Source organism: Chroicocephalus ridibundus, chromosome 1, assembly GCF_963924245.1.
Source record: "Chroicocephalus ridibundus chromosome 1, bChrRid1.1, whole genome shotgun sequence".
Classification (NCBI taxonomy): domain Eukaryota; kingdom Metazoa; phylum Chordata; class Aves; order Charadriiformes; family Laridae; genus Chroicocephalus; species Chroicocephalus ridibundus.
In genome coordinates, this window is record NC_086284.1 from 210,574,592 (window position 1) to 210,862,949 (window position 288,358).

At 38.3% G+C, this 288,358-nt stretch overlaps 1 protein-coding gene across 1 annotated transcript; it reads right to left on the reverse strand.

The window, feature by feature from the left end:
• Positions 1-3,100: 3,100 nt before the first annotated feature.
• SEMA3A (semaphorin 3A) lies at positions 3,101-174,314 on the reverse strand. Its single transcript, XM_063323554.1, has 17 exons — positions 173,798-174,314; positions 124,265-124,422; positions 121,459-121,521; positions 104,415-104,534; positions 71,681-71,774; positions 64,917-65,036; positions 41,603-41,745; positions 40,373-40,487; positions 40,205-40,274; positions 38,984-39,128; positions 33,006-33,225; positions 27,761-27,852; positions 24,721-24,762; positions 18,870-19,027; positions 14,736-14,803; positions 8,952-9,094; positions 3,101-7,401 (listed from the first exon to the last, which is right to left on the reverse strand). The coding sequence occupies exons 1-17, from the start codon at positions 173,907-173,909 to the stop codon at positions 6,946-6,948; spliced, it is 2,319 nt and encodes a 772-aa protein (XP_063179624.1). The 5' UTR covers positions 173,910-174,314; the 3' UTR covers positions 3,101-6,945.
• Positions 174,315-288,358: the final 114,044 nt, after the last annotated feature.

Genomic DNA, 288,358 nt, shown 5'->3' on the forward strand with positions numbered 1-288,358 from the left:
CTTTTCTTCAGCATCAACTAAACTGGGTCAACTAAAGTTGTACTGTTGAGGTACAGTTGGTTATTGTAGGCTTTCGGTTGGTTATTGTAGGGTCTCAGAAGGCAAAGAAATATCTCTAAATCTGGAAGATAACCAACCCCAGATGATCAAGAGCAACTCAGGAAGGACTGTTTGAGCCTCTCTAGCTCCAAACAACAGGCTCCAACTCATGGCCAGAGATCCTTGGAGTAGTATAGAACAATATGGAGCAGTACATCCCTCACACTTGAAATTTGTTGAGGGTTCTTATATTTTAGCCTTCATGGTCATATTAGTGCCTGTATTACTTGCTAAATCCTGCTGCCTCAAAGGGCCAGTCTGACATAGCCCCACTTTCTTGAGTCTGCACAGAGGAAACACAGGATTTATAAGGCTGTTTACTGACCCGCTGTCAGGACCTGAGTGCGCTCGGGGGCCCTAATGTCCCGTCTCACCCCCAGGGCTCCCCTGTCTCTGCCCATGGCCCAGGACCCCATTCCAGCCCCCGGAGCCATCAGTCCCTGCCCCAGTGAAGCTGTAGGATGCTGTCTCTAGTCCCACCACAACTCTGCCCATAGGCCCTGCCAACTGGGTCCGCCTGTGGGCTGACATTCAGTTCCCACCCCAGGGAGGTGCCTGAAGCCCAAGGCTGGGGCTGCCTCGGCTGCCCCCATAACCTGCCCTGCTCCTGGCTGTGGGGGAGAGACATGGTTTCCAGTCCCTGCCCTGCCACTCCCAGGAGACCCCACTGCCCCCAGCCCAGAGAGCTGCCGGCCCTTGCGATTCCCTGACAGCCATTTTCTTGTGCAGTACCTCAAGTTCAACTGTAATATGAAGACATGCTTTTTACTGCCCACCAAGGCCTGATTTCATCCCTGTTGATGCGAAGAGAACATTTTTAGGTCTAGTACTAACAGATGTGGCAAGAGTAGACTGCACGCTAGTTTGACTGAAGCGCCTGGACACAGAACAGCTTGGGGTGGGCTGGTCTTCAGAAACGGGATTCCCCATGTGTGTTGAAGCCTTCAAGAAGGACTGTAGAAACCGGTTTTGTAGAAACCGGAATGTCTCTGTCTCTGGAGACATTCAAACCCCGCCTGGATGCGTTCCTGTGCAACCTGCTCTAGGTGACCCTGCTCTAGCAGGAGGCTTGGACTAGATGATCTCCAGAGTCCTTTCCAAACCTACCGTTCTGTGATTCTGTGAAACTATATAATGACCTTTCTGGGTTAATATTGAGGCAAGAGGGGCCCTATTTCCTAAAGGGGTGAAAAACTGCTATGAAAGAAAGGGAAGTTGCTTTTCTAGCCTAAGTGAAACTTTTTCAGTATGGAAATTGCTTCACTAGAGCTTTGGGATTTATCTCAGATCATCCTGAAGTTTTCCAAAATGTCAACCTTTGATAAATTCCAGCACAAAAAAGTCCAAACCAAGGCCTGTTCTCCACAGTTTCTAGTTTTCCTATGAAGCTCCTCCAACCTTTCACACGAGTATTTATGGGGAGCAAAGAAATTGGCTGGTTCACTAATACTCTAGTCTACTTGTATCCTGTTACTGAGCATTCTAGGGAGAATAGCCCTTTTGTTTTAGGCTTTGGAAAAAGCCGTCATAACTTTGCCTCCCATTAAATATATGTTTGATGGGGACCTCAATGAATGTGACCTGTAAGGAAACAGAATAATGTGTTTCAGTCTTCACAAAGGAAACATTTATAACAATTTATAGCTGAGGCCGCCAAACGTGTCCTTCAGAGATGCACTAGAATTACAAGTAGAGCCTCAAATACTTTAGGGAAAAGGGGATTTCATCTCAGTAAAAGCTGGCTCTTTAAATACGTGAGTGTGTATGTATATAGGCATATATATATATGTATGAACAAACATGCATTAAACCCCAGATATTTCTTCTTTTTTCCTACTCAATGACAATGAAGGTTGTCCCCAGGCATTGTACTTTCCTGGCAATGTAGCAAAGTAGTAACAGAGGACAATCAGTTTAGCTGTGCTCTGCAGGGAGTTCTAGCAAAGAACACAGCGTGGCTACACCCAGAAACAAGGGTCAAACTTCTTGAGTATTTATAATCCCCGCACTGGACAGACAAAAAAAAAAAAAAAACCAAAAAAACCCAAACATTACTCTGGTCTTTCAGTTAGGGGATTCATGACTTGCCACATCCATTCTGCCCTTTTATTTGCAGATATGTTTTTGTATCCCACTGACTTCTACCTGGCTGCTGCTGAGGGCTTATTTTCATCTTCAGAAGACAGTAGTAACCATAGAATAACCTTACAACGTCCTTTGGAACTGGACATCTCCATCCTTGCTTTACAGGAAGGAACGTGGGCAAAGCTGAATGGATTAGTGATGATTAAGTACTACTGGTTGTTTCTTCAATTCTGAACGCGCCAAATGGAAATAATGATAGCTTCTTTTCTCTACTTCTTGTCTGGTATATTTAAACTTCGTGCTTTCCAGGGCAGCATTTGTCTCGTTAGCTGTTTACACAGTGCTTAGCGCTGTGGCATATTGCTTTTAGATAGAGCTCCTAGGCGCTTCCAAACACCTGCTAAATTTACCTAAGGATAGGTATGGCGATAACAGACAGAACCTGATTTATTCTATTTGCTGTCTATGCAAGCCCATTTCCAAAGAGAAGCAGCATCAGTGTACTAAGCTATTAGCATCGCACGGAGTGTATTTCATCAAGTACAGCAACTTGCTACCATTTGCGTGCCTTCCAGGCCGGTTTGCCGTTTGGTTCATGGGCAGAGTGTGGCGGGGGTGCGTATGTGTGGCTTTATCTGCACAAGCCCATGCAGTTCTGCCGAAAGATAGGCTGAAGATAAGTTCGTAGCTTTCATTTCAGGCATTATTATTTTGTAGTCTTCAAAAAGAAACAATAACCGGCATTAATAAAAATAGCAACCCTTCTGGCCTAGTAAACAGAGCTCATATACATCGATAGCATGATATTTGCAACAATGCGCTCCATATGCTCATGAAGGTTACAGGGCATATGTCCATGTAAACACTCAAGACAGCGAACTTCAAATATTTGGAAGAAATGTTTATTTAACAACTGAATACATGCTAAAAGAAATAATTTACAGCAGCAGTTTCATTACATTTTTTTCTCTCCAGTTTTCTAGTTCCCATCTGAATTGAAGTGATAAATACAGAAGTAGAATTATTTACTATCCAGTGAGGAATGCGCTTACAGAATAAGCGCATAACTTGGGCACTGATATAGCAAATAAACCACCTTATCACCTGTGTGGCAAAATCTTGCATTTTAGTATTATGCTGAACACACCAAAATGGAGTACCTCTAGATAACAGTACTTTACACTGTACCTCCTTATCTAGTCAAAAGTATTTACATCTCTTTTGGCTAATGTGTAGGTAGCAAAAACTGAACTATTAAACACATACCATTGATATTCACTAAATAATACATAAAAAGGATCAGTAAATGCGCATTCACATGCATTTAATTTAATTTTATTTTTTTTACATAGTGACTTCATTGGGTCATGACGATTTAACTCTGTTCTGCAAAGATGCACATTTTCGCAGTTTGATGCTGTAGTTTAACATAACCATACAGTTTTTAGGAGCCATTGAACAAATTCCCATCTTCAGTGATCCATGCAAGTGCAAAGTGTAGATGAGTAAGAAAAGGATTCAATGCATTTTTGTTCCTTGCAAATGGATATCTTAAAACAAATCAAAATAGATCTTTCTGATTATAAAGGAAATCCTTTATTTCTCTCCAGCTTAAAAACAACTTTTTACTAACTTTTTCTAAAGTCTGTAACTAGAGGTTTAGAGGGTTTTATTGATGATTTACAGAAATACCATTTTTACCTTTATCTTCAAACCTTAAGTTGCTTTAAACAATAATGACACAAATGGGGATATGAATTTTACTGAAGCTGCAGGGCATCTTTCTATACATGAATTCATTAAGGCTTATGTTCTTTGAAAAAAGTTCATTTCACATCAGTATTAAATGCTGTTTTAACTTGACCATAATATGAACCCGAAAATAAAAAAAAAAAAATTCCACTGCTGGCTTGATCTTCTGCCCTTTTATTTATATAAGCAAATACAAAGATATAAACAAGACTACTCATAACAGTAAGGATTAGATTGAAATTTGTAAGATCTGATCGTATCAATTGCCCAATCAGACTGCCAGGTTATGGTAAAAACATTGCAACTTGTGTAATGTTCTTCCCACAGATTATCTTTCTCTTTATAGAAAAACATATTTTAGAATCCTGACTTAATTTAATCTGTTTCGTCTTCAGGGGTGGTGAAAGAGGTTGGTTTTGGTTTGATTTTTTGCAGCAAGTTGCTATAGAACCAGTTGCTATGAACGTGGTAGAGAAAAAAAAAAAAGGTAGATAACAATTCCATTAATATGTAAAAAAGGAAAGAAAGTCTTTTAGGGTAGGTTAAAATCAATCTGTATTTTTCCCACTGAATTCTCTGAGGTTCATTTTAAAACTGTTTCCTTTTGTAACAAAGAGGATTCTAATGACTCAAGGGTATACAATAGCCTTACACAAAAGGCTAAAGGGTGTTCTGTGATTACAATTAAATAATTCAGCTGAAAACAATGCTCAGAAATTAATCATGATTTGAGCTGAAAATTAATATTTCTGTACAAGAAAGAACATAGTTAAACCTATGTTTTAATTCATCCCTATTCAGCGCATCATGAAAGCATGGGAATTTAATGGCATATTAAACTTCACAACAGTCAGGTTAAACATGAGAGACCTAAAATTGCTTTAAAACTAAATTCCCAAGTGCTTTCCTAAATCATGTCCTTACAGCCTTGTCCTGGTCTATTCAATGGATTTTTTGCTAAAGAATTAATGACGAAATATCTTGCAAGTTCATCCCCTGTAAAAGATTCAAAGCACACTAAAGTGACTGGGCCGTTAGTGAAAACCCAATCGCTATGGAGGCAAGAAGCCAAGGCTTCACTAATCAGAAGGATACTTGAATTAGTGAGGGGCAAGGAGACTGGGACATATTGTGAGAGATGCTGTCACAGCAGTTGTGTTATACTGTATCTGATGAGGCTGATAGTGTAGGATGATAAATTAAATAATCTGGAGTGAATAACAACAAAACAGATCAGTCATCAATACAGACACACTTTTATATAAAAGCTCCTTTAGCAAACTAAGGACTTTGTTCTAGCAATTTTCCCCACAATGACATTACCTGAAATTATGTCACTTATGGACTCTACCAAGAAAAAATATGGGAGGCTGGAGAAAGATGACCTCAAAAGAACTGGACACCATAGAACTGGGGACCAAAGGCACGTCTGTGCTGAGGTGAATAAATCCATTACTTATAACCCTAAACTGACACGTATGGTGCAAGTACATTGTCTGTTTTACCCTGTTGCTCTCCTGTACATAGAATAAGACAGAAGTGCGGGACCAAATTATCTGTTAATATAAACTAGCCTTAAGCTGAACTTCACCAATTTACTACGGCAGCAGACTTCACCCTCAGATAAAACTGTCCCTTAGATCTTAAAACAGAGCGTTGGCTTTAAGGTTACTATTTACGTGGCCTACGGTTGGTTCTTTGCATTTGGGTGACCTGGCCCACAGAAAGAATGGAACACTGCGAATCAGTAGTGTGGACATATTTCTAGCACTGAGCTGGGAACAAAACTCCTTAAACTGAATGTGAGCTTTGCTCATGGATATATGACTGTCTATGAGCCACAGTATTTAAATATTAGCCTTCACAAATATTTACGAACCGAGAAAGCAAGAGTGTAATTAGTAGAGGGTATTTTAATGCTATTTACTTTTTTTTTAATAAAAAAAAAAAATGTACAACTGAAAATCAATGTTCTCCTCTTCATTGGTTCAATCTATAGCAAGGTATTATACAAGTTGAATCATTTAAAATACCATACTTAGAAAAAAAGAATGCAGAAGACTTCCATGCTATACAGCGACTTTCGTGTTAAAATAGCTTAGTTTTAAACTTGTTTTGAAGTTACATGTCATATAGATTACTGAGAGGGGAGGAGGTTAACTGCAGTGTGACTAGCTCCCCTGAAAGATTTTTCCAAACAAAAGAGGAAAGCAGCTCATAATTGGAAGTTGTCTTTTTTTTCCTCTAAACCAATAATTAGAAAGTACAATATTTCTAAGACAAAAAGTCTAATCTATTTTAGAAAAGAGCTAATGTTTGCTGCATATTTTTCATAGTACATTTAAATTATAGTTTTAATAAAATACATCTTTAGATCAAAGCTGAAAGAAGTCATCAGTAGTAGGCCAGTGTACTCCACAATTTTTGTTCTTCCAGATGGTGGATGGCTTATGTTGTTCAGATTTCCACAAACAATCTCACTCAGTATTGTTTTTCCTCTTCTAGCACACATAAACAGGAGAACTGGTAGACAAAACAAGAACAAAATCCTTGTGTCCAATCACGTGTTTAGACGTTCATCAGCTTAATGAGTTCATGCAGTTTTATATATAAGTCTAGAAATGGTAGTGCTGCTGATGAAAGGTGGGATTTTTCTTTTCTTTAAGATGACAGCATGAAATACAGCATTTTGTTTATATCTCAGGCAAAAGAGAAAGCACAACTTGCCTGCTGAACTCTTGCAGAACTTTTTGAGCAGTAAGCTAGGTCCGGGTGAGTTATCATCCTTGAAACTCTGGTCTTTCTGGTCTTAGAATCAGAGCAGAGACGAAGGACTTACTAGGAAAGTTAGAAATGGATTTTATTTAAACCTGGTGGAAATTGTTTGAACTTTCCACTCTTGTAAACATCCACATAATGCCATGAAAAAGTTCATGAATATTGCATTTTTTTCCAGTTATCTGTCTATACAAGTTTCTACTTGGATGAGGTTCCTAGAGGTAATGTAGCTCAGACACTACGTGGTGCCCTCTCAAATTCATGGGTCCTCCTGTTCCTACCTTTTTTATTCTCTTGTAGGTGCTTCCACTTATTTGTATTCACCTGCGCATTGGCAGGCCTTTGCCGGCGTTGTTTGCGGTCTCTTTTCCAAACTTGCTCACAGAACTCATCCATTGTGTTGAGATTGGGGTGATTGATTAACTGCATGAAGTCTCTGTACCAGATCTTTTGACTGGGGGTCATGCTATTGGTAGCATCCTTGGTCTTGGAGGCATCACCATCTTCTTCTTTATGGAGCAGCTCTTCCAGGTGGTCAGTATCAATTACTTCCAGGGTCACTTTGAGCAAAGTTTGCATGAAGCCATGCTCCACAGCATGACAAAAATAAATACCAGAGTCTCTCCGTTGAAGACTTCGTAGCAATAGGCCCTGTTCTGTCCGGATCATGCGATCATCCACTTTTATCTGTATTGGTAAGAAGTGGTAATTTCAATAGTTATCTTTCATATATGTGCAAAATTATCCTCTAACCGTACTAGTTCCTTAGAACTGCTCCTTTCAGCTGGTAAAACTTGGCCACAAATCCCCCAAACCACATGAATGGAAAAACCCTTGCCGGTCATTTTAGTTACGGAAGGCTCAAGTACTCTGGAAAAACTACTGATGTGCTGCAAAGACAGTTCGGGGGATTAAGAATTTACTCCTTAATCCCTACTGATGCTGAACAAAGATCTGTATCAATGCTGTCAGATGGACTTGCTGGTAAGATTACAGAAGATGCAAGCCTATAATCAGCAGAGTCGACATGGATGCACTTGGCTGTATTGCCGAGGTCACATTTATCACTGTCTTTCAGCCAAGCCGAGCTACATATGTGGGAAAGGTTCTCTGTCTTCTGTTGTTCCTTACTACAAAAGTCCTTATGCATAGAAGTGGTTTCTGCACAAGTTGAGAATTTACAAAGAAACAATAAGGACTAAATCTCAAAATTTTAAGAGTCAGAATGCAGCTGTCCAAAATACTGTATTTTTCTGAATTAATTAATATCTAGGAAGGTAATTTCATTCTTTGAATGCACATATCACTGCAGACAGAAAGGGCACAAACCTGTTCACTGCCCTCTCCACCAAAAATAAATTGTAAATTGTTTATGCAAATAAAGCAAACAGCCAAAGTATCTAAAGCTGCTAATGCAAATAAATATTTAGTACGTGCTTTAAAAAAATAAATGCTTCGGAGTAGTTTGGGTATATTTAGAAATACTTCAATGCAACAAACAAGTTTTTTTTTCTCGCTTGATCTCCCTACCTACCAGAGTAGATTATTCTCTTAAGGTATGTGTGACCTAGCCTGAGAGCAACATTACTTGAGAACCAGAGTGAGTAATAACATCGGAATGTTGGTGACAAGAGGAAGAGAAAAATAAAGTATCAGCTTAGTGTAATGCAAGCAGTGAAAGTCAGTGCTTTCGCCTCTGTGAATATTGCTTTTGATGAGAAAAATGTACAAGTTTTCATCCCTTTATGTTCACTTTACTCTGTCTCTGCCCTACCTGCAGTAAAGCCTTAGAGCGTGCTCCTGTTAGACTACCTTTCGGTCAAGCAGTATAATTAGACGAATGCACTCAGACTTCTTTTCAAAGGCAGTTTTAAGGTCTTTGTAATATTTAAGCTCAATATAATCTTTGTATGATGCATTAGGTGGCACTTAGATGGCATGTTAAATTTTTGTATTTCTGAGCTGTATAAAGGAAAACCAGTGCCTTTTGCCAGGGGTCTGACCAGGGAGAGGACATAAATGTTTTCTGATGTAACAATCTGTAAAATCTGTTAAAGAGTTTATGGGATTTTATGGTGATAAGAGTAAGAATATGTTGAAGAACAACAGAAATTATACGATTCCAGACAAACTCCAATAAACTAAAATACAGATGGACATTATTCTAGGAAGGACTCAGGTTCACATATATCTTCACAGAGAAGACTAGTTGAATCTTTTAATTTTTCATACTGTACCTCTTCTTTGCGGTCATCATTTTGCTTCTGGAATTGCCAGTAGACTACGGCACGCTGAGATTTTGGGCTGCACTCGAGAAAAGTGCTGCTATTCTCTACTCCATAGATGATCTTTTCCTCCAGGGTCTGACCACTTGGGTTATCTGTAAAGCAAGAAAAAAAGAATTAAAATTGCCAAGAAAGAAAATTCTTAATTGCTAATTGAATTTGTTTGTTTAGAAATTAGGGTCTCTTAAAGTGTTTAAAGATAAAAACCTTAAAAGAAAATTTTCCCCGTATCAGTATGCCATTTGGAAATTCTCCATCACCATCTCTATCTTTGTAAGGATCCCTGGTAGGTTTTTTTTTTTTATTATTATTATTAATTTTGTATTTTAAATCCTAACAGCTGTTAACATCTCAATATGTGAAGTTAATGAATTTCATTGTGAAATTTTGTGTAAACCTCATTATTATTCATCAAGGAAAACATCTAAGACATGACAAGAATTTTTAATAGCAAACTGTATGCAGTGAGAAAACTCAGGGTGTAGTTGCAGAATGTCTGTAATGATGCCTCCTGGGCTCTATGATCGTAATACTTTAGAGCAAAGTAATAAAACATGAGGCTATTTAAAAGTAGTATAATGTGTTTAGATTATATGGCACTGCAGTTTGCTGAGGCTGTTAATGACCAGGAATAATGTTTTTGAGGAAACAATCTTCAATTAATCATTTCCTCTCATACTGATATAATTTATGGAAATGTAATGAGGTTAATAAACCAGACATTATGGGAGGGGAAAAAGAAAGTTAAATAAATTACTTCCTTTTGTAACAACAATGTTTCAAGATAGTCATCAACTTGCTGGAAATATCACATAGCTATAGGACTTATATAGCATTTGATTCTTCTCCAATACCGCAGAGGCTGTAAGGCATCGTATTTCAACTCTCAACCTTAGCTCTTTAAAATGCTGTTATGGACTTAAGTAGCAACAGTGCAATAATCCGGGAGAGTAAATGGGGAGGAAGGGGTTGGTAAGCTATTTAACACCGTGTTGATCTCATGGGGTTTCCTGTCTCCTTGCCATTTTTTGCCATTCTTTCCATTTTCCACTTTTGATCTTTAGCACTGGAAATCTTTAAGGAACTTTTTTTTTATATGTTTTAACAGGAAAATGATGTCTAATTAAAATCCGCTCAGAGAAATCCTTTGTCAAGTTTCGTTTGCTTTCACTGTGCCTTTATCATATTGGCCATGTTGTTTAGCAAACACAGGCTGTTTGCTAGATGACTGAGCCAAAGGTAAAAATAAAATTGAGCTCCTGGTTTATGTTGATACAGCAGTCATATGTCTTCCCATAATGACTTGGGAGAAGGGATGGGGGACAGAATAGAAACTGGTGCTTGCCCAGTTCTCAGTAAGGAAACATCAAATGGTGTATTAACACTAAAAAAATCGGGAATGGGTTAGCTTGCTTTCCTCTGCTGGATTGTGAACCCTTCCAGCAAGTAAGTGGGGTGCTATATAAACAACTACGTGAAACAACTTTTATGACATCTCTCAGAAACCACATCCCTATGAAGAATGTCAGTGCAGCTTTGGGCCAGGAAGATGGGGAGCAATGGAGGAATTAATTAGAAAGCAAAGCAGCAAGAGAAGGGTAAGACAGCTGGACGAGAAGGTAACCAAGGGTACCAGTGGAAAGGTTTGAGATGGAGCATGGTTGAATTTTTGTCAATGAAACAGAGGAACTGGAAGTATGTGAAGAGATTAACTGAATATAAATAGAAGTGATAAGATAAAGACTGGAAATGAAAACGATTGGCTAATAACTCATGGGTCCAGATTCAACATCGTGAAAGGCTGACTGACGTCCTGACTCTTCTGTTTCAAGTTAGGTGCCCTCATTTAGGAACAGAATTCATATGGCTGAGCAGACAGCTAAAGATCCTCAATAATCAACAAGAGGCAGTTTGATATCTGGACTGGAATCCACAACAGATAGTGCCTGTAGGGCTGCAGCATAAGACAGTCAGTAGGAAATGTCCCCATTTATAGCCTGGGACACATATGTTAATGCTCCAGTGATGTTTTCATGTGAAACAGAGACTTACAGGCTTCCAGAATAAAGGGCGGAAACACGGAGATTTCACTCTAGGATGCATGCCCCATTTCAATTCCTTTCTCCCAGGCCCCATGAACTTTGAATCATTGTTGCAGAATGGCCCAACTTCAACATAAGCAATCTGATAGTTTGGGTGCTTGTATTGGAAGTAGACCTATCAAGTCAATCCCCTAAGCCTAAGTGGACTTTGAATCCTCTTCTCCCACATCCTAAATAGTTGATTTAATCAGCAGGTTACTTATTAGGTGGCTTGCAGCACCACTTAACTATATTTTCCTGAACACAGCGTAGTACAAGTGAATTATACGGGAGCAGAGCACGTGTAACACTGCCCTCGTTAGATCCAAGGAGGCAGTCTTCTAGCTTCTAAATATCAGTACAAAGGACAAAAATAGATATTTCTTTGGCAAAGGTCTCACTGCCCATGAGCAGTAGCATATTTTTAAGTATATAGAGACATTTCTGCTGGAAAACTTAGGTACCTAGGATATCCTTAGTATCTAAGAAGTTAGTTACAAGTTTTCATGGAAGTTACCTTGGAGGTGGTGCTCTGATGCCACTTCAAACTTCTGAGTGTTTTCTTGGATCTGGTTCATGGCATTCTAGTGTGTTAAACATCACCACGGAAAGTGGCAGAAGCACCCTTTAAATTTCCTCACAGCTCCAGAAAATACAGTATAGGTGACAGTCATGCAATGAGAGAGGAAGGATTTAATAGATCCTTCAAATTCCATTTCCATGATTTAAGGGAGCAGAAGGCAGGTCCAGAAATGTCTATAAAGTTCAAGTAATATCGAGCACGTGGAGTGCAAGAAAGTAAGCGGAGTGATGGAATAATCACAGGATCAGAGTGCAGCTCTGGGACTGAGGGAGAAGCTGAAGAGACTAGAAGGAAGAATGAAAGTCTGGGAAGTTCAGAAGGGCAGCTGGAGGAATTAGAAAACTATAGAAGTCATGAAGTTGGTTACGAAATTCAACCCAAAATCCTGTCTGAGAGCTGTAATTCCCAAAATGAACCCAACAGCAGTATCAGTTTACTACCCTGATAAATGTCCTTTAAATACATAATTTCTGACATAACCAAAGAAGTATGAAAGGCTAAGTACTTATACCAAGACTGCTTTGCACATGAATGAATCTCACTCTACAGTTAAATTCAGAGTGATTCTTTGAGCTTCCCCTGGGATAAATCGCCTAAAAAAAGGTGCCTCTTCTTTTACAAATTCTTCAAAAAAATAACTTGATTAATTTCTTGATAGCGCTAGTAAAGTTATGCTGAAAAAAAAATAAAAATTGCTCTTTAGCTGACACAAAGGTGATCATGCTTTTAGATTTAAACATTAATTTCTGGCCAAACACCTGTACAGCTAAGGATCCTCAGCTCCCTCTAATGTTGCTGTGCAGTCATTTTATACTACTTGTTATACATTTGCACAAAAGGGCAACTGAAAGCGCTACCTAAACCTTATCAAAAGCATTATTGCCTCGAATTGATACCAAAGTAACTTTCTGCAACGTCTTTAACAGTGAGATTTACATTAAGAGACTGTTCTTTTTTCTTGTTTCTGTTCGTTCACATGGAGAATCAACTGGCAGTTACTGCAAAGGAATGTGTAAACAAGTAGTAAATGGTTGCTGGAGCTTATTTTTGCCTATAGACAAACTTGATTCTTCATCTCTTGTCCAAGAAATTACTAGTCATAACCAAGGAAAAGCTTCAGTGTAAGTTGGCATAGGAAGTTTACGGGCTATGCAGCTGTTTGTACAATGCATAATCATTAATAAATGACAAGCAAATATATGAAAATTTTATAGATTTACAACTCAATTAATTTAGAGAAAATTTCACTCAAGAACAATCTAAAGCATCCATTAAGTAAAGTATTTTGACAATGCATCCTTCAAGTCTAGGACCTCAAACTGCATTCCCTCAGTATTTTTTGTAAGTTACTGATTCTTCTATTTACGCTGTCTTCGTTTCACCATTAAGTAAAATTTTCAGTGATACCTTGTCTCTCTGCTCATTTTGACAAAGCCGTAATAAAGATCCTGGTGATCGGGTGTACCTTATAATAGTTTTTTCCTGACCTTGAGTTCTGATGATTACTTTCATGAAAAAACTGTGCTGGATTACTCTCTTCCTTCTGGACAGAAGATATCTCTTCAAACAAATATGTATACCAAATATGGGAAGATATAAAAAACAAAGTGTTCTGAAAACCATTTTTTTTTTTTCTATGAAGATAAAGAACAGACCTCCAGTTGTAAAAAGCACAGCTAGCAAGGGAAAGAGAATGTTAAAAAACCCTGGATTTTTGGTAGCCCAGACCATCGTTTTGCTCATGAGTAAAATGTCCAGATAATGAAAAGGTGAAGCTAAGATGTGCTTCTGCTGGTAATAAAACCCATGTTTCGTGCCTGGTGAAATTTTCCTGTTGGCGAACTGAAAACATCACCTCAGCCCCACTATAGAGATGGTCTCATCTGCAGTATATAAGCATTACTAGATATCACGCAACTGGAAATTTGTGAACTTTCTACTAGTCCACACTGACTAGTTCAAATCCAAACTAGTTGTGAATTCATGAGTTCTCAAAATGTGACAACTGCATCTTGATCACAGTTTATCCATGCACTTTTCCAAACCCTTTTCCCCACTGAGTAGCTTGGCCTGAGTCCAAGAATAAAGAAGTAAAAAGAAAAGCTATAGCAATGTTAGCTGCAAGTTTCAAATCATTAAAAAGGAAGATAGAGAAAACTACCGCTGAAACGTAATGGTGGTGAATTATAGCTGACACAAAAGTACCACTTTGGACTATTTATCATTCTTGCTACTACAAGGACTGGAAGGACATGAGGGTTTTGAGGTATCTCCATTTTCAGCCACCTCTTCTTTATTTATCCCAGAAATCTGTCCAGTGGTTTAACTGTTATTATGGATGTACATGAGTAATCATTTTTTTCCAGCAGAGGGAAGTATTGCCTAAGTGTTCTCTTCACTTCTGGTAAAATGGACTTTTTTCATTTTCTAAGTGAAGATCTTCTGAAGAGTTTGGCAACAAATTAGTAACTGTGAGAAGTTTATCAGCCAAACAATTCTAGAAAGAAAGATCTGTCAATACACTGCGAAAATGAAACAATCAACAAAAAACAAACCCAAAAGATATCAAAGAAAACCCATGCTGGAAGCACAGAGGACAGGCTTCCTGCAAGGAACATCCTGATCTTAAGGGCTGCTAGTGTGGCACCTCCAACAAAGACCACTCCATATTTAGCAAAGGCAGTTAATTATGTGCTTGGTTTTCATCATATGCAAAATGTATGAAGCAGCACGTACATATTTCTTGCTGTTCTGAAGGAGATATGACTCTTTTCTGACATAATAGGCCTCGACTGATGGTATGGTATTATCAGGTAAGAGACGCAGAAAAATGAAAATGCTTCAAACTGCTAACTTGAGGAAAAACAGCCAAAAAAAAGAAAATAAGTCTTTAATGACTGATCCAGGCCATTGTAAGCAATCTAAATTGGAATAATGATGTATTATATTCATCTTTCCCAGATGTTCAAGACAATTTCACCAACAAATCATTCATGTGCTTCCCACTTTACTGATGCACAGTCTGTAAATTACATACAAATCAGTTGTACTTCAGCCACACCAGTAACTCACCGTGATGCTGCAGGTCTGAGCAGTGGGTAAGTGGGTCTCCATTTCGGATGTCTTGTCGTCTAGTACGTCTGCAAATATCATATTTGAAAACTGTTAGTGACCTCCTCGGTGGTCAGCATTCACATTTGCCATTACTGAAGAGTAACAAATGGAACATATATATAATTACTTAGGTCACAAGTGCATCTAAACAACTGTAGGAAGGAAATCATATTGTTACTACTATATTCTGTGCTTTATCATGGTTTATAGGATCAGCCTTTACACGTAAATTCTTCAGAAACTAGTAAATAAATGTATCTTACACTGAGCCCATTAACTTTATTTTAATTTGGATAGTAATATTGATCACAGACAAATTCATTACTTGATTCATACCTAGAGGGATCAAAGTATAAACAATACAGTTTAACATATACCACAAAACCCATGAATAAACTACAGCTTTTCTGCAAGTACAGAATACTTTAAGTATCATGCCATCTTCTAGCTAAAAGAAATGTCAGGGCGGATGGCTTTGAAAGAATGTCAAAGCGCTGTATTTTCTACAACATCTAAATTAAAATAAGTAGATCATTTCAGACACTACAGATCTCACCGAAACATTTCTGATAAAACGTTTTCCAAAACTGTTGCAAATGGCTTTGCCTTTACAATAAACAGAATAAAACACGTGGATAGGAAGATTTTAAAATGTCATTTATTCCATCCTTTGTGGCTTCAGTCTGAGTTCTAGCTTTTATTGAATGTCCATTTAACATAGTATATTCTTTCCCTGGCTTGATTTCCACTGGGTCTTTCGGAAAACACATTGATCTGTGCTAAAAAATGTTGTATTTCACAGAAGAAAGCTTTTTAATACAGTTTTACTTTGCATTTGTTGTTCTCTCTTTGTCTGCTCCTATTTTTATTTAAATAGCTCTGACACAAAATTCAACTGAGCCAGAGAAAAGCGGTTCAGATAAAAAAAAAGAAAAAAGAGCAAGGCAAACAAAGATGTGTTTCAAGTGTGAGCACTTTACTTTAGGAATCAGAGAAAGCCTGAGGGTTTGCAAAATTAGAGGAGAACAAAGAGGATTAGGCTGCTGAACAATGCTGTGATTTCAGATTATGGCATCCAGCAACGGATATGCAAAAGTCAAGTAGCCTTGTAAAAAGCACTGTTGGTCACTCCCTTGTGACAACAAGCCACATTTTTAAAAAGCCATTGTTCTGCCGTACAGAGACCATCTCTCTTCTCTTCACTGACCCTGTTTGCAGACTCTCACTAAGAGCCCAGCATCAGCACACACTAAGAGTTCTCACACAGGCACCATCAGCTGCACAGCTGACTCCTCTTGGCTGAAAGATTTTAACCATTTTTTTTCTCCACTGAAAACTACTGAAATATTAAAACCGAAACGAGTTATGTGAAGTATGGCAACAGTTGGGGTGCTTTTATTTTTTTAAACAACAATTCAGAATGTGCATTTTTTATATCTTTCGGGAAAAAAAAAACTCCTTTAAAATTATCCTAGTGAATTAGCAAGCTTTAATAAGAAGAAACCTTCTGTTGATTGATAAATGATTCCAAAAATGTACTAATCCTAATTTCAGATATCATCTTCATATTACTCATTACCGGTGAATGAAAACACACCAAAACATAAGGAACCATAACATTTTGTTACTCCTTCCTAAATTTTGAAATGCAGCATATTTATAGGCTACTATTTGTAGAAAAGAAGTCTGTGGAACGACTCATATTACTGTCAATGGAGTTTGGATGAGATGTTTTGTTAGAATCTCAGGAAAATGTTGCACGTATCACCATTCTATCGACACACTGATTTATGAAATATGAACCAGAACACATCTGCATGGGGTAAAGTTAAGCGGTCATACTACAGGAGCTCTGAACTGTCATTTAGACTTGTAAAATACACAAAGAAAGAAAAGTAAATTAAAATCATGGCTCATGAAAGCTCCTTTTTAAAAAAGAAGACAAAAAAAAAAACAAACACAAAAAACAAAACCCCAAACCGACTATTAGTAAAGCATCTGTGAAATTGCCTCAGGACTCAACTTTCCCAATATTTCTGGAGCCTAAAATTACACGGATTCATTATTAGGAAAATGTTGACATTTAAGCTGTTTGCAGCAATGCTGATTTTGTCACAGATGCATTCAAAGCTGGTTTGAGGCAACGGGTACAGCAGGTACCAGGTAAAGAGAGGATCGTCTCTCCCCATAACCCAGACCTTTACTCCGCTGCCGCTGCTGCCAATGGAAAAATGGGGCGAAGGAGGGGGGTCAGCAGCTCTTTCCGAACACATTGTCAGGATCCCAGCCCACCAGGACTTACTTTTTCTTTCATAGTGGCCTCAAGAAGAGTGAATTCTGCATCCTAAGATTTTCCTGTAGCTGTGCAACCCAGTTTAACCCCAGTAACCCTGCCCCTTAATCCCTGTAAGAAGAGTCCCTTTTGCCCGGACAGCAACACTGAGCTCGGTTGGAGAGACGGATAAGGAAAAGACAAGTGCCCTATTTCTTCCATCAGTGTAAGCAGATGAATGACAGGATGGCGTGCTCTATGGGTTTTGAGGTGGGCTGAGAGTAGGAATGGGTGCTAGTGAGTGATGAGAAAGGATGAGGTTCAGGGAGAAAGATTAGTAGGGAGGCAGCAGAGAAGAGTGAGGCAGTGATTCCTGACCTTACCGTCTCCTTTGACTCAGAGCTGGTACTCAACCACACTGACTTCTAACCTTTAAAACTTTCAGATCAAATTAATCTCTCCTTGAAAAACTCACTGTTCCCGCTCCTCTCTTCCCTCCTCCTCCTCCAGAGGAACTGCTGTGCTCCCACCACAAATTTGAATTTAGCCCACGCAGCTGAGAAAATTTGACCAGCTCTTCTTTTGGGATGGGTTCAGTTTCTCTTTTTTAATTCTTTTCTAAAGAATTTCACAGAAAGCTTGTCTCACATTAACTCTATTTCCTGGTGCAAAATAGAACCTGATGTTCCATAAGCAGCTTTTTCTTTTGTCATCCGTATTTGTTTAGGATACATTGTAATGCAAACCTTGAAATTTTAATCACCTCCATCTGAAAAGTCTGTGACACAAATGCTACTTCCCACCCTTTGCCACATTTCACCTCCTGCAACAACCAATCCAAATCTGGGATTTGGAATCCCTACATTCTCAAATACGTATTTGCTACAAATTTAAAATAAAGATAATGGCTCCTTATGCATATAAACCCTTGGACTCCTTGTTTCTTTAAAAGTGTGAGATGTTTGTCATGGTCGATTTAACGTGAGTACTTTTTTATCATTTTAGCCAATTTATCATGGGAATCTCAACAATACACCAATGTCTGTTCCTATTTGCAAGTGATTATCTATTCAGTTATTCCCAGTTTCTACTTCAGTAGGTGAGAGCTGTTCAGTACCTAGCTTATATATTTTAAGAGAAAGAATTTCAGAGATAAAGGCAGGCAAAGAAAACATTATTTTAAACTTTCAGATCATGCAACTAGGACTTGTAAATTTTTTTATAAAAACTTGCAGAGTCTGTTCTCCATTGCAAATCCCTTAGCATCAGTGCAGAGCTAATGTAAAATAGTGGTTGTTCTGACCTTGCAGCATTTAGGCACACATCAACATATACAAGTTATACTTTTGAATAATAACAAGAATGTTATATATCGCTAAAAAAATAACTTTTCATTCATGTCCAAACGCTTTGTAACTATTTCCTTTTAATTAGAATTCATGAAAACACTGGACAATTTACCTGTGCAAGTAGTTCTTTTATTTTAATATGAAGCCTCCTCCTAATGCTAGAGAAAGGGATTTTTTTTTTCTTTTTGCTGTTTCTTACTGAATATAAAGTTATGAATCCATTTCAGAGACAACTCTTCTCTGAATGTTTTTTTTTACAACAGCTTTTTAAGCCAACCCAAGAAGTAGCAGTGTTCACTTTAAATCAACCAAGACTTCATATTGCTTGTAACTTCTACAATTATGTTTTCTTTGGAAGAGAAAGGGCTCCAGTTAACCATCCCATGAAAAATCTCCAAAGCCCTCTGGTCATATTGAGCCCATCAGTTAAAATAAATAGCAAACCATGCAGACATCTGAAACTGTCCCTACCTCTTAGCAGTGGGGAAGTAACGTGAGCAAGATGAACCATCCCAGGCACAGTAAGGGTCTCTCGCAAGGCAACACTCGGCACATGCTTTTCCATACACATCACAGCGGTGTAAAGGAAGCTGTGAAACTCCAGTGGCTGAGCCAATGTAGAGCTGTTGCTGTTATAGAAGTTTAAAAAAAAAAAAAAAAATTAAAAATTGCAAATTACCAGTTTTTTGCTAGGAAAACATAAAAAAAAAAGAGTTATACAGTAATATGTTAGGACCATTACAAATACAATAAAGGATCATGATCCTGATGTACACTAAAGGAATGAGAAGAGAATTGTCCTCAGGATAAAAAAAAAAAAACAAATAGGAAAAACTTTGATGTTTGTATGAAGCTCTCAGTGGCCTCTCTAAACTGTAAGAAAAATTAAAGTATTCTTCCTTTTTTTGTTTTGTATTCAGATCCCTGCGCTGGGGAAGCATTACAGTCAGCGACAGAACACAAGGGGGTATATACTTTTGAATTTAATGAAAAAGAAAACCAACTTGAATGTAAATTTCCTATATATGACTTTGATTTGTGTATGTGGTACGGAAAACTAACGTAAATTACTTCAGACTGATGCTAAGATATTTCAGCTTGGAAGTGGTGCCATGCACACACTTGTTTGCATGTCCAATAATTCTGGTGCTTCATACTCTTTTCTATAGGTCACATACTCTAATCGAAACATTTCTTTAATGAGGGAATATGGCTTTTTTTTTTTTTTTTGATAAAAAACACTGTTGAGTGGAACATGTAGTTCAAATGCCATGAAGTAAATAAAAAAAACATGCATACAAAATGAACTACAGCTTTGTATGGCATCACAACAGAATATCTTGTCTGTCTCAATTTCCTCTCTGATATCAAACTCATGTGCTCCTTTAGGGAAGCGGGTCCCCAGAGGGACATAAGGAAACTGAACTACTGATCCCACGTGAAAGTCTAAACAGTGATATTTCAGCTTAGCGCTAATTCACAAAGAAAACAAGTATGAGGGTAGCAAGTAAATAAAGTTCCCTCTGAGATGCAAAACTAGAGGAAAACAAAATAAACAGGTAAACAAAAGTTCAATGGCATAATCCTTCTGTTTTGGAAATGGTGACAGTTTGCTATCAAAAGTTTAAACTTTGTCACCTAGCATCCATGGTGGAGCAATTAACACGTTTCTTTTTAAGGTCTCACTCCAAGTAGTCCCACCAAGAAAATACAAACTCGTATTCATTTTTCTTTCTTAGAAAGCATAAGGCTGGTGAGAAAAATAGGATGTCAAGAAATGTTATCAAAATTCTTCATCTCCTGCATTGTGATGTCCCAGAGGTACCGTTTCCAGGTAATTCGGGGATGGAAGGTGGCTGAGGTCACCTACCAACTGGAAATGATAAACACTGGATACCAGGAGACAGCAAAACCAAAAACACTCATAAAAGGTGTTGCATTGACTTCTTTCAGAGGCAGCAGCTTGGCAGTTTACACGGATACATTAACTGTAACAGAAACATCCCTTGCATTTATGTAAACATGAGTATTTTCTAAAGGAAAGCATGACAAGGAAAAGCACCCAAAGGAAAATCCACTGGTAAATTGACAACCGAGCCCTTTCTAAGCAGCCACTTCCACCTATTAGAGTGCCGTAGCTGGGCTGCTAATGCACATTCTCTGGGCCAAAACCTCTGACCACACAGAGCTCTACACAAAGCCTTGACCACACATAGCAGTCCCCAGTTAGCGCTGTGCCCTTGAGAAGCAGATGACAGGCAGCAGACAGGATAAGTTGATTCTTTCTAACTTAAGTCACTTAATGAAGTACCCAGCTTAGGGGTACGTTCTGCAGTAAAAAGAGCAGAAACTCAAATCTTCAGTGACCTAACCATTTCTCAAGGGATGCCTTTTCTCTTTACTGATTATGGAGGCAGCACAGGTCACGTCAGAGCTTCAGTTAAGTATCTTAAATGTCCAGATGGTATTGATCTGAGTCCTATGTAATTGGGGCATTAATACCTATATAAGCATGTAGCGATGTGTGGTGCAACTAATATAAAAATCAACCCAGAGAATGCACATGGGAAAATAAAGAACAGTGTGATGGTTTCCTACGCACCCCTGTAACCATTTTAGTTTTGTCAAAAAACCCTCCTTAATTTCTAATAAATGTCTTCAGCGTTAAAGAATGACCAGAAACATGTAAGAAGAAAAGAAAAAAAAAAAAAAAAAAAAGTGAGGCCAAAATAGGGTTACTTAAAGACTCTTCCTTGTAGATAAGTTCATAAAGTTCAGCATGTGTTTCAGGTGCTGCACAGCCTGAAGGCTGCTGCTGTGTTTGCTGCTCTTCTGATCATGGTTTCAGACTCCAGCTGGTGATCATTATTCTGGACACTAATAATATATAAATCCAGGCAGTACAAAAATCAGAAACTAGTAATAGATTGATTTGCATCAATAGCCTGACCTAACTTTGCCATACAAACTGCCTTTTGGGCAAAGAGTGTCTCCCAAGAGGTTGTTAATTTAATAAATCAGCTGATTATCAGATCAAATCGGGGTGGGGGGTGGGGGAAATGTTCTCTAAAAGTTCTTGCAGATGTATCAGAACTCCAGAAAAGCTGAGGAAACTAATGTTTTAAGCAATCCAGTGGTTTCTGTTTGCCCCACATTGCTGCCCAAAAAGCAGCATTTGCCTAGAAGTCAGACAAAGAGATCACTGAGAATTTTCCATTTAAAATTATTAAACAAAAAAAGAAAGATGAAAAAATGTAATGCTTAAAAAGAAGAACTTAGGCAGAATTTTAAAAGGAACTTTAGGGAGCATGAGGTTCAAATCCCATTTAATTTAATTTCATATGTTGAAAAGTACCTGATGCAGAATAGTTCAAGGGGCTGTTTAAGTGACATCTCCATTTTGAATTGGTCCTTTCTGTATGCTCACTATGGACAGAAATGGTAATTTCTGAATAAAATTCAGTACTTTGGGAAAAGTACCATAAAAGTAGTCACTAAGGTCTTTCTGAAGGTCTCTGCCTTGCCTTTGATTGAGTATCTTATGGAGGAGAAATAAAAGCTCTTCGTAGCAGTTCACCAGACGAGGAGCTGCCCTGTATCAGCCAAGGATCTCCTTGTTTTTTCCCCATCTTACCAGGAATCCAATGGCTTTTTGAAACAGGGGATCACAGACCTGACCCTGACAAACAGATAAGAGCTTGCTCCACAAAAAAAGTCACCTTTGAGTGAAAGCCAGGCCTGACTTTTTGGCCCACTTCCGCATTTTTAAATCAAGGGGAGAATTATGAAGCTCCCACCTGACAGACTCAGGGCCAAGTGGTAGCCAAGGGCTCCCTGCAAGCCTGGCTCCCACAGAATTGTGAATTTAGGCAGCTGCAGGGTGCTACAGTGGCTCTATGGATGCTGTCCACTGAAGGTTGGTGTCTATTGTTAGCCACGCGTAAGTTGTTTAGGCGATAAGGTTACACAAGCCTAGGGCGCTCAACCCGATTAGGAAATTAGGAGGAATATGTAGCTTCAGTGAGAAAATATAAATATCATTCCTGTGAACTAAAGACAGCAGAATTGAGAAGGACCGTATCAAGGCCTGGTTTTACACATAAAGGCTAAGTTTTCTTGCTCAAAGTCACTCTCACTCTAGGGCCAAATTCACACTCGTAGAGAGGGGCATGGGAACCTTAGAGTTTTATATTATTTAAAACTTAAGCTAAGTTCTGCTCCTGAAGAATTTGTAGATTTTGGTCTTTAGGAAAAAGAGTAATTTGTAACGTATCATCCTGGCACGATGGCAAAAGACGTAGCTTTGAACAACCAGTGTAGTAAAACATTCGAAAATAAAGAGAAACTCCCCGTACCATGTTTTTGTAATCGGATGAAAGAATTTTTAGTGGAAAACAAGTAAAATGAAGTGATTGCTTTAAAGTTATTCAACAGGACGTGCTGGTTTTACTGTTTACATTTCATGCTCCTGCTTTCTACAATGCATAGAATTATCGTGCTGTTTATATGAAAAACGCCCTGCTTATCAGAACAGAATGAGTAAAGTGTTTGAGTTATAAAACTACAGTATTTTTAAATCATAAATATAAAATGCAAACATGTTGCCGTATACTTGTTTGATCCAGAGACACAGTGCCAAAAGATTGTCACACCGTATCATGCTTCTGTCATTTTTAGCCTGAGGCTCGTTGATTTTTCATGAGTTTAACTCTGCCTGAATAACTTGCGTTTTATGCTCTTTTTTAGCTTTAGACAATTTTAGCAGTGTAAATTTGTTTTCAGAAGGCTCAGGGAAAATTGTAATCTCTCCTGCATAACTAAAGACGCTTTGAAGAAGAAGTTGCATGAAAATGCACAGTCCATTATCAAATATAATTGGCTGCTTTAAGGGAATGTACTTATAAAAACAATCCAAAGCAGAGCATTTTGGTATGACGTGAACATATATACAACTTGACAGGTTTGTTTTTAAGTATCCCGATAATCAATAGCCCATTTTTTTTGTTCTGCCATTTTTGTTATTTTAGGTGGTAAACTATTTTAGAAGAGTGTCCCCAAACAAAATGTTTTCTGTCAAATACATGAATGTTTTCAGACAGTTTTCCTAAATGCAATGAATTCTGAGTTAAATATGCAGCATTTCAAACATAATATTGGGCTCTGCCCGTTACAGAATGAATTCAACTTCAGTTTAATAACATATAGAGTGAGGAAGATGAATTAACTAAATCTTATTTATAACACACAGAATTTTTACTGCACCCAGTCCTGGAAGTAACACCGAATCTCTTCTTTACTGAAAATTACATTAATAGCAAAATTAATGACTGTGAACAAGTTGCTTGCATTTACTGAATTAGGCTCCAAATCAACACAAATGTGAAAAAGTTTATTATATTAAATTTGACACTGAATTTTATGTCTTAGACCTTTGAGATAGGAAATTACAGTGCCCGGGGTCCATCTACCTAATTCCAGGCAGAAGTGGAAGATAGGCCCCTAATACCTGCTTTGCTCCTGGACTGCAACCCAAAGTTCTTTGCACAACTACGTAATTCATCAGCTGCTTCACAAAGAAGCCTAATAATAATTGCCCATAATTGCTCAGAATTGCATGAATCACCTTTACTGTAAACAAGACACAACTTTACCTCCATCCATCAAGAAGTCCAGTTAGTTTTAGTTATGGTCTGCTCTACAATGAAGGCTGTAGTACATATCTTTAAGAAGCTAGTTATTAGTGCACTCTACAGAAAGTAGGAAATATAAATTTTGAGTCTGGAACCCATGTCCTAATTATGTCACTGAACCAGAAGGCCATGGAAAATTTGGACTAAATCAAATCTACCTTCTTTGTTCAACCTGAATGGTGCACATCCAGGAATGGAATGGGCATTGGACAGAAAGACAGGAGGATGTCTCATTTCCAGCCTTTGCTTCCACTCTCTGCATTTTGTACTAGCTCATTCCGACAGCGACTAGAACTTGTCCCATTGAAGTAAGGGAACAAGACGAGCCACTCCTTTTGAACAGTTTCTCTGTCAGGAGAACATTCCATAATGTGGATTATTTTTTTCTTGAGAACCTCCAGATAGCTCGTTAGTTTGTGTTTAGTTTCCACCTTACCAGTAAGTAACACAAAGTAGGCTTTTCCTTTCTCCTTTGCATGTCACATTTTCCTGAGAAACTACTGATGTTTATGTAAAGGGATGGGATACTGCTGCTATAATTAATATGTCTCTACTGACTGCCAAGTTACTGTCTCTAAAAGACACAGACCAATAAATATTTAAAAGTGATTTAAAGTTTGTGAGCATAGTACCTGTTTTGTGGAAATCTTCATTGCTGAAATAACAGTGGGTTCCTAGGGGGAAAAAAGAGTTAGAACATAAAATGAGTTCTAGAAACATAAAAGCTCTGCTAGAATGCTATTTGCCCAACCCAGAAACCTTGAAATTAAACTGGACAGTCTTTAGTGATAGTGCTTCTTCTTCTCTTTTGCAGTGGAGTATTTTCTAGCTATAAGTGAATTAGAAATGCGTGTACATCTTCGGGTGCATTGCTGTGTTGATTGTAGACATATAATTTTCCATGATTCTTACAGTTTCATTGTGATTACTTTGTTACTAGTTTCACGTCTTGAAATTAATATCTGCACTTAGTATTAAAACTACATTTAAAGAACCTCCCAGGAAATATGAAAATAACTGTATAAAACTATATATAAAATGGCTGTATCAAAGTATGTAGATAACTATATTAAAGGTGCTAACACTAAAATAAGAAGCACCCTTTAACCATAGCAAGGTGAAAACTCTGTTCCTGCAAAATCTTATTCACAAGAACAAGCCTTAATCCCAAACGTAATCTTGTTGACTGCACCGCACTATTTGCCTACAAAGAAATTACTCCTATTTGCAGAACACAGAACTAAAACTGGCAAGAATTTTTTTGCACCCTGGAATACCCATTATTTAACCAACCAAACGGGTCACTAGGAGAGTTACTGCTCACCTAGCTAAGTCTACTCTTAATTATACTTATCTGTAGCAAGCACATGTCAAACCAATATCTAATTTTTTACATGAGAGACTGCAGGAAATATTTAACAGAATAAGATCTGATTAAAAGGCTGTTACACGTTTTAGGTCCAGCTGCTTGAATGGATTTAATCCTGAGAGCAAAAGAGGCATCATTTGGCTACAAAGTGTGCAAGTCAATTCTCTATGAAGTTTGTTCCGTTTAAAAGTCTACTATTGATCCCATACATCATATTTTTGGTTATGTACATTAATAAAGTCCTTATTAAGCTTTTACACTTGTGTAGCTTTCAACTTGCTAATCCTGAGAGAATTTGATATGGGTCAGTGGATGTTAAGCATGTGGACCTGCCTTTACAAATGGCTTAATAGACCTTATATTAGAAAGCATCAATTAAGTGTAACATTTGAATGAAAATTGAACTCATTAGTTTGTTTGCTCAGCTGTTCAGAGAAATATTGCACAAATGGGGTTAAAAGAGGCATTTGTTATCAATGTAATAGATACGGAAGGCTTTCAGTTTGGTGGAATTATGAATGAAAAGCATTGTATTCAGCACATTGCAGTTTAACCATCAAAATACATTCTTTATGATGCACATAGACTCTTTAGTAACTAAAGAAAAATTGCATTTGGTTAAGGTACATTTAAAATCTATTGCAAATTCCCTATTGAAAGATCCATATCTTACGCATACAAATTCTGCTTGTTCCACTGAAGTACGTTAATGCGTTCTTCAAAGCTTAAATGTATGCCAAATGAGATAAATGAGCTTTCAAGTAAATCAGAACACCAAAATCCTTTTGTGTAATGAATAAATACACATGTAAAGTAAAATACCAGATTTGAATTTGCCATTAACCATACTGCTTCTGTAAAGCCGTTCTGAAATAAAACTTTCACTCCATTTATTTTATTTCTTTCACTTCTATATTTCTCTGATCTGCTTTACCTTGGCACTTCTACTTGATTTAGGGAAGAGACTCATACATTATCAACAATTGCCAAATTACCCTGCATTAATGTAATGACTTTTGCGTGTATAAAAAAGAGAAAAAGCTGGGAGCCACAAATTACTTGTCTCATTTTCTCCTCATAGTTTCTAACTACGAAAAAAACCACCACATTTCTGCCCTCAAAAAACTCCATGGACTGCAGAAAGAGAGACACACATTTTTCAGTAGTATCTTGCCCTTGAAACAGTGGTTTCTGTGCAAGATTGGTACCAGGAAAGGCAAGATTGCCTATAAGAGAAAAAAAAAAAAATTGAAAATAACAATATAAAGATAAACGAGCTCTGTTTAAATATCTTGTGTCTGTTTAGAAAACAAAGATAAAGGGATATAAAGGATATAAAGGGATAAAGGGACAGCAACTGAGTATGATGAGGACATGGCGGCTGGGCCCCTGCGGTGGGTTCTGAGCCCTTGTCAGCACATCTGGAGTGAGACCAAGCGACGCGGGGCTCTCCAAGCACACAAGCATCATCTTCACGCTGTCAGATTAACCTTGCCCTCCCAGCTAGGTATTAACCCCCTGAAAGCCTGGGGCCTGTGAAACGGTGCCATAAAAACGGCACTGACAAAAAGACTAACGTGGGGAATGTAAATGATTCGTTGTTGTGTACAAAACAGGAGACGTCCCTGGGTTCTGTCTGGAAAGTGTTTGAAAGGTTTACTCTGCCTCGACTTGCAGGAGTGCCTATGGGATGCCTTATATTTTAGGCAGCTCAGATGGGAAAAATGGAAGAGATTGATTTTCACAAAAAAGTACTAAAGATTAGGGGGTGTTTATGGTGGCCTATGTCATACCATGAAAATGAGACCCTAAAGTCACCTTCGACAACATAAATACTTCCTTTGTTTCTCAGATTATTGGGCATAAGAAATCTGTGCAGATCACTGCTTTTCCTAAAGTATCTTCCTAGTTACATTATGCTGATAGTCTGAAGAGTGTTAAGAGTTGATGCAACTATAAAAGTCGTGTATTGTATATTTCTGTGGGAGAAAACAGACAGGCATTATTCCCAGACTCGCACAGATACATATTTAACTACAGCATGTAATAGCTCTAAGACTCAGAGATACTAATTTACTTTTTAAACCACAAAACAAGAGTCCAGAATGCCATTTCCTTTATCATTAACCTCCAGCTAGCACTGAAAGTTTCAAGGTTTATTTTGACTAGTGTCTGGGTCTCTAAACGACAAGCTAATTAGAGGGTTATGCCAGGCTATTCCTTGGCTAGACTGCAAGAAGTTTAGTTTGCAGCTGTCCACAGAGAAATCTACAACCTGACACTTGAAATTTAGCCACACTTACCCGAAAGACTGTCATTTCTTCCAGCAAGACTTCCTCTAAGTCATGCCAAGTCTCCTTAGGAATTGAAACCACTTTAAGAACTGTTCCAATATCTTGAAAAGGAGGGAAAAAAAAAAAAAAGTTTTCAGGTGCTTAAGAAGCATACTTCGTTTTCAGAGCAGCCAGAGTTTCTTGTGATATGTAATTATTTCACATACAAAGATTGTGAAGCTGCATATCTCTGAGCACTTGTTCAAAATGCCAACTGCTACTCAAAATAACCTAGAAAATCACTGAATTTCAGTAGAACATTTCACTGAAGTCTTTCAACTATCAAAATGCAACAAAGATGATAAATACTACTACAGTTATTAAAGAATGGAAAGGACCGAAATACTATTTAAGTGACAGTATAAAATGACAGATGTTTCAGTCATTTAATTGAGGAAGGAAACGTGCTAAATTTACCCAGGCATGTTTTATTGTCCATTTTGAATATGATGTTTGTCATTCTTAAAATGCATGTGAAGATGCTGTCAGAAGGCTCAGTACAGATAGAAAAACATCTGGACAAATGTTGTTAGATAGATGAAGCTGTTAGATCTCTTAAGTACAGGCGATCTTCCCCATGTCAAACAAAGTACCTAAGATGTATAAACCCCTTAAGGCATCAATATTTCTCTGTGTGTTAGATACTAGTCTTCGCTGGGGGGTAAAAGGCAATACAACTTGTATCTTCTATTTAAAAATAGGTGTGTGCCAGCATTTTAATACTATATCCATTTACATTCGTGGGATTTTGCAATTGGCTTTAACATGAACAAGTCCAACGCTTGAAATTCCAGAGCTACAGCTTCTGGTTTTGTGAATATGCTTTGTGACTTAAGACCATCTCTGTTTTACAGCTTCTGCATCTGTGATTTATTTGTTTGTTTTCACAAAAAGAATTTTCAGCAGGGAAAAAAAAAAACAAACAAAACCGGATCATTTCTAGGTTGGTACACATTATCGCAGACTCTCTGAAATGGAAACAACTCTGGATGCAGCTTTTCTTTTTAACCAGCTAAGTGTAGTGCCATGGAAATGTATCCTAGGAATAACAACTATGTTCCTGAGGACCTTTCATGTTGCATGTTCTATATGAGTAATAGTTTAGGAAAATACAAGGCATTTTAAAATGGCTAAAATTCTCAAAGTAACAGAAGTCTAAAGGTCAAGATTCTCCAAACAAGAATTAAACAACAATTACACAAAATCAAAACATATTTTGTATATATATACACTCGTGTGTGTTAGTTGAAACTTCTGATTAAAAAGATGACAACTCACCATTTCTATATTGGAAATACAGACTAAATTGAAACAAATAGATTACACCTTTTTATAAGTTGACTATCTTAAAAGCTATGGATTTCATGAGAAAATTCTGGCATTTCAACTTTTTTACAGGAATTTGGATTAAAATATTCTAGAAATCCTAGAACATCCTGTAGAGCTGAAATTTTCATTTTTCCATCTGTTTCCCTTTAAGCAGATGTTGGTTTCTAAATACATATTTTTTGAAGTTTAGACAGATGCGATTGTTTTCCACACAATATCTACATCACTGTTTTCTTTCCTTAGTCACAAGTTCATAGATACTTTTTTAAAAAGAAAAACATTTCTTTCTTAAAACAACAACAACAAAGCGAAGCACAACTTTTTTTTTAGGCAGCTACATGTACAAGCTAAACTAATAAAATATACTAGATAAGTTGTTTGGGAAGTGGTTTTCATTATGGTTACTGCTACTAATTAAATATATTTAATTGAAGAAATATTGAGAACAATACAGAAAAAATGTAATATAAACTTTAAAACAAGAAGAAAAAAAATCCACATTTCTGCAACGGAATAATTCAGAACAACAGATAATTTAACGTAAGTTATATGTGTGATGTAATCGATGAGTTCATTTCCTTAATTATCCTGATAATTTGATGACTGTAGTTTTGAGGAAAATACATTGTATGGGTAAAAAAAAAAAGAGAACTCAGATCTAATAAATATAACAGTCTAGCAATGTGTCATGATTGTATTCTGTGTTGACCTATGGCTGTCCTCAGTCACAATCCATCAAAAGCCATATTCCAGAAATAAAGGGGGATTTTTGATAAAACAGCACAAGGGAAATTGTGGAGCCTGCGTGGGGCACTGAGCAGACACGAGTTCCCCAGATAACGTTGTTTCAAAAAAAGGTCTGACTTTTAAGTGGATCCTGCAACAATTACAGTGGCTTGATGCTCACGAAAGCCTCTGAGGTCAAAGATACACCGTGTTAATCACTTCGGCGACTCTGGTCAGGCCACGGGTACCAAAGTGGGGCTTTATCTGAGTTCTAGATCAGGTTTTACAGAGTAGTATTTCAAACAATTTCACACAAATGGAATCAGGCTTCTCCTTTAGGATCAATAGGCTCTGCTCAGTAAGATAAGATTACTGTTATTAATTTGCTTTACTGACAGATGTACCTTGACTGTGCCAAATGATCCCAAATATCAGAGACTCAGGATATGCATTAAGTGTATATCTTAAATCCTGTTTTTTTCTGATATAATTTCAAGCATGCCGATATGATTTTATTTCCATTGTGAAACACACTGGTACAATCACAGTGGGAAAGAAACTGCTCGGCTAAAGATTTCACCCACAGGAAAGGAAAATGTGACCACACTGGATAGACGTTAATTACGTTGTGTTCAATTATCATCAGTTATTTCATGAAAAGGAAAAGAAAAAAGTATTTCTTCAACATATTGAAGTGCAGCAGCGTGTGGGAATAATGTAGATTGCTGCAATGGCAGTGGGAAAATAGAGAGAAATGTATCTAATCTGATGGGACAGACCTGCACAGAAAAACCCAGTCACACCCCAGAGAGCTTAATTCTGGCTTTGTCATAGTCCAGACCATCAAGCGGAAAACTGGACTGTGACTAGAGTCCCTAATCTGCTCCCCGTCTTGTTCTTTGCTGGGGGAAGATGTAATAGGCACTGATTGTGTATCTGTTTCTGGTTCCTTTGGCTTGGAGCATCCGGCTCTTTCTGGCAGAAGGCAGCAGGGCCTCAGTTCTGCCTCTTTGCCTTTCCCCCTGCGTGGCAGATGCCCTTTCCTCCTTCTGAAAACCGCAATAAGGACAGTGAGCTCAGAGGAGCACCTTTTGTGCCCCAGCTCCAAGCACAGGTGTTGCAGTGCCTGTTCTTGTCCCATGAGGGTATAACCTCCTGCTGGAAAAAGAACAATTTCTATAGAAAAAAGTAATATCTCAAGAAATAATAACACTGCACTTACGAAGCTGTGGTTTTGGTGCTGAAATCTTTTGGCAAATGCAAGCAATAACCTTTCAATACTTTTCTTACAATTCTTGGGTGCAAATATCAGCAATATCAGATGGGATCCAGAGCGTTTACCACACACCTGAATACTAGTGGTTTAGGGAATTCAGTGAGCGTGTAAATTCCCAACTCAAAGGTAAGAGCTAGATACCACTGAGGCTCTTTCAGAGGGAGACCTTGCCTGACTAATTTAGGTAAGAACCACTATATGTAATGATAACTGTCTAAAAGCTATAGCTCGGGTTTAAGCAAGTCTTCGTGTACTGTCTGAAAAGAGATAGGAACTTCTGCACAACTATTCATCTTACCCTTGAGGAAAGAGTTTCTCTGGAAGCACTTATCTCTCTCCCTTGCAGAAGCCAAAGCATCTTTCTTAGACTGAATGCCAGACTTTGGTGAGATAAATGCCACCTCTTGTGCTCAAGATGTAGACATAAATCAGCTCCTCATGTTTGTTCAGCATCAAACTCTGGATGCTGAAGGGCTTGTTCCCTCACATCGCAGCCAAGGGGAGTATTGCCATTAATTTTTTTTCTGGGCTGAATCAGGTCAGAGAAGACTTGTTGAAAGGCACAAAACACTGCCAATTGCAGATGGCATTGAAGTTTCTAACGTGTGATGGAAAATATTTGTGTTGTGTAAAGTCATATGAAACTACTTTTCGATGTTTTATGCAAGAACATATTGTAGCACTGGTATCTAATAACTCACTTCACAGCTTTAAAGAGCTGGAACACTTTCTGCAGAGCTGCATTTCCTGCAGTAAATGTTCTGAATTGCTACGCATGCACTGTGTTTGGTACACAAAGCTTCATCAGCTCTCAGTTTACTCATAATATATTTCAGGCATCAGCATGAAAGTGATCTTGAGATTTATTGCTTTGGAAATCTGACACCAGGTCTAGAGCACCAGAACTGTACTTAAAACAAGGCAAAAATTGGACTGTTGTAAAACAGACAGCCAGACAGATATTTTTTGGTCCAAAGCTGAAAAGCAACAGTAGGGTTTTGGTTTGATTTGTTTTGGCTTCCTGATGCCAATGTCTAATTACTAGCAATTATGTTCAATAGCAGTTTAAAATACTTTTATTCAACATAACTGAAACACCAGCCAACTAATGGAAAATCTTCAAAGGTGAAGAAGCAGATCCATCAACTACTAATCAGCATAGTTCTGAAGCCACTGAATTTAGGCAAATGCATATCAGCTAATTTCTGGCCACTGTTATTTCTCATTATTACCTTTCCGGGGGAAAAAAAAAAAAAATCTTTCCTGAGTGCATATTTCCATTTTTATGAAATTCCCAAGCTGAATGATTCCACAAATGCTTTGGAAAAGATATCACATTTCTATTTGAATACAACTCTTCTTAAAACACTTTGCATGTGCTAGATATCTTCATCTTAAGTAAAATGATGCACTCTTCTGGCTAAGGAGCTGGGCATATTAAGGTAATACTTGAAATACTTGAAAGGCACACAAGACATTTCCCGTACCTGGGTACTTGTCTCATTCACGTTACTATTTCTTATGCTGCACTTCAAAATGGGTACGTCAAAACCCGTATTTTAATACTAAATTATAATTAGTAAGGCAAGATATTTCTAATAAAATTCCCTAATAACAGGAGTTGAAAAGAGAGTGGTTTGATCTTAATCCAGTTGGCAAAGGTCCTAAAGCATTAAGCTATGCAGGCCACGGCCTGAACCTGCAACACTGAGTGTAGGTAACAAAGGCCTCCCCACGCGCACAGTTTTGAGTCTTGCCCCAAATTTTCACAGGTATACACTGGATCATAAATCAGTGTTCTGCCTTTCAGAGTATGAAATTTTATCTGATCTATGTCTCCATAACTCCTGGAGGAGCAGACGGAGAAGATTCAGGGCTTCTCACCTGTGCCAATGAACATCACATCGTATTGGCCGTCTTCTGCATCTACTCGATCTACTACTATCTGTGTGAACTGGTAATCCACGTCCGTTTTGATCATGATTGGACGGTTGTTGATGGGGAATACCGGGTTGTACATGGCTGGATGACTTCTTGCAAATGTTATAACTTCATCAGGAAGGTCCTTGGTGGAATCAAAGCCTCCAAATGTTTTACTAGGACACTGGAAATAAAAAATAAAATGCTTTACATTTTATCGTTTATCACTAGTAACATATTAGAAATCCATTTCATTACAATCATCGCAACTACTACAGTTTATAATTAAATATGACAGGGGATCTAAGTGTTGCATGACAGACAGCAAAAGTTAACTTCTGTCACTAAAACTCTCTATTTTTTTTTCATTTTGGATTTAAATCAATATAGTTAACAGAATGTAAGTGGTACTCCTTCATCGTTTTTCTTACTACTATGCAGTTTAAAAGGATTTTCGGTCATTTACTGATTAGTGTTAATCTTTAATTGGCAGAAGGAAGAAATCCTGAATTATCTAAAATCATTCAATATGTGACAGGCAATTTCAGTATTTGTTTATGTATACAACAGAAAATTAATTAATTATGCCACCATCTTAGTTTCAAAGTATTGTGTTCAGAAGTTGACTGGAAATCAATTCCTCTCTGAAGAAAGAAATCCTTTTCATTTCAGCAACAAATTGCTGGGACAATTCCCTGTTCTACTGACTTTTCAAACTCCTGCTTGTCTCAACAAGGCTGTGGAATCCATGTAGTCCAGATAACATGGATCCTGTTACACTAAATCAAATCAAGTGAGTCATGTCCTAAATGTATCTCTTCTCTCTCCATTGATTCTAAAGAAAGCCTCATGTGAGTGTTGCTGCTCATGCTGTTAAAGGAGACGACTCTCGATGAAGAACTAAGTCCTCACTGTTGTGTGCTGTGCAGTAACATAAAGGTTGGTGTCCCCTTCGGATTAAGCTCATCCCCATGAAGTTAACACAGTAAAGAGTCCCTTTGCCCCCTTATATAGCCATGGGTGGGCCAGTTTTGACCCTAATTTGTGAAAAGCAGAGAATTATGTGCTCACATTCACCCAACATGAGCAAAACATAGAGGCTGAGAAGGGAAGGAGAGGTAAGACTGTGGCTTCGGTATCCACAGAAATATTCCTCCACTTTCACCTACCTCACGTCCCGACGGGGAGATGTGAGGACTGTGGCTAATCACCACTATTTGCCCTCGTCTCTTCTGCAGAATTGATAAGTATTTTATGAACAATTAGAGGTTACTTTGAAGTAGTCATTAGAAGTGTGCTAGTAATGTTGAATGGGTGAAGAAAATGAACCACAATGGCATTAAATCACCAGCCCAAAGATACTCGGCAAAGAACTTGGTGTTCCCCACTCCTAATCTGTTCAGAGATACCTATTTAAGACATGCAAAACCCTGAAACCCAGTTGACAATTATGTTTGCAGCATTTGAATCTGAAATATAAACATCTGGTTTTAAAATGCCCTAGATAATTTGCCCTTTATATCCATGTCTAGAATATTTTCCAATTAAATTAAAAACCTAGAGGACAACATCTTATTAACCAAGAATCCAGACCTTGCAGGATGCTCAGCAGAAGAAATCAATTGTCTTTGCTATCACCTTGATCCAAATTATTAATAATTCATCAGAAATGAAATTAAAAAATCAATATTGTCAAAAGGAGTAGTTGTTATACTCAGCAAAGGGACGCTTCCAGCATGGACTTATAAAGTGTAAATTGTCCCTTTTTGGCATATTTGTTAGTAAGCAAATTCCCACATTCTGTTCCATTATATGGTATGGAAGGGAGGAAGGGAAGGAGGGAGGACATTTGATTGATTCATGTGGAGCAGACTAAGCAGAAAGCAAGTTAGTTATCTACTTTATTGTGTCAACATTTTTCAGCTTTTTTATTATTATAAGTTCTTGCTCTCTGGTACAGAAATATTACAAGGATAAAATCAGTTGGCCAAACCATTGTCTGTCTCAAAGACTGTTTTTAAAATTCTATACTTCAATTTTAAGTTTGCTTTACATCTTGATTAATATTGTAACTACAGTTCAATACTAATTACTCAGATTAATTAAATAATGATTAATTAGACAATATATGTAAAGTACTTTAAGTATAAAAATCATTACACGAACTAAGTACTGTTAATTGCAGCTGGGCAAACACTAAAAAAGCAGTAAATGAATATTCATCTCAATTTTAAGTAAATGAATTTCAGCTGTGTTTCAATTGCTTGAATATTTACTTTCTGGCTGATTTTCTGACAAAGGATTTTACTTGCAGCAATGTTGACCAAGATATATTTTATGCAGAAAAATCATAAAACCAGAATTCTGTGTGTTTAAATGAAACTCCCAATTATGAAACCTAGATTACTGCTTGGATCCCCTGCTTTCATGAGAATAAATAAATGACAATAACTTTGTGTTTTTACATCTGAAGTCTGAAGTCCATTACCTGGACTAGGCTGTGGCTCACAGTCATCCCATCCCACTTTAGGAAACTAACTGAAATGAAATAAAGCTCTTTCAGATTATAACTCCCTTCCTTGTCAATGGAGTGAAATGGGCACCATCAAGAGGTGAGATTTAACCCATCCGTAGTCCCAATTGCTTGCAGAGGAATCTCAACCCACATGAAGTCTGAGTTGTCCTGAGAAGGAAAATCCTGTCATGTTTATTTATGTTGTGGTCACAAAACCAGGATACACAAAAAAGACATTATCCTTGGTGCTAATGACAGGACTGCTATTGATATTAGTGGCTCTGAGTCAAGCTAACTGGCAAGGTGCTTCATCAGAATTCATGTTTATATTCCTGATCGGTCCCACTGATATCAAGGAAAAAGAAAGTTTTTTCAGGTGGCACAAGATAGGCATGAATACAATGTCCCGAAAAAGTTTGGGCAAATGACCTTGATCTTGGATTCAAGTAGAGTCAAAGAATTCTTGCATTTAACATCCAATTGCTGGTCCCCAATAGGCTATGTCAGGGGTTTTGATCAGTCAGAAGGAGGTAACTGGGTTATAACTGGCCTAACTGGCCCATTAGGGAATCCAACAGAATAAATCAATAGCTTCATTTTGGTGGGAACAAAAGTGCTTTGGTCATAACTGAAGATAGATTTTTGGTATCGTGAAGCAGAGAAATCTTGAGGCCTGTAGCTGAATTCACAGGAAGTCAGATATGAATTCAGGATGAGGTATCTCATTCAAGATGAGGCATATGCAAAAATCCTCCCTCCTCTCCCAAATACAGTTAAAACATTAAAAAAAAAAAATAAAAAAAATTCCGCAGGTCTTAAAGAAAAAATCCTGGCAACTTCTTTGTTAAATGTGAAGCTGATGTAGAATTGTTTACAAAGTTTTCTGACTTTTCAAAAGAACCATTAACTTTCCTTTTCCCTTACTCGTACTGGGCAAGTCACCAGATGCTCGAGAAGTTTACTGGCACCTCACCTGTTAAATTCCTCAGATAATTCAGCTCTGCTTAACTGCAGTGAGATCTGGAACTGAATCACTATAAGAAGCTCAGACTTTGTTTCTCCCTTCCCTTTCCCTGTTTCTTGGAAAAGGAAGCCACAACTCTGACATCTAAAGGAACTTCAAAAACCTTTCTTCTTTATACTCAACTGGTCTTCAAAGCCATTGAAAAAAAATATCTAATGTTATCACTTTAGAAAAAAAAAAAGAAGCTTCTTTTCAGCCAGAAATTACTCTCAGTTTAAAATTCAGTTTTATCCTAGTAATACAATACAATAATTTTAGCAACTGTGAGAGAAAAAAGAAATTCTTTTTCTTTCACCATTCATTCTAACACCAGGATTAGAGTCACTGGCAGTAGGCTCAGAGAAACTGATGGCCTCATCCACTCTTTAATTAATATCATTACAGTGGCATGGCTTCTTGCACTACATGATGCGACTGCAGGGCTATGTAGAATGGTATAAATTGGGATCACTCTCGCCCTTAGGCAAGAAAAATGTTTACAATGAAATCAGAGCACCTTTGCATTTTCTTTGTGAATCTTAGTGTGAGTATGTTATAGTGAAATTGTAAGGGTAAAACTCATTCTGAGAGGGTATCCAGAAAGAAAAAAAAAAAGGTATATATAACTTAACTGTATTTTCCTACTTTGGCAACAGATCTGGTGGCTTAGGTCACTTAGGGGCTGGATTCAGGTCCCTGCTTTTCTGCTTGTTCTCGGGAATTTGATCAAGTTATTCTTCTCCCATATGAACCTCGGTTCAAGACCCTCAGACAAGTCTTGGAATAACTCAGAGGTTCCGAGGCAAGCAGAGCTAACGTGTTGCCAGTCTCTAGGGCAAATATTTGAGTTGTGTATTCAGAATCTCAATAGAGCTGCGTCTGATCTCTGCTCGGGAATTAATGTAACAGAGCCCCTGTGCAGCAGTCAGTTCTTTATCTCAGTCTATTTCTGTGTTAGAAACATGTAACGTTCTTCTTTGTCTGTAGTTTTACATAATAGTTTTTTTGGGGTTTTGTTTAGAAAAGTTAATCAATACTGGAATCAAAGAGGAATATAAATAAACAGAACAATGAACACTAACTTATTAAGTCTGTCAGATGGAAAAGAAGATGACATTAGCTATACAAGGAATACCAAGAATATCTAATCTTTCACATTTTCCACAGGGATGCAAAACAATACAACTTCAAAAAAACCCTCTGGCCATATCAGTATTAACTATAGTAATTAAGAAAAAAAACCCAAACAAGTTCAGCATCAAATGAGAAAAGAAACCTCTCCTATGCTGCAGAGCTTGGGTTTTAACTCTGGAAAAAATTAGGAATCCCTTCAGTAGTCAGAGTGAGGGAGTCAGGAGTGCTGAGGAATCCAGCTGTCAGGGAGCCACTGTTTTCTTTTACTTAGGAAGTCATTTTCATTAGGCTGAGCAGATATACTGTCTGACTGATGGAGATCATTTGAAAGACCAGGTTTGAATGAACAATTTCAAAACATACCAGACAAAACCAGAAAACTTGATGATTTAAAAGAAAGGATCAAAGCTATTCCTGGTTTGTTTTGTGCCTTATATTTAAGGAGACTTTTAAAAGAATATTCTAGACAGATATATTGTTTATATTTAAATGTTTATATGTATACATAAGTACATATGTATTTTATGTTCAGCAATGGTATTTCAGAATTTAAATGGGCCAAGCTGATTTATATTAGCTAAGGATCTATCCCAATGTATACAAGGAACGATTTTTTCATAAATGTCCCATCTTCTTAGCCTAGTGGTAACTTTACAGGCAGTTAAATATTTATATGTGATGACATCAGTTGGGAGTTGTAAATATGGTTGTCTTGTGTACGCTGATATTTTAGTTATTCATAAACTAGAAACGGAGAAACAGGTAAAAGCATAGATTTTAAAAAATGCCAATGGGAGTTAGAAATTATTATAGTCACTCTACAATCCATTGCAGGAGTATCTTACAGTACTAGGTTCGATGTCAAGAACAATTGAACGTTTCTTAACAGCCAGGCAGATGCTCTGTTTTCTGTTCATTCTCACTAAGAATGATTCAGCCAATATTTGGAACAAAGACAAATTCCAAGGAAAAGGATAATGCAGAGTAATTTATTAAACATTTGACTTTCAGCAAAGCTCTCCAGGCATTGCTCAAACTTCTGCTGAAGTTGTTAATGTGAATGCCAAAATTAAAATCCAAATGAAGTTGCAATTGCAGCTTCATTCTTTACAAGAAAATCAGTATATTTTTGGACCTGGAGGAATTGTTAGCTTTCCTTTCTGCCACCCTATCCATTTCATCATCTTTTTCAAAGTCTTTCCTGGATCTCACTTCAAGGACCATGTAATGTGTGAAAATATTTTCCATAGTTTTCCCATTTTAGATTACTATATTTCTTAGGGTACTTACAGTTCCTGGCCGTGGATATGGCACTCGCCCTTGGTAGGGAACCCACTGGTAGTTTGGGCCATCTCGGTGGGCATAGGGACCAAGAAATACCCTCCTCACGTCTGTCATGCTGTACATGCACACTGCTGACCCCTTGAAGATATTACTGAAAATGAGGGGAGAAGAAATCAAATCAGGTTCTTTAAGTTATCAGTCAGTTTAATTGAGTGGAAGAGCTATGGGAATAGCAGCTTGTTGCTTTCTAATTTATTGCATGTGCTGATTATCAAAACTCTGACATGCTCTCAGAGCAATCCTAACTCACCTCTTGTGAAAGTTCAGCATAACTGATACGATCTCTCAGACATTTTCCTAAGCAGATGGCTGCTGTTCCACTATTTAAAACATATTGTCCCCAGAAGGCCAAAGCCCCAATTTGAGTAAACTTCAACGGGGCTGTCCCTAGAGCACTATTCAATTCTTTCCTACACTTTGCATTTTTCTGGGGTTTTTTTAGCAGTCTCTACTCTCAGTTGGGTAGCACACACACAAAATTCAGTGTCATTTCTTACCTTAAGATTTCTTACAGAAGACCGTAAGTACTTGTAAATCTCTCTCTTCTATGCCTGGTTATCACTACAAACATTCATTCTGTTTAGAAACTAAAGCCTTTGCCCTTCACAAATAAATGTGGCAATGCAACCAGTACTGCCAACCTTCCTCAGGCCGAAGCTACGCGTATAATTTCGGTCTCGGTGAAAGCACAATGAAACCAAAACGTTGAAGTCACAGTTATACATGATTCAATAACAGAACTTTTGAAAGATTGTTAAACTTTCCAGGTTTCAGCAATACTTTTTATGAATATCTTCTTGACAAGCCAGTTTTTCACACCACAGATTTTCTGTTTCACCCTGCCCCCAAAGAAGCATATTTATGCTTCTGTTATTTTTCCAGGTCTGTGTGGAAAGGGCAACAAATTCTGATCCCCACTATGAAAAGCCAATTCAACCACAAGAACAGCCTGAGAAACTGATAGTCTTTGTGATTACTTGCTCCAGAGTGATGATGTACATTGCTCATAAGAAAAGAAACCTAATTCATTACTTCTTACTGCCACTGACTTCTCAGTTCAAAGGTTAAGAAAATTTTGTGTTTCTTAAAAACATTTTTAACAAAGAGACCTCTTTAAAACAAGCAGCCACCCAAGCTTCCACGCAAGTAAAATGATACATTCTGTACCTGGAAGTTGTAAACACTCCATAGACTATTGGATTTTTAGGGTCTTTTGAGTTCATTAGGAACACATCCTCTGCAACAATAACAAGAGATGGAAAAGAAAACTAAGTTAAATTCATTTGGATAATACCTGAAAACGTTTCTGTATTGAAAGCCATTTCTGCCACTTACGTAGTTCATCAAAGTGTGTGTCAATGCCATTGGGTCCTGGCACAGAACAAATCAGACGCGCTTTGAGGAAAGTTGTCCATTTGTTAACAAGGCTCCTGTGTCCACCAAAGTCATTCTAATAACAAAAGTATTTTGTATTACTATCTTGTAACAGTCTACGTTTGAAGCATCAACAGACTACAGAGAAATTACAGCAAATGCTACTTACAGAAAACAGAGAAAAGAATCCACCTTCTACACACAAAAGCATTATTATGTTGTCAAAGACACTAATTCTGATTTCCTCTTATTTTACATTGTATTGCTACGTATTTCATAGTAGCACATCATTTAAAAAACAAAACCAAGAAAACCCAACCCTCTTTATATATTGCAATACACGTATAACACTGGAGAGAGAGAGACAGGCAGAATATTTTGCACCAGAGCTCCCAGGCTGCCATGTCCTGGTAAAGCTTAAAGGGTTTATTATTATTAACCAGGTCGCAACAAAGTAGAAATGCAAGTTACAAGTGAACAAAGTAGATAAAAATGCCAGAACAGTGGGAACAGTTGTATAGCTGCAAAATTTATGAATAAAGTGCACCAAGGACTCCATACTGAAATTGTGTTTATGGATTAACATGATATTTTACTATAAACATCACAGTTGCCAAAGCTACAACATTTATTAATATAGTTTCATTTGTAGAAACATTTTTAAAAGCCTATCAGAAAAATACGTGGACGTTTATCAGTGTGGATGAATGATTCAATCTGCAGTCATTAAGAGTCTTCTGAATTGTTGCCCATTTCTACAGCTAAGCTTAAACAACTGTTTCATTAAATCTTCCTTTGCCTCTGTTTTAAAGATTTTCACTAAAGTGGGAATGGAAAGGTAATAACATTCCTTTAAAAAGTAAATTCTTCAAATGTTTGTGGCCTACCTGGAAGTATCACATTTCCTGTAAAAGAATCTTTCTTTTGCAGACACGTTCTAAGCCTCAGAAGTTGCCCATGACTTTTTAAACAAAACATCGTAGTTTGTGAAGCTTCCCCAAACAGAGAACTGAATAATATACCTTTGGGTATGTTATCCCGTACTTATTTTTCACATGGGATGATCTCTGCTTCAATACAATGCCAGTGTTCATATGGAATAGTTTACAGGCAAGAAAACGCATTTTCTAAAATAACTCGCAACTGTCCAGCAAGTGTATTCAACCTTACACAAAGAAGCCATCATTTTACCTTGCAGATCTGCCCTATTCGGGCATGAGTGGCTTTTCCGGTGTGCTCTCCATCAATTGCATTTTCACGGAAGAAGAAATAGATTTTGTCATCTTCTGGATTGTCGCTCTCTGGTATCAGGTGAGCACTAATAAATCTAGGATCTGAGAAGACAATGCCGTTGTGCATGTTACTACTCCACAAATTGAATCACTTGGCTTCCTGAATTGTGATTTTGCTTCCCCTGAATTGATCTTTGCATAAAATGGCAAATATATCTATGTTAGGTACAACATCACCCATGAACACGTGACAGGTATTTACATTCCTCTTACCTTTAACACATAGAGGTATTTGCTACAGATATTTAATGAACATACCTTAAGTTTACTATTTAAGCAATTAAACTTTCGTGAAACCTCTTTACAAATGGTTGTACAATATTACAGCATGGCTTCCTAATTCCATGCATTTATGACTGAGATTTTTCTTATTTAATTGGATGTTTTGACTTTTGGTCAATAATCTTTCTATATGTGTCATGCATAAAAGGAGAGAATAATTGAGACAAATGTAATATTTGTAATTTTAACAATAATGAAGAATATATAAAAAATAAGTATTTTACATCTAGAGAAGTATTAACGTGTTACTTTCAAAAAAATTGAGTAAATAAAAAAATATAATTTTGATTGATATTGTCTACTTCCACACTGTGATACCCTAAACCCAAACATCTTTTCAGAAGAGAAATGCATTTGTAAATTTCTGTTCAAGTTGTTGAAATACTGTGTCTTGACATTTTTTTTAACTTTTTTTTTTCATAGAAAACCTTGATTTCTTGACAATTAGAGTGACAACATTATTTGGTGATAGAGAGGATACATCAACAAATGAAAATACGTAAAATGCAGACATCCCGATCGGTTATGTAAAAAATGGCGGAAAGAAGATTTGTGAGAGGAGGTTATAGAAATCATAAGTGCAAATTCATACCAGTGGTGAATCTGGCTCATCACTGTATTTTACAGAGATACTTCAGCTGGTATCTTTCACTATATTTGGAAAAAAAAGCATATCCAACAGATTTACCAATCTGTTTTATAACCATTTTACATCCTGCTGGGATAATTAACTGCAAACTATATTTAACTACTCAGAGAGTCCTGTTCTTATGTGAAATTATAAGCTATTTTAGTGTCATGCATTAACATCTTTTCAGTGTATGTTTATTGCTATATAGTCATGGAAATAATGAAGTGTACTTTGTTTTGCCAGTTTGCACTAGCTGTCCTGTGAAACCCATGCCCTTATTAAGGATGGCAGTGTTTGTAAGCAACATATTTCAATATATTTTTATATATATTTGCATGTATGTGTTTAGATGTGTTTATTATATGAGCACATACTGCAAAATTTTGCGTCTCTGTGAATATATATATTTTCATGTACTCGGTGTGTATTTATATAAGTATAGGCATATGTATATTCTCGTGTACTCTGTATGTGAGTATGTGTGTATATACACACACAGCACAGGAGAATGACCACACTGGCTTAGACCAAGGTTTACTTAGATCAATATACAGACTCCAGCATTGTCCAGAAGTAATTATCTGTGACAAAGAAAGAATATGGTAAGTACAAATAATACTCTCCCAGAATAATCTCCCTTCCTCCAACTCTTTTCAGTGTAGCTGATTCCCTGAGCTTGATTGCTTTCTATGTGCTTAATAGTTCTCAACAAATTTTTCATCCACTTACCTGTCAATGCTCTTCTTGAACCCATGCAAATTTTCAGCATTCACAGTGTTCTTTTGGAATTTACTACGCATGCACACAGCCTAGTGAACTAAAACCTACTTCTGATTTTGTGTTTTCAACATCGATCTTAATAACTTCATTTGGTGCTGCTTAATTCCTGTATTGGAAATACCCACAGTGTTCAAGATGTGGGTGAGTTGTGCTATAGCAATGCTCTTCGTTGAATTCTCTGTTCTTTTTCTGTTAATTCCTAACATTTAATATGGGTTTGACAGTTCTTAAGCAGCAATCTGAAATTTTCATGGAACTTTATGTGCCATAACCCCAGAACCTCACTCTTCATTGGTAATGCTCAGTCCACAGCCCATTGTTTTATATGTGAAGATACGCATGTTTTCCTCATGGTTTTCCCCATGGTTTATCACTACATCATTCATCAAGAATAATTTAATTTGTCATTTGATTGCTTAGCCACCCAGTTGCATAAGATCCTTTTGTAATTCTTCACAGTCTTCCTTTGTCTCACTACGCTGAATAACTTAGTATCGTGTGAAAAATTTTCTCATCCTGCTGCTCAACCTCTTTTTCAGGTTATTTATGAGCATGTTGAACAACGCAGAACAGATCTCTGTGGAACTGTGTCTATTACCGATTGTCTATTAAGATAAATCTTTTTAGACATCTGAAAGCATCAAAATTCTGTAAGCAGCTTAAGCTCTCCACCCCAAACCCCAGTAACTCAAGCTACTAAATTCACTTCCTTTCTTTCTGGCATGCATTTAATAGCCTTCAAGTTATACCGACACAAGGCCTAAGATAAATAATATCTAGACTATAGTGTACCATGGTAAATATCTATAATTTTATATATATGATCTACCAGGGCTTTGAATGCAACCTGTATCACAAGAAACACAAAGCTACAGCTTGAAAATTTCTGCATCACAGCCTGTGGAAGGATACATCAGAGAACACGGATACCCATTAGCAGACACTCTTCTGGGCTACTGGATCTGGAGAACCTCTTGTCTGAATACACTGTTTTTATAATCTTAAGGTCTTAATGAAAAGGGTAAAAAAAAATCACTCAACCAAAACCTAAACACATTCCCAAATGGTTGAATGATTTGTTTCTAGCACAATGGGTTTTGTAAATCACAAGATATCAAATTCTAAAATAAATCACTATATTATCAGGCATCAAAAATCTAACTTTACACTGGGCTACGAAGATAGTGTGGGGAATCCCATTTGAGTCAATAATACTGCTGATATAGTACGGGTTATATAAACTTGCCCTCGGTTAGCATATTGTTATTCTTTTCTTTGCCTCTCATAATTTTGCAAGTCAACCTAGAAACAGTAAGAGAGTCTAGTATTAAAGCAGGACTGATAAAAGAATGATAGAAAAGTAGTTTAAGAAAATGAAAATATGTATTTCAAAGAATTCTGTCAGAGTGGTAGCAGAGGAGGTGTGTGTGAGGACTATGCACTGTAACTGTATACTATAACTAATGCTATAGCCAGAGTGCATGTGAATATACTTTCTATACATTTCTTACCACTCATCTGGGATGAACTCAGATTTTCAATTAGTGACTAATAATCCTAACTACATCCCTGAAAGCAAAGCGGCCGCACAGCCTCATATTAGAACACATTCATTGTACATCACGGAACATATTTTGTTGAATAACACCGGTGTTTCTTACCGAACAAACCTCAGGCCGTTTCACCATCTAGTTAAATCAATATGGTTTAGTCAATAAAAGAGCGGTTCTTCATGTTATAGCGCCCTTGCTTTTGTTACCTGGTGGTGTTGGGTTTTTTCCCCTCTTCCATATAACACAACTATATCTATGGAATGAAGCAAATAAAGGAAGAACAGGATACACACGTTCTGCTGCAGATAGGAACGGATTCATTTCTGTTCAGAATGAATATAATGATCATAAAAGCACCATCATGATTATACGTGTGGAGAGAGGGAGAGAAACGTGGTTGATAATTTCGTAGGTTATAAAGCTAAGAAGTGAGTGGTGTCAACTAGTGATCTGTAGTGTGCTCTTCATTGTTTCATTAGCGGAGGAGCTGTTTGACTTGCCTGAGGCCTGATGCACACTTGTGTCTAACTCCAGGGCATCAGACCATGCTTACAACTCACTGTTTAGGGTCATGATGAATCAATCAGCCAGATGGTCAGCAGTCACGCAACACAGCCCTCTCCATGGACTACCTAGCATTTTTGTACTGCTTTTCTTTGAGGGAGGGAAAGGAGATGTTGTCCATAGATGAGGGACTTCTCCTTGACTCTCCTAATTGCTCACCCATGCAGCAGAAGAAAGAATGTCATCCATGAACGTGTATGTTCCAAGTATTGAGACTGCCCTGCCTCACCCTGCAAAATTAAACAGGTTCGGTATCAAGCGGTCCCCATGGGAAGTTTAAAATAATTCAGTCAGGGTTGACCTATTTCATACATTCAACACAGCCACAAAAGAAGCGCTGGAATGAATTTCAAGCTAGTTTTACTGAATGGAAAACAGGACTTTGATCCAATAATTGTAAAAGTCAGTGTGCTGCAGCTATTGTGGATAGATAGGATGACTTCAAATTTCTGTGTGTGAAATATTGAGTATTCTGCAACCCTAAAACTGTCTCCAATCTGTGAAGCGCTCAACAATGCTGTTACAACAGTTCAACACTTTCTTGTTTAAAAACAGTCTCCCGTTGGCTAAAAGTCCAGAAAGCATGTTTTAGGAAAATTAATTTAAGAAATATTTTGCAATGATTCATTGGTTTAAAAAAACACAAGCAGACAATGTGGAAGAGTGCTTTAAAAAACAGCATACATCAAACAAACATGTCTGAAACATGTTTAAGCATGATCAAAGAAGAAACAAAGCCACAGCATAAACATGATCAAAATAAAATTACAGCTAAAAACACTTCTCTGATCTCGCAGCCAACGTGAACAAGCTAAAAATAAAAACTTAAGATTTTTATTGAAAACAATCAGCCCCTAGAAGCAGATTATTAAAGCACACACCTTTTTCAGTCTCCTTTTTCTAGTTGTCTTGGCTGTGGAGCTATTTCTCAGCTCCCACACGACACCTTTCTAGCGCCACTTTTTGTGTGCCCTCCTGCCATTACCAGCTCTGCAGACGTTTCGCTGGCAGCAGCCCATTAAACTGTCCTTCAAGAGAAATCTGGCTCTTTATGGAAACGACACCTTGGTCCAGCTGCCTCTATGATTTATACGCCATTGTTTGCTTAGTTAAGTAATGGAAACATGTTTTGCTTGTCTCAGCATTTCAGGTTGCGAAAAAGCTAAGGGGAATCGATCTGCATTCGTTCTTTTACAACTGTTACTCTTTAGCAGCAACAACCACATGCACACACACACAGTCCAATAGCAAGAAACAATAAAAGTCAGAAATTGGATTTCTAACTGAATTGTATTAGCATTTTAATGAAGATCTATAAACTTGAAGGCACAGAAATTACCTTTAGCTGTCAAGATTGAGAAAGCTGAGGGAACAGAAGCTGGGGTCATCTCTTCATCACTTGACAGGAGCCAAAGGGCAACTCTCTCAGGAAATGTTTTGTAAAGAGTTTGAACTGGATGCCCCTATTATTGTATATTTACGGTCAAAATGACTAATTTATCAGTTCACAGTAAGAAAATTCTAGGAAACTAGGGAAATTTTATGCTCAGTAAAACTGCAATTGCTATAATTTAATGAAAAGTACTGGAGAGTGACTGAGGCCCTGAGGAGAGGAACAAGACCAGGGAAGCTGAAATTAAAAATTTAACAACAACAAAAATAGACAGCTACTCAGGACTTCATAACTACGTAGAGTGCCCGTCCACTGAGACCCAGCACAGAGAGCAAGCACTGTCCTCAGAAAATCTGAACTTGCAATCACAGCGAGCTCTGCTACCCACAGAGAGGAGGACTTGCAGCCCCAGTCACAAATGTGCCCAGCAGAGCCGCCCGCCATGGGCACGTCGTCAAGGCCACCGGGGGACAAAGCTTTTAATATATGGTGATGAGAGAGCTAAGTTGGTTTGTGGTTTTACACACTTGAATGTAGTTTACAAAACACCAAAGCTTTTAATGGTGTTCTTCCAAAGTCCCTTCGTTTTAATTCTTCAACTTTCACATCCCTCTTGCTGATGACTCAAGCAAACGCAGCCAAGCTCTCATGGATTCACCGCTTGCAGTGAAGCTCCTCAACAACATGGATGGCATCAGACCACATCCTCCAGGTGGGAATGCTCTTTGCACAAGGGATAACTTGTGGCTATTATGGAGCTAATATGAGGGTTTTGTGGCAACTTATTGTCAGATGCTGACATGGAAAGTCGTCCCAGGGACAGACCACAGAGTAGAGATGTGATTTAAAGACACTGTTTGCAAAGCCATGGGTAGGCGGAGGTGGATGTGTGGCACACAGGCCACGCATGATTGAGATGTTAGCAGCTACCACAGCGTAAGAAGCCCTATGGTCACTCATTGATGTTGCAATGGAAATTCTCATCAGAAAGAGTTTTATAGACTGGTGATATTGATCAAGCGGTTTGTCTTTGAGTCTAGCCAGACTGATGCTGAGGAACGATGGATCTTAAAATAGTCTGTTAGCTATGACAGTTAGTTTCTCCTTAGAAGCCATATCCCTTTGTTTTTTTTTTAATTTTTCAAAGATGAGTAAAAGAAATTTTGGTGACACAATCATATTATAATAAGGGCTCATAAGTTTAAGGTTTAGCTAAGGCTTCTTGTAATTTCATTTGCATATATATATTCTTAGTTTCTTTCTGATTCAAAACTCTTCTCAGAATTAAGAGAAAAAAATCATCCTCTCCGCAGAATCTGGCTGGTTTTCTTCAGTGGTGACTTGTGGGAATTTTTTGTGACATAAAGAGATTACAGATTTTCAAGGATGAATGGTATTAAAAATAATATTAACATATCACTCTTCCATCGTTTCAATAGATGGATGCAACACAACATAACAAACAAAAAGACACACATTACAAACGATGCACAATGCTTTTACATGTCTAAATTCCTCCACATTTCAGTGCTACTCTTACATATACACCAAGAGGAATCTAGTCGTTGTGGATTTTCAGGGCTTTGACCTTGAGTGACACCTATGGATCATTCTGGTTGTGACAGACATTAAAACTGAATTAAGTGGAGGTATTTTTTTAAGGAATTACAGATTTATAGTTGGGGCGAAAGCAAAGAAGGGCAAGCGTAGTTTGGAGCGTTAATAATATACTAAGGTGTATAAGATGGACACTGTCTGGATAGCGATAAGAAGAAGAGAAGAAGGGGATGGATCCATCGGGTGCACCTCCAGAAGAGCCGGGTTTTGTGTAAAAGCAGCCGGGCGGCCCGAGGGGACGAAAGGCGAGAGCAGCAGCCTCTGGCCTGGAGGGGCTGGAAGCGGCCGGGGGGACCGGGCTGGGGGGACCGGGCTGGGGGGACCGGGCTGGGGACCTGCCGGGGGCACCGGCCGAGGCTGCAGCACCTCAACGGCACCCGGCCACCTCCCCAGAGCCACAGGATCAAACGACCTTAGGGGGAGCACAACCTTAATTTGCGGTACTTAACACCTCTCAAGGTGTGTAAATGAGCCTCCGAGTACCAAGGCTGGCCACTGCTCGCCACTGCCCCCAGAGCTCTTCCTCCGCCGCTGCCTTAGAGGCATGATTCCGTAGGAATATTTCTTGGGAGCAACATTTTAGCTCATGCAGGAAGGAGAAGGAAGAACATGTTGATCTCTGATGCAATTATCAGTTTCTGAAGCCTTTGTTCTAAAGAGACAACAATAGTTTTGATTCCCTGTAATGACTAATTATATGGTGAAGAAAAGTGAATACGAAAGTTCAGTAAAATTATAGCTTAATTCTCAACGTAAATTAGATTTCTCACAAAACAATGCTTATGATCTATCCACCCTATTTAATTTAAAAGAGGTGATTATTATCTCTTTACAGAACAACGACCAAAATTAACACCTCTTTTCCATTGCTCACTATGTTTTAAGGTGTTGTATATCTATCAACACAATTAATTTTAAACTGATTTACTTGTCCCTCAAAAAGAAGAATCAGGCAACTGCGAAAACCAGTGTCCACAGAAGAGAAAGTAAGGCTTGCAGCATATCCTCCATTTAGGAATACTTTAATCTCAATTTTCCGCATTTCTTAATGTCTCTGCAGAAAAAGCTAACGAGAGTTCCAGCTAAGAGCCTGTTTCTTCCCCTCTCGGTCATTTATCTGAAGTTTTTGACATTGATGCCTGGAAATAAAAACACTGGAAAGCCTGTGCCTTAACTGTGTAACCTACATTTTTAGAGCTCTGGATGAGTGACAAAAACTAAATATCACAGTCTTTATGTTAAAAAGTGATGTATTAGGGGAGCAAGTGAAGCATGGAAAACAAAGAAATTTCTGATTTGGGGTGTTACACACTTTTGGCAATCAGACTCACGCTGCGGGCTTGCATAAGCTCTGAATATTCACAGGTGGAGCACAAGTCTCTGGAGATGCCCAGGCAGTTTATGGTAGATGACCCAAAACTCAGAGACCAAACCTGTTCCTCTCCACTAATGTGATTTTCTCGGGTCTTCCAGAATGCTGAAAGATGTGTCATTATAATCTTCCTCTTTGCAACTTGGAAATTTGAGGGTACAAGAGCGTGTCCTGAAGGCGGAGACAGCATGCTGCAGCAGCACCATCAGCCAAACTCTCGACACGGCACATTGCAGGAGACAAGTCCCTGGCTGAGTGTGAGGAATAGCTGGGGATTAACAAGGCAAACACATTCCACTGCGGGGAAAGTGGGACAGCCTTCATCAGCATGACTGGCAAAAGCACGAAACCCCAAACTGAACAACAGTGGCTTGACAAGTCTGCCTTTAGCCTCCACACATCTCCCGAGACCTATATTTCCTGAGACCTAAGATTTCTCTGTCAGCTCCATAGAGTGCACAACCCTGTCTCCAGCAGAAGCATTTGTCCACACATATATTACTTTTTTCTGCCTACAACAGAACGTGAACAAATATGTGAACAAATATGGCCTTTGTGTCAAAAATCATCTATTTTGAAAACAGGAAGAAAAAATTCCAAATTTTGTACTGTCAGGTTCCATTTGAAGTGTGTGGAAGGGGTTGTGTAGCTGTAAAAACAATCTCCTCACTGACACCATGTCAAAAAACTGGACAGGACTCTGCCATCATCTCAAGTCTCAATGAGGGATGTTCATTCATCGGGAAATGATCATCAGCCCGAGCCAGTTCCCATGAAGTGATCCAGCAGAGAACACTCCTGTAGCAATTTCCTAACCTATCCAATCTCCTGTAATTTCATTTCTTTGTTAAAACCTTTAGATTTGGCCCCAAAACTGAGGTCATTTTGTCAAACTATGAAAAAGGTTTTGTTGTTATAATTAACTTTTACAGCTAGTGTAAAGCAACTTGACACAAAATCCATTAAAGTAAGATTAATGAGGGATGGCAGCGAAGACTGAAAAAAGGGCTGGGTGAATGACTGGTTTTAACTGATCTGTCAGTGTAGCACAGCAATATAAAATGCAGTAAGGCATCTGTAAGCGGAAGCAAAACCCCTCAGCACAACCTGAGGTATTCAGAGTGATAGCATCAGTTATGACAACCTCTTTCAGTAGTCATGTGAGCGTAATATGTGATTCCAACTTAATTTGGCTTCAGTCAACATGAGGTATTAACAGGATTTGTAGCAACTGAAATAATGTACTAGTTTATTGAGGATGTGAAACTCAGTTCTGCTCATTAAAGAAAAAGAAAAGAGAAAGTATTAAATAGCACAGGTGTGATGAAAACCATGGAGCTGCTTGAGATGATAGAAAAATCTTGCAACGTTACCTTTGCATGGCTCTGTTGGAAAGTTGTTCTTCTCAAACTCTGTTTAATTGGCATATACTTTTATTCTGCACAAGGAAAGCCTCCTTTGTTTTTATTCACTGACAGCATTTCAGAAATATTTGATGTAATTACTGTGACTTTTAAGAACGAAAACCTTCTTGGAGTAACATTGTATCCGACTCAAAATTTTAGCATTTTTTAAAAGCAGTGAGGGAGGAATTTGCAGCACACATGCTTGCAATACATAAACAGCAGGGAGAGGAATTAACAGAAAGTTTAGCATAAGTATTTAAAAAGTAATAAGAGTATGAAATGCAGTAAAAAATATAGGTCCTGTAATAAATGGGAAACAGCGGAACATTTTTTGAAGAATGCTTTCTACTGACAGGTCTGGCAAAAAAAAATTAAAACTGAAAGTATGTCAAATATGGAGCAGAACTGAGTATTAAGAATGACAACCCATTTACACAATCTTGTGAAAAAAGCTGATGACTCTCTAGTCCATGTTAAATATCTCATAGGACTGTTTTGCACCTTTCCCTCTCATGGACCTTCTTCTGCCTTTGGTGGAATTTCCTTTAGCGAAATAGGAGAATAGGAAACAGACCAAAGGTGCGGGTAAGTAAGTAGAGAGAGCTGTGCCCTGTGACTGTCAGATTTTACAGCGTGTCGAATGTTATCATAGAGCTCAGGAAATATCATTAATCTCACTGACATCAGTGGAACACTTTTTACTATTTATATGGGTATTGAATTTTGCTCAAACGGCAGTAAAAGAATCAATAAACACCAATCCTCAGATACATGTCCATATTCACAGATAATGTATTATCAATGAACGCTTTCAAATATTTCATAAGAGCTATGGAGTGAATGGGAAAAATGTGTAATCCAGTCTTTAAAATAACTTTTCTTCTGTTTTTCAGAACGATCATCTGTAAAAAAAGTCTGTCCCTGAAAGGTTATCTGGTTTCTTCTTATACCGACCTATCTAATCAAATCTTCCCACAAATCTTGCTGCACTTACCTGAACAGAAATCTTTACAAACCTACCAAAAGGAAATTAAATTTTTATATAGAAACATATGTTAAAAATACACTTTTCCATAATCCAGGAATCTAACAAGAACACAGACCTATCACTTTAAAAGGTAAATCAGAAAGGGAACTCTTTTGCCTTCATTTACTTAGAATGCTTGTTGCAGCCCTAAGTGCTCAGGAACATCAAATTCTGCTGGAAGTTGTATAAGAGACGGTAGTCTCAAAGATTGACAGTTTAACCCTTGTTTTTGAAGAAGGTAATTGTCCATGATAACACTACGAGACGTCTCACCTTCCCAACATGCGAAACATTCAGCCTATAGCCACCAGTGATACAGACCTGAGAACAGAAGGAAAACGAGCTACAAAAACCATACCAACTGGGAGCTCAGTTTTAGTGGGTTACTCTCAACAGTCTTTTTGGACATGGAAACTTTCAGACAACAATGCCGCTTTAGAGATTGAGATTCTTAAAAGCAGTGTTACAACATTCCAATAATGTGGTCATTTATCTGTAGACTATCACATCATCTGACGCATCACTGCTTCTGACTATCAACTATTAGCTGGTGAATACCTCTATACCTTGACATATCTTAAATGTTTCCGTAAACTTTACCACGTCTTTTTTACTGTATGGTATGTAAAAGCACCTATCTACATCTTTAGAAAGTCAAATCTAACAGCCAGATATTCAACAAGGATAGATTGATATAAATCCACAGAATCCAATGGAATAGCAAAGGACAGGTTACTTTAGACACCACTCTGCAACTTAAAAGCTAGGCATTGAAGTCTGAGATAAGGAATATAGGGTGCCCCAAAGATCAAGGGGAAAAAGAAGTGCCACTTTGGCAATGCAGCAAAACGGGAAGTTCAGGATCTATTGCACTGTCAACACGTAAAGGCATCAAACAGGGAACCATTTGTCAAGGTTTTTTTTCCTTTTTTTTGTAATTTGTCCATCATATCTGAGAACTGTCATTCTGTGAATAAGGTATTTGGGGCTTCGTTGTTTATTTTCTCTGCTATTTAGTCAAACATGCTACATTTACAAATGAAAAATAAGTATCCATTTGCCTCTCCCATTTGTCCTCTTCCTGTTCTTTAGGACAGTGTCATGAATAAGGCTCTGCATGCTAAATGATGCTGGTCATGACATCTGTTTCACCCTTTTGTTTTGCAGGTGTTGCCTGGTGGAACCTGGGGAGGAACCCAGTGAAGTGGCTCAAGTGGGACTGGAACAGCATCTATCCTGGAAACACGGGTTTGCAGGACTAAATGAAGAAAAATCACTAAAAGATTTTGTAGCGATTAAAACCCTGAAAAGGATGAAAACTGATCTACTGGGAAATTACATGCCATATTGATATACAGTTTTGTAACTAAGTGTTTTCTCTCCTGCTCTGTTTAAAGGTTACAGAGATATTAAGATGTCCTACAGTTACAGCACAAAAGGCCTGTTTCGATATAATTTCAGAAATAATGAAAGTATAAAATCTGCAAGGAGTTAACAAATCTGAATTTAACTACAACAGATGCTCTATCTACATTTCTTGATCTCACGTGCTCTGTGTGACTACCTAACCACAAGGCATTGCGTTAGGCCCAGTCCTGCTCGAGTAAAGTCAACAGCCATAACTCCGCTAAATACAGAAGAAGGAGCTTGAGAATGGAGCTTAATATTAGCTTTGCAATTCTTTGCTTGTGTGACTTTTGAATTGTGCTCTCGAACTACCTGAATGTGTTATCAGTGTTTTAAATACATTGATGTTTCCACTTTGTTGTAAAAATAGGCTTTTAATACAAGACAGTATTTAGCAATCTAGTACCAACCATCAGTTTGATATCAGCCGTGACATTATTTAATTTTCAGAATCACAGAGGTTAAAGCTCACTGAACTATAAACAGTTGGAAACATGGAGTGTAATCCCAAGGCACAGCTCTGCACAAGCTGTAATTTAAATCATATTGCATGCTAAGCTGAAAAGGCAGTGCAGGTCCCAGAGGGCATGAATAAATCTGCAGTCACTGATTTGCCACACACATTTGTGTTGGGATTCTGTAACTGTGCAAATGTGATGTCTTCCTTTAGTGCAGAGGACCTGTCATCTACTGAGATTTGTAATTAAATAACCCAAAGAACAAAAGCAATTACTTAGCCTTACAAGCATTCAGACTGGAATTTACACGATTTCATGAACAAAGAGAAGGGGAAGTTATGGAGACAGAGAGAAAGGGAGGCTTTGAGTCTGCAACTTAATTCGCCTGTGTCTAGTGCTAGCCGAGATCTTAATGTATAGACCAGGTATTCACATACCTGGCTTACTTTGAACTAATAATTCCATCATCACAAACTCCACTCTGAAGTGGATGTTTCTCCATCTAAGGAACCAATTATGTTTCCAGCTGGCTACGTGCCACATCAGGTGCCGGCTTTGAGCAATCAGTTGTGTTAATTGCAAGCAACACTGGATGCCTTTTGGGACAAGCAATTCACGGTTCAGGAATGTTAGTGTAAAGGGGGTTAGGTTCAGCCCCATTACCAAGAAGAAATCACAACGTTTGTATAAGTTGCAGACTAACAGTTGTAACTTTATAGAATGGGAAAAAGAGGTAGGAACAGACTAAGGGACTGTATCCTCACATCATAAGCTCTGCTGGGTGTGCTGGGCACCTCAGCTACTTGATGGGTTGGTGGCTATGTGGTGGTGGAGCCCTTCATATTTTAAGCTCAGCTGCTCTGTCCTCCCATTCCCCTGGTTCTGACAAGTATTCCGATACAGGCCAACAGGGCCAAAGTGTTGGCTTGAGAGAAGACTACATCAACTGTCCATGAACATGAACTCTTCCGCATTTGTTGGCATTTTTCTTCTTTGTATTTGTCATGCTGGGAAAATAACAGTTAAAAAATGTATAGGCATTGTTTGATGTAAAGGAAATAAATAGTCTAAGGGAACAAATTACAGTGTATTTCATAAATGGATATTGAAGGGCAGATTTATATATAAAACAGCCATTGAAGAAATAAAGCATATTAATGAATTGAGTTGAGCACTGCAGTGAGTAGAAATCATCAGATCTTTCTTGGCTGCATTGGGGATATTCTCATTTATTATCAGCTAAAGATCTGGCCTGTGGTATTTTTTAGTATCTAACTTTTGTCTCAGTACCCAAATAACAAGTTTTAGCTAGTCTATCTGTTCGCAAGGGTTGATTTCTAGTATGTTTACCCATGAGTCGTGGCACCAGCACTATTTAAAAGAAGAAACCTGCCCAAATGTTGGAGGTGATGAATGGGAGGCTTGGACTGAATGTTAGAGATAAAGGGAGTTAGTGTGTGGTGGGGAGGGGGAGGAACTGGTACAAACCTCAAAGTCTGCAGGTGCTTAGAAACTGTGTAGAGGCTCAGGAAGTGTCTCTAATACCCTTTAGGGGCTCAGTCCCTGGTATCCCACATGACTGTACAAAGAAAACTTCTTAAAACAAAGCCATCTCATTTCGCCCTTTAACACAGACTAAACCATTGCCAAACACTTTTGCGTCTGAAGCTGTGAATTTCATTAAATTCAATGCAACTCGCTCAGCGCTCTCTATTTTAGTGCGGCTGAAACCTCTAATTCTCCCCCCACCACCCCGCGGCCAGCGTGCTCTAGTCACATCACACTTAACCTTTGCCTTGGCTTCTCAAAAAAGAATTTGTTTCACTCTATTCACAGCTTCAACAGTTTGGCAAACTGCACTTGAGTGCTGCGCTGGCCCTTTATATTGAACACACTAATCTGATTGTTTTTCCACTCTACAAACTTTGGGTCAACAATCAAGCTGCTGCCAGAAACTAATTAATTTGCAAACAGGCCCCATTTTCACAGGGGGAGAGCTTTTGAAACCTATGTCAGCAGAGCTGGTCACACCATGGTGACATGCATTGTCATGGCATCCACTTTTCTGGGTAATTCTCCTCACTAATTTTTCACCACACACATGAACTCAAATTACCCAGTCAACAGTAAATCTCTATTGAATGCCCACCAAACTCTGAACGTGGTGGCCTGAGAAGAGGAAATTGGTATTGACGGGGTCAACACTCATTAAATTGATGGCTAGAGAAGAAGAGGAAAAAAAACACAACACAAGAACATAAAAAAAAGATTCAGGGGTATGTCATATCCCAATGAAGGGGGCTGTAACAGACCCGTTCCAGCTTTGTTTAAATCAATTAGTATTCTGCTGTGTGATTCCCTACAAGCCAATTTCTGCTTAACTTTCATTGAAAAACCAGTTGGTTATTTTTGTGAACAGGGAAGGAGGCATAATTTGGCAGCTAAAAGTCACTGTTTTTCAAGCATCAGAACTGTGATGAGCCCTCATAGAGATCTCGGAGATCATGGGAATCCTACTCGAATTTTCAAGGCCTGTAACACAAAGGCTTTGTCTTTGGCATCCTGCCACCTAATCTGAACTTTCCTTTTCCTTAAGCTGATTTGGATCTTTGCAAAAATAATAATTACAAAGGAACCCATGTTGTGTAATTTAAAGCGGGGCCTACACAAATAGCAAAGCAAAGTGCAGCCTTAGAACCTGAATACTACACCTGTCCTGGACAAATTGCCTTTTTTACCCTATTGAAATTCATCTCCAGGGCAAGAGGAGAGGTTTCCCATGAACTGATGCATGTAGGTAATGTGTTTATATTTATACATATATGTATAGATATATATAGATAGAAATGGTCCTTTTAATCCTGTATTAACTGAAAGTACTACATAATGCTTTCTAGTAGAGATTTTCGCCACAGCTACCTCTGCTTCAGTTACATACTGTTTGTCACCTTCCTTATGTGAAAAAGACCATCACTTTACTAAGCTGTCCATTGTCAACTTTACAAGTTATCCATTGAAATCAATACATATAAATAAACAATCCTCTTATTTAAAAAAAAAAAAAGCTAAAAAGCTTTCTAGAGAACGTAGGGACTACTGGTAATCAGACAATTGCTGGTGTCTATTATTCAGTATGAGAAGGGTACAGAGCTGGAGACATGCAGGACCAAATGTGTGACTCCTGGAGCGTACTCATGCAGCTGGGTTCTTACAGTTCTGGAGGCGGCACATGAGACTCAGATTTGTTCATCTAAAGCAATGTCTATAAAAAGCAACTCAACTGAGTCATCAATTTGATTCTGAACACCCAAGCAAGATCACCCAATCTGCCCTGTACAGCCAGGTGCACTGATTTATCCACATCTAGCATCTAGCCAGAGCTTGTTCTGGACCATTCGTCCAATTTCATCCCCAGAAAACTCAGAGCATAGGTGATGGGAAGGGCTACACTTTCAGATCCCACCCCAACATGAAGCTTACTGGGATTTACTAAGTCATATTCCCCACTGACATAAAAATCCTAAAATTTAGCAATTCTAAGGCACATCACCAAGAGATCAATTCAGTGTACATGAGTGACCATAGATCCCCAAGCTGGCAATCGTAGCCAAGTCTCTATTTAGAGAGAGACTATGCACTGATCTGTTTGGGACTGGGGTCATATCCCACAGCACTTGTTTTGAGAGCTGTGAACTTCCTTCCTAAAACTGTACTACGTGCAGCAGACAAACTTCTCTGGTCTCCAGTAGAAACAGTGCACAAAGCATCGGACTCTGACCTCCCCTATTATTTTTGATCTTACATGCTCTATAAAGAGTCACAGTATGAATGGCAGCAAAGTGTGCCTTCCAATCTACACTCCCAGCTGGTTATTTTTGGTGTGGATAATAAGGCTGACCAAGCTAAACCCCATAAATGAGCCCACGGTTAACCATGTAACACATATATATATCCCAAGTCATGTGTTCCTGGACTAATTTGTATCCTAACTTCCCCAAGCATATTGTGGCTATAACTCAGACCAATATGTTTACTGATGCAAGTCTTTTTACCCCAGGTCATATTATCTAGAGCGTCAGGAAGTCTTCAAAATGTGCAGTCAAACCAGGAGAATGTCTCACTCTGCTTCATCTTTCCTACCCTCTTTTTCCACTCCAGCCTCAAAACTTATCCTTTGTCTACATTTACAAATTTTACATAACTAAATGCAACAAAATATCATCCACGGCACTGAAATTTAATTAAGAAAATGACCTAATCATAGACTAGTGGGGGGAGGCAGAGAGAGAGAGATAAGATCTATTTCCTAGAAGGATTTAAAATAATTTCATTCAGGCCACTTGACGGGATGTTAAAATTTTTCTGGTTGTCTTTACCCACCATCTTCATGATCTTCCTCACATCTGGAGGAACTGTAAAGCATGTTCTCTGACAGATACTTGGTCTTTGATTTCTGAATCAAATGCTTCTCTTAATTTGTATAAAGATAGAGGGAGCAGTTATCAGACAGGATGAGTCAACTGGTTCAAATACATGAGTATCTTCTGATCAAGTATTCAGATGGACCTATGGCTTCCTGAGTTGTAACCATTTCAGGTCAGTGACAGCACAAATGTCAATTAATAACGTAAGAAAGAAGTGATTATTTTGTGATTTCATAAATTCTACATTTCTTCCAAGAGAAAAAGAACGGGTTGTAATAAAAATGTATAGAGAAAAGACTTGTTAGATTGCAATGAGAAAAGCAATTTAAAATTCATATTCAGACTCTCAAATTTGGATCTACAGACTTAAGGGAGAAAAAAAAAAAACACAACCCTGTAAATTGAGTTTGTATTCCATTCTGTTCACATTATTATGCCACCGTCACCATAGTTTCTGAGTACTTCCTAGCACTGTGTTAGGTGACATTAGCATTTGTCACACATGGAATTTATCACTGTGAAATTATTTATTACTATTCTTAGCAATGAAGATAATGGGAATGGCGGTGGGAGGGTGTATTGAGTGAGAAATGAGACTTGCATATATGGACATGTTTTGCTCCTGCAAGGGTCGGAGTTGTTCCTGCCTGTATAAGCAGTGGTGGGAAAGTGCGGAACTTGGTCCACACTACAGCCTGCATGATAGGAGATACCAGCTGACTAATTTGGTTCAAATATAGAAATGCATATTTTAAATGCAAGAGAACTTTGGGGGGGGGGGGGGGGAAACACCAGAAGAACAAAAACAAAACCAACACACAAAAAAATCCCCTCACTGTTTTCACTGGTGAGATTGTTTAATTATGCCCTTGTAAAATTATGGGAATGCAGACCTAGGAGAGACTTCTTAGTCTACTCACTTCAGCCCTTTGTGATGTCAGGCAAGCCTGCTATATGACAACACGTAAAATGTTATTTAAGTTCCTCTTAAAACCTATTAGGCTACCTCACTGACTACTTCTGTTTGGCAGCTTTTTCTAATTTCATTCCCTGTGGTTTGAGACTTCTAATTTGAAGACTAAATATATTCATGTGCAGTTCATACCCTGCTTTTTTAAAATGTCCTTTATTTAAATAGCTCTTTCCTTGCTGGAGATTTATTGTATTTGTAGCATCTATCACCTCCCTTCTCCAAGAATATCTCGGATGTACTTTATGAAATAACTCCCAGGCACAAGGATGTTGGATTCTTGTCTATACTGGCAGCTCAGCCATTTTTCACATCTGCTTACATTTGGTGGCATGTATTTTAGTGTCTTCTCTACATCTGGATTGGGAATGTGTAGAAGGTGAGCTGGAAAGTGGGAAACTAGGAAGGCATTTAGTGACAAGGGAGTGGCACAGAAGAGCAGGGTGTCAGTGGGTATGTATGTATAGGTGGGAAAAGGATTTGGTGTGGGTGACCAAAGACAAATTATAGATTCAAGGATGCAGCAAATGAACGCATCCCAGTCTCAGCAAGAGTAGTTGCAGGAGAACAAATATTTATTTCTAAATATCTTGGCATATTTAATACATTTTATTAGAGAGGTGAAAATCCTATAAGCTAGCTGCAGTCTTGTCTTTCTTTTGCCATACATTCCTCTACTCTGCAATACATATATATTCAAAATGACGTGTGTATGTTGCCAGTGCTGGGACATCTTACAAACCGCCATAAGCGGAAACAACATAAAGTGATATCTAAAGTTCTGTGTGAATGCCAGAAGAGTATCAAGTCCGTGTTTTGTGCCTTGGAGCCTGTGAAATTTAAGAGGTCATTTTCTTTTTTATTGAACAGTCGCTCAGTTTCTATAATTCTCAGCTGTTTATGTAACCGTAAAGTAAAGATTACCAAGGACAATAACCCCAGGGGACTAAGCACAGCTACTACCCCACTTTAAAAATTAAGCCATGGAAAGTATGCTAAAATAATACCATAGAGCTAGTTTAAACCCATAAAAAGCAAGGAAATTCCAAGCCAAGGCTGGAAATCCAGACTGACAGTCTCTCCTAACCCCAGGTCTAGTAAAGAGGGTGACCGAGGCCAGCATTCCCTCACTTTTCTGGGGTGCAAACCAGATTCATAATACTATCATAATGCAGCTTTTGTGATTTAATTTCCTTTCAAGTCTTCTGCAACCCAACTCTGACTTGCTTTTAAAATAGATGTTTATGGTTATTCATTTTACAAAATGGTAACAATTTAAGGCCAGATCCCCTGTGCTCAAGTCGGGGAAGATGAGAGCGGCTCCCAGCTTTCCTTCCACTCCCCTAATCTTCAGCTTGAAATCTGCCTTCAGTACATTGCTTTTGCGTTGCTTAAGCATTTGCTTTGGTACACTGCACTGCCATTTCTTCCTCTTGCCTCCAGCCATGCCCTCAGCCCTTGCCTGAACGCTCCTGTGGATGCCGTACAGCAAACACCACGTGGAGCTCACCAGGGAACTCCCTGGTACCGGGGGAAGCTGCTCCGACCTGCTCACGCCTCCTACTCATCGTTCTTTTATTGCTGAAGCAGTTCATAGAAGCAGGATCTGATCTACGCTTTCTTGAAATAGGACAAGCTTTTGATGGGTCTGAACTATAAGAGGCAATGGCACATTTAAAGGAAAAGATGTTTTTTGCCTATAGGCAAGACTCTGTAAGATATGTATGTATCATCAAAGTTCCTTATAGTAAAGCTGGACAGGAGAAGTTTTTTTCAGTTTCAGGTTGTTTTTTTTCTGAGAGTTCAAACCTATTCTTGACCCTCACTGGGACCAACTAAGACTGTCAAATCTTTTTGTGCAGAGAAACTCCATGCACTGACCAGGGGAGCCAATAACGTCCAGGGTGAGCATGCACATGGCTTGTAACGAAGTACACGAGTCAGTCTGGGGCACTGAACTGTGGCTTTTCGTATCCAAGATGACTTCCCTGAGCACCAACTTATTTTACTGTGTTTTCGCAAATGCCTCCATGTCACTTCTGGCCAACTCTGTATCAATAATTAAATATAGACTGCCACAGTGACTGATGTATGGTTCCCTACCTTCTAGATGAATGCCCAGACTACACGGCTATAGAATCAGTCTCCCTTGCTTTATTTGGCTTGGTGACTGTTTAATTATTTATACAAAATGAAATGTCTTTAGAAGCCAGTGATTATTTAATATCTTTAAAAGACTTAAAAAGTCTTTAAGAGCTGCTGATCAGCACCTTCCCTTGGGCCGGGCACAGTTCAAAGCTCTCTTCCCAGCAGCATTTAACCTCTTAAGAAAGGTGGAGCACCTCCAAAAAGTGACTGTGTGATCTCAGTAGGAACTCTGTGGTCATACTTAAATCCAAAAAACTTAATGGTTCTGTGCAATGTTGTCCTACTTTTACACCGGTTCAGGATGATATTTAAATTCTGTGAAAAGTTTGCAAGTTCTAAATGTCTTCTCCTCTCCATTTTTGGTACCACACAGCTGTGTTTTCTGCACCTTGTCAGCTCTGATCTTAGCCTTAGTATGGGAAAAGCACGTTTAAGTTCCTGCTCCGAACAAAGTAAACGTTAGCAAGGACTTTATTCCCAGATGCCTCACTGCCTAGCTATTAAACTCCATGGGAATGAGGGTTTCTTTTTGTAAGTTTGATCCGAACTGCTGTTCTTATCCAGCTTTCAGCATATGCCCTTTAAAATAGTGTATTTTTAACCTGAGGCTAAGCACGCTGTAGAAAGCAACTAGAAAAGCAAATTCACCACTGCATAGAAATCCATTTACTAAACAACATATAAAGGTCTGCAAATTTAAGGTTCAAAACTCATTTATACAGATCTTTAAGAAGATAGAGTACACCTCATCCTTCACTGAGAGCTTATTTCATTAAAAGCATATCCACTTTAAATATGTGCAAACACAAAACTTCTTTTATAATTATATTTAAAAGAGACAAATGACAAAAGAAAAAAAATAATAAAAGGACTAGCATGCCTGTAGAGTTTCAAACACAAACAATTATCGTTTTTGGCTTCCCCTGTTAGATACAGAAATTACGAGTACTGTGCGGAAAGGCTGCCAGGACCTTATCACAGGGAAATTAACAGTAAAGTCTTAGAGCCTTTAATAGGAATGTTGCAGTGCAGATTTTAAGCCAACCTTTCCATATTAGGAATGTAACCTTATTAAGTTGCAATAGAGAGATAGATTTCAAAAATGTACTTAAGGATCATTCTCTATTAGATTATAGACAGTTATGAGAATCATTTCTAAAGGCCTCAGTTTGATTCTTACCTTTTTTCCAAATTAGCTTGAAACTTCTCATACTGGAATATAGTGTAAGAACTACACTGAGAGTTGAAAATCATTTTCACCCTGTGCTACGTTAAAAGCTGCCTTTCTATTTTTACATTCATTTTGGACAATACTTTAATTCTAGAGATCTTGAGGTTCATCAGCTCTTTATGTGCAACTGTCTTCTGCTCCCCTTCTCGAGCACAAAGCAGTTGTGGTTTCTGCACCCTGTCAGATGTAACCTTAGTGCTAATTTGGGAAAAGCAGTTCTCACATTTAGTGCTGAAAGACTGATAACCGAATCCACAAAGGAATGACACATTTTCAGCGATGAAGTACAGGGGCTGTGGACAATGGCTGTGCTTTCCCACTGCATAAATCCTCCTGACTCAGCTGTCATTGTGCAAACCTACTGCACAAAAGCAGATTTTGCTTGCATGATTGGACTTCATGTCATCACGACTATCACAACAAAAGTGGGTGTTCTGTTACCTTTAACATATTATTACTCCACCAGGTAACGAGATAGTCTGTAACTCTTGCACTTTACTGTCTCCTGAATTCCAGAAATCTTGTCTATTATTATAATAAAATAAACCCATGAACAATATTTCTGGGTTACTGGGCAAGCACGGACTGTAGAACTGAAATGTGACAGACCTGAATCTCTCCTCACAACGGTTCACATGAATTATGACAAAGCTAAATTGAACAGGACTTCATACAACTTGTCATATACACATTTATCTGATACATATATCCAATGTATATATCTTATATAGAGTTGTTTATCCCACCTGCAATAGCACTTTGTGGTTTTAATTATGAGTCAGGGATTGAGTTTGTTCTGGATTGTAGATACAGCTAATATGATAACCAGTATGATAACAGAAGCTCCTGACTGCAGCTAATAAGAAACCTTGTTGTTAAAACACAGTCTGCTCTTACACATTAAAAATTTGTGTGAACGGTTTGCCCTAAATTGCAAAACCACATAAGAAAACCTGCACGGCAGCACAGATATAAATAATGTGGCTAAGGAGTGAAAAATGTCTAAGAACAAAATACTTTGTGAATTCAAAAACAGGAGGGCGGATGCAAGCAGTGTGTACTGCAAAAGTGGCTAGTCAACTCTTCAAAAATTAAAATATAAATTAACTCAGAGTAACTACAGTTAGTATTACTGGCTCACTTAAATCAAATGTCAGCTTTTTCAGATGATGAATTCTCATTTCCAAAACATTCATACCCTTGTATAGCTAAAGAGCTAAAGCCAAGTGTAATTCCATTTAAGCCATTGCAATTTTGACTTCAGTAGAACTTGGATAGAGTCCTCAGATGCATTTTAAAGTATTTTGGTACATGAAGCCAAACCCAGATTTTCTCTGAAACTCTCTCTCTCTCCCCATAGACACAAACAAACAACTACAGGCCTGATTAGCAATATCCTTACAAAAATGCAAGCTATTATGCCTTGTTGAACTATTGAATATTTTGTAACCCAATAGCCTGGAATGCCCAGGACCCCTTTCACTTTTTCCAAACTATTGGCAACTCTGGCCTGCGCAGGAAGCTCTGATTCACTTTCTACTGGACTTTGGCGGCCGGTGTCAGACTGCCTTCAACCTCGTCAAAAATTAAAGTCTGTACAAGGCACAGTCCTGCCCCAGGCTCTGTAGCTACTTTGTGCTGACGTGTGGCTGATGCCTCCACAAGCCTCAAGCTTCTGTCCAACTTGCACCCTACAGCAATCTGCTCCTGTGGCATGTCTGCCTTAGCCGTAGTGTCTGTATATGTTTTAAATTTAATCACACTCCGCAAATCTCAATGTAATTAAACCAAAAATGCTTCTTTATAAATCACTTTTGATTAGTTTAACTGGTTTAAGACAAAATTCTGCTCCAAATAAAAGAGGGGTGTATATGTCACAGATGTTGCTGGAATGAAGCTGTGTGCTAGTCTTTAGATGAACATAACCGGATAAATGTACATTTTACATACCATTTAGCCACCGGGAGTCATGCTGCTCTGTTCTGATTGGATGGTGATGCCCCAGAGTTCGGAAAATGGCAAAGTCCCTGCCCATGAAGTCTGCCGCTGTGCCAGAGTACAGTTCTCCATCTGTGGGAGGATGTAATTGTCAGCAATGTTTCTCAATTTTCCAGTCATGGTAAGTCAGAGAAAGCTGTCAGTCCTATGTTTATATTACGCTAATAGGGATAACAAGAAAATTACAAAGCAATAAGCCATATGCAATGTATTGTCATTGAAAATATAGGATTAGACCCATTTTCTCAGTGTAGAGCTTAACTGTAACCTCTCTCAAATGAGGTGTATCTCCCGACTGCCAGTGTAGCCTCTTTTCAAAAATGTTTGGATTCCTAGGCTGGAACAGTGACAGCTTGCACACCTATCCCTGGCAAACATTAGTATGTCTCCCAAAAAAACCCTACCTAACTGTGAAGTTACACTGTTTTGAACAGGAGTTTGGACTGGAAACCTCCAGTGGTTCCTCTCAACCTACCAGGTTTTTGTGACTCTGTGTTGGGAACACGGGAGTCCAGCTCATTCACTCCCAGTTCAGAAAGTCATCAAGTGCATTGAATTTTTCATATAGAAATTGTCTTTTGGTTGGTTTTGGTTTTTTTTCTTTTTCCTTTTTGTTTTTTGCTTTTTGCTTTTTGGTTTTTTTTAGCAAGCAAATCCTCAGAAAACAGTATCTTCTACAGGAAAGACAGAACATGCCTTTCTCCTCCTGCCATCTTTGTAACCGCGATGCTGGCAAAGGGCAACAGCTAAGGGAGAGAATAAATGAGATCATTCCCTGCTACCTTGACCCCATGCCTATCACAGTGAACAAGTGAATTAAAAATTGACCTGTGATACTTCAGCCCATAAATGGCACATACGTAGCCTAGCTGGAGATGAAATTCATAGTATCAGAGTCCCAGTGTGCACCTCCTCAGCCAGCTAGAAGTATCATGGAGGAGGCAGTGAGAGACACAGTCTAAATTTAAAGGACAAGGTCAAGTTACATATCTGCCAACTGGTAAAGAGAATAATAATCATAAGTACATAGCAATCAGACCCACAGAAAACAACCAGTGACCAAAGAACAACACATATCTTTCTGGCATTAATGTAGCACTGTCCATGAAATTACTCTGAATTCAAATAGCTAAAAATGCATTATTTAGGACTGTGCCCTTTTAACACCCATATGTGAAATGAGATATCCTGTCCTATACTTTTAATATGGAATTAAAAAGTATTATCCCTTCCAACTGTTGTTTTCAAGCTACCCATCTTAATCAGGTCTTCTGTGAAAAAGACAAATTTGAGGATAAAATAACTCTTTCTTTAAGCTAAAGTAATAAATTTTTCATGGTCATGATGAACTCTACCATATCCTCATTTTAAAACATCCTTTATGAACAAGTTTATCATTTTCATGGCAATTTTAGATATTTCCATGGTGGGACAACCATGTCCAAGCATGCCTATTGGATATCACTGGCATCTTTTCCCCAGAACACTGACACCATGAAATTACCAATTGAACCTACAGTGGCTCTGTACCATATGGTAGTCATGAAAGTCAGGAAGGGTGAAAACATGATAGTGGAAAGGCGTGGAATTGAATGAATTCACAGCAGAGATGAGAAGCCAATAGACCAGTCGTGCCCAGCAGGAGGTGTAATCAGAAGTGAAACAGAACAGCATATCATTAATTAACGATTTATCATTCCTCTATGTCATTTTCAACTTTTTTTAAAGGGGAGACAATCACTTAATTATAGTGATTATTATGTACAGGGTATGCAGCTGAGATTTTAAAGCACATAAAACCTTTTTGCTTGTGAAAAGGTCTTTGATGCTATGCTTAACCTTTCTTTAACCTTAACTTCATTTTCCTGTCTTTCAGTCTCTAGTGAGTTCTGATAAATCAATATAAATCAAAGAGGGAAAGAAAAAAACAACAAGCCCTCTTTCGCTTCTGAGCTACCAACAGATCTAAAGGTCAATCAGGAAAGAAAAATAAAATTCTATCTTTAATACTACATTATTAAAATTTAAACAAATATAGCTCAAAAACTCATTAAATCTTTATATTTGCAACATTTAAAATTGTAAGGGTTTCTGGCACTGAAAGTAACATCTCTTCCAGGTTTGACTCAGTTCAGCCTAAGACTTTTTCATGCTACTAGGCTCCTGTGGCTGGTACTTTTTCATCAGTGGTGACAGAGTTTAAAAAAAAATAATAAAAAAAAAATTAGTTTGAACTGATTTGCTGTAGTCATGCAAAAAGGGGATTTCAACTTCTCCCAGACAGAAATACTGGGGAATACCATTTATTTTTGTAAGGCTTTAGATAATTTTTGCTAAATTCAGGGTGAGCCTCAAGTCATGCCCCAGATGTGCACATCCTTTGAGTTAGTACTATTCAAAAGCTGTATGAGGATTTTTGCCTCCTGTCTAGATAGAAGTACATTCATCTTTGTTTCCCTGTGCAGACCTTATTTTGGACTGAAATTTACTCATTGCTGGTCTAGAAAATGATTCTTTGATGTCATTGACAGTCTTCGCGGTGCTATTTCCATTGTCAGTAGTTTTAAATGCAGTTTTTATTAACTTTAAGAAAGTGGAAATGAACAGTTTGAAAACTGACAAACATTTTTCAGGGGGAAACAATGAAGGGGGAGGAAAAAAAAAAAGAAAGAAAAGTTGTCACTTTGTATTTCCAGCCCAGTAGCATAAAGCAATGGCTGTGCAGAACAAGCTGATGGCCCTCAGATGTTTGCATGGGAAAAAGCTCTGTGCTTTGGACACAAACCACTTTATCCTAAAGAAGTATCATGTTGACATATGAATGCAAACAGAAATACATATATTGACTTTACTAAATACAAAGGCAACAATTAAAGCCCCCAGTAATGCCTTTTTTGGTGGGAGGAACCATTTTTCCACATACTGTAATAAGCAGCATGGAACTGTGAACACCTCCACAAGTTCATTAGAGACAAAGATGTAAAAAACTAAGCAGTATACATTTATTTGCTGAATTGTTTCTATTCAGCTTTTAAAGAAAACAGCATTCTTAAAAAGGGAATATTTTTGGAGAATACAGAAGTGTAAACTTCCTTTTTGAAAGAGATAAGAAAATGGAATGGATGGGGAATATAGGCAAAACCAAGCCTTGAATGTCCCGATTGTTCTCACTGGTGAAAAGGTTCCCAAATGAAATCTGCTATCCTTGGCTAGGAGGTTTATTCACTAAAGTTATGATTTTCAGACATACATAGCAGCGGTTTGACTTCACTCCTTTTAAAATCAACAATCAAAACTCCCAGAAAGTAGAGTAACTCGAAAATCCTGAACCTCATATATACTTCGTAGCAAATTTCTAACAATAGGATAATAAAGTTCTTCCTCAGTAAGAAGCCACTGTATTTCAGATTACATTGATCCATATCTGTGAGTATTAAGGCACTTAAGCTGTTTTTTTTTTAAAAAGAAAAATTGTGTGTTTTTTCAATATCAGTGAGACACAGGTACATAAATGGCTTTGAGGATTCTGGATCATCAGAGCTTTTGAAAATCCCAAAGGGTCATTTCCTAAAGAGCAACTGACTGATAATGGGACAATGCTGTCTCCTTCTCTGCGGTTTTTTCAACTGTCCCAATACAATTGCTTTAGACTAATACATTCAGTGATAATTTTCTCCTGTGATTACATTCTTTGAAAACCGTGCTGCCTCTCATTTTCTTCCTGCCCTGGAATACACACTAGCAGTGCCCAGGGACTGCTTAGTCTCTACATTTTCATGCATTAGCCCGCTCGAATGGAGATTGTTTAGTTAGCAGCACATAGATGGGAATGGCTGAATAATGTCTTACATTACTAGGAACTAGTTATATCATGTTCCCAGCTGGCGTTTACTTTAGAGTAGAGTAGCAATAACTACCTTTAATGAACAACTCTTAAAAAAATAATGAAAAATGTTTGCAGGTGGATGGAACACGGAACATATACTGGAAAAATACTGGAACAATTTAATAATGATGAACTGTTTGTTTTGGTTATGGTGGTTTTTTTTCAAATATTATTGATTTTTTGGGGGGGAGAGAGGGAAAACTGAAGATCCTTTTTACACTTGTAAGACTTTATTTCAGCTGAAATGTAAAATAAGAATCCTGAGCCCTAATGTCTATTAAAGGTCTTAAGTTACTTTTTGCAAATTAACCTCAGTGTTTTGCCTAAATTCCAGCTTGTGAAATTACATTTCACTTATTTAAGATTTACCTTCTAGTTACAGAGTCAAGAACATACTTTTCTTCCACACTTTGCGAAATCTCTATTTAGTGTTTCTGATGAAGAACAGTGGTTATTTTTTTCCCTCCTGTATTTAACCATATAAATTACTTCTCAGCCTTCTTTTATCTTCCTGATAATTGCATTGTGTTACTAATTATAACATTGCATTTTAATGAGTGCTGGGTAATTGGTTTACACAGTTGCCCTCTTGAACCTAAGACAAACCATGGTTGCTTGTGAGGACAAATACTTCTGGCACACGAGGGGCCAGGAGCAGCTGAGCTATCATTCAGCTCAGGAGAAGAGAAGAAGCAGTCCATCCATGTTCTTCTTGGTGTGAAGGATTTGTGGTCAAGAGGTTCCTCTGGCCTTCATGGCCCTATTCACTGCTTCACTCCAGTGCTACCTACTTCAGAGAGCAGCTGGACCAAACCTCTCCACGCAGTCATTGCTTGGCCAGTTCATTCCCTGTGCCTCACCTATTTTGGGGACAGGAAATTATTTTGCCTTGGGTCACTTTACCATAAAATTTATGCCTTTGGGGCAAAGATAAGAGTAAATAATTGTGAACCAGTGCTGACTCTGGTGTAAGCGTTCTGAAATATCAGGGGAACCTCTGCAGTAAAGGACTGAAGTAACCACAACATCATAATCAGTAACAAAATATGACTGTGAGGCAGCTATGAGGAGGCAGAGAAGAAAGGGTGTGTTCATGTTCGGGATGCAGGAATGTTAATTTTAGCTTCACCCTGAGTTTTGTATAAGTCACTGAAGTAGAAATTAGTCACTGGCTTTGAATGTTGAATTTATGCCATTTTCTATAGCGCTAATACCCCCATGGCTCTAATTGAAGCCTGAGTCAAACCAAAATATCATGCTCAGTCTACTGTTTATTAGGAGGGAAAATACATGTAGTGAAAATTATAGTGATAGGGAGTGGGCTCAAGAAAGCAAAGATGTTTTAAAGACATGAAATCTAAGCCAAGGGAAATAAGATAATCATATTTGTGCTGGACTGAGCAAAAAAAAAAAAAAAAGGAATGTGAAAAGCTAGACGCTGTTGACTTTGTGCAGTTGCATACCGGGTATACCATGTAATACTGGCTTGTCATCATTCTCTTTCTTTATTGTATATTAAAGTAAATAGTAAAGCCATTCCCTTGAGAGAAGCTCTGCCACAGATTCAAGTCGCTCCAGGCACTAATTTATACACTGGCCTTTTACACACACTTTTTTTTTTTCCTTTCTGTTTGTACTGGGTACAAGTTGGAGCAAGATGTCGATGTCTTTCTTGTTTTTCCTGTTAAAAAGTGCGTGTCCCCAGGGTAGCTCATCACCTGCAATCATCAGGGGCTTCGAAGACCAGGAAATGAGGCACACTCAAGACTAAATTTTTGTTGCTGTCTATTTTAAATAGCTTAATTTTTAAATGTAAAGTAAATATAATAAAAGTAGATCGTAGGCAAAGCCCTAGACTAGCAATATGGACAAAGTCCTGAAGAAACCAATGTATCTGGTTATCTGTCATTTCCCAAAGACTTCTGAGATAACAGAATCTGCAATCTTCTGAAAGTATTGTTCCCCCTTGGATTTGAAGTTGCAATAAATTGCCAGAAAGTTACACATTAAGGATAAAGTGAATACACCTGGGTAGAGTCGTTACGGAAAGAAGAATCTAATTTGTTTCACTCTTAATTTCTTCTCACAAAACATCTTTTTGCCTTTTTTGCACGGCAAAGGAGAAGGAGGAACACTGAGTACAATTAATTCAATTATATTGGTTAAATCAATTAGATAAATTCAATCAATTGGATTAGTTCAATTAGATTAACACAGTCTAGGTACTCTATACTTACATACTCCATGAAATTAAGTATTACTAATTCAGAAATACATAATTTATGGAAATCCCTCTGTTCTGTCCAGGAGTTCAATTGTGTTCAGTGCCAGAGAGATCGCTTCAGATGAAACATCCCGTAAAGGCCTAGACCTGTGGCTGCTTCTGTATCTCCACCTCACATGCAGGTACAGCTGGGTGACAAATCTTCCTTGGCAGCAAAGCTGACATAAGAAATTACTTATTCCTGCTCTCACTTTGCTCTCAGCTGTGCTGGTGCGACCATCAGTGTGGCCAGCCTGTAAACTGGGTGATGAAAATACCCCCAGAGTCACCTAGCTCTGGGGAGGAGAAACACTTTGCAGCATCAAGGTCTTAGAGAGGTACAAAGTGGCTCTTGTGATATTTGATTCTTGGTTTACACACACCTTGTTTCTCAAGACACCTGGGGCAACTGTATTAAAAATGAAACCAGAATGACTTCCTCCTGGAAATTAACTGCATAAAAGAAAGCCTTATAATAGGTGCTACAAGGAGGAAAACAAAAAGCAGAAAAGTGGCAACTACTTACGGTGAATGCACATCTCACTGAACTTGTACTGTGGCACCTACCTACTAAAAGAGAAGCTGTCAGCAGTTTAGGATCATAAGGGCTTTTCCCTCGGCCATTTTCAAAATGTGAATCTTCCATTCTAAAAATGTTGTCCTGTAGAGTGGAAAAAAAGAAAGAAAAGGCAACGTTATTTGATGAAAGAACACTAAAAATAAATTGAACTAAATAGAGTGCAGTGTATATGATTCCTACTGGGTTTTGGGGCTCCAGAGAAGTCAAATTACACCAGGTGAGGATCTGGCAAAAACACCCACCTCCTAATCAGTGTTGTGCTGAAGGCTAGTCAAAAACACAAATACACGTGCACGGCTTGTGTCTCATCTACTTCACATACAATTTACCTGGTTTCATTGAATACGTTTTGCTTTCACTGAGAATGTATCTGAGAAATATTAACTGAAGAAGCTGGAATTTGAAACTTTTGTCTGAAAAAAGACAAACCCTAATTTTTACTGACTGTACTTTTCTGAAATATCCTGTAAGTGCAGATTAGTACATAATACAATGTTAAATTCTGCTTCCGAACCTGAATATTTAGTGACTTACTGTGTCATGCATCCTCAAATTCAATTTTAACTGCATTAGGAGAGCTTTTTTCTTTTTTAAATTATTTTTCAGTACTATGCAATGAAACTTTTAAAATATACAGGCCGAGGGTAACACATATGGGTACATAAACCAAGATAACAAAGGGCCCCAGTCAACGCTAACTCAAATCAAGGTCAGTAAATCCAAAGCATGGGCTTCTCAGTACATTTAATTACTTTAATTTTCACTGGGGCACCAAATCTGCCAATCAGTTTGAATAGTGTGTGTTTATCTTACATTTTGCACTGAGGGTAAAACCAGAAGACCAGATGCTTTTTGCACACTAGACTTCTTTATTGACAGAAGACTTGTGGAGGTCACACCAAAACCTGAAATTTCCATTTCTCACCCTCACTGCAGTTAATTTGCTTTACACCTAACCAAGTCAAGGAGCCCCAAAGCTGGAACAACCCCTGTCCCCAACAGTTTCTCTGGTTACTTAGGCCTTTGCACCCAGTTTTCAGGTGCTTATATCTAAAAATTTTCTATGACGTAGATGCTGAAGGGCTTCCTTTAACCTGTATTTGTAGGACCAAGTAGCTTAGGCTGTGTAATAGGGTCTACAGCTTGATACAGTCTTTTTTTCTTACTGACCAATCAGAGATCCGTCATCTGTTTTATGAAAATAAACAAAAAATAAATATCAGAATATACGTCTAAACTATATGTGTTGATAGTAGAATGCAACTAAGAAGATGTTACAGTATTTCCCCGTATTTATTTCATAACAGATCAGCTCTTTACCTTGATTCTCAAGGACTTATGCTTCCACAGTAAGTGCTTCTCAAATCCCTCTTTCTTATTTTTAACATCCCTTTCAAAACACAGAATCATAAAGCTGCTGGCTGGGAGGGCTCTCTAGATATCATTAAGTCCAGGAGGAGTTGAAAGAAGACTATTGTCAGTATAGGGTATGGTCAGTTTTGGTTTTGTCTTTCCAAGTCATGAAAACCTTCAGGAATGGAAATTTTATAACCTTTCTGGTCAACTTCCATTGCCCTCTTAGTGAAGAATTTTTTTTTCTAAACTGAACCTTCCAAGGAACAATTTGTGACTTTTTGTCCTTATTATATCATCTGCAATGATGGCAAAGATGTAAACAGGTGGCAAAAGCGTTATAGGCTGTTCCTAAGCTGCCTGTTCAGTTTCTCTTCTCCAAACTAAGTCTCAGGCTAGAATTTTATGAAAGCTTAACTATTGTGTAAAGTCTAGAGTCTTACTTTGTCCTGTGCTCGCAAGTAAAAGTCTCAAAATTGTGCACAATACTTTCACCCTCAAGGGCAACGCTCCAGTGCTTAGTGCTGGAGACTTGGCACTCCACATTGCTGTGCAGGATGCAAAAAAATATCAACAACTCAAATTTTATTCAGCAATTGCTTTGGTAATGTTTTTTTAATGCGAAGATCATTCAGTCAAACAGCTGATGTCTTTCTCATGAGCAGTGAATTCAAGTATTTGGAAGCAGCGTTCTCCCTGGCACCCTGCCTTCCCCATCTTGCTCACCCACACTGAATCCAGGACCAGGCCTGTGACCAAACATACTTCCAAATGGTATTATTTTAAACCTATGGGGTCCATGTTTCTATAAGTGGGTCACAGGCTATAGCTTTTATTACAGGCTTGTTTAATTACATCATGCAGGCATATTATGTCTGTGTGTGTATTTTCAAAGAAACATCAGAAGGACTTCACGTTTCACTCAATTTACTGGAGAAAAAGGTGAAGGGAAAATGGACTGTTAGCAGAATGGTCTATCTGAAGGACCTTACTGCACTGCAAGATAAAAAGTTTGGACACAACTTCGTGAAGCTTGATCCCAGAATTCAAGCTGAACCTCCTAAGGCATGTTCTGGTAGATGTAGCCTGCCTGATTATGTTTATACAGTCATCCTGTATCTGTAATATCTTGCACAGTATTAAATTTCTTTCTTTCCCTTTGTCTTTCTCTCTATTTCTTAATAGTCCAGACACATTCCTTGCTTCTATCCAATTTTCTGTCTTTGCTCCTTCTAACCAGAAATGAATAAATAATGAAAAAGAAAACTTTTTGAAATTCTGCTGTAGGGTTTATATCTAGATCTTGCACAATAAATAAAAGCGGTAAATTGAGGAGAATGCTAGACCTCAACTATAATAATAGCAAATGGCACTAATGCTACAAGCCATTATTGAAAAATGTTATTATCAATCTACATTTTCTTGGGATTTCTTCTTAGTAGATGATAATTGCTCAACCTGCACACCAATGGATATTTGATAAGGCTATAAAGTCAGTGGCATGACAGTTAAGGCAGAATATATTCCCAAGATAATCCCATGTGTCATTATAAGACAAATAGGAAACAGATGTGGTGTAGGAAGGATCTGATTTTTGACTGTATTCTTCTGGTTTATGTCACTGTAACTCTACTGATATTGGTGTGCAGCAGGCAAGAAAGAGAGGAGAACTGGGTCAGCGTAAGTCAGAGATGATCCACCCTTCTCTCTGTGTTTGTGGAATAAAACATCTGAAATAAGAGGCATGACAGGGAAATCCCATAGTGTTTTCGTATTTCAGTTAAAATGTAATGTAGAGACATGTACAATAAGTTTCCAAAGGTATGGGCAAGTAATAATGACAATAAATACATCACTGTTAAGTGCCAAATAAATGTATCATGGTTAGTCTGAGGCCCCAAGGAGTTTTGATGAGCATACTATAGGAAGTCTAACCTGTCACAAACAGGGAGAGAGCAAGGGCAGCTCTTGGGTAATAACTCAGGGCCAAAATCAGTCTGCTTGGAGCACGCGAAGACTAAGGCTGTGCTCAGAGGCTTAGGGGGACTTCGGACAGGGTGACTCTGGCCTTGTCTTGCACAGTACAGCCAAGAGCTTTTAGCTAGAAAGCATGTACCTTATTTGCTTGTAGAAAAAAAAAAAAAAAACAACCCTGATCAGTTTATAATTTTGCTGCCTCTTGGGTTTTACAGTGAATTGAATGCAAAGAATGATAATGCAGTGAGTCAGCAAATACCTTAGCCACAAACAGCACGAAAAACTGTGTATTCACCAAATTCTCACTGTTTCAAAGCTTTGTGAAGGCTATTATAGAATCAAAACCAGGAATTCATGACAAAGCAAGCTTGCTAGGCTGAAAGAAATACTCTAGAAATGCAAAAAAACCAAAAAAAACCAAAACAAAACTCAAAGAAAGGCCTTTGTAACTCAACAATGAGTCCAATTTATTGTCCAAATCCCTTCCTTAGTTGCACTGGCAGCCCAAAATGGCATTACAATGTACTTCAAACTTCTTTAAGGATCCTTATAGCTAAAAACCTTCCTGTACCATGTTTTATTTATTTGGTGCTGGATTATTAAACTCTAGGTTTATATCTGATTGATGCTTCTCTATAATCCATAATGAAACTACTGAAAATGAGAGACTGTTTAGGTCCTGAAATTCCACTAACTCCTAATGACAACAACTAACTGCAAGCTGAAGTTACAGTCACACGACTGCTGGCTCATGGTATGGCATGGATTGTTTCACCTAGTAAATGCTTTGCGTAGTGGGAGATTATGCTTCTGCCATAAATCTCCTTAAAACACATGTTTTCGTGTAGATAGATGGCAAGACTCAGCCAGAAAGAACTACAGTTCAGTCCTGGAAATGAATGTGAAAGTTACTGTGATTCTCATTCTTTGGCCCGATGATCTGCCATTTCAAGACTCTAGAGATTCGCTTTCAAACAACTGAAATACGGCTGAAATAACGTCCAATATCATGGTACTGAGTGGTGACAAGATATTGCTATTTGACAAGACTTATGTCATATCTTGCTATTGAATATCTTCAGTCAGCCAGTGTACTGATACAATATAATGTGATATATACCTATAAACATATATATACCAACTATATACCCACATATACATATATACCCAGTATGATAACTTTTTTAAGAATTTTTTGTATCTCTGTCAGCAGCTAGCTCATCCAGAACTGTCTCAACAAAACAAGGACAAGAAAGATGAAAGCATAAACTTTTTTTTTCTTTTTGTTAAAATAACATAAAATAAAATAAAATAAAATAAAATAAAATAAAATAAAATAAAATAAAATAAAATAAAATAAAATAAAATAAAATAAAATAAAATAAAATAAAATAAAAGTATCTTCTTTCCCAGCTTAGTACTATTACTGGCTTATGAGAAAACGTGTGGTTAGTGGGGAAGAGCTAACCTACCAGAACGGACATCACTGACTGCTGAATTCCAGGGTGATTTTTTTCCTGAAACTTTTCTGTCAATTCACACACAAACCATCCCAGAAGCGCAGAGCCTAATGCAGTGAAACCATTGCTGGTCAATAATGAATCAATGCAGAGCAAGCAACTGATCTAAGAGTCTGTGTTGATGGAGTGTGCACACCTACTAAGAAGGTATTACTGGTTTAAATTATAAGACACGGAAGACGTAGAGGGGTTTGACAGCAGTGATGCTCCCCAGGTGCTCTAGTGCAACTGAAGGAACTCATATCCTTACTCTTGTAACCCCCAAACCATAAATAGAACAGAGCACATCTCCAGGGTATCTTCCTGATCTCCACAACAAGCTGCCAAACAATAACGTGGGATGGTCCAGAAACATTCAAGATGCCAAGAGCCTTAGGAACTAACACATTCTTTGTTTAATAAAAGAAGGTAGAGCTGGCCACAGCTGTGAGCATTCTTGATATTAACATTTCCCTTGCTGTTTGCACAGACTCCATTGTGGTACCATGAAGCACTTTATACAACAAATAGGTCAAAACGAGGAAAAAAACCCAAAACCCAAACCACACCAAAATCCCAGAAAAAATAACTCAAAAAGATTGCCAGAGTGGACTGTTCGGAGTATGACAATGCACCAGGAAGGAGTATCCATTTGGAGCATTTTAAGGACAATATCAATGTCTCTTACTGAGTCAGAAGTTGCTGGCATTGAAATATTGTGTTCTCTGGATTATTCAGTGTTGGTACGAAAAAAAGGAAAAGCCCCACTTCCCACTCAGAGAAAACAATTCAGATGCGTTAAGGTTTGGATCTATCCCTTCCACATAGAGGCATTGACTGGGGTGGCTTAATTTGCTGCCCCTGTCACAGTCAGCAGAAAGCAACAGGTTCTTCTGAATGACGAGTCAGACCAACTCAGAACTGCAGCTCTCAAGGGCACGATCTCTCGTCATTGACCAGAGAGGAACCTGCATGTGAATTTAGGTCTGAGCTAAGAGTCTTTATGAAATGAACACTGCTGAGGCAGCTGATTGGAGACACCTGACTTTGAAAACAGATGCTGATGGTTTCGCTGCTAGGGTTTTTTTTTCCTTTTCTTTTTTTTTCCTGTCCCCTCCAGTATATTAATTTCAGTGAATTTTTGATTTTCCTCTTGCCCCATGCAACCTTCTGTGCACACGTTTTATGACTATATCAAGGATATTTCACAGAGTCTTTTAAGTACAGTTCACTCTATGAGAAATGATTTATTTATGAATTGTGTTACTTTTCAAGAATAATTTTAAGTGGAACAACTGTGCAGGATATGGCTATGTTGTTATTGTTATTATATTTCCTATTTCACACTTAATCTATTGAGTCATGAAAACTGTTAAATATGAGGACTTTGGTTTCAGGTTTGGGAATCATGCTGTTATGGAACTTTTAATAAGAAACTTTTATTAAAGTCATCCCCATGGAATGCTTTATTTTTAAAAAAAACGCAAGTGCAAATAAATATAATGTGAGAAATTATGCAAAAAATACAAATATTGAAACAAATGTAAATGTTGAGGCAAGTTGTAACCATTGGGGAAATAGGTGAAAAGTGATTGCAGCAATAATGCAACTGTTTTAAATCATTAATTATTAAAAAAAAAATAAAGATAAAAGAGAAAAAAAAAAAGAAAAATAAAAGAAATGCATACAATGGGCTTCTGACTGTTCAGGCTCCATATGCTATAGGGTTTTTACCTGCACACATTTGGAGGATACTGGGCTCTGCAACACCTTTATTATGTTTTGTTTTTCCAACTTGAGGCTTAATAGAATTGAGTTATCGGAAACCAGTTTTAAAAACCTTTGGGAAATCACTCCAAGTGACAGATCTTTAGTAAAATGCTGTTCCCAAAGAAAGGTCTCCAGCTTCTGTAGGACCTGGAACTCAAACTCTCTTGGGCTGCTGTGCTGTGCTAAAGGGGACAGAGAAGGAATTCTATTGAAAAGTGTTTACCTGCAAAACTGATCATGAGCTCCAAAGATCTGCCCATCTCTCTGGGCCTGCCCTCAGGCAGCTTGCCCAGATTCCTGGTCACTGCAAGACCTCTCAAACAGTCTCTGCATTCATCTGTGTCCTCTTTTTTACAGCCAAGAAACACTTTTTCCGCTACGCCACCCTACTTGTAGGTATTCACTGACATTTTGGTACCTGAAAATCTTATTTCTGGTATTGAGATAAAAGACCTGTTGAGATGACTTCCAGCTCCATGCTTCGTTCTGTAGATTAATAAAACAGAACAGAGCTCTTGATTTCTGTTTCTCCTTTTACCCCAACATGTCACTCCTACTGGAAAGTTTTCTGGGCTTATGATGTTCAGAAGATGTCTTAAGATGCAGTAGACAACTCTGGTAAGCACAAGTTTTGAAAACTCATCTCCCTAGGCTAAACTGAATTTGGACAACTCACCCTCTCAATAGCTCTCTTTCAGCCAAATCTCAACAAAAGTTCCACATTTCTCTGCTTTCTTCTGACATGAAATGAATTAATATTTATTAAGTTACCATAAACCTTTGCAAAAAAGCAAAATGTTTTCTATCTTTCTTTCTATCTATCTATCTATCTATCTATCTATCTATCTATCTATCTATCTATCTACCTACCTACCTACCTGCCTACCTACCTACCTACCTATCTATCTAATTACGATTTAATGAATTTAATGAAAGGGGAAACATGGACAAACGGGCTGTTCAGGAACAGCTGGTTCAATCTATTCATTATTCCTAGTTTATGATCTGTAAGTGCTTCTGCTTCTGATTGGAAGACAAACCAAGTGTCAATGTCAAATAGTGAAGACTTGTTCACACCTGAGCATACTAGTTTGCATACTAATATTGGTATTTATCTGAGGAATAGCCTATTTCAAATAACTGTGCAACATATGTAAATAAAAGGAGGGCAGGCACAGTCAAACTGAGCAGCTGTTCAAAAAAGAAGTATATGTTTGTGAACTCGGTTTTGCAATATTTCACGAGCTAAAGACACCACACATCTCATTTTCATGCAATAGTTTTTCGGGTTTTGGTTTGTTGGTTTTTTTCCCAATGATGTCAGGTACCTATTTGTACCAATTTTAAAGCACTGCCTAAATTAAGATTTTGGATAAAATATTGTTCTAATTCTGAATAACAAAAATAAATCAGCAGATATGAAAAATATCAAGGAATTTCATTATAGTGTCATTATACTATTTATTCCTTTAGGAAAACTTGCAAATATAGAATGATTAGGAAAAAAACAACCAACCACCCAAAACAAACCAAACACAGTTAACATGAATGACATATTAAGCTTGACTGATTAGTAAAGACACCAAAAATGTCATCCCAATGGCATATCAGACACTAGATACCATCAAGGATATTGAACAATTCTCAGAGGACACTGAGAATTAGAATGCCTTTGTATTGCAACTTTCTGGGTTGTCAAGTGTAATACATCACCTAAGATCACCGTCTGGCTCATATAGGATGACCTCTGGAAATATAACCACCATACAATGACTGTCTGTTCTAGTCAAGTTATTAAGTGGTCTGCATATGTAAGCAATAAGATATACAAAGCTAAAACCAGTGCACGTAACTGAACTGCATAACCTAAAAGTCTCAATTCTGTAAGTGTTCTTATTCTTGCCCCCAACATATTTTCCATTAGAAACATTTGGAACAGATTCTAATAGCTTTAGCAGATTCTACTATTATGTTAAATAAATTATTGGGCCATACTCTATTACACGATTGTACTAGTTTTCTATGGTTATTTTTAGCATTCAAGACCACTGCTTTCCCCCTTTGTCTTCTGGATTTCCTGTATGTTATTAGACTGTGGTGAGGTCAGGCATCAGAGGAAATAACAGCAGTGCTAACTCCTAGACCCAATGTTTTATGAATTACTGAGCATCAGTGATGTAATGGCAATAAATCTAACCCAGTCTCAGTCTTGTGTCCTGTTGTAAATAAATGAAGTTAGCAAAGGTGTTATTTTATTCAAGAGCCTTCCTGATGAGAACGAAAATGCTTCCCCCAGGGGATTGTTTGTAAAATTGCTTCTATAATTAGGGTGCTGTTTAACAAGAGAAAGGTTCTTCAGTTTTCCTGAGGAACTTTCATGTCTGAGTCAAGGGTATCTTATTTACAACACAAAAACGACTGCAAATTGGGGAAGTAACATATAGAAAAGACTTAGTCAAGTGGAGTTAACATATAAGCATATGGCCAAGATTTTCTAATTTCCCAAGTGATTTTGCATGCTCCCGAGTTGGGCACCCAATTTAAGACTTCCTTAAGGGCTCTGATTTTCACCGAATACCTCCTTGGGCAATTTAAAATTCTGATACTTGAAACTGTTAGTCGCTTGTGCAAATTAAGGAGTATGTCTGCATTGCTTTTTAGCCTATCTGCTTTTTAACGCCTAGCATGGAGAAATCTCTAACATGAGCACGTCCTAACTGAAGGCTTCCAAAATTTGACTCTAATGAGGAGAATAAGGAGCAAGACTAGAAAAATATTATGAACTCTTCTTCTCTAAAATAAGACCTAGTGAGCATGCTTAACAGAGAATTTGTGCAAGTAACAAAGAAGAGACAGAGAATTACATCCACAGCAACTACTGCAACAACTATTAAGCTTTGATTTTTTCGCTAGAAACTACAATCTATCTGCAACATTTCACTCAGAGAAGCCTGCAAAGTGTCAGGTTTAGCCCAGTGTTTGATACATATTCAGACTTAAAAAAAAAAAAAACAAAAAAACAAAAAAACCCAAAAAAAACCAAACGTAAACAAGATCTGGAATACAGAAGCTGAAATTCTGACCCTTTGGGCAATTTTGCTTTTCCTGAGGCAAAGCTTAGATCTGAAATCTCTGCAGTAAGCACTTCTCTTTCGTCTTTGTTCCCTCCACTTGCTTTCAGTGTGACACCACCCAGCCCTTCTGCAGCCTCATTTTATTTTTCATCATCAGCAAAAAATAATATCCTCAACATGTTAATAACTGGTATTGCATTAGAGAATAAGGTATTTGAAAAGCTCACTTCTATTGTGCACGTGGAGACATAACTAACAGTAGACATAATTATAACCTCTCTCTGTGACAAGTTGCAATTATTCCTCATGGCACTGTGTTTAAGAGCAATGCGTTTCTCATACAGGTTGGTTTTTTTTATTGAAAAAAGTTAAGAATGTTTGATATTCTTTTCCCAGCATAACAAAAACTTTGCTGAGACAGAAACAGATGGATTTAAGTGTTTTTGATTCAGGGTGACTGAAAAAAAATATTAAAATTCACTTCTTTAGTCACTATCTTGCCTGCTTTTCTAGCACCCAGGAGTCCCCAGAAGGGGAGAGAGTCAGCAACGCTGGCAAGAATATGCAATACACTCAGCTCATGTGTCTGTATATGTGCACTCATAAGTAGGAATGCACAGTGTCAGAGGGGCTAATCAGCATCCAACCCGATAACTTAATTACTGATATTCGTATTTTCAAAGAAGAAATGCTGCTTTTCATTTAACAGAACTTTGGCTCAAAATCCTGGCTGTTTCACCCAGAAGGATCATAGTGTAGTGTAGCGTAGTGTAGTGTAGTCTTGTACAGTAGAATATAGATCAACTTTGTTGATTGAAGCAAACTGACAAACACAGCAACCTCTTGCAGGAAAGAAGTAGTTCTCCTTAAAGTTCTGCTGATTTCTGGGATAATTTTCTGTAGCCAATTTTAATGGAATCCAAATTATTAAGTCATTCAGCTTTTTTTGAGAAAGAAAGAAGACATTCAGATTACTTCACGTTTCGTCACCCACCACCAGATCACCGACACAGCGTGGAGTGGTTATGGTCATGAATTGGGTTAAGCAGGACCTGTCTGTGCTCAGAGGAGGGTTAAGGACTGTAACAGTAAACCCTACAGACTGCAACGAAGAGCGATGCTGTCCCAAATGCAGTGTGATCCCTGAGACCTCTGTGCATGTCTTCTCAGGCCCTGCTCTCAGAGCTTCAACCTGGCGCCCACTGAAGTCAATGGAAGATTCCCCTTGAGTTCAGTGAACGCCAGAGGAACCTTTCTCATATCCCTTGCCATGTTTACATGTTAACTCGAGGTCACCGCAAATCCTTCGAAATGACTATGAATTAAAACAGTTGTTCTTCGTCACCATCAATTTCAAAGGTTTGAATTGACGAATATACGACTTCTAAACTTGCATCTGTACCATCATCCTTCTGCTTTTTGTCATCATTAAAGTAACAGCAATAAACACTGAGAAGAAAAATCATGTATCCTTAATCCATATTGATTATTTGTTTTAAAATATCTGACTGAAATGCAAGCTTCATTTGCATTTATGCAGATAAACGTTAAATGTTTAACTGCACTTAGCTGTTGATCCTTGAAATGTATAATTACACACAGACACATACATGCCCAAACAAAAATAATAAGACCCGAAATATTAATCATCTCACCTGCTGTGCCAAATTAGCTTTTTAATTTGTTATCCATAAGCAAAAGCACCTTTAGACAATGAGCTGCGTCCTCTCCTCGGTGGTGCTTGTGCAACCCCAGTGAAAGCCAATATAACTAAAGAGAAAAGTCCATTTTGGAGATTATCAAGCAGGACGAATAGCAGAAGGATCCATGTGTTTTTTGTACATCCACAATATAAACACAATCTTTATGTCATTGGGTTGCTTCTAAACCATCTTGTCTTAGTTTTACAACTGGAGTGTTTCCTTACTGTAAGTTAGCCCTGGATACAGAAAGTTTGATCCTAATCGGTAGGGAAAAAACACATGCCTTTGTATTTATTTATTAAAATCTTCTCAGACCATCTGCAAGATAATGCTGCTCAGCTTTCTATCACCTTGAATGTAAACATTTCAACAGGCAAAGGTGTTTGTGCTGTTTGAGGCACCTTCTGAACTTTGCTGAGCTTATCTTTTCTATATAGATGAAACTTTGTTTACCTAAGATTTGAACGCTGATTACAGGCCCCTGAGAAATAGGAGGCAGTTTTCAAAACGTTGTCAGCTATAATTGGTTTGCAAGTCCCTCAGAAAGGGAAGAACTCAGAGGTATGGTCTTGTAGGAAAAGTAACCAAACATCTGCAATGATGCTGGAGTTTCCTTGTAAGAAAAGTCTCACAAGGGCCAGCAAGGCCCACCAGTCCCATACCGCTCATTTAGAGATGCACAGAAAAGCTGTGGGAATGAAATGTATCTTTCCCCTTTCCTTTTCTTTTATATACAGGCATTAAAATTAACACTTACAAATGGAATCTGAAATATAATAGCCCAGCTGTCTTCCTGTTTCAGGAGGTGTTAGCAGTAGCAGAGAATTCAAACTGCAGGATTGGCATTTTATTCTTATATCAGTGACTAAGCATCTGCTCCGAAGCCCATTCAGTCTATGGCACTCTCCTCTCATCTTTCAGTGGTGTCTGATGGAAGGCCTCAAAAGCCCAGAAGAAGCATTGCTTTTTCTATAGATTAAAGAAACGGGAATTTTAAAACGACATTTCTGCCTGAAAATGTTTTATTCGTCAAAGTTAAGAGATAAAATGTCGTATTACCCACTGAAAGCAGCTAGAATAAACCAGAACAACTTGTATATTTATTTTGAGGATTTTCTGGCACTGTTTCCTTCTGTATCTTTCTTACAGAAAGTAGTTTTGCAAACACTATTATAGTACCTCATTTTATAGATAAAGAACAAGATTTTTTTTTATTTTATTTTATTTTTTCTGAATGAGGTCAATGCCCAGTAGCAGCCAAAAAACCAAATTTAATCTTAGGAGTTTCAAGGAAAGAAATAAAGACAAAGCCAACAGCATCTTTATGCCTCTATAAAAGCATGGCACTCCTGCATTTTCAGTACTGCATGAAGTTACAGTCCTCTAACTTAGAAAGCATACAGCACACTGGAAGGGATATGAAGAAAAGAAGACTGTTCACAGTTTGTTCTAAAATGAGAAACTGGCAGGTAGAAGCTTTAAAACAAAATAAAGGGATGTTGTTCACATGTTACAATTTGTAGGGCATGGGATGTTGTGGATACTTGCGAGATATATGAGCTCAAGAAATGCCAGTACTAATTCATCAAAACCAAGTCACTGAAAAGCATTAAACACAGAGATTCCATCCCTGGATCAGGAAATCCCTGAACAACGAGTGCTGGAGCCTGGGAGACTAACTACATCACTAAGCGCTGCTGCATGCTCGCCGCCTTATTCTCTTCCACTGGCATCCATTATGGGCCCTTGTGAGAACCGAGATACTGGGCTAAATGAGCCTTTGGTCTGAACAGATTTGACTGTTCTTATGAAATGAGGCAGAGAGAAATTAGGTAATTTAGCCAGGAAATCGATGCCAAAGCAAAAAGCTAATGTTCTAGTTCCTGAGCCTTGTCCAGTGCCATAGACAAAAGTATATAGTCCTGCCTCAAATCCCAGTAAAGCTAATGGCAGCTTAGCTTACTCAGCGCATGCAAAGCTGCGCACAATGTGCCAAGGAAAACTGGTAAGGATCACTTGTGATGGGGAGAGTGCATCAGCTTTTGTGCCCAGTTAGCCTTTAGTCTCCCTGCGATTCCCAAGGAATATCTCCATTGCGTTCCCAATGCACGGACGAATTGCCCTATGCAAATAGCCACTTGGTTTTATTCGCTTGGATTTTAGAAGAACTAGCAGCGAAAGCAAAAAATCCCTTTCAGATTACCAGCTCTAAAGCAACTTAATATTAAATAGCTAAACACTCATATAAACAAAAAATAAAAAGAAAAAGATCATTTAACTTAGAATAAAGATCAGATAATGCACACCACGCAATTTAATAGAGGCAGGTAAGTTTGATGTTGTTTTTTTTTAAGCTGACTTTTATGATTCAAATACAGTCAGTGGAGAATCACGTGACAATATTATTCTAAAATGTTCCCATCACATCCAACTCTTATTAAAATAATCTAATCTGTTTAAACATATTGGAGGGAAGAAGAGCTGATAGGTAATTATCTCTTCCCGAAATTGTTCTTTGATTTGGTTTCAAGGTTCAAAGATCCACCCAGTTTTTGTGTTAATAGCCAGCGCTGATGTCACTGGGAGAAACAGAACGGAAGATCGAGGTGGAGGTTGAATTTGAAGATAAATTGAATAAAAACATTAGAAACCACTGGATAAGAAAAGCAAACAAACATCCAACAAATCCACCTCTGGTTTCATAACTCTTCCTTGTTTCTTGATGTATCACAATATCCTTCCTTTTCCTTTTTAATCATGCAAACTTACAGATGTCTTTTTAAACATTTTTAGACTCAACTTCAAGTGCCTCACTTGATACCATATGTCACACATTTCCTCTCCTTTTTGTGAAATGGCTTCAGATAGAATGGTTTAACCTGATTTTCCTGCTGTCTGGATTTTGTCTCTTGGTATTCAGAAGCCTCTTTCTATCTTAAATGTCATTAATTTTAAGTCATTTCATCAAATTTTGGTTACAGGTTTTAAATTCTGCACTGTTAATCTTCTTAACTAATATAAGAAGTTAAAAACTCATTTATTACAAATTGTACCGTGATGAGGATACATGCCTACATAGAGCAGCTAGAGGGTAATAGAAGATTCCTGGTAAAAAATTACTAAGTGTGAGCTGCAAACAGAAAATGAGGTGACAATAACAGGATGTAAAATAGACCAGACTTGCTCTACCTTACGATGTCCAGATGCTTTTTTCTTTCTGCTGCACTCCTACCTTTCCACCACCTCTACCTTGCCATCACATTAGTTTTTAGCCATTTATACTTAGATACACAAAAATAATTTTCAACACGGGGATTTGATCTACTGTCTTAGATGACAATGTCTAAGGAAGAACACCAAATGCTTCTAACAGACATACATGTGTGCACTGTTACATTTCAAGGAGTCTGAACACTAAAATCCGAGTTTAACAGCAGTACCTAAGTTCATGTTTTTTCTCAAGGCTGGTGTGGATTCTTTTTAGCTGGATAATAATTTGCCTCAACTCTTCTACAATTAAATTGTATCTGAAATTTCATACTGCTTCCTGACTTCCCTTCTTGGATTCAATTTGTATAATTTTATTCTTTCTAGTTCAGAGAAATGTAAATCGATATCCGGGAATGTTTCTGAAATGCATTGCTTCTGAGCAATTGCCTCATTTTCTTTTATTATTTTTATTTCATGGTCATGAACATCCCAGATATTATGATAGGTGTGAAAGACAAGCACCATTTCTGAAGATGCATAATTCTCTCCATTGACAAGGGGTAAAGTTGGATAACTATACCAGCTGACTATGTTTCAGGTGATTTAAATCAGGTAAAATAACATCTACCCTCTGAAATTAGGATGTAATCTAAGACTAGAGGGAGTAAATTATCTAATACCAGGAAAGAGTAAAATACTGAAAGTCTTAGAAACTCCAACACGCTTCCTTGTTGCCATCTATTAATCTTTCTTACTGTCATTTTTCTCCATTTCGTGACCTACAAGACAACCCAAATCCCTCTCCCTTTCCCCTTCAGAGTGTCCTGATGCTGCCTATGGAGAGCTGGGACTGAAAACCAGTTTGTCCTGCATGTCTAAATGCAGAAAGTCTTCAGACGTGGCTTTACTTTACATATATGAGTAATCTCCCTGAAAACAATGAAATGATTTGCTTAAATTCCTTCTGAATGGGGTTCTGAGACTGCTTTTCATAAAAGCACCTTAGTGTGCTCATAAACGCATAGGTAATTAATGCCCAAACTTGATGGATTGGCACATAAAGCCCAATCCTAGCTCTACAGAAAACAAAAAATAGCCAGTGATCACAGTGCATGATGGATTTGGTTTTAAAAACAACTTTAAAAACAAATACGCGGCTCCCATATTCTTTCCGTTTGTCTCCCATCATTCATTGAAATCTATGGCAGAAATATTGCAATCTCTTTTTAATGAAATCATTTGAAAATTTAGCTATTGCAACTAAATTCAGCATTACGTTTCATTCCTTCATCTGTGTAATGAGAGCGGTAGTTATTCATGCCTATTTTTATAGCTCTCCTCATCTCACTTCTTATCAGACAGCTAGTGTGTTTCAGATCCTCCTTACAGAGGCACTAACCCTCTCACCCACCCTTTATTTCCCTGCTTAACATACTGGCTTTTACTACAGCATTGCTTCTGCTTTTTAGGAAGCCTTTGGGTGAATTTCGTTGCAGTTTGGAATTGACCAACATTAATATTTTTGAAATGAGGCATGCTCATTTGAAATAAACATTTCTTTAAAATTCCTAGAAAGCACTTGAAAAGACTGAAGTCCATTATAAACTATTACATCTCTTTATTATTAGCATGGACAGTTTCAATGTTTATTCTGAGGTACAATATTTAATTTCCTTTTTTTTTTTTTTTTTTTCCATTCAGGGAAAGATTGAGGAGACATGTTTTCTCTAAAAGTTTGGATTTATTCTTTTTATAAATCCTTCCATCTTTGTTTTCCTGAAAGAAATTTAGAGGCAATTACTTTTAATGGCATTTAGGTTCTTATGCACCTCATGGAAAATGAGACTGAAGTTACTAAGCCAGATAAGCACCCATTAAAACGGTGCCTTTGATGTCTAATTTATGTTCCACTAGTTGGGCATGCAAATATGAAAATTCAAGTTCAGGTAGCTAAATTTCAGGAGCAGATTAAAATTGTTTTTTCTGGTATCTTAAGTTCAAAACTAAGGCAAGGACTTAAGCCTGTTTTTAAGTATGGTCCCTGTTAAGGTGCAATATGTAATAACGTATTCTTAAATCCATAAAAGCTATTGTGAATGCAATGTTTTCCTGACTCAAGACCAGTGAAAAACAGAAAGCCACCAATGAAAAGAGATGCAATCCATTTTTGTTCCAGTTTAACTTGTGCAGTAATTTAAATCCCAGTTAGCCCCAAAGGATATTACTTTTATCTGTTTGGAAGTTTTAGAAGGGTTAAGTCTGGATTTGTTTCTGATCATACCCACACAGGCAAATAAGAAAGGTGCTGTAGGTATAGCTGAAAAAAAACCCCAAACTCTGTTCTTCTTTTTATTTTTTTCACCAAAGGAATTTTTGGACCAGGATTTGATTTCTCTTACTCAGATGGCTAATGTGGCTCATGAGGGTAAGTCTTTGCTTCACAGAACTAAGATGTCATGCTTTCTGTAATTGAAATCTCCAGCTTTGCTTACTGTCTTCTATTATCTGTTTGAAAGTATTTTCTTATTTATTATCTTTAATACCCCATGAAATATACTGATTGTAAAAATAGTATCTAAGTCATTAAGTGTTATCTAAACTACTTGCTGCAATGTCGGCTAAAATAAATCACATTTTTTAAGGGATTCTATATCATCCTTCTACAAAAAATAACGGACATTTTCCTTTATTTTCTTTTACCCCTCTCTTTAAGACTTTTATTTTGAGGTTCTGATATGTGGCTGTTTTTATAACGTCAGGAAAGTACCTTGAGTTAAAAAATTTATTGTGCTATAATCGTCGTATGGAGAGATTTAGCATTTCTGTATTAACTAGCCTTTACACTGAAGTCTTACTATCTCTCTTCAAGGTAATCCTTTTTACAGTGGGTCATGGCTTTTCAATGTCTGCATGAAAACACATTTGCACAGAGAAATAAAAGCCAAATTCACAAACCTACAAATGACAAGCAGAAAGGGCTTGTATTCCAGCTTGCTTTCCTGCAAAATCCTTTGAAAGGCTAAACAGCCTTTTCAGTGGAAGCACTAATCTGCAGACTTGTATCACTGTGTTTGAATGTAATGAGATTCCAGTAAACACATGCACGCCATGTCGACACAGTGAGCTCAGTTTAAGAGCAGCTTATTTTCGGTTACTTTCAGGCAGCTAAAACCAGACCTGAAATACTACTTTAACTGAAATGAGAATGCCTGTGCGGGGATTTGCACTACCTTAGTGAGACATTCACAAGTTTGCTTATGGACAAGGCTTAAGTCATGCAGAACTCTTCCACGATCAAAACTTCCACTGCCTTGTCCAGACTTTCCTTTTTTGGCTCCCTTTCTTGATTGAGGTTAAACAAAGTCAACTTTCCCCATTACTGTTCTATTTATCACCACCAATCTTAAAGAGTATACATAAATCTTGTACTCGTGCCTGAATCATTTATTATTCTGTTATGCTTCCTGGAAGAATCTTTGTGGCCTTGTTCCATGTTAAACTATGCCCAATCTTTCCACATTCTAAATTCAGTATAAGTTTCACAGCTTTTTAGTTAGGAATCATACCATGATCTAGACTAAACTTCAAGGGATTTGTTCTTCAGTAAGCATTCCAGGAAAAGACCCTAGGTATAGCAGCAGTAGGCTGATGAAGACTTACTCTTTCATTACTCCCACACTTGAGTAATGAAACCAGATCCCTGTTTCTTATAACAAAAGATGATGAAATGCATTAACAGAAAGGTTTGTTAAAACAGAATAAAATAAATTGTTACTCAGAAAAAAACAAATGAAGTTCAGCACCTCAACCAGCTATAATTAAATTGAATGTGCCACCATGACTATTGTTGATATACCACCTTCATGACCACTGATGCTTAGCCAAACAGAAAATGAAAGTTGGATCAAGTAAAGGGAAAAAACAACAGCGCTATTGCTCTGCAGTTTTCTGCTGTTTGACACATGGTTTGTATTGTAGGTGCACTCATATCCTTTATGAAACCCTTTGCAAGCTTGTAAATAAATGTTAGCTACAGAGAGTAACATTGATTTACACAAAAGGCAAAATGCTTTCAGGTTTCGTGTTGGTTCCATACTTCAAACAACCTAGAAGTATAGGATGAAATGATTAGAGAGTTACTGCTTTGAAAAAGTAATCAATGCCATTTGTTTTCTGATTAAACATTTACCGGTCCATAATTAAAAAAAAAATAAATCATACCTCAGGGCAAAAGAACTCTTTGGAAGAGAGTCTTCCTCTCTTAGATTGTTGGGCTTTTTTTCTAATCCCTCTTCAAAAGCTGTTTCCAGGTCTGGAATCAGGCCAAATCCATCAGTATATATGCTTTTACTGTGCCCAAGAAGTGAAAATCTGTATTGTCTGAGAAGTTGCAGCACAGGAAAAGGACCAATTCTTTGAGAATCCCGGTATTAAGACTTTTTTCTTTTTTTTTTTTTTTAACGATTACATGTTATAACTTTGTGTAGGCTTGGCCCTTACATATGTAGAGGGTTTTTGAAGGGCATCTAAAGATTATTCAGTAGACAGATAGCTCCATCACTACTACTTAGCTTGTCTGGGGATTTTTTTGGCCTGGAGACATGGGATCGTTTTCACATGACAATGACTGAAGCTTCATCTTTCAAGAAATCTGAATTGCAGAGAGCAAAACTAATTAAGGCCAAATCGCTTGGCCTTCGCAGAAGCCTGAGGACTGGAGAAGAACCCATAACACTGGTGTCATCCTCATATCACTGATAAGATGGTGCCACCGCTGCTAATTATCTCACTGGCATAAACCGAACAAATTTCTATCAAGAATTCTTCATCTTTCCTTTTCTTCTGCCAATACTTTCTGAGCTGTGTTGTAAGCAAAGATTTCTGCAGCGTGAGACGGACTTTTTTTTTTCTTTTTTTTGTGTTTTGTCAAAAGACATGATCAGGCAAAACATTTAAATAAGGGTAAACTTAAGGTATGTGAATAATGTCATTGCCTGGAGCAAGGCCAATGTTTCAGGAGGACAGCAGAGATCTGAACTTTACACCTTCTTGCTTACATATGAAAAGGTCTCAGATGAATGATCTATTTATCTAGTGGATTGTTTCTCTTTAAACAAAGGAAAAAGCAGAATATACTGTGTATTTGTCTCTGCCAGTATGCATAATGTTAGGAAATTATTTTTTAAGTCAAAATGTATGAAATGAGATTTCAATCCAGCATGGAAATGATGGGGAAAAAATAAATTTCTCTCATTTCTGTAGTGCTGTGCTCACTGGTGTTGTCCATGTCATATTCCCACTTGAACGGGTGATGAGAAATGTTTATATCCAGATCCAGCTGCTTGCTCAACTTTCCTGGTGTGGTTTATATTAAGTAGAGAACAAGGCAGTAAACTAGTAATCCCTGAAAGCATCCTGCTGATGAGTCAGACTGAGCTGTTAGCAAAACTTTAGTTACTCGTTACTAGGATTTTAACTCCATGTAGCACAGAGGTGTGAAAAGGATCGAGTGAATTTTAATACTTCTCTCGTCCTGAGCGGTGCTAATTGAGCTTTGCACTCCCGCAGCACATGGAATGCAATCATGATAATTTTGGCATTCCATTTATCTTCAGCAATTTTGTCACTGTTCTTTTTAAGCCAATAGCATAAACATTATTTTACATATAAGAACAACCAAGATTGTTTTACGTTTAAAAACAAATGGGCATAACTTCAACTCCTCAGCTTTCTGCCACCAATCATATTACACATTTGTATGCCAGATATTCTGCACATAAAATGGATTACTACAAGGCTGCTATTTAATTTGCTTAATTAATTTCATTGTGAAGGCATGTTTGAAGCTACATTACTGAAGGATTCCTCCAAGGTAACCATTTAACAGCTAAGTAACCTTTAATTACTGTGCTGTAATGATACACATCTAAGACAGATATTGTTATACTGTGACATCTGAGCACTTTAACCTAAAGGTAGTTATTAGCACTCCCATGCAAGATTCATTATGGATCATATTTCATTAATGGAGAGTATTGTGTTCTCATCTGATTATGTACTCGCAAACGTTTATTAAGATATCTCCGTGAGCGTGACCATGTTGCAACTCATAGGAATCCATAGATTTTCATAAATCAGGTAGCATTTCTTATGCTCTTATGCTTATGATCTATGCAATCATACAAGCGAAAAGTTATATGACAGCTCTTCTGCAACTCTTTGATACCTACACTAAATAGGAAGACTTGCTTAGGGACGGACAATGTATATAATTACGATTAGCCATGCAATATTTGAAAAAGAAAGAATTAAAATGCAAATTAATGCTGCACTGCAGGAATCGCTAGTTGTGATTTATATCACTACAGGTGAGAAGACAGTCCAGACTTGTAGACGACTGCAGATGTACACAAATTAGAGTAGATTAGATGACATAATAAGTCACCGTCAATTCTAATAGGCATGAATTTATCATGATACATTTATTCATTCTGCACAATACGTCTTTCTATCTAAGTTTTCCAGTGGTGACTGGTTTTTCATCCAATGTGAGTCTCACAGTCTTTTCTGACTCATTGAGCTAAAGAAAAAACACATTTTTAAAAACAAAGTTTCCCTCTGGGAATAAATAAAAATAACCATACGTGAATTGTCTACAGCAAATAATACAGAAGCTGAAGAGAAAGAAAAAAGCAGATATTAGCTTGTCTTTGCTTGAGTTCTCAAGTAATGGAGGAAAGTTACTCACCCTTTTCCAATGAAATGAGTTGCTTAGGAAATAACTAATTTACTCAAAGTCCACAGAGGCATGAACGAGTCAGAGGCATGTATTTCATCTGAGTCAGGTCATAGTCACTAAATTATTTGTCTTACATAAACGAGGGAGAGGTGAAGGAAGGAACAGAAGGGCACAGTACATTTCCCTCACAGGAATGGTATTTGAGGGAAAATACAGAGATTCTGTATGGTTTATGCTCAGGACCTCAAAGAGGAGCCAGCACATTTCCAAACAGACTTACTGAGTGCCACAAACAGAAAGCAAGTTGTTACAAACTATGTAAGCTAGAACTGCGAACGAATGGAAGAATAAATATTTATGTTTTTTTTCCCAACTGACTTCAAGTGGTTTTATTCTTAGATTTTTAGGACAGAAAGAGTTGCTGTGATCCCTTAGCCTGATTTCCAGTATCACAGAAGCAGTAGGCATGTGGGACAAGCGCAAATATTTAAAACACTGCCTGTTTCAGTACTACTCTTATCTCCCACAGTCTTTCAGCAGTAAATTGATTAACTGCTCATGGCAAAAGATATATGGACTAATGTATAAAGAAGATAATTATTTGTGCCTATGCACTGCTTTCATGTCCCGTGTTCCTTCCCTGCACAAAACCCTCTGTCTAAGCCATGACCTATTCCTAAAACTGGATTTTCTTTCTGCTGACAGGTACTATCGCAGCAATAAAGCTTACATTGCTGTACTGGGTCTCTTATTCCCACAGAAGTATTGTTTAAAGAAAGATGAAGGATTTTCTCTCCTGTCAGACTTTTAGGACCTTGAAATACCTGATTGTTAATCTATCTGTGTCATCTTATGCCAGCAGAACATGTGATGCAAAAAGATGAAAGGTTGCATACTGATAAAAACCATTTTCTTTATCCTTTGTAAAGGTATTTAGCAAAGTTATAAAGTGACACAATGGTTAAACCGTATCTGCATTTGTTTTGCAGAGATCCTGCCTCTTGCAGCCATCTTCTGTGTGTGTGTGGCATATATGGGATTAATTCTGATTTGCTTTCTTACATGCTTCAGTTAATTCTCTCCTTAAGAAGCAAAGTACTAATTACTAATCACTAATCAAAGCATCAATATTTAGCATTATTTTCTTACTGAACTATGGAATAGTGGAATTTTATGATTTGAACCTACTTAGCAGCAAATTTGAGACACTCTTTGTATAATAAAGGGCAGAGAAAAAACTCAGTTTCAAAACCTTGTAAAGGCAAGGAGGCATCTGGAAAGCATTATGAAATCTTTTTCACATAAATATAAGTCTGTACATAAAAATGGGGATGGTCAAGATAGCAAGAGAAGAACAATTATTTCCTGTTCCACCAGGCAACTGCTGGAAATACCTGTGAACTGCTGTTTACTCACAGAAATAGTAGCTTCACCTGCAGTTGCTCTGCTTTATATCAAAGGAGAAATAAGATTTAATCATTGTGGAGAAGCCATTTTTGTCATGCCAAATGCAGCTGTTGATGAAAGAAAGACATGCATAAGGAGCCTGAAAGCACACCAAGGAGGCCTCCCATTGTGGAAAGTGACTTCTCTTCTTTCCTGAACCCGTTTGAAAGATTGCTTTTAAATCCATGAGTGTTCTCATCTTTCCTTTGGGGAAATGCCCCTTTTCTGGGAATTCTGAATGAGTGAGACTCTTATGGCCAGAAGCAACATCAAGAGGAGGTTTCTGGGAGAAGTTCAGGAATGAGCCTCTCCATCATTGCTGAGCAGCCTGAACCAGGGCTGTACCCAGCCTCTCTGGGCCTCTTCTGGGACGAACCGCAGGCCAGTCACCATACTGGTTTACCATTAAGCTCACACACTGTGAACATGCAGAAACAATAAATACTAAGTCAGTCTGAAAGCATGGAAGTAGGCAGTGTTTTCAGATTTCCATGTAACTTCTGCGAGTTAAATATATCCTACAGCCTCTAAAAAATAAGGCCTGAAAGGCACTTCACAACACACCAGCTCTCATAAAACTTTAGACAAAGTCCAGTGAAGTTGGTTAACATCAACAGGCTCTTGGTTAGGTCCTTATGTCTGAATATTTAATATAAGTCTGGTCAGTTTGCTGGTCTGCATTTCATAGCCCCATGGCATGTATGTGGAGCATCACCCACAGCTAAAACCTGCTGCGTCGTGACCTTGGTTGTTTAAAGCCTATTTGACAAGATGTTTGTACTGAGCTACAAACACAATACAGTCACTTCCTTCAGCTGCAGAAATGACACTTAAAATGCGATTCTTCTTCGTGAGGTCAGCCCCTGTCAACTGGAGCTTTGTGACGTGGGTCCCACAATGAATAATGCTGCTTTGACGCTGATCTATCCAAATCTGAGCTCGGTAACTCCTTCTTTCAGTTTTGCTTCCTCCTGTGCCTCTAAATCAAGAAATAATTCTATTTATAAGTCATTTCCTCAATTAAGGCAGTCCATACTATAGGCTGGCTTTCCACTGTTTTTATTACATCAGTTTCCCGACAGATGGTGGTTTGTTATTTTATTTTTTTCTCCTCCATGTTGGTTGAGAGATCAAAGGGTTCAGCCATACTTGCCTTTTGTTTCAGGAGGTGTATGGATGAAATTTTGCATATGTTGCACGACTGTGAAGTTGGGTTAATGTTTTCAATTGTTACTCTAACAAGAGGCAAATGCTGAACTTCTGTGCTACTAGAAACATTACGGGCTCTCTCGATGAATGAACTTAATATTCCCACCCAGAAAATTGGATCAACATCTTAATATGATTGCCATCTCTCTTAAAAAGTACAATCTAAGCCTGTAATGAATTAGGAAAACCATATCATCTTATGGTAAAGTAAGGTAATCATGTGCCAGGGGGAATATTTATGTTGTGGAAATAAATAATTCATCATAACATCCTTTAATTGATAGGAGAAATAATGAACATCCAAATGCAAACAGTGGGTGTATTTTCAGCTCCCCTGGTAGCCATCACTAAAATTAATTTTCTTAAAGCAGTCACAAATCTCTAACAATGCTAGAAACTAATGGGTTTTTTTCTGTGACTACACAAATGAAGAGTGAGTCTCAGTTTTAGTTACACCAGTATAAGTCAGACAGAACTCCACTGAAGACAACTGGTACTGGGAAAAATCATCACACTAAAAAAAAAAAAAAAAAAAGAATTTAGACCCAGATCCTGAGATTGCTTTTGACTTGAATCACTCATTATCTGAGGATATTCAAAGTCACCCATGGTTTAAGGCATGGACACACAAAGCAAGACATTGCATGTGGTGTAAGTGAAAATGCACTCAACGGGGCTGCATGTGCGCGTGTGCATGTTCCACTCCACGAATTTACTTCCATGGAGGTCTCTTTCTATCTCACTCTTTTTTTTCCTCCCCTCCAGCAGCATAAACAAAAGTTTTCCCACAGTTCTGAGACTCATTTCTTTGAACCTAATGAATATGTCGACTGGCTTTAGTTTCTTATTCATGGAAGTCATTCAGCTGTGGCATACTGTATACAGTTCTCCACTGTAAGCAACAGCATTTCTCAGTCAGAGAAGGCGAAAGCCATGTACGGTGAGGAAACAATGGTCTTCTCAGTTATCTCAGTGGAAGCGTGCTAGCGCATAGATTCCTCTCATTAGGAGGCAGGGGGTTCAAATTTGACAATATCATTCACACTGGACTCTTTTTGCACTGAGAAAATGTAAAAAAAAAAATATTCTGCGTTAACAGTTACTTTGTATGAGTTGGGGTTTTTTCAACAGTGCAGAAGAATATGCAGGATCTTGCTCCTCTCAAGCTTCATTTTGGGTCATTGTATGTCTCTAGTGATCCACCCGACCAGATCCATGGAAACACTGACATTTCCTACAGACCATACCCTTACCAGTTCTCTCTCATCTGAGGGAAGTTTTCAATTAAAACCAAAATGTAGAGTGCTGGAACATCACCTGCAGAGCGACTTTCATTTACAATTTCTTTAAAACATATGTATAAAAGTAATATTAAAGTAATGTGGTTCTGGAGTTGATTTTTTTTTTTTCTTCACTTAAGAATAAACTGGGAGGTCTGCCATAGCAATTTGGATATATTTATCAAGTCCTAAACAAAAGTTAGTTGCTGAATAGCTGAACTGATCAGACTTGAATAATAATGGGGGTTTCATTAGTGGTTTCTGCTGTGCAACAAATGGCCCTTGTGGTTGTAAATTCCACGTCTTTGTTCTGCTTCTCATCATATCTTATACCTCTCCTCTGTATGACTTACTAAAGAACTGTGCTTCCATTTTGCCTAAACCATTTAAGTCTGTAGACTGAGGAATAAAGGTGAAGAAATAAAATAGTCAACCGCATTGTTTTGACTTGTGATAGTTTAAAACTTGATTTCATTTCCTTCATGTAAATGTTGAACTTGTAAATCTCAGAGTGAACCTCAGATGTAATTACTGACTTTCTGTCACTTTAGACATAAATAGATTCCAAATTGCTTAGGTGTAATTATGAAATATGCAAGGGCAGGACTGAATGCATTACATGACAGCTGAAAACCTACGATGTTCACGTGTCCTGTCAATGGTTAAAGCAAACCCCTTTATGGTTAAAGACCCCTTCTCCAAATACTTTGCCAAAAAAAAATATATTTCTACTGCATCTGAATTTTAACATACTGAGCCAGATCCTTGGCATGCGAATGATTTGAAATAGTCCTATTCTTACAAATATACCAACCTTGCACTGGTAAATGGAAGATCAGATGGATCAGCTAGTTGTCAAATATTCAGCTGTCATAAAGGCACAACCTTCTTAATTGAATATGTCAGGATAATGAACACTAGCTGCAAATGTAAAGTATTATACTTTTAACTGTGTCGTTTACATCAAAAGTTTAGTAGGCATTATAATTTGTATTAGGAAATCAATTCTTATCTTGTTAAAATAAGACACTGGGAAAAACATCTCTTTCAAAATTTCTCTCTTCAGTATCTCTCTTTGCTGAGGATGAAATATCCGTAGCAGCTGTGTGGACTTTCCCAACAGTGAGGAGTAGGAAAGATGTCAGCCGCTGCTGCCACGTGTGCTACTCAGTGGAGAGAAGTTTACCTCATGTATTAAACTATTCCGACAGCTACATTTTCACATAGAGCCTAACAGTCCTACTTTAAAGGATCTACTCTGGAAATAAATTTTTATTGGAATTATATTTTTGTTGCGGATGACAGAATGAAGTTTTGAAAAATCTGAGTTCTCCTGGTTTAAATTCTCTTTCAGCAAACAAGTGTTCAAACTACAGCTGAAGTCAAAGGAGATCTGCAGTGTATTCAAAGACAGGCCTTCATAAATAATAGCATTTAACCATGAACCTAATTCATATTTGTTTACAAAGGGGTTTATGGAGTTTTTCAAAAAGTCTTTTAAATCGGAATCAAGTTACCTTTTTACGGTGACCTTCTACTTCTGTAACTTTATCATAAGATAATACCACATAACGAGAGGTGCCATTTGGGACATAGCACTCAGCCTTTAAGGAATACATGCTTCTGCATGACAGTGCTTAAAAATGTGTAGAGCTTCCAACAACACATCCTGGTTTCCTTACAAAAATATTTCTCAGACCTTACCAGAACAAATGACTCGTTTTGGCTGCCTTATGAGAAAGGACTGTCATGTTCTCTGTCCCTTCCCTGTACTTCTCTTGTAAATATTGTCTTCGGGTCACTGGAAAGTTCCCATAGCATATCCCTTCCCAACCAACGACACAGTGAATTATGGCTTGGAAAAAGAATTATATGCTATATATAGCTACATATAACTGTATATAAAACTATATACTTCCAAAATGCTAGGAAGGTTATAGCTAGGCCAAGATTTATTCTTTTTAACAAGTGGAGGTAAATTGTACATGTGTGAAAAGCCTGATTTTATGCAAAGAGGTTTCACACAGGGTAGCCTAAGGGACTGGAAGTCGATGTCATGTGGAGCAGCAGAAGTGATGGTTTGCAGACCCTGCAGCCTCCAGAGCAATCAAGCTCCTATATTTTGTGATTTTGGTCACTGACCCTGTGAGATGCCTGGACAGATGTGTGCCTAACACTGACTATCCAGTTACCTGTCATCCTCCACAGACAGGAACATCAGTACAACGAAAAGGTCCAGCACTGGGATTTCCCAATATAGCAGAAATCATTATCTTGTTTTTAATGAAAGTATTATGAAGTATATCAGCCTTTTCTTTCTTCTGTTTTCTTTTTTCCCATGGCAAAACTACCCAGGAGATTGAAAGAAGTGCTCTAAAAGGTACTCACACTCTACATAAGCTAAAGATCTGGCTCTTCAGTTCTGTTTTCATATACTATAGTAATAGAGTATCTAGTGGTCTGAAAGGTTAAAGCATCTCTGAACTGAAATAGGCTGTTACAGTCTGTGAACTAGATCTTCCTTTACTGACATTTCTCTGTGATTATAGTGATGCTTAGAACTAGTATGTCACAAATAATAGCTCTATCACACAATTGTTATATCACAAGTGAGAATAATCCTTTAACGGTATCCTTTTCCTTCATATTTTTTCTATATATTCGATAAGCATATAAATGCAATATAAAGGTATAATTAGTTAGATGGAAAGCAAATTAGCATGAGGTGATTCTTAACTTAAAAAATCATTTGCTCAAATGTTTCACTTAAAAACCACAGGTCAGAATCTCAACTGATGTAAACTGACACAGCTCTGCCGTCTTCAATGAAGTTAGTCCAATTTATGCCACATCTGCTACTACTGAAGTCAATGTTTCACCCTGAATTTTATATTAGATAATGAAACACAACATGTTTTCTACCAGCAGTAGCGCTGGTACTTCAAGTAATGTGTTCCTTCAAAGTCATTCTCTTAGGAAAAAAAATGGTCTTCCATCACTATATACATATACATAATATATACAGACAAAAAGGACAGACGCATAAATGTATCAGAACAGGATGTCCATTACTTAGAAAATGCACTCTAGACCTCTTCTAATGTGAAGTACAGAAGGGATAAAAAAAAGTGGAAAGTATAATTCAGCAAAATTTTATGAGTTGAACCAAGGATTTTTAAAATACACAGAGTCCGGAAAAAGCAAATATGTTACAGGTGGTAGCGTTATATAACTTCATATGCAATAACTTAATGTTTTATGTACATCATAAATCTGAACTAAATTTAGAGCTTCTTTATGGATTAAGAATGAGAAATAACCTGCAAGTAAAGTGATCCCAGATCTTTTAAGTTCATCCAGTTAAAAATGAGGTTTAGTCTGTTGGACAATGACAAGAAATTTGGAATTAGGAGACAATAAAAGAAGCCGGGTTAGTTCTTCAGACAACATCTATTGATTTACCTCTGTTGAAGAAATCCTAATGTATTCCTGCTGAGGATCTGGCAAACAATTTTGTACAGCTCATGCAATGCCTGTCTGAGCCTTAAGAAAAGGGTTCTATAGGGCATTCTCTATACCTCCACCTGTATGTAAGGGTTAAGTAAATGGAAAATCCTGTTCTTTCCTAAGCAGGACTGTTCCCTGCTGGATCACACAAACTACCCCAAAGGGAGCCCCGGGGAAGGGGAGCAGGGCTGCTTCCCCCTGCTCAGGCATGTACAGGCAGGTGCATTCTGCATCCTGTTGTGATTTTCTAGTGGGTTTAATGCACCTCTGTGTCTCCCTGCAGTTGGATTTGTTCCTTTCGAGCACAGATCTGACTCGTGTAATTTTGCGACCGTTAAGCACAACATTCCTGCACATCCAGTCCTGTTTCCTCAGAAGTCAGTGGGAGCAGAACATAGCTTTACTAATTACTTTCTTATTTTGTCTGGTAATTGGTTTCTTGCGTTACATTGCGTTATGTGGAGAGAATGCCACATGTTGCTTAACCCCGGATCCCAGAAGCTGGTGTAGGTGTCTGTGTTAGGTCATCTCACCTAAACTTAGGCACGTACAATATAGACATCTGCATATGAGCCAATTTGCCCCATTCAAGTGAAAGTACAAATATAGCCCTTCCAATGGATGATCTCAAGCTTTAACCTAGGCTCTCCTCAGGTATTTTCTGCGTATACACATGCTACGTTCTCTCTAAATATGTTCTTTCCTGCTTACTCATGGCTTACGCGCTTAAAGTCTATTCAAACATTAACTTTATTCTTCTCTCTTATATACTATGGTTATTCATTTACACATCTGGAATGGATTTAAGTGAAGATTAGTCTGCTTTACTCCTTAGACTGCGGTGTAATTCACAACATATTAGGTTGTATACATTTGCGCAGATCATTTTTAATCAGATGCACAGCATGCTGTTCATATCCTTTTACCTTTTTATTATTATTTCTGATACTGTACTTCATCAAACTCAATTAGACCTGCCTAGTTTCATCACTAGAAATGGTTTTCTTCAAGTATGGAATGGGGCTGCGATACGCTGCTTCACATTGAAGAGATATTCAACAGATATAACAATTCATATGCCTATTACTTTATGACTGTAATTTATTTCCTTTACCCAATCATAAAAACTGTACCATATTCCAGCCTCCTGCAGCCTGCTCCAATTTTTTCCAGTGTCTCCTCTGTCACTTGCCACTCTTTCCTTTAAACTTCACTTCTCCATCCTCTTCAGTTTGGCACACACTAATTTCCTCTCCTCCATCGGACTCAGGCAGTGGGTTATACTCACATAAACAAGCAATCTTACCAGACAGTAGGTACATTCCCTGACTATTCCCCTAATCAGTTCACATTTACTTCTCTAAGTGCTTGAAAAATAAATAAGCAGATGGTGAAGTCAGTTAATTTTCCAGAAGTGTTGTGGCAGAAAATGAATCTTCAGGAAATGTTTTTGATGGCAATTTTTTAACTCAAAATCAACCGCTTGCCTTCACTTATACTTTTTCCCTTTTTTAGTATGCTAGGGAGGTATAAACTATACAGGATACAGAAGCAATGGCCCTTTGACACGTCCACTGCTGCTGTCTGACATAACAACGTAAACCATCTGGCTCCCCCAGACGCAGCGTGCAGGGGTGCAGGGGTTAATATCGTATCCCCACCCCCCATCCTTGGTGTCTCTAATAGCTGCTGCCAATCAAGCACCCTCCTCTTCCCCAGCTCCAGGAGATGCACACTTGAAATTCCTGGCTAGGTGGTAGGGAAAGGAAGGAGCAGGCTCCAGCTGAGAGACAGAGACAGACCAGATTAGTTTTCATTGCAAATCTAATAAATTCATTTATTCGTCTGATTTTCACCTTTGCGAGGGACAGGAGCCAGGCTGACTGTCAGATTTGTCAAAGCCTGAGAAGAGGTGGGTGCTGCTGCCTCCCGCCTGCCCCAATTGCTGTGCAGGGGCAGACCTGGGCTGAGAAGGCAGTGACACCTCCTGTGTGAGCGTCAGGAGGATACAAACACTTGTGCCGTGGGAAGGGCAGGTGAAGATGATTTCTCTCATAGCTGAAGTATGAAAAGGAAATCAAAAGCTAACAGTGTCCAAGGTAGTTCAGATAAACATATTCCTGACTTCCGTGCTTTGCAAAGATAAAACCAAGGGTCAAGAGAATGATTCAGGCACACGTGGACTAACAAACTTACTGTATAAATGACCAAAAATGCAACAATTTAGATTTTGTTGATAGTTAGAGACTGCTAAAGAGAAGCTAAAACAAACATCCTCTTTCAGCTCCAGGGCCAAGCACATCATTGACTCAAATGTCTTAAAATCCAGAATGTTAAACCAAGGTTGGATCTGTCCTCTCATCTCCGATCATCCTTTCTATAAATCCTTGGTAAAGTGTGTGTTAGTTTTACGGTACAATCATAAAACAGCCAAATGTAGAAGTAAATGACCTCATACCAGCTATCTCTCTGCAGATAGATTCACTTGGCAGATAGCCAAGAATTGATTGACACACATCTTACGGAACTAGAGTTAATTAATATGTCTACCAATTCCCAAATGGATCTCAGGAAGCAGAGAATCTGTTTAATGCAGTAAGCAATGACATACTGTGTGTGGTCAAGAGACAATCACTAATTGCCAAGAATGCATTCTGGAATAAAGTATTAAAGAATATGAAAAAAAAACCCCAACCTTCTACTTTGCAGCTCCTTTATCCCTTCAAAATCTTATGCTTAAGGCATTTTAAAGACTCTTGTTTCAAATATCAAAAGACATTTTTATAGGGAAAAAATGGTTCCCAGACTATAAAGTCAACACTCAAAAGGTCTGTTAATTTTTCTACGAGAAGAAATTCTGATTTTTAAATAACTGAGCCCTCATTCATTTAACAATGATGTCTTTATTTTCAGGGAAATCTGGAAACCTGAATTGCAAAACCATAAGGCAACTTGAAAGAGCTGTTCTTTGGAGATCACAGAAGCTACAAGTAACACAACTATGGATTCACCAGTAAAACATAGCCGTAAATTAAGTAAGTGACTGCTGAAAACACATCAGCTGCCTGGTTGCTACACTGAAACAGTCCATGGAGCAATACTCAGGTAAGCCAGACCAAAAATGAAGTGGACTAATTTATATTACATATGCAACTTAATGGGAAAATAAAAGATTGGCTTTTCTGGAGAGAAAAAGGATTGAAATGGAGCACAGAGACATTCTAGTCAAATCTTCAGCCAGGAAAACCAGCATAGTCCCATTGCTTTCTGAGAGTGACACTGGTTTTCACCAGGGAAGACCATGCTTTTCTATTTAGTTATGACAATCACTGACAAAACAGTACAAGAACTACTGCAAGATTTCTGCAACACTAAGCAAAAATCATCAAGATGATTAAAAAAAAGATATATATAGGGGAAAAGAGGGAGGAAAAATGATTTATTTTTCCCTAAAAAGTAAGGAAACAAACCCTAGGTCACATATGAAAAACTGTCAGTGTGTTAGGACAAATCTGAGAAGTAGAATTTATGAATGTGTGACACGATTTTAATTCCCAGCTGGGAGAAAGCTGCCATGGTGTCAGATTGTACTGACTGGTAGGAGACTAAAGGACAGTTGGCCCCAAAATAAACACACAGGCTGAACTACCCCTCTTATGGCTGGTATCTGTCCTGACCAAAAAAAAGAGAGTGCTTTTAATTTCATGAACCAGGCAGAATGGGTTTATTTAAGCCCTTGGGGGAAAAGATGCTCTGCAGGGGAGAAAAGTACAGATTTGGCTGTGATTTATCAATCAGCACGTCAGCACCTGATTCAGGAGCAAGTCCTACCAGATCCACTCACCCAGCCACAGAAACGAGTGAGAGTGCATTTTGGCAGGAAGACATCGTGGCGAAACACCAATGAAGATTAAAAAGAGGCAAAAAGAGAAATATTGTTTTAAGATAGTTTACCTCAGGATGGCTTCCAACTTCAATATAGGTGCAGACTGGATGAAAAGCCCCTGTTCCGCAAGCGTACAAGTGGGTTTGGTTGTAAGCCTTAAGCACCTTGATGAAATTAGCACATTCTCTCTGCAAAGAAAAGAGGGGGAAAAAAAAAAAAGTATCCACAAAGTTAATTCAGTGATTATGACTAATGGGAGCTCTTCTGCGTTAGGGATGTGTGGCTGAATGTGGAGATTTTAGAAGTGTGATCATTTCATGCTGTTTATAAGCTTGTTTATTGTTAAGCATTTAATAACTAGCCTGATTTAGGCTCTCATTTAAATATCTTTGGTTGTCATTTAATAAAGCATCCACCCCTGAAGAAAAGATTACACAAAAATTTTTTGTTTCAGACATGCTTCGTCTTTGTAATTTATGCTATTGCCATGTTTGTAAGACAAAACCCATTTATAGAAATGTGTCAGAATGAAATAATGAAGAAAAATGGACCAACTGTTTGCTTGTATTCAATTATGTAACAATTAGAAGAAAGACGGTCCAGATGGAAGGAGTTGATGAAAAACGAATCATTGATACAACATTTCTAACAATAACACAAATGCTGCCTCACCCCCATTGTCTGTGTTTAGGGGCCAGTTTTACAAAGATGAATACATATGCTAAACTTTAATGCAATTATTTACCGCCCCTAGAATATAAGCTTTGCAAGACTTGGACTTTACATTTTCTACCTAAGTAAATTATCCATCATAAGCAATTCTGGTTCTCAGCAATTAAAAACTTAATAGCAACACTACCAGCCCCTAGTACAAACATTGTCTGTTATCTGTTAACAAAAATGTCATTATTAATGCCTAATGTTATTAAAATGGAAGTGTCTAACCTGACAGTCAAGTTGTTGACTTTTTCTGTTTATTTAATATTTTTATTTCCATCAAGTCTAACAATGAGAAGAAATATGTCAATGCCTGTGAATCAGTCTACTGACACAATTACAAATGATGGATTTCAAATAGGAGAAAAATAAGAACATTGAAATAAAATAACCATTTCCAGCAAAGGTTGTGTTTAAAACGAAGGAAACTTTTTTATGCATATTTGATGACTTTTTTGGCTTAATGTCTCCGAGTGGACCAGGGCCCCTGGAAACACCACCTGAGCTACCCCCCAAGAAATCTCATTGACTGGCATCATCCGTCTCTGTAACCTGCTTGCTAATTAAACCAGATACTCTCAAACACAAAATAATGGCTCTGCCAGGAAAACGCATGTGCAATTTGAGGCATGCCTTAGGCCACCACAGTGAAAAATAACGAACTTACACTGATAAAATACCGATTCCCTGCCGTACACAAAGGACTGTACTGAAACGACATTGCTCTTCCAATGTTATTGTTTATTTCCATAACACATAATGGCAATGTATTAATAAGAGCACCCAGAGAAAAGCATACAGAATCTTACTACGTCCTTAGCTTACTGCTGATATAAGTTATCTTTCCAACTGAGATGGAAAACACAGAGATAGTTAAGGTAATCCAACAGGAAATTGAAAGAAATAGAGATGGATGTTAGCAGGGATCTCTCTTAATTCTTTTCTTTCTGACCTTTCTTAATAAAAACACACACAAATTCTGGTGCATACGCATCCTTCCTCCCACACATGTATAAACACGAACATACATTTAGAATACGTATACATATATGTATCCACAGACTGCTTTCCACTGTCATAGTGGTAGAGTACTAAGCAAATACCTGGCATAAATCATTAAAATTACAATGTATGTTTTGATAGTGTTTTTAATACTGTTGTCCTTTTTTTTTTCTTTTTACTTAAAGAAATATGGAAAAAAAACATGAAAGTGAGTTAATAATTCGATACCTGCAAGAATAAAAACAGGCAAATACTGCAAATTCACATAACATTACAAATGAATAAAATTGAAATAGATCCTTTCTTAAACTCTGATATTCTGTGTTTCAGATGGAGCATCTGACTTTAACTCTACCTATTTTAAAACTGACCAATGATTTGTGCATTATTAAATAATTCAGAATTTTCTCACTTGTAGTTGTATCTGGCCAAATTTAATCACAGCACTGCTTCAGTAGGACTGTGCTTTGCCTTGTCTGGTTTGTTGTACCATGATTTAAAAAATGTCTTTTTTGGTCTACTACTATGGTTTGTTACAAGTTTTTAAAAATTGCCTGCCTGAAGACCACGAAATGTTAGAGGCCAGGGCACGTACCTTTTCGAAGTGCTGTGAATCAGAACAGACTGTGCTGATTTCAGAGGAGCTATTCTGATTTACAGCAACACGCCACCTGTGACTATAGGCACTCGCTAAATACCGTTCAGCTGCTTATCTACAATATACAGCAAGAAGGTATTAGATAGCTAATACTTTAAAAGTAGGATGGAAAACCTTACTTAGTTTAGGGGCAGAGTCCTCTTTGATTTTTACGGATGGAAATTAAGAAAAATTCTATCATCAGCTTCACTGAATTATTCCAGATTAGCCTGGGGCGGGGAGAGGAATTAACTCTATAATAGCCATGTTTGAGCTTCAAGTGTTCAGGATTGATAGTAGTGTAACTGCCATAATATCAGTAAAGTTACTCTGGACCTATAATATATATTTCCAAAAGCAGATCTGGCTTATTCATCCCTTTTTTTAAGCTCTCCCTAATTCCTTGTACAACATGTTTTTTACCATACATGTCTAAGAAATACACAACCTAGTTAAACAACGGGGAAGGCAAATACCTACAGCAATAAACCTTTGACTATGACAAATAAATTTATATAACATTTAAAATTCCCAGTCCAGTTCAGACCGCTCTTATAGCTTCCCTGTGTTTTATAGCTGCATAAAGGAACCATTAAGGTCTATTCAGTAAATTCTCATACACCTCCCTAACAGATTAGGTTTCTTTATGTATTTTACACGACTGTAAAAAAATAAATAAAGAGGTGTATTAAACCACAATAAATGACATCAAAGCAAAGTTACAGTTCTGATTTAAGCCCTTGTCAACTCAGGAAGTTCAAAGTGAAGTTCCTGCCCTGCCTGGGAGACGGTGCTATTCTCCCTGGAACAATAGCAACAGGCGCGTTGTTTTCAGTTGCAGGGTAATCAGATTCCTTCTTTTGTCTCACTGTGCTGACCTACAGCTGCACAGGTACAGCGTGTTGTGTGGAAATTCTGTACCTTTGCATTTGGTATTTTGAACTTAGCAAGAGTCTGCTTCGTGATGGTGAATATTAAGCTTTCCCAGTTTATGTGGCTCTGGGAAGAAAAAGCTTCACAGAAATCTCTAACAACTTTAACAGCTTTGACCGATTTGCTCAGACTCCAAATCTCAGCACACGTGTGCCAAAGAAGATATTCTGATCAGGGAAAGTGTGTGCACATTAAGGCGACTCCGGTCTGCCATGACATGAGAGTTGAGTGACGGACTCCCATTTTCAGTCTCTGCTTCCCCATTCCTGCCCTCCCTGCAAGGCTCCTACAACGGTACCTCCAGTTGTGAGACCTGGCAGACGGCTCTGCTGGTCCCCACACCAGTGGCTACGTCAACTTGACTACAAAGCAGGTCCCCAGCCCCCTTGGCTGGAGGCCTGGAATGACTTGGGTGTCTCCAACTGGGCTTGTCCCACTTGGCAGCAGCATCTCCCCTTGCCAGAGCCCCAGGCCAGAGCTATATTGTTAGTGCGAAGGTCTGTGCCAGCAGAACCAGGCATTTCATTACATGATCTCAGAGTGTAAGGCACTGGAAAGGAGACAAAGACAACAAAAGAAATGTAGCATCTCGGTAAAATACAGCAGACAGGAGAAAATATCCACTGGAGGATGAGGAAGTAACCCGGAGCCAGAAGCTGTAAGGAACAAATTGTCAGGGAATTTAAACACTGTGTCTGTGGGTGAGTTCAGCCCCCCAGTACCTTTGTATCCATTTCCACTTTCCCCGGGAAAGGGATGTTGTTTAACGTATTCTGGACATACCCATACACTTTGAATATTGTTCTTCGTCAAGTCAAACAACCGAAAGAAGTAAATTGGACTTTTAAAACTTATTTTCCAGGTGGAAATCAGGATTTTTTTTCAAGCAGGGTGGTGTGGGAGTTTAAAATACTTTTAGCTTAATAATGTGAATGAAAATGAATGCAAGGTTTGCAAAGTTCTCCATAGGCAGGAAAGTACCACTTGGATGGGTTATGAAAATAAATCCTAAAGAAGAGAAGCACTGGAATCACCATAGTGAATCATTATAAATTATTCCACCTAATAACCGTGTTTATTATAATGGGCAGCTTACTATTTGGAAACTTTCCTTGTCTATACAAAGCTAAACACTGGTTTATGCCCTAAAGCTTGAGCTTATATATGCAAACATACAGCAGAAAGCATAAGTGATTGCATATGGTACAGAATGATTGAGGTAGATATTCAAAGAGAAAATTAGGTATGTCATGTGGGAGTTACTGTAGTCCTCAAAACTCCCATTCATTTATCTTGCCTACCCCTGGAGAGGATTAATCTTCATTTATATTTCAATAAATGGTATAAGGTTTCCCCAAGAGCTGCAGGTTCTGACTCTGTCCTTGTAAAGAAGTATCTCTATCTTAAAATCCAAGTAGCTAAGCCCCTCCATCATGTGTGAGACCTTTTAGCATAGCCTGCAAGGTCTTTCTCGCTCTGTCCTGCCAGAGGGAGCTTTAGATAGCTATGTTTTTATGTTTTCACAGTGTAACTGCTGGATATGCTTCTGCAAATGGTCCTGTGATGGCATGATTGACATTATCCTCCCAAGCATGGCCAAAGAAAGGGTTCATGCCCTGTCCCGGCTCTGCCACATGTGGTGGCTGAAGCATTCACCCCAAACGCAGGGTACAACCCAGTTTGTTTCTCTGCTTGAAAAAATATGGACTGTATCCCTCCCCAAAGCCCAAGTAGACACAACAGGCTTTCCTGGGGTTACTTTGACACAGAAGGGCACAAGGACATCCAACTGAAGCCATTCTGCCTTGTGTACAGGAGTTACAGCTTCATTTGGCCACCTGGAAGGAACAGCACCCCAGAAGTTTACTGGGAATTCCTGAGAGAGAAAAAGGTTTTAATTTCAGGTACGTTATAGATGTTTATGCTTCCTTTAACTTGACTGAAGAGGTTATGGGGTTCAGATCCTCAGCTCCACGCTGACAGTTTATTGAAATGAACGTGGGTAAAACCATTTGCATTATCCTGTGGTACCACAGCCAAAGCACCAACCCCACTGCAAATTCTGCCGTACTAAACTCCTACTTGTAGAACAAGTTGAGAGATTATTAGACTGTCACTTACATTCAGAATGTGAATTAAAGTCAAATAGGTCTAGCGCATCTGGACAGAGATCTTAACTCTAAATTTAAATTCCAAATATTATATACTATGTATAAGGGCAGAGGGCCTATCTTGAAGAGAAGATAAAGTGTTAATTAAGTTTTCAGAAGGGCACCCACTATATGATGATCAATACGTCTAACTTACTAACGAAACATACACATTTATTTTTTAAGAGTTTTCTAATATTTATATATCAAATTGATAGAAGGGCTCATGCAGAGAGAGATCAGCCTGAAAAAATAAATTACAAAGAAAATGTCTGCAACCAAAAGCATAGGAGCCAAATGCAGAAAGACTGAAAAACAAACACTACAGATATGTAACACTGATTAGGCTGTGTTATGCAGACTTTTCCCGGACAGTTACAAAAATAAAGTCCATCCATCTGTCAAAACATCTGCTCTGCGTATGAAAATTAAACCAGAATTTAGGTGGTTTTTATGAGTTTCCAGTAATTATCTCTCTTCCAGAAGCCTGGAATTTACATCCTTCGATCTGGATTACTGATGCAGCAAAGAGTTTTTAATGACATCTTTTTAAGTGGAAGTTAAAGGGTAAATCCCTGTGACCAACTAATATCCAGATTTTTCTCCTTATTTTAAGAAAGCTGTTTCATTTTTATTTAACCAGCATTGATGTCCATACTACTTCTCAGATAATACAGCAAATGCAAATGGCCAGATTATGCAGGGCAATAAGTAGAAATCCAAATAATCCATTACAGTATCATTAGCTTCAACAGTTTTCTACTTATTTAATCCAGATAAGGATCAGACCCTGTAATACATTCTCCCTTTATTTCAGCCTTCCCACACAGCCAAGTGATTAAAATATCAGAAGGTTTTGTCTAAACTGGATGGACAAGGGGATTTAAAGCTATCGTCTAACAGCTGGACAAACAAAATAAATACCTGTTTTGTCTTTCAAATCAAGATGGAGGCACAGTTTCCATATAAAGTCCCATGCATGAGTTTAATTAATACATTTACTTTTTTTTTTCCTTCTTCTGTCCAATTAGCTCAATTCTCAAGTGGCAAGGTCAGGGATATCCATGGAAAATAAGTAATCCCTGATAGTACTGCTGTCATTCAAATATATCACACTGGTGAAAGATGTTCCCGACTTATCAGGGAGCGGTTTAAATTCACCTTTTTGCTCATGGGCTACTGCCAGCTGTGATCCCTTCAGTCTGTGTTGGCTAGGTATCTTTTTCAGCACGCAGCAGCATTGTTTCAAGGAAAATGTTTCTGGAGTGTTAGTGCAATAAATGTATGTGTGATTGCCATATACCCCCATGAGCGATTCTCAGCTAGATCCTGCAAACGCTTTAGCCTGTCAGTAAGCACATGCAAGGAAGTCCTCTTCTGGGTGAGCTCTACACCGCATATGCTTTCACAGTTCTTGCTACTTGTGTGCAAGCTTTTGTAAAAGGCAGTAAGATTATTTAAAAATTGTTACTGACTCCTTCTTTCTATTACTGTAGCACTTAGAAAAATATTGGGCAAAGAGCACAATCTGCTCAAACAGTCCCAGAATAGGCAGGGAGCAAAGAAAATAATTCCAGTCCTGTTAAAAGAAAATGATATTCTAAAATTGTATTCTATGAGAGTAAGCTAGTTGGTGACACTGCTGCAAAGCTATTGTGCCAAGTGCTGCATTGGCAGTAACAGGAAAGTCCCCAAGTACTAGGAGCTTTGTAGAAGCCCTAATGGGTGGGGAAATCATGCCCGGCACCTGTACTCCGTGAGATAACCTTCCAGCTGAACCTGTATAGGCAGCCGTATGGTTTTAGAGCGGGGGAGGCCAGCTGGCATGAAAACATTTGCAGACTATGATTTATTACTACGTACCCCTTGCAGTTTGGATCAATAACATCATTTCCACCCCAGTTTTGTCATTATTGTACCTTGCAATTAGCAGGATCAATGTTTTATTGTCCTATCCTCTGAAAAAGAGCCTGCAGTGCTGAGTGAAGTTAGTTGAACAGCTGAAACATCAAGGTCTGTGCTACAGAAAGGGATTTCTATTAACTTAGTTCTTGGGGATTACTTCCCCATTAGTCAAAGCCTTATAAACCGTGTGCATTTTATCGCACACACATATCCACACAAATCCAATATAAACCTTGAATATGTCTATGTAAACAAGATACTGGGTTTATAAACCTGTTATTTTGTGGACTGAATTCTAATTGTACTTGTTTTCCCACCTCAGAGCTTTGAAAAAGCTGACAGAACTCTAGATCCAGTGGCCTTTGTATTAGATTGTGATCTGGAGGACTTGACCGCTCTGGAGATGTCAGGAATGACGCTACTCTAAGGCACGGTGACCACTGCTAACAGGCAGAGGAACCATTGATTAGTTCCATATCTAGATTTTCCTCTGCTGTCAAGATGTGCCCTGAGAAATTTGAGACTGAAAGTGCTGATGAGGGTTGATAAGACATTTTTGGTTGCCTAGTACAGCTTACTGTACTTCCAGTTATCTTTCCAATTAAGTTATGCCTGTTATCTGCCTGATTTTTTTGATATGACAAGAGTTCATGAGAATATTTAAAATGTATAATTTACTCAAGTTGCAGGATGTCTGCATGAATAAGCCATAAAAGCATCACGACAAAAAAAAGAAGCCAACTAACAAAGCATATGGTAAAAAAAGGCCACCGAAAAAAAGCAGATATATCCTGATTCCTTCAAGCCACAAAACTGCATGCCATAGTAGCAAACAGTTGTATTGTCAGCACACTTGCACAGCAGATGGAAACCTCCTCTGGTTCTTCCCTTGTGTTAGTGAGGGTGAAACACAAAATGTCTCCCTGCCCGTCTACCTACCTACTTGCAAATTTGGTAGTCACTACTGGTGTTTGGTCATTTGGCCCAGAGTTTGCCACTAAGGCTGAGCATGGAGGCAGCTAAACCAGGTGGGATACTCCCTCGGGTTTGTCCTGAAAATAGTCTTAATCCAGAAGCCATTAGAAGTCATTAGAAGCCATGACTTTGACTGCAGCTTTGACTGCAGCCTCCTTTGACTGCACACACTAAACACATCAGGCCTTCAAATCTTTGTCCTTGGCACTAACCACCTGACCTAGCGATCTTAGCCAGTAACACTTCTCCAATTTTTTCTGCATTCAGGATGTTCAAATTACAAGACGTGTTTCCAGTCCTTAAATCTTCATTCAGCAGATGCAGAACAGCATCTAGTTCATCCAGCATCTAGTGAACAGCCAGAGGGATGCCAAGAAAAGCTGCAGCACTAAATACCTGATTTAATGACCATCTCATATTTTTGTACATCTGGTTAATGCATAGTTAACAAGGCAAAACAAAGTCTTTTGTGGATGAAGCCCAGCAAACAAGTGGGTTTTCAGGATTTTGCAGCCACAGCATGATTGTTGTACATTAAGCCTTTACATGAGTGTTAGCAAGCTTCCTTTATTTTAAATTGTTATGTTTTTCAGTAGTATGCATTTCCTACAGCACAGAATTAATATATTTAATGAACAGAAGAGTATTTCAGGAATAACTCAGAACATTGGGAAGCCTTGAGGTCAAGCAGAAGCCAGCTCTTTCCTGACCATAACTTTAAAACAAAATTGGTTTTGCTCTGTAGAGTAAACCTGTCCCACATTTTGGGCATGGCTTTATTAGCAAAGAAATGAACAATACTGCTTGGTTTCAGCTCAAGCAGTCTCACCAAGCCCAGCAGCAATTTAAGTTGCGACCACAGTCTAGATCTAAAGAGTCTCTCTCGTCTATCTCTTCAATCTGGGTGGGGTAATCACCTGTCTCCTGGTGAAATCAGATTACACCCCGCCTTTCCGAATAGGATCAACACCTGCTAATTGGGTGGAGTATTTCAGACAAACAGGTTGTCAAGCCTGCTGTAGACACATGAAGCAATTAGACTCCATATCAGTCAACTTGCCTTTATTCAGCATGTTACCGGCATATCCCGTAAAGACTTCCACTCGCAGCCACCTAAGAAAAGTATACTCAAGACTTCTGTGCTGAAAGTGAATGTAAAATCATGAAGTGTTGAAAGGAAGCAAAAGACTGTTGCATCTATAAGGGAGAGTTGCTTAGCAATATGTGTGCCTGTAAATAAACGTACTCTGTAAACTGGACTATGAAGTTACATGTGCCTTACTGTGGGAATCTGGAAATTCTTGTGTGGATATTAAACTATTTTGACACCACAGAGAGAGATGCTGAATAGAGACACCTTAAGTGACAGATGCTTAAAATGCACACTCAGTAAAAATTTGACCTCAAAGTGAAATTTTTGAAACCAGAGTTTGCTAAGCAGTTTGGATTTGTATTTTTTTTTAGGTTGTGTTTTGGGCTTGGGTTTTTTTTGGTTTTGTGATTTGTTTTGGGTTTTTTTTTTTTGGCTTTTATTTTTTTTGTGGTTGGTTGTGTTTTGAGTTTTTTTCATGATATGTGTATAGTAACCTAAAGTTTTGGAAGATATTAATTCCTTGGGAAGGAATTACCCAAGGAAAAAGAGATCAACCGATGATTTAATGCAACACAGATCACATCACGCCCTCAGAAAAAGAAAAATAAGAAACAAAAAACCTATAAGCAAGAGAGAAAGAAATAGATTCTCCCTTTATTTACTGTTCGTTCTTTTCTTGTTCTATCATCTTCAGAATACAGAACTTTCTCTACAATGAAAAGGTTTTTTTAAAGATCTTCTGTTGACATGAAGATGTGGAAACTGAACAAACCATTAGCGTCGACATAGGAAAGAATTGTGTATCATTTCCTAGGTTATTTTAAGAACTTTTAACTAGTTTTTAGTTCTTTTACTTATTACAAAAGAAAAAAAACCGCAATATTTTAGACTTGTGTGCAGCAGGGAGGAATTTAGTAGACCTATTTTTGGTGTATGTAAGTAACAGGACTACAGAAAGAAAATTAGTTGAGGCCTAATTTAATAGTGACCACATCTTGAGTACAGAGGAACTATGATATGTGATCTTTCAGAGTAGACCTATCCTTAATTTTTAAACAAGCCTTCCTTTTAATAAAGCAACAGAAAAAAAAAACCTCCAAAAACTAAATCAAACAAAAGAACCCCCCAGTCTGTTTGCTAAAATAGAAAGAATGTGAAGCAAATTCATAAAAAAAAAAAAAAAAGATGTGACTGGCACCAAGAGCAAGGTTTTTCTCTGACTTCATGAGCTTGAGACTGAAGCCCTGAAAGAAAACACGGACTAAACATATCGATCATTTTTACTAGTTATCCAGTTAATGTGTTTCTCTAGAAAGAAAGGTACAAAGAATAAATTTACTCTGCCCATCTTGGGATGCAATAAATCATAACAAGAAATTACCTAACATCATTTTGAAATAGCAATAGCTGCTAACTCAGCCATAAATAAAAGTAATTCTCAGACTTTGCCAAGGCCAAACTAAGGCTCACAAGGAACATCTATTGATAAAAAATTAAACCCCATAATTTTGGGAACAATTTTTCCTTCATTTCTCCCTCACTTCCCCTTTGCTAACTCTGTGACTTTGCATTTCAAAAACAACATAGAAAACATTTCTGCAAGGCTGCATTTAATCTGATGAATATTAAGTTTCTTTCAGAGGCAAATTTCTGTAGTCACACCTATAAACAGAAAAATAAGCCCAAATTTGGAAAATTAGCTTTCCCCTTGATCTATATCAATTTGTTCCCCATGCTCAAAGACTTAAATGACTTCCCATGATACGTAAGTGGGTAAAATATGAATATCTGAACAACTGCCAACTTAATTCTTCCTCTGTATAAGTACACAAGTTATTACCTTACAGTAACTGATTTGCCTTGGTCAGTTCATATAAAGAAATATATGCAAATGCCTAAATGAACACAAGCTGTAGGATCAACATCTGAACCAAGAGCCATAAGTGAGGCTTTATGCTGGTGGGTGTGTTGTGGGGGTCCATCCAAGAGCTGGAGCTGGCGCAACCAGAATTTCCCAGGGGGAAAAATTCTGTTAGAGAGCTCCGCAGGACTCTGAAAGACTCCAGTGTATTATACTTCTTTTTTACCGAGCTCAGTTCATGTCTAAGTGAAGGGATTGTAATTTTGTTTTATATCCCCCCCCACACATACACACATCTGTCTTTCTCTTTTGTTTGTAGTCTATGCAAAGCAGTTTTACAGAGCAGCAATATTAAAGCAGCACACAACCTACAAAATGTCTCGCTTTCTCGTCTCCCAAATGGTAAGGAATGCTTTGGTAGGAAATCATGCCCACATTAAAGATCATGGACAAGATTATGGTGTGAGCAGCCCTCAAGCTAATAAACCCAGCATATTAACTGGGAAAGTTGAAAGGGATATGCAGTGGCACTATTTGTCTTACAAATGGCTCAAAAGTCACATTTCTCCTTGTAGTAGGTAATACTGAGAGTAAACTCTGTCCCTAACCTCACTGGAGAAGCGTTGCTTTGGATTTTTGCTCATTTTACCCCTTCCTACTCCCAGGGGACATGCACCTTTCCCTTTTCCCCAGGCTGGATGGGGATCCTGAGTCTGTTAAAAGATTTCAGTGCTATGATGGAGCCAGGGAGCCAGAAAGGAAACCAGGATGGCGGTGAGGATTGGTGACAGAAAAGCTGGAAATCTGGCTGTAGATGTCCTCCAAAGGAAGAACCCTGACAGAAAGGCGTGAACTTCTCTTTGGCATACCCAAAGGGCCAGAGGTAATTTGACCAGGAAGACTGTGCCTGTCAGATGAATTTAGAAACAGGCTTTCTAGATCTAGCCAGCATTGTGTATTTAATTTTCAGATTCCCTCTTCAGATCTTTGTTTACAATAACAGATGAAAAGAATTACTTTTACTTTCTGCCTCCATGTTCTTCTATTTTCCCTAAGGCAACAACAGTAATAAAATGAGCTAAAGGGAATAGTGCTCATTTATTGCCAACTTTGTTTTTCCAAAGTATCACCAGATATGGCTGAGGGACACTTGCTAAGTCACACACCACTTTTTCTTTTTTCTTTTTCTTCTTTCTTTCCAAATCCACACTGGTGGATCTATAAACCTATGGAACTGCTAATCTCCTTATGATTTAGGCAGGGGTTGGAAAACTTTAAAGGAAGCACAAACTGAGATGGCCTATGAACATTTTGGCTTAAATTAAGTATTATCATAACAAATGAGATGGTGAATTAAATTACAGCTGTGTGATTCTACCTGCATGAACCATAAACTCAATAATTGTCAGCCACACTTAAATGCAAAGAAGCATGCACAGAAGATAGCTATGTCACGTGAGTATAAAGAGTCTGGCTGCTTAACTGGAAATAGGTTTCTGAGCTACAGTGATTCCAAACTACCACCAAGAGAACTATCAAGTATAAAAAAGCGAATCACAGTTGAATTCAGGTAAGAGTTAATAACTAGGTAAAATCTAATGGCAATTAAATAGCCCAAGTAGGTATCTATCTCCCGTAAATTATAACACAGTGGTAATACACACACAACTGTGCTGATACACTTCAGCTGTTAAGGGAAACAACACAAAGTGTAATTCTCTATATGGGCCTTTTTGTTCATGTGACAGAGCATAAGTAGAAGCTTGCTGGTACCAAGTAAAGTACTTGGTACTCTTTGTATCTGTTTTTATATCAACATTTAATTCTCACCAGAAACATCCAGGGAGCAGCTGATTTCATATGGCATGCAAAGTGTGTATAAGTATCTGTCATCATGTAGCTTGTCCTGTGTGACTTTGTTAAAGTACCCATTGAAATTTTAAAGATTTATACATGTCAAGGCCAGAAGGGACCATTTCAACAATCTAATTTGAGCTGGGATCTTTAAAAGTGGCTAAATAAATTGGATAGTCAAATCTCACTTGAAAATAACATCCTAAGGTGCCCTTCAGAAACACATCTTTAAAGCTTTCAAGTCATAGAAATCTATCATACCCTTTAATAGGGATTTCTCTGATTAATTGTGTACCACGTGAACTACTGCTATGGTTCCTCAGCCAAGTCTAGTCCAGAGATGTATAGAGCAGCCAAAACTTTTAAAACAATAGTAAATTCATAGTTTAAGGAGTAGATGAGCTTTCCAGTCAAGAAGCTATCCCTACCCTATCCCTACCTGCAAAACTAACTAGTGTTTCTGGTAACTTTTGTAAATCACCCAAGCTTTGCTTTGCTGGTTTATGACATCCCAGGAATTCAGAGTGGAATTGTAGCCACATTTCTTTTTTTTTTTTGCAGTTACCTATTATTTAACCCATATGTAATGCTGAGGTTGCCATGTGTTTCTGCTGGGTCCCAGGTGCCTGTGAGATCTTAAAATCAAAATATTGAGGCTCACTAGTGAGGGGTATGACTAGCAGCATGTCTGTACTGTAAGTTTAGTATAAAAGCTGAGAAGTATTCTGTAGAGATTTTGTCTTCTTTGATCATTACCAAGGTCTGGTCAGGAATCGTGAGAAATATTCACGGGACTTACAGCAACCAGAATAGATCAAATGAGAGACTGAAGTCCAGAGTAGCAAGAAATCCTCACAGAATTGCACATTTAGTTGAATTACGTAAGCAAATATCTTATTTGTTATTTATAGTCTTTAATTTTTCATGAACAATGTTACTTTGGTGCTTGTGACACTCTATACCGAGGAAAAGGAAATATATTGTAATAATAAGTACTTGCATGGGATAGTGGTTACAATTTTATTGGAAAAAAATCTGTATTTTGTGGGAAAGCATAGCAGTTAACTTTTATCAGAGAAGTCCTGCTGTAAGGAGGTATTCCATAGCTGGGGGGAGTCTTTCCGCCTCTGTTCTCAGATTACCCATATGAAAAAAAAAAAGCTCCGAAGCATACTTTGAAAGGTTTATCTATCTATACAGTGAGCAAAGCTTAACTAATTAACATATACTAAGCCCTTTAAGAAACAGAAATGAAAATGACTGCTCAAGGAACAAAGGTGTATCAGGAGAGCGGGAACAGGCCAAGTAGCCCGCCCTCCTCAAATCCCGTGTGGACGAACCCGCTGCGGCAGGATTGGCATGACTGACAGCGTCAGTGCGAGGAATCCCTCTGAAAGGAGTGAAAACGACGGTAAATTACCTCTTATAATTATGAGAGGAAGTCTCGGAGGTCATAGCCGAGGTTAGCAGCGGGGCAGAGCCGGGGTTACACTTGCGCTGCAGCTGCTGCAGTGCACCTGGCCTATTAGTGGGGACCTGCATTTTCAGCACTGACTTCCCCTGGAGATCAATAATTAAAAAAAAGGTTTTCTTTTTTTTTTAAAAAAGACCTCAACGTAGAAGTATAGACTGTCATCTAGAAAGTTTTGAACCATCACAAGTGAAGAATATCTGATATCTTGGCAGTGGTATGTGCTGAAAGCAATATTAAATCAAGCATGGTTTATATGCCATTTTATTTGTCCTCTATTTCTCTTGTTCCTTCTAATGAGAGTCTGTTGAGTTATTTTTATGGCCTTTATATTTCACACTCCCAAGGTACTGACAATGGCTTTAAGGAATAAATGAGGGAGGAATAATAAGTTTCTTAAATGATCTGTAATCCGTATCTGTAATTACAGTGAAAGCAGTTACATTTGTTTGTAATGCACTGTTTTATGGCAAGAATAGGTAGCTGTAAATATCTAAAGATGATGACCTGAACACAGTAAGGTCCCATATAGTGGAATATGTACCTGCCTCACTGGATCCCCATTACATATGATCTATGCATTTATTTATTTATTATTTCTCAGCTACACTTGTAGAGAAGTCTAAAAATTAAAAAGAAGAAAGCAAAACAACCACCAACTAACCATATATGTGAAAAGCGTTTATGAAAACAAATTGTCTGATTTTAGCAGCATCGTGTTGTTGTGTTTTAGCAACTTCTGTTACCCTCGGTTTGGGCTGCACTGCGTCCCCATCTCTGTCCTCCTGTTCTGCCTTATCCTTTTCCACCAGCTCACGGGAGTGCTGCTTCTAACGCCCTGGAGCACTGGAGACAGCTAATGTGCCAGGGTCACACGCTACACTGGAGTGTGGTACTGGCTTCACCTTTTGCTCATGATCGGCAAATGTAGCTGCCCTAATATCACAGGAGGCAAAAGAATTAAGGCAAATGCAATAGTTACCGTATAAATAGTCCTCTCAAGCTCAGAGCAGTCAGAGAATGGGGACCTGAACTTCCCAGCTTACTCCAAAATAGTACTGTCTCCATTTACAGTGAATAGATTTGAATCAGCCTAGTGCAATGTATAAAGCATACTCTTTCCTACTATTGTGAATTTCTAAAAAACAATTATTAAAAAATAAGAGTATGCTTTCATTCTAGGTGCTGAACCTCTTATTAATTTTCTAGGCTTCAACCCCAGCTATAAAAAAATCTACTTAAGGTAATATAATACTTAGTATAAGATCAAGCTACAAGGTCATTTAATTTGCTCAGACATTTAACACTAGCCTTCATTTTTTTGACCTTGAATATTAGATATTCTAGTCCTCACCTTGCGAAGTACTCCTGAAAGTTATTTGTGAACATGAAGATGGATTAATTTAAATGTATTTTTTCTATGTAATGACATAGCCCAAGTATCTGGCACTTTCGCTGTCCTTTCACATATATAGCTTAGCCCATATTTCTTAGTTTTTACCTAAACCACGTCTACTGTTCCCAACAGGCTTTTTACAAAGACAACTGTCCTCTATGGCCTAGGTAAAGACTGATGAAACTATTTTTGTTATGACCTAGGAAATTATTCAAATGCAGCTCTCTAGAGGCATATGGGTTGGCATTATGAATATTTTACAGAATCATCTCTGAAAATCAGGCCAATAGCATATACACACGGGGCCAAGTTCCACTCTCAGTTATACCTTGGCAACCACAATGATTTCCCATTTGGCTATGCTATGCAAGTATTTGTTTGGCTTATTGCATGCATGTATTTTTTATCTTTTTTTCCCCTTCTTCAGCCCTGTCCCATTTCCCATATTGTTCTTAGAAAGAAGACAGTTATTATCGCTGTGGAATGGTTATTATTTGGGGGCTACCGGCTACATCTCTCCTAGCTCGTAAATACAGGCAATAAGATGTATACAGGAATGAGGGAAAATGTACAGAAAATTATGCCTAGTGTAACAGTGTCTTTCCTGAGGCACCAAAACTGATGCAGGAGGTTAAAACATCTTTGACCTCAATCTTGCTATGAACTCCATGCAGGAAAGAGCTCAGTGAAACCCACTGACTCCATTGAGATGCCACAAAGAGAAAGCACTTCTTGGAATTCACTGTCGGGCTGGGACCCGGAGCAGGGCAAAAACAGGTCAAAATATTATGTACCCTGAGATCAGGAGACAAGTATACAAGGGTTAATATTTCTCATTCTGATGTTTCTCCTCCATTCTCTTTCTTGATTCTTTTTTTGTTAGATAAATTCTATTTCATTTGCATGAATTCTATTTAAAACTTAAACCTTTGGTCATGAAGACAAAATTTCATTATTTTGAATAAGAAAGCTGAGATAACTCAAGACGGAAGTTATGATCAGATGTGTGACCTTATAGAGGAGGAAAAATGCTTTAAGAATCAACACAATAAGACATAATAAAACATTTACAATGTTTTATAAAAGAAAAAAAAAAAGCTAAAAAGATTTGTACTTACCAGAATATCTTTTCCAGCCCACTTGCACTCATCCCGTCGGGAATGAGATACAGGCCAAACAATCTAAAGACACAGAAGAAAAATCACGTTGTGTTATTTCATGCTTCAATAATCACAAATTGCAGACCAAATGCTACAAAGTGTCTTCACCCAGTTTCTCTTTTCCCCATTCTTTTCCTTATTTCTTTTTCTTCCATAAAATTTGACCACAAAGAAATGAAATTATAGGAACAAAATAGGGATAATAGGAATCGCAGTAAAAACAATCTTGAAGTATAGTCTTTGTGAAGTATAGTATTATGAATCTCAGCAGTGAATCTTGAATACTAATGATAAGAAGGTTGACTCTCCATTAAGTGAGTGTTCTTTCACTGTTTTAAATCTGATGTAATGGAATGAAGACTGAGAGCAAAAAATTGCAGATACTTACTAACAATAAATCTGATCTATGTGAAATGCAATCTCATGTTAGAGTTACAGCATCAGAAATAAGGTGTTTGCCTCTTCACTGTATCCACTAGTTCACTCTTTTGCTAGGTTTAGTTAATTAAATAATAAAAAAAGAAGCCATGGTATTTGAAAAGTATCACACCATCAAAACGGAAATGTTTATGCTGTTCCTATAGAGCTACCCTAATACAAGTAAACCTAAATCTAGGTTTACTGTAATGTTTGCTTAGCAGAAAATGGATCTCACCTCGTACAGAGAAAATCCAGAGACCTTCACAGTCAATTATTCATGTTTTTTTGAAAAGCTTTTAGGAATTACTTATAGAATAAAACATGATCTTCCCATAAAATGCCAGGCTATTCATTTGGGAGCCTCAGATAATGCAATATGAATGGCTATAAGTCTGGATTACAGCCTTGGTGTTCAATACAGTTTGTTGAAGGAAAGTAAAAGGCAAAGTATTAAAAAAAAAAAAAGAATGAACATGGATGACAGAATAGGTCAAAGGAGATGTTATACACGACATTTGAAAATACAGTTTGCAACCACAGTTTTAAATTCAAAATTTTCTTAGAAATTAATGAAATCCAAACAGAAATTGAACATCTTAAGTCTATAAAATAAGGCTGAAAATTTTATGAGCACATTCTCTCAAAGGATTCCTGCTACTTCCTGTTTCTATTCTCAGCTTAAAATGTGCAGAGACATGTGAAAATTAAAATTTACTAGGTTTAAAAACATTAACCAAACTTCTCAGATCTCCCAAAAGGACCAGTTCATGTTTAGTTCAAGTTTTGGGCAAAGATTTCTATATTATCCAAACCAATTTCTAACCCATAAAATGAATAGTTAGATGTTCTTTTTCTTTATTCTCACAGCACAATATTTTCCTCTAATTTTGTTTAAAAGTCAGCTAAATTGAACTGGTTTTAATAGACTGGAAAGTCTGGCTTTTTGAGTTATGCTCCTTTGGAGGTATATGTTGCTATCAGCATTTAGACAGAAACCTTAGCTCTTTTTTACATGGTGGAAACAACAACTGGTGAAGTTTGAACTCAAGTGCAACACTGATTGCATTGCAATTTTGATTAAAGTTTCTTCCGTGACCCTCCTGTCTTTAATAAGCATACCCACAAATTCGTTGAGGCTTTCGTCTATTTTTAAATCTAAAGTCTAAATTGGCTGTTCTTCAAGTCTGTTGCCGACATTCAGTTCCATGTTACCAACAGCAATTCTTAATATTTAATATAGTAATATTTGTATATAATTTCAAATAGTGTTCTAAAGGTATCTGAATATGTATGTAATATACAATTCCTCCCATTCTGCAGAGCTGTTTTCTGCAATTGAAACACCTTCTTTCCTTTAATTATTCCAGATGTTTTGCACATTAAGCTATCAGTCCCTCAGAGAATTCAAATAAATAGCTAGCTTCCTTTATAGCTGCTCTAAAGAGAATAGAAAAGAAAATACCCAGTTTTCCTTTTATCCTTTTTCCTTAGAGACTACAAATGAATAGCCTGTCTTCCCTCTGAACAGAAAACACAAGGTATTTATTGCTATCATCTTAGGAAGCTAATAGTCAAACGGGCAAAAGGTCAAGAACACCAAGAAAAAAAATCCCTGGGTATTGAAGCAATATATCTCTCATAAAAGGGTACTCTCTGGATTTTAAAATGTGCCATCAAAATTCTTCAATATAACAAATCAAAACTCCATTCTCTTGTTTACCTTCTTAGCATTTTGTCTTATTAAAATAAATGAAAAATGAAATTATTTATTTAGACTCCAACAAAAGAACATCACTGAACCGTTTGTCAGCTTTTAATTCGTCATCAACTTTTACTGGGAAATTATACTTTCCATCAAGAATGGCAAGCTTTTATGGACCTATTCTTTTTTATTACTACTGAATCTATTTTGGTTTGAAAGCAGCAGAAGCGGAGTGCCTACAAGTGCTGTGTTAAAGAAGAGAAATCAACACTCGGACTCCCAAACAGCTTCTTTTTATCTGCAAACAAATACAGAGTAATAAGGCCATTTGTGTAAACTGTCATAATAGTTGTTTGGGCTTTTTTAGCAGTCAACATGAAAGTATGTCTTGTTTGGAAAATAGCTGGATTATCCACTTATCATTTACTTTTTCATAGTCTGAAAAAACCATTGTAGTCGTAGGCTATAGGCTCATTATAAATTTCTCTTCATAGAGTCAGCAAATGTTTTTGTTGTAATAGCATTCCTGACATCCAAACACTTACTGCATAATTCACACAGTGCCCAATAAAGCCTAAGTAATAACAATTCTGCAACATTACAAGTATACATTTACATTGTACAAAACAGGAACAAAAGTACCTTTTGATATTCCTTGATGTTAACCAGGTTGAAAGAAAATATGTGATCCTTTGCTCCAACATACAGCCGACTCCGTTCTTCATCCAAGAGGAAAGTATGGTAACTGGAGCTATTAGCTAGTCCATTGAAATTGATTATATTGTTGGATTCCAACATTTCTGTAAGATAAAGGTAATACTTTCCTTGTTAATATGGTCAAGCAAAATACAGTCTTATATTTTGACTTGCACAGATTTCATTTTAGGAATTTTTACTTATGGAGTAGAAATCAGTGAAAGCGCTAGGTACCTGGGCCCATGAACGTTTTTATTTCAAGTACCCAAACCTAAACTGCTTGTGAGATTCAGCTCTACGCAAACGAAGGTCAAAGCATCAGTGAAATCAATTAAAATCCTGTATGAGGTTTTAGGTGGTAAAATTCTATCCATGTAACTCATCAGCTCAATAAGATTTACAAGGATAAACCTAAGCATGACCATCTGATAAAAAACACATCTAACACAAAATCCCCTACTTCCAACATACAAAACTATTTCATACAGATCTGTATGTTGTGAGAAAGGGGATAAGAATGATGAGTTGTTGAGATAAAATAACATGTAGATTCTATTCTTAAATGTATTATTATCTTCCCAGCTTACTGACAGAGGCAGCATGTTGTTCCCTTGCTTGGAATTGTGTATTTATACATCTCAAGAATAAAACTAGAGAAGGTAATTTTGCTTCTGTTTAAACTCAAGAACAATTTTCTAGTTCTCATACTCCTCACAGAACCATTGCACTTGCCAAGGACAGGATTTTAAGTACAAGAATCCACCGAATCCTCTTAGCTATGCACAAACATTAGCAAAGACATACGCATTTTCCTGAAACAGCTTAAAAATATTTTTTTCCGTAAGATAATACAGACCACATTAGTATAAACTCTTGTGAAAACACTCTTTCTTTATTCCTGTCTACCTACATTAGTATCGGGACCAAAGCCAAACCACCTCTATCATTTCAAAGCACGTCTGCACTAGTAAGTCATTGATATGAAACCTTCCGTGTGATGATGACAAATCCTACGCCGTTCAAGCCCCGACCTTGTGATGTACGGAGGCAACCACGCATTTATAGGAGCAGAAGCAGTTCCGTCAATGCCACTGCTGCTCCTCACACAGCACCCATGAGGACAGACGAGAAAGGGAGTGAATACGTTGGGATCCAAGGGCCGATGGCTAGAGGGCACGGCCAGACTTTCGGGCATCTAATGTTTGTGTTAGCTCTGCCATATGTGTAAGCCAAGGACGCATGTCACTCCTCTCAAAGCAGCTGCCAAATGCCTAGATGTCTAGGATTTGCCTAACAGTACAGCTACCAACTATGACTTTTTGGTTTCCCATATGATCTCTCCCATTTTCCACCATTACTCCAATTGATGAGGCAGTGTAAGATAGCATCCCCTACGCTGCTAAAAATCAAGGTGAAACTGCTGCTAAAAAAGAAGGTTCTGCTTAATTTTCTTTTTAAACTCATTCTCTTCTTTTTTTCCCTTTCTTTTACTTTAACCAGAACAAGGAAGACATTATATGGGGCTTTTTTGGACCTACATAATAGTGGTACTTAGGATTTTACAGAATTTCAGCGTCTACAGCTTAGTAGTCCCACAGATGTTAAATCTATTTTTCACATTCATTTATCCACCAGGTGGATTTTGAAGCAGGTTGATACTCTATAATGGCAAGGATTAGTAGGCAACTTATTCAAGGGAGATAAAGATTACATTAAGAGTTGCATACCATTCAAGCTGAACATTTGTATTACAGAATAATTTTTAAAACTTCTACTGCTCAAGACTTAAGTTCTCAATTTTTTAATTTTTTTTTTTTTTTTTTTTTTTAATGCAACAAGAAGAAATCAAATCACCCCAAGCAGTCTTGTCAAAATAATTCTTCTGGCTTCCTGCCAAGTTCTAGAATTTGACTGTATTGTCCTCCAGTTCACTTATTTGCATTTTGTTAGAGACTTTACTAATTCTCTTTACATTGTAATGACTGATTCAGATGTTGAATGTCGACTCGCTGAATAGTGAGTGATGCAGATGATTGATTGCTTAACTTGTCTTAGAACTCTCTTGGCTAGAAATGCTTTGCTGTCATCTGTATCTGATCATTTTTCTTATAATATAGCTGTCAAAAACCTTTGTAATTTTTTTCATCTTTCTTGGTTTGAACTCGCATAGGTATGATTCTGCCCTTTCTGACTGTGGCATAAAGACAAGTGTCTGCTGAAGTCAATGTTACACAAATGTAGAACTGATATAAATGGAAGTAAGATTATTTAGGCACACAGACACTTGGTTTAAAACAGGCCTGATATGATTTTGATAATGCAGAGTTCTAAATATTCACCTTTACAGATGGTGATCGATGTTTTCTTTTCTTTCTAATATTCATGAAAAATGCCAGATCATAACATTGGAGTCTAAGGTTTATCATGGCCAAGAGTAAATTACATCATCATCTTCACTGTTCAGATGCCTCCACAGTATAAGTTAAAAGCGCCAGGTGTAGCTGTGCAGGGAAATTTATATTTATTTTTTTTCCTTTTCATTTTCTGTGACTCTTTAAGAGTATGCAACAACATTAAAGGTAACACTGGTGAGTTTTTTGTGAACTTGCAATTTCAAATCGAACTAAAAGCTAAAATCAAACTAAAAGCTAAATCCCTGTTGTCTTCTATGTCTATGATTCTATGATTCTCTAAGATTAGGACATTTCTCCTGGGTTTTAACCCAATATCTGTTGTATTGTCCCATTATTGAGTTTTGCAGGAGAAGACCAGATTTCCAGGATCTATTGCCCAAAAGATTAGGCCTAAGCATATTTCAAGGAGTATATTTCAAATCATGTGAAATCAGGTTTCTCCTTATCAGGAATCAGGTTGCGAATACAGGCTGAGGAGAAAAATGTCATTTGGGCGCTGACGATTCTCATTCACTACTACTGATCCTAATTCAGTTAGGATTGAGTTACATCACACCTAAGAGGTGAAAACCTAAATCACCTCTGCAGTTCCTCTGCTGTTTATTCTAACTTACATATATTTCTCCAGTGATGAATATGGCTTCATATGACATTCTAGAAAGGGCTGTTGAAGAGCAAAACAATGGCATTTGCACAATCAATACAAATTAAGTATTCCACTTCCTCAAATTAATTAGTTTCAGAGTGTTTACCATCCAGTGTCTCTTCAGTATCCAGCCAGTGACTATTGCTGAGAGAACGACAGATAGAGCAGTGACAGGGCACACTCCCAGAAGGGCACTGATATCCATCAATTCTGTTAAGTGTCGATCAGTCATGCTGGCAAGGTACGTGGCTGATCAGTGCTAAAATAAACCAAGATTTACAACAAAGATTGCATGGCAATGCCAAGGGGAAAATGATGAATGCCTTCAATAAGTCATTGAAATTAATACTGTCTACTATGCATACCCTAATTCTTTTCCATTTTTTGTTGCTGTTGTTCTTATTAAAGGTTGGCATATCCACGACCTGTGCAGACAGATAATAGCTCCCTGTACTTAAAGTCATTTTTTTACTTCCTTCATGCCTTGCTCAGTTATTTTTATTGCAAAGATGGTAACACTACTCCACCAAACATTGCAGTCAAGTATCATTTCTTCAGTAATTGCTCAGAGAGCATTTTCTTATTTCCTTTTGACACATCCTCAGCTGTAGTCATGCCTGTTGTTTTGAACAGGAACGAATAAACCCTATAAAGCTAACCGCTGCACATTATGACTGTAGCGTTGTCTATGAAAGGCTGTATGAGGTAGATTTAGAGTAGGTGGTGGTATTTTGAAGGTAATAGAGATCTCATTGCTTTTGTTATTGTGCTTACTTCCCGCATTTATTAAGAGTGTTGCAGGTGACCAAAAATAGCGGTTTGAAATGCACCGTATCTTAAAAACCACCATATTATAATGAATTTTCACTCGTGATGATCACTGAAACCAGCTGGAGGTTGGGTTTCTCAAGGTTTGTGGGCCAGATTCTTCTACTAACCACTTCAACTGCTTTTAATTCACAGTCCTGACTTGTGTGTTCCATCTCACTCCCCTTTCTCTGCCAGTGTCCAGTCTTGAAGTATTTGACTGTTTTCAGTATGCCTTTCTGTAGACTCTGCATGGCCTTTCTTCTGTTAACTGATGTTTCTGTTCATCCAGTCTGACTTCTGACGGAACATTTGCTTTGCCAGACCAAGCTGGCAAATTTACAGAAGAAAACCAGTCCCTAACTCTTGCTTTCCTTTTAATACATGGTTATTTAATTTGCTAATGGAATCACAACTTAATAGTACGTATACACACAGAGGGCCAAATTCCTGGAGTGAAATCCATGGAGATATGTATGCACAAGGAAAGTAGATTAGGTTTATTTTTATGACACTTTTTTCATTAAAGAATAAGCCAGAAAACCACAGCTATAGCTGAGATGAATACAGTCAGGCAAATCCTGAGGTTTGCTTTATCCATGGTTGGTATTCCACTGTAAACCTTGTTCTATGCCTGTGTTCCTTCAGCAGAGTTTGTCAAGAAGAGAACATAACAAAAGAAAACCATCTTTATTTTTTACTTATCTACTACCAGGCTGTCTACTCCTAGCGAGAAGGAGTTTGTCTGTGTAACAAGGTAGAAAATTTGTGAGCTTTGGCCTGTGTTCCTGTTACAGACTTCACAATAACGTGCCAGCCAAGATTATTTTTGCTGATAAGGATCAATGGGCCGTATCAATTTCTAGAAAAATGAGAGGAAAGGTCTCCCAGTTTCCTCACTAGGATTTCAGATCTGGCCCTGTCCTATTCCTGGTGACTCTGCAGAGTGACTGGATGATACAGGCAGTTCTGCTCGTCATAACACGCTTGTGAACCAAATGAGTGGGTTGTTGGTTGCACAAAATTCTCGACCTTCATTCCTTTGCCAGCAACGATAAGATCTCACTCTGTATCTCCTAGCAGTAGATAAAAGATGAGTCAATGCGTATTATGCCATCAAACAGGGATTTTGCTGAACTGTGAGCAATGCCTCCCACAACGTCATGCCAGAACATTTCCTTCTTCTCTCGCCAGGCTTCTACTTTGTCTACAGAGTATCAGGTGGCCGCATGTTTGCACATGCATTTGTTGCTTACACAGATGCATATTGTGCCTGTTCTGTATATCAGCATGTGTATCTGTCTAAATAATCCCGGGTATAAATTAGTCATTACTCTTTGAGTGATTATTTGCTGAATTCTAAGACACTAGTTCTACCGTGCAAGGGAAGAAGTGGATATTTTAACTTCCAGCTTCTCCTGTAGCCTCCCCATTTTATTGCTCTGAGTGTAGACAGTCTGCATCTATCAAACTATTTTTTTTTCCTTTCAAAAAAAGGAAAAGGCAGGGATGTTGTAGTAAAACTGATATTAATTAGAAAAATGTAATGTAACATGTAATCGAAGTGACCAAGGGAACCTGCCTCAGCTGCTAAAAGTCATCTATACAGCCCCAACCATATTTCATTAATTATAAATAGTAACTAGACATGATTAATCTAAGATTGAATTAAGCAACTAACTACGAGACAATATAACTTTTTTAATAAGCAGGGTATTTCTGTCAAGAGAATGATGAACTGTAGGCCTTGTCAGCAAACTGAGAAAACCACCAGGAACTGCCAAGATTAGAGGAGAAACAGGTAAAAGTTAATTTTAGTAGTGGGAGATCACGACCACCAACTCATTGACCACCTTCCCAAATGATACCACCTACTTAAAAGAGAACAATGGATGAAGAAGACAGAGTCTGCACACTAATTTACATAGGAAGTGAAGAAACCTTGACCAATCATTAAAGAGAATAACAATGAATATGTATTAATTGTTAGAATATGCAATAATCAGTGTATAAAAAGGGAAATTTTTGAAACTAAGGTGTGCTTCCCTTGGAACGAGCACCCCATTTCTGCGCATTAATGGAATAAACTTGGAAATACCTCTGCTCTGTGTGTTACTGGCTTGCACTCCAGGTAAAGAACCCCGATTTGGGCCGACAGGGACTGTCAGGAAATCAGGACAGCTTCCTGCAAGGCATTAGGCAGCACTGCTTCTTTGGCAAAACCAGGGGTATAAGCAGGGAAAAGGCAGCGGATTTGTTGTGAGTCCATTCCCCATCCAAAAAAGAAAACGGGTGCCATGCACGCAGCAGGGTGTGCCAGTGGGGTACTCCCATCTATTTTTATCAAGGTTTGTTTCAGTGGGGTATTTCCATATAGTATAAAAGTTGACAGGAACTAACTCAGACAGGTGCTTGTCAGGTGTCTGAAATCAGGTGAGCTTGACCCCATCCCAAGTCTAATGTTTAGTAACATGGCCAATGGCCTGAAGGATAATTTCTTCCCCCCACCTGCCCCTCAGGATTTGACTACTTTGTACCTCAATTACTTTCTTTCATCTGCACCTCAGACACCACTGGGACATTAGGATCTGGCCCTTAGTGAGGAGAATGGTTCAGCTGTCTACTCTAAGGAAAAATAAGAATCTTGCTAACAGGCTATGGTATAATTCAAACTTCTACAAAAAAAAAAAATAACTAATTTATCCATTGTTTGATATTTCATCTGAGAAAAAAGAAAAATAAATTAAAACAAATAACTGCAGAAACCTTTGTTTTGTTATGTCTTTAACTGGTCAGGCTATCAGTCTTTTAGTAACATCTAAACTGTTCCAACATTTCCAAATTATTTTTAGCAACTAACATTTGATTTCATATTAGGAGCAGAAAAAACAAGACAAGGAAAATGACCCAAAAAAAATCCTCAAAAACCTATGCTTTCATATAATTTTAGAAGTACGCTGGTTGAGAATATCAGAAAATGATCAGTTTTATCTGAAAAGAAACAAAAAACAGGTTTATACAGTGTATGAGATCACATAGTGCAATAAGTGGTGTATCCATTTTTAGAAATGCAACAAGAAAACTTTTGTAATCAGCACCTTTGTTTTTTTGCTACATTATGAGGCAGATAAACTTGAAACTACACAGCATTTGTTGATGGCAATTCAGTGTTATTGTAATTTGAATGAGATAAATCACTGGGAGAAAAGGGAGGGTTATCTTATCAGTAATCAAAATACAATTGGAACAGAGCCTCTCACAGCTGTTCAATCAGTCCTAGCTTTCATCCTCTTCATCTACCTTATCATAACAGTTGCCAATCACCTGTTTCCACTGAACTCCACTAGAAGGAGAAAAAAACAGAACTTTTTTTTTTCTTTTTTGCTGTAAAACTTTTGTTTCTGAAAGAACACATAGTTCCCTGAACTGTGTTTTCATTGCAATTTATCAATTAGAAGTAGCTAGGACAAGATATACAGTTTTTAGTGCACTCATGATGTAAACCAAGCCCTTTAAATGAAACACTCCTGCCTACCTTCCACTGCAGCAAAGAAAACTTGAGGGCCATGAGTATAGTTTGATTAAAACCAGATACTTGGAAAGAGGAATGTTGCACCAATGTTTTGTTTCAGTTGCACCGCCATAAGCATGGACTCCTTTGACTTCAAAATACCGATGCATATGTTTTTTATACTGTAAAACTGAGAGAAGATTTTAGCTCATTAATGTCAGCGCTATTTAGCTACATGACAGCCCCTAAAGTGTTCTTGATTTGAATAATTGAAGGGGTCACATGATATTTCAAAGACATAAAACATTTAGATTTCTAAAGCCAACCTGTTTTCCCTTTATTATTTGCATTATTTGTCCTTTTTGACTCTGAAAGTTAATCCAGATTGTCCCTATTGCTCAGTTGCTTTCTTATAAAACATGAGAAATATTAACCTTTGAGCTTTACAAAGACTTATAAAGCTTGATTTCATATCTTTGGAAAATTGTTGTAACATCCCATATTATGAATTTGGCTTTGTGAGAAAGGTTATGGCACATATTTAACTGTGAACTTCACAGGTATGTAAGCACAACATTGTTACAAAATCACAGACCTATATTACCAACAGCATTTTTTTTGTGTCTGATGAATCTGGCAGAAATATATGATGGTGAAAAGAGACCAGGATCTGGTTTTACTAAGCAGTTATCTGTCTAAGAGAAAATTTATGTGTCTTAAGACTCGCGTAGGTAGCATCTTTGCTACCTCCCATTTGTACCAGTACAAGGAATGCACAGGAGAAATAATGGAAGTGATGCACTGTACCAATGAGCCCCCAGCTATTAAAGGTGATGTAGTTCTCAAGGTTTTCTAAAATGTAGCAGAATAATAGAGCAAAATACTGAGCTAGTGAGAATGGTTTCTAAACATTCTAATTCAAATAGTAGAAACACTGTAGGCATATTAACTCAGCCTTCTACCTTGGGTACTGTATCCTCAGTGAGCTTGGTTAGCTCAACGTGGCACTGCATGACCCTAAATTGCACCATCTTCTGCACTAGCACAAGTAAACAGCCAGCTAAATCCCATTCATTAAATAGCTCAGTTATCAGATCTAGTTAGCAGTTCATCGATTCTCAACCATTTGTATGATACTGCTGGAAAGTTAGTCTTCAACGAGCAGAACCAGTACTGGTTATCAAGAAAGTGAAATTGTGGGTAGTTGTCACTTCAAGGATTACCTTATCTATAAAGAGTACCATCTTTGTCTCATTAAATATCATATCACAGAGGCATGAACACCTTCCCATGACTAACAGCGCAGAGAGTTATTTTCCCAGGGCTCATTTGGCCAAGTGGGGACGAGATGGGAAGACTGTCACGTCCTACCCTCTGCATGTCCTATCCACGTGCTGGGTCCATGGGTAGCACGGAGCAGAGTTTTTACTTGCTGTTCCCCAAAAAAGCAAGATACAGATTTCCAGTTCCTGAACTTTTTCTCTCAGAACAAAAGCAAAGCAGGAAAGGAACTGTTGCTCTACAGGCACACCTACTTGCTCAAAATATTGACGGTGCTGCAGTATAGACACACCTGAGCTAGCTTGAAACTCACTCATGTACCTGAGTGGTCTAAAACCACTGACTAAGAGGCCATCAAAGATTAATTGATTTTGCTCCTCATCTAATTGTGCCTCAATGAAGCTACATGTTGAATGACTAGGGTGTTACATCAGGCTAAGCAGGCAAGCTACTTTGAAGTTAGCTCAGGGGATAGGACTATACTTTGTCATAATCATAACAATGCATTAAAGCCAGAAACACTCGATGCAAAAACAAAATGTCTACATGCTGGGGTTTTTTTCTGCACAATTTTAGAAGTTTTAGGTTTATTTATTTACTTTTAAAGTCAGTTCCTCTTCCAAAGAACCATTATTTCTGAAAAAAACTCAGGTGAAAATAAAACTGTCTGGGTAATGTCAAAACCTGGCAAGATGTTTGGGGACTATTAAGCAACAAAGTACTTAAAACACCATGATGTTTTAGAAAATTCTTTTCTGAAAAGCTGGACTAGTGAGAAAGTCAGTTCATTTTTTTCTCGTTCATTTCTTAACAACATTGTTCTTTATTCTAAATTCCTAACGATTGAACTTGAAAGTCCAAAATCCAGTCAGTGTCTTTACAATACACATACCATGGACAATTAGGAGTCAAACGTAACAACACTGTCAATAAGTGCTTTGGAGTTGCAGTTGTGATAAAAAAAATCCTTCTTCCTGCAAGTGTATACCTTCTTCAGGGCAAAAAGTTTTAAATTTTTTTCTAACTCTTAAAGGAATCTTAGTTTCAGGTACCAAGCCAATGTACTTCAAAAACAAGTGAGCTCATTTAAAAGAATTAATAAATATGAGGTGCTAAGTTTGGTAGGGATATCAGGGGAAATTTTCAAAAAGCCCAGTGGTTCTGTTTTCAAGTGTGACTTTGGTATTTGACAACGAAATTACCATTGACTCTTGGTGAGACTTATGGGGTAGGTCCGTGAAGGATTTAGATGTCAAACTCAAGCCAGCGTGAGACTGAGGGTGGCCTGCAGCGGGCCAGCCACCGGTGAGTGAGGGTGTGAACTCTTTCACTGGCATAACAGGCTGCAAGAGAGAGCGTCTTTCTACAGCTTAAAATACTGTGATGTAGGGGAAAACCCAGCAGAGGTAGATTCAGTCTGAAATGAAATACGTCCTTTGATGTATTTTGTTTTTGGTTTTGTTTTTGTTTTTTTTAAATTACTGATCTGACAATATAAAACTGCACAAATTATTTACTAGGGTGAGTTAGTTAATATGCACAGTGGGGTTAGGAAGCTCCCCTGGAAACTTAGTTGCATATGCAAAATTGCAAAATAGAGTAAGTGGTACTTGAGTTTTCAGAACTTCACGGAAAGATTTGTGATGAAAAATCCATTTGACCTGCTTCAAAAAAAGGTATTTTTGTGCTTGAAAATCATGTATGAAACTCTTGTGTCTATCTAATAACTCTTCAAAGTCCTGTGATTAATAAAATGCAAATAGACTTTGGGGTAGTTCTGTGTGTAGGTAAATCATTATATTTTATACAACAGCTGGCTTAGATGGACTGTGTCCAGCTTTTCTTATATGGGTACAAATCACTCACCTCATATTTTCAATTTCAGACATAGCTATCAACACTCCGTCTGTCAAAATTTGTTTTTGCAGAGTGGGATCCACCCTTCACTTTGATCACATATCCAGCACTTTGAGGAGTTGCCTTTTCACTTTAATAGAATAATTACCACGGATAAGTAAAATTCATGCTTGGATTTATATCCTTCTCTCTTCTGATACCTCTTGTTTCTTCTAATCCACAGGGGAGGGTTTGGATGAATTTCAGCAAGGGGCTGAAGGCAGTGACTGCATTTAAATGTTCTGTGTAGCTCACACACAGATACACACAGCTCTGCTAATGCACTTTAATTGCAGCAAAATAAAGGAGCGACTTCTAACCACCAACTCTCCTTGCATGTAATTCAGTGCCAAAATAAAGTAAGCGATGATGCCAAATTTTGCTCTTAATTTACCCTAATGAAAACCAATGGACTTACACCATGGATAAAAGAATCTGATTGCTGTGATTCTGCAATATGTGGAATATATTTAGTGCCTATTATATTAAATATTACTTCAAATTAACTAATTAACTAACCATTATTTATCAAATGTTTCTAGTAGTACCTACAATCTGTTAGGTTCAGTTCTGTACATTAAAAAAGGAATTTCCAGTTCTTCCCTTCCATCCAAATGTCATAAACATAATAAATAACCAAACAGCAGCAAAGCGCCCAATACCATTTTTCAACTCAAAGTGAGTTTTCTCATGCTTAATGCTGCTCTATCAATCAAAGTTTTTAATTTCTTTCCGGTTACACAAACCAAACTAGTTCTACTTTCAATGTTTTTGGTTTTGTTATTACACATTCAAATGGGGAACAAGAAATTTCTAATTAACAGCTAGATTAAAAATGGAAAATAAACTTTAAATACAATTTTTATAATTAATTTTCTGGATCCGGGGCATACTCCAAAGGGGCTGGGAGGAATGCATTTCTACCTAAAATTTCATGACATGCAAGCAAACTTTGAACTGTAATTCTGATAACACCAGGAAATTATAGTGTAAAGTGCTTTAACTAGTTTTAAAATCTCCCCAACAATGTCTTAATCCACTTCACACAACACACAGTTAAGCTGTGGAAATTCTTGACACGGGCTGTTGTAGATGGTAAAATTGTTTATAGTTTCTAGGGGCAAAGTGATAAGATCAAGAAAAAGACATCCTTAAAAGGCTATTAATGTTAGAGACACAGCCTGTAGCTCAATCAAGTTCCTGAAACTCATATTGTAGGAGACTTGGAGAGTGTACTGGGGAACTATCACTATCTGATTGACCTAACCCTATTATCTTCTCCTACTATGGAGAATCCCTATTATGGAAACCTCATATTAAGTGTTTGCTTTGGTTGTTGTTGGAGACAGCATATTTCCCTCCGAGCCACGTGTGGATGGAAGTGGAGCCATAACTTGAGTCTTGAGAAGAAAAGTCAAGCTGCAAGACATGAAATGTAACTGATCAAAATAACCGCTCCCACTCCCTCCTCACCTGGACCATGCTCAGTGGCTGCCAATGGGACTTCCCTGACCCGTCCTCCTCCCCACTCTGCCTCCCCTCCTCAAGGCCTCTGGGGTCTCCCTGGGTGAGTGCAAATATTTGCAAACAGCGTCATTTCACACTGAGTGAATCCGTCTTCTGTAACAACATTTTAACCTCTAATACCCTAAAACCTCCTAAATACCTTTTGTTTTGAAATAACTTGTCCGTATTTTAAGTGAACTTGTGCATCTTTTAAGTGAACACCAGGAAGACCCATCAGCAAGTTCCAGTAGAGATGGAAGAGGGAAAGTGAGTGGATTATCAGCACTCAGGTAGCACTTGCTGTCTGGCTGGGCTTAATGCACGACGAGATTTGGATACAACTTTGTGGTGCTTGACCTCAGAGCACAAGTTCATCTGCTTAAAGACATGTCAATGTAAATATAGTTGGGTTTGTTTGAACACCAGATCACCTGGTGCATCAGGCTCTATTTAGAGCAGGGGGATTCAAAGATAATTGAAAGTAACTTTAGGATGTTTTGACTGCCAGCGCACTCGGCCAGTCCCACCTGAATCAGCTCATAGCGGCTTCCTGGTGGATAGTATCAGCTGAAATGGCCAAACTGCAGCATGTCCAGCCACATCTCCTCCCACCTTCTGCAGCAAATGTCAGTAAGAGAGAGGTGACATGCATACAAATTACAATTGAAAAAGCAATAGTACTGTTCTAAAAGTAACAAAATCAAGCAATATTTTGTTCAATTAAATTTACTGGGAGGGGAGGGGGGGAAAGCTGGTGTGATTGCCCACCATGCTTCATATTAATCTGTTCCCGGTTAATTTTTTTAAATTCATTTCCTCTCTCTTTGTACTAGCACAAAGGACATCCAGTCCACACCACTGATCTAGGTGTCTTGTCAATCTAAATAAATTATAGTTTATTCATTGCATCAACACAATAGCATCATTATCCTCAGTGTTGGCACCAGGAAGAAAGTTCAGTGGAATTTTGCATCAGGGAAGAGAAATAATGGAAGTTTTATGTTTCTGAGGCTCCAGTGGAATATCAATGAGAATCAGTATATCATTTTTTGCTTAAGCCACAAAAACTGCACCTTTCTTACCAAGACAGAGATCAGAGATCACATTCATATCATTTGCTTTGGATCCCTGTCAGAGCAGAAGCCTTGAGAGGATAACCCGCAGACTGAAGGCATTCATGAAATGGCCCAGGCATACTGAAATGGAAACAGGGTTTGCCTTCTTTTCTTTATTATGCAAAATGAGAATTACCAAAATGTAAGAATTTCTGCAAAATGTACTGCAAATTTTAATTTAGTTCTTTGCTTCACACTCTACATTTCTTTGCATTTTGAGTGATTTAAAACAGGACCATTTTTCACCCGAATTCAGGAAACGTTCCCCATTGGCACCAAATTGCCACGCCTGCACAATGAGTTTAATGAATTGCTTACACAGGTTGTGTAGCTTCAGTGTAAGTTTGGTTTATGTAAAGGACACATTAAAAATTGGAATGTTTGGGGGGAAAAGGCAGGGCACTTTCCACTTACCCTTCCAGACCCAATGATATTATTCATTCTCAGCAGCTCCGCTGGTTACTCTGCTAATTTCCCCCCAAAAGAATGCTCCTTTGGGTGCAATATTCAAGTGTATATGTATGTCAACTGCCGCACAGGCTTCCAAATGCCCACATTGATCCAAGATACCATGAGTCACTGTTGACAGATGAGGAACATTCACACAAAACCCCCACTGAAAGTTAAGGGAGAACTCGCATTTTTCCTTGATGGTCACACGCTAACACATTGTGGTTAATGGTATACTCCAGAGATTTGCCCCCCCAAAAAAAGTAAAAATAATATTTTAAAGTTGCAATTGACCTAAAATTGAACAGGACACTGATTCAGTGATTCAAAATTAAAGCAACACTGGGTGGTTCCAAATAAATTCTAAAGAGCCATATTTCAGCTGACAGAAATTGGTATAACTTTATTGCTTTTAGTAAACCCAAATTAATTTACAGCAGATGTGGATATAACTGAAAGTCTTACAGTGAAGTGGACTGTGTGTCTCTCAAACTCCTTATCATCTAGTAGGATTGTGATTAATTCTGGAATAAAGTAACATCACAATAAAGTGTCTACATGTTTATAATGTTTGAAGACTAAGTAATACCCAGGAAAGACATTACAAAGCAGTATCATGACATTCTATTGCAGATTACATTCATACTTCTAAAATAGCTGGGGTAATGACTTGTCCTGATGATGAAGAGGTTTCCTATTGACACATACATATTGGAAAATCTTCAAGAATGGATATTTCACAGGCTTGAAATCAGTGAATTCTGAGCCTCCATGAAGCATTACCAATCAGTGCACAACCAATGCACTGCTTTTTCCAAAATTAAACTTTTCCAAAGTTTTCAGAAGTTATTGTAACCATTTCTGTACTGTCAAATAAATATTCAAGATAAAGTATTTTGTTTTGGTTTATTTTTTTTCCTTAAACAAATGTAATTCCAGAAGCAGCTGACATGGCTTCTAATATAATGGCAAACATTTGGGTTTATTTCTAGCTAGTCTAATTATGAAAGGCGTCAGGGTAGATGTGTTTTCTTTTTGTAGCCATTAATACTAATTTCACCTACTGGGGAAACAATTTCAAAATGTCAACATTTGCATGCCTGAACCCTGCTATGAACTAAAAGGATTCGTGTGCAGAGGTCCTGCCTCAAGCTGTGACACACTATTTACCTCCTCAGAGGGAGTTAACACATTAATTTGAACAAATGAAATTAGAACAGCCAACTCTCCACGGTGGTCAGAGGAAAAGTACGCTGACCATAGTGGCTGACTGCAGTTTAAGCAGCGTATGGCTTAATTAAATTGTAGTAGGACAGCTGAATAAGGAGTGCATAAACACCCCACAAAAGAGGAGGTCTCCAAGCTTGGAGGTATATATGAATGTAGTACCCAGTTCCTTAAAAGGAAAGTTACTGTTGCCCTTTTTAGAAGTATAAGCTTTGAGATTTAAGACAATAATTTACACATTTGCTGTATATGTTGGTTTCTGCAGATGTATATTCCAGAAAGCACTCCTGAGATTCAGACGCTAACAAGTTTGAACAAAAAATCTGGTAGAAAGGTCTGCAAGTTGAGGAAGCCTGCATCTGCTCCACTGTTTAGTTCAACCAGTTCATGACCCTTGAGGTCTAATCCAAAGCCAAGCAAAGGCAGTGGGATTTTACTGATTGTGCTGAAAACTGAATCAAGCCAATGGATTAAGGGTATGGTTCCTACAGGACCTGTATTTTCAGGAACTTCCTCCAAAACATTTACCCTTATAACCTCAGAAACATTTTTTAAAAAGTATGCACTTTAAGCTAAAACACAGGGTCCCGATGGATGTCACTATGCACAGTGCACTATGCACGCTCTTATGCATAGTGCTCCAAATACATTTCTTATCTTACAATTAAATGCTCAGTCTGACGTGCCTCGCAATGATCTCCACAGGGAAGGGAAAATACAAGCAGTGGGAATTTTCTATTTTGCCTTAGTCTAACTCATGTGAGTTGAGAGTGAGTTTTGGGAAGTGGGATTTGGTGTTGGTTGATGCATGTTATATGCATGTCCTACTGTCCCCCATGCTATTTGAGAACTTCGTTTCAGAACAATATTAAAATAATGGATGGTGTGCACTACACCTAACTTGGATATCTGATCTGGGCCTAAGTTTTAGTTATATCATGAATGAGTTTGCCTAAAATAAGTGTTATGTAGGTCAGTGGAAGTCGCGAGGTGCCCCTGGGGATCTCCACAAAGAGATCAAGTCTGCCTAAAATTAAGAATCTAAATTAAATGAATCAAATCTCATTTCATTCTGCAAAAGGTATCAACGTTAAACTGGATTACAGTACTTTAATTGTAGGCAATCATTAATCGTCATGATTAATATGTATATTTTTTGTATGCTATCCTTACTTTGCTTAGAGTGCAGAATGGATGGAACACCAAATTTATCTTTCTTTTTGAGCTTTTTGAGTATTTGCCCTAATGACTACAGAGTCTTCAAACGCTGGTCTGGAACAGAGAATTATTAAATTGCTTTTCATCTTTGCTATGGCAAAAATCTGAGTCAGAAACATGATTCAACGAAAGAGAAGCCATTATGATTCCAAATTTATGTACACACGGGAAGAAAGGAAAAAAAAAAAGTACCCTAAAATACTAGGCATTCGATTTGGCTCAACAAGCCCTGATCTTTGAGAATACTTAGCATGATGAGATACATGATTTCAAACCACAATCCCACACTCTGCCAAGTGCGGAAATACGGCTGTGGAGGGAAGGTAGGTAGCCAGAAAAATTATGGACTCTCAGTCAGTGACCATTTAGCACACAGTACACAAGAATGATAGAGCAGCAAGATAATAGTTTAGATATCCAGAAGAATCAAGTACCTTAACCTTTTTGTCCCCTGCCTCACTCATCACACAGACACTAGATTCTGCAATAAATGAAGTAGGGGTCGTACACATAACTTGCACATCTGATCTCACCTTGCTGCTTCACCCAGCCCCATCCCGGGCATCAAGAGAAGCAGAAGGCCCTCAAAAATTGCAGACAAAAATTGTTCAATCAAAGGTTGCATGGGACTGCTGCAGTCACAATATGAAACGGGCTGCTGGAGCAAGGCTTCCTCTCTGGAATTCAGACCCAGTGGTATCCGTAGTCCAGGCTTTATGCCACAGATTTGCATCCAGAAGTGATTTTGTTGTCCAAAAAATTCCAAGTAGAAAGAAGCAGGATGCTCAGCATGTAAACTTTCAGTCCAAACTATTACAGGTCATGAGAAACTAAACCCATTGATTTATCACAGGAAGTACCAGGCACATTTAATTAGTGTTTAAATAATAGAGTATTTATTATGAAGAAGTGTATGACTTTTTCAAGTCTTAAAACTTAGCAGACACTCATCTCCTTCTGAAGTCATAGAATCATAGAATCATTTAGGTTGGAAAAGACCCTTGGGATCATCGAGTCCAACCATCATCTCCACTCTACAAAGTTCTCCCTTACACCATATCCCCCAACACCACATCTAAACGAGTCTTAAACACATCCAGGGATCGTGACTCCACCACCTCCCTGGGCAGCCTATTCCAGTGTCTGACCACTCTTTCTGTGAAGAAATTTTTCCTAATGTCAACAGCATTCAACTTTTGATTTAGATTATATACACTAAAATGTTTCTGTAAATCGAGAATTTAGACTGTTTTATAATTAGATGAAAATACTCCTCATTTTACCATGAAGTAAAAGCAAGTGAAATGGACAACCTGTAGCTTCCTCACATCAGAAATCTCCGTATCTGCGTGCACATCCTAATTCCCGTATAATCCTGAGTGGTTTACCTCTTAAAATAAACAGACTCTACCTTATGTCCTTACTGGATTACTCTGAGTAGGATGTTTACATAAAGGATATAGCTAAGTATTCACTGAACATAACAAGAGTGCAATTCATTCCCATGCATTAGGGCCCATTATAATTTGGTGGCTATATTTAAATAAACCAACATTTAACTATACCAGCAATTACTATCTAATGGTAATACTCTAATTGTGTCCAATCCTTCCCCTCCAGAGTTTGATTCATTGAAATGTTTATCTGCACTACCACTACCCATGGAGTGTAAATATGAAGATTAGCATTTTGGGTGAGAGAAAGTAAGCATCATTTATTGCCCAGGTGTATTAGACCAGTTTAGTAAACATTATTATTTTCACAGTTAATAATACTAATTACACTGTGCTTTACCCTTCATGCAGTGATCTAGCCACACTCTAATAAACAATAGGACTTGAGTCTCATTATCAGTCATTTATTTGGTCAGTGCAGAAGTGTTTCAGAATGGAAATAAATGTTTTAAAGCTTCTTTGTACTATCCTAATTGTGGAATATCTCCATGGCGTGAAGCAAAAAAACCTGAAGTTGTGCTGACCTGAACTGTGGGGAACTGCAATGCTGAGTGCCATATTAGGCTGACGCAGCATCACAAGACTGGAACTTACTGTGCCTGAGCAAGTAATGTCTGTGGAAAAAAAAAAGAGATGGCTGAGGGGTGACCTAATTATTGTCTTCAATTACCTGTTGGGGGATTATAAAGAAGAGAGAAGCAGACTCTTGCCACAGGTGCACAGCGAAAGGACAAGAGGTAACACGCCCAAGTTGCAACAGGGAAATACTGAATGGGATATAAAGAAAAAAGTCTTAACTGGAACAATAACCAGAGAGATTGCGGAGTCTCCGTTCTTGGAAATCTTCAAAACTTGACTAAATCACACACAACGCCCCCTGACCTAATTCTGAATACAGTCTTGACTTGAGCAGGAGATTGAATTGCTCCCTTCCAATCATAATTTTTTTCCCTATGAATGAAGTGTACTGATTTAGCTTTGATAAATTAGCATCTAACAAAAAATAATAGGGCATTGCAGTCATGTTCCTCCTGTTATTAAAAACAAAACAAAAAAAAAGCCCCAAGACTCATTAATCTCCCTTAAAGCCAATTTTTCTTGAGGTATTCCTGAGGGTAATAATTTCCTTACTGTAAGCAACAGCAGAAAGCAACCAAATGGTCAACAGGAGATATGGCACATACTGATCCTTGTAGAGCAGTTGAGGGATACAGTGGAACGTAAACACTACTGCTTCTGCATTACTAGGCAAAAGAGGATCCATAGCTTTCATTGCAAGCAAGAGGACCAAAATCTCAAATATTGTATTGTAGTGTATGCATGTCAGACACGTCAGATACAGGAATTCAGATGTAATTTCAGCCAGATTCTAAAAATAGCTTATGTATATTACAATAAAGCTATGTAGATGTTCATCTACTAATCATGTTTTCATTTGTCTTCCTCTCACATATTCTCAACAAAATCTCTTTTTAAGTAACAACATTTACAAATCATACAAACATGAACAGGCAATAGTTGCTCTGGATTGATATTTTCTACAAAATAGTCCTCCTCTTTCATCTAAATTTAGTCTTTGGGTAGAAAGAACACATCACATTGCTATTCCTGCTGTTTGCCTTTATTATGTTACCACATTAAAGGTCCCTGTGAAATATTTTCATGAGACAACATGGTAAATATCAGATAAAGGGGGCATAGGTAAACACCACCTTAATTAAGTAACAATCTCACTGAACGAATTTTGGTCTCTTTGACTTCAGCATTCCCCAAATCTTACTCTGGCTGCTGGACAGCATGTGCACCACAGCCAGAAAGAGCACAGTGAGACTTAGCACACAACTAGTGGTTTCATAGTCTATTTTACAGCAGAATGACCTGGAAGAAACAGTGAAGGTACTGAGTTCAGAATGAAAAAAAAAAAAAATACTGTGCTAACATTTTAATGCGTTATGGCTATTTAAGAAACAAAGGAATGTTGATACAGAAAGACAAAAGAACTGCAGCGTTTAAAAGTAACTCATTTTCCTTTTATGGCCTGTTACTGCATGGCTGAACATTGCCACTAACTTTGTATTTTCAGAGCATACTGAATTTAAGAAGACTCTTTTGTTCCACTTGCAGCCCACATGCTGACACAGCATCTCATCTCCTATTGTTCTAACTTAACTATTATCTGATACATTTGATGTGCTGAAAGATAAAAAGCGCAAAGATTCCAGTTACCTTAGAGATAGCAAAAGAAGAATTACTTAGCAAAAGAACAGCTGAGAAGGGGCTGTTTCTGGCAGTTTCACTCTGGTGTATGTGTTAGACCCACAAATGTGAGTTCAGACCCTGTAAGGCAGGAGTCTTTGTTGGGGCTCTGCTGTGCACTGAATGATCTCACCCTCTCCTGACTCCCACACACAGAGGTATACAGGGAAGAGCAGGCTCAACCAGTCTTAAATTCCTTTGACAGTTCAGGCTCCAGATAGACTCTGTAGCAGCGAGGAAGCAGCATGGCTCATAGCAACAGTTAAAAAGAGATGTTTTGAAGAAACAGATTTATTCAAGCTTAATAGATGCTTCTACCATCGTTTTCCATGGATGCTAGTTCTGGTGACAAGCAAACAGTGACCTTGCAACCAAAACCAGGCTCCTAAGAGACTTCTTAGAAGCCTGCAGTATCTGTACAGTGCTAGATGAAAAAGAGAAAAGAGGATTAGTTTCTACAAAGTTGCCTTAAACATCTTTGAGAGACACCTGTTCCTCAAAGTCTGAGCCCCTGTAGCCCCAGGCTTCTAACTCAGCTATTTTACCTAGGATAGACATAACCAAGCTGTGCTTTATCAGTATTGCACTGACCTGACTTGTACTACGAATCTGGAGAAGCTCCCAAGAAGTACTGTTCTATCAAATTCATTTTTAAAAAATAATAAAATTGTGCTGTTTTGTTTCCCCATGTAATGATGGGGAATAAATTCCACATGTGGCAAAAATTGGGAAGTAGATGACCTGATCAAAATCAAAATCGTTGACTTTTTTTTGGAAAACAGAATAGGGCATGGGCTAACTTCATCATTAGGATCACAGTAGAAACTAGGAATCCTCATAGCTCTTCAAGTGATTGTTTTACATACTGAAAAGGAAATTTCAATGAATAAATGATATAAAAAGCAAATTGGTAGAATGTAAAAGTTCTTTTACCCAAACAAAATTGTACTGTCGTTCCAGGAAAGACAAGCATTCTTAGCTGGGTTCATGAACAAAGGATATCAAATGAAGGCAGGAGGAAATAAAGCCTGACTCTACATGATGTGTGCCAACTGTGGTCTCATAAAGCCAAGAAATCTTGGAATGCTTTGAGTATGTAATATTTTTAGAGCTCTAATAAGGCACACCTGAGCTCCTTTTACCACATTTAAAGATACGTGCCACAGAAGCTAGATTTTGCTATGCATTTTTGCCTGTTCCAGTAACCTGTAATTAATAAGCACTCATGTGGAGGAGAGCAGAACACTGTTGCCTGTTCAGATTCCTCTGAATTACTCCCACATAATTTTCTAAAGTGCACAACATATAGTAATGTTCTTGAATTATTCTTAAGTCATTTGGCTAAGAAGAGAAGATGACACTGCTACGTCTGCCTTGTTGAAATCAAATAATCTTCTTTCTCCTACAGATGTTCTTCCTCAATTTCTTGACTTACTGGAGTGTCCGTCTACACCAGCTGTCTTCTTTCAGCATCTCCACAATTCTGAGACAGAGTGAGAAACAAACCTGTCTCTACCATTAATAAGATTTATTTTCATTTTACCTAGCTAAGTAGTGCAATAAAAGAGAAAACTGTAAGAATTAAGCTCCTCCATACAAAATATATTAGCTAGAATAACCTTACCATCCACCCTGCTATTCATGTATTGGTATCAAAAGTCATACTGTACAGAGAGGAGTCAAAATGAGCTATGAGAGGATGAAGGAACTGAGGGAATGTTGGTTTCACTCCATCCAATTTGGGCGCAGGAAGAGGTGATGTTACCCAGAAGCCAGATGCAGCCCCAGCAGCTGCCAGAATAATTGGATCTCATATATACAGTATATATGAACCATGGAAAGCATGTAGCCAATCATTTGGAACAATCGTGTGCGAAATATTTGTAGTAGCACAACAGTAGAAAAAAACATGGAATCAAAATACACTCTGGGTGGTATCAAAACCCAGGAGGACAAGAAAAAAGTTCAAATACCTCAAGTTTTACAAGGAATCCACTTACATTTTGATTAAAAATAATAATCATCTAAAATTATATTAAAATTAAATGCTGTCTGCTTTTAAGTCAAGGAATTTAGTTTGTATGTCAGCCAGGAGTCAGTATACCAGTACAAAACATATATAATTATTTTATCCCAGGCAGAAATTGGGCTGGCACTTTCTGTACTAGCTGATCTCCTAGGATCTTTACGATTATTTTCTGCTGGAGTATATTGCAGTACTCAGCCCTAAACATTCACACTGGTAGCCTACTAAGGCAACATCTTACTGCTGACTTCAACTACCTAATGGGAGGAGAGAGAAAAGGCTGATGCAGAGTCTCTCTGAACGGCTCAGTGACAGGACAAGAGGCAACACAGCAAATTTTTATTAGAAATCCTGACAAACTTCTTAAGCATGAGGGTGGTCAAACACTGGACCAGAGGCCCAGAGAGGCTGTAAAATTTCCAACTTGAAGAAACTCAAAAGTTGCCTTGACAGAGCCCTGAGCAACCTGATTTAGTCAGGCCTGCCTGGGGCAGGGGTTGGACTAGATGACCTTCAGAAGTCCCTTCCAACCTAAATCACTCGGTGATTCTATAACAACTGACACACTTTCCCACTGTCACCATCTACCAGGAGAAAGCTGAAGGCTTAGGATCACATGGACATCTCTGATATCCAGTTTCCCAGACAGTTACCTCTATTCTAACAGCTACTGTAGTTTTCACATAGACATTCAAACCTTCTTTTTTGATATATCCCACCACTTCTGCAGCAGTCTACATGGTAAACTTCTGTCCTCAAGTAGGAAGGCACAACCACGATGAAGAATTAGGGTTTTCTGTCATGGCACATAGGTACCTAAAACAGAATCAGTGAGCTAGCAAAGCAAGCAAAAATATCCAAGACAATGGCAGTGTCTGCGTACTACGTGTTACGCAGCTGAGAGTAGACACTTTAAGACATATCAAGTCCCACTGGAAGTGAGATTTTGTAGTTCAGGGAAAACTATCGCAACTTTTTAGAATTGGAAACTCAGATGGAACTAAAACAAAATCTTCCCTCAGTTTTCTATCAGCAAAACCTCCAGCACTTTTGCTGCTGCTGTTGTTGAAATAAAGAGATCTCAGGAGCACAAGAACACTGTGGGGGTGGATACAGAGAAAGTGGCAACCGTAGACACAACTTCAAGCAATCAGGTTCAAACTTTAATGACCTGTGTAGGAAGATAAATGAGACTTCAAGAGAGAACAGCACTGTTAGCATGAGGATGTTGTTAGGTGCAGAAGGCAAGCACTCTCAGTGCTGATGAATTGGTAGCTGACAAAGAGCTACATCTTATAATGGTAACTGTGTAAAGCCATGATATATTTTTCCTGCTAGTTTTTTGTCTTTCATCACATCCGTTTGAGTGAATCCTTAATGAATATTGTGCTCTGTTTGAAACAGGAGAGGAAAAATAGCAGGCACATTCTTGCCACTTATTAATCACGTTATTTTATCTCTCAATTACCCTTAACTTAATAATTGTATTATTTTCACTTCTGTTTTAACTTTAAGGACTTCTATTGCAAATACTGTATTTTTGCAGGTGGTTTAGGTTACCAGCAATTTTCAGTAAGAGCTCTTTTCCATCTTTTTTTTTTTTTTCTGAAAGCTCTTCTTTATACCATTATTTTGTCTAATCATCAGCCTTCCTGGAAATATTAATCATTATGTCTACTAGACTTTCAGAAAAACCTGCGTCAAGTTTCTTCAAATTGCTTCTCTGTTTATTTTAGCCACAGTCTGAATAAAATTATTTGAATAAACAGGTCTGAAGCATATCCTGAATTGTACAGTTGGGATATGAACCTGAAATCCAACATAATTCCTGGTATTATAGTAACAGTATTTAGTAGAAAGAAAAAATTGTATTAAATTATAAGTGCATGTGGAAAGGAATTCTGTACAGCTAGCTATATTTCCATAGTAAAATACATTTTATTAGCCTTTATTTCTTATACAGAAGAGCATGACTATAACCTGCTAAGAACTGTGAGAATTTTGCCATGGTATTTTTTGGCTGATCATATACTCCATCATTCAGGTGTCATTTAGAACTACTCTGCTGAAAATATGGACTTCATGATGTGAAATTTGGTGACATCATGTTACGTAGAAGAAGAAACAAGGTTAAGATTATAGAATATCTAGTCTTAAAAATCTAATGTCAAACCAGCCTAAATACTACAGGGCTTTGTGGAACGTGACACTTCAATGGCTAAATTATCTATGTCCAACTTATTCCTATTTAGGCCAGAAGAGTGATCATAGTTTTGAAGCTCCAGTGTGAGGTTACTAAACCCTCTCATTTACCATCATTTCTTTACAACGATGTGTGGCATGAAGCCTTCTATGTAAGCCTATCACAGATGAATGGACATCACCCCGTGGTCCAGTCCTTGTGGTCCTTACCTTTTGTCTACTTCAGAGCCCCCAACACATTACTGATTTTAGTTTTCATTTGGTCCTGTATTCAGCAAAGTGCTCTGATCTAAAACTTTGTATTCTGAAGACTCATATATATTTATATCTCCAGAGGGACAGAAGGTGTTAATGAGAGCATAGTTGTAGTTCTAGGAGCTCGCAAAACTTACGTAATTATTTTGGCCATCCAGGGAACATACAAGGACATTTTTGACATATCGCTAGATTAATATGGCTTGGCATGGAAAGTGCTTTGACTAGTGGTCTGTGTTTGTGCAAGTGGCTCAGCCTGCTCTGTACAGGGATGACCTGGATAGAGCTGTGGCAAGGGCACCCACACTTATTATTAGTCTTTACCTATTGCCTATAATTAAAAACCAACCAGCCTGATAATACGTCTCATAAAGTAATGGCTACAAACGTGCTGGCACTAACAGCTCACACACAGTATTTACTGTTTCAAATTTTATAGGTTGAGAAAACAAAAGGGTTGGTTAGCTAAACAAAACCAGTGTAAGAAATAGGCCAATACATTCTGAATAACAACAGCATAAAACTAGTTTAGTTGAATTACAGAATATCTTTGTTTTTCTCATTGAGAGCTATTGATTTTCTGGCATGGAAGAAGGGAAAAAAAAAAAGAACAGATGGTGAAAGAAATAAATTAAGCTGCTGGTGATGGAATACAATATCACACTGAATTATAAAGAATGATGAACAGAAACCCCTTTAAACAGGCACTTACACTCCGAATAAAAGGTTGATATTGTTGAAGTTCATAACTGATTATTTTGGTTTATTTTCTACTTATTAGAGTTTTTACTTTCAACACAAACTCCAATATGAATTCAAAATTACTTTCAACACAAACTCCAATATGAATTCAGAAATCCAAGGCAATGTACAAGAGATGCAAAGGCGGCCTTTTCACTGCGTTCAACCATAAGCCAGAGGTTCTAGTAATGTTCTAAAATGTATAGTATTGTAAAACCAATCAAACAAAACCTTTATATTTTTATTTCTTAACAGCCCTTATTCCTTATTGCAGATTTGAAGAAGTGTGAGTGGCCAAAGCCTGGACTACATTTTCCAACTCTTCTTCCAGTTTTAATAAAAAAATGTTCTCTCTCCTCTCTGCTTCTTTTATATCTTTAGCCTTTAAGAACAATGAACTGTTACTGTTAAAAATCAATACATTTAAGAAAAAAAATGTAAGATGTGTTCATGTAAGTGAGTGGCCAAGAGCTGCTGTGCAGGGTAAACCTAAATCCCGTCAGTTTTCAGAAGCAAAATTACAAAGCCAAACTTTGTCCTAGTAAAGTCGCTGCAATTCTTTTCGTTTCAGTAGAGAAGCATAACTTTTCAGGATTTCTCAGTTTGACTCTTCAGTGATAACACTTCCCTTTTTTAATGTGACCTAATCAGCATTTGGGTCACAGGCACATTATCAAATATGGTGGAGAGGTTTATTTTTCACATACTGCAAATTATTTTCCCTCTCAATGCTGTCATCTTTCTGTAACTTAATGTTCTCCCAAGTCACAACATGGAAAACAGACATCTAATATCAGTCTAATTGCCTCAAGAGAATTATAACTCTGTCCTAAGTTATTGAAGATAAATTCCCTTTAACGTCCGTGGTTATCTTTCATTATTAATAATATCAATATTTTTCATCCTTCAGCCTGCAGATGATATGGTAGCACCAGCTTCATTTAGCAGTTGAAGCATGAAGAAGTTTAATTTGATTTTGAAGGTATAACTCATGGTTTGAGAATAAGCTCCTGTTACTGAAACCTGGTCTGAAGCCTTGCCCTCCACTTCTGTGAGACTGCTCCTTTAAACTCTACGGAAAAGACACATTGTCAAGCCCATTCACTCCTTTTGCACTTGATTTTGACAGAGATAGGGAGAAGAAATGGATATCAGTGTCTGGATTCACTTTATTTTGTATTTTCAAAACACAGGGCCATGTTCCCAAGGTTTACACTGTCCACTTCTACTTATCTTTTTTTTCATTTCAGAGAAACTACATTCACATCCGTAGGAAGATTTTAGGCCTATGTCTCTTCTTACAGAGCACCAGTTCCCTGTTCTGCTTCTTGCTGTATTTCCTTCTGCCCCACAGGGATGGGGTGATCAATGTCAGTCGATAGGCATTGCTAGAGTATTTTCTCTATAGCTGTGCCCTACAGTAGACAGAGCTCCCTATTCTTGAACAACTTGTGTGGTGAAAGCATACTGACAAGTGCATTAGCCACCTTAGCAAGCTCACAGTTGATCTTTAAGCACATTTTGTGGATGCGCCAAATGGAGCTGGCGTAATGCCATACATTTCTTGGGAGTTTTGTGATCACAGAGAATAGTAAGCTTTGGCTTACTGAATGTTGTAACTTACCTGCATACGTTTCCTACCAAGCTTGACAGACTAACATCTAGGGTCATTTTCTACCACTCATGCAAGAAAATATGCTGTTCACTGCATATTCAGGATCTTAACTGTGGCTTGAATGGATCTGATATCAAACTGCTTTCACAGACCACTGTAATAGGCAGGTTTCTTCTGGCAGCCCTGCCTGGAATCCCTGTGACCTTCATACTCATCTTGTTTGTCCAGCAAACAAGCAAATAGCCACAAATCCATAATAATCATCCTTGCTGGGAAGCTCCTCTAAGAAAGGTAGCATGATTAAATAGGTGACATTTGGGATATGCAGCACAAACGCTCTTAACTTCAGTACATGCCTGGTGCCACTGGAGTCCTGTCTCCTGATTCCAAATATGAACTTGAGACAAGCCTACAATGGAAATAGAAATAACGACCCACATTCTAAGGAAAAATGTGCCAAATTCATTGGGGTCATCATGAACAAGAGAAAACAAACACCTGCTTGTATGAAATAATTACAACTTGAGAGTAAGTGACCACTGTCACGCACAGTTAAGAAACCTTTGCACTGCACAAACTTTGCAAAACCTGCAGTCCTTGAGTTCAAAAGCATCCTATATTTGAGTTCTCTGACAATTAGATACCAAAATCTGTTTGCTCTCATCACTCTTGGACTCTGTCAGGGTACTGTGCACCATCCTTGGAAAATGTTGGACAACATTAGTATCTTGCCAGATCTCTCTGACAAAGACAGCAAGATGATCTCACTTGAAAGTCTCTCAGGTAAATAATCAAGATGACAAGACAGAAAATTCTTACTTGAGATGCAAATAGAATCTCATAGCAAGAGAGATGTGCAGCCCTCTGATCCAGTGGAGTGAAAAATACCAGAAAACTGGTATTTTTCAAAACTTCAGGACAGCAAAAATAGCTATGCTAACTAAAAGAAACTACTATGTAAGGAAAAATATTGGGCAATATGTTTCCAAGTCTGAAAATTTTGGCTTGGATTTCTGGCAAAAGGTTCAAGATATTTATTTGTGGTTGGGTTCTTTTTGGGTTTTTTGGGGGTTTTTTTTGTTTGTTTTGTTTGTTTTTTTCTGATTTGCTTCTATCTCTTTCTATTTCTCTCTAGTATCCAGGAGATGTTATAATATAATGTACTTGCAATATTTTTGTCTTACATCATAATACGTATATTAGAATATACACATGCATATATACACGAGAAAGTACAGAGACTATCTTGACATCTGATTAAAAGTGATCTATGAACTATAGACGTGATTTTAAAAATGTATAGTGTGGGGCAAAGATGAGAAGAACACATAACTTTTAGAGGATGAATGAGCAATATTATTTTGAATTGGCTTGTCTCTCTTAAAAGACGGTACTTTCAAAGGTGTTAAACATCCAACACTTCTGACTAGCTACCTTTGAAAAATCGAGGTTCAGAGCTGCTTTAGAAATATCAAAGGGTGTAGATAAAACTGAATATAATTTGAAATCAGTCAATCAAAGAATCTAAAAATTCATTATCACTTTGTTCTGGTTTGCTTAGAAGAACTGTAAAAAGAGCTGCAGATGCAAAATGGCAGAAAACAAAACCTAGTAATAATTGGCAAGTAGTTGGTCATGTTCAGCACTAAAGGAACATGGTAACTTCTCGCTTTCTTCCATAACAATGAGTTGGATCATGATGGTGGTGTAAGAAGGAAGGAAGAGCTGGTACAGACGTACTTGGGAACAGAAGTGTGCAGAATTCAGCTCAGTTCCTGCCTGTAATGCCCTTGTAATCTGTTGCTAGGCTTGAAATGATTCAGAGTGAATGCTGTTTTAAATGCCTTCTTTTGCTCAGATCTACAGTCATGTTTGGTTTGGAATAGCTCAATATACCGATACTCTTTTATGATTACAAAAGAGAAATTAAAGACATTATTTGCTGGAAATAAATAAATACAGAAATTCTCAGTGTTTATTTTCCTTCTTTATATCTCAACTGTTTTTTCTCAGCTGTCAGTCTCAGTAGCATCTGCTAAAGCTCCTTATTTTTACTCCTCAAAAATAAAATCAATTAATACACTTTTTTTTTTTTTTTTTTTTAGTTTCTCCCCATTCAAAATGTGGGTAATTCAGGACTGATGTGGTTGTGTCCTTTTCCCATGTCTCTCAAAGAGCCACAGTATGACCTTGGCATGACGACTTATCCTACAGTGTCTCAGTTCCCTGCCTACCTTAGGGCTGGCTTGTTAAATGGACTGTCAGGTTTTCCACACAGAAATACTGTTCTGCATTGTACAGTGGCATCCAGTCTTCATGGGGAGATTTAATTTCTCCTGTCACACAAATAACAGTACAAACGTATGTCAATGAATGGAAAAATCACAAAAGCAAAATTAATATAATCTCTAAAAGGTATAACAAACACTCAGAACACTGTCTTCCCTGAAGCCGATAAATTTTCCCCTCATACTAATCTACTTCTGCTTATAATATTATCTGTTTTGTGCTAGAGAGGTCTCCAAACTATTGCCTTGGCAACGAATAAACATTAATCCATGTGAGATTTTCCTCTTGAAATGCTTTCTATATTGGAAATGTTATGTAGGAGGTAAATTTCACTGGAACTGGAAAAGATGTGCTGATGATTTGATTCACATTTTTTCTGGATTTTGCAACAAAACACAGTCCTGGATATTTCTTACGTGAGAACAAACTCAGTATCAGTCGAATGGAACTGGCTCCAGTGGGCAGGCCTGGGCCGCACGTTTATCTGCCCCAGAAGACTCGCAGCCCCTGAGCAGTCTAACGAAAGAGACAGAACAGGCTTCGCTCAAGGCCCAGTGGAGCTTGTGTAACACCAGGTCCTTTGCTGCTTTACGTTACCATTCTTAATTCTCAGTCATCACACACATTTAACAGCTCAGTTTCAAGGGACCAAACCAAGGGTTGCGTTTAGCTGGCAAAAGCCTGTGCAAAAATTGGCCCTTGCATCATTCCTGTATGTTAAAGCCCTTTCCAGCTTGCCTAGCAAGACCTAGTGCTGTTGACGTACCACTTAAAAGATTTTGTCAGAAATCCCAGGCAAGCAAATAGTATCGTACCTTGGCCTGTCCCCTCGGGTAGGACCAGCGGTTGAGGTTGAGCCCAGAAAGAGAACTAGTGTTGTAACATCTGCTACAACCCGAGGCTCCGGCCCGGTTTGTAGGCCACCAAAACCAACAGGAAGACTCTCATTGAATTTGATAGGCTTCAGATTGCACCTCCATAGAGCAATACCGAGGACTTGAATGACATCCAGAATCTCGTCTGGACCAAGGCAGTAGCAAGCAGGCCCAACCAGTTTAAAGGACTGATCCAAGTCCACTGATGTCTTTCCAAAAGCTTTGAACGAGTGCCACAGAAGGGAGAGCAGGAATCCAACAGGAAGGTGACAAAGGTTTAAGATGACTGTGGTGAGGCCCACATCCTAATGCTGTTGCACAACGCACACTTGAAAGCCCAGTTACATGGAGAATATTTTATTCATAAGCACAAACACTTTGCGGCATTTGCCGATGTGAAATAACACATTGCTTGGGTCTCTGAAGACATGATGTGAACCATAATGTGTGTTATTTCAAAATAACACATAGCTTGTCACTTATTATTACTGTAATAATCTGTATTTGAATGAATCAACAATGGCAATGCGTACTTACATCAAGGAAGGAGAAACTCCAGCAAAGGAGAAATTCTGGTTTTGTATTCCATATGGAAAATAAAGGAAACCCTTTGTAAACAAGGACCATTGTTCCAGACTTACCTCCTGAAGAAAGGTTAAACCCCTCAGAATGAGTAGATGGTTTCCTTAACATTCAAACACAACATGGGATTAACTTTTCAGAAATGTTTTCTACGCCTAGGAACACTCATATATTCATCTATGCCAGAGCCTAAGGGACTGCACAGCTTGTTTTGGAAAACAGTCATTCTTCTTGTGTGACACCTGGAAGTCCCCTGATAATCTATAGTGTTCCAGTCCACTGATAATAACAAACTACACCTGAAACCACAGATTAAAAGTTAAAAAAAAGAAGAAAAAGAGGAGAATGCACAAAGAAAGAGTTTCAGCACCAGTCAGAATGAAAATGGAACTGCTTCTCCTCAACAGCAATATGAGACAAACGTCTTTTCATATTGAAATGAATCTATGTAACAAACTTGAATAATTTTGCAGCCTTTATATCTAGAGAACTGCAAAACATGAAGATGACATGTAAAGGAGAAATTCTGAAAACAAGAATTGTCTGCTTTTGAATTTTATATGTAGTGGAATAACCACTTAAAGAATCCTTAAGACCAAGCGAAAATTATAAAAGTGATATTTTTAACTAAGAATACCTTTTTTTCCTCCCTCTAAAAAGAACAGACCTCTAAAAATATTCACTTCTCAGTTGCAAAAGTAACACAGTCAGAAAGGTATCTTTCAAGTGACTAAATTTCTTGAGTTTGTGATATTAGACTGGATATACTGTTAAGGAATTGTTCAAAGCTGTATTGGTTTTTTTATTATTTTTTTTTATTGCTTTCTTACCAGAAAGCAAAAGTAAAGTTTTTTTTCTTGGTAGTCAGATGTTTGGTTGAGCCTTGAACTGAATAGTTCTGTTATTTATCAGTTGTACTACTTGTTCTGAAAAGTCCAGATAGAATGTCATTGCGCAAAAACATAGTCCTTGCCTCCAAAACACATGCAACATTAATGGAAAATAAAACAAATGTGTACAAAAAGTAATTGCAGATTGGAAGCTGAGGCACAGAAATAGCATCTGACATCACATAGAAAGTTTGTGTAAGATCCTGGAATTTAAGATCATCTATCAATTCAGAGCTTTAGCCACAAGACCAACCTTCCTGACATTATTAACATCCTTGAAACATGAAGGCAAAGACATATCTCAACTTATTGATGTTTTAAAAGCTTCATTCTTTAAAAGTAGAGCAAATGTTCTGCTAAGCAAAGTACAAACAAAAACAACACTATTTTTTAAAATAATGTATTAAATTATATTAAAGAATCAGACATCAATTTTTAATGCTATTTTTGCTGCAATAAACGTTGAGGACTATGCTTTAACATTAGCACATAGCTATGTGTCAAGATGGTTTGGGGCTTCACAACTCACGTAGGAGCTTTATGAAGCACTGTTTTTTCTGAGACAACACAGTTTCATAGCAGGAATAAGTAAAGCTGAGAAAAGCAAGGCTTTTTTTTTTTTCTCTCAAGGGAAATTACAATATTCCAACATCTGTTTTCAAATTAAGACAAACAGTCAAAATGCTGAACTTTTCACAGAGTGACAACTTGGAAAAAAAATTAAATCCACGGATGTATAACTTTTGCTTTTGATCACTGTATCTATGTCTGTTCTGGTCTGGGTGTCCAGCTTTCTTAGGCTTTAATGAGGAAAAACAGTGCATATATTCCACAGCCCAGACATGGCCAAGTCATATCGCCAAATCGAGAAGCCTGGAAATGCATCTGAGTGTGTCCTGTCATAGGTGGCATCCCCTGACACCCAACTGCATCTTATACAAAGGATAAACATGCTTCACCCCGAATTCAGACCTGCTGGCCAGCATTTGAGACTGGGCTATATGTCTGACTCTGTCCTGCTATCATACGAGCCTTATGATGATTTCTGAGGTGCTCTCAAAGATTTTAATGGGAGTTATGGTCCTGTGCAGGAAAGAATGGGAAAGAATGCAGCAAAACCACAGGAAGCTCTTATAAACCTTGCTCTACCCTGAACACACAGAGGTTACTGTCAGAGCAATATAATATTATGAGCCTTAGATCAGCACAATGATCCAAAGTAATGTTTTCATTTGGATAGGACCGGTGGAAAATTTTGATTAAATGGAAACTTCCTTTTTCATTGACAATTCATTTTGATGGAAAACGCCTGCCTAATCCTTGTAATACACTACCAGACAGTCCCATAAGGCAAATATTCTGTTTATGCATGACTTAGAGAGGATGGTCATCAGCCAGGTTGCTTCGATGTTTTGCCATCGCAGCTCAGCTCTGACTTATTTGCCAGCTCAAACCTGGGGTGCCAATTGTGGTGGTGAAGAGTGTGAACTGGTCACTCACTCTTCTCGCACACGCCGCAGATCAATTCCTGTATGATAGTGCTTTTTCATTTACCACATATGTTGAACTGCATTTGACCTGGTGGTGAAAGGTTTCATTTACCATTACAGCCACTTCAGCTGTGCAGTCTCCAGTCTGTACGCTGATTTATGGATGGACGGATTTGCATATGGCAAACATCCACACAGCTTTATAAGTTTGCATTTATGCCAATAAATGTAAAGTCAGGGCTATGATACTAGTATGAGTAATGTTTTTATTAGAAATAGTTCTGTTTGGGGTTTTTGTTGTTGTTGGGGTTTTTTTTGGTTTGATTCGTACTTTTTTTTAAATGCACATAAGGCTAAAATACCATTCCATTTCCAGTTTAAGATACAGGGACACTTTATTTCTTCTTATTTTCTCCTCTTCTCTATTTCTTATTCCTTTCTTGTAATTGTTCCTTAGCAGGTATACTTGGGGATCATTGTGTCCCTGGGGGCAGGACTGAGCACGAATCCTGACACTGATGGAGAAATCTCCAGACTGATCTCGGAGATGGGAATGTAAGAACAGCAGTACCCAGCCAGACCAAAAGCCAGTCTAAAGCAGTGACTACTGGTGACCAGCCATGGATGGTTAAGGAAAGAACATAAGGACAGGAGAAGACATAGTTCCTGAAAGCTCTTATATCAGAGCTGAAGAAAATTGTGCTAGGTTTTTTGGGCGAATTTTTTGGTTTCGGTTTGGGTTGCGTTTGGGTTTTTTGTTGGTTTGGGGTTCTTTTTGCTTTGCTTTGTTGCTTTTTTGGTTTTTTTTTAAATAGCATTTGATTTCTTCTGTTTCTGGCCTAATTAACTGACTACTGCAGAAGGCTCATGTTCGGCTACTTTCAATACCAACACCTCTAACACCCTGTACAAATACTAAAAGCCAATGTCCTGGTTTTCAGAAATTTTTACTGTAAGCAAGCTGTCATTCTCTCCCCAACGCACACGTGTAGCTTCAATTAATGTTAACACTGTCTTGATGAAACATCATGACAAATATTCATTCATGCTTTGTTTCCTGGTATGAGCAAAGGAGGAAAGATCCACCTCCCACCCACATTCTGTAACAGATTTAGGAATGCAAGACCTTTCATGCTTAAATCATCTACTCTGCAACGCAAACGTTTATACCCACTGAAACACAAAACACATCATTCATTATTTTGAAACTTAATTTTGAATTAGACATTTACATTGAGGAACAGCTAAAAATAACGTGCAGCAGGGCGTGCCATAATTTTGCAGTGTTTATGGATCTGGTCCAAGTATGGGTGTGTAAATAGCTTCATATTTGTATTCATCAGGTAGGTAAATGTATGCATGCACCTAAGGATACTTTCAGAATTCAGAGAGTTTGGGAAGTTTCTTCCCTCAGCTTAGCTTCACAAAGACAGAGGCTGAGCTTAGCCAGACCCAAAAATCCCTTTGGAATAGCAGTCGGGTGGGAGAGCGCTCCTGGTCTCAGTAGGACAAAGCAGAGGAAGGAGTTACCTGTGTTGCATTTATGCTGCACATACCATGCCACCTGGATAGCATGTCCCTCAGTTATCACTCAAAGAGGCTCAGAGACTTTCTTCCATTAAGTGGCCTTCTTGATATATGAATCTTTTGTATATGTGTTAATATATAATGTGATTTCTATCTTTTGACGTCATCCTGGGCCAGCACTAGAGAAGTGTTAGGATGCCTCTGTTCCAAGACATCATAGACCTATTTACTAATGAGTTACTTTGTGGGTTGTTCTCTGATCGCTAACATAGTTTAAGTAACAGCTCCAATTAATTAAATTGATGCCCCTTGCAGCCTACTGAAGGACTTCACAGCTAACTGCACCAGAGATCAGAAGTAGTGCAAATGTGTTTCCTATTGGATTTTATGCCACAAATGGTTTCCGCTCCTCTTTTTAATAGAAAACATTCTTTTTGCTTCCTTCTTTAAATGTATACCTATCATAAAACATGAAAAATTTTATTGCCCCACCGCCCTCTACTGCATTTGAGACTTTCTGCATTTTCTTAACATGTGACATAGGCCACAATAAATTTTAGGATAGTAGAAGTGTCTGCGCAAGTGGCTACATCTGAGTGGCTGCAATTTGAGATTCCTCTTGCTGTTTCGCAAAGAGCACTGAGAGCCCATTGACAAGATGTCTGGGGCGAGGGAGCACATGGCCCCGTGCTCGCTGTCCCACTTTGTCAGACGGTTGTTTGAAAAGGAACAGGGATTCCTTGCTCTCCTGCTAGAGCTAGCAGCTATTTGGAGTGACAGGAAAGGAGCCCTGGAGTCTCCTGCTGTGGGGAGAGCTCCTGGGCCCTCTCCAATGAGCTCATGTGAGAAGCAGGCAGTAGCAGCTTTCACTCAAAGTGCCTGGAGCCACAGTTAGAGCAAGTAAGTAATACCCCGGTTAACGCATAAAAGTTTCCACAATGCTGTGCCCTTTTTTGATAGATATGGGAATGGTTACTGAAACAGAACAAGTGCATTATGGTAACCCTATTCCAACATTGCTGTATTAATTATCTAAAGTTACTGTGCTTGAATCGACAGAACTGCTTCAAGGCTGATGTGTGTCTAATGCGTGCTCTATGTTACACTCACCCAGATGGACTTCTGCACAGAAGGTTTTAATGGAAAGACCCATTAACAGGGAAAATGGGAGAGGGCTTGGGTAAGATATGACATTCCTTTGCTCAAAAACTCAGTTTAAACTTGCTTGGGCACTCAAAAATATCTGATCAAATTTTATATTGATACACAGACTTAAAAAGACTCAAAGATCCACCAGACTTCGTAGTGACTTCAGTTGACGTTGTATCCTACTGGACATGAGGACGCAGTGAACCACAGTAAGGCAATGAATGCTCTTCTTGTGGTAGAGCAGTGTGGAGCCATGGGATAAGCAGGATCAAGAGGGATTGTTACTGAATGAAAACTTCCGTTTGGGAACAGAACAATATTTTGAACAGTTTTTGCCTCATTTCTTTCCATTAACTGGACAGAGCTCAAAGATTTCAAGTGATCCTTACAACTGCTTGGTTTTGTTGCTTTATTATTTCATAAGTGAAGAAGAACTTGTGTAACCTCCCAAAAGGGCACTTCAAGCCACAAGTGCCATGCACATTGAAATCAACGGGACTACTCATGTCAGTAGGAGTTTGTAAGATCAGTTCTCTCTTTTTTGTTGTTTTTAATCTCCTGGTAAATACCGAGACAAATCACATTTCATTACAGGAATATTACTGTGATCAAGCAAACCCCGGAGTCTTTGAATAATTGCCTTTTATAAATTCAGTGAATGAAATTGCATTTAACTTTGTCTCTGTGAGTTCTTTTCAGCACTATGTAACCAGATCAAATTAGTGCGCAGAAGCTTTTCGAGAAAGAAAATGTGTGCTGTGAATGATTACGGGGTGACACAAGCTATTTACTGAACTATGGAGCCTGAATGAAATACATCATGGTATTTCAAGGCCAGTAGATGGAAACTACAAAACAATATAGGAGGAAATTATATTGGTAAACTACAGCAACAGCCCCATGTTATCTCGTGACTAAGGGGTAGGTACATAATTAACATCACCTTTGGAGGTGAACTTTACTTTGGAAACATTTTCTAGTCCTTGCGCCTGCCTAATCACAGTTTTTGGAGCTGTTTCAGGCATAAATGGCTTAGTAAATCTTTCTCTCTCCATATATACACATGCCAATTCTATCTAAGTAGACATGAGGTACAATAAAACATGTAGAAAATCGCCTGGCTCAGAGCCTATTAAGATTTTCATTTTACTCTGTTCCTCATTTTTCTACTGTTTACTTTCACTTTTTTGCCTTTTTTGGGTGCAGGAAGAACTGTATCTTTTGAAGGATACATTTATTTTTGAAGGAAAACATTCAGCCATTCTACCTAGTAGAGCATGCACTGAAATACAACGGCAGAGCAGAATAGTGAAACGCTGAGCAGTTTGTAAGGGAGATTAAAGTAACGATTATTTTGGGTGCCTCCTGGGTCAGATACTGACACAATTCAGAATAATACGCGAATCCTTTAAATTTCTACCATTTTATCACACTTGTCTGACAGATTTTCAATGAAGGTCTACATCTGCTTACTGCTTAGATCTTGTGCTTTTTTGACTTTTTTTTTCTTTCCCTTTTTTTTTTTTTTTTTTTTCCTATGAGGGATGGTGGCTTTTTTAGCTTATCTTTTCTGAAATAGTAAAAGAAGTAGAAAATGTATAGTAGAGGGAGACCTGATATTGCTTTTTAAGATTCATTTTTCCCCAAGTGGTCATTATTACAGCAGATCTATTTAAGGCATGGGAGTTTCCATACCTGTGAATAGGTTCAAGTTTTATGGTGCTGCTTTTCACGGCACTTTGAAATGCAATGATCTTTGCCAGGAGCTAGCTAGAGAATTATTTACATATCTCCCTTCCTACCTCAGCTGACCATTCACATGCAAATAGGAGCTTTGACAGCTTCTCCACACACTTATGAAACCCAGTGATCTGTCCATTTTTCAACTCAGAATGAAAGATATGACAATGCCTTAGCATAAAGCCCTGCCAGACTCTAGATTAGTTTCTTACTCTGCAACACTGAATATGAAAAAAAGAAAAAAAAAAAAAAAGCCCAAACCCTCCAACCCAACTTTCTTGGAACGGAAAATTTTGGGAGCACAGTGAATACATTTTGGTCACAAAATAAGCATGAATTTCTTAGATACTGTTTGGGGAAAGTAATTTTGCAAACTATTTGAAAGGCAGAGCTGACTTAAGCTCCTGCTTTTTCCTCTCTTGGTCGCTCAGAACCCAACAAAACAGTTCAGCCCTTCAAAAAACTTGATTTTTTAGAGTAGGTTCAAATCATTGCCCAGTGGACACGCCATGATGTGAGGGGAAGAAAATGAACAGCAGACCCTTAAGCTGTCCCTGCCTGTTAAACCCCATGTTTGTACTACTGAGCGTGTGCCCATAGTACGTACTCACTCATAAGTGGGTCCCAGAACAGTTCACCTCCGCATAGAGCAGGTTCACGGTCTGGCCCGGCACATGCAAGCAATTGCCTCCGAAACCCTGGTGTCCGATAGACCTGACTGAGTGGTTCAGCTCAGGACAATATTGTGCTTTCATGGTGATTATCAAAAATCATTGCTATTCTACCCACTCGCCAGTTGTTATTTCAAAGGAAAACTTGTCTCAAGACCTAAAGTCTCCCTTTCTGTTGTGGTTTCAGTGTCTTATAACCAGAAACAAGTACACATTTCCTAGCCTAAAAAGCTGCATTTCACCCCTCCTCATGTAATTTGCATACATTGATCACTTCCATATGTCTGGCATGAGGTAAAATAGTTTGTATGCATAGTAATAGGGGTGAACGCACAGTGAAACAAAATTCAGCATTTACATATTTCTACATGCCGATAAAAAAAGCTTGTAGGAGAATGAATGGCATTTATGAGAAACGTCCTTTGAAAAGTTGTCTGTGGTCTCAGCTATGGAAATTGTGCTCAAAAACTAAAAGTCGCATTGCTCGGTCGTGTCCTCGGTCCCTTTGGTGCAATGTCAATTAACAGTATCAGTGGTCTAATTCCCTTCTCACATGCATCAGTGCAGTCACAGTCATTTAATGAAGTTACACTTGATTTACACCAGAATAATTGGTGATAGCTTAAAATTTCTAATATAGAATAATAATACTCATGAGACTGGATACTGCTGTCTTTGAAGACAAATGGAAAAGCTTCTTTACTCCAGTAAACGCAACCTTTTACGCTGGTCTCTGTTGGTCGGTTTGCCAGCCTCAAGAGTTGGACCCAGCCCTTCTAGCACCAGAAAAACTGTCAGAAAACTATGTAGCAAGGGGTCAAGTAAGACACCGTAGCCTAACAAGTCAAACTACAGACTTGTGCCTGAAGTTCAAAGGTACATCAAAATCACACAAATTCTTGTATTTGCTCTGTATTTCTTAATTAACAGCATGGAAACCAGTACCTTATTATGGAAAAAAGAATGTTATTCAAAACAACCATTACATCATGTAAGTGGCATGAGGAAGTATAAAAGCAAAGGAAAAAAAAAAATTCCTTCAGTTAATTCACTGAAGGTAACATTTAAATGCTGCATTTGAGGTATGTGGAATATACGAACAACCAATTTTATTTTCACACAAGTCAGGCTGATGAGGGGAGCAGGTGCTTTCTTGTTTGTTTTAGGAATGAGGACGTGAATCTTACAGAGATGCAGAATTCCACTTCTGAATTTATTATAGTGGTTAATCCTCATTATTAGGCTTGAACTAGGACTGTCAAGCAACAGTTTTCCAGCGAGCGAGTCACAAATGATAGGCAATTAGGACTGACTAAACTGATTACTGAATACTTCCCCAAGTGGCTGAGAAAGGCTGTCCTTGTCCTGGAGAAGGTTGGGAAGGATTTTGGCTATGGAAAATCAGAAAAAGGATTGTGTGCAGGAAGAAATTGAATTTTTGTGTCCAGAATCTGTTGGGAAGGAAAGAACATACTCTTGTAGGGGCAGAGGAGTATTAAACACCAGTGGCCTGGTAAGGTATGTTCAGACAGGGTGGGAAGGGGAAGAAATGATCAAAGTGGGGGTTTTATTTTTGTCTGATAAGCACGAGAAAAAAATTACATTTTTTTAACTTCCTCTTAATTTTAAAATATGATTACCAGAAAAAAAGAAAGAAGCCTACCTTAGACTCAGAGAAATAGGCCAGGACCTTGCAAGCACTCACATACCTTTGGTAGACAGTACTGCAAAGACTAAACACAACAGCTTTTCTTTTCCAGAGTCATCTGTAATCACCTTCACAGTGTACTTAGTGTGAAATAGAGACGGATACTACAAATAACATTGTGAAGTGTTCCTGTATAGAACTGTCTGGAATATCCAAATTGAATTAAATTAGATATGCTTTCTGGATAATAGGCATGTGTTTCATGTCACGGGCGTACACAGCTGTGAATATAATTATTATAATCACTTTAAAGTACCTGTAAGGCCTTTGTATGTTGATCAAAAATAAGTTCTGACTGAACTTTGAATATACACATTAATGGGATTATTCTGAGAGTAGGATACAGCTCTGAATAAGCATGGCAAGTCTCTGACCTCAAGCAATTCCTCATGAGATTACTTAATACCACTTTACAGGTGAAGAAGCTGACACGGAAGAGCCAAAGAATTAATAGGATTTCACATTTATGGTACTTTCTTTGATTCCCATTGCAGTACAGACTTCCTGTGTATCATCAGCTGTGGTGCTGGGTTTCTGTTAACCGCCAGCCTCCATTTGTAGGTGAGAATAATTGAGGATAACAAAACTTTCCTAATTTGCATGACTGTTGTCCAGTAAAGAGTGTGAGTTCCAGCAGGGGTTAAAAGAATGACGAAAAGACACAAAATTGTAAAAGAATGCCACAAAAGGCAGTAGAATACCCAGCAGATTACAATTCCATCACAGATGGGAAACAAAATCTCAAAAAATAGAATTAGAAGTTTATGTTAATCTTGATCTCAATACTCCAGGCTGCAGAGAAACCCAAAATTTTCAACACAGAATATTGTTACTTTATTTCATAGCACCCCTTTAAAAAGAGCTATAAGGAAACCTTGCTTGCCTATTTGTTGGAGGTCAGTTTTTGTGGCTAGAGTACAAATGACAGGATACATATTTAGGACAGCAATATGGACGGAGGTTTACCATACTGATAACCGCAAGGCCAACACCCTGCAAATATGGCTTTGCTAATGTTTAGGACATTTCAGACAAGTGCCAGCTACAGCTCTTTGAAAATGTTATCATACCCTCCCATACATCCAAATATACAGTTGGTCTCGGTGGATGGACTCTGACAGATCTTGGAAGAGCAGCAATTTAGAAATAAAGCAATTCCCTGTCTATGCAATTTGCAGGTAGCTCAAGAATGGAGCAAGAAGTTTTGATACAGCCATTCATCTGCTGTAGTAGAAGGGAATTTGAGAAAAAAAAAAGCAATCTGGAAGATAAAGTTTTCTTTCCCAGATTCCCTGACATCGCTTCTGCTGTCCCTGCTGTCACTCGACAGGAACTGACACTCACCACATGGGCCTAGCAGAATGGAGACCTCGTACAGGACCTAGTGGGATGGAGATGAGACTAAGCTGACCTACAGATACTGCAGAGCAACACTCATCATCTCTGATATGACCCTTGTTGTGTTTTGAGAAAAAGATCTTCATCAGGAGTCAGAATCATTTCAGATTATACATTCATTCAAAAGTAGTAAAGTTGCACTGGGGAATCCATGAAGGAAGTAAAAGTAATACACCAAAATCTCCACTTCATCTCAAGAGACCTCACTCTATGCCTTGTCCAGACCTGGGATCTGTGTCTAGCAAAGGATAGCTATTGCCGTTTCAGTGTCAGCTGGTGATGAAAGCTGTACCCTGCACTCTCTGCAGCTCTTTTGGGTGCTTGTGAGCTGTATTTATCGTCTGTTGCCTCTAGAAAAGGCCACCAACCCCTCCCCCTTGAAAGGCAGCTCTAAATCCTTTAAATTATCTCACAGAGCTTTTTTGTGTCCTTTTCTCACACAAGGCAGGAATTTCAAAAGGAGCCAAGAGGGGCCGTCAGAACCAACATGAGCTTTGCTTCATTAGAGTGGAGAGTAAAGGAGAGCTTTCTTTTTCCTCTTTCCACAAGTTAGATGAAAGCAAATAACTACTTCATTCCTCAGATTGTTCCCCGCAAGATCCAACTTTGCACGAAAATATTTATAAGAGATGAGAATTTTATTTGACTGCTCACTTCTAAAGTTTCTGAAACATCCAGCTGGAGAGATAAGCAGGCGGCCCAACAAATGTCAAACAACTTTAAAACATTAGAAGAATGGCAAAAACTTCTGACTTTACTGCGTTTGGCTATCAAACAGCAAAGGATGAAAACTAGATGTGACACAAAGTAGACTAGTGCTCACACGTTTCAGGGATTGCTGTAGATGTGCCTAGCTCAAGGGAAATATGTAATCCCCCAAGTGAGAAAAGAATCCCACAAACTGTAAGTCTATTTAAAATTTTTAGAAATGGACTTAAATTAGGTTTCATCCTGCTCTCACTACTGAAACAGTCCAGCTGAAAAAGGGGAGAATCAGGGAAGAGGCACCTGTCCTCTGAATTGCACATATGCATATGTATTTTTTATTTGCAAACTCTCCTATATGAAACTGGGTCTTGAAAACATTTTACTTTTCAAGAAAGTAAGTAAGTAAGTAAGAAAGTAAGAGAGCTGATCAGGGAACAGCTTATTGAAAACTCTGAATGATTAAGCTATTAAATTAGCAAAGCTCTGCAGCCCCAGACAGCCACTTCCAGCATGTGTCACTGGATTTGGGATGAGCTTATTAAGGAGGAGAGACATGGGAAATGTGAGATGTAAGTTAGGTAATTGTTTTAAGAATATGAAGAATGTAGTGTTACTGTAGAGTTCTTGCTATGACTGAAAGTTTGATGCAAATTTAGATAGAGTCGCAGGTGACCTCAAGATCGCAGATACTGAGGGCATACTTAAGTTTAATCAGGTGGACTTTTAGACAACTTTAAATATTCATTTAAGCAGAGACAGTTTCTTAAATTAGGATGTTTTGGATCAGAATACAGCCTGAGTTCTTCCACAGCATTTAATTGGTACCTTCTTTCGATACCTTCCCAGAAAGAACACAACAAAATGAATGAACAAGGAGCTTAATTCCTTTTACAGTCACTGAAAAGCGATGAGCACCCCTAAAGTCTCATTCAGCCTGCCTAACCCAAGATTAGCTCTCTGGAGGTACCTCTCCTTCCACTGACAGTGAAAAGAGCCTAATGTGCCTGACTGTGTCAGTCAAAAAGCAAGAGAAAGACACCACAGAGAGCCTCCTGTGGTGCAGGAGAAAGGCTCCAGCGCTCTTAAAATTTCTGATGCTCTCAACAGCTGTGGCCATCCTTTTCTCTCTTGTACATCAGGGCACTATCCCACTTGGAAAAAAAATAGGGAAAGTCAAGTAAATGTACTATCCCCACAGTTATTCTCACCATCCACAGCTGTTACTGGAAGCGAGCAGCTAACCTATATGAAGACTGTATGTGGGAGGACCGTGAACTTGCAGACATTCCTGAAGGGAGCTTTAATCCTGCAAGGGAAGGAATTCGCTGAATCGCCCACCAGCACCAGCACAACACCAGCGGCAACTTTCACATCTAACCTTAATTAACAAGAGCACCAGGACAAGCTACAGAACTTCCATTTAAAATTTTGACGTAGGGCTGCCAGGGTCCACCCCACACATTTGCTTAAAAATAAGCGCGTGGGAGCCTGAAGACAATTTTACCCTTTTTAGCTTTCCAACAACTGGAAAATGTCACAACCATTGACACCACTTAGACGGATTTGTTTTCTTCTCAGTCTCTTAGGCACTGCCTCAGGTGAAGATCTGATTTTGCTTCAGATTGAACTAGGGTCAAGTCAGGCTCCAGCTGATGTAGAAAATGTTCAAAATACTGGAGCAACTTTGTCTGGCTTGTGCTTCCATTGCAGTGTTGCAGGTATGCACATGAGAGAAACAGCCTGCGGGCCAGAGGAAGTAAATAAAAAAGATGTCTCTCTAATAGCAGCTGTGGGCATTAAAGGCCATATGCAAAATCAGTGATTAGGCAAACCAAAACCATATTAAAAGGATCAGAGCATTGCAATGCATCTAATAAAAACCGAAGAACACTTCCAAGCCAAAAGAAAGAGTTAAAAACACAAATCCTTTAGTGATTTCTTCTCAGGTGGAACTTCATGTAAATGCTTTCTCTATATACAGATGCACAAGCAGGAGAGATTATCATAAATAACCCATTTACATTGTAGCAACCTGCAAAGACTGGGTTTCTTATTTTAAATATTGTTTTGCTAAGCCTTATGGAATAAACACACACCTGAATAAACCCTGAGCAAACAGACAGGTGCTTCAGTCCTGATCAAAAAACTTCAAGCACAGAAGTAAATCCTAAGGCAGACTTCACATATCAGTAGGTCCATTGAGCTCAGTGAAACTTCGGATGTTTAAATTCCTCGCTAGGTCAGAGTTTTAAAGATGCTGTAACAAACAGCAGGGGTAAGTGCTGCACACCTTGTCCACAGCAAAAGACTAGAGTTTCCATCGCTGTCAATACGGCACCTTCCATGAATAATTCAGTCATTTGCAAACCGTGCAGCACAAATAATTATAGAGAACTCCAGCTTCTCAGAAAAGGGAGGCTCTGTAATTCAGAAACCACTTTTTCCACTGGAATTAAATGGGAAAGTTGGAAACACAAAATGAACATGTTGGGCTAGGTTTTCACCCTCCTTGTTCCAATTACACTGCATGTCTCAGGCTCTAATTAGCTAGCTGAAAATTTCCCTATATAGGCAAGATCTGAGCTCAGGCACCTCCTTCATCAGCGTCTCCCTCCTGTCAGCCTGTGGGGCACGTCAGAGGCAGGCAGGATAGTCCTACCGTCACCCCTGACAGTTCTCAGGTCTCATGAAGACCCCACTCAACCAACATTGGAAAGACCAACACACAGACCTTCTCCGAAAGACTCATCATTTGGGGGAAAAAAACAAAACCAACCAAACAGAAGAAGGCTGAAGAAGCCGTGGCTGTGTCTGCCACCTTCACTGCCTTCCAGCCTCCCGCGCTGACTGAGCAGCGACGTCTGAGAGTGGCAGAGCCGTGCAGAAATGCCGTCAGGAATGGTGGAAGCTGAAGACTGTTACAAGCCCACGCCTAGACCGCAAACATCACCGGTTTGCCTCCCTTCACGGTCTAAGTCTGGGCTGCCCTCCTCTCCTTTTCAGGCACCTTAGAGAGGCTTTTCCCTCAGACAGTACTCTTACAACATACTTTAAGAAAAAGTCTTTTTTTTTTAAGCAGATACCTTGAAATCTGAGACAAACTCCATTACTGGTCCCAACTCAAGAGCGACAGGCTCCCTTGCCAATATTTCTCTCCTCATTTCCTTCTCCCACTTTGTCCTGCTTTCTCAATATTTGCGGAGGTATTGGATTGTGAGTTATAGAGTTTGATGGAAAGGAAAAACCACAATCAAACCCACCAGCAGGTCATCAACTACAACCAGACTGGGTCAACAAACTACAAACCAGGTATCATATTTATACCAGCGTACAGACAGGTAATTCAGTGCGGTGTCGTTCCTCCCTCCCCACGGCATGCTGGACTGATTGAAACGGACAGAAGTTTTGCCATTGCTTTCACTAGGGCCAGCTTTTCATCCATATAAAAATCCACCCTATAAAACTGTAAATCAACTGCACAGCAAGGATGGAGTAGTTCTCACTATCACTGCAACTTTAAACAAAACGCTTATTTTTAATATGGCTTGAATTGCCGCCAGGGAGTAATAGAGCTAAATCTGTGTGCAATGCTTTTCCAGTTACTTATTCTCAAGTAATATGTATCCAATTGAGCAACAATAACAAAGAAGAACCACACATGTACTCTTACAAAACATACTTACAGCATTTAGCAATTTTCAATAGACTAATAGGACGCGACAGATGGATTTAAGAAAGTTGGGTTCACAAGAATTACTCATGTGGAGACACAAATGGGGGTTGCCTTAGGAAAAATCAGTAAATCAAGGAATCTTTAATGGAAACTCTCTCTTTCTTTGGGCTTATATGTTTATATTTAAAGGTTACTGTAGCTGGTTCCATCTCTGTTTGTGCTGTTACCTCCCCAGCAGAGGACGGCAAAAGAAAATAGGAAACAATAAATGATATAAGAAATCCATCTGGAGTTAAGATTATATTTATTGTTTTAAACTTTGCACACTCAACTTGATCACCATCTCTCTGAGAACTCTGTGCTCCATAGAAGTTTCCTGAATAGAACCTGTGACCTGGTGACACAATATAGAGACTTACAACCGACACCGAAATTGAAGCCAGTGAGATTAAAAAAAAAACAACAAAAAACAAAAAACCAACAACAAAGCCCCCCACGTTCTTTAACAAAAGATTCCTTTACTTTTGACATATCAACAATGACATTTCTTGTTACCTTACAATAAGGACACAAGTCTTTGAAGGACACAAAAAGAGGAGCCCACAGGTTGAAGGGCTCAACTGAGCTTTCAGTTTTATAGCTGGTTTTACCACATTTAGGCTACGATCCAGAACTTACTGACTTCAACGAACTGTGGATCAGGCCTTTAACCGTATTAATCCCCTTTGACTGAAATGAGGAGATAAATATCATCTGTGCAAAACCTTTCCAATCCATGCACTAAGCTTGAAAGCTTTAAAATGTACAGAACAAAACCCTGATACTACCGAACAGGAGTTTCACCACCGATTTCAGCTGGACAAGGATTTCCCTAGTGCTCTCCTCAAATTTCCTTCCTTTAATATGCCACCAAAATCAAGGTGATATAAACCAAATAACCAGAAGTCTGTTTTACAATAAACAGAGAGAACCTTTTCAGACCGCAGATGTGGCCTTAATATATGCATTTATACACTTTCTCTTCCTCTTCCTACCCGTAACATGCCCCATAGGATACTTCTAATCTTCTGCAAGGCTGAGTGACAAGAAGTTAAGAGGAAGCGAGAATGGGAGTTCACTGAAACTTCTGTCCAGCAACCTGGGAAATGGCAGAGCTAATACTGGACCTTTGAAAACAAGTGACCATAGGAAATCAAGGTTGGCAGGGATTTAACCCTTCATGACTCACTTTGCTAACTTTTTAAAGCAAATGCCTGAGCTTTCTAACCATGTTTGACATCTAATTAGTTGAGGAAAACAAGAAGTTAAAATACATCCTTGCTTTTCTTTTGAAATAAAGCCCTGACAATTAGCTCCAAGGTATTTGTTTAGGCAAAAAGACAAGCATGCGTGTTAAAAGAAAGCACAGTGACAGCCACTGAAAAGAGAAGTCACTCAGGTCGTTCTTTTTACCTTGCATATTTTTATTTCCAATATCATAAGTTTATTTTACTCAGCCACAACACTGTATGGAGAGGCAGAATGAGTAACTGGGTAGCTTCTTTTCCTAATTGCTGGCAGTTTCAATAGAGATGAATCACATAGTATCACATAGTCATACAGCGGTGAGGTACCCTGAGAGATATGGATTGGCACGTAAGGCATTCACTCAGTGCCTAAAAGGTGTATTTTCAATACCTACAGCTCTCAAGGCTGTTCCTACGCAAGGCGTTAACATTGATCTGTGCACAGAATACTGTGCTGGAAGCAAAATTTGTCTGGAAAAGCACTAGCTGATAAGGCTTAATTTTCCCTGGCTACTAATGATATCTCCATACTCGGGGATCAATGCAGCCGCACAGGCAACACGCTCCTCTTGACCTGGCCAAGCATTTACTCTGGTACTTAACATTAAGGATGTGAGCAGTCTGATCTGATTTTTAGGGTTACACATGTTTTAAGTCAAATATGTGATTAAGTACACATACGAATCAAAGGCCGGGGTGTGAATTCCTGTAGGTCTTCAGACTTTAACTGGCTTTGAATTAACTACGCATTTACTTTTTTTCCTAGATCGGAAATCGGGTTGCTCAGCATTTGAAGTCATTTTCTTTTTACAGTGATCCGCCAATTATAAAAACAGTTTCAATGTTCCTTTCAGTTTCCTGTTTTGCTCATATAGGATTGACACTATATTAAAATTTATTGTATGATGCATTTAAAAACATGAAAATGGGACCCTTCCTCTCAGCAACAGTAGAACTGGAAAACAACCAAGCAGCAGAGTAGCAAAATGTTGCTAAACTGTATGTGGATACAGTACCAGTGGGGTGAAAAAAGAAAACAAACAAACAAACAAACAAACAAACAAAAAAAATTGGAAAACCACTATCAGTCACATTTGGCCATCCTTTGAAATGAGTTTCTGTGAATTTAGGCAGTATGAGCGGGGGTAGCAGACTTGAGCCACCAATAAACTTTAAAAGGGTAAAAAAAACACCAAACAATAATTAATTAGCCATTAAACCCCTTTACAGGATACTTTTACAGCATTTACGCTTCTGTATACTAATCTGAGTTTCAGTAAGATTGTGAAAGTTTGGAAGCAATTAAGAGTTTTTTAATGAGTTTTTTGACATGACATGTAGTTATGGCAGAAGCTTTCTTCAGACACCATTATTCAAAATAATCAATTTTCTGTTAAATATAAATGGCTTTTCTTATGAAAATCAAATGAACAGATTCTGAACCCCTTAAACTGTTCTTTTCATATATATCTTTTCAAGTTTAAACACACACAAATATGCATATATGTGTTCTTTAATAAAACCCTGCACATGCATTTGTTTCATCCAATGCATCCAAGTTTTGCAGGTGTTTAATTTTTTCTTTCCCTCATCTGGAGTGCGAAAATGACGTCTGCCTTGTATCAGAGAGGACTTTTCCCCCCTCTCATTTGCAGCACGAGAAAGATGAAAAAAAAATTGGAAAACATATTTCTACTGGCAAGAGACGTATTGACACTATACTGTAAACTGAGATTGACATCTATGACCAGGCATGCACACACATGTTCTCTTTTTTCCCCACTGTAGAAGCAGTGTGTTACTTTTCCTCCCTTCTTTTCAGAACCGTAGCGGCTGCTCCTTCTCTCAACCTTCAATAATCTGAGATTTATGAGGAGGCAGCTCTTCAGAGAGAAATGCATACGCACATGCATATAGCTCTCCCTTTTAGAAATAGTACTCTACAGCTCTTACGTTTCAAACTTCTTTCCTAGTTGCACATTCTCCAGATTTGGTGAATTCCTCTGAAAATGCACTTAGAGAGGAACTATGCTGATAAAGACAAGAGTCTGCCTACTTCAGAGTCCTTCTTTAACACTGGCAGTATTAACCAAAAGTTAATTACTGACAATTGCAGTGTGAGTGGCATTACACCATTTCAAACATAAATGTAATCTCACAGCGCTCTTTCTTCAGTTACACCTTCCCTGTGAACTCTAATGAGATACATCAGACTACACCGAAAACAATCTCAGTTCAAATAAATTGCACCGCATTAAACATCCATAGGCAGCATTTTCTAGAGCTTAACAGTCCTTTCCTCCTTTTCTGGACTGATCTGTTCCTTCCAGTTTATAGTTTCTTGGCAAACCCACCATCTACTGCTTATGTTAGGCATCTGATTGTCAGATTTGTACAAACTGAATATTCATGACTTGAAAATTAACCACTTCATGCCTAAAAAAAAAAAAAGGAAAATATATCATCTATTCCATGCTGTTTGAAACAGATCTGGTATTGTGGCTGCGCTACATGCCCAGCCCGGGAGAGGTTTGCTGGGTGGCCAAACACGTCTCACCGTCTGAAAGAGTAAAGTCCGATGAAATAGCACAAGGCTGCAAAACGCTCCTCCACGGATCGGCACGATCCGGAGTCCTTGTCTGCAAATGCAACTAACTCTTCTTTGTTTGTGTTTAAACTGCGTGGTGCCGACCGCAGCACGGAGTGGCTTTTTAAGTAATTCTCTTTTTTTACCCCAGAAATGTCTCCTAATGCCAATCTCCCCTTCGGAAGATAAGGCAAAGCGGGGAGGAAGGTGGGGAGGGGAGGGAGCGACGGGGCAAGGAGGAGAGGTTTTGAGGCAAAGCGAGAATGAGAGAGAACAACAGACTTACCTTTATAGGATAATTTGAGCCTCGGCACGTTATTCTTCACATGCTGGCAGTTCACTCTTCCTGCTAGTAATACTCCCAAGGAAAGCAAGGCAATCCCCCTGAGCCAGCCCATGCTGCAGCAGCCACTGTAGGGTCCCTGCGAGCCGGAGCCGCGGCGCTCCCCGTCCTGCCGGGCGCCGCCGGGGAACTTCAGGCAACCTGGGGAGCGGAGGTAACAGGTGATGGGGGTGGGCTCCGCTCCGCGCCCCGCCGCGCCCCGCCGCGCCCCTGCCGCCGCCACCAGCCGCCACCAGCCGCCCCGGCCCCCCGCCTCGCCGCCGGGGCAACTTCAAGCCCCTCTCACGCACACGCCGCGGGCCGGAAAAGGAGGCAGCCCCCGGGCGAGAGTGGCGTGCGGGCGGGGGGGCGGCATGATGCGGGCGGCGGCGGGCGGCGGCGAGGGCCGGGGGCAGGGGCCGGGGCCGGGGCCGGGGCCGGGGCCGGGCCGGGGCTGGGCGAGCGCCCCGCTCCCCGGGCGGCGGGCGGGTCCCGGGCGGCGGGGGCGGGCGCGGAGCGGCGGCAGCTCCGCGCTCCCCGCGCACATGGAGGGGAGGCGGCGGAGGGAGGGGGGGGGGGACGGGGGGACGGGGGACACCGGTTCTCCCCGCGCTCCCGAGAGCGGCTGACAATGGGAGCGTAGGAAAGCTCGACACCCCCCCCCCTCCTTTTCCCCTTCCCCTGCTGTGACAGCAGGCATGCAAATAAAAAAAAAAAAATAAAAAAAAAAGAAAGAAAAAAAGAAATACATCGCGGGAGAGATTAGAGGAGGGAACAGAAACCTCCACCGAGCTTGGGAAAGGCACGGAGCTATACATTTCATCTCATTGTCCAGGTTGCTGGGTTCGTTCTTGGGGGGGGGGGGGGTTGGTTTTTTTCTTTTTTTTTTTTTCATATAATTTCATTGTACGGTTCTGATTAAAAGATGCATGTCCCCCTTTAAAAACAACAACAACAGCACAACGCAACCCACAATGTTGTTAACCCACATAAATAACGTCTCCTGCCCATAACGTAATCCTCTCCGGGTTGCTCCCAGTTAAAAAACAAGTAACAAAGTCTGCCATCAGCGTAACTTTACCACCGAAGCTTTTAAAGCCTTGTTAGGGAAGGTTGCTGTAACCCTCCCGCCCTCCCCACCTCCTGCACTACTCCAATGCAGCGAAAGAAATTCCTAGTAAAGCCCACTTCAACAGTCAGTTCAAGACATGTACAGGTCTGGAGGGGCTTATAAATTACTCTGGAGTATTCTCTGAAGTGTTCTTGTAAGTTAAAAACGTTCCAAACCTTCCAATTTTTAGGACTGTGTGATTATTACAATCTTATAATTTTTATGCAATGAAACTAGATAATGATTTTTGTTTGTTTGTTTAAACAAAAGGACACAGAAAATCCCCGGAGATCTTCTAAATGTTAAGAAGCTGTAAATACAAACATATAAGCAAACTTAAGCTCTTCCCTCCCACACATCTGAAAAAACCCTTCTAGTTGAGTGACAGTATATTAAATTTTCCGTGCTGCGCTAGATATCAATTTAATGTGCATTTTGGAATGTAATGTCTTACACAGATATGTACCCTGTATTACGTTCCTAATGCAATATTGACAGGAACGCTGGCAATCGACCTTTACAAAACATTGGCATCATCAAAGAAGTGTGATGACCCCTCTCTGTTTTGTTCCATACTTTTCTAGAAAAAAGAGTCCGTGAGTGCTTTATGACGACGGCATTTCAGTGAGATCTTTTCCTTCCTTTTACCATTATTTACTGAGGATTAAAAAACAGTTACCTAGTCCCACTGACGATGACCGCACTACACTGCATTTTACAGAATACAGCATCTCTTTTCTGTGTTCAGACCTGGCTGCTAAACCAGCATCTAGGAAATAGTCTCAACTTTGAAACTGAAGTTCATAGTTGAAAATGCTGGTGTCAGTGTGGTTCTAATTAAAATCTAAAGACTCGTGCAGAACAAGGCTTGGTGCTATGGTAAAGCAAGGGCTAAAATTCTGTCATTGCTGCTTTCATTGCTTAATGTTCACACACCAGTGGAAAAGAAGGGGCTTTTCCCCTCTCCTCTTTAACAAATTCTTCTGCTTCCTGAGTTTAATTCATTAATCCCGTGGCATTGTATCTGCCAGATTCAGCAATTCTATTGATCAGCAGCATTGTTAAGAAAACAAAATCCAAAAATAATGTTGATTTTGGTCATTCCCACACTTGTTATCCTGAGCATTTTCATGCTCCAGGCAGTGGATTAGAGCTCCAAAATGACAAGAGACGCCTGTCTGTTTTCCATGGATTACTTGCTACAGACATTCACTCTGCAAAGGAATTCATGTCACTTTGAGATTATTTGGAGAATTGGCCTAATGAATTATCCTTTTGTATTGAGCAAACAATTAGAAACAACACACAAAAGATGCACCATATCCAGGACTTTATAAAGCCCATCATTTTACAATGATGTTGTTACACTCAATTTACTCCTAGTTGCATAAAGAAGGCACAACTATTTTTTTTTTCCCCTTATAAGAAAAAGAGAATGCAAGGCTAAAATGCTATCTTTCTAATGTGGAATGAATGTGTAACGGTCCAGACTATTTTCCAGCAACCAAATAAATAAATCATGGTCCCCAGTCAATATATATTTTGCCCAGAAAATGTATGGATTAAATACAATGGGTACTAATTTATCCAAGACTGCATTCGAAGATATAAAATACAGCATCATTCTAGGAGAGATGAGAGGCACTGTCTTTTTGCATCCTTCATGTGAGAGACCGCTCATGTTTTGCCTTCCTCGGTGGGATATGCCAGTCTAAAGACGCAGAGAAGGGTAAAAAACTGGTCCTGTAGGTCGTCCTCCTGCTATTTAGCTCTAAGTAGTGCTAATCAGCTAGTCAGGATAGCATATGCTACGCCCCCTTATAAGGAGAGGGGCAATGGCAGCACTTCAGTGGTGCTTGAAGAGGCTTTGTATCTCAAAGACGCCCATTGCCATATGTTGCCTCTGCCAAGGCGAAACTGGGCTCTGCTTGGAAGGAACGATTTGGCCAACGCTCCTACAGCAAGTGCCAGAAACGTCAACTCTGGGAATTTAGGGTGGGCAACAACTCACTTTCAAACGACAATCTATTCACCTTTTTTTTTTTCCTTTGGTCTTTTGAAAGCTATCTAGCTGCTGAGTTTAGAGAGAGGGAGAAAGTAAAATCCAAACGTCCCTCTGTTCTTCAAATAATAACCTCCTGAAGAAAAGAAGACCACAGTTATTAGCTCATTTAATTATTCCATTATTGCTTAGCAAGTTCAAAAGAAATAACAGTTCTTCTGCATCATTTCCCATATTTGTTGCAGATTTTATTTTTATTTTCTGTAGTGGCATTTATTTGACATTCTATATAGTGTTTTACATCTCAAAACCCAGGCAAGCACTTGTGGGCTCTGTTTAACATTTCTGGTCTCATGCTGTGTGGCATTATGATTTGTTTTTTTGCTTTTTTTTTTTTATACCACCTTTCAATATGTGCAGCAACCTCACATTGATGGATCCTACAAAAAGTTGTACTTGGATGTGGCTGGACATTCACTGTTGACCATCCATGCAGAATTACTCTTTCAGTCACTTGCACGTTGGCACCATTTGGTGCTTCTCGTTACTCAGAAACAGAATTACTTGACTCATGATTACTTCAAGTCTTCTTGCTGCTGCTGTGATTGTTAGACTTAGCAGCTCTTGAAAGCTTAACTGCTCTAAGAAAGTCTTTAGTGTGCTTTAAAAATGTACTTATATATGGAATTGTTTCCTGTGTTTTAGATGAGTCATTACTTGTTTATATTGATGTGATCAGGTCCTTCTCAGAACTACACAGGAATTACCAGAATCTGTTTTTGATACGCGGTACTAATCCAGTAATTTTTGAGGGAAAGATTTCTTGGGTTAAGTGTGCAATTTCTGGTTAAAATCAGAGAAAAAAAAACCCTCTCAGACTGTATCTGATTGCTAAAAATCTCCCTAGGGAACACGCTCCTGTAGGAAATGTGAAATCTTAACTCAGATATGCTCCCTGCTATTTTCTTCCGTAGCAGGTGAGTTGCTTGATAAGCAGAATATTTACAATTCTGCAAAGGGTCCCTTTGAAATTGCTCCAGTTGTATACATAATGATACTTGTAACATGCTTTAGAATAACTGAATCATTATTAGCCCCAAAGGAGGCTCATTCTAGAGCCCAATTATAAGTGCATTTGTCATGTGGTGTGTGAGAGACCCAGGATGCAGTTTCACAACACATCCACTTCAGAAGCAAAATCCCATTTAAGATCCAGACATCAGCTACTGCTTTTTGCTTTTATGTCACGGGCTGCTGCTCCCTCACTTGGGACGCTACAAACTTTTTGTGGGGACATACTGGAAACATGATGAAAAAGAATGTTTAAAAATAGTCCTTGTGGGGATATGAAAAAGGTTGTTTTTCATGCAGATCCAGTGCACGCACCAGCTAACGGAGCAGAGGAATTGGGAGCTGGCATTGAGGAAAAGCAGCAATGCAGAAGAACTTGGGATGTTGGCCTCGCTTCTGAAGGAAACATGTCATGAAGGTCTACCTCTAGGTTCAAGTCTTTTGCTTATATTAGACAGGAATCTAAACCTAGAATCTATTTCTTGTAGTTGTTCGCGCCTTTTTTTATGGAAGGAAAAAAAAAAAAGAAACCTGTAAAAGGCCTATATGGTGAAGAAAAACGTTTCTGATATCCAGACCCACTGAACTGGATATCAGCTATTATTTTTACAGTGTTGATGATTATCATATTAGCTCAAGAGGTTATAAATAGCTGCTTCCACCTGGATTTTAAAGGATTTAAAATTCTGTGGAGTGGCACTTTTTCAAGTTCTGAAGCAATCACGGTGCAAAGTTACTTAAAAATGCATCAGCAAAAAGGGAGTTGGAAGTGTAGAGTTTTAACATTTTATCAAGCTGGAGATGGCAAAATCACAGGCTCACATCTAGATCTGGAAATATTCTTGCTGTTGGAAGTCTAGACATGTCTTCCCCAGCGCTCCCTTGGGCTATGTTGCATTTGGTAGCCTTATTTGAATCTCCTGAATCTACACAAATCCGTAACATTTCTTATTATTGCATGTGATCGGGTTGCTAACCACGCCAGTTAGTATCTGCGTTCTTTCAATAACACTGCGTCTTACCATCTTGTCACAATCAGCTTTTCCTTCATTTCTCGGGACTAATGAGACTGTACTATATGTGATGCGTGTACTTTTGGCAGCATAATGGGATCGGTATCAGTATGATGTGTTTTACTCACAATGCTTTCAGGTCTATTAAACACCTCATCAAATTCTTCAAAAATATTCTTCGCATCCTGTTCTGTAGACAGGTTATATGCCTGTCTGAACAGCAGCATTTTCGGCTTGCTCTTCAAACCTAAATAAACATTTTCTATTCTCTTGGCCTCTGCTGTCTGACGTTCATCTCATACGCAAATGTATGGCAACTGTGATACCCAGACCCCTGGTAAGAAACCCACCTTAACAGCTCAGTGCAGGGCATGTGACATTAATAAAAGTTACAAAAAGCTTATTTTCCCCAACTCCTAGTATGGGTCAGTAGCTTCTGTTTCTGATGGATTAGCTCTGAGGTACTTATCCAAATTGAACAAAACTTCCAAGTCTATTAACTTTCAAGTACAGAGACTTCCGTCCCTCTGATTGCTTATGTTTATTGGCTGTTGGGCCTTCGCTGAGGAAATACTGGCAAGGACATATGTTTTTTTTACAGGAGATGAGGGAAATGCAAAGAAATATTTGATGTTCTAATTCTTCAGAGAAAAGCCAATTTAAGAAAAATCATTATAAAAAGGAAAACAAAGGAACAGCAGCCATGAAACTTCTGGCTCCTTAAATTCTATTCCAGGTCTGACATGTTGAACTTTGTTGAGGGAAATCTAATCAAGCCGGAAGGTCTCCTCCCAAATGGCCAGCTGCAGAATGGCTTGCTCCCCTAACCCAACAGTTTGAATGGGTGGTGGGTTTCTGAAAAGATAGCTGGTAAACCAGTCCTGTCCTTTTCCCCACTGCTGGCTGAAGAGCCAGCTTGCAAGGTGTATTATGCACACAAATGCATTACAGATTCATCTGCTTCAGCATTCAAATCCAATTTTGGCTTTTATCACCCATATTTTTTTTCAAAATTGGAACAACTGACAAGACATAAAATATATTTCTGCAGAAAACCCAAGAAAATGCTACTACTTAGAAAAATAAGACATAGATGGATATAAAGATATGGTTTTCAGGGTTTCCTGCTTGTCTTTGAAAGTCCACTTGTGGTCTGATTTGCATCTTTAGACCCCTGTATACTTTTTGAGGTCTGATCTTAAGAGATTTGCTCAGGGCCACACACTAAGACATTAACAGGACAAGAAATTGATCCTGTGTTTCTCACATACTGTGCCAACAGTCGCATCCTTACCTCTTCATTTGTCATCGTATGCAAGTCATTCCTGTCAGCCCTAAAAGTCCCTCCTTATCACTCGGTATACAGAAAATCCCCAGTTCTATTGTATCTGGGATCCATCATGGCCAACCTTTTGGCCCTATGTAATTTTGCTTAGTAACCTTTACGGCCAACTGTCAAAGACTTGAAAGACACAACACTATCTTGTGTGCCACCCATTCATCACAGGCTTTTAAATAGTCCAGGTGAATTGCAGCAAACCACAAACCAAAAGTGTATGCAGCATCTGCTATGATCATTGTTCTTTTCTGGACCTTTCTTCTTCTCTCTCTGTTTTTTGGGTTGGTTTTTTTTTCCCCCCTTCTTGTGCTGAGTGGTTCATTAGTATATGACAAAGATGTAAGACCAACAAAACCATAACCATCGTCTGTCATCTTCATACATCTGCCCTATTTGACTTTCTAGACTGAAAAACTTTTTAATGAGGATGTTTTTTTTTCACAGAAAACTTACAAGTCTGATTTTGTTGAACAGAGCGTGTGGGTGCAAATCGTCTTTGGAAGATCAAACAATATCACACAAAATGTAGAGGCTAAAGAATCATTTTATGGCTTCTGATGCCAAAACTGATAGCTATTTAATCACTGCTCAGATAGTCTGTGGAAACTGGGAATGGTAGGTAAACTGTGATAGCTTAGGAAAACTTGGTTGAACTTTCGATAATTTGACCTCTGTGAATGCTTTTAGAGTCAGCAATACGTAGAAGTGTGTGCTAGAAGAGGAGGGGGAGGAAATTCAAAGCAAAATAAGCTCTAAGAAAGCATTAACTAACTCTCTCTTTCCCGCTCTGAATCCCCAGTGAATAGAGATTTCAGCAGGGGAGGGGAACTTTATCCCTCCTCTGGACTGAATTTGTAACTATTTCAGAAAAGCTTCCCACTACATTATTTTCCTATTTGTTTCTCTGAATTAGAGTTCATGATATTTTAGGCAGGTAAATATAGACACAGAAAAGAAAGATTCCTTCTGTCTCCCAAAGTCTTGAAATCCAAAACAAAGTTAGGATGGAGCTGAACTGGTCAGTCACATAAATCTTGTCTGGAAATTCAAACGTAGGTTGAACACATGCACACACATATACCATAAGACCAATTCTCTAGGAAAATAATTGGAAACCCAGCTTGTTTTCTGTTTCTCAGGCATTCTAGAAATACTTCGAATACTTTGCTGCTTTGACATTTGTATGTGCACACAGAGAGCATAACTACAAAGCGCATCAGGTAATAAAACACACATCCCTGACTCTGTAATGAGTTTTTTCCACCAGCACTTGGGCTTGGTGAAAGTGCAGTCAAACCTAAGTTTGAACAGTTGCAGCCCATCTTCCCTCTTTTCTCTTCTCTCCGAGCAGGGTATGAAGCTGCAGTTGCAGTGCTGAGAGCTCCCTGGCGCAGCTCACGCGGTGACTGAGGACTAACGGCAGTGGTAAAGGTGGTAAAAGTGGTAAAGGAAACATATGGCCAGATGTGGGGAGGAGCGCTGCACCGCGGCAGCCTGACACCCTGTTGTAGATCATAGGATAATGGAGATCTGCTGACACTGTGTAACATCTTCCTGCTCTCTCAGAGCCTGCCCCAACGCCGGCACCAGAGGAAGAGAGACAAAGATGCTGGTACTGCCCGTAAATACTTCCCACGACAACAGAAATTCTTAATTCTGGACCAGAATTAGCTACTTAGCAACAAACACCTTAGTGACTTCTGATCAGACTAGGAAGGTTAAAAAAAAAATAAATTCATATACCAATAAGCCAGGTATTCTGTACACGCAAAATAATTTAATTAAAGCATATTTTATGTTATACCAGAATAGTCATGGAAAAAGACTGGACTCATGCATGCACACTATCTAAATGTATACATAGAGATGATACATGTTGTATATGCATAGTATAACACAAAATTAGCATAATTGGCCATCTTCATTTTCCCTGGCATTTCACAATATCTCACAGATGGATCCCTCAGGTTTTCTTTTTTGTTGTTGTTTTTTTCTTTCTGTTTAAAACTTACATGCATCATATACTGGTTTCATGAATCTCTCAGCCAAATTCCAGAGTATTTCTTAAAGCTTTACATAACAATCTTATAAACTATAAATATATGTCTATGAAGGATGCTTTTCTCCTTTCTTTTTTTTGTTTTTAATTTTTTTTTTTCATGTTTATCTCTACCTTCAAGTGAAACAGAACAGGAATATGTTCATAAAGACAAAAATTCCATTGTTTATACTGATCGGCACAGACTAGGCAATGAGGGGGAAAAAACAATGCATCTGTTGAATACAAATGAAGACAGCAGGTTGGTGCGTGAGTACTTAGGTTCTGAAGCTACTTGTCATTTGCTTTTACTGGCTGAAAGCTCACTCTCCTCCTCCCCCCCTGCCACGGAACAAAGTTATGGAAAACGCGGTGACTTCAAGAAGATGACTTTACATGAAATAGCAAAAGCTGACGCACACAAGGCCAGTCTTTACCCGTTTGAAGCAGTGTTCCACCTCAGGCCTAAGTTTACCAGGGACAATTTTATTCTAAACAGTCCCTTTTAGCTGCTGTTAAAAAGCCTTGAAACTCCTTGCATGATGTTGCTAACGACAGGGAACAGTGTGCCGAAGCCTAGAATTACTGTCCTTAAAGGGTTTATTATGATGGCAAAACCAACTGTTAGGGCAGCTCCCTTGTGCCCAAAAGGTCTATATTGTGCTTCAGCAAAGGGGGGGTTTCACAATAAATTGTGAAAATTGGAAGGAGGAGAAGAGGAAAAACCCAGCACCCCAGACTTCAAACAAATCTTGCTCTCCATTTTTCTTCCGAAGTGTTGAACGGTTCATGACGTCATGTGATGTGTGGTAATTCCCCCTTCTCTATTTTGAAGGGAATAAATGGGTTCTATTTCTGAGAAAATGTGTTAAAGCCAAATTTTACTCTCAGTTACCCTGATGTCAATCCCAAGCAACAACAATTCAAATGCAATTCCTCTGGATTCACGCTGATGTAACAGGGAACAGAATGTGGTGCTTGAAAAAGCAGCTGTCACCTTATGGAAAACTTTATGAAATATCTTATTTGGAAACAAGCATTCTTCCGTGCAGTGTGTTTCCCTGTACTTCTTTTCTCTCATTCTTTCTTTCTGAAGACAGTGCTTTAAAACAGAATCACTGTTGTTTCTGAAGAATTTATCTGCTTCTGCACTTATTCCCCACCTGACATCATAATCCTCTGTTTGTGACATGATAATAATTTTTACAATGACCAATTGTGATACTACAAGCTGGGCTTAAAATCCGATCCGAAAAATGCTTTTTACTCTGATAACTTACATAGTGTCGTATCAACTTTCAGCTCAAGAGATAATAATTTCAACCAAGTGACATCAATTAAGTTTTCATGCCAGGGAGTGGTACAATAGATATAACTCCCTAGAGATAGTTCCCTCTGGAGTTTACGGGTTTATGATTTGACCTTTAAAAATATTTCCACTCTCTATCCAATGCTTGGTTATGCAAGTCTAATGATTTTGCTGAAGTAGAAAAACAGTACGTATACAATTCAGTCCAGTCTCCCACAGGAGTTAAAAGTCGCAACCAGAAGAAGCTTAAGAAAAGAAAAATCAAATGCAAATATATTTCTCATGAATTGTTCAGTGAATTTCAGATACCATAATGATTTATGAGAATAACCTGAAAAGCAACATCCTTCTTGACAAGTGCTGAGTGAGTACCCTTCTAAAGTTTGCAGTCTTGTGTTTGAGGATCCTGTATTTTTGCTCTGAAATTCAGTGGTTTCTCTGTTCATCCTACCATCTTTGGCAGTTTTACCCGGAGTTATTCATAGGTTTCAAATTATGCACATGCTTTGCTGGATCTGCGCCCATGTGTGTTGAAATTTTGTTATGAGTAGGACAGCCAGCATAATCCAGAATCAGGGAGAGCCAATTTTTGTTTTTCAGTGCACTTTGGACTTTAAGGAAGGACCTCCAGGAAAAATAGGAATCTAAGGGAGCAGGTTATCAGATGCTGCGTAGCGTGAACCTTCTCTTCCTGACAGCTGAAAACACTTGAAAAATGACAGACTATGCCTAAACTGAAGCCTGATGACTAAGTCAGCCAGATGCAGGACCAAGATTTCTAGAGTCTCAAAGTTTCATGTTTAAGTAGACCATTATATACAGATTTGAGCTGTAATTTTTTTAAACAAATAGTAAACTCTGAATTGTTTAAATGACTGGATATCAACATGTTTCCTTCTTTAATAGATATTTGTAAGGAAATAATTTCCTCAAATATTTTGCTGTTTATGAGATGCTAAATACACTAACCAACAGGTGGAAAAAATAAACTAATATTTTGTGAATATTCTCTACTGCAATCGTTATCTTACAGACATTATTTCTCATTAAAGAGCTCAGAAGTTCCCACTCTTCCACAAGTTTTATCGTCCTAGGTCAAGAGAAATCTGGCTGGTGAAGAGTTGTTTTCCTCTTGGTAAAATATCCTGCTGTGGTAAAATGTTCCACCTGGAGTGCCCAGCTACAGGACTGTAAAAGTAAATTTCTCTGCGCTCTCATCTCCTTGAAAGCCATGTGCACACAAGATGAGTCTCTTACACCATAAGATGGATCTCTGATGACCTGAATTACTATATAGCATGTGTTGCTTTGGAAAACTTTGTTTAATATTGAACACTGGTTGATGATACTCTCCAGTGATATCACATTACAAAACTGATTATAAAAATACCACAACCACATTATGGATAAAGTTATCCATTCTGCTTGCCACACCAATGCCTTACCATGGAAATCCACCCTAGATTTATTGACCGCAAATTATTGTATATGTGAAATAAATTAGTTGGGGAAAGAAGCATATCTTTATGGCTTTCAGCACATCTCCTCTGGAAACAGCATGAAAAATGCAAAACCTATTTCACTAATCTCTTCCAACTTTTTGTATATGCAACAGCCACTGCCTCAAAAGCCGTATTTCTTCACTGATCACGTTTTCAAGACTCCTAAAAACAAAACTTTGAAACTACAGTTTGATAGAGACTGTTAACTTGTTTCCTTGTTTATATGTTTATTTTTTTAACGTATTATATAGTTCAATTACTGGAAGGGATAAGTTTGAGATGGTTACTGTTGTTATTGCATGAAATTGATCTGGGCTCCAGCCAAACGCAAGTCTCATTCTCATTAAAACGGAGACATTCAGATGAAAATTAAGACCCTTCTAATGAAATACACTGGAGGATTAAGTTACAAGTGGCAGGACACATTACCTTATTTATCTAGTTGTGCTCGCATGACTTGCTAGGCCAGCAGTTATGACAAACGTTCCTTGCCCAACCTATTTTCAAGACTATTTCCATTAAAAGTAACATGATTGAGTATACTGCTTTGCTCATAGTTGAGATATGCTTCAATGTTTATATCAAACCAATTAAACTGTGTTGTTTTAAAGCAATAAAAATGGTTCTGTAATTGCCACATGTTCTTCTCTGCCACTTTCAAGTCTGGAGACTTGGAAATAGTTTGCAAGCTTTCTGTGCACGCTATTTCATCCTCACGCATTTGACCTTTCAATTTTTTCTTGCATCGATTTGTATGCTAAAACATTCTAGATCTCTTTTCTGTGTGTGACCGTAGTTTTTACTTATCTTTTTCTAATATTTAGAATAAAGATAGCTATACTGATACATTATTGCTGTTGCTGTTATTGTTGTTTTAACCATTTTTCTTGCTTACATGTTATCACGGTTGTACCTACTGTGTTACAGGCAAAATCACTGAGCAGCTAGGTTAAAACACTGTAGTTGCACACAATCATGTCATTAACATACTCTTGCTGGCAGTTGAAAAATGTGTTACATAGCGCTCTCTGACACATCTGGTCTTGTGCAATATGTACCATCGTCTTCATAAGCATGTGTTGATTTTGAGTGCCTCCATCTGAAGCAAAAAGAGCCTGAATTTCACATAATGGGTGTCCCGAAAAATGTCTTTCATAGAACGGTATATTTGGAGGCAAGTAAAGTTAGCTACCACTTCAGAAAACCTCTTGGGAAGCATTATTAGTGAGTTTAAAGTTGGGGAAAAGAAACTATTAAAAATTCTCTGTTATTGGATCTCTGTATGCAAGTAGACAAATGAGGAAGGCTCAACGTGAGCTGGCAACGTGCACTCACAGCCCAGAAAGCCAACCACACCCTGGGCGGCATCAAAAGAAGCGTGGCCAGCAGGTTGAGGGAGGGGATTCTGCCCCTCTACTCCACTCTGGTGAGACCCCACCTGGAGTGCTGCATCCAGCTCTGGGAGCCCCCAACGTAAGAAGGACATGGACCTGTTGGAGCGAGTCCAGAGGAGGAACACAAAGATGATCAGAGGGCCGGAGCACCTCTTCTATGAAGATGGGTGAGTGAGTGAGCTGGGGTTGTTCAGCCAGGAGAAGAGAAAGCTCCGGAGAGACCTTATTGTGATCTTCCAGTACCTAAACGGGGTCTACAGGAGAGGTGGGGAGGGAGTCTTTATCAGGGAGTGTAGTGATAGGCCAAGAGGTAAGGGTTTTAAACTGAAAGAGGGTAGATTTGGATCAGATATGAGGAAGAAATTTTTTACTGTGTGGGTGGTGAGACACTGGAACAGGTTGTCCACGGTAGTTGTGGATGCCCCATCCCTGGAAGTGTTCAAGGTCAGGCTGGATGAGGCTTTGATCAACCTTGTCTAGTAAGAGGTGTCACTGCCCATGGCAGGGGGTTGGACCTGGATGATCTTTAAGGTCCCTTCCAACCCCAACCATTCTATGATTCTTTTCAGTACCTGAAATTACAGGGAACATTTTTCTCTATGGACTTTTAGTATCTTCTGTGAAGAATTTTCCTTTGCATTCATGTAAACTAGAGCACCAAAGGCTGGTAAGAGGTGGAAGCAAGACACGTAATGATTTAGGGCATGGAGTTACCTGCAAAGCCATCAGGAGTATTTACTCGTGGTGAGTGGGATGTAACAAGCTCCTCTGAGCGTTAGGCTTTAATGGCGCTAATATTACCTGCCTAGAAACAGCGCTGGATGTGTAGCTTAGCACTTGGATAGTTAGATATATTTTTTTCGGAAATACGAAACATCTTAAGACTACTCATCTGGCCGTGTGTTTTGAGGCTCAGGACGTTGGGCTGAGACATAGGGCTGTGTAACTGCAAGTTGTTATGCATCAGCCTACCAGTGCATGGTGAAAACGTGTGAACTCATACTTCTGTCGCCAATGCAAAAAGCACCTATGGGGTACGCTCCTTGTCCCTCCACTGCACAGTAACTCCATTCACTGCTGAAGCCTCACTCTTCTCAAGGCAGCACATCACGGAAACAATTCACCTAGCACTGAGAATTCTAGTTGGAAATCTCAGCAGAGGCAGGAGGGAAAAGAATGGAGAAAGGAATTGACAAAAATCCTCCAAACCTAGTGAAGTTCTCTGAGGCTATTTATGTGGCAGGGAAAGAAACTGAAGCTATTCCTGCAGAATTTTAGGACTAGTAACTGCATTACTGTTCAAACTGATATTTGTACTATATCCTGTACATTCTCTAAGAGAGAAAAAAAACAACGAACTAGTCAAATTAGAGAAACAGAGATACAGAGATGAAGGCACTTTCCCATGAAATGTTATAAATTCAATCCAATGTGACTATTAAATATATTGGGCCATCTTGTCTCTCTGAGAGGTCTCAAGTTAACGGAGGAAAGCACAATGTCAGGATACATACCTGTAAAGGAGAGGACTGACGCTAATACTGTCTTCGTACGTACTTAGAGAGACAGTGAGAGAAAAAAAGAGAAAGAGGGCATATGTTTTTATTAGCTGCCATATATTATTTTACAAACAACCTATATTCGTGGACTATATTGGACTGCAAACTACACTTCTCTCCCTGTCAAGTGCCCAGCTTTAGCCAGCACAGACCTGATAGCAGATATCTACAATCACATAACAGTAAATGGAGGGCTTTGAACTCATTTACTTCCATGAGATAAATAACTTTAAGAGACATGGTTAATGGCATACTTATCTTGTGCACAAGTGGAAGAGTTGGCTGTGATCCACTTCCGATTTCGAATTTTTACTACCATGGCTAGTATCAGATAAAAGCTGTTTTCAGGAACCAAGAAAATTGCGTTAGAGAGAACAGCAGGGTTCTGCCTCCTTCACGGCAGTTGGGAGTTAGTGGAAACGCTGTAATTTCATTTTAGCAATTTATGTTAGGACACCTCTCAGTCAGAAGAATCTCTTTGTTATGCACATGTAAACCAGAATATCAGCAGTGTCTGGAACGGGACAGGTTAATGTTATAATGCTGATAAATAAGTAACACAAATTTCAACCCAGAACAGCCAATAATATGGGTTACAGATCTGTCGGTCAGCTAAGGAATCTGGCCAAGGCAGATGGCGTTTACCATTTAAAGGATTTTCTAGTACTTTTTCTGGGACAACAGTTCACACTACAAAAAATTCTGTCATAACACTGATTGTCAAAGGAGAAACAAAAACTGCACAAGCATAGAGACTGTCTTATGCTGTATTACCAGAAGGTGATGCATCCACAGTGCAGCTTAGTGAATGGGACAAGATTTACTGTATACACTGATATATCACTGCTGCTTCTTTCTGTGTATTTGAAAGGATGTCATTCTTCACTGCGTAATAAACTCCCTTTCAAAAACTAGCTTAGCTTCACCAATTTTTTCTTTATTTATTTATTTTTAATGAAGAACACTTCACACACACCCCATTTCACCTAATTTTCAAAAGTAAAGATATTTCTCCAATGTCTCTGGAGCATGAGGAGTCTCATCACTTCAGGGGAAAAGAAAATAATACCTCGACTGTCTGTTTCTACTATGTTTCTACTCTGTGTTTCTGCTCTATATTTCTACTGACCACAGGTGAACAGCCTCCAGGGCTGGAGAGGCAGATGGTTAAAAAAATCGGGGATGAAGAAAAATCTCTGTCTTCTACTTACATCCTTTGGAACCTGAACTGAGTTTCACAACAAAGAAAAGTCTTCCAGTAATGATAGAAAAGTAATCACTATTTTTGTTAGAGAAGAGTTACAGAGTTTTGGATAAATTTCAGTCTCTAGTTATCTGTATTTAAAATGTATATGATATATTCTCTCTGTGACATCTTTTTAGACACAGTCTAAAAGCTGTGTGAACCATTTGCTGATTCTATCGGGACATGGCAAGATGGAATACTACTGTAAGGTGGCATTTCTATGTATCACCTTAAGGCAACAAATAATAGTCATTAATAATGTATATCATGGAAAACTGATTTCTTGAGTAAAAACTGTTGTACAGTCTCACTTTGAAAAAAAAAGGATAATCTGTCCATTTGCTTGTGGAGATGGCTCTGAGATATGGACACAAAAAATAGCATGATTAGAAAGTCGATCCTACTTACACTCAGGAGAAATAATGCACCTGCCATATGCAAGAGCAATAGCCTAAACAAGGAACTGAGATACCTGGAAAGAAGACTGAACACATTGGAAAAATGATCAAAGTGATGATAAATTGTGCCATCAATACAAGAGAAAACTCCATCCAATCACTTCTAATTTTTGAAGGCAGAGGTAGAGGCCTCCTCCCAGCCACCATCGAGCTTCTGCGGCTGCTGTGAACAGCCTGTATATTGCACTTACGTATACCCAAAATCCCGTGAGCATAAAGGAACTGCATGCACTACTGGAGCCAAGTAAGTGTGGAATAACTGTGAACCGGTACAGTTACAATTGAAGAAAGTAGCCGAAGGAGGAGTTCTTAACTTGGCTTTACATAAAATGTTACCACCCTACACAGTGAGACTCACAAGTCATTTGAACATGAATATCTGAGCAAAAGCACAAAACCTTTAAATGTGGAGGAGGATTTTTCAATATAAACATAGAAGAAACCCAACATTTTTAACTTTGGCAGAACAATCATTAGTGATATCTGAGTTCATATATTTTGATTGCCTAAGTCTTGCCTAAATTTTTCCTCCCAATATTGACTTGGGGTAGTAAAAATCAACTTTGCAGTGAAAATGGAGTGTTTCCACTAGCACAGAATCACTGAAGCACAGAATCACAGAATTGTAGGGTTGAAAGGGACCTCTGGAGATCATCTAGTCCAACCCCCCTGCCAGAGCAGGGTCACCTTAGAGCAGGTTGCACAGGAACACGTCCAGGCGGATTTTGAATGTCTCTAGAGACGGAGACTCCACCACCTCTCTGGGCAGCCTGTGCCAGTGCTCTGCCACCCTCAAAGGAAAGAAGTTCCTCCTCATGTTTAGGTGGAACTTCCTATGCTCAAGTTTGTGCCCGTTACCTCTTGTCCTGTTGCCGAGCACCACTGAAAAGAGCCTGGCCCCATCCTCCTGACACCCACCCTTTAAGTATTTATAAGTGTTGATAAGGTCCCCCCTCAGTCATCTTTTTTCCAGACTGAAGAGACCCAAATCCCTCAGCCTTTCTTCATAAGAGAGGTGTTCCAGTCCCCTAATCATCTTGGTAGCCCTTTTCTGTACCCTCTCCAGCAGTTCCCTGTCCTTCTTGAACCGTTCTAAGAATAACGCCAAGCAAAGTACATTTCAAGAAGGTGGCATTCATGGTGCTCTCTGCCTGCTTCCCCTGCTGTCTGCTTGGGTACATCTGAATATATGTCCCTGCCACCATTGAGCTGGTGTAACACCAACAGCTAAAAGATGGGCAATGAGAGGCCTCAATGCACTACAGTCATTCTCCAGTTATACTGTACACTCATCCCAGGAATATCAGATTTATTATCCAAGTGCAGAACCAAAGCACAGCACACCCTCATTAAAAACGGTCCTTCCTGAGAAAAACGGATTTACAGAACACTTCTAAAATACTAGTTACATTCGTTATACACAGATTAAATGACATGACAGAGAGAATGACCTAAGAGACTCTTGAGGAAGGCAGAGGCCTGGACCAGTGCATCACCTGGGAAATCCTTCTGGCTTACAGACTTTTTCCAGTTTATCCAGGAAAAGAGAAAACATATGAAGAGGCCAGGGACTAAATGGTATATTTCTTTAGGCTGTACATAGCTGGTTTATATAACACAAGTTGTACATCTATGCTGTAGACAACACTAAGACCTGCCCCAGTAATATTTTGCTTTAGAAAAACAAAATAAAACATTAGACAGCCGTGACCAACAGCTCTGAGCTGCTGGAATTTTGAAAAGAAACAGAGATTGTGGCCCAAATCTGAATAACCATAATGCAAGTTCTGTATAACAGACATAACATATCTGGTGGAGACCTTAAAACAACTAGGTATATGTGCAGATTATAATAAAGCTGAAGTCATCACTAAAATGCCTGATGCAACAAAAAAGTTTCCCAAGTTCCCCTCAATGCTAAATCATACAGGGATATTTTGTAATAAATCTTACTGCCTAAGTTAAACTGTGCAAAAAGGTCTAATGGCTATCATAGAGAGGCTTAAAGAGGTTCTGAAACTTATTTAAAGATACCGAAATACATAGCTATGATGCCAGAAAGCAGAAATCTGATTTTTTTCTATGAAAGTTCTAAGAAAGGCTCTGGCAGAGTCTTCTTACAGTAGCGTGATTGAAAATGATCGACGCTGGTTCATGCATCACGCTAACCACACTAACCACTAACCAAAAATGGGTTTCAGTCTGCTCAAAAGGAGGCATTGACCTTAAGCAATGGAAATAATAAGCCTCACGTCCTTCTTTCTAATTCTTTTTCTGCCCTTTTAAAATGAAATTGGTCAGACATTATTTACTGCTATCAGAAGGGGATCTGGCAAACCGTTCCAGCGTTTGAGAGCCTGGAAATAATTATTTTTCAGACACAAAACTACACTTTCAAACTGATAAAAAAATGGGAAAGATTTAATAACTACAGTAACACTGTCTGGGCAATCATGCAGTGGAACAATGTCTATTACTAGATTATGGAGTTGTCAACACATGCAGAAACTCATCAAGTCTCGGGTCAGATGTGGACTGGGATTGCCAGAGCTACATCTGAGATAACACTGTGGAAAATCATGAAAGTTACCAGCATGGAATGGTAGGATCAGAATTTTCCAAGAGCTTTTCAAGAGAGACTGTTCAGTCCTAGGTGGGGTTTTATTTAAAGGAAACAACCTGGCAATTGCTGAGGTGTTACAGGAATATATATTCAAAAGGATATGTAAAAGTCATTTTATGGTCCAAAAACACCTTAGAGGAAGGGCAAAAATACTTTATAACAACGTAAAGTGAACAGTGAAATAAAGAGCATTGGCAGGGATCACCACAAGAGGCAAAACTAAGTGAAAGAGCGATAAAGTCATGCTAATGATAGAGGAAAATCAGCACCTTGAAGGAAAGCAGACATCGATGATATTGTTTAAATTGGCAAGGACAAATATACTTGTGTTAGAATATAATGCTGACTCCCAAGGGATTACTTTAGCAGAAAATACTGCAGCTAAACATGTAGCCATATGTACTAAATCTTTTTTTGCTAAACCAGCTCTACCTCTAACAGAAATCTATTACATAGTAAATTCTGCCACGGATTAGCTAGTGCTATTTTAAGCAATTTTAATACAGGTTTAGAAGTAACCGATATTGTCCTTAATGATATAGGTAAGCAAGAAAACTGTGCTGAAATGAAAAATAAAAATAAAAAAAAATCCAAGCAAAAACATAATAAAAAACCTGTGGAGTCACACTCTTAATGATGCTAAGTGTGACTAACTGGTGGAGCGCTACCAATGAGTCTGACATGGAGCGCTATTTGTTCCGCAGAGAAAAGAAAACATGAATAGGATGTCAGACCCAACACTAAAACTACAGAGACAGTTAGGAAAAAACAAAACCCTAATTTGACCTGGTGCCACCCAGAGAAGTCACTATTTTATGAAAATGAAGTGAGAATATGTTGTGAGAATAGATGGTCACCAGTGGCATACTTTGGATGAAACTGTCACTCCAAACTGACATACTGAAGAAAGGGTAATATCTTTACAAAGCTTGGATAGACATTTAAAAAGGTCACTTCCCCTAAGGAAGTGTCACTTGGGTAAGAGCTGCAGTAAATTGACACAGTGAAACCTGTAGGCATGGCGTAACCAAAAATAAATGGGACTGATGGTCCCAACGGGAAGGCATGAAGATTTCTGGGACAGCATGTCAGAAGTTGCTGGTCACTTTAGACCATTTACAACTAATGAATAAAATATAAGTAAAAAAGTGGTTATAAATATTTGAAATTCTGTATTATGCAAATTATGATTTTTTTTTTCATGCTTCACCGTGAAAAGAAGACATGGGGTTCTATATTTTTAATAAGCCTTGTCAAATGTCTGTTGAAATAATGCTAAATTACGTGGTGTCCCATACAAACAGTACTGCTTAATTAGAAAACTCAGGAGCTAAATGATGCACAGCTTACTCAAATTTCTGGACTCTGAGCAATTTTGGAGGAATACAGCAGTAGCAAAGTTATAAAAGAGCTAAGGCAACATCCTTATTTCTCTTCTTTTGCCCATCTGAGAGTGAGTTTTAAGAAAACCACAAAAAATAGATGAACAGACTCAATTTCATAGCTAAAACACCAGCAGTAGATTCATGAAAAGAAAAATATTTAAGTCCCACCGAGAAGTACTGTTTAATCTTTATTTTAAAAAGATTTATCTAATTAATTTTCCCGTACCGTACCTTTTAAAACATTAGAAATATTTAGTGAAAATAAATATTTTCACTAAACAAATGACCTGACTTGCTACCCTGACTCGCCTTTCCAGCTCCTTCTGTAATTTGTTTTCCCAGTTGTCTTCCTGTAGCGTTAACATCACCAGGATAAGCTGCTTGCTGTAGGATGAATCAGTTTCTGCTTCTTTGATTCCCACTGACAGGTATCACTACTCGCAGGTACTGTAGATTGGGTGGACTCTTGCCTCTGATATTGCTGAGAATGAATCTTCAAGCTCTTAAATTTACAAAGAAACCTCTCCCCCAGAATGGTTACAGTTTATTCATATATTACTTACAGGCCTTTCATTCAGTCTCTCATATAAGGCTATGTCTTATTTTCTAAAAAACGGTTTGTAGTCCTAGAGTGTAAAATATGCCTGTACGCTAATTCCATCATCAGAAGAGGATCAGCTGTGTTATAAACACAGCAAAAGCAATTATTCAGGTGGTAGTTTCTGCGGTTTGTCTAGTTGGAGCTTATATCCCGCTGTGCAAAATCACTGATGACCTTTTATCTTTGCTTCTTTAGATCATTAAATAGCAAATTCTCCCCCTTTTTCTGTTGTATAACCAGGCTTTCGAAAGTGTATTGGCAGTTGATCTGGTTACAGTTCAATAATAGTTTCATGTATGTGTATCATACATCATCATGTATGGTACACATACACATAGCGTGTGTGTATGTATACCATACATGATAATGATCTACCAAGTGGTATATTGAAGATAAAACCAATTGCATTTCATTTATTGGATAATACCTCAGTCCGGAGACAAAATATTCCACCACAGTCATTGAATGGCATTTGTATAGAGTACATACTCCGAGACCCCCTGCCCTGGCAATGGTGTTTTGTCACTTTGGTACTTTTATCAATTTCTTACTCATTTCAGCAGGGAATTCTGGTTTTGTGCGGAGATTAATTTTACAGTCATAAAAACTTTGCTTCATCGTGATCGTTTCTTTGTTATATTCACACTAATATGATATTTTGGAAGGGAAATGTTAACAGAGCTAACTAATGAATTAAAAGAGAAAAATCCATGTAAAGACAACTTCAAAGAATTTGTTCAATGACTAATCAGTAAATCATTACCTGCTTTTATTAACCTTCCAGTCTGTCATAGCTTTTGCTGGAGCGGGAAGCTAAGATGACGTTTTTAAATTTTAGACTGCTCAAATCTTCATGTTCAAATGTTCAAACCTTTCTAATGCCTACTGTATGACTGTTCTTCTTCCTAGGAGCTTCTTTTATCCTGCTTATGACAGGTAAATGCAGCCTGGAGAGAGGTGGATCAGGTGGGTAAAACAGATCGGGTATTAGGTGGATAAAGTCTGAGTCAAGGATTTTAAGCTTCTCATGCAATCCCTAACAACATTATTCATTCTAAGCAATTGACTTGGCAAATCTCAAACCAAGGCTGTAGGTGTATGAATTTTCACAGCTGAGTAAGGAGAGTGTTTTCCTTCGGGGAGGGGCACAGCGGGTACTGCTGCGATGCTGACAATTTTCCCATCACTTTGGGTAATGTGAACATTTCCAGTTGCCACCAGTAACGCAAACAAACAAACAAACAACCACACAAGCCAAAAATGTTATCCGACTCCTGTTGTTCTGACTACAGAAGTTTTGACAGACTTGTTGTTTGCCCAAATTATCATCAAAAGAATGTTCTTGTATAGCACTAGAAGACAAAAATAAAATCAGCGTATTTGTTACAAATTCATGTTTCTTGCATTACATCAAGTTGAAGCACTGTCTGCTTTTGATTGCTGTGTTTTGCTATCAGTTTCATGTTTGCTTTGGAACATAAGCTCCACAATGCCTTTGATGCCAAATGCATGGCAGGTGTACGCATGTGTTCTGCACCAACAGCGAGCAAGCTAGAGACCTTGTTTGACGAAATAAGCAGACTCTTATTTGGGTAGAGATGAGACAACATTTGCTTGAATTCCCACAATGCCGGTGAGATGGCTGGTGCATGTCGCCTCCTGGGCTTGTTAGCTTTAGTGTGAAATGGAGGGTGGCCCTTCCATGGGGTCTAGGAAGGCTGGTGACACTATTTCCTCCCTCCTTGTTCTCCATGCAGTCAAGAACCAAGACTGTGGTTGCTGCTTTCTAGGACAGATAAGGAAAGAAATTTGATGTTGTGCTAATGCCTATAGAGGCAACCTCTTTTTCTGCCCCTGTTTGCAAATGTGATCATATATACAGCTTAACGGGATTCTAAACACAAGCAAAAGGACCGCACAACTCATGCTGCACGTGAGGTATCAGCTTGCAAAGCACAGATGTACGAGCCATGTCTGCCATAGCTGGATTAGTATTCACTGCCCTTTCACACTTTTCCTGACCTGAAAACTCCCAGTTTACTTGACATTAAGTCTAACTTTAGCTCTGCCTCCACACAAACCCCTGCTTTTAACTTGTGCTGGCTCAGTTATAAAAAAAGGACAAAAGCTAAAACTCCTGGTTCTCTATCAAGGCCAATTTGTGATGCTGATACGGAGAAGCTCCTCTCAAGTCAGCTATTGGGGTCACACATGCGCTCAGAGATAATGATGAATCACGGAGGGAGAAATGGTGAAGTGATATGGCTCACTGCTGTGTTGAGAATCGCCCAGCATGTCATCTAATTAGGTTATCAGCTTTGCTCCAAAATGACATGCAGATAAGCGCAGTGCCCAGGTGGACTTAGGATCAGGAGTGTTACTCCCCAGGGGGATTTTCACACTCAAACTTGCTTAAAACAAATGATATAAGTGTAATGAAAACCCACACCTAGAAACGATCCCAGGCCTCCAGCCAGGCCGTACAATCTTTGCTGGAGCAATATTCAGGATAAAAGTCATCCTTCCACCACGTAACCTAACAAGGGTTGCCCTTCTCGCATATTTCAGCTACACCAAAAAAACCCAGGTGAATAACAAGTGGGCATTTTGTGACTTAAAAAATCTAATTGCAAACCTTCCATAGCCTTTTGAAGCATAGATGAAATATGACCTATTCTCTTGCAACTCACTAGGAGCGATAGTAAAGGGCTGATTATACAGTGGCATAGAAGCCTCTGGAGTCAAAGAAGAATCTATGAATACTTGGACCATGCCTGCCATTCGGAGATACCAAGTTGATCGACTCTCCAGGAAACTTCCAAAGTTAGAAATCAACTTTTTAAGATGTACTAAAAAAGTCTTCCATGACTTATGAGTCATGACACAAAATGTCCTTTATGCCTTGATATTTCATTTTACAATGGTTTTTATTATGGAACAATGGAACAAGTCATGACCAAAACTTTAGTCATTAACTCTTTTCTTATCTACTACCAATTTGGAAAGTGGTGACCACATGATTCATATACATTATGCCAAAACAGGAGCGGCATGAATGTTAAATTATTTGCCATGTTCACAGACCGTCAGATGGGGCAGATAGCCAGCTTTTCAAAATAATCACAAAGAGATCAGCACAGCTGTATCATATTTTCAGCTTGTACTCCTTTACTACTGAAACCAACATCCAGTGTTCTCAAACCAATGCTGTCTTTGATGAACACGGGTTTCAATTCATATTTCTTCTTGTTTTAAATAAAATGAAAGGAAATAAAAAAAAAAGTGTGACCGCCTAGTCTGATCTATAATTTCCTCCTAAGCAATGTTATAAAAATGTCACATTTGCAAAGCAGGAATAAATGAAGGAGGGGATAAACAACGGGTGTAGAAGTGCTGTGTGGATGACACGAATAGATGAAGGGCCTGAACCGGTTGTGAGAAATGAGAAGTATGAATTGGGGTGACAATACATAATCAAATTCTCTCTTCAGTGTTTCATATCTCACTTCTGCAAAGTGTGTTGAGGTCATGAATATCTCTGTCACTAAAGGAAGAAACATTTGCCTTTATTATACCAAAACTGCTTCAGTTGCTATTTATTAATCTGTTTGATTAATCAATGAATTGCTGGTCCCAATTGCCTTGGAAACGCTACACAGTACTCCAAGATTATAAGACAAGAAAGAGCATTGGCAACGACGTTACAACTTAATATAACGTAATTATGTTATTGATAATCTGGAAAACAAATCTATCAGTATAACTGTTCTGCCACTCACGTACCCCAATTAGGAGCAAAAATTGTGCAAAGCTTTGCAAGACACGCTGCCTCAGAGAGCTTCCCGTCTGAGGGTATGGCAGGGGACAAGTGGATATGGGCAAACAGATAGGGAAAGCGGAAGATAACTGTGAAATGGTTATGATTAGTGTAATAGTTTCCGGACACTTGATCGGGAGCCTGCCACAGAGGCAAAGAGAAAAGCCTTTATTTTAGTCTTCCGTAAAGGGCTGCCTCCACCAGACGATGTTAAGAAGATAATTAGGGTAATGATGTAATTAAAAGTGAAGCTGGAGTCCCAAAAGATATAGTTTATGATATGGGTGAGGAATTGTATGCCATATTATGTTTGTAATATTCAATGCAGTCTGGCTTTGAGAGACCTCACAAATGCTTTAAGGCAGATAACAATATGCCAGCTTCCAGAGGCAGAATTGGGCTGTTCCTTAAGTAAATATCATAGAAAAGGGCAGTGTATAGAGGGAACAGTTTATTCAGTTTGCAAGGACAAGCACAACAACCACCTAAGTGCTCCTAAAGGGGCATTTGTCAGACTCTGGAGTTCAGGGAGAGGCAGAAAGGGAGTGGGTCCAAGCAGGGAAATTCTCCCTCCCGGAGCAGTTTGCCTGCGTGGATGGAAGTGTGCTGCAACTAATGCGATGGGATAACAGTGCTCACCCTCCCCGTCCAGCAGCCCGGCACAGCATTAGCAGGCCTTTCTGGAGGAAAAACATACCCCAGTTCTCCCAGCTCCAGCAGAAGGGAGAGCTGTGTTAAAATAAATCAGTCAAGCACTTAATAAGAATGACCTGTGAACTCCCTTTCCTTTTGAAATGGTCTTATTGTTAGAAAACTGTTGTAAGTGAGAATATTTGCTCCTCGAGATTTATTTTTTCACGATTGCCTAAACTAACTACCCCTTTTATTCCACAGCGTAATGCAAAGAGTGTGCCGATATATTATAAAATGGCTTTGTTTGCTAGAACTCTCTGACCGCTGAGGGTTTTGAGTCTGCATATCGCCTGGCTCATTGTGCCTCTATTGATTGGAATTCATTAGCCTCTACAGGGTCCTCAATGTCAATATGTTATGTCCGTAATGTAGCAGGAAAAAAAAAACAAAACACAAGCAACCCACACAATAAATAAAAATATCCTTACTTCAAAAGCATAATTAAATTTCTCTAATATTGAGATAACTTTGAGGTATCTCTCCTTCCTGTAAACCTCTGTCTTAATATACTCGATTACACAGACACGGATTCTCAGTCAGTAGGTTTTAACTCTGATAGCGTCCCCTCCATAGACAGCTTAAGTCAACAGAAAGACTGTCACCTACTCAGAGGGCTTTGGATCAGCTTTGGGAGCTCAAAGTTTTCCTGAAACCTGACAATTTAAGCAAAACTACACCTATTCAGAGATAAGATTAAAACTGCTTGAAAAATGATACTTTTTCCTGTCATACTTCACAGGGGCAAAAAAAACCCCAAAACAACCCCGGTTTTGATTTTTTGGCTATAATCTAGTAAAAAAGCCTTTGACTTACAGCTCTTCCTTCAAATAAACGGGCCTAAGAAAAAAATTATGAAAGCTTAGAAAGGTATGAAAATATTTCTGCTTTATGTCATTAGTTGATTGTCTACTTATTTATTTATTTCCTTTAAAAAAAAGGGAAATATGAAAAAATGCTGTTTAGGTCACTCTAAGCCTTTTTGCATAAATAAACTGAACTGAACAAAAAAACTTATGCCAAATTCAAACACCAACAAAAAAACCCACTCCCCCTGTATTACCATTACATTTTAAAAAATTATTTTCTTTCTGCACTTAGAACCAGGAAACTCATTCAGAGAGATAGCATCAGGGCTTTTCAGTGCAGCTTATTATTTAAAATTTTAATTTTTATCCGGTTTCCAAAAATAAGCACAATCCCACATGAGGAAGGAGAGATTCAAAACTCTCTTTTCCTGATTCAGAGCAAGGATTAAAGGCAGGAGTCCCACCTCCCCTGAGGCTGCTGTAATCATCACAATCTACAGTATTCTTTGAGTGCATTTTTTCTCCATTTCTTACACAGAAGGTCTTTCACTTTGCATAAAATACTTTAATATTTATTGAGCCAGCGAGAGAGAGTGAAAATGACTCCATAAGACAGTGGTTAGACCAGTCTCAAGGGACATGAGGCACCTGGGTTCCTGTTCCCGGCCCAATGAATTTTTAATTGTATTCTAAAAAGTGGAACAGCTTTAAGAGGAGAGACAAAGCCTGACTCAACTTCCCGGAAAGCAGATGACCTTCGTTCAAAGCCCTAATGTTAATCAAGCAGAAGGAGTATGTAACCCCCTTCTCCTATGTTTGTATGACTGACCTGGTAGCTGGGCCACAGGATTTAATGAAATATGATTACAACAGGACATCGCTTTGGTTTGCAAGGGAAGCTGATTTGGGAGTTTGACTGTCAGTAGAAAGAGACTGGTGTGATTTCTTTCAATACAGGTAAACACGAAACCAATAATTTTTCAAATGTTCAAATTTCAAAAAGTTAGGGTTTTGATTCCTAACAACATATAGCCAAGATGAAGAGTCAGCCATTTTCACAGGTCATGGAGAAACATTTCATTTTACCATTTCCCGGAACAGTGACTAATTTGTCTTTTTGTTCTTTTTATTTTTTTTTTTTCCCTTCAGGTAGAACATTCTTCATAGAAAGCAAATACAGAATTTTGTTTGAAACAAATACACAGCTTTTGCCTCATGCACTCATTCATCCTGCAAAATCTTTTTCTATGAACAAACATCTACAGTAGAAAGGGTTTTGATCCTAGTTCCCTAATTGCTACGGTTGCGTACATCTATACCATGGCGGGATATGAAATGAATTAAATTCAGCACGTGTAACACTAGTGAACGGCAATGAACTTTACATCAGGAAGGAACTGGATTCATGCTATATATATGAGGAAGCAAACAGCCTTCAAGTCTGAGTTTCATGAGACACAAGAGGTATGCACCTTTTTCATTATAATTGAATGTAAGTGCTTGTATGGTTTTTAACAACCAGTGATTGCTCTTGTGGTTTTATGGCCTGGTCGTATGCCCACTGAAATCAACAGAATGAACTGTGAAAGGCTTCTGAGCTTGCTTAAAAGCGCAGCTCAGTGACACAGAACAACCCAGCTGCCTTATTGACAGAAAGGATTTGGACAACACGATGAAAAAGAAATTTTTAAAAAATTACTAAAGCAGAGGTGATTGCTTACAGAGTTTAAAATTTTTAGATCTACATGGTTTATACTTTCCCATGCTCCTTTTCCCATCAATAATCCAACCATTCATCTTCTGTGAAATCTAAACCTTCTGTGCTTCATGTTTTATTCATCCTAAGGTGCTTAATTTATACCAAAGGACAGCAGAGGGGCTAAGAGTAGCCTGTGTAAGGGGAGATGCCTTTAAGGCTATTATTCATGCCCTTTGATCTCAAGTTTTCACTCAGGAAACTTTGGTTCTGTGGGTAATTAGAGGCTGCCACTAACTTTTACTCTATAAATTACAATAAATCTGAAGAAAGCCAAGGATCTTTGAGACTGTAGCCGTGTTTCGATATTGACAATACCCAGAATAATTATAAATATGTTCTAAACCACCAAAGTTAATTTTGACTCAAGGCTAGTTATTTTCTTTCAAATGTATTTTTCATAATGTAATTGATAAATATCACCAAATCCATAAGTATTTATGACTGTTTATTCTACACACCACTTAGGCTAACACCTAACAAACTCCAATATGATGGATGAAGAGTGACACTAAACTTAAACTTTCCCATGGAAATATATGTTATGAACTGTACACAATCAATTATTTCAGACAAAGCCCATGCTGTTTCCTCTTCTCCTAAGACACTGCTACATATTTAGGTTTTCAGCTTGAAAGCCCATTTTGGCACCGCTAATGAAATAAATTATGTTTCTTGTCAGATCTCCCACTGGGTGGCGTGTGGTACCTCATGTACGTTCATTTGTCACCCTCAAATAGAATAATACTTCCTGCAGGTTCCCAGTGCAGATAACTGCCCAAGTGGAAGTTAATTAAGTCATTGGTTCACTTTGCTCCAGAGGATGTTAAACCACTGACGCTAAATGAGATACTTACAGTACCACACTGGAGACACATCCAATTGAAACACCAGAAGAATTCAAATGTATATAGAGCTGTCTTTACAGATTATGGTTAAGAGAGGACTAATAGTAAGCCATTTAGAAGGGAACACGGAACCAGAAATTCCTTTTAAAGGCAGCAGGAACATCTTCCTTGAAAACTCTAGATGAAAAAATCTGATGGAAAAATGCTATTTTCTCCTATTTCAAATTTGAGACTTGACATGACATTTCATTGTGTCACGTTTCCACTAGTGATTTTTCATTTATCCACAGTAGACAATAACAGAATCCCTCTTTCTAACTGCAAACTTATCCAGGCCCAAGGAGTTAGTTTATTTCCTTAAATATAGCCTAAAGAAAATGCTTACAATTTCTTAACTACTTAAGAAATGCTGTCAACGAAGTGACGGCATCCTTTCTTTTTTTAAAAAAAAAAAAAAAAATGTCAGGTTTTCTTTTTCATGGAAGAGAAGAATACTTCTGTTGCTTCAACAGTTAAGGAAAATAAGTTTCACTTCTACAGAGGCATGAAATTATAGCCATGTAGCAGAGCGTGCTTTTCTGGGCAGAACACAAAGTTCACCAAGAGTTTTGGCTCTCTAATAACTGTGAGCACAAGGCTTCTACCCATTACCAGTTTGATCAACTCCCATTACAACAACAAAACCAGGCAGGCAATAAATGTTGACATTTTGCTTTATACTTTACTATAATCTGTTTTCCTCCTGACAGTAAAACTAATGGAAGACCGGTGAATGGCTCAGAACAATAGAAACAAAATTCCTTCTGCGTCTGGTTTCACAGTTCAAAATCGTATTCCAGCATTAGCAAATGGAAACTCTGCTTTAGTCTAGAGATTCTTCAGTGGCCCATTGGAATATGACTGGTGACGTTTATCAAGCTCTCAGGGGCACATTGCGAAATCGCCACTTTCACTCGCAACCTTAATAGTAGGAAAAGCGTAGGTAGTTACCTCTGCACGTGATGAAGGTTCTGTGAGGAACTAACAATGCTACAATATAAGGAGAAACCTTTGTCCTAAAGACTAACAAGTTGACAAAATTCACACACCAAGAAAAATGAAGAAAAAGAAAAGTAAAATATCTGGCTGCATAATTTAGTATATTGGCATACAAGAATAATGAAAAAAAAATACTGTCTTTGGAGAGGTCTCCTGCTCCTGCTCCAGTGAGGCAGGCTGGATCTAGGATTTTCCATTTCCCAGTTCTATGAGAGAACCATATTCAGCCAACACTATTAATTTTGTATTAGAGCAATTTAATGAGTAGTTGTCCTGATGTAAGTATGCTCATAAACAGAACTGTGAGGTGGCTACGATCAAAGTAAAGCATCTGGTCCATATTTGTATGTAACTTGAAAGAGCTACTTGGTGGGGTATTGCACGTGAGAGCTTGTCCTGTCAAAGGGCAGGACTCAGGGCCTTTCCACATCAGATTCTGCCCTCACAGACAAACCTACTCCCCTGAAGAGAGGATACACGTACTCTGTGTATAATCCTTCAGGAACAAACATGTTCTAGACCCAGAACAGTTAGAAGGTCATAAAAACAAGCATGGTTTAGAACTTGTTAGGCAGTGATGCAGAGGGTAATGCGTCCAGGTAATGCTTCCTGCAAGTGTGATGATGTAAAACAATTTGAAATTGTTACCTGGGACTGTGAAGCGTCATACTGTCCTCAATAAGCGTCCATATCTATTAAAGGCAACCTAGACACAAAGCTGGTGCACACTGGAGGCACTGGCCACTTATTCTATATCACATTGGACAAACAAAACTGTTATTAAAAGTCCAGAGTTGAATTTCTTTGTCTTTCTTTACACTGAATAGCAAATATGTAGCATGAAAATTGCAAATTATTTGCAATGGATATCCAGCTGCTGTTTGCTAAATTCTCCTCCACCCGGCGGGTTTGATTCTCTTTCACTTTGAAACAGAGGTGTAGGTGGCTGGTGCAAATGCTCAGCCCCAGAATGGATGAGGAGCTCACAGCCACCCTGCCCTACTGCCAGGATTCGTTCTAGATTTAGCCCGTATGTCTCTGATCTGTCTGTAGAATATGGACAGGATTTCCTGCCTGTCTTGTTCATGTAGCCTGGAAACTTTTTCAGGTACTTACTATATGTCCCTAAATACAGTGCCCAACTTAACAGGACTGGTTAAAGCTGAAGCCTTCCTACAAGAAAAGTGATCACAATGCAGTGAAACTTCTCAAAATGACTATAGCAAACACATTACTACATCTCTAAAAATGAAATACACATTTACGGTGAATGCCTCCAGATATTTTCGAAACTTTTCCAAGAAGAGTTGCATAGAGATTGTTATTACTTAATGGAAGGGCATTTATAGACATGAGGTTATAATGAAATTAAATTAAATTCAAACCAATAAGGGGGGATATATATTTCCAAGGACAGTACATCCTTAACAAAGACCTCAGTGCTTTTATCCTCAGTGCTAGGAGTTCAGAACTGCACATAAGCTTTGATCAACCTTAATTAACTCTGGATTGGATCTGTGTCTGTGAATTGTTTATAGTATCTTGGCTGAAAGCAAGACGCTAACCAACATATTTAGGAAAAAAAAAAATAATCCTTAAAACAGAGTTTGACTTGCTGGATTAATGCTATGCCAGCCAGGTTGCAAAAGAAAAAAAAAAAAATCAGCCTTAAATACATCACTGTTCCTCTCATGAAAAAAGGAAATCCTTAAAAACTAGGATTTATGGCAGCGTTGCCCATACACAGTATTTCTGTTGGAAAACCCGATGAGAAGCCCTTGGTAACGCTCTGCGGCTGGGCTATGCCCTGCAGCTGTGCCTGGAGCCGAGTGTCAAACACTGAGGCTCCAGTTGTTTTGAGAAGCCAGCTGGGGTGTCGGTGGGTGGTTTCCCAGCTGGCATCTTCTCATGACTTTTGGCCGAGAGTCCTTCTGGCCGGTCTGGCAGCTCAAGAGTTGAACGTGTGGCTGGGATAACATCATCTCACTGCTGTGCTCAGCTGACCTTCACAGTGATTTTGTTTTGACTCATATTTGCTTGTAAGGAATTTGCTTTTTCTGTCATTATATAAACCCACAGTCAGACCCAGGCCAAATTCTGAATCCTTCGCTTTGCAGGCTCCGAGCCCAGCCACAAATCCGAGCCCTGGCTGGGATCTGCACCGCACAGCGTTAGGCAAATATAGCGGCTCTGCGGCTTTATACGCACCCAGCCCTGACGCCGCGGCAAGAAAACCTGCTGGAGCACAGGTACCTGCCCTGATCCTCCTGCAGAAACATGCCTAGGGCTCCCGGGCAGCTAACAAGACAGAATCAGGCCAGCGAGGTCCTCTTCTCTGAACACCCAGCATGACCAACCACCCTCTGCAAGCCATGAGAAATCACCTATACCACAATGGCTCCTATAGCTTTTTATTTATACAATGCCACCAATACCCACCCAGCCAGAAGGGCCAGATCCCTTCTTATGGGGAATTCACAGCTCGAGTCACAGAGAAGACACAGCATAGGCTTGGAGGAAAGAGGCAGCTTTAGATAAACTGAAAGCAGGTACCAAAGAAGGAGAAAGTGCAGGTTTCTGAAAATGCTGATGCTGAAGCTGAGATCTGTAGTAATCAGAGCTATGTTTGTTCTCTCATTCCCATACGTTACTGCAGACATCAGTGAAGTCATAACAGTGTTACAGAAGTAAATCCAGAAAATGCTGCTTTAGTCAAGGCTTTTTGCACCTCTTAGACAGGAGCAATTCCAGTGACCGATCTTACCTGCCAGAATCAAGTCCCGGGATTAGCTTTGCTCAACGATTTTGAAACTGTGGTTCCCCAAAGTGCTGGTAAATCATCTGTATGTGGTCTCTGGTCTATTAAACAGCATGATCTCATCAGCCCTAAATAGCTGAGCTAAACTCTGTGAGAAACTTTGAGAGCTGACAACAGACTTAGTACCAAACTGTGGGCGTCACTGTCCTCCAGAACACTGTCATTAAAGCAGGCTGTGGGTGGAAGCTTGGAATCACCACTACTGCAGAGAGAAAAGACACGCTATGGCAATATCTACTTTAAACGTTTGCCCTGGACTGGAGCTCTGGGCTTGGGTCTGTTGAGCTCAGTGGTTTGGATGTGCTGTGAGAAGGACACGGACCTGTTGGATCGAGTCCAGAGGAGGACCACAAAGATGATCAGAGGGCTAGAGCACCTCTGCTGGGAGGACAGGCTGAGAGAGTCGGGCTTGTTCAGCCTGGAGAAGAGAAGGCTCCAGGGAGACCTTATAGCGGCCTTCCAGTACCTGAAGGGGGCCTACAGGAAAGATGGGGAGGGGTTCTATCAGGAAGTGTAACAATAGGATGAAGGGTAATGGTTTTAAACTGAAAGAGGGTAGATTTAGGTTAGATAGTAGGAAGAAATTATTTACTGTGAGAGTTGTGAGACACTGGCACAGGTTGCCCAGGGAAGATGTGGCTGCCCCATCCCTGGAGGTGTTCAAAGCCAGATTGGATGGGGCTTTGATCAACCTGCTCTAGTGGAAGGTGTTGCTGCCCAGAGCAGGGGGGTTGGACCTGGATGATCTTTAAGGTCCTTTCCAACTCTAACCGTTCTATGATTTTGTGAAGGCAGGCAGGTGTCATGCAGGCGGGCAATGCGAGATGACGGTCCCACTGCTGACACTCTTGCCTGCCTCTGAGAATGCTCCTTCTCCACTCCAAAGAGATGATCGATTTCAAACAGATCTTAGGATGTGTCAGGTTTTATTTTAAGCACTAAAGGGCATCAGTTTGTCTCTGAGAGAAGGTTGTGCTCGGCAGCAGTGCTCTTAGCTGAAGGGATGAGGTGGGCCTGGGGTCTGTGATGGTCTCACCCGTGTGATTCCTGCACTGCTGCTGCTGCTTCTGCTTCTTAAAAGCTGTGTTTAGCCCTCAGAGCCCTTGAAGGTTTTAAGATGTGAGCTACGGAGCTCCAGCATTTATATCATGGGTGTTCCCTTAAGTCACCAAGGAAGTGACTTAAGACAAAATAATATGCTGTAGTCAAGACTGTAGATAAAGGCACAGAAGAATGCAATGAAGAGAGAAGACAGAAAAGACACAATGTATGTAAATATTTTTTCAATGGAAAATGTTCAATTTTTTAATTGCTGCTACTGTTTCATACACAGAGCTATTACAGAAGTTTAACTTTCCCCCCACAAATATAGTCACTGATCTAATGTAAGATATTTAATCTTTTTTGTGTAACATTTTCATGGATACACTTATTAAAATAAATCAGATGTTTGAGAAAAACAAATCAAAACAAATACTTCAAACTATGCAAAGGCAGAAGAAAAAAAAACCACGAGAGATTGAAAAATGATCATTTTAATCTTCTCTGTTGAAAAACAATTTTGGAAGAAAGTTGCCTTTACAGATAATTTGAATGCCTTCACCCAAAGAGAATGTAGTCAATATATTCCAGCCTATTTAAGCTAAAATGTTGCACAGAAGCATCTCAATATTGATGATATTTTTAAATGAGAAGGTTTCTGAGGTCACCTTCTGATGAGAGAAGTTAAAAAAAAGAGGAAAAAAAACACTGAAAAGCAGACCCTTATGACAGGAAAACATGTTTTAGAACATTTCCAACTGTGTGGAGATGGGGGATACTTCTGAAAGGTTTTTGCTTTTATGTTTATTTTTGCTTTTTCTAATGCACACCAAAAACACTCTCAAGCTGTTTTCAAGAACTAGAGTTGTCCATTACATTTCTCTGATCATCTCCAGCTCATTATAATGTGACCTGTGGGCCTGTGCGGTTCTGTGCCCCGGAGTCCTACCGCTCCGAACATCCTAACTAGGGACTTGTTGGGACACGCAGTCTGGATGGGACCTGCAGCAATTTTCTTTTGTGGGAAACCCAGGGCATAGACAGGGGGACCGGAGGCGCCTGCTGTACCATGCCGTCTCTCGCCGGGGAGTTGGGCTGCTCCCAAGTCTCTCCATCTGAGTCGTAAGCTCCATTTGCCATTTCCCCCCCAGCTTTATTTCAATTTGCATACACCTATGCTTGAAGAATAGATGTACTGTGCATAAATGTCCTAACTGGCATACAAACAAGGATGTTTATACATAAGCAAATTCATCCTTTGTTGGCTATTAGAGTCATTAGTCTCTTTCAAACACTTGAGTCATTCCATTCATGGAGCAGAAAGAGTACCACTGACCTCGGCGACCCATCACAGACAAACCAGTGAGCAACCAGTGATGGATGAGAAAGCAAATTCTCACTTAAAAAAAATAATAAAAAAATAACTATGAGCTTAAATTTGTGTGCACAAGCCATTCAAAGAATAGTAACTCACATCTTAGTGAAGAAATTATGTTTTCAAAAAATTAACAATGAAGAGTGAAAATCGAGGTCTTGGTCTGAAGGTCATTGCAGTCAATGGAAAGAATCACTGTTTAGTGGGTTTTGGGAATGCTTCCTACTTTCAAGTGTGTTTGAAAAACTGTAATTTTTAGCCCTTCCAACTGTACAAGGAGAAGGACAGGACTGTCTTTTCCAAACACTTAGAGGTATGCAATATCCAAAGACAAGGAAAGTCAGTTTGAAGAGATATGTCAGTGCATGAAGGGAAAGGGGGTGTGTGGGGAAATGAAGGAAAAATAAGACATTATTTTCTTCGTGTCCCTGCAGAGTGGGATGCAGGACAGAGAACATAAATTTAGGCCTGTGCTGCTGGGAACAGGAGAGGTGTCAGAAATCACACATTTTGCAGTGTGTTCCTCTACAAGAAAGTCCTTTGAGAGAAAAGCCTCTAAGTGTGTGAGCAGAACCCATAAAATTTTACACCCACCCCCCCACCCCCCCCCCGAAAAAAGGAAGAATCAAGAGTCCAAACCTGCCACAGAAACCTCGACCCTTCGTTTAAATTTGTCTGCAATGCTTTTACAAGACATAGCTTGAAAAAGGCTTACAGTAAAAAAGTTACATCTATAACTTTTTCATTGTAGCAAGCTGTTCTTGCCAGTGCCAAGATATTATTTTCTACACTCACAACAGCGTGTATATATGGTTTTAAAATTCTGCACGGTAGTTACATACCAAACTGTTCATTGTTTATATAATTTTTCATGTCAAAATGCATTCTGTGTGCCAGAAGAAATGGAATATATCATATTTTAATCATTTTGCATAAATTGTGAGTGTTTACTGCAGATTTAAAAAAAGCCTTTTCCTCCCAACTACCACTCTGATTGAAAACAATTATGCTTCTGGCACAAGACTCTGAACAATATTCAGCATAAATTACATTTCATTCTATTATTAATAGATGTGATATGTGAGAAATGAAGATGTATGGCTACTTGTTTCTGTTTATAATTATAGAAATGCCATTCCTATTTTCCCTCTTTTATATATGCTTTCTAGAATCTTTGGTTTGGATACCTATGTGTTTGTGATCTCTTATCCAAAGGGCAAAATGACAGTGAAAATAAGAGCAGCTATCCTGTTACAAGATTAATTTTGGAATGATAAATGAGTGTTTTTAGAATGAATTGCATAGGTTACCACTTAAACAGGTCTTGGCAGCAAACCAGCCCTTTTCTTCAACAAAAAGAAGGAAAAAAAAATGTAGAGAATGTATAAATGAGTTGATTGCCCCAGGATGTCTCTCTCAAGAAGGATTAGAGAAACCTACTGGGGCACTTTCTATCCCCACAAAAGCACTATTTGTGCTACAAAAGTTCACCCTGATAATCATGTTACTACAGAAAAAAAGATTTTCTGCTCCTGTACAACCTCTTGTAAGACATTTGAAGTCATAGGTGCCACGGAGTCAGCCGTGTAATGCAAGCTCAGCCTATCCAGAGAGTGGGAGTGAGAACCAGCTCTCAAATGCTCTTCATCAGAGACAGGGAAAACCAAACGATCTATTTTCCTGCTAACATTGAAAAACTGCTGTGAAATGAAACTCCACAGTCCAGGCACAACTCCGTCAGGGCTGTGCAGGTTTTAACTTCAGGTTTTAACCGTACTCTGCCATTAGGTTCAGGCTATGCTTGGCCCTGCTTGTGTACTTTATAAACAAAAAAAAAAAAACAAAACAAAACAAAAAAAAGAAGCAGTATTTGAAGGGCAGTTCCCGGTCACACACACATTCTTGTTCCTAAAGCTGCTTCTTCCAATCGAGAGACAGGGATTTCTGAAATGCCCAATCAGTTATGAGTAAGTCTCCAGCATGGCTTAAGGCCAGTCGTGATATACATTTGATGAGATGGGACATCTGTGTTTCAGTTTGGTCTCTTTAAAAGAAATTTATTGGCAGGAATAAGTCTAAACCCTTGTCCGGGTATTACTCTTTCTATGTGACAAGACAACTGGAATATTTTTGGTGGGGCCTTGTAATTTTTCTTCCCTTTGTTTTGCTTTTCTTGCAAGATTTCTTCCTGTTATTAACATAAGTATTTAAAGAAAATGGAATGTCTTCCTCACCTTGATCAGTGCATTTTTACTCTAACCTTCCTGTACTTAAAACCTGTAAAACTGCCATGGCTGTTCAGATCAAGAGCCCAGTTCCTATCTGTGGAAGACATCAGTAGACGTTTATGGAAATAATATAAGAAAAATGGAAAGAATGAAGTGAGCTATCCTCCCAGCACAGCGTAATCAGATCTTCCGAGTGTGCAGCTGATGGGGCTCTCCTCCATGGGTTCTTTTGGAACCCATTTTCACTTCACTTATTTCACTTTCTCAAAATCCAGTAGCAACAGGCTTCAGATTATACATTTTTTTCTGCGCAAAAAGATACTTTATTAAAACAAAAGGTATATTACCTGGTAACTTTGTTGTTGTTTCTTAATCCCTAGGTTATGGGAAATGGTGAGTAGCCTTAGACTTTTCCTATACCCTTTTTCTTTTAGAGACCTGAACTGGGCATGGCCAGAAAGGGCCAAACAGTGAAACAAGGTGGAACAAAAATAGGGGAAAAAAAAAGAATTGTCAAAACCATTACAAGCAAAAGCAAAAATGAAAGACTGGTGATGAACATACACTTGGAACTGAATGAAGAGATTTTCCAAAGGTGAGGGAACTTGAAATGGGACCTAAATATCCTGAATACCAACCCTGTCTTTTAATCACCAGTTCTCGACAGATATTTTATTCATACCAGAGAGCTCTGTTCTTAAAATTCATACATCTACAAACAAGCAAAACAAAAAGCCCAAACCAACTGAACAAACCAATTAAATGTTGATGCATAACAGAAAAAAAAGGAAAGATTCCCTCCCTGGCCCCAGCTGTTCATATTTATATTCACTTGGCAAACACTTGAAAGAGTTTCTATCTTATCCATTCATGAATGTCTAGGGGGGAAAAATGGAACCCGGCTAGATTCATACTGAGATATTGTTATAATTCATGGCAATCACAACCGTCTTGAGGACATACTATGTTTCTGTTGTGCTGTGTTTGAGCTACACTATGAGTTTATGGGATGGAAAGGGCAAGGATGTGGCTTTCAGGAACTGTTTCTTTCAGGACGACCTCTGTGAAGGGTTGCCAATCAGTCCACGGTGCATATCAGAAGGCGGCAGGGAAGGATACAGCTATTTTGTAAGCAGGAGAATGGCACGCCTGCGGCTGAGCCAGGTGCTACAGAAATGCTTTGGTTAAATATGAATAGAAACACGGCCTCTCGGCAGAGCACCGTGACTGCCCTTCATGGACCAGTCTTTGTACGAGGCCAGATACTCTGCTTCACTTGCCCCTGGCACAATACTTGCAAATGAATGAACTGACTTGAATTTAAATATGAACCATCCGGAAGAGCTGGTGCTCAAAGCTCAATCCAAACCAAATAAATAGTTTCCCTGAGATCTAAAGAAAAAGTAAATTTATTCATAAAATTATGACTGTGAACGGGGATTCTGCCACTTACGTTTGAGTGTTGAAGACAACAGTGAAACTTCCCATTGTGACGCAAACTGTTATTGACAACAGAGAAACCTGTCCATGTGCAAAGCTCTCTGGCATGTGTGCTACCATAAAATTTATAGCCTGACTTTAAGACAAAGAACAGTTGGATTATAGGCACTTCTGGGGAAGGTGAAAAAAAAAAAAAAAAGATTATTAATTCTATATGTATTTTGCATTTCAGGGAGTAAGACAGCCTCATCCAAAGCCCAGTTAAGCAAAACATTATATTCCAATTGCTTTCACTGAGTACTTGGACCCAGGACCCTCAGAGACTCGGTTGTTACACACACCATGTAAAATACAATGGCTGCCCCAAAAAGTTTGCAATGTGAACCTCTGAACCATTAGTGTATAACTCACACTTTTTTTATGTCTACAGATATCAATGCAAATAGTTGCTTGTGCCTGAAAGCTGAAGATAGTATCAGCATTTGGAACCAGAAAAGATAAACAAAAGAATAACCACTGTTCACAGGTTTTATGTATGAAAAGAGAATGATCATTAATTCTGGTCATGCAAATTCTTTTTTCACATCTAAATTTCACCTTTCCAGCCCAGCTCAGATGCTGATGCTGTCACCCTAAGAAAAAAAACCCTAATTCTGCTTTGAATACTTTCAATATTCTGACCAGTTTTCTGATTTTGTTTTCATAGAATCATAAAATGGTTTTTGTTGGCAAGAACCTTTAAAATCATCTAGTTCAACGCCCAAAAGAGGGAGTTTTAAAGAGGATATATCCCTAGGGGGACACAGGACAATTATGCAGGGACAGTAGCAGCATGTCACATTGCTTAATGTGTTATAGCTCCAATATCCATACAGTTTTGAATGGACAGATAGAAAGACAGCCCAGGCATCAAAGGGTATGTATGTATGGAGACATAATGTATTTCCAGTGCTAGTATCTGATAGAGTTATTTTTGTCTGCACTCCTAGTTACAAGTTGCTTGGTTCAACAGATTAAAGACTATGGAAGGAAAAAATACTCAAGAAGACCTGTTAAAAACATTGCAAATATTTTCCTGATTTTGCTTTTGTTTGTTTACACTTCATGCTGCAGACGATGCATATTATATAGATGGTAACTACTTGCACAGGAATATCACATACACCGTTGCCCATTCAAAGCAATTTCCTTTTATTTGTTTGTTTTCTTCTTCTTTTTTTTTTTAATTACTCTTCTTCCTGTTATAATACTACTTCTGACAGCTGATTGCAAGGCACCTCAGTCACCAGAAAACAAGTGGTTCTGATTTTTCTTCATTGTTAGCTAGATGTTTGTGGTTTTCCAGCCCTGGTTGTTAAAGTTCATTCAAAAGCAGCCCAAGGTAAAAATCCAGTCTCCTTTTACATTCCCCCACTCTTAATGTTTTCTCCTCTCTTGGTAAAAATTTTTACTCCAGGCCTGCAGGGACCGAAAACACATTGTGGTCATCTCTGAGCGCTTCTACAAGAGAGAAGATATGTCAACTATCAGTTAATGAGAAGGAGGGAATCCTCAGCTCTCCAGAGAACTATGAACTTGCCTATTACTCACAGAAACTACACTGTTGTATTTAAGAAGTAAGGGTTGCAAAGGGCACACACCGCCTATTGCACAGGCACAGGCTACGACTCTGGCTTTTGGACTCCAACGATCCAGTGGTTATTCATGTCGTTATCACCTTGAATCTGAACTCTTGCTCAGCCCTCCATCTCTGACTGTGCCTATAAAGCACTCTGAAACTGCTGCTAGTGCAGCCTTACAAGAAATATTTAATACAGAAACAGCTTTGTCATTGATATTCACTGAGTACAAACTGGTGCATTCCAGGCTAAATTTTTATATGGCATTTTTGACCTCAGGTAATGCAAATTGTTGGAGAAGCCTGGCCATTTGTGCAGTGCTTTCGTGTCAGAAACAGAAAGAAGTATTCAGGTTCAAAACAAATAAACATATTTTCTTATGCAACAAGTGCCAATAGCTCTATTATTGAAGCTCAAAAAGCCATAATTCACAAGTACTGTCTTTAACAGATTTCACTGATTAAACCAGAACTCTGAAAATCAGGATTTTGTATAAATAAATAGAGTAACTATTGTACAGTTCAGACATTTGAAAACAGACATATTGTCCATTGAGCTTTGGAAAAATACGATTTTGAAGTTATCACTTGAAGGATGGATTTTTCGTTTCAGTTGGACTGGTTTTGGACTTGGGCAGCAAGAGCCTAATCCTGTGTCTGTCCAATGTTTTCTCTCAGCGCAGCGTTCCCCAGCACTTCGGCTGAGTTTTGTTTCAACAGCCCCTTTCACTAACCTTGCTCAAGATACTAATTCTTACAGCAACCTAATGGAAAGAACTTGGAGATCCCTGTAAATTTAGACAGTGGGAAGTCCAAAGTTCCCCCTTTCAGCTGCACCCCGTGAGACCTGTACCCAACGCTGGAGTACAACACACAAACTCCAAAAAACCCCACGCAAAACGTATAAAAGCCAACGCAAAACCTCCAAATTGTGCCACCAGCTCAGTGATGCTAACAATGATAGGGCAACCATTTCACTCAGCTTGCTGCAATCACCTGAAAGTAAACAGATTTGCTAACGCTGTTTTCAGTGTAGATAACGAGATTAGTCCGGACAGTATCACTGTTTCTAGCAGGGCTTGGGTGGATTGGGCAGCCACTCAAAGCCAGGGACTGGAATTCTCCACAGAAAAAAAGAACCACAAACAGACCCAGAGTATTTAATTAGCACGAAACACATACATTTTTACTCAATAAAAAGATCCAGATTTGCAAACCTAAGTGGCTTGATTTTCTTTAATTTGCATTTATTAGATACTGATGGAAATCCATTGGCTTGGTGAGGTGACTTGTGCTTTTAAGGGACAGTGGGAATACAGCCACTGTAATTGCCACGATGGGTTTTATACAGCCTGCTCTAATACTTATTACTTATGAATTTGCTTCCCAGCCTATAGAAAACACACTTGTTGAGTCTCAGTATATTGAGAAAACGTGTAGATACAGAAGGAGAAAAGCTATCAAAAAGGCTCTTAAGAGTGAATAAAAATTACCAGCAAGATCTTAGCAGAAGAAAATCTCCTTTGGACAAGACTTTGTGCAGTGAGAGTACTGACAAACTTGTATAATTGGACCAAGAGTTTGTTTTGGTTTTTTTTTTTTTTCCCCAGCATCTGGTTGTCACTTGAACTACAATGCACCTCCAATTATATTTTATAGGGAGCAATTTCATTTTTATAGTTTAAGAATCCTTTGGAATTGGTCTGTGAAAGGAAATAAAAAAAAAAGAAGAAAAAGAAAAGGATTGGCTGGCTTCAGAGTGTCCAAATGGAGGGTGAGATCAGAAGGCACAACCCAGACTGGCTGTTTATAGTGCCCGCTACTGAAACTGTTAATTCAAAGCAGCGCTCTGAAAATATCTATCAGTCTTATCCTTCCTGCCCATTTAAGGGGAAAGAATGAAATCCCAACAAATTATTGGGGAGCAGTCCAAAAGTCTCATCTCTCCTCTCCGCACAAGCTAGTATGTATCAGAAATAAAGACCTCAAATGACAAAATGACTCTTTCTCCTTTTTCTTTGCTAAGTATGTCCTCCCTCTTGGTGCTAGAATCAAGGACAAAAATACTGTCCCTTATCCTGCGTGCAGCATCCCACTCTGATCTCATGCTTACAGGAGATGGAAGTCCAGCCCGTACAGAGCAGGAAAATCAGTGGCACTCAGTCTCAGTGTTCGCTGAGAGCAGCCTGCTTTATCAGCTCACGCATCAGACATCCAACAGACATCCTCAGTCACAGCTTAGGAAATTTCTTCTTACGGAGAGCTGAGTACAACACCCACGTGCGGTTCTCAGAGGTGCTTTTTGCCTGAAGAAATGAGTCCTGCTGGTAACTTTATCTTGTGCAACAGCATTTCCTGGTATGTCCTTGTTCTGAACTAAGATTGTTTTGTATGGTGTAGGAATTCTCTGTGGCCTTTTACCCGGACGAGGCAGCTGCTGGAAGATGGGTCCAGCAGGAGTAGGTGGTTCAGTGACTGGAAGCTTGCAGGGCAGTTCAGCAGCTCTTTTTTCTGCTGCCTGCAGTGAGACAGCGACAGTAAGTTACATTCCGAATGTCACTATACAGCACTGACCCCTGCCAGACTAAATTACCTTCCAGGCTAGCCTTTAGTTACATTCAGGCTAATATAATTTATATTTTAGGACTCTACAAGGAAAAAGCATCGACGGAAATGTGATATAAACATCTTGTGCCAGGTGTGATTAAACAAGCTGCTGAATCTGAGCTTGTGCACGTTTCCTAGCTCAGGTGCAGCTTCTCACATGCTTTGGGTACCCTGCTTTTAGAGGCCAAAGGAATAAGACCTCCGTCTCTGCTACACTGGCACGACACAAGAACACGTACCTTGCCATCCTGATCATTGTATGATGGAAGTATTACCTATTTTTCTTCTCATATCTAGTTGTTCCCTTGCTGATAAAATAACGTCTGTACTATCACATTTTTGTCCTTTTTGTGTCTGAGGAGCCAGTATTGGAGGATACATAAATCATGCCATGGTCCAGTAGTCCATTCATTTGGGGGGAAGGAAAGGAAATTTATTTAATTAAGCGAGTGGCGTACTACACTGCTGTTACATGGTCGGCTGGTGTTTTAGCATTAACTATTCTGATGCAAATTCTCCCGAATTGTAACAGAAAACACATTTCCACTAAGCCTTCATGCTATCTTCTCTCTGATAAGTCAGAAAAAATTAGACTCTTACTTTCTTTTAACATCTAAGCCGTGACAGGTGCCAATCTTGCCCTCCACCCATTCAGAACCTCAGTCAAACCAGTGCCCCTTTACATGGCTTTACCTGTATTTTCATTTATAGCTTCAGCATTGTCAAAGCAGCTCCTCATAAGCTCTGATCTAATAGCACAAGGCAATTTTAGAGTTTTAAATTAAAATAGTCGCATGGAATCTGACAGATTTCCATTGCTTTAAATCTGGAGCAAGACAGATCGAAGTATGTTCTTTCATGCGCTGGCTGTGGTTAATTATCAGATGCACAGATATTTGTGTAAGAATATTATTTAGTCTTTACCATTTACAGTAATGTTTTGAGAAGTAAGAGCCTGATTCATCCCTGTGCAACCCCACTTCTATTACTGGGAATCCATTAAATCTTTTTTGTATTTGAACATTTTGGCTCCATTGACAAGCTGTTTTTATTGCTTTCTCTGCATAAAAAAAAGGGATTTTTTTTCTTTTTTTTTTTTCTTCCCAACAGAAGGTATGCCACTTATTTGCAAGCTCTTTTACAAATTGTAAACGCAGTGTTCTCCTCCTATCCTATTCCCTGCTGGTTTTGTTCTTAAGCCTCGCAACAAGCTTGAACAAGATAAACATTTCACGGGATACAGAGAACTCTTTCAAAGAGTCACCCCTTGTTTGGAGGTGTGACACAGGATCACAGAAATATTTCACCATTAACTTTGCAAAGATTCATGTCTATACAGGAGCTATTTTGGTAAAATTCCTTCAGGGTACAGAGGAACCATTTTGCAAGCATCTTACATAATGATAAAATTAGGCACACAATTCTTCATTTGGGTTATCCATAGAAGCCCTAGTCCCCTTTCAGACGGACAAATTTCAATAAGCATTGTGTCAATGCCTGCTTATAGAATTAGAAGAACGTTTTTCCTATTCTTTCTTTAAACATGCCACCTTTCTAGGACTCTTTGATGTGTTTTTCTGCTGAGCAGCAATGAACCTGCAGGGAATTCAATAAAGACTCCGTTTAGACCCGTAATACAGCAGTGCTCACGCTGTAAGTGAAAGCTGTTTATGCTACTCCTTCCATTTTCGAGGAACAGAAAAAAACCAAAAAACTAGTAAAGGGCAGATCTCACCCCATCACATGGTGTAGGTCACTGGAAGGCCAAGTTTGACAATTCAGCTGTGATATAACCTTGAATGGAGGAGAAGAGTCAATTCCCCATCTTGCAATTTAAAGCTTGGAATAGGCCAAATCTGCATTCCCCATCATACTGCTCTTCCACACAGCCTTGTCTTTTCCTGCCAAGTCACTAAGTAGAAAAAGCTAAGGCATAACTTTTGCAGGCACATCTCCAGCACACTGTAAGTCCTGTCCTGCAAAGCGGCTTGCGAAGTGATGACAACGCCGCAAAGATCAGACGCTGAATGGGGGCTCTGTTGGGAACTGTGAAGAAACTGATAGTGTTTAGAATGGTGACACTCCCCAAAAGATTTAGGTGAAGAAGTTTGGCATGAACTTAAACAGACAGATGCATTTAATGATTGTAAAGAGTCCGGGAACTTTTTTCTTATAGTACCTTTTTTGTCAGTGAGGGTTAAAGCAAACAGTCCTCCACCATCCCACTGTGTAATTGCTTCCATTTTGTTTAGGCAGTTTAACCTCACGTTAACCCCTCTGACTACTGTTCAAGACGAAACAAAATGACTTTGATGATCTTAGACCAGCAATAATAATAAACTCCTCCGGTGCTGTAAACCTCTTTGTGTTAAGGACAGAGAGACTGATTACTCCTCCAAACTGTTTGTGCTGCGTGATTGATAATGACCAGTTGAAATTCCCCTCGCTTCTCCCTGTGCACCTCCATACAAGGCTGATTTAACCCACTGGCACTTGGGAGGAGTTTACCTCAAGGCATGGTGAGGGTTCAAAGGCACAGAGAAGAATGGCTTTCCGTAGACAAGTCTTGGGGGCAGAGCCTCCTGAAACCTGAAGTCTCCTCGCTTGTATAACAAGCTGGGAGCTAGAGCCTCGGCTAGCGTAAATAACTTCAGTGGAGATGTATTAGTTTTATTGCCCAAGTATACTAGTTTTATTAAGTCTTGTTCTGGGGTACTGTTAGCCGTTCAAAGACAAAGTTGTCCCATTTGAATTATCTCATCACTTTTGGCTGCTGACAGATCCAAGGCATCTCCAGACCACTCAAACTCTATCACCACTCAAACCATCCATACCTGCAATTCCAGCGTGACAGCGTGCTCTGCAATTACCGCAAAGTGCAGGAGTCGAGGAGGAAGACATGCTGTGGCAAGAGGAGTCTTTTAAAAATATGCAGAGTAAACACAGTGCTGAGTTAAATTGACCTGATTTGCATTCATAAATGAGGTAAGGTGAATGTAATTATGCTGTGGCCATGGACTAAAGGTCAAATGTCATGATTTTTAATTATAAACACGCTACCAGCCACTCAGCAATGATGTACGGATCTGGGAGGCCGTTCATTTTGTAAAGTTTTAAAATCCATAAACTGACCAAGATGTATGTGCATGGTAGTGGGGAGAGAGCAGGAGTGAGAGAGCCCCCCCTGCTTACAGTCCTTGCTTCATCAAATTTGCTGTGTTTGGAAACATATTACTAGCCATATTGTGTGGTGAAAATGAAGTTTCCAAACTAAATTCCCATTAAGTTAACATGAGTGCTACAGATGACCCAAACTCTTATTTCAAACCTATTTCAAAACCAGAAACAGGTAGGTTTCTTTTCAAAGGCTTCTGCTACTCTGACTCCTTGCCCGCTGCTGCAGGATATATCCGCTGCTTTCAGATACGAGTGGTCATAAGTTTTGAGATGAAAGAAACATGCAAGAATTTTTCATAGGTTACAATATTAACCATAAAAGAAAAAAAAAAAAGCTATACAGCTTTCTAACTTGGCCTCTTATTTAGTTATTAGGGGTATCTAGTAGGCAGACAGACCAAAACATAACCCATCCAAAACAATGTGGAAAAATGCTCATACTCCCACTGCTGATGGACCCACATTGCTGCTACAATACCGCTGAGTGCCTGGTTCTGGGATCAGTCCACACTGGGCTAAATTAGGTTAGTTTGTGGGGTTTTAACTCTGCACAGCTGCTTCTGCTGAATCGTTTTAATACGAGGTGGACTGCAGTTAACTCCTAGAAACATTATCAGAGACAGAAGACTCATTAAACAGAGCAGGGTTCAGGTTTGTTTTTTAATTTTTCTTTCAAGGAAACTCTAGAAATGCCCATGCCTGGTTTTAGGCTTACATTTTCTTACTTGTTTTGGGGTTACCAGCCTTAGAAAGGCGAGAAGGATGAATTTTAAACAGTGGACGTTCCTCAGCAGCAGGGGCTACACCAGCTGGTATAAAGAACTAGAGAAAAAAAAAATATCTGCCAACATATATGACAAAATAATGACCAAACCTGAGGTGTGCAATCCCAGCACAAGAGGAATCCTAGGCTGACCTTTTGAGTGCAGCTGCCTGTACTCTATTAGGGCAGGCTGTTCCCTAAGCTTTTGCCTTCCACATGGATCCAGCAAGTTATGAACTTTAAAATCAGTCTTATGCCTGGGGACAACCCTGCCATCTTCTGAGGACAGAGTGAGGTCCAGTAAGTATTTCACTACAAAGTGAGATCAATTAATTAGTTGAATTAGTGCTCCCACAGCTGTAACATTCTTTACCTGCAGCTCAGACAGGTACATAATTCTTCCCTGCCTTTGAAAATCATCAAAGGTTTTCAAAGTACTTGCTTTAAAACCATAGTCCTCACTGATCACTACAAACAAGGGTAAAAACAAGAACAATCTAAGGAGGGAAGGAGGTGAAGAGTATGATGTTACTTCACAGCAGTAAGGACCATAACACCCTGCAAATCCACCCCAGGAGGAAGATCCCTCAGCAGACTCGTGGTTTCAGTGTTCTTTTTGCAATATAAGATGTATTAAACATGGTCCTTCCATGATGCAAATCTGGCTCCTATACTGAAGTGACTTCAGAAAGGTCATATTTCGGGTGTGAAGGAGATTTCTGTAATTTGGCCATCTTTGCGATGATTTCTCCCACCGCTTCACACATGTGTCATAAGCCTCTCTGATAAAGTTTTCATACAGGTGGAAAAGATGTTTTCAAGCAAATTCCTTTCTCAATCTGAACATCTATTTAAATGCAAGCAGATTTTTCCCCCCAAAAAACACCTAGCAAATTAAAACATCTGCTTCAAGGGAATCACAAGTTTATTGCTGTCATAACAACCTGATATTTGACATGCTGTACTTTGCTGAATTAAAGCCACAGTACACTGTACTCCAGAGAAGCAACGATGGGTTATAGTTTGCTGTAACATCTGCAGAGTACAAAACGCATGTTTGCTCTCAAGTTCAAAGAGCTCTTGCAAGTATATTCCCTGGAAACACAAACTGGAAGAAGGCATATGGTTAGCTCCTCTTTTTGTTTTTTATTTATAAACTTGTTTGTGAGATATAAATATACTTAATTCTGAACCCTAGAAGTCTGCCCCTGAACAGAAACACTAGCAAGCCAGGGCAAGCGAAGGATCCTTTCTATAACATTGTGCTCTGGGAAAAAAAACCACCAGTGTGTTAGGGGAAAGAGGAGAGAGAGAGCTAGACAAGCAACTCCTGAAGGGCTCTTCCAGGTAGGACTTTACTGATAGACCAAGGAAGAATTTAATGCATTGCTCTGTTGGTGGCTTACTTGGATGACCTGCTCTGCAGCTTAGTTCCTCAGTGCTTCGGTTTCCTGTTTGCAAAACGGAGACCATAGTAACTGTCTGCCGCAAATTTGTCTCTGAATCTGTTAAGAAAATTGTCAGTTACTGTAGTACTTCAGGAATGGAGGCCATGTAAGCCTGGAGACAGAGGGATGGAGGTAAAAACACAAAGAGGGCAACCTAACCTTTTTCTTTCTTTGCATACAATATTTCTCAGAGCACTTAAGTCTCAGACACAAACAGCAGGATAGAACAAAAGAAAGATTTAACTATTGCTAGATACTTTTTTTCCACTCTGGTATCTCAAGGAGTAATAAGGGAATATCGGTTGCCACCTATGTCTGCTGTTAACCCCCATAAGCCAGTAGTCCAGTCATCCTAAATCACCAAAGTATTTCTAAGAGAAAAACCTAAAGGAAATATCAAGCGCACATCAAAAACAAGCTAGGATTTGGGGTTGGTTTTGTTTGGTTGGTTGCTTTTGTCTTTTTTCATAAGGCTGTGCTAGAATTCTTTAAAATTTGTACTTTTCTGTGAATAGTCCCCATGCAGTTCATCTCTACTGTATGTTATTGTAACACACTATCTGTTTAAAAGCTTACATATTTGACGCAGGGATTAGTCAGGTAGGCCCTCCGTAATGGGAGGAGAGAACTTTCTTAAAGATTCTGGAAAAATTACATTCTAAATTCCTGTAATTTCCTTTTGTCCAATATTATGAATTTATACAAAAGCTTTAGGAAGGGACTGGTGTAACACTATAGCATTTATATTCTCAGCAAAGTATTTGCGCAGAGAATCAATTACATCCTGCTCTATGGTCAACACTGAATGTTTTGGTTTGCACTAATCAGTTACATCAACTGTGTATGTATTGACTCAAATAAAAGAGAAAAGCAGGAGGGCACAACTAAATAATAAAAAAAAATAGCACTAAGAAGGCATTAATTCAGTGTTCTGATGCTGAGTCAGAACACACAGTAGCTCTGTCTCCTCTAACCAGCCCTGGAAATACTTGAAGGACTGGCAAGCTCGGAAAGAATAATATGGTAGTGACAGCACGTTACATGGAAAACAGAGCGTAGACAAAAGCAAACAGGTTGACAAAGCACAAGGAAGATTTATGTTCACATTGTGGATACAACATTTTGACGGTACCCGTTGCGCCTTTTCTTTGCAACAACTGCAGGCAGCATTGCATGCTGTGTTGTGACTTGGCTGACATGGCAGGAACAGCAACTACTTTAACACTGATGCAAGATAAGGGGAGCAGCTGCTCCCATCTAGACCCAAAGATACATTCTTTTTTTTCCTTCCTTTCAAAAGTCACTCTCTACCTCTGTTCTGTCAACACTCCCCTACTAAGGGTCAGGGAAGAATTTATTCCACCTCTTTTATCACATACATTCATATGTAGCACTTCATTTACTGAGGTATTTTTTGGAGGAGATGATAACTCTTAACTCCTAAAGGTTTGGAAGACTGGGTCTTCTGATCATAAGCTCTGGCTCCTAAAGGTCAGATGCTGCTTGCTTAGTTATGTCAATTTTATTACCGTCACCTCACTTTCCATGTACAATGGGCATTTGATGATTGATGTCTCGTAATGGGACATTCCTACTGAACTCTTTAAGAAATTCTTTCCCTCCATTCAAGAGTTCAAAGGAAAGAGAAAAATTGAAGCAGCAATTTCATAAGATTTATGTACTGTACAGTGAGAAGCCAAATACTCTCCTGTTGAACACAGTTATCTAACAGCAATTGGGAACAGCATGTGAAAGCTGACTTCAGGTATCCTTGACTCGAAATTGCAGTCTGTTTTTGTAAAACAATGGAAGATAAGGGGAATCCAAAAACCAGAATATAGAACCTTCTAGTTTGAAAGTATAAACTAATTATGCTATTTAAAGCAATACCATAGCAAGATTTATTTATGTCTACAAAGGAGTTCATTCTCTTAGAGTCTTAACTATGAAGTTCATGACAAGTAATTTCCATTTTCTACCCATTAGATTTTGGGTTAGTCGAAGTTGTAATTTCTTTCCATCTGGTTATGGCTGGTAAGATCTGCATTCACAAAGCCAGCCTTTCTACACCATTTCTGGAAATAGTAAAAATTAGTATAATTCATTTATATATTCAGTAGAACAGACATCATTATAACCTCATCTGACCGCTTGCATTTTCTACTACAAAAGCAAATTCATGAAAACACCAGAACTGACAGTTTTACCAAAGTTGCAACAGAAAAAAATTGTCCCACTCTGAGTCACTCTTTGTGGAAATTTAGTTATTTTTATTGTGGTAAATATGGTGTTGTATTTCCCCCCTTTTTGAAGAAGAGATAGTCATGAGTGTATGATCTTCAAACCACCAATGTCTCAGTGCTGTTCTAAGTGATATTGTTGAAGTTTTTAAAAGGTGCTCACAGTGAAGTTTAATCAAGTGTATTGTTTATTTAGGCACACATAAAGCTAGACCTTTTTGCTACGAGCAGTAAAAGTTTTGTGAGTGCCATCCCACCTGCCCTCATGAAATGACGCATTATTTTTCAGCACAAAACTTTGTAACGCCTGCAATGGTGGAAATGACTGATTTTGAACTATACATAGAGAGGCCATGATTTATATGCTCTCATTCCATGTATTCCATAAACACTTTAGCAATGTGAATTTCATTTCCAGGACAAGTGCTGCCGCTTAGTTGCAAGCACACTATTTCATTCCCAAGCATTTTAAAACAGCTAGTAAAGAGTTGAATGAGAAACTGCTTAAAAATAATTCTTTAAAGTGAAAAAAAGGTCCATGCATTTTGATCAAGTAAGAATATACAATGTTTAGATGTTTCTAAGTTTCCAAAACTTAGTCATATACCTCCAAAATTAATTTCACTAAAAAGTGGGAGGATGATAATGTGATTTAGGGTCTGGTTGAAGTGGAAAACAGAAGAAAAATATTTTAAAGAGATTACCAAAGTGATATATCTGTTAAAGCAAGATACAGAGACCTAGAAGCTCTGCTTATAGTCTGCCTGGGGTCCGGACACCCTTATCATTACAGCAACCTAGGCTCTCTCAAAATATGCGATGTGACTGACACCCGCCATGGTAACTTCTCTCTTTCCTTCTCCTCAGAACTATCTGTGTTGTGTTGTGTTTTGCTTTGGTAGAGTTTTAGATGACTACACTGTTCAAAACCTATGAAAGCAGGAGGAGTACCTTCAGAAGTAACAGAAAACCGTGAGATTCCTCATGGTTTACTGTAGGGTAATTTTACACCATGAGATTAATCTAGAACAGAGCTCAGATTCCTGATTCCAGCAAATGTGGAAGGAAAAGGTAATATCTGACAGTAATATGCAAAGAGTAAGATTACCCACCCCTCCTACAAAAGAAACAAATATTCTCAATTTAAACTACTTTCTCCCTGACATAATAAGATGAACCTGTGCAATTCTCTTCTATGACAGATGGCTGATCTAAAAATGCCCCGTGACCTTAAATTACGTCATCTTCTTAGGAGTTTCCATCCCTAAAATCTCTTTCTTGTGTATATCCAACAATGACACTAACAATTTGAAAGCGTTTACAAGATAAAAACAAATAAATATCCAACAATTTTATGCATCATTTTGGTAAGATTGAAAGTCCCAGTTTCCTCAAGGGACTAGTGGCTTAAAAAACAGACTTCAAGAAACTCCATTCATAAAACAATCTTCCAGTTTTAGCTCCTTCTTTTTAGCTATTTGTTCTGGATGTTTTCAGCTTGTTGATGGAATAACAGAAAAACATTTAATGGAACTGTGTATTGCCTTAAGGGAATAAGTAAAACTTAAAATCAAGATGAGTACTTTATTTTCCATCCCTTAAAGACTGTTTTTTAGAGAGGAGGCATCATGTTCTCAACCTTTGAATATTCAGGACTTAACAAGAACTTTCAACATATCTTCGGTGTAATGTTCACTTTTCAAAAAGGCATAAGTTAAAAAGCAAGATTTGGAAAGAGAAAGAAAGATACAAAACAGAACTGTCAGTGCCCTTTCCTACCATGGAGTGATTTCTGCCATGTTATGCTGACCTTGGTCACAGCAGAAAATGCCTCAAAAGCACAAGAGCGATTAGCAAAGAAAACTTGTCTTTGACTGAATCGATGAATAGCCCCAAGACTCTCTCATTTGTTTGTGTATGTGTGGTTGAGTTTCTAAAGCTTGTTCCTCCTATAAGGGCTGAATTCTTCTATAAGGGTTGATGCCATGTACCAGATTTCCTCTATTCACCATGAAAACACTGACATGCTATTGTCACAAACATAAAAGGACCTACTTAATCCAACCAGTGCTGAATTCCCCACCAATTAATTTCGGGTGGGTCTCATGGTTAGAACAAAAAATCAAGAGTCAAGCAGATGCTGGGACTGAGTTTGAATTGAGGCATTGAGTCACTGGATGACCTTGAGGACAGTCTCTTGACCTCCGTGTGCCTCAGCAATCCGGCACTATCACTGGGGGAAAGGCGGGACACCACTGAACGCCAGATGCCGTGCCCAAGCCTTTCAGGCTAAGCTACAAAACAGTAAAATAGGCGTGTTAATACGGAAACATTTCCTGAATGATTCACCTGTCCCCTTTGACTTCTTCCTCAAAGGCTGAGAATGACCAGGAAGTTGGGGAGGAGAAAAGATGATTTCATTTGTTCTTGCTGGGTGGGCTCCACTCACCCTGTATCTGCAGAACATCCGAGTGGGATTGCCAAAAATCCCGACTGCCCTTAAAAAAAAAACAATGCCAGCGTTGGCAAGACAGAAAGTACAAGCAGAAACACCTGTGTGCCTGCTGAGCACAGCTGTACGCTGCAGAAGTTTCCATGGTGTAGACTGCTGCCAAGCTGAGCGTGTCTGGCTGGGAAGGAAGGGAAAGGCAGCAAAATGCAGCACGGTTCACATCAGTGGAAGAAAAGCACCTCTCTCTGGTGTTTTCCTAAGACTCAACACTGTTTTGCACAGGCAGTCCTCTCCTCTGAAAGTGTCCAGTATCTCTTGTTCTCTTTCAGTATTGTTGGCTCTGCACACCTGCGTTGACAGCTGTACACGCAACTCATGATCAGACTTTCCCCAAGGAAACAGCTGCCCCACTGTGAGGTATGATACAAGGTCCCTTCTATAGGGGACTTTTTAGAAAGGCATGTAGTGATAGGACGAAGGGTAATGGTTTCAAACTGGAAGAGGGTGGGTTTAGATTAGATACCAGGAAGAAATTTTTCGCTATGAAGGTGATGAGATACTGGCCCAGGTTGCCCAGAGAAATTGTAGGTGCCCCATCCGTGGAAATGTTCAAGTCCAGGCTGGATGGGGCTTTGAGTAACCTGGTCTAGTGGGAGGTGTCCCTGCCCTTGGCAGGGGGTTGGAACCAGATGATCTTGTAGGTCTCTTCCAACATAAACCATTCTATGATTCTATTACTGTCCCCACCAGTTTGTAGCCATCATTCTAATGTGAGCCACTGCCACCAGAATGGAGTGCATAAGTGCTTTGCATCCTCTTCAGAGCAAAATCACTCAGGTCAGTTTAAGAAGCGCTGTGTTATCAAGTAAAAGCAATTTATTGGATTAAACATGATTAGACAGTTTAGTTAGATTATTTTCCCATTTTACACCACTAGGTTGAAAAAAAAGAATAATGTAGGCAATGACAAGCAGACTTTCCCACAGAAACAGGAGTCTCCTTCCCAGATGAGTGCTCTGATTTCTAGACATGGACAGCTATGGATCACGTCCCTCTGTTCCTGCACTGCTGGTCATAAGTTGCCTCAAATTTAACAGGATAGATGAAAACTCCCTTCACCCAGAACATGTCTCGAAAGACAATGACTGAAGGCACTGCACTGTGGTGGGGTAACAAGGAGCCCTGTCTTTCCTGAAGCAATACTATAATGATTAGGTAATTATCTCAAAAGGTATGCCAATACTGCTCTAAATTAATTCAGTGCAACTTAAGTTATCTAAGGGTGTCTAACAAGTCAAGTCCATGTGTGTGCTTCATTGGGGCATGTGCTTTCTGAACCCCAAACAGTCTTAGTTCAGCTGAGCAAAGGCAGGAAATCTAATGAAAATGCTCATCAGCACAACTAAGTTCCTTCCTAAGATTTTATAAAAACTTTTAAGTGTTTAGAAGTTTTATTGTACAGCCAGTTCCCTTTTAACACAACAACGTGTTCTTCCCTAGCACGTTTTGTGTGTTTAGAAAACACTCGGGCAGAACAGTCACAGAAAACAAAACGGAAAACATATTCATCATGTAGGAATCCCTCTGTAACAGCAAGTTCATATAGAAAGACTCACATTTTGTTTGCTGGGCACCTAACAGTGCACAATAACATTTAAACCAAGCCTGATGCTTCTCTCAATAGTAGGGAAATGTCCCAGTGGTTTCACTAAGATCAGAATTGAATACTTGCTTGAACTGAATATAATTTTTCCTTCCGTCTTTAACTTCTTCACCTCTCTGTATCACAAATAGCAACAACTGAAAAATCTTGCTTCAAGTATTCATAAATATTAAAAATATGCTAGGCCATTCTACAGAAGTGAAGCTTGCACTCAATGCAGTACATTTAGCAATGTCCTTGAGTCACCTGCATTTTGGATGTAACCTAAAACCACAGCTCTTGACCACTTTTATAGCTGGGAACAGTCCCCTGGCTCCTTTCACTTGAGCAGGGGTGTTAACCCCAGTGTCCTGGCCTGCTTCCATGTAGGTAATTATATTATGCTTGCTTAAATTCTCCAAGAGGTCCCAACTGGAGTAGCTATTCTTCACTTTCTCTTCCAAGAGATCCTTGAGAAAGACCGCTAGCAGAAAGCATCTACCATTCTTTGTCTGAGAGGTGACTGAATTTCCATTATGGGAGGAAGTGGTCCCTATTTATAGGTATATAAACTTGTACAGACTCATATGTCCCTCTTCATTTTTATTAATTACTTGGATATATGGATAAGTGAACATGCACATTCTTAGAGTTGTTCCGGGATAGCCTTTTCAGCAGAAGGAAGAATTTTTCAGCTTGGACTAGTTATAGCATTTTCTAAAGAATTGTGTAATAAGAAAAGCAGAAAAGAATAAAATCTGAGAGGGTTTAATTAAGTGACATAAGATGCCTATGGCAGAAGTGAGAACCTAACCCAGGTCTCAAGACTTCAGCTTTCAGCATGACATCATTTCTTTCCCTGAAGAAATGTTATGTAATATAATGCAGAATATATAACAAAGATATAGATATATGTAATATCATGAAAAATACGTAATGAAGAATAAATATATAGTATAACAAAGAAATATAATGATCAATCTAATCTCATAACTGAAAAGAAATTTCATTTCTGGGGAAAAGAAAGTACTAAATCTATTGTGGTGTAGGCGTCAACAGAATATTGTGCATGTCATCTGATGAGCAGGTAGTGGTGAGGACTCGTCCAACAGGGATGAATCGGACGCCCCAACCTTCACTCTCTTTACGCCCTTCAGCTGCCCATTTCCACTTTATTCTACCCTGCTAAGTCTAAGGCTAAGATTGTCATAGCTTAATAAGCGACCCTTTACTACATTAAAGAAGACTACCCCTCTCTTTGTATCCAAACCACAGAAGGGTGTGCTCAACTTCTACCATTGAAACTGATTTCCATATATTTCATCACTCGTATTATTCTCATGTTGGTGGTGTAATAATTTAGCAATATATTCCTGCGGTTTTCATTAGAGAAGGAGCTTTACTTATGGTTTGACATGTCTGTACTCTCTCCCCATACAATTACTTTGCAAATATTTTGGCAGAGGGCAAGTGAGCTCTTTGTTAGGACAGAGGACAGGCATTTTGAAAAATCCATGGCCTGATGATTTTTCTGTCACAGACTTTCTATGCTTCCCTGTTTTTACCATCTACAAAACTGCAATCATTTTTAATGAACTCATAAGAGTATTGTGAGGTTGAACATAACATTGTGCATTGTTTGTAAACTACTTGGAGATTTTTGGCTAAAAGGTACTGTAAAAGTGCAAAGGAGGTAATTGAAACTACAGGAGTCCGTTCCTAATGTGTATCTCTGTTTACGAGCAGATTTTTCACCTCGCCCTTGTGGAATCTGAAGATGTAAAAAACAGACTCAGCCCCAAAGAACCTACAATCCCAACAGAAATTTCAGATGAAAGAGCAGAAGAAGTTAAAAATTATCATCCCCATTTTACAGAGGGAGAACTGAAACAGAACAACTTAATATACTTATTCCAGGATGCACAGAAAAAGAACAGCAGACGCAGGGATGTGAAGGCAGATCTGAAGCCCATCCCAAGTGCTTCCTATAGATGGTAGTCTGGTTAGCGCAGTCTCCCCCCTGACCTGCCATTAAGTCTAATTACTGATTTTACTTGTGTTAGAAAGGCAAGGAACAGTCCTTTGAAAACCTGCATCTAGCTTGGGAACTGCATACAGCAGCATGCTTAATGTTTTATCACCTTCTTGTTTAGTTAATTCCTTTTTTTTCTTTTTTTCTTTTTTTTTTTTTTTTCTTTTTTTCACATGGAGCTCATGAAACTCTTTGGTTTTGATAGTGTTTTTTATTATGAGGGTTTCTTAAGGTAGCTGAAGTGGCTGAAAGCAGGGCTTGCTGAGGAAGTGCTCAGCCATGGCCCACTGGTTGATGTCAAAAGGCCAGCATCTGGTACCATTCTCTTGGTACTCAATTGCTTCTTTCTTTCAGCTCTTTTCAGACCAAGGTACAACTTGAGAAGTGTACTTTGTATTATAAAAGCCCTAATAGAATGGCAGCTTTATGTGCATAAATCTGTTCTCGCTGCCAACACCACAACTTAGCCAAATAACAACTGCAGCCACAATACCAGGAGGCCAAAGTTTTCTAAGACTAAATCTGTCACCTCGTCTCGTGCAACTAGCTGCCTACAGCCCTGAATATGACCTTAAATTTGATTCTCCCATTGTACACAAGCTACAGAGAAAATTACAAAGTGTTGATTTATTGTACTATAGATTTTCTCCATTTTTTTTTCCTTTTTGCATGTTCCTAACAAAGTTATATATAATCCTTTAAAGACTAAGAAAAAACTCCAACCAAAACAATGAGAACACCACAGCTAACTGTCAGCAAATCTATGTAAAACACAACTGTCACAGTTCACTCATCTGAACAAAGGGAACTTCATTTTGATTTTACTGAAATATAAAATTTCCTCAAATTAAAACCAAATGAATACATCTTTATAGTCAAACTGAGACTCTACCAAGGCAGACAGCATCAAGTGCTAGTTCACACAGTGGGGTCAGCACTCTTTCTTCACTGCATTTGCCAATGTTTATGTTTTTTTATAATCGGGAGAAAATCAAAGCCATGTGGACACCTACAGGGAAAACAGCAGGTCTCAAAATGTTGTTGGCAGAGCAAAATTTGTGATTCTCCCATGGCACTTCATTTTTTGTCAACTTTGTTTCAGTTACATTTTCATGTTAATTTCTTTTATTTTATAAAGTAGTTGGGCCTAGAAACAAATTTTCTTATTGTTTTTATACAATTTTAGAACAGCCATTCCCAGGTGGAACTCCTACAAAGAAAAGCTTTATTTTAATCCACAAGCCTAAATCTAATATATAACCTTGCTGTTCTTCTAAGGCATAGGCTAACACAGCAGGTGTTTCAAGTTCCTGGGAGATGCATTAAATAGACAAATTTAAACCATTCATGATTAATAAAAAATGGTTTTTTTAAATTTTATTTTTCCTTTGGAAGGGGAGGAGAATATGAAATTGCAGTGACCATACTGTAAATATACCTTTAAAATATAAATAACCCTCATAACACCTGCGTGTGGAGAAACAAAGTAATATTCTGGAGTGTGTTTAATAGAACAAGGCAAAAAAAAACCCAACCACTATTAAATGAAATACTGAAATGCAAGTGCATGAGAGTCATAATTTTTAAAACAAGGACCCAAAATAATGAACAAACAGCCAATAACTAGAAAATCACCTGAAGGATTGAATTCAAAGGGCTTATTAAAAATATCAAATTTACCTTTTAAAAGACCTGTGTAATTACATGCATCATGATATAGCGTGCAGGGCACACAAGGCAAGCATGTGCTGTAAAGGCCTGAACAACCTACGGCTTTATGTGTGCCAAAAACACGACGTGTTCCTAAGCACATGGATGCATAAATGTCCAGGAGAGGGAGCCTGAAGGCAATGTGCAATGGACCATTTTGGACCTGCCTTGCTTTGAAAGTTTTGCCTACCTTGCAATTTGTCGGCAGAGGACCTGAGCAGATCAAGGGTTAATGGGACAGGCTACATGTTAAACCCAGTTGGCACATCACTCCAAACAAAACCGCCGGCCTGTGGGATATGAATTCTCTCTTTACTGGGTATCAAATCGCTTCCTTCAGCCCTAAGAAACGATGATACACACTTTTGTCCTCCAGTCTTAACAGACTTGTGTTAAACACAGCTACAGCAGGCCTGAGGATGTACGCCAGAGCTCTTGTTCATTGGATTGAATCAGAAAATATGATCTGGGCAGAAAGATATTTCATTTTTTGTTCCATTTCTTTTAAGTCAGAAGAGCTAAACTGGGGACAGATTCCAGAGTTTATCCATGTGAAAACCACTGTATAAACAATTTGAAGTTCATCAGACTGTATTATGTGTGCTTAGACTGAATACTACGAGTGGTGCATTTATCTGTTCTATACATGATGCGATGCTGATTTGGTTAGTAGCTATAGATTGGACATCCATTTAATATAAAATCTTGAAATGGAAATCTTTTGACTGATTCATGGTTAAGGCTATTGGAAAGATACCATGTTCTAGATTCCTGGAAGTCCCTTATGAATCCAGTGGGTGGTTATTTAACATCTTGCTTTTCCATCCCACTTAGTCTACTGTCAATACAATCTGCTAGGCAGACAATTAATCATGGTGAGTCACTATTTACAAAGAAAAGAGTGTAGTTATCCAAGCAGACTTCAATGACTACAAGCCAAATCCCCAAGCAAACTTTGTGATGTTACAACAGCAAAAACAATCAATACAAGCAATACCTATAGATTCCCTAGGTGTAATGGAAACTACAAGGAGTATATGAACAACCTGGACAGCTTTGGCTTTCCTTCATGTAATGGAAATATTTAGGAGTTTAGGACAATTGGTGCGAGTGAAAAGTCCCTGCCATTTACCTTCTGAAACCTAATGGACTCTTCTCCCGCTAAGACAGAGACTTGTAAATGCTTAAAAGGTGTCTACTTTGTGCATTTCTCTTGATCCTATAAGATCTGAGATCCAATAGGATCCAAATCTCCGAGTCATACTTATCAATATCAGCTAAGTATTCTGCTGGCTTTGAGTGTTAAGGACATTATTTTCTCCACTGATATTTTTTGACATGAGTAAGACACGCTTTTTTCCATCCAAGTTGTCTTAAATAGCTGAAAAGTTAGTTGTGGAGTTTGGATTAGATATGGGGAAGTAAGTCATGATTCATAATTTAATACACATAGTGGGTTTCAAATGGTCTCTAAAGAAACTCAGAGGAAAACTCATACACAAATGCTTAGATATTGGTTTGCTTTATATTCATGTTCATCAACAGAAACCAAGAAGCATACATAACAAGAACTTGGTGTTTCTCCAGCTATCTAAAACAGTATTTCATTTTAAATATTTCCATGTGTTTATGAAGCTGAAATCTTTTTATGCAAACAACCATGATATATTCCCTCTTTGAAGTGACTACCACAATGAATAAAAAAACCCACCAGAACAATAACATTGAAGCTTTGACTGTCGAATATTTTAGGAAACAGACTTAAATTTTCAGGGTGGTTAGCTAGTGGGAAAGTATTGCAGAGCAGACACAGCAATGATATGTGATATGTTCTCATTCCTCCCATAACATCTTAGGTCAGTAAAAGCTTAATTCAATGACCAATCTTCATAAAATAAGGTGATACTCATTTACAGTTAAAATGACTAAAGTGTGAACCTGATTTACAGAGTGACTTGAATACATTCTTTGAGAGCCTTTGAGGAAGGAGACTCTCACACTGGCTTGAACTCTATCCATTTTGAAACTTCATCATATACCACATCTAGTACATGACTTAGAGTTGGCCAAATCCTAGGTTAATTCTTATTTTTCTCTACCTCTGACAAATCCACAAGACCAGAAGTGCAATGGAAACACTGCAGATGACATTCTGGTGCTATAGATCAGCGTACCTCCATATCCCTCAATGGAGCTGTGTCAGCTTTCGCAAACTGGGCATCTTCATTTCTGCTCTGCAAAATGTAGTGGGGAGCATATGTATTTAATTCTACATCCTGACTTGTGGTTCTGTCTCCAGTACATCTGACAGCACTCTTGATAACTTAAAGGTTTTGTGAGTCACGGTTAATTACAAATCAAGTATCCCAAAGCCCCCCTGCCTAGAAGGACGAATGAGAAAGGCCATGGTCACAATGCCTGACTGTAGAGAGTAATAAAGCCTCAGCTGGTTACATGGGAGATGGATGTTCCCACTCAAATGTTGCTGATGGCTCCATTCTTCAAGATGTCAGCAAAGGACTTCATGACAAGGACTTCACTTGTGACTTCATGAACAAAGGACAACAGGGTTTCTCATCTGCTAATATGCTTTGTGTTAAATAGGCAAAGTCAATTTGCCTTTAAGACTTTCCTGCAAAGTTCTTTCATTCTGTGCATAGGTGAATCAAGCACATTGAAAAGCTGAACTTCAGTTAGGATTTTTGAATGAAATAGTTAAGAAATAAAAGGAAATTTTGTTTTCAAGGTTAGAAAAATTGTGTCTTTGGTGTTATTCCCATGTGATCAGTGGAACTATAGTAGGGGTGAATTTTACTTGGCATGTTTAGCCAACACTTCATCTAAAACTAATTTTCCTACATTTAATCCCCTAACCAGCCTCTTTCACTTTGTAGGGTCAGAAAATGGGAGCCAGTGTCACTGACATCACAGATTTTCTTTTAAGGAAAAGGCAGGAAATATCACCTCACTTCTAATTTGCTATGCAATAATCACAATGTGTCACTTTGTTTATTAACCAGATGTTGACGTATGATTGCAGTATAAAAGTGACCCCACAGTCCAATCGTAGCAATCACTAACAGGTTAGATTTGGTTTAAATAATGCCCCTTCCTGCATTGAAAACAGGTGTAGTCCCATCCAATGGCCAAACTCAGCACCCTGCTGCTAAAGGCAAGCAGAAAGTTGTACCCGTGTGATGGTAGGTGAGCGAGAGACCTTTCTACATGCTGTTATTAATTATGAAGATAAATGTGTCTTAAAAAGGGCTACAGTTCTTGGTGGTTTCATAGGAGCCTTTGTGAAGCCAGCTCTGGAGATAGCACATAATATATACTTCAGAAATCAAAACGGGTATTTTGTTTCCGAATCTTACAGTTCTTACAATTTTCAAAATTTATGAAGAAATAGTGTCACAGGAAAATAAAGTGTATTTGCTGCTGTGAAAATGCAGAAAGGCACAACTAGGTACAAAGCACAAGAGGAGATCCTTGGTCTCAACAACTACCTCGTTGCTGTTTCAGCCATTGATTTCATACATTTCTCTTAGAAACTAGACAAACTTCACCTTCAAACTAGTTTGGTGTTCTGTCCCTTATTTTTTTTATTTCTGTTTCTCCTTCATTATTCTCTTTGGTATTTCTTCCTATTGCTTTGATGGCAAATTCCAAGCGAAGCGAAGTCAAGAGTTTTCTGAGTTTTCAGAGTCTCATGGAATAGCTGTTTCTGCAAACTGACATTATCATCAACTTAATAGGTAAAAATACATTTAAAACAATGTAACTACATCTTTTCACACCTGAAACATTCGCTCTGAAATTCCATTAAAATATTGCATTTTCTGCATTAAAATAGGGACTTCCATGGGGAAGCAGAATTTAGGAGACACAAGAGACAATTTCGAAGCGTATACCTAGACTGCACCAAATATACGATGCACTGGCACCCTAATTCTAATTGCTCAGCTGGCTACAAAATAAGACATAGCAGAGCACACCGTGACTCCCCACCGTTCCAGGCGGATGTGTTTCCTTTCCAAGGAAAGCAGGGCAGGGAAGGAAGTGCACATGATTCTCACCTTTATATGGCTCTGATGGTTTAGACAGAGACTGTGTTAACTCTGTTTTTCAAGATATTTTTTTTTTTTTAATACCCAGTAAAATTCTAACAGGCATCTAAGTCACTTTTGAGATTAAATTTAACTTTAAAAAATGGCTTGGGCATGTGGAACCAGACTCTAGCCATACTATATATTTGTCTAATGCCGATCATTGTTTAATGTCTGACAATAAGAAAGTGTCGTGTTCCTGAGGACTCCATTTGAAGAGTGAAGTCTAATCTTTTATCTGCTTCAATTATTTTTCCATTTTTTGCTTTCAAATTTGTATTGGCATTACAACTCAGTAACTAGGTGATGGTTATGATTTATCTTTACAGTTTAGAAATACTAGCTTTTAAAAGTCTTTGTCAGAAAATAAGTAAGTGATTTTTATAGATTTTCATTTTAAGTTCTGGAATTGTTGCCATTTTTAAATGAAAGATTCCTTCCTTTTCCTCAAGATCAATTTCCATTTCAAAATTTAGTTTTCAACAGCTAGCCCCCACCCCCAAAACATTTTAAGTCAAAAATTATTTCAAGGAAACACTATAGAAGTATCACAATAAAAATGTTTTATTTATTCATCTGGAACTCCAATTTGAAATTCTAAATATATTAGACCAAAGCTTTTGCCCAAGCTTACCGCAGGAAGTTTTCCAAAATCTTAAAAATTCTCACTGCAAGAGTACTGTATTCCTCCAGGTTTATTCATTCAGCCTGGATCTTGAACTGCAGAATTCTTACCACTGATAGCACGCAAAACTCTTTAAAATGTTTCCCTCCAGTAGGACCTCAACTCTGCCTTTCAATCTTGACCCAAGAAAGTTTACTTGAACCACGCACCTGAGTTCCTCTAAAGCATCACTAGTCCCTATCACTGGATTGGTGGCAAATAGCACATTTGGTCTCTCGTTTAAGCCGCTACACAAATATCTTTATATTCATCAGAGGTAATTGGTGGTAAACGCCTGAGGAACTTCATTCAAGTGATTGCCACCCATTACCTGCTTGGCTGGCCATGTGATGTTGCAAGCTCCAGCCTGTGTAACATGCTCTAATCACTGTGCCAGCTGCAGGGACCTGCAGCAGGTTGACAGGAGAACCCAGCTCGACCTTAGCCTGTGTGGGCTGGGAAAGAAGATGGGGAATCAGAAGGCATAATATGGCTGTAGTCCTAATTTTCAAGAGGCAAAGCGGTTCAGAGAAGGCGACGGAGTGGTATTGGGGTCTTCTTGGGAAAAGGTAACACCTAGGGACAAGGACAGGAGAAAGGATCTTTCTCCTCCTGTGTGCACACACAGCCCAAAATTCTGACCAGAATCAGGTCTTCCGCCACTGGTAAAGTAGGGAGCTCCTGTTTCAGTCTCCACTGTGCTGTTGTAGACTCCTGCGTTCACAGAGCAGATTTGGTCCTTTCCTATGACAAGGGTGTGCTAACTAATCCTTCTCACTTGCTGCCACTGATCTCAGACCTGAAAAGTTCATTCTGAAGAGATGGGGGAAGTTCTGAAGAGGGGGGAAACAATTTCACCTGTTCAAATTCTCTTAAACTGCTTATTCCCTCAGGCAAGCTAATCAAATAACACACCTGTGGAAAGTGAGTATGGAGCAGAGGAAACCCTGCGCGGAAACTCCCTGAAGCCACAGCTGTGCGTGCTGTCACTGGAGTATGCCCAGTGCGTAATGGCACGTTAGGTAGGCATTGATCTCAGCCAGTTTATGAGGTCTGTTACAGAATTGAATCACTTACTGCTGAAACCCATGGTGCAGAAATTGCTACTTCCTAAGCTAATCCATTTTCAAATTAGCTTCCAATTGTGACTGATGACCTCACTGCAAGTCAGTTTACCTAATTGCTAACACTGACTAAGGGAAGAGAAATCAATCTTTATACCTCTTTCTTTGCCCTATTTTTCTTAATTTTAAAATTCCTCACAGCTTCCTTTCACACTGCTCCGACTGGGAAGATAGGCTTTAAGAAAAAGCTAAGATTGCTTAATTGTCTACTCCGGAAGACAAGAAGGGTAAAGGGAAATCAATGGTTGTGAGTGCTTCACTGACAGGAACGTTGAGAATGCATATTCATTTGTTTGTGCAGCTTTCCTAAATTGTTACTTAGCTTCTATATCAGAAAAAGACACAGACTTCTGCAAAAAGAGGCTCTGTTTCTCAATCACTGTGAATAACTGTAGACAGTTCACTTTCCAGTTTGTAATTGTAAAGATAAGTCTTAACATGAGAGTGGGCACAAGAGCAGACGGAAAGGGAAGACTTGATGCTCATGTAACTTTTAAAAATGAATAGCAGGCTGCCTCATAAATCTGTTTTACATGACTTTCACTATGACAGGTGGATGCTTTTTTTTTTTTTTTTAATTTCCAAGGAAGGCTATATGTAGAGATGAGAGTGCATAAAGAATACCCTATACAAGCATGCTTCAAACTGAAGAACAGAAAACACAGGATCAAAACAACTAATACAGGTACATCACATTTTAAAAGAAGCTCAGACCTACATCAAATTACAGCGACCTTTTCTGGGACAAAGAAGCATCTATTTGAATCCTCCCTAAATTTGACGGCATTGAATTCCAAGCAGACACCTCTTCAGAGCTGTGACACATTTATACGTAACGTATATTCTATATGGTAAGGTAAAGTGTATAGCAACGTACAATATAAACAAGCTCTGAGTACCATGGAAACATATTTCTATTTTTCTTACTGGAATATGAATCACATAGAACTAAGAAATTATACTAAAAGAATGAAAAAGGAAAAAATAGGCATTTAACACTAATTCAGTAAAAGAAGTCATACAGACCTAGCCAAGCTGTTCCTCAAAGCAGTCAGCACAAATTAAGTAACTATTAAGTTCATCCTGCACTGACTAGAAATAGGAGGCAGTGAGAAAAGGCTCTCTGTGCAGCCGAGTAAGGGACAGTCCAGATTTCCATTTTGCTGTGTCAGCTGGCTCAGAAGCAAATCTGCATTTCCCCCTGGAGAGATGCAGATGTACTTTTTTAATAACAAAATAGCCAATATGTCTCTAAATATGATTATCATAACCACATATAACTTGTTGTACAACTATGCTCAGCTTCATAGGTAGGGCAGAAAGCCAGAAAATGTGGTGAACATATCCTCTTCCCCAACCCCTTGACCTACTAGTGTGATGTTTATCTTCATGCTGACATTCCTAAAAATCTATATTTCCCTCTTGAATCAAGCTACCATATATTGAGAACAGAATAGCAACTAATGTTCTTTTGGCATTTTAGAAACATTTTTTCTTTGCATAAATTGCCTTGCTTTAGCTTTCCTTTTGTACCCCTCTGTCTTCGTTGAGTCCACATTTTATTTCTGACTCTGTGACTCTCCGCAGCCACTCCTGGTTACACGTTAAAAAAAAAAAATCCCAAGGAAACATTGTGGCTTGTGGTTTCAAATGTCAGTTTTACTATGTCCCTGAAATTTAGACATGAGTGACATGTTGACCTTTGAAGTAGCATTGTCGTGGGACATAGCTGAGATTTTCTATTGGAATGAGGTTTGCCTTTAACAGAAGAGGAATGTTCAGATAGACCGATTGGTACTTGGCCCCTGGCTAGGCTAAAAGTATAGCTTTCCCTCTCAGGCCTAATTCCTAGCATAGGAATGCACAGACAAAAGGAAACACAATAGGGAGATAAATCCAGCAGAAGTTCTTCCAAGCAACTTTATAGACGTTTAAGCTATAAATTGGAACACATACTTCTTCCTTTGGTTATTCCTTCCATTTTTGACTGTGCCTAATAGATCATTAAAATATGCAACTCTATTCTGAAATTTAGATGGATTGATGAGTGTTTTTTTCTTGGGGGAAAAGTTTCGTGAGAGCTCTAAAGTAATAGGATAAGGTATAGCTTATTTTCTTAAGACTTCTCTAATCAGCATTAGTATGCAACTCAGATTCCAAAATATTTGGACCCCCACTGAAACAAACAGAAGTGTTGGAGGAACAGAAATGCACTAGTGACCTCAGAGCAATTTTTAATATTCTTAAGTGTTGCTTCCAAGTACTAAAGTCTTTTGAAGTGGTGTCTAGCTATTTTTCTATGATATCTGGGGATAAACTCTATTCTTTATTTATCTAAGCAGGGGTTCTCCTTCAGTGAATCTCATAATATTAAAGAAGCTAATTGAATTAAGTAATTATAAAAGGTACTAGAGACCAAGCCCATGAAACCAACCTCATCTGCTATTAAGAATGCTCAATGTCATTGTAATTTTCCTATCCTATTTCAAGAAGCCTTCAGAAATGAGATTTACTCAATGTTCCTGTACATTTAGCTTTCAGATAGGACCTCCAAGAGGAAGTCCTATCAGGAAGTAGGAGGATACCATTAAAATACACTAAGTACTTGTAATTGCTTTCCAACAAGTACAAATGACTATGACAGTACTCAAGATAGTGACAGCATTTTCAATAAGCTCCAGGTTGGGCAACTGAGACTAAAGCTTCGGTGCAAGGATACTTCCCTTCTAGAGACAAAGAAAATACAAATTTGTTTATAAAGCTAAACTTCACTGAAAGATTTCGGCCTGTCACTGGATACAGCAGCCCTGCTCAAGGCATGGTAGTATGCAGGACAGTGATTCTGTGACTCTTTCTTCTCACAAGCTCAGGGTCCTCTAAAATAACAGTTTCTCCCCCAAAGGAGAACTGAAAATGCTACTTTTTCTGATGAATGTAAAATAACCTGCATCAGAGGATTTAATCATCTGGATTTTTAAAAGAAAATAATAAAAAAAAACAACCAACAAATACCTTTGCACTCTTCCATCACTGTAAATGGTACAAAAGTGGAACTTTGAAGCTTTTTTACTCTCCCACATTGATGTCAAATACAACTGAAAATCAGACCTGTTGTAATTTCTGTATAAACTGACCGTTATAATAAAAGCCATTTTTGCTGTGACTTCAAAACTAGCTCGTATCTGTGAGAATCTACAGAATGGCTGTGAAGATTTTTCCCATTAGATATTATCTGACTACTGACGGATTTCATAATTACATCATGATTCTGTACTCCGTCTTTCTGGAGTACAATCCTGCCAAGAAAAAGAGATGTATCTGCATAAAACATGGATTATATATTATAACATCTGTAAAATGATAAATTATCTACTGCAACTTCATAGGACAATACTAGTATGTAAGACCGAAAAAGTGAAACTACTGCTTAGAACAGTTTGAAAGAAATTTTGATTACTGGAGTTCAATGGGTATCTCTTAAAGTTCTTGGAATTAAGCATAGTATTGTATTGAACATAACAGAAAGCATATGATGGTGAAATAACTATATTATCTTTATCTTTTTTTTTTTTCATAAACTATCATAAACACCCCAAAAAGATATGCATACAAGAGAACAGAAAGAGAAACACAGTATCTACCAGGCTGCTGTCATGACTGACATTTTAATTGGCTCACAAGTGTATGGGGACTGCAGTATGTTTAGACTTAATTTCCACATGTACAATACAGCCATTACAACTAGGCTCTTCTACATCTGGGAATTAGTTTATAGCGTTGCAACTGTTGCTCATCTGGTCTTCTGCTGTCTTTGCCATGAACATGAGTCTTGACAGAGAAACTGTGGCTGGATAAAACAGCTAGCAGATATTAATGTAGTCCCCTTAGGTATACGAGTTGAGAACGTACCTCTGTAAGCAGAAAGGAGCCCAAACCACAGTGTTTTGAATCAGAGATAAATAAAATACGGATTTCAGACTTTGAGTGCTGCTTCTTGTGTTGGGATGGGAAAGGCAGGGTGGGTGAAAGGTGCATTGGGTACGGCAGCACATACAAACAACACCCAGTTGAGAGGACTCATGAGGACTGCTGTTCTTCAACTCCAGCTTTCAGGACACATACACGGAGCAAAGGCCATCTGCATTACAGCTGGTTGGGACTTCTCCAGAGAAGTTCCTTTTCTATCCAAAAACTATGATTTGTCAGAACAGATCTTTTTTTTTTTTTTCTTCCTAATGAAAACTAGTAATTTTCAAGAACATTTTTATTTGAAACTTTTCTCAGATAGATCCATCACAGAATATCCCAAAGGAGTACATTTGCCTTTACTGTACTTTTACTTAGACAAAACATGAGAACAGAGAATTAATGCATGTGTGCCATGGTCCAGTGAAGATAATTTGTGCGTATGTGGGACAGCAATCAGAAAGACTGTATCTCCCCAGGGATATAGACACACAGAAAGTGATATGCTTGGAGACACTTCACAAACAGGGCTTTGCCCCTTCCCTCTTTTGAAAGATCACCATGAACTTAAAAAAAAAAAAAGGATTTGAACTGCAGTCTCCCATGTCCCCTGAGATCTTCCATAGAAATTTCATTCTTTTATCATCATCAAGCCAGCCAGACTCCAGCCTAATATATATAATATATATGAGAATTTTCAGAAACCTAAACAGTTGCAATAAAAGCGATGAAAAGAGACTGATTTTATTCTAGGATATATCAGAAGCATGAGAGAAAGAGAGTTTTGTTTTGTTTTTTAATCACAGGTGATCTTCATAACTACTGAGCTATTTTAGAGCATTCACATCTCAGTATTACTAGGAAAATAGGAGGGTAGGGGTTTGGAGGTTTGGTCGGGTTTTTTTGTTGTTGTTGTTTTGTTTTTCTTCGTTCCCCCTCCCCTCCCCCCCTTCCTGTTTTTACTTTACACAATTTGATTTAGCATGATGAAGCAAATAAAACAAATCCCCAAACCCTGAAATCTTTCAGAAACCAGAGTTCCAGTTTTCCAGCCAGTCCTCATCCACATGGAGGCCAAATGCTTTTGTCATATTATTAATTCAGTCTGCACAAGAGGTTGTGGTTCTCTCGCTAGAGGAACTCTGCTACGAAATGTGGTGCCAGAAAATCTGACAAGTGCCCTCCCTCCCAGTACAATATTTTGGAGAGAGGAAGCACAGAGCAGAAGGCGGACTCTTTGTGGGTTGCTGGGGGATGGTTTGCATAGCGCTTACACTTCTTTGTGGTGGGGTTTGAAGGGGGAGAAAGTTGGAGCATTTCAACAGCCCTTCTTTCTCCATCTCCTGCAGTTTATACAGGACAAAGAGAAACCTAGCAAAAAGAAGAAACCAATGTTGTCGCTTTCCTGCCTTTTCTTTCATCTGACAACAAGGTCTACCAGCAAATACTAGCAGATTGTGTGTTATACCCAGCGCCTGGGAACACATATAGGAAAGGTTTTGGCAGTACAATAAAACCAAATATTTCATGAGAATGAGTGCTCAGTTTCAGATGTTCTTTTAAACCACACTCAACTATATGAAATGTGTGGGTTTCTGTTTTTGTTATTTTTATCTTCCTCTCCTCCTATTTGAAAATACCTATTTTCAATGCTTTTTTTTTCACCTTTCAGGTAAATATATTAACAGTCATATTGACTACTGTGAACACAAGCATTAGATCTTGGGAAGATGATTGAAACCCTAATAAATTTGAAACCGTTTTCAATTAGTACACAGGAAATTTACTTTGTGAGCCATGACTTGTTTTATTAGTGCCCTGGAGGGCAATTTAGATTGGAAAAATCAGGACATCATTGTTTGCCAAAAAAAGAAAACAGATACTCAGCTTTCATCTATAGTCTGGGATACAGCCATGAAAATGGGACTAAAATATTATTGAGTATCAAAAAATATTTATACATTGGGGTCAATCATAGTTCCAGAGTGTTGGAAATGACATTCATCCCATCCTAAAGCATGTAGTTAACTTGGAAGTTTGCCACTTGCTAACATACTGCTTTTACTTTTAAATGAACCCGAAGTAAAACCTTTATATTACATTTTTAATAGGTACAATTAAGATATGGGAATGGTTGCTCAAGAAAGCAGGAACCTCCTTAAAATTTATCATACCTCTCAAACTTTAGTCACCTGTGTTTTCTGTGGGTTTACATCATACACCCCGTTCTCTGTTTTTCTTCTCTGTTATTGTTCAGGTTCCCAGCTAGCCAGGAATAAAAAAAACTTACATCAAAGGCGTAAGACAGAGAGAAGCAGGTACAGAGAAGGGCTCCTGCCAATGCATAATCCCTTCTAAAAATATGAATAGCAAGATCAACTTTTATGACTGCAAAATTTGTTCTGCCAATTGTGGTCTGGCCAGCAAGGTGAAAGAGAGGATACACCCAATGAAACTACTCATAATATGTCTTTGCCTGACGTACACAAGCATCAACTACAAAAGTGTTCCTTGTGTGTTAACCTGCCTTGACCTCATCCACCTGAACAAGGGCCTCTTGCAGTGTGGTCTATAATTTTTCAAAGCTTTTTAATCATAGCCACGTCAGTGTCTTTCACACTTCAGCAAGCTCCTTCAAATGATGCCAAGCTCAGTTAGATTCAGCAGCACTGGACCATGGCTTAAACACTTAGGGCTAAATTATCATAACTCTTTCTTGGTCATGCAAGGGAGGGAGAAGGCTCTCCTCCTTTTCCCCCACTGTGAAGGTAACTCCAGGGGGAAAGGACGGGAATTTTGCTTCTCACCCTGGTGCACCTTGCTCCATATGCAGCACCTGATAGACAGGGTGAGAAACAAAATTCTCCAAGAAAAGACGTGAAGTGCTTTGGTCTTTTCACCAAAGCATATACCGAAGGGATGCAACTCCATACAAGCATTCATACCGTTTGGCATTAAGTTTCACCTGTACAATGAGCACACTGTAATCAGGTAAACGAAGCTGCTCCAGAAAATAATTCTAAATAAAATCTAAATAGAACTAGTACTCAAAGCCTACCTCTGTGAGAGGAACCTATATGAATAGTGATCATAATTACTCCAGAGCTCACACAAGTGAAATTACCCTGCAGTCAGTCACAATCCCTATAAGAAAGGGAACGTTAAAAAGTACAGGGGCATTCAGTAACGAATCTCCAGATACATACAGGTTTTGTGAGAGTATTAAAAGGCCTTATGGTTTTCCTTTCCCATCTGAAGCTTTCACTTTCAAAGTTTGTGCTTTTCAAATCAATCATAGATGCAGTATCTTACACCTTAAACTATTTCAGACATGCAAATATCCAGCCAAGAGCTTAACTCCCAAGAGTGAACTCTTGTAAATGTTGCTTCCTCCAGAACAAAAAGGCTACCAGGTGTGAAAACAGCATTTACAGTTCACAGCTGTAGCGTACCTATGGTCCTGTCACACATTCACACTCTGGACACATCTGACCCTGAGGCAGAAATACCATAGTCTCCATTCCCAGCTCCCCAGGAGAGAGGGACCCTGGCATGCCCATCCACTGAAATTTCCCAAATAAAAGCAAAACACACAAACGGCACCCTAATCTATCGGTTGCCACCTCAGTAAGCAAGCGTGGCATTGCCGGGACACATACCAAGGACCAGAACTGAAGGGCACAGCATGGACTGCGCCTACGCCTTGTTATAAGCATGGTATCTACCTGCCTCCATCAAATCAGCTGTGTCTATTTGAACTTTTAGCTGAGGTTTTAACAGAAAGTTAATCAAAACTAGCATTCTAACCCTTTGCATAAATTTCAGAGTACTAGTTAGGATCTTTAAGGAACATAGTAATTCTGCACAGAATTCTTCATTACTGGGAAGCTAGCAGGAATGAACAGTTAGTTTTAACCTATTTATATATGTGTCAAAAAAAAAAAAGAAAGAAAAGAAAAATAAAAGATCTTACCTCACACAGCTGCAAGTGTTTAATGGTCAAAGCAAAATTATCCAGTTTGATTGGTGTCTCTTTTGATACTCCTAGAGGAAAATAATTTAAAATTTGAAATATACAACTAAATTACATTAAAAACCATAAAAGATTGCCTACATGTTTTGAAAAGTAAAGAAGAACATAACTGATCAACATAGCATTGCTTTAAAGCATCCAAGGCCTTGACTATATAACAGGGAACATTCTAAATTCAGTACGATTTGGGAAAGTACATGGCAGGGGGCTTGTGATGAAACACAGTCTTATTGCTCTTGTATAAAATATCAGCCTTTTTGCTGTAATGAAGTGAAGTCATCTTGGTTTGCAACTGCAGTTTGTTAGGATTGTCTCATTAATAGGAAAAAAAAAACCAAAAACACAAACCCAAACAAAACCAACCCCCTCTCTCTCACCCCAACCCTCTAAATTCATCATTTTTTATTGGAATGAAGTTACATCTCCTTATAAAGGCAAGCCTTAGACATAAGACATTGAACCAAATTAGTTTCACTTTTTTGAAACATTATACCATGGTTTTCCTTTGGCCTACTCAGTTAATCTTCCTTAGGAAGAGGGGAGGGGGGGAACGCTTATTTGGAGAGGGGACATGCAGTTTTGCAGTGCTGTATGAGCAACGCACGGCACAGGTGTGGAGCGTCGCATAAATAGTCCTATGGCAAAAAAGCTGCAAGCAAGAGCACGTGCCAGGGAACCTGCTCTGACATTAGCCAGAGTGCTGTTACAAACAAATCAAGTTGCCCGCGGCCAGGAGCTAGGCAGAACTACTACGCACTTTTTAGCCTCGCAGGTCTACTCAGACGCCTATGCGGGCATCCACGGAGACTAAATCCAGCCAAGGAAAGTTGATCAGAAAGCCAAGCTCATATCGGAGTAGGTCAGGATACCTAACATCAAACTTCAGCAGTAAGACAGCCTTGTTCTCTTCGCTGGAAAAACTCAGATAATTCACCTTCCTACACTAAGTTCAGACTATATGAATCCCCTTTTCTCCACCCAGTCTGTTCTTTTTTTTTTTTTTTTCCTGAAAAGGTACAAGAAAAAAAGCTACATGAAAAATATTTAAGACTTTCTTTAAGCCTTTCCACAACTCATTAACAAGAAATTCTTCCAAGTAAATGGACCTTCCAGGCCCTGGCACATAACTTCCACTGGAAATATGACCGTCTTGCCGCTGCCTGACGCCTATCTCATGAAGACAAACACCTGGGGCTGCAGCTTCCTGCTCTGGCACCTAGAGTACAGCCTGGATCAAGAGGTGCTAAAGAGTGAAAGGGCTATGGATGAACAGAGACAAATCCTTTTCAAAACTCTCTGTATGGAATTTATCCATGAAAGATCAAGTCCAAATGGAACTAAACCCAGTTTGGTCTACAGTCGATTTATTTCACTGAACGTCTCAAATTAAAGGTTTCTGTTTGGAACACACGGACTGTATTGGTTAATGCTGTTGTATTTCTGATAGCAGATGCTGTGGGACCCTCAAAATTTAGAGGATACATCTTGTGTTTTAATATGTGCTTGCACAATGCCTAACATTCCTTGGCAAATAAGTTAGCAACATTCTCACGTAAAATTGTGCAAGGTCTTGCTTGTTACACGCGAGTATAGTTTAAAAAAAGTTTCTATATTTGGATCATGATTTACAGTTTCACTGAAGTGCTCTGGCTTTCTAAACATGATTGACACAGGAGGAACTATACTAAATAATATTTTAAATAAGGAAGAAGCAAATGAGATTACAGGATACTTTTCTTGTATAAATGTATTACAAGAAGTTCATTAAAAGACAGTCTAGCTTCTAGTTTTAAAGAGCTGGCAGAAAAACACCTCATCCACTGGAAGAAACCAATGTTGTGAACTTGCCTACATCAGCTGTCAAAGAGAAGCCAACATGCACAATTAAAGTAATTAGAAAAAAAAGTTTTAGTATCTCAAAAATACAAGAGCTGATCTTTTGTAACCTAGACTGTCAATGATTTAAAATGAAATAAATTGCCTTATCTTCTAAAGGGAACAAAATTAATATATCTTACTTTTTTTGTTTTCAAAAAAAAAAAAAAGAAAAAGAAAAGAAAGGAAACAAACCCACCCTATACAATAGCTGCTGATTTGCTCTCCGGGGGCACTCTTCATTTTTTCCCCCCTAATGTTGTTCTTTTCAGGCTAATGACAAATTTCAGACCTTCTTCTGTCTTGTGTTAAAACCTGAACAAAGCCCAGTCAAGGAAGTGGAAGACGTTTCCATGAGCTATGGAAGCAAGATCCAAACTTGGTGCAAACCCATCAAATCTAACAGACCTACATCTGCAGAGGCTAACATAAACCATTTAAAAAGGAAATTGAGACAGAATGCATAAAAGATACCTCTATGGAGTCTTTCATTTTATCTCTCTTAATCTGATCCTAATCAATTATTTGGTAAGACAACAGAATATCCTAGGAGTATTAAATGGGTTTAGCAGTCCAATTCTCCTAGAGCTTTATTAATCACTACACTGCCTCTATGAACATCCTACTAATCCAGTCCTCTCTGGACAATGTTTTTTCCTTAAAACAAAGAAACAAACCAAGAAAAAGAACTGGTTTTAAACAATTTAAATCTGAAGTTCCTCTATTTCCTGTGATATGTATGCACATAAATAAACTATTGACTTTAACATACAACAGCTGAAGAAAGCATACCCTTAATTATAGTAGAATTTGAATGATATTAAAATATTATTATTGTGATGCTTCTGTTAAAGTTCTATCAACACTTTCCAGAAGTACGGTAAACAGCTGTATTTTTAGAGTTTTATCATCTGGACAGAAAAACATTCTCCATATTAAAGTTTCCAATTAAAATTATGTGTTAAAGAGACTAAGCTTTTTAACATCAGATGTGGAAAAGGCCCAGAATTTATCTCTAAGCCACAAAAACATATATAAATTAAATGATTTAGCATCAAGTTTGGTTTTTTTTTTTCCCCTGCTTTTTAAGCTGAATTTCTAACATCACAGAAAATATGCTAAAAAAACCCAACAAAACGTGTCAGAATTTTTAAAGATTCTCAAGAGGGGCATCAAAAGTTTAAGCACCCAGTACTATTAATCCCTTCTGAAATTCCTGTTGCAGGTGCATGCATTTCTTTCTTATGCATATGAAGCCAAATGCAAACCTCCCAGTCATAAATAGAATGAGTACCACTGATTTTAAAAAATTTTACTAGTCCATCTCTCCAGGCAAGGAAGGACTGACAACATTCTCGTACCTCTTTCAGATGTTTTCCTCAAACAACTATTTTATGGCTCAGACACGGCAACGTGAAGACCGACCTGCCCACCCACCCACATGTACATGTAGACAGGAAAACTAATCTTTGCTAACCAATTTGTAGGATCCTCACTGCTTTTTCTTGTATGCTCCCACTACTTCAGGGCCAATCACAGAAGCCAAACTACCTCCTGCTGGATTTTACAGCTGAGGTTTCTCAGTCCTTTATAGGCACCATTTGACCCCTTTCCAGCTGGCTCTGATAATCACATACGGGCAGCCGAGGCCAGCCCTACCTCCCTGCTCCCTAAACAACTGCTCCAGGATTGAAAGGAGTAGACCACCCTGTTAAATATTCTGCGATTAAAACAGCAAAAAATTTAATAGGAAAATCTGCTTATTTTTATTATTTCTTACAAGACAAAAGGAAGAGAGAGAGCAGAGAGGGACCTTTTGTGGATATGATTAACTTTTATTCACTTGAAAGTCCAATTTGGAAATAAAATGTTGAACTATGAGCTTTTGCAGACATACAGCAATTTTAAGTTAAGCAGATATTTCATGTACGCTTCACTATGTTAGCTTTGTCTATGGAATACTCCACATATGAAGTGTTAGTTTGGAAAGCTGTTTTAATTAATGGGCTTGCACAGACTTGAAATAAATTCAGAAGAAACAACTCTTCATGCTTCCATGTTAAAACTTTTTTTTTTTTTACTCTATGATTTGTCTATGTTATATACAATATATGATAGAAAGGTCTTAGTGATAGGTAAGAGATAATTCCGTGAGCTCACATTGTCTCAACTACTGAGCTTGAGATGGGACAGAACCCCTTGGAGAAGGGATTATATTTCCTTGAGAACAAATGAGGATGTCCATGTCCATACCACCAGCTGGGAGAAGCTCCCTGGATCGTGGAAGAAGCATGAGAAGGAAGACTGAGTTTGCAGCATGGGCAGACACTCCTGACAAAAGCAGAGAGCAAATATGTAAGAGCCGTGGAAAAGGAGATTTGTCCAGGTAACAGGAATACCAGTGGTGACTGGGAACAAGGTCTTGATCTGAAAGCTATAGTGGGCAAGGGGGAGATTTCAAATGATTTTAATTTCCTTCACCAAACATCTCTGGGCTTTCTCTGAGTCACCAGGTGGGGTTTTTCTTAAATAAAATGCCGTTTTGACGATCTGTCTTTTTTCCTCACTCTAAGAAAAAGTTTGGACAGGCTCATCTCAAAACTCTGCCAGACTTAAGAGTCCTGTCACACCATCTCGTCAAGTACACAAAGATGCGAGTGAATATATCTTCATAAAGATATTCCTCATTGTCACTAAACATCAATATTTGCATAAGAAAGTAGTTCTTGGAGGTGATGTCTGGCTTTGACTCAATGCTAGAACTGTTTGCCACAAAGCCTCGAGATAAGCTGCAAGCAGATTGAAAAGTTATGTAAAATATTTTTTTTTGTGTTCTGCACAGAGATAAACTTTATCCCAGACATAATAATTGTAGGATGAGTGATAGCATTTGAGAGAAAGTACTCTTAATGGAGAAATGGCATGTTACTGTAAACATCACTTTTACTCCCCAAGTCATCTCCAAAGGTACATTTATGAAAATGTAACTTTTCAAAATTAGACTCGTAGACGGGCAAAGTCTGTGCTTGTGTTTGGACAAAGTACATTCGATTCTTGTCAGTCGGGTTTCATGGTCTCCGGTTGTCATAAACTTTCTCAGAAGCTATATTATGCATACTATTGTGTGTCTGCATAAAATTTTGGAATCCTACCAGCAGGAAAAGAGATGTAGAAACATTTCCCTGTCTTTGAAATTACTGGTGAAAACGAATGCAGGCATTTTCAAAACTGGCCTTATTAATGAAAGCCTTTCCTGGCTGGTACATATAAGGGCAAACACATTATTCCCAATGAAAAACAGGTTTGGAAAAGTGAAGGAGAAAACCTCATGGGTGGTCTTCTAAGAAAATAAAAACAGAGTTTTATGCTCTAGCTTCATTTAAAAAAAAGAAAAAAAGAAAAGGTAAATGATGTCTGGCCCAGAGGCACAGGAGCAAGAAGCCATATTTGAGTCCAAGAGGACCTGTATTCTGTGTTCCTAAGACCAATGTGGGTAAATGTTGTGTGTTTCCCAATTCTGCTTCAAAGTCAATGGAGTGATAAAGAGTTTCAGTCCCTGAACTGGCTGAAGCGAGATTGCTGTGGAGGTGAGGCACAATTGAAAGATTCTTGTATCAGCAGAGAGTCTAAATTGACTGTAATAGGCTTTGGAGTAGGCTTTTACCCTTGAGCAGGTGTCTCCAAGACATTTGATATTATGGCATTAGCAGGAGCTCAGCCTTGCACTTTAGCAATGTAGTACTTTGCAGAATCTGTCATTCTGTGTCTTTCATATTTTTAAACTCTTTGCCTCTGCTTCCTGTTAACCATGCACTACTGTCTTTGACTACACCTTTAGTACGTAGATATATACCCATTTCTGCTCTTTTTAAGATGGGAGGATTAAATTTTCTGATATTTGGGAGAGCAATACAGTCATGAATATTAGAGTTGTATTGTCATTCTGGTATAAATTTCTATTTCAGTACACTGGCAAACACTGAACTTTGGAGGGAGGATAAAAAGTAGAAACCTTCTGCTAGTGTATATTACAGATCTTAGCAGAATAGAGAGCAGTCGTTAAACTGTTATTATTGATTGGCTTTGCTCCGGTCTTTTAACATTTATTTTCTGCTGTCACATAGACAAATCATTTATTGTGATAAATATTCTGTTTTGATCTCTTTTGGTTTATGCCTCCCAAGTAAAATTCCATTAAGTCGAGCAACTACATTTCTTCCATATGCAAAATTGCTTATGACATTTCTGATCGCTCTGTGATAAAGGTTCCAGGGTGAATGAAAGAGATGCAGAAGCAGATATAACTGTAGATTAACATAACGTAATGCTATGAGGTATTTTACTTATGGCAGAGGCAGTGAATGAATCCATCTCCTATGCCTCCTACTCGTGTTAAGCTTCCTCTAGGCCCATCTAAATACACTATTGCATAAACGTCATCACATAACTTTGGCATGACTGTAGAATTACTAATTGGCTACACTGTTCTTACTGATGCAAGACCTTCCCTTTCTTCATTAAGTCATCTTTCCTGCCAATAGATGTCACAGGACATGCGATTTCCTTCTGAAAATGTCATTAAATGTGACAAATACATAAGCACAATTTGCTTCCTCCCCGAGGCAGGGATCCAGAAATTTTGCACGGGATTCTCTTGCGTAATACTCCCCGTCGGCTGGTTTGGCAGGTCCAGCCAGCACTAGTAGCATAAACCAACTTCGTGAGATATACTTTTGAAAATGATTCATTCCAATTGTAAACAAAGAACAACAGAGGGGGAAATATCAACAATTTTAAGTTCTTCACTGAATGTGTGGATTTTTTTTCATTAAGTGAAATATTCTGCTACCATGCTATGTTATTCCCTGCACTGCAAAGATGCTAACTGATGATCAATAAAAGATGTTTCTACTCACATTCATGACCTTCATCTCAAATTAAGTCAATAGTAAGGCTCCAGGCCATTGGAAAACATCGAATCTCAAATGACATAGTAATATACACTTGAAGACAGTGCAAATCTTGTCATTGAGTTCAGTGCAAATGTTTCAAGGCCTTCTGTTCTAACTCAAATGATACTGTATTTATAACCAAACCCGCAGGACAAAAAAAAATGCGGAGTCTTACCTAAAAGCTTACCACTTTGAACACACTCTATACCTCTATTAAGGAAAATAAATCTGCTGGTGATAATTCAGTAGCTTACTTTAGCTTAATTAGATGGTCTCCGTCAAATTCCAGTACTGATACTGTCTATGTTGTCTTTACTTTCTGGTACTGCTGGTACTTTCATTATAAATTTTATCAAATAGATCTGAAGTTGCAACTGTTTTTAGCCATTAGAAATATCCTGTTCAAGACTAAGGAGCATTACAAAAAAAAGAAAAATCTTGCTCTATTGACATACACTAATCTTTTGAAGAAAAATAAAAAAGATTTAATCTCCTTGACTTTAATTCGGAATTATAATTTTTTTTTTTTTTTGGAATAAATCTGTTCCTTCTTTAGAAATAAAACAGGTTAAACCATTTCTCTGCATCAAGGATGGCCCTATACAGAAGTGACTGGTAAGGATTTCTGTATTGACTGCTAAGAAACCAGGTCTTGTAGATGTATAATAACTCTTAGAAAGCTTAGTGGAAAAGAAAATATGATAACAAAAAATGCTATGCTTCATTGTAGAGCAAAATATCCTCTTACAAGGAGGATATTTTTTAAAAAAGAGCAGTTTATTCTCTGATTGTGTTCTGTCATAAATCATACAGACAGATGTGTGCCTTAGTCACGCATCAAGGTTGATTACCATTTCTTTAGGTTTATACAACACAGGCTAAGGATTAGACTTTTTTTATTGTAACTTTTTTTTTTTTCATTTTATAGTAGAGAAAATGTAATATTGCACGCATTTTTCTTTGTTACAGCACATCTGTACAATAAAAACAATATTTACATCATACAATTTTCTGCTGTTATGAAGAAAGATCTAGTCATAGCTGGGTCTGCTTGTTCTCTTTCTAAGAACACATTTTGGTGAAAGTCCTCATACAGGTTAAGATAATGACAAAAATTTTTCATTGCATATTCTGCTACCCACATGCCTATCTGCTTTTTATATTTTAAAAACGGATTTATCAAGAAAATCTTAGAATATATATATAGATGACAGTATCTAGAGAATAAATATTTACCAATTTAATAATTAATCCCTGACGAATTCCTGCAGCCATGAGTCAAGGACTTTTAAATAACAGGGTGTGTATAATGTTTTTTAACTTCATTGTACTAGGCCAGCCTGAACTAGAAGTGGGATTCTTCCTTAGTATAGTTCCTTACCAAAGAAAACTCTGTGGGAGGAGAATATATACATCAGGGATAGTGATCTGACCTCAGCTATTATAGCTAGTCATAGCTGGCATCAAGAAGAGATTAACATGAGGTTACCCAATATTTCTATTAGATAGAGTTCAGATTTAACATTAGTCATGGATATAAAGTAAATTTTGACTCTGCTTTGGAATTCAAGCTCTCTTAGTTATCTGCCAGCTCCAATGAACTTACAAAAACAAGATTGTTATATCGCACAAAGGAACGAACACATGGCCAAAAACAAAGAAAATTTCACATTTGACTGAGGAACTCATAGTGGAAAGATCAATGTTCATCGGTGCTTGAAACTTACCAATTATATGTATTTCTTTAAAATTGAAAAGCAAAGTAAATATCTAATTCATCATTGAAATAGCAGTCACTTCATATCATTTCTGGAGGTGAAATGTTTGACAAATGGCACTCTCAGACAATCTCATGACAAATGCTGTGTATTAATACCACCATCACAAAACTGTCTTCTCTTTTTGGCTTCTCTTTCTGCAGAAAAGGCCAAAAAGACAAGAGAGGTGTGTTTGCCTGGAAAAATGTTAGACTGCTTCAAGTTTGGTAAAGTAGAGCATTTCCTGTATCAGTCCAAGAATGTTAAAACATGAATAAAATGTGAGTCAAGGAGTGTTTTTTGTCCTATCATATTATAATTCATAACATAGTGGATCCTGACTCATTGATGCCTTAATAGAAACAATAAACCTAATATCTTAGTAGTACTTGACTTAGAAATTTAGTGGTGTGTCACACACTGTGCTTAGCACTCATTTATTTCTTCTCCTAGTCTGGACAGAAATGGGTCAGCTATGTGTTTTGTTTGGTGGTTTTTTTTTTGTTTTAGTAAATATCAAAACAATAAAAAAAACCTTTGCAAAATGTTCAGGGGGGTTAATTTTTTTTTTTTTCCACAGGGGTACATTTTTCCAAATAACTGTGATGTTTACGTTCACTCTGACTCACACTGGAAGGAAAGGAGGTGCTAATATCCATGATCAAATCAGTTCATAAATTTACTTCATTGCCTAGTCACACCATCAACACTTGTTTTTCCACTGAATTTGTTTCGCATTATTTCCTGTCTTCCACCTCACCCATGAGTGGTTTTAAACCTACATCAACTGAAAAACGTATACAAAATCTTCCCCATGCAAAGCAGCATCGTAAAAAGCAAGGTGACTTACCTTTTGACACTTCTCCCTCAAAACGGAAAAGTTTCCTGCTTTTTTGAACAAGAAACTCTCCTCTGAGGCTCTTCTCTTCCCTTGCCTGTCTTACACTGTGGCTTTAACCTCTGCCATCGTTATAATTTCCTTAACCAAGGACTATGATGTCACAACATTTTCAAGTTATGATGGACCTCTTTGGATTCTGGATATAATTACTACTTTTCTGGGTGTAGCTATGCAGTTGTCAAAGAAAAAGAGATAATATAAAAACACGGAAACAAACTACAATGTCTGGTTCTTGGCCTATTTGTTCTTTATGTTGATATTATTTGAATACCAAAGTCTCTGGTGTCTTAACCACTAACACGCAGAAACATTTTGCTATCTTCTGAAGGAATCAGAAAGTAAACAGCTGATTGACTTATTTCACCTTTCACTACTGAAACCTGTTATTGGTTGAAAGACAGGAAGAACCGGTATTTCTACTACATCTCATTCTACTGCCTAATCAACTTTCTCCTTTCAGCAGAAATTGAATATTAAAATTAGCTATAATGTAGGTCTATGTGATGATGCAGCGTACATAATGTCTATTTTCCGGCCATCTTTGTGCCAATGAATACGCTTTCCTGTATAAATGACTTTTGGGGCTGTAAAGTCACTGAAAATTCTCTGGCAATAGGAACTCTACACAAAGAAACATTTTGATTGCGAGCTTTGCCATTGCAAGTAAGTTGAGCAATATCTGTTACTTTGGATTTTTAAAACTAGATTTCAAACGCTAATTTCATCTCAGCTGGGGATGAGGTCTCCCAAAAGAGGAATCCTAAAGAAATCAGCTTCTCGGTCTGCTAAGCAAAACATCAGAGCCAACTGATCAAGGCTGAAATCAAAGCTGAGCTCAGGTCAGGAGAGTTTAACCAGGAGGCACACTTCCTCGCAGCGCTGCAGATGTTTATTTTCCCTGCTGGGATTCTCGACATCTCCCCCAAAAGCCAAAGATGGGATGTCAGTTTGTCCAAGCAGCTGTGCAAACTGCTGTGCTAAGAGTGCAAAATCCTTACTGATGTGCTCTGGCAACGAACACAGATCTGACGGCAGCCCTCTTTTAGGAAATCTTGTGCTCTGTCTTTCCCTCTCTGCCCAAGCTGAGCGCGACACAGCTAAACATAGGGTAATCTCTCTCACTCAAAAAGGAAAAACGTCTCTGTGCACCTTACCCTGTGATATATAGAGCTCAGCCTTGACCGTCACCTGTGGGTTGGATGTGAGTGTAGTCAGAGAGTGGACGCGCTCTGTGTGGCACAGAGAAGTGATGAAATCCTCATCAGCAGCCTGGAAATGAAGGTCAGACATTCGGGCTTCACGGAGCCCCATGAAATGATCTCAGTTTACTTCAGGTGCCTTGAGTCATGGGGCCTCAGAATGAGAACACCAAGCCCTGCAGCAAGTAGTGAAGTCAAGAGCCGTAACAGCAGCAGTATGTGTGCCGCGGATACCTTCACAATATTGAGGCCGGGCTATTGTTACTAAATGCAGTCACCTGCAACACAGGGAGCTTGTTTGTGCCTGGAACAATTGCTTTTTAAGTATAATGGAAGAAGCAAGCATCACTTCCAAACGTCTGCCTGTTGTGTAAATGGTGTTTTATTGCTTTAGCTCACAAGCAAGTAGGAATTTGTTGGTTTGTCAGCTTGAAATAAAACTCAGGGAATCTATTTGAATATCATGGCCCATTCTTTGTTTTTGTTGGGTGTTTTCAGCTTGATGACTTAAAGTACAGAGGGTGGGTATGGTTAAACACCCTACGCCCACTCAGTCATTCCTAAAATGTATGTTCATTTTCTCCAAGGCCCCTCTGGATTTGTGTCACTGCAGCAGTGCTATGCCAGGTCCACAAGCTGAGAACAGACGTCCTGCTCTCACTCAGCTGCACATCCCCTAAGACACAAGTAACCACTTGGTGGAGAGGAACACACTCTGTGACTAACGTGGAAGTTCCTTCAAAAATTATTACAGAGTTTTGCCTTAAGCCTTTGAGCCTTCAGACTTTCTGGCATACTAAACCAAATCATTCCTCAGACCCTGTCCTACCAGTTCTAAGCAAAAACATTGGAGGATACAACATGCCATACAAAATAATTTTCTTTCTTTATTTGTTAAAATTCCTCCACTAAAATAATGAATATCAGATGTCTATTACTTGCTAATGTGCTGATACTGCAAAAAAGGAATACCTCAACTCTCAGCCCAGAACAGCATTTCCTACTCTTCATGCCACAGACCCATAAGAAACCACAGTCCAAATTCATGTCACAAAGCATTCAGCCTTCAACTCAGCCTAAGACTGAGTCTTAGTTCATGTCTTCTAACGAAACTTCCATAACCAATGAACAGACATAGACCCTCAGTCCACCTCAGTCCCCTTCTGGAGGTAACTCTCTCTTATTATTAGCAGAAATATCCTGCACTAACTGCTCTTCTGTCTTCACGGTCTTCGTTAAATGCCTGAAGAAGGGGGATGATTTCACCTCTGGCTTTTCTAAATTATTCTTCCCCACGTTCCTCTTCATCTTGACATTATTTCTGGTGGGAATTCAATCAGGTAATGATGCAACATCCTTTCTGCAGGCTCTGATCTCTCATGATTTTAACCCATTGTGTGTAGTTTGTGATGGGAAGAGAAAGTGGTTGGCCATTGAATTTCTCTGCAGTTTTCCCCTGTATTTTTCATAACTGTATTTCCTGTGTTCGCTCACTGAATAAAAGCTTACTGGAGTAAATGTCATGCAAATTGAGACAATCTCATTGCTCTGCTATACAACTAACACACAAAGACAAACCTATTGAACTGAATTGCTTCTAAGTTATGCAAGAGGAAATTCGTCTGCCATGCACCAGTTCATTTAGGCGTGAGACAAATTGAAATTGGTATCAAATGAGGTACGAGAGAAAAGCCAGCATCAGCTAAGTTGTTGTACGGTAAGTGAAGCAAGGTAAGAACTTATAGAAGTTAGACGCCATGGTTAATTCTTTTCTTCATTAAGTAAATGGAATCTGTACGATAGGTACTCAAGGACTTATTGATCTTGGCAAAACAAGAAGATTATTTTTTAAAAGTCAAGTTGTTCTTGAAATTATCCCTGACCGGACCTTATAACAATATACTCATGTTCGTACTTTTATCAATATTTAAATCAATATCATGTTCCATTTGATTTATTTTTATGATCATCTTACTCTTATGGACACCCAAATGAAATACCTGTTTTTTATTTACAGGTAACATTTACAAGCATGTTATTTTTTCCGGTTTTGTAAACTTAATTGCTTTGTCTTCAAAAATATCCATGGCAATATTTCAGGCTTTATCAAATCTCAAATTTGATAAAATTTGAGGACAAAACCAGTGCAGAAAAAAACGGTGCTTGTTTTCTTATAGGTTATCTAAACTCGAGAAATTGGTTTCTTACTTTGTGCTGACGTACATATGGATTAAATATTATATTTCTCTGTATTTATCTCAATATAATATCATAGATAAAGTAAAATATGGTAATTAACAGACATGGTTCCTGTTAATAAATTTTATTTGCTGGGTTTTTTTTTTGTTTGTTTTGTGGCTTTTTTTTTTTCCCAGAGAGTAACTTCTTAACCAAGAACTGTTTAAAAATTTCTGTTCTGAAGTTGTAGATTGTTACCACTGGTCATGGTGCTAATTAGTATTTCTTAATTTTTTCCTTGAACTGCCCCTTCTGTTTTTCTTCTATTAAGATGGCAGGATCTTTGGAGAAGAAGAGATCTTTTGGAGATTTTGCTCTGACTTCATGCAGTATCTGCCATGATATGCTCATATTTTATGAATGATCCTACTGAAAGTATAATCTTTGTTCTTTTTATATAGGTGTCTGTCCCCACAAAAATCTCTGTAGGAGATTTCCAGTTTCAATGTTGATATTATGAAAACTTGTGTAATAACATTATTATATTAATATAGTACATATAATTTTAAGCTGTAAATCTAATGTAATAGCTATAAGTAGGGATAATAATTTATATAGGGGATATTTTTAATCTCAGAAAGAATCCATAGATCAATGTGCAACTCACACTACATGCTAAAATGTGCTGCTATTGACATGAGGGCCATCCACCGGACTGAAGGATGATAGGATGTGCAGAGTGGATGTGCACAGATATTTTATACTGAAAAAATACTTCCGTGGTGTTTGTTAAACAACAGGTTTAGCCTAGTTTTTCAATAGGATCTCATGAGCCACGCCAAGCTGCTTTGCAAGCTCCTTTGCAAGACGTAAGCCTCCTACTGCAAACCGCAAGTTGGCCTTTTGTCACAGAGCAACTAGACAATTACCGGGTAATGCCATGTTATATCACGTGATTATCATATTCTTGAGGCCACTCCTTGAAAAGCTTGAGCCATTTTTAATGTATGACTCAGTGGATTTATAGTATTATCCTTTAATATGCTACATTTTTCCAGGAATTAACTACTACCTCTTATTGTAGCAGTAAATTATATAGTAAATGTGGCTTTTACTGTCTTTTTACTGTCAGTGTCTAAGAATAAGCAAGGTTAAAGAAGAATGCTAAAAATATCATCACATGGCATATACAATATGGTTGTATTTAATCTCAGGGTGAGAGACAATTTTTGTAATGTAATTAGGACTCATTGTTTTTCTTGGCGTTAGATACTCTCTGTAAAATGGGGATAAAAATATTAATCTTTATGATGCTGAAGGAAAATAAGCTCTGCTGTTGAAAAACTAGGTATTATCATCCTCCTCCTCTCTAGTGGAATAAATCTTTATATATGTTAAAATTATTCTCCCTATATATTTTTCCTGCTTCAGCATTTAATAAAATAGCCCCTGGACTCCAGACAAAAATGTTTTTTATAACACACAATGATGTCTGGTTCTGTGCAGAACAACAACAAAGAAAGATCATTACTGTCCTCATGAGTAGCTGAAAAGTTAGATTGATTATGTTTTGCATTCATCCACAGAAAAACTTGGAGGAAAGATTAGTCTTATTTCTAGAAATGAAATACATGTTTTACTATCCAAAGATTTCAAAACTCTTTCACCATACCTAGAAAATGCGTAATATTTTATAAGTGGCTTTTGTTCTAAGTTTTTTTCTGATTTTTATAAAACTTTTCTCTGCAATGGCATGAACAATTTTAATCATTTTGTAATTTTGCTGCAGTCTGCCTTTTTTCACTGTTCCGGTGCAATGATTTCTCCATCCCAATGGTACTTAGCTAAGTGTTTTAAAGAGTTTCTTGAATTCAAATATAAAATGTAAATGAGACTCTTAACTAAATCACAGATGCAAATAACATCCAGATGGATCAGTACATGTATTTCATAAACAGTCCCTATCTTTGTAATGGGTTAAATTAAAATCCTGGATCCAGCATGCAGTAAGTGGAAGTTTCAGTCTTCTCAAATCCTTATTTGGATCTGATCTGCATGGCTGATGTCCATCTCTAGTCAAAAATCTCTTTGCCCAGAGGAAAATGATTCCCACTGTAGTCACAAATAGTTACACATGTTTCCATGGGTGCCTGCGAAGCCAAAGTTTGCACAGGCCAGGGAAGCAACCTTGTCAGAGGAAAAAAATATACAGATCCCATGCCACAATTGTTTCCTGAATAAAATACTTCAAACCCTGGTATGTCTGGACTGCATATGGAATGAGCATATGTATGTTTATATGCACGTGTTTATGTTTGCATGTAGTTTCCAATTCTGATATATATACAAAAAAGATATGAATGAAAACTTATACATTTGACATCACCATGAGCAAGAATAAATGACCACTTCAGGCTAAAATTGCAATTAATTCCAATATTGTAAGAATGACATTTTATAGAAATCTACATGAATTTTATGTGTGTATGTACAAGCATGTCTATTCATACAGAAGTATATTATAACATATATTTAACTGTATGAATTGACTGGACAGGGATTTTTTATTTAAACATACTGTGATAACACCGAAGTCAGTAATGGAAAGAGTCAGCAATGTTACAGGCAAAGTGGTAGACTCAACAACGGAAACCATGGGAGATGAACGGGAGTCACGATGACAGCAGAGCCAAACACTTCTTGGTAGTAGCAGACAGCAAAGCAAGGGGCAAGCAACAGAAATTGCAGCTTGGGAGGCTCAGATTAAACTTGAAGAGAAAAAAAAAGTTAACCAGAAAGTTAGTGTTGGCAATAGTCCTACTTTGAGAAGGAAGCCGGACTAGATGCATCCAGAGTTTCCTTCCAATCAGCATTTCTATGGTTCTATTAAATGTATTAAAAAGTGCGTGCCAGGTATCACATCTTGAAAAGAAAAAACACACTGGTATGATAACCCAGGTGGATTAGCAAGGTTTAGCTAAGGATATTAATTAGAGGAACAAGAGGCAACTGTATTTCTACCCAGGTCACCAACATATGCCTCTTTGTGAAAAATATTAATGGAATTTCTCCAATAAAAATTTTACAGAATTGACCAATAGGAATTTACAATACAAGACTCCCTCCTGGAATCTCTAAAATTTACTTTTTCTTTGATGAGTATTGCAAGTTTAAGAAGTGTTAGGCAGCTGTTACAGATTATTATCTGTATCAGCACCTTGGATTCCATTGTCTGATTCCAGTAAGCAGGTGTCCCATTCCACAGTGCAGTAAATTGTTAGTTTTTTGATCTTCCATTATAAATGTGCCAAAAATGTACCTGTATGTAATAATGTTCATTTGACCGAGCACGTTATCATAGAAATATAATTACAAGAAATATTAATAAATGCAATTTATTTTAGTATTCAAGTGTAATGTCAAAAATTATTTTATTTTTTTGTTCACCATATTCTCTACCAGAACAGACTACGAAATAAGCACTTGATCATAAATTTTAATTTATTCATTTGAAAACACGTGCAAACATTCCAAATACTCCATTCATTGTCTTACATGATTCTGCACACTGTCGCTTCCTTTCCTTCCAAATAGAGAATCACCTTGTACTTATCGGTTGCAGGCTCAGACATTTTGAGACACTCCCCAAAGTTTCCTCTTTCTACTTGAACTTCTGTCAGAAGATTTCTAAATGTAAATGTAGGTACTTTAAAGTGTGTCCTGATTGCTTAATGATGAACAACCGCAGATGACTTGACTTCTACTTACTTAGGTACTAATTATAGATGTCTAGCTGAAATACACCCAACATTTTCAGTGAGCATGGGAGGAGCTTGGATACTATTCTGACAGGTGTTAGAATAAAACTTAAAGAATGACAAGCAGGAATCGTTTAGGGAACTAATGGCTGAAAAGATTGACTGTAACTAGTCTTTGCTTTGGTTTCTCAGCTGTAAAATAGAGAAAATAATATGTCTTAGGAAAGAAATAACTCTTTGAAGTGTTATGAAGATACCCTGATTTTGCAGACCACTGTGAGTTTCTCGTCTGGAAGGTGTTATATATGGTGAGAACAAGTTATTGCTTGCTGTCTCCTATCGAAGACAGATGCATAGTTAATCATGAATCCTATGCTTTCATCTTGCAACCCAGATGCAGCAAATATATTTTTTTTATTTGCCTTCAGCTTAACAAGCAGAATTACTGGTTTCTTAATGAAGTATGTGAGCCTGTGCCTAAATCCAGCTTTCACTTCCAGACTGAAACACTGGTTCACAGTACCCTGACATATCTGGTTTTTTCACGTTCACTTCTTAAAAAGTCAGTGCACATTTTAAAAATGTCACTGCACATTTACACATCAAGGAACCTCATAGGTTTTTTGTTTCTGCCATACTGATCCTGAAGAAAGCCTGTTTGCCTGAATTTACTTTTGTAATATTTTTATTTTTGTGATGAGGAGAAATTATGAGGCTATTTTAATTTACTGCACTGTTTGGTAACTATTAACACCTGGTGCAGATGAATAGCTAATAGCCTAATGGAGACAAAGCAAAGAAAATATACTTTCACTAGTTAACTAAAATTAAAAATTCTTAATCTTCCAACTGGCAACTCTTCATTTCCCCAAATTTACCAAGAAATATTTCAGTATATACCAACGACTCAAATATGGCCTCCTTCTGTTTCTCTTATGAAAACTTTAAAAAAACCCAATAAATCTCTTGCCTTCTTATTTCCTAGTGCCAATTTCTTGGGAAGTTACATTGTGGTAGTACCTAGAGTTTGAAGAAATAGCACGAGTAAGTTTTTTTTCACTGCCAACTTTACATTGGGAGGCAGTTGGCCCATTCCCACTTGAGCCTGCTAGAGAATAACTTGAAAGGTATTTTAAGACTAAGCATTTCAGCTACTGAAGAGCAAATTAAGCATATACAGTATGATATTTTATATTACATGATCTTCAAGAGGAAAGTGGAACAACAGGAGAATCACATGCTCCTGACAGAAACAAAAGAAAGGGTAAAACAAACTGTAGAAAATACCCTGAAAACCCTTATTTGCTTCGTGGAAATAGGAAAGCAACACAAAACAAAATTGCTGAAGCCCTTCCTTAACTTCTGAAATCAAGAGACCATTCATGTGTTAATAAAGGAACTGCCTGCTCACTTAGGGCAAAGCATTTCTCTGGACTAGGACTGCAGTTCTCAGCACCAGGCAGCATCACAACTTCCTGAAACAGTCTCATGGCCCCAGACTATGAAGAAATTCCTAAGAAACACTTGATCAGATAAGAAGAATGTTTTCAAGAAATAATCATGCAAAGGTTTCCCAGATGGATGATTTTGTGCCATGAATAGAACACTGTGGGGCACTGGTTTTTACAAATAACTTTTATCCTTTTTTTTTTTTTTTTTTTTTTCACACAGTTGTCTTTTATTTCCTCGCAATGTTGGTGGTAAGAATTGCTGTAGGCCTCACAGGAAGCAACCAGACAACTTGGAGTTCCATAAAACGCAGCGTACAGGCTTAAACCTGCCCAGATACACCGAAGCACAGAGCTGAGTGCAGGGCAGCTATGTTACCTACACTTAAGCACTCTTTTACCAGTAAATCAAATCACAACATAATCTGCTTTAGGATAGACCAACACCACAATGCAATGTCCTCTTTGAGCTACCTCAGGTGCTGGAAGGAATAAAACCAGTATTCATAAAGTGGTCCTCTCAACTAATGTAACCACCTTCTCAGCTGCCTACCAATTAGCCTAGACAGAAAGCAATGTTAATGAGCCTCTTTTACTCTCTGTATCTGAACTTCTTCAAATATCATGAAATAGCACAGAACTGCTATAGCTGTGATCACAAACTGGTCTCTCAGATGCAGTCTGCGTCCCCTTGAAGGCAGTAAAAGTTTAGTAATAATAGCAGCGAAGAATTTAACCAAGAAGGAGGAGAAGGGAGCATTATAATCTTTGGTCTTCTTCACTTTCTCCTTACCCAGAAATAACTCCAGAGTGAAAACAGTGAAAAAAAGAATCAGACTTGTTTTTCGCGCATGATTTCCAGCAGCCTCAGCAATACGAATTGGAAGCCACCCATCTAGCTGATGCACGAAGACCACTAACCGTACACTCAATAACGTATTTCCAAATTTTGCTGTCTTTTTGGATTATTTCAATGGCACAGCTCAAGGCAGCTGCTCTCAGTGCCTAAGGAGTTGCAGCTGTTCATCATGGATGTGTCAGGAAGGAGATGGTTTAGAGCTTGTTTCCAGGGATCCTACTGTGTAGAAGGCTGGCAAGGACTGTGGAAAAGGGAGGGTATTGAAAAGAATTTCTGTAAAGCTGTTTCCCATAGTTGTGGCTTTGGTCACATGTGGTGAATAGTTGAGGTGGTTTTGGGTTGGACAGCCTGGGCACTCTCACAGCAGCTATCAGGCAGTCAGCATTTTGGGGCTGGTAACTAAATTGTTGACGGCTTTGGTTTTCAGCCATTTTTCCTTGATATATCTTATAAGGCCAGTCATGTACGGATGTTTGTAATGAAATAGCTCATTCTTTACATTCGCTCTTTCAAGCTGCCAGCATGTGAAGCCAGGTCAGGCTTTCAGTCAAACTCATAATTTTTTGGGAAGCACTATTCAAAGACACATAGGGGTAAGTACAATAAACTGCTGAACGAAGACTTGCCAATTTATTTATCTTAAGAAGAGAGACAGAGAAGGTTCTTTTCAGATACCAAACAAGCAGATGACTTTGCTTTAATTATATCACTGTAAAGAAGGCCTGGTGTTTTTGCTGCTGGCCTTTTAAGATCTCAAAAACAACATTCTTTGCAACACTAGGCAGTTACCATGGTAGAGTGGACTTATTTTTAGAAGAAATTAACTAGCCAGAGAATGATGTAGATATATTGTGACAGAAATGTTGTCATGTAGGATCTGTACGGAAATCTACCAGGCACTTGTTTGGGTAAATGTAAAGTACTTTTATTTGATTAAAGTTCCACTCTGGTCTTCTGTGGTTGCCTGAAGCACACGAGTGATGAACTTAATAAATAAATAAATAAATAGATAAACAAATAAAGCTAGCTACATTACAAGGAATTTTCATCTCTAGTGGTAAATGTAGAAGAAATATATTGACAATTTTAATATGGATCAAATGCTTCACAGATTATGGAATCTTTTTCCATATGGTACCCACACAGTACAGTTTTATGGGTCTAGTTCTCCATCTGCGTCAGTTTATAGGAGGTGTATATGCCTACAATGCCTGCCTTTTGGTGCTGAACATATTTCATATCCCACCTCCCACTACTGTGGCAAAGGTAAACAAAGCAGGATTTAGAAGGTAGAAGGGGATGAATGAATCCGGCAGCCTTTGTGTCAACTCAACCCAGAAAACAGAAAGGAAGTGCTATGTTTCAACAGGAACCTCATGGAAATTCCTGACAGTTTTGCCATTCTCCCACAGATTTTACAAATGTTTTGGATAATCCTTCGTGTCATAATCACAGGGACTGTAGACATGAGTTCAGATGATGTCTAACAAATGTCTTTTCTCTCTCTTCCTGTGTGTCTATATGTATATACTCACATACATATAAAATTGCAATCATCTCTTAAATACAGCTTTTATTACAAGATGTATCCTAAGGAGCTTCATGATCCATAAAATGTGACAACAAAGTAAATAGGTACCATGTGTTCAACACAATCATGGAAGAGACATTTACAGGCACTCAGAGATCACAGCGGTATACCTGCATGGATTCAGGTTATACCACTCATGAAGACCTTTAGGTTCATTGGAAAAGTATATGAATGGCCAATGCTTATTTCATGTGTAAGTTTTGCATATATCAAGACCCTTAACATGATTTAGTTACGGTTTTGTTTAACGCTCACATGGCCACGATGTTGAAATCTGATAGTTTCTAGGTGACTGGGCATGGAAATTGGAGAAAATGTTCACGGAAAAGATTCATAAAGAAAAGCCCCATGTTAGACAGGAAGGTAATTCTTGAGGCAGGCCTCAAGCTAGCAAATGTGGCTGGCACCACATTGGTCTCCTGTAAAAGGTCACTATCTGTTCAGGAATATCTATAATATGGTCACTGAATGACCTAGGTATGTCCTCCAAGGCTATGACCCTGCGAATTACTGTAGGTACCAAACATTCATATAAGCATACTATAATAAGACTAATAAAGTAAATAAAGGAGAAAATGGATCTGAAAATATCTCTCCTTCCACGAAGTAAAAACTGATTACAGAAGGGAGACAAAAGCACAGTCAAATTTTAGGTTATCTTTAAAAATAACCTATCTTAACAGTTCCCTGTGACTATCAGCTTATATTCAGTAAGAACTAAAACTGTAACCAAACTAATCACGTGGATTATTAAAGAAGATGCAACTCCTGTAATGGTTCTTTATTAATATACAGTAAACACTGGCCTTCGTAAACTGCTTCTCAAATGAACAGAATGCTTCTGACTATTTCTGAATGCAAGCAAACTACAGATTCTGAATCAACATTTAACCTCTCCCTAACTTAAAGAAGAACAATTCAAGATTTTTCTTTCTTTTGTCCTGATCAATAAAACTTAATGACCTTCAGACACTAAATAATTTCCTGAGAATTTACTAATTTTATCCCTTTGGTCATCAATCCTCTGTATTAAAGGTTATGATTTCTGTGAGCCTTCCAAACTGAATTACATTTTCAGCTCTGAGTCAAATTTTCACACAATCATTTCCCATTATCCTCTGAGATGTCATATTGCCAAAAGTCTGATTTATTGGTAAAAAACCATAAGGTAAATCATGGAACTCATGATACCCGTGACTGCCATGAAGAAAATTCATTTTGCCTTAAGATTCACAATGCTCAAATCCTAGTAGCCTGGTGATAGTTTAATTTCTATCCACACTTTCATATATTTACGGTTTTAATTCAATGCCTGATACGGATTTTTTCCTGATACATCACATAGTATCTTTCAGTGATAATCTTTCCTCTATTTAGAAAGTAACTTTTTTTCCCCTTTTTTTAAAATTTGAAATCTGCCATTTTAAATAGGCTGTGTTTACTAGATACAACATAGTTATCGTGGTAACATGAACTTAAATTATCAGATCTGACATGATCTGGTTCCATGATGGCTGTCTGTCCACCATCTGCCCTATCAATAATGATGCACACCATTTTGTATCTTGTGATGTGGAATAAACAAAACTACTATAATCTCCTAGCTGGCCGGAGATTAGTCTTTATGAATATACCAACAAATATATAATAGGGAAAAAAACCTGAAATCAAACCCCCAAACAAACAAACCAACCACCAAACTCTGCTTGAAAGATTTTAATCTCTGTCAATGAATATCCACATCACATTTTCAGGTCTCATCTCTTACAGATTGCAAGGCATTACTAATCATTAGTGCTAAGCTAGTCAGGTAATTCCTGCAGAATTTTCCCAAAGTAAGTGGTTATAAAAATTTTTAAGTCATTAAGTTCACCTGCCTGGAATTCAAATTTTGTTTCTAAATATTTTAATTCAAATCCAAGAGAGAAAGTAAAATGGTTTTGGCTATCGGCCTACCGAATAACTGATAGAACTCTTACACTGTACCCATTGCAAAGCTAATAATTTTTTCTTTTCTATTTCCTATTTCATAGAAAATATGTATTTTTCATTTAAATAGCAATTTCTTTTCAAAATATTTATTCTGGAAAAAAAATACTGGGGATACATTTAAAAAAAAAAAACTTAATTCTTTTTAGAAAACAAAATGGACATTTTCAGAGTTTCATTTTATTTTTCACTAAACCCAGATATTTTTGCTAAATCAAATGCATTTTTGCATTTATTAAAACTGAAATTACTTTGGGAAAATATTGATTCTTAGTTTGAAAAAGCAATTTAAAAAAAATTATTTCTGCTTCTGGATTTCAATATTATTTTTTGGAACAAGACTTTGCAATTTGTATACTAACATGGAAATTTGAACATTACTTTCTTGGACATTATTTGGCCAAACCTGATGAAAGAATTACTGGGTAGTGTGATGGAGATTTAGAAGAGAAAAATGTGAAGACGGTAATGAAAATCAAGGAATAAAAGTGACAGAAGAGATTACAAAAAAAGAAAAAGTAAATTAAATTTCCTGAGGGAGAAAACCCAATGATAGTATACGTTGTTGATTTGGGTTGTGATGTCTTTATGCAAGTGCAATGGCAATGGGTGAAATACAAAATACGCACAAGATTTTTGAAGTTTACAAAATCATTAACCATGCACTAGCAACCCACCAATAATGAATGAGCCCAAGACCGTAAATACAATTTTTGTGTTGAATTATTTGACTAGTTAGATTGAATAAATCTTTAAATCAGATTTTCCTTCTGAGGTATCTTTTATTGTGTGCTTTCACATTCATGTAGTTTTATTGATTGTATCTTCTTCACTGCCATATGTTAAATTGCAAGCAATAAAATTGAAACATTAAATCACATTCCTTTCCTTTCATGTGTCACTTACCTATTGGGAACATATGTTACACTGGCACAATAAAACTTGCCCTGAAGGCCTAGTGTGTGTACACAATGCTGTGAAAATGGAGGCATATAAAAATGTCCCTGTGTCCTAAGTGAAGATTAAGCTTCAATAAAATAATATTATAAATATTTAAAACATAAAATATGACTTGTAATGATGTAATAACAAATTCTCTGGAGTCTGTGGCCATAAAAGGAACACAGAAGGAGACATGCAGTGTGTGTCTTCCAGCAGAGTTTACCACTTCACCTATGATGCAGACCACAATATTTTCCTGAAAGGGTTTAACTCAGATACTCTTTTCACTCAGTTGACGTTTTTGCCAGATTAACCTAGCATGCATTCATTCTTCGTATAACACATTTTTTTGCTATTCGTCTGAGACAGCTGAGTGCTATACAAAGAAAAATTAATATTAATTACATGATATTTTAAAATAAATTTAACAGGAAGGAAAATTTAAGTATTCTATACAGTAGTGAATAAAATAGCCGAGATTTAGTTTGAGTTCTACCTTTGTACTTTGATTAGACAAGAAACTGATTTCAGCTTGATTTTCTCTTTTGGAAAGGCAGAATCTTTTATGACTGCCATTTTTATTTTTCCAAGGACTCAGTTCTGACCCATTACAACTGCAGAACCAGAAGTCTGGAGTATGTCTTCCATAACACTGAATCACATCTGATACCTAACTAACTGAGGTTAGGATATGAAGTACTCACTTATGCCTTTGTTAGAACCAGACTGATTGGTTCTCTCCGAGAGAGAGGCTGTTGAACTATATACACAGTTCTGATCCAGTCAGATCCTACTTTTATAAAGAACTAGCATAGATAATGAGATAAAAATGCTAGTTTTTAGTCAAAGTTTTGTTCCTACCTCATAAGCACTGGAAGTGAAAAGTTTTGAATTTTGTTTTTTAGCAGCATGCATAACTCAGAAAGTTTTGCTCATCTTATTTCTTCCCTCTTGGCCTGGCATTGGCAGAGATTGTTCAGTAGCAAGCAGAAGCATGGCACAGCAGTTTGAGGAAAGTGAAGAAAAATGTTTTTTTACAGCTGAATGTTAAGTTAGTTCAAACCAGAGAGTATACAATTGTCAAAACCACACTGGAACTAACTCACCTATTCTTCCTAAAAGTGCCATGGGGTCTTCGTTTCACAACTGGTCCGTGGGACATTAGAGTTTATTGTTAGTTTCATTGCAAAAGACTGTGAAATGTTGAGATTGAAAGTAACTTTAGTTTCATTTCCAAAAGAAAGAACAAAGTTTAACTGATATTTGCTAGAGCATGAGTCCAACAAAACAGCTGGAGTTTAAATGAAAAGGACTTCTATTTCCATTATTAAAACGAATTTTCTGTGTTGTCTGGGAGAGATGCTATGTTCCTTCGTCTGCTTCAGGATAATAGCACTACAGTCTGACTATACTTATCTATCTCATCCAATTCTTTTGCTTCTGACTATAGTCCTTTCAAATGAGTTTTTCAGTAAAAAATCGAAACAATGTCTAACTTAATGAGCATTATAGAACATTGAGAAAAGCTGTCAGTTCATTCGACCCTTATTATTTCATCATGAAAAGTCTGATCCTGAGACATTATCCTTTGCTTTTTATTCTCAAAGCCCAGGAGGGAGCAAATCAATTGCAAATGCAAAATTTGTCAAAGGCTTTGGGCCCAACCCTTGAAAAAGAAGTACAGCCCATGCTAAATGGCTGTGCTCCATAAAAACTACAATGGGGGTAGTGGGAAGGAGTCTTCAATCCTGGCCAGAAAAACTGCTTTTGCAGCTGGGTCACAGATGCTAATTTAGAGGAAGGGGCACAGAAGTGATTGCAGTCATTTTCTTTCAAAAGATTTGATCCAATATATCTCTACAGCATTGCAATATGTTACATACATTCATGAACTAAAATAAGATGTAGCAATCTTATACAATGTATATGGAGGCCTCTTATAGCTGTTGTTGCCTTTTTTGTGTTACCAACTTGCAGCTCTTCAATGAACGCATCAGTTCCATGAATACGTATCTTAGGGTAGGATATACCTCTTCGGACTTTAGCCATCTGAGGTGTGATCTAAGTCTGAGCTAGTTACCCTTTTTCTACAACAAAGAAAGATCTTTCAGAGACATAGATGCCTATTTTAGAAAAAGGCAAATCAATGCTCAGATGCACCTATTTCTTTTTGTTAGTACAAAGCGAATTTAGGTTATTTGATCAGAAATTAAGCTTTTAGCCTCTTATTATTAGCCTATTCCTACTTCTCGTTTACTATTCTTGTAGAGTTGAATTCTACAAACATCATTTGCTCTTAAGGCAGTCCCTTCCTAGGCAACTAGCACCACTATTTGCAGGGGGTAAACCGAGCTGTCAGGTACTACTCCGTGAATAAGCATGGTGGAACCTGGCTCTCTGCCCAAGCATATTGAAGTATGCTTGATTTACCATGAAAAAATAGTTAAAGCAAAATTCAGACCAGATAAATAAGTCATTCATGCAACAGTCACCCACCACTACCACTCCCTGCTACTATGACGTTATGTGCCCATGCAAACCTCATGAAGTTCCAGAAGGCCAAGTACAAGGTCTTGCATGTGGGTCAGGGCAACCCCAAGCACAAATACAGGCTGGGCTGAGAATGGATTGAGAGCGGCCAAGAGGAGAAGGACTTGGGGGTGTTGGTAGACGAGAAGCTCAACATGAGCTTGCAATGTTTGCTCACAGCCCAGAAAGCCAACCGTCTACTGGTCTGCTTCAAAAGCAGTGTGGCCAGCAGGTCAAGGGAGGTGATTCTTCCCCTCTACTCCATTCTCGTGAGATCCCTCTTGGAGTACTGTGTCCAGCTCTGGAGCCCCCAACACAAGAGGGTCATGGACCTGTTGGAGTTAGTCTAGAGGAAGGCAACAAAGATGATCAGAGGGCTGGAGCACCTCTGCTATGAAGACACGCTGAGAGAGTTGGGGCTGTTTAGAGTCAGCTGTTGCTAGAGAACAGAAGGCTCTGGGGTGACCTTATAGAGACCTTCCAGTACCTAAAGGGGGCCTACAGAAAAGATGTGGAGGGACTCTTTGTCAGGGAGTGTAGTGATAGGATGTGGGGTAAGTTTTAAACTGAAAGAGGGGAGATTTAGTTTAGATATTAGGAAGAAATTCTTTACTGTGAGGGTGGTGAGGCACCGGCACAGGTTGCCCAGAGAAGTTGTAGATGCCCCATCCCTGGAAGTGTTTAAAGCCAGGCTGGACTAGGCCTTGAGCAAAGTAGTAGAAGGTGTTCTTGCCCATGGGGTTGGAACTAGATGATCTTTAAGGTGCCTTCCAACTCTAACCGTTCTATGATTCTATGAATACAGAATATCATTAGGGAACTAGGATTATGAAGCTTAACTGTATTGCAAATTCTGTGCATGGCTACACAGGGTTATTTCAGTTCTGTGAGTATAGTTCCATAGGGTGCACTCTTGTAGAACTATAAAAAAAAAAAAAATGCATGTGTAACTGTCTCTGTATTGCTTATGGTGAAATCATAGCACAGCGAAAGACAACATTTCTAATACAAATGTAGAGTCTTCTCATCTGTGGCTTTGTGTATAGAAAAACAGAAAGTGTATGGCTGCATTTAAATCATAGGTAGGTAAGCCTGATTTACCATCAAAAAAGCAGAGTGAACTGGTCCTCATTGAGATTGCTGTTACAGCTAAGCTGTCGTTAACAAAGTGAGTTCACCTAAGTTAGGCTGGACATCTTTATACCTAACACGGATACATACACACATAAATAAACACATACATACATGCCTATCCAGACGACAGTAATTCTTGCACAAAAGCTGTGTCAGAGCTATGACAATAAGTGCCTCTGACATTTTGAGAGTACTCAGAGTTGGCTACTGCTTTGAGGTAGATCTGCATAGACAGTCCCTTTACAAAGAACCCACCAAAGGAGTCTGAAAGACTTTTAACATGAAGAAAGCCAGATTTAATTAGAATATACATTAGGACAACTCCATAAATACAGCTCATCATAACTCAGTCAAACACAATAGAGAATGGTTTATTTACAACTCTCCGCTATGTCTCTGCAGGGATGCTCTTAGCTTCTAGCCAGCTCAGTAGCTTTGAGTTACAGCAAAATTGGCACAGCTCATTGCAGCCCTGGGGAGGTTTCTTTCCTCATTTCTGATGTCTGGTTGACTCTGTCTGCTGCTCCTCTCAGCAAGCTCTCCCACTCAGTTGTGTTGGTCTTTTCTCTACTCTTTGCTGACCAACTTTCAGTCTCCGAAAGCTTGTCTCCTCTGAATGAACTAAATCATTTCCAAGGAAGGAACAATTTTTCTACCCAGGGAGCTTCATCTGACCTAGTGATTTTCCTTAAGAGAATGTAACACATGAGTCGAAACAGAGAGTAGTACTGTATATATAAAATAATAATATTCTTTCCTTAGCAGTGATGTTATTTACTGATCCTGAGCATGAAAGGCAGCCTACAAGGAAGGTTTGCAGGATCTAACACAAGATGGAAAGTGCTCAAATACTTACTGAATCAAATCTATACCAAAGGCTGGTTCACCTATGCAGGATATTTTGTCTATAAAGTTTGGCTAAAGAGCGTAAGTAGGAAACACTGTCTTTCTTATAATTATCCAACTTACAAAATGCATCATAGGAAGAAAAATTCCTCAAAGAAGCCCAACAGAAGAAACCTAATAACCAAGACCTTGTTGCTGAGAAGTCACTTCAGATGACAAGAAACACTAAATCCAGGATAGCTTTGAATTTGTTTAATTCTTTAGGAAACTAGTACCAACCCAGGAGAAGCTTTAATCCACTTGGGTTTCGGAATCTGTAAAAATCCAAACTGTAGATTTTAACCTCTCTTTCTTACAAGAAGGGATTCTGGGTCTTGGTGGCTTTGTTGTGGTTTAAACTGGAAGAACAGTAGTGATAATATGTTCTCCTGTGCTTCCAGGGGATTTAATAATATTTTTTTTAACTAAGTGCAAGATATGTCAACAGACCTGCAAGTAGGTAGCACAACGAAATTGCATCCTAGGCCACTGACTGAGTGAGCTGGGCAGCCTGGGGCAGAGCAGTAGGCATATAAGGAAGTTTTCTATTCAAACAAGGAAAGCTGCAGTAAGAATTTATAGCCAGAGAATCAATAGCAAAGCCCAGACCTTTCTATCCAACTTGATGTCATATTTGATGACAGAGTTTCTAAAATGTGTTTTCTAATTACTCCTAGCAAGTCACTGAAAACCAATTAGGTGAATGTAAATTAGATTCCTTGAAATAAAGACAAACCATTGTGCAATAAAGGTCTATGAAACATGCATTTTAATGAGAGAAAAGTGCAATACCTAAGATAAATAACTTTTAAATCTTCCTAATCCTGGCAACCAATCAAATCTTGAACAGAGAAAATTTCTGGAAAATGTCTGTCCCCTAGCAATGTTTATCACTATTGAGTTTAGCCCTCCTGTTGCAGATGTGGCTGCTCCTTTGTTAGTTTAGTAAAAATGCAGAACAGCTTGACAAAAGTCACATTTTCAAAAAAAAACCCTCTTCCAATATGAAGGTATGACAAAACTGTTTGACAACATTTCATGACAGACATGATATGAAAAAAACATTTTTAGCTTGATTAACGAAAAAAGAATTCTGACCTTAAACTAATTGCTATTTGTATAATTTCTTGACTAGAAAAATAACTACACCATTTTTTTTGACAACACTCAACTTTTCTGAAAAAAAAAATCAGACTCTTCTGTTTTAGTCATGGCATTGGTGAGAAAAAATCATTTTTTGCTCCACAGTTTACAGTTTGAACAATATTTGATGTATTTGCCCACTCGATTCACTGTCACAGGTTACAAAGGGAGCCAACCACTGAGACAGTTCAAGTGTTAAAAGTAAAAAAGAATGACAAACCAAATTTTAAACATCAGTAAATCTACTCCCAGAATGGTAAAATGAAAGTGGATTGAGACATGTTAAGATGAAAACCATACCTTTTTTCTGGAGTTTTGTTTTCCAAAATCCCTCCACCTTTTTATGTAAAACTACTCTGTAACTCTGTCTTTCTCTTCTCAAAGGTGCTAAGTATTTCTCGAGAGGAAAAGAAACAACAAAAAAACATAAGCAAAACTCTGAAAGAAATCAGCCTGCTTCCTTCATATCTTTCATATCCTATCATATCATATCTAAGCTACACTTACCATGTAGCTCAGGTTTTTTTGTAGTAGAGCCAAGGTGTGAAATTTGCCTTTTGTCCTGTTTCACCCAGTCAGCAAAGCAAACCATCCTAGAGAATGCTCCAGGAGACTAAACCTCCACTTCTCAAAAAGCAAATCTGTTTAATATTAATAGCCTACAATTGCCAGTACCCACCCTTGTAGGAGGGTGATGAAACCGCTTTTCCCGTCTAACATTCCAGCATGCCATCTCAGAAATGTAATACCTAAATCCCATTTAGAGATATATTTCCAAGCACCCCCACATTCACACCATTTTCCTGGAGCTGAATTTATTTTTAAGATCTCTGCATATTTGCTTGTCCGAGAAAAGGACACCAAATGCCATGCCTATCAATTACTAAATACATATATATGACCCATTTGGAAAATATTGCAAAAATTTGAAACTGTAAATATCTTTGCAAGCTGCAGAAAAATCAGATCGATATGCTTAAAGGTGCTATGAATGCATGAGTGCCAGATGCACTGGGCTACAGAAAGCACCACTCCTTTTTGTGTGTTTACTAAGGCCATCCACAAACTGATGAGCAGTGTAACCTTTTCCTGAGACAAAAGTAAAGAAAACAAGGACATGTGAGTGTTTAATATGATCAAACTAATGGCAACACAACTTTAAGTTTATAAAAGCTCTTAACCACCTGGTTTTCACAACACAGAGCTCAGGATGGAATTATTATTCTGATTCTCCTGTAACACTGCCATGATAGAGGGTAGGTTTTCCAAAATAAATATAATCAAAACAATCCTAGGCAGTTGTATATACCCAAAACACTCTGCAGGACGACTCACAGATGTGAACAAATGGCTCAGATGTACACTTTATAACCCTTCAGGTTATTTTCAGTTGAATTTAAGGGGAAGAAGTAAAAAACAATATTAAATACCAGCCATCATTATCTCAAACTAGTAGACCTGCTCTTGTAGTTCAAATCAAATGGATGTTATCACTGTATTTTACGTGATTGTACGTGGCCCAAGTTTTGATTATGGCTTGTGGGCATTCTTGCAATATTGATTGTATAGGCCTTTAGCTATAATAACAATAAATGTGTAAGACAAACTAAAATCAAGAGGATAAGTGCAACAATTAGCACAACAGTTCCATGAAAAGTATAATTACAATATTGAGAAGTAGAGAATACTTGGGAGAATTAGACTATTAATTAAAACTCTTCACAAGTAAATTTGAAGGATTGTTTGTCCATGACTTAGTGTTCAGCATCTGAGATCCTTGTGAGGAGATTATTCTTTTGCTCGAAGCCTTGGTTTCATCTCATCAAAATGTAGCTGTCTACAAACCAGGTGCCTAGGTTTAGCTGGACATCTACAGCTTCACTGTGCCTAATGCAAAAAGGCAGATTCACCTTCCCCTCTCTTTTAAGACTGAGTGAACTCTACCTATGGAAGTGTTGTTAAGAAAATAAATAGTTTCCTTCAGTATGAATTATCAGGATGAGCTTATTTATAGCGATCATCAATTTAGTGTTCCAATATTCCTAATTTATATATCTGATGCACTTTTTTGGATTTTAGCTACCCGAACTCTTTATGTTATCAAAGACAACTTTGTGATGCAAAGGATATAGGTTTGAGATAAATCAGCACAACATTCTGGTGGCTTTCATTTAAGTGACTTATATTAGACTTCTATCAGTAAATTTACAGAATAATGTTCTGGAGTTTATGACTATATTTCCATTATTAATGATGAGTCACATTTTCTTCTGGCATAAGGTGGCACAGCTGCTTTGAAATCAATGTGTCTCTGCCATTTTTTTATAACTGGGAATTGAACCCATTGCACCAGCTTCTGATTGTTGATATTCTGTGAAATAAAAGGGTTTTGATTTTGAGTTGAGCCCTCAGGATTGCACCAAATAGTCCAGCAATTTTGCATGCCAAAACTGCGGTCTGTTGGTGTGTAGAACAAATGAGCAGATGATACACAGAGAAGCTGGAAACAGAAAGGAATCACTGCCTGAGCTCTTTCACCCTCCACATGTGGTGCAACTTTACTCAACAAAAACAGTTTGTTGCATTATGTATTTTTTTCTTTTCTTTTTGTTCCACTATCTAGAGATTTTATGGTTTATTTGGGATATAGCCATTTTGAAAATGTTGTTTTAGTTAATTTTTTGAAAATGTGCCCAGAAGCTTTTGCTCTGAAGGAAGAAAGCTTCATAGTGTAAAAATGTTAGCATTTAAATTTAAGTTTCAGACTTACAAACATTTACAAACATGCTCAATTCAGAGGTAGTCAACCTAAAGCTTCTGAACTATGAATATTTTGCAAGCATATGGTATGAACAGATGATACAGAACAGGATAATAGGAGTTTGTAAGAGCAAACTAGCATTATCATGGCTGAGTTCTGAAGTTACCCAGCTATTCAATCCAAGAAACCTCTGAAGTTACCCAGCTATTCAATCCAAGAAACCACTATAACTCACTTTGCCATGTAGAGTTACTCTATATAATTACTGTAACTGGGGTTAATAATTTGCATTTTAAATACCACGACTATATATTTACATTTAGTGATGTTTCTTAAAATCTGTTCAGATAAAAAAAGACTAAGAAAAATTCTTTGTTTGAAATTGTTTACCACTAATTTTAACACAGTGAATAATACTTTATGCTGTTCAGACCTCAAGAAATAAAGCATTTTTGACCAAGGTATTCACTCTGCAAATTAAGTGCATTATATAAATTTTATGGAGATTCCCTTAATTGGTCATATGAAAACTGATTTCCAAAGAATATGGGAATAATTTTAGCCAGTTTTTCTTCTTCAGTAAATTTTGTGCTAAAGATGATTGAGCAAACATCTTTTTACACTGAAATACATGGCAAAGGAATGACTATTAAAATGGAAGGAAATGTAGCATATAGAGGAAGATGGGCAAAAACTTAAAGGTATTTTGGAAAAGACAGAAAAAATGCTAGGAAAGGAAGGTGGAATAGAGCAGAGTGAAATAAATACTATTTCTGAGTACAGTTTGAGCACCGGAACTAGGAAAACTAAGACATGAATGTGATAATACAGGTATAAAAGAAGAAACAAATGAGTGAATGAATAGTAAATCAAAAAGTGATTCTTAAATTTCAGATAGGAAAAAGATTCCAGGAAGAAGCAAGCCAAAGATGATCAGGCATGATCCATTTTTTCAGCTTTCACTAGGTTTCAAGACCAGAATAGAACTCTATCGTTATCCAGTTTAAACCCTTACATCATAAACCAAAGAATTTAGCCAATGATTTTGCAGCATGCACAGAATTTTGATTGAAACAGTACATATCTTTCAATAAGATATCCTAAAAGACTCAAAGTGCGGAAGATCTATTCCTAGGTTATTCAAGTCACTAATAAACCACCCTATTAAGCTATTATACTGTTTTTCTTACAATTTCAGTCCCTGGATCTAGTTACATTTCTTGCTGGATCAAAGACTCTTGCAATTTTAACAATGTCATGGACCAGTAAGATTTGATGATGACCTGAGTATAACAGAAAGTGCACCAGGACACTAAAAAAAGGACAATGTGGAATAGCAGATTTAGACAAATAGGAGGACTAGGAAAGAACTGAGAGAAAATATGTGATGTCAGTTTTGTGAAATAAATTCTCATCACAGGAGAAACATGGCAAAAGAAATCACATTTTTGCCAGATGCATGAAAAGCAAAACATATGGCTTGTTTGTCTCACATTTTTTGCATATTTCTTCTGTGTTGACAGACAGGTTTGTGAAGATGGAAAATGCCTTTCATTTCAGTGAAACGTCCATATACTTTTTATCATTCTTACTAATATTTTGCCAGCTTGAAAGGACTGTTTCAAATGGTTAAAAATGCTTCCAAAGAAAATTAAAGCCAGGAATACATTGAAAAAATTCAAGAACAAGCCAGAAATTTTAATGAAGTCTTACAATTTTATAAAAGATATAATTTTCAGGGAACCTATTTTTTCCCAAATTCCTGGGGAGGGAGTTTTAGCAATGGAACAAAACAATACTTATGTATCTCTTTATTTGTCAGAATAGGGGAAAATCTGTACAGACTTTGCTTTTATTTGCCCTTTTCTTATTTCTTTTTACCTGTTACTGAAAAAGAAATCCTATTCTTTTTGAATACAGTGAACAAAACAGATTCAAGGAAGTACCTTCTTATTTTTTAAGATATTTCTTACTCAAAAACAGAAAAGAAAAAAAGCAAACCCAAATTGCTGCCCTATGGTCCCACAATATATCCAGAAATTAATAAAATTAGTGCTGATTAAAAAGCTAAGGTGAAAGGTGAATTCCTGACCCACAGCAAAAAAAAAAATCTAATTTTTCTGCACCTGTGAGTGTGACAGCGCCTAAACGTAGATGCCTGATCCTGGGAATAGACTTCACAGATGGGCTCCCAAGTTTGTCTCAGTCAAAGGAAGCAGTTTGGCAGCTGAGAATGGGCTCTGCAGTAAACAGTGTATTGGGCGATAGGACAGTGAGACGTAGTGAGGAAATCTGCCCTCTTCAAGGGCTGGAGCACGTCTGTCCCTTGAACAGAAGCATTTGGTGTTGTTTCATAGATGCTAATCTGGATTGGGATGTCCTGGGACATCAGGACATTCAAGGTGTCTCCAAGCTCAAAGCACCTCCATTTGGACATAAAGCATAGCTATATAAGCCCATGCTTATTTCCTTCAAGACCTTTCATGTCAAGGAAATCTTGTTAGCAGCACAGAGCAGTTGGCTTACCTCTTCATTTTATCAGGGTCTGGGTACTGTAAGCAAGGAATTTAGATGCAACACTTTCCACACAGAAACAGTTAAAGGGAGAATTTAATTTATAAATGTTGATTTAATGGCCCATTCTTTCCATTTTTTTTTCTAGTTTGTTTCTCCACCTTGTCATTTTTGAAACAGATTTTTTTTTAGAGTTGTGTGAAACTGCAGCTCTCAAAACTATGACAACACCCAGAAGTAACGTCCACTGTTCTGATAGTTAAACATCCATGTTACTGTAACGTGTATTTGAAAATTATCCCAAAGTGATGACACTAATGATTTTGATTATGAAGTGGAGAAGAGAAATGATAATTAGTAATTAATCTCCAACGTATATGTTGGCAGTCAAAGTAAAAGAATTATAATGGATTAAAAATCAATCAAACTGCCCAGTTCGTGTAACAAGGACAGAATTAGGCTGTACATCAGGAAGGTATTTAAACAGGCATCTAACTTAAGTAAAGAGATGCCCACTGATATGCAGTGTTAAAAATAGGAGTAAAGTGGAGTCAGTGAGATAAAATAGCAACCAATAGGACTATTCATGTTTCTGAGTACTTAAATACCTTTGGGGTAACTAAGGATATGTTTTGCATGAAGGAGTAACATAGAATTCAATTTATGGATATGCTTTCAGCCAAATATTTTAATGGTATGCAATGACTATAATATGAATCTGTCTGAGAAGTAGTTGTGTAAAAATTGAATAAGGATCCTAAGATATGTGCCTTTGTGCGATACCTTTATAAATCACTCCTGCAGAACCGAGGAGTCAGCATCCTGCTATGCACAGCTGCTTGCCCAGAGAACTTCAAATAAAAAAAAAATATAGAAAAAAACTAATGTGGAAAAACACTATACAGCTGAAAAATTAGACAAGCACAGTTTGTACTGGATCATTAGTCATGTATTGGCAAGTCCTGATAACCAAGGGTGTCACCAGCTCAGAAGTCATTTGGCATTCTGAAGTAGCCCATAAATATCTAGTCACATGCTAAATAAAAAAGTCATTTTTGCCCACGTTATTTTAGCATAAGATTCTTTAGCTATTTGGGAGCTCCCTTGAATGTTTTGGAATTTCAGCATACAGAAACAACTGGAGAAGCAAGCCCTTAACTAAGCCAGTTATAAACTACTCTGCTCTTACAAAACAGGTTATCTATGCGCAATAGTCTGTCCTCTGACAGCTGATCGCACTGTGTTGAGCTGAGCCAAGAAGAATGCAGGTAAGATCCAGAAAGCTAACAGCAACTAAACCACAGTTCATTGGATTGCAATAGAAGGCTAGCACTGATAAAAAAAATCTTCCACAAGTGAGTCATGGAGTTTTGGTTAAAAACAAGATCCATTTCAGAGAATGACCAAGGAAAAAACCTGCCCCACGGAAGTGGACAGAAATGGTACTTTTAGAGTGAGCAAAGGGGCTTTACAAAGGGGGCAGATGATAGGACTATCCAAACACTTAAATGGATTTGGAATTTCCAAAATGTTGAACTGAAATGAATAAAGTTTACTCCAATGCACACGTACGGAAGATGAGCAAGGAATGCTTTATCCATTCACAAAGCAAATGAATGAAGTTTTCACCGTTCCTCCAGATGCGTTAGATTAAAAGGAGATCAAGCCGAGGAGACTGTTTCAGACTGCTAAAAGCAAATACTCCATTAAAAGCAGATTAACACTGAAAGCACAATTGTTCTACACATTTTTCGTAGATTTTAATGTCACCTACTAGGGTGCAAAATACAGATGATGACGGGAAATGCTAGGTCAGAGACTAAAGGTGAATTCAAGGTGAGAAGTGTCTTAAGAATAGAAAGAGAGAAGGAAACACTGGCTATACCTACCCAGGAAATCTATAAGATGAATTGATATGATGACATAGTTTATGCTTTTCCTTTAGAGATAGTGTATTTACTAATAACTAGAAGATATCAGTGCAAGATCTGTAATGACAAGAGTGCTTTTTTTTTTTTGCCTTTTTTTTTTTCTGTGAGCAGAATTCAGCAATATCTACACGGAAATACAAGGGTCTAGCTTATATCTATTGTAAGATAGTCAGGGAATTGCTTTCAAAGTTGAAAATGGGAAAACATATTAGCATGGGTTTGTGACAGTTGGATAGCCAGAGAGAGAGGACAGGTTTTCTAGCATTTGTATTCTTCAAAAACTGTTCTAGATTAATAGGTTTCTATTGCCAAGGCTTTGACATTCCTAGATATTTATTAGTTTTCCCTCAAATATTTAGGGGATAGTTAAGAATTATTGAGATTTCATTTTATTGGCAACCCAAGACTTATTTCTAAAATATTGGAACACACGCCATGTTTCAGGGTGAAATCACTAGAGCAGGAAATCTCACTGGAAAAAAGTTTTTATGACAACTGAAACAGTCTTAAAGACTGAGTGGGATTTGTAGAGGCTCTTACCCACCTCTAGATAAAAGGCATGCTATGTCTTTAGGAATACAGTAAAGATGAAAATGAGGAATAACACTTAGAAACAAAGGAGTAGGCAAATACCTACTTGCATTATTCATGAATGGTCATTTGATTCAGAGGTCAGGGTTTTGTCCTCTATCCACCAAGCATAGTAGCTCAAATAACATCAGCACATTGTGATCACGAAGTAATACAGCAGTAAAAACGCATATTGGCACTTGAGAAAAGTTTGGAACGGTAAAGTGGCACAGCGATACAGTAAGTGAGGTCAATGTCTAGTTAGGAGCTGTGATTGTTTATGATCCCGTCTGGAAAAGCTGGTTTTGATGTTTACATTCAAGGTTCTTGGTGAGCAGAGAATTGGCCAGACTGATGGAAAAAATAATGTGTTTTTAAAGAGTTTGGCTTTCAGAATGGTTTCCAGCCTTTATGTTTTCAGTCATTGAGGATGAATGGCCACTAGGAGTACAGAGCATTCCTAAGCAGGGGCTTCTGATTTAGGCATTACTAAGACAATTAGGGAGGTAACTGCTGATCCAGTTCTAGTGATTTTAGACTGTGGGCTTTTTATTTTGAAACAAATACTGTTTTTCTGGCCAGCCATTTAGTCAGGTTCATTAGAAACACATACCTATTTCTCCTCTTTTTCCACTTGGTTACAATATTATTTGCTTTAAGAAATCCAAAAAAGACTTTAACAATAATGCTGATTATTTCTGTCACCTGTGGCTTAGCAGATGGCTTAAGCAGCACATGAATGTATATTTGGAGCCCAGACAAAACCTCAGTGGAACCAAAGCTAGACTTTAAAAAGTCCATGCCATGTTTATGTAATATTTTCTAATATTTCACATGCAATTACATTTAGTGTCTGGCTGCCCTCTAACTTACCTGCCCCCACTTTGTGGCTTCCCTAGTCAATAATTTAAACATAAAAAAGAAGAAATCTTTTTATCTCTGTCTGTTTTATGGATTTTAGGAGCTGAGTCAAAGTGAATTTACCAATGGGCCAGACAGGGATGTGCAAAGATGAAAATAGATTTCAGACCTGTTATTTAATTCAGGAAGCATCTGTGGGTGGTGAAAATTAAACAATGTCATCTATCTTGAGTTTTACTGGTCTTGAGATTCCTTTTCCTCTTCTATAGGGAAAATAAAGTTTTAGCGATCATGGCTAGTCTAAACTGAGGCTTTGTTTTTAGAAAGAGATGACCCTAAAAATCAAAATTTATTATCAGATCCGTATTTTCACCAAAGATGAGGGTTTTTAGACATGTAGTTAAATTGCTTCTAACAGAATTTGAGTTTGTCATGAAGTTCTTGCATGGATCCAGGTCATGGCTTTGCTGAAGCATTAGCACATCCAGGTCCATTCCCCATTCTAACAAATGGGAATTAATGACATTGTCTTATTTTTCCTCAATTCCATATAATTTGGCTGCACTTCTCTTTGCAAGAACAAATTGTTTAAATCAAATTATGGTATGTATACCAATAGCAGTGGTAAAGCTACTTCAAAGTATGTGCAGAAAAATACCTGGCTTACTGCCTTTTCCCCAGAGAAGATGGAGAACAGCTGTTTGGCCAGTGAATTCTGGCCGCTCAGCTAAGTGAAACACGCATGGCCCACTGCAGAGGTGGCAGATGCTGATGCTGGTGTTGCCAACTGGTGCAGCTCAGTTCTTACTCTGTGGTGGCATTCTCTATTCAGGAAGCACAGATACATGGAATTACACCTTTTTGGGCTACCTTTTTTACATCAGAATATGCCTCCAGTTTTCAGTAAGGTGTAGGTTAGGTACAGATATTTCTGCAGGTACAAATATTTCTTTTGTGGGAGCCTACCTAGACGATAGACATGGTTGGTTAAGATTCCTCTTATAATTTATTTTTGAGCTAGTAATCTTTAGACTTTTGTTATGGCCAAAAGGGAAAAGTTGAAATTTATAATGTGTGAGTCATATTTTGGTAACTATATTATTTAAAATAGGTCAGACAAATCACTCGCTAGAAGTGTTCAGGTTCTTTGTCAGTCTACAAAAGGAGTCTTGACACTAGTTAATGTGTGTGTGTGTCCACATTGCAAGCATTTAAAGTTAGGGCGGATGAATATTTGTGCAGAAAATGCTCACAGTGGCTTAGAATAATTTGATAAGACTGGAAATAAGATAAATTAAAGATGATCAGAATTATTCTTTCAAAAGGTTACACAAAGCAGCCATAGCAAACCTAAGTCTGAAAGTTTAGAGAATGCAGATATTAGGAGTCTGCCTGTGTATATGAGAAAGTGTGTACATTCAAATGCCAAATCTTTTTTATGGTCACATGCTGTTTCCATGGGGGCAAATGTTAGTATCCTGTTTTAAATAAACATTTAGTATGTGACATTGGCCAGGAGCAGATATTTAGAAAAAAGTCTATGAAGCTGTCTGGGAGACAACCATACAAGAAATTTTCAATAGGGAATTCCTCCTTACCTTCTTCCAGATATTGATGGGTTGATGACCTGCACAATAAGGGATCAGAAAAAGAACTAAGTGGATGAGAATCTCATTTAGCTAAGGACATTCCCATTTATTTCTACTGGAGTTCTTATCTACTCAATGCTCAGAGAAGAATAAAGCCTAAATAGTAAACCACTAGACTACTTACCTATGTTTTTTTCTTGCTGCTCTTTTGTTAATTCTTCCGTGCAAACATGCATTCCAATACCCAGGGTTTGTATTGCTGTGTTGGCATGTTAAAATTACTATGGAACTTATTTAAATTAATAAAATATTTGGTTGGAAAAGTGGTTGGGTGTTGGGAGCAGTGACATATTATTAATTACTATTTGCCTTCTTTGGTTGGAAGAAATGCAGAGTTCATAGGCTTTAGCTTGGATGAGGTGACAGTATCACAAACAAGTTAGGGAGAAAGGCTTAAGTGTACTCTACATAAAGAATAAAGCTGGTAAACAAATTCCACTCGGATAACAAGCAGACTACAGAGCTTTGGCAGCCTTGCTTTTGTATTATTTTTGCCTTGTGTTGTTTTTTTAATTAAACGAAGCAAGGCAGAGCATTCAGAGCATGACTCAAGCTATTGCTAAAAGTACTACATTAGATTAGTTTGGCATTTAAGTCCCGGCAATTTTGACTCAAATGCTTGGACAGTAAAGAAGGGAAGCCTTGAGGAATGAGGCTGAGGTCATTGCTTCTGAAAAGTCAAGTCTACATACTAAACATCAACACAGAGGATTCTTCTTAATACCGTTTCTGTGTCATCCATATGTCCTGGTTACGCAGTATGTGTTAGCAAGACAGTTTATTAGATGTTTCTGCACATAATTTGGGAGGGGATAGGAAAGAGGGAATTAAACCTGTAGGAAATTACAGGACAGTATACATGGGGTGTGCGTAGGGCAAAGGCATTGCATATGGATAAATCTTCTGTGTTTTTATAAGCTTCAATCCATTCTGCATGTACTATCATAACATTAAGCCCTTGTGTTGCATCTCCTCCCAGTCTATCCACCACAGAGTGCACCAACAGAAGGCTTCCCATAAAAAGTGAAAATCTCTTTATCATAAGGCCAAGATGGCTACCTAGATTAATAACTTTCTAAAATAATTTAAACTTCTTTATGTCCCATATTACAAAAAAGAACCACAGTTCACAAACTGCAAAGATCCTTTTTTGCCAGTGAAGAGACTTTTTTTTTCTTTTTTTAAATTTATTTGTTTTTCTTCCTGATGGATGCTAGCTAGAGAACTGCAGTCTTATTATAAGGTGAAGACGTAGAAACATTTAGAAAAAAAAAGGAAGATGACATAAGGCTTAAAGGTTAAGTAGGTTCTTGCCTACATCAGCGCCCCTGATTTAAAAAAAAAAGAAGTCATACTCTTTTGTACAGGAACATAATGACCTTTCATTTATTTACCACTGTCTGACAGCAAGCCCTCTATGCCTTTAGATGTTTGCAGAGCACCCAGCTCAGTCTGACCTCACTTCTCGCTGAGGCTTTCCCGTTACTCTAATGCCAATATTTACCAGCCGTGATTACTGACGCTTTGTAAGGCCGTGTGCTTTTTCTTCAAGGAAGTCTGTCTAACTTGGGATGAAAATCACATTTTGACTAATAATTTTGACTTACCTGAACAAATCTAAGGATGCGTATCAAACTTATGTATCAGAAAGGAAAATGCCTTATTCCTATGATTTACTTTTGAAAGTATATCCTACCTTATGTCATGCTACTCTTTATTTAAATGACCTTCAACTGGGAATGTAATTTTACATCCTAGGGTTGTGACAACATTATTTTCATTTATTACATGCCAGTTGTAAAGTACAGGTCATTATCAGACAGTAAGTAACTGACTTTAAGTTGTCCAATGGTGGGACTTTGCTCTACTGGCCTTTAAAAGACCAAAGCATTATGCTTAGTCCCATTGTATTAGCGGTGCAAGAAGTTTCTGCCTATGTACACATGAGTTCTTGGGGAAAATAAAAATAAAAATAAAAATTACCTATCACCTTTTCTCTTCTTTACAAGTTCATAGACCAAAGTATTACAGTGTTTCCTTAACGCTTCCTCCATAACAGAGCTCAGTGTTGAGTCCTAAGTCACAGATCTGACTTGAAGGATGCAGCCTACATGCAAGGAGTGTTATATTTCCACATGGCGGGTTCTAAACTTCCTGGCTGTAAAATGCAAAACCATAACTGCATAAACAGTGATTACTGCACCTCTGGAGCAGATGTTTATTGTTCTAACAATTTCTTCCTCTTAACAGCCTTCCAGTGATGCAAATAAAGCAGTACTGAAAATCCAATTTGTGGAGTTCAGTTTTGTAGAAGAAAAGTGAAAAAATTATTTTTGTTCTTCAATGAGGAAATTTTTAGAACAAGCAAGATTTCTAAACCCAGCTAGGAAAAAAAAAAAAAAAGGAAAAAACCACCAAATTAAACACTCTCATCCTCAAGACATATGAAGAATTTTCAATATCAGTGACCATGAGGGGAAAAGGGGAAACACTGTTTTGTTCAGTCACTGATTCTTCACCCATATTGGCACATTAGTCTTTACCGTACCTTCTAGAAGCTTGATGTGTTTTATGCCCAATATACAATTCTAGGTCTTTTCACTTTTCCAAATTATGCAGAAGTTAATCTACTCCAAACAACACTAGTGGAAAAGATAATATGGAAGACAGGATCACAATATAAATACTTATTGGGCCAGGCTAAAAAGTAAGAAAATGCATCTAGAAAACTAAATTCTTGATAAAAGTCATTTTAAATGAGTCCCTGCAGAGCTATTCAGAGAGACTTTTTGGCTTGTGTAGGGAACAAGTGCTGTGTTAAAGAAACAGAAAGCAATTCTAAAGACTGCAGCAAGTAAACATTTGCTTCCATAAAAAAAAACAAACCAGAACAACAAGGAGAAAAACAACAACAAAACAAGGCCAAAAACCCAAACCAGAAAATCCCCACAAAAGCAATACCACCTAAAACTGAATCTAATAGTAGTTCCTTGATTTTTCTTTTAT

Coding starts and splice junctions, on each gene's coding strand:
- SEMA3A (XM_063323554.1), bottom strand. CDS start 173,909: ATGGGCTGGCTCAGGGGGATTGCCTTGCTTTCCTTGGGAGTATTACTA. Junction 104,535..121,458: donor GGGCTGGAAAAGATATTCTG/GTAAGTACAAAT, acceptor TTTTCTTTGCAG/AGAGAATGTGCTAATTTCAT. Junction 19,028..24,720: donor TGAAGATTTCCACAAAACAG/GTACTATGCTCA, acceptor CTTCTATAACAG/CAACAGCTCTACATTGGCTC.